General features: G+C 41.3%; 3 protein-coding genes across 10 annotated transcripts; all 3 read left to right on the top strand.

The window, feature by feature from the left end:
- The first annotated feature begins 64,426 nt into the window (after positions 1-64,426).
- Positions 64,427-253,124, top strand: LOC125902848 (receptor-type tyrosine-protein phosphatase F). 8 transcript variants are annotated; one of them, XM_049599481.1, is made up of 34 exons: positions 64,427-64,942; positions 129,712-129,886; positions 143,387-143,532; positions 146,155-146,296; positions 169,757-169,945; positions 174,214-174,324; positions 182,903-183,172; positions 184,027-184,608; positions 184,975-185,108; positions 185,734-185,878; positions 190,629-190,934; positions 192,447-192,640; positions 199,850-199,876; positions 203,379-203,496; positions 204,348-204,920; positions 205,713-205,813; positions 207,406-207,653; positions 209,359-209,437; positions 210,708-210,932; positions 218,236-218,390; positions 222,272-222,384; positions 225,187-225,219; positions 226,609-226,706; positions 230,528-230,651; positions 230,969-231,144; positions 236,662-236,781; positions 237,572-237,726; positions 239,448-239,733; positions 240,940-241,118; positions 245,344-245,470; positions 247,013-247,138; positions 248,286-248,440; positions 249,532-249,667; positions 251,194-253,124. In XM_049599481.1, the coding sequence occupies exons 2-34, from the start codon at positions 129,787-129,789 to the stop codon at positions 251,260-251,262; spliced, it is 5,742 nt and encodes a 1,913-aa protein (XP_049455438.1). In that variant the 5' UTR covers positions 64,427-64,942; positions 129,712-129,786; the 3' UTR covers positions 251,263-253,124. The 8 variants fall into 8 exon arrangements, with proteins under 8 accessions (XP_049455438.1, XP_049455437.1, XP_049455443.1 ...); XM_049599480.1 differs by lacking the exon at positions 64,427-64,942 and adding an exon at positions 110,102-110,426; XM_049599486.1 differs by lacking the exons at positions 64,427-64,942; positions 190,629-190,934 and adding an exon at positions 110,102-110,426.
- A 3,530-nt stretch (positions 253,125-256,654) lies between these two features.
- On the top strand, positions 256,655-258,050 carry larp6b (La ribonucleoprotein 6, translational regulator b). The gene is made up of 3 exons (XM_049598260.1): positions 256,655-256,671; positions 256,749-256,935; positions 257,066-258,050. The coding sequence occupies exons 1-3, from the start codon at positions 256,655-256,657 to the stop codon at positions 257,978-257,980; spliced, it is 1,119 nt and encodes a 372-aa protein (XP_049454217.1). The 3' UTR covers positions 257,981-258,050.
- A 2,211-nt stretch (positions 258,051-260,261) lies between these two features.
- LOC125901912 (neurturin) lies at positions 260,262-271,501 on the top strand. The gene is made up of 4 exons (XM_049597931.1): positions 260,262-260,693; positions 260,845-261,283; positions 267,183-267,519; positions 269,225-271,501. The coding sequence occupies exons 3-4, from the start codon at positions 267,210-267,212 to the stop codon at positions 269,659-269,661; spliced, it is 747 nt and encodes a 248-aa protein (XP_049453888.1). The 5' UTR covers positions 260,262-260,693; positions 260,845-261,283; positions 267,183-267,209; the 3' UTR covers positions 269,662-271,501.
- Positions 271,502-288,358: the final 16,857 nt, after the last annotated feature.

Below are 288,358 nucleotides of genomic sequence, written 5' to 3'. Positions count from 1 at the left end.
AAACACCCATCTTTGGGGGGCAGAAACACTGCTGGAAACATGTCAATGTCTCGCTCATAAACAACCAGTGTTGTTGTTTGTTGGTCTCAAACAGTGGTCTCCAGTAGTTTGCAGCTTGGCAGCTGTCTCGCCTCGATGTCAAAAAAGGCAAAAACCTAAGACTACTCCAGACTCAAGACCCTCTCACTGTCCTCCTGCTGTGACACTGTTTTCTCTTGGTGAATTGAAAGACAACTCTGCCCTGTCCATTTCTGCAGTAAAGATATCAGGAGATGCTTTTTAGGAATATAGGACTCACAAGAAACCAGCTGAAGGTTAAACTAGGTTTACTGGACACTTTTAAGACTGATTATATTGCAGTATAACAGACCTGCTGTAGACAGACGGGTAGAGACAAGCTAGCCCATCAACATAAAGGCTACAAAATACCCATAAATACGTCTCTCTCTCAAAGTTGCAAGGTCCCTTTGTAGTGCAATAGTTGCTCTCACTTTTTAGCCATGCAGGTGGCGTGGCTCTAAAATGTTCCGTTTGTCCATACTTTCATAACCGCACTACTAATTAAATCCTATAGTTCAGCAAATGTTAGCATGCCAAAATGCTAAACTGTATGCTAAACTGATGTAATGAACGTGGGTATTTTATCTTGTAATGACATTGTTTTGCATAAGACACATACCTTGTCTGTTAACCTGATTTTTCCGAAATATTTCCACACTGCTGATTTATTCCCCAGTGGGGCGTAAATAACCTCATTATCTTTTTCTTGGATGCTGCTTGTCATTATCTGCCTGCTGCTGTTTGACAGTGACACAGACTTGCCATGGGAATTTTAAAATAAAGGCATATTTTAAAGATGATATGGATCAGTGTTTTCACCTTTTATGTATTATGATGTATCACTGATCGTTGAATCGATACATTGATCTAGATTGACGGATTGTTACATACCTACTACTGACAATAACATCTAGCTTAAAGCAGCTGTGCTTAAAAATGCCTATCCAAGGCATACCCAAAGAAAATTGAAAGCAGGTCTTGTTCCATTTTTAGTACATGTACATACATGGTCTGATTTGAAAAGCACACCATTAGGTTTTTTCCCCAGCAGTCAGAATCACTGTATGTGCTTCTGTCACTGATTACATAAGTTTCAGCACATTGAAATGAGATGACTACAACTGGGAGGTATTAGCTGGAAAACACAATAGGACCATATCAAGAAGCCTCACAAAGTCCAAATTAACAATAGATAACAATATCACAGAAAATAGTAATTTTTCTCAGTTTCTTTCCAGGCACTTTAAAAAAAGAGAGAGAGAGAGAGAGTAAAACAATGTTCTGAATGTGTGCTTATGTGTGAAACACTATTCAACACAGACAGAAATGTCTATGTAGAAGCTTACTGTATATAAAAACACTTCTTAAAAACCTAAATTGAAAGACTTTTTTTTTTCCAGGAGCCATTTGTTTATCATTTCTGTACATTTATAACAGGCTGTGGGGACAGTAACGAGCTTCAAACTACAGGAGGCCTTAGTGATAGACATCCCTTTAGCTCAGGCCCTGGTTGGATATTGGGTCACAGCAACAGCATTATGAGCTCCTGCTGACTTTAGTGAGGTCTCTATGGAAACCCCAGATGCTTGACTCCATTTTGAGGTCTTGTTGGGCTGGTTTGTGTTCATGCACGGCAGAGAAATTTTGGATAATATGTGTAGAAATATGAATTTGAAACGAGGCAGTGGCAGTTTGTGGATATCTATGGATGTTACAAAGGGGTTTGGACTAAATATTTCACTGGATTTAGATTGTTCAGACCTTTGAGAGTGTAAAAGAAGTGAAATGGGAGCTGTGTAAAGTGTGTTGATTTGGATAATGTGGATCTGTGGATTACAATAATGCTTAATAGGTGAGTTACAAGTGCATGGTTGTGGGTTTATTGAGCCTGCTGTGGTAGTTGTAGCTTAAAATGGTCAGCATTACTGGAGCATAGCTTTTGCAAGATAGGTTATATGAGTAAACCACCTAAATACGAATGAATGCAGCAGTTGTTTTACATATCATAATCATTAAAAGTCACTCTAGGAGGGCCCGCAGGTGGGCTGTCGGATTTCAAACGGTAAGAATGACCTCACTGAGCTGTTGTCACTTTGGAACAACACATTCTAACTCTGACCTCGTCACATATTGGCGCTTGGTTTTGGAATTTCCACATCCACATTTGACATGCAAGGTAGCCTGGGTGCATCTGTTGTTGATGTTCTGGGACGCCGTGTAAACTTCTGCCTGTTGCATACATAATGTCTTTTCAAAATACACCTCCGTTTTCACAGGCAATGGACAGTTTGCATGAAGTGTCTTTCAAAATAAAGGTACTATGTTGGTACAACACCATGAATTGACGTTGTTTTCCTTCAACAACGAACGCATGCAAAGCCAACACACACACACACACACACACACACTCTCTCACACACACACACACACTCTCTCTCACACACACACACACACACACACACACACACACACACACGGTTAGGTTCAGGCAACAAAAAGTGCAGCTGAAATTTCTCTGAAGGGCTTTCTACCAGAAAAGAATCTCTTGGTGAAGGAAAAACGTTGTGTTTCTGTCAGAAAGGGCATTCTTGAAGAAAACCTACAAGGAAAACTTCTTCCATGTGCAACAAAAGTATGTTAAAAACTATGGTATGGCTTTACAGTCTCACTGGCCTCCCGGGTAAAAGTCGGTCATTGTAAGACCCATTCACTACCCATCCCACCCGACCTACTCGGACTTCTCGCCCCCTTAAGTTACGTTGTTGTCCGGCCGTTTTTCCCCTGATGTCGTTGGGCACCATTACACGCTGACAGCACCCGGCTGATGTGAAAGGACAGTTTATTTTGTCAGTGTCTTACACAGGAGTCACTACCTTAGCACCAGCATTCGACGACTTCAGAATGAGACCGAGTTGGGTTTAACTGTATTCATGACCAATAAAATATTGCTTGTATGTATATTTATATTCTCCGGGTTCGTATTGTATAGTTTATGTATAGTATACAGCTTATACATCCAAAAGCCCTTCGGTGTACATTTTGCATCCTAGCCGCTCCATTAAATTTAGTATTGATAGGACAGACCTTGGTAACAAGGCAAACAGAGAAGCCAGCTGTGCCTTTGGGGAGCTTTGCTTATTAACAGGCGGGGAGTCAGAACACACACTGAGACACAGAGACAGGGATCACTATTGAGCTGTCTGTCACCAGGGAAATTGCTCCTGTCTATATACTGCAAAAAATAACATGTCCATCTCAACGAGCGATTTATCTATTTCATCCTGTCTTAAAATCACCGCTCAACAAGTGCGACCACCTGAAGAGAGGACACGGGGGGACTTTTAATTCATTCTATCCCTGCTTTATTCTTTTGTCCAGGTGCCCATTATGCTTTACACAGTAGCTCAGGTGCAGGTGATCCAATTTCGACTCATTTTAAGGGGGAATGTTAACAAATGCCTGTTCAATTCATAATATAACATCTGCAAAACTACTATTTTTTCAATCACATGTACTCTGGCACTTTTGCACTTGCCTTGTTTATTTTTTTTGTTGAGTCTCTAAACTTAATTTTGTTTAATTCAATCTGCCATTAAAACAAGAAACACCCTCTCACATGCCTATTAACTTTTTCATTTTTTACTCCCAAGTGTCTTCAAATAAATTGGATTCATCTAGTGTTAAGATAATATCACAATTATTGTTCTGAACATGATATAGACCTTAATTAGTGTGTTTTCAGCACCCTGTTTAAACTTTCGACTTACTTGCGTTGGTTATGTGCAAATAGAGTTAATTTAGCATTGTGAGCCTTCTTCTAGCAGCCAGTCATCACACTGGACCAGCTGAGCCGCTGTAGCGAGAGAATAATGAAGCACATTGTTTGCACTGAGAGGTCTGAGAAGATCTGTCACAGCAGGTGAGGCCCTTCGTTTCCGGCTGGTGCTAATGAAGCCTGCTAGGATTCTGTGGTTTCTCGTCTCCACTGTCAGAACGAGCTTTAGAGATTAAGTCACATAGAAATCCAGTTCTTTATTTGAAGTCAAGTTACATAAGAACACCATGTGTCATCAACCCATTCCTGCTCACAGTCTGTAGGGGTTTCCGTGTGATTGCTCTTCTGAAATAGCTTAATGTGGCGTCCACTTTGTGGAATGTTAATCAGTACGTAGCACGATGAAGGTAGCAATTAACATGAGAATATTTCCTTTTAAAAAATGTCAATGTCAATATCTGAGATCTCACAGTCTTAAAATTGTTTGTTTTGTCCGACCAACACTTCAAAGATATTCAATTTGCAGTGATAAAAGGAGTAAAAGAAACAAATCCTCATGTTTGAGAAGCAGGAAATGCTCTGAATATTTTGCTTGATAAATTACCGGTCAGGCTTTATAACATCCTAATAACATCCTTAAAGGTTTCCTGGGAAGAAGTATCTAATTTGGAGCTAATTACAGGGAAACTGTTTATATGCCTGTAGACAAATTTCACATTTCCATGTGTTCAGTTGACCTGCTGTGCTCTGACTAAAAGACACAGTAGAATATGGTAGTAATTAATCAGAATGAATTAACTGGAAGTTCACTAATTGAACACTGTCTCTGTTTTCCCTACAATTTGTACCAAATTATATAAATGCTTCCAGGAGACTCTGTAATTGATTTTCACTAAATTATTTGGAAATTACAGAGCTGTCAAATTTAGTGTTGCCGAATTACGTGAAATGATTATCAAAATTGTTTTAGATTAGTGTTCTGTCAATCAGGTCATTGTTTAAGCCCTAACACAGGTTGACAAGAATATTCAGTATTTTACGTCTTAATGTCACATTACAGCGTTCCGGTTTCTTGCACAAGGTCATCTCATCCTTTTATTTGTCTTTTATCAAGAAAATCTTCCGACTCAAGGGATCTAACTCTAACCATAAAGCTGTATTGGCTAATGGAGGTCTTACTACATTAAAATGGGGTCTTCTGAATATAAAATGACTTTCATGTGATAGAGGTCCAGATTAGCGAGGTTTCAGTGCCTGTGAAACTGGGATAATGTCTGTAAAGGTTAAGTTTCTTATGTAGGTCTAGGTTTCCTCAGCCTCTGAGCGTGAACAATGCGAGGCCCAGTTTTGTCACTCTCATGGTTTTGTCTGCTCCCAGTGAGGCCCTAGGTGCAGAGTGAAATGAATCTTGGGTAAAGGCTCAATTAAAAGGCGGGATCCCTCGGCATGCCGGAGGCGCTCTGCGGCCTCCCTGGTCTGAATAGAAAGTGTCAGGAGGCGCTAAAGCATTGAGCAGTGACCGTCAACTCAGACTGACAGCATGTCATCTCTCCTCTTTCAGCTTCACCAGGCACTGCCCCCTTCTCACCCCCCCCCCCCCCCCCAAAAAAAAACACACACACACACAAATACACACTAATACACATAACATGCATACCACATCCATATCCCCCTCTGTACATACTGTACATACCAAACACTCACAAGTAAAGCCTCCCACGCTTTAGCTACGAGGCTTTTAGTAACTCTGGTGAGTAACTCATTGACTCAGACAAATATTATCATAGTCTCTCTCTTGCTCACTCTCCACTGCTTACACACACTTGTCCGTGTAGCCCAGTGCACATTAAAGCATGCACCCACACCAAGACCTGCTCAGGAATGCACATTCACACAGATGCATGTGTGCACACACTGACAAAGTAATTAGTGGGTAGGAGTTCAGAGTCCTGGTGGTTTGCGGTCTGGTCGCAATAAAAACACTCCGGTTAGCCTCATTAATCTTGGTATCCGCACAGGGGAATTTAAACCACCATCTTTTTTTTCTCATTAGTAACGTTGTGCAAAACATCATCCAAAGCACAAACCATCAGACATCATCCAGATAACTCAACCAGTATTGTTTGCATTGTATAGTGACTGCAGCGGCATGTGCCAGTATAAAATGGCCTTGGTTTGAGAGGTTTTATCAACCTCTTTCTTGGTGGAAGAAACAGAAGCGCTTTGTTAATACTCTCATTCAGCTAGGTGAATGCATTTAAACGGTTGACCCAAATGTGCCCAACTAAAGCGCCATTAGAAAGAAAGCAAAGTGAATCTTGTGGGGTAAATAGCACAGTCGTTTCTAATACATGGATGTTGGGTGCAGTGGCATGCTGCCGAGCCGGGGCCATTTCTATTCAAATGGCTGTAGTCACGTGTTTCGGGCCGTTTGCGCTTGGCTGAGCCTGGCTCCCTGGATTGGATCACCAAGTTAAGGCCCCTGATTAGAATGCTGAAGTGGATCAGCAGATGATTCACCTTCCCTTGGCTCCAGCATCAAGCTGTTTGTGTCTGCATGCCATTCAACACTGGCTAACACACTGAGCTCAGTGCAGTAGCTTACAGTTAGTGTAGTTTTCTTGAGAATTGTTGTGTGCTGATGTAAAGTGGTAATATACAAGGGCGTGGTTGTTTTTGTTATGGTGACACGTTCGGAGTCAGGCCCTCTTTGCTCTGATGTTTCTGCACTGCACTGCACTTATCAAAGCTCACTTGGCAAACTATCCGTTTGACATTGTTTTCCTGGTGTGTTTTGGTGAACTGATTTTGAGTATTGCTTATGCTTACTGCTAGGGGTGCACTGATCCAAATTTGTACCCCCAAATCAGGGCTGTAGCGACCATTAAATACATTGAAGTGATGTCTTTTGTATATTTTTCTGGGACTCTGGGTGTTTTAACATTGAATCATTAGATACGTACACATTAGGATGATTACAGCATTTGCAAACCCAGTGTTTTTATCATTATTATTATTATTATTACTATTATTATTATTATTATATTTTCAGGTTGTGCCTCTGTCCATTCTATTCTCATGAATGTGTTATCTCAGGAAAACCTTGAGGGAGTTGCTTCAAATTTGACATAAACCTCCACTTGGCCTCAAGGATGTACTGATTGTATTTTGGCGGTTGAAGGTTATGGTCATTGTGACCTCACTTCTGGCCCTTTTTTTGTGAATGTGATATCTCAGGAATGCCTGGAGGGAATTTAATTACATCTGGCACACATGTTCACTCTGACTCAAGGATGAACTGAGATTAGATTTGGGTGGTGATAGTCAAGGTCACCGTGACCTCACAAAACATGTTTTTGTCCACAACTCAAGAATTCATACGCTAATTATGACAAAATTCAACACTCTAATAGGATGAAATGATGAAGTGATGACATTTTATATACAAAAGGTCAAAGGGCAACCTTGCATAATTCAAGGTCAAGGGAACAGAAGGGGAGACATTTGTTTGGATGCTGAATGGCCGACACTAATCTTGAAACTGGTGATTGTATAGATCTTCTGTGCTCCTGGGTTGAAGACGTGTGTGAAACATTCACATTTTAGTATATGCAGTTTCTTTGCAGCAACATCTATATTTCCAGCATTATCTACTGGCTTGGCTACAACATTGTCTTCTGTCGTGTTCCTCTGGTAGTCAGGCTCATCGATTTTGCCAACATTGAGCTTCAGGTTATTGTCGTTGCACCATGTGACGAAGCTCTCTATCAGTTCTCTGTACTTCTCTGTAAAAACAGTCTCTAAGTGAGGCCAGCATACTTCTCACTGGACATTATTCACTGGAATCATACATGTCAACATAGTGATCACTTACATTTTGCCAAAAAATATACATGATACCTAGGGGTGTAAATCACCAGTCTCATCACGATACAATATTATATCGATTCTTTGAAAAACGAAACGATATATGCCGATATTACAAAGTCTGCCACGATACGATTTTGATTCGATGCGATTTAGGGGCCTGTGATCGATATCAGATGCCCATTTAACTCAATCAGTTACAGAAGAAGCTGCCACCCCTTTCTTTTTTGATTTTGGCCATAAGAAAATAAAAAACAACGGTAGCACTTTATAATACAGCCCGTGTTTTACGACGTAACTCCCCGTGTCTTACGGCGTAACTTCCCGTGTCTTACGGCGTAACTCCTCTAAGACCTGCCGGGGTCTTACAGTGGAACTGCTACTGTCTTATGCTGTCACTCCCAGTGTCTTATAATGGAACTTCATGCGTCTTACCTTGCACTTACTGGGACTTCCCGGGTGACTCTCTGACATCTATCATGACATTTTGGGGGAGCCTATATGGTTTAGTTTCACTTATGACTTACAGTGTAACTCGCTATGTCTTACAGTAAAACGTCTTACAGTCCAACTCCTTTTGTCTTACCATGTAGGCCTACTTATTAAAACTTATAACTATAAAATCAGATATGATTTACAGTTTTAAAATACACGAAAATCATACTGCAATATGTAACCTGTTTAATCACACAATGAGTGTAAGTACCAGGTACCTGCATGGTAAGGAAGGGTGAACAGTGTGCAATTTATAATACAGCCCGCTCCCTGATAAGTACAGTGTAGGTCTCTGGTAATTACAGGGAAAGTCCCTGGTAGGTACAGCAGAAGTCTCGGGTGCTTAGAGTGTAAGTATTAGGTACCTGCATGGTAAGGAAGGGTGAACAGTGTTCACTTTACAATACAGCCCGGTCCCTGGTACTTACAGGGGAAGTCTTGGGCACTTAGCATGTAAGTACCAGGTGTCTGCGTGGTAAAGAATAAAGATATTTTATAACTCTGAAGTTGTCATTGTGTGATTAAACAGGTTACATATTGCAGTATGATTTTCGTGTATTTTAAAACTGTAAATCATATCTGATTTTATAGTTATAAGTTTTAATAAGTAGGCCTACATGGTAAGACATCAGGAGTTGGACTGTAAGGACGTTTTACTGTAAGACATAGCGAGTTACACTGTAAGTCATAAGTGAAACTAAACCATATAGGCTCCCCCAAAATGTCATGGTAGATGTCAGAGAGTCACCCGGGAAGTCCCAGTAAGTGCAAGGTAAGACGCATGAAGTTCCATTATAAGACACTGGGAGTGACAGCATAAGACAGTAGCAGTTCCACTGTAAGACCCCGGCAGGTCTACTGTAAGACAAGCGAAACTACACAACAGGTTCCTCTAAAATGCCATGTAGATGTCAGAGAGTTACCATGAAAGTCCCAATAAGTATATGGTAAGACACGGGAAGTTATGCCGTAAGACACGGGGAGTTACGCCGTAAGACACGGGAAGTTATGCCGTAAGACACGGGAAGTTATGCCATAAGACACGGGGAGTTACGTCGTAAGACACGGGGAGTTACGCCGTCAGACACGGGAAGTTACGCCGTAAGACACGGGGAGTTACGTCGTAAAACACGGGCTGTATTATAAAGTGCTACCAAAACAACACATAAATAATGTAAATAACTGTAACTGCTTAAGTGCAGTGACGTTTACTTTGAACTAACTCCACTAACACATAAAACAACACATGGCATAAGTTTACCTTCAGGGCTTTCTGCCAGAAAGTCCTTTCAGAAAGAAATCTTTTCATTTCAACACAAACCATCATCTTTTTCATAAAACTTTAAGACTATCTGGCTTAAAGCCCTGAAGGCAAACTTCTCCCAGCAGCCCTAAAACACGGACTAATAACAACATCATTTAACATAAGTATTAAATTCAGCTCAGTAATAACTGTCAAGGTTCATATACACAACAATTGTTTTTTGCTAGTGACCCAAAATTAGCTTTAGCATGTTTACATTGCATAAATTAGCCTAGTGGCTAACGGACATTTTCCTCTACTTAAAACTTAACAAACTACATGCAGCGTTATTTTTTTTCTTTCTTACCGTTGGTTTAAGTCTCTGTATCTCTCTACAGAACAGTTCGGTTGAATATTAGTCTGCATGCACCTTATTTCATTTGAACATTGTTGAAACTGAGCAGCTAATGTTGCTGTTGTGAGAAGTTAGGGGGATGAGATGCCCATTCAGCAAGTCATGTTACGTTGTATTTTTATCTCCTAACGGTGTTGTTTATGTATGGCATGTGCTCTGACCGTCAGCCCCCTATTTATTCCCGAGTAAATAACGTTATCGTCATCGTCTTTCTTTCAGTTGTTTGCCCTCGCCTGCTGATGTTTGACAGTGACACAGACTTTCAAAATAAAAGCGTATCCTAAAGATATAGATGATATAGATCGATGTTTTCACTTTGCACTTTGAATCGATAAATCGCTCTGGATCGATGGATTGTACTAGGGATGGGCAAATGATCAAAATTCATTATTCAATCATCAAAAAAATTAACGATCAATTTTCGATTAATTGATAGCGAGTATTTCAAAAGAGAGAAAACACAAGAGTGCAGTGCAGATTGTCACCACAGGAGAGTGCAGCTGCTCCAGTTCTGAGCTTCAGCCCCCCCAGGCCAAAGAGGAAGAATGGCGCGCATGTGCAGTTCACCCCTGGGTGTTTACAACCGTTGCCAGCCAGGGGTTACAAGCTTCAGTTCTGAGCGAAACCTCTGTCTTTCAATGGCGTAGTGTTTTCAGAGGCCTCAAGGGAAGCCGCCGAGGCTTTGGAGAGCGATGAGAGCCTCCGTCTGTTTAGGATTTTTTGCCTGGCATAGGTCCGGCGGGGGGCCTCATCGGCACGGCGGCTCGCCGGGCCTGTAGCATTGTAGGGGAAACACTGCACCTATTAAGCAAAATAATTTGTGATCGATCAAAATCTTTAACAATCAATCATCGATAATCGAAACTTGATGCCCATCCCTAATCGTTACACCCCCTTAAAATTCCTTCAAAGTCTTCACTATGCACTTACTGGGCAGACATGGATGTAACCTGCAACTTGGTTGGTTGGCAGAGGCATAATACTGTAAGGCAGTACAGTTCAACCAGGATTTATTATTTCTTAACAGGAGTGGGCTTTGAATCAATATTTTGACCTTCATGTTGTTAAACAGAGTTCAGGTCTGTAATTTCTGAAAAATTTCAATAAGAAAATGTGATTGAGTACTTATTACAGAAAAGTTGGAAGCAACTTTCTCAAACTGTTATTTTAGTGTATTTAGTTGTGTTGACTGTGTAAGCAGTTGTGGATTTCCTGAGGAAACAACTAACTCTAAAAATTCAAAGAATTGTATAAATTTGAGAGACTTTTTGTTGGAGGCAGGCTGTGGGAGGATTTCAATTCATGACCTCAGTATTTCTAAAATTTTGGCTATGGCCCTGCTCTCAATGATAAATATGATATTATAATACCTGATCTGGGGTTACTGGAATATTTTAAGTACTGCTTCAAAACTAGTGCTCTACTTTCTGTTTCAACTTGAAAAATATAGAAATTTTATGATAATAGTGGCTAATGTTATAATTTACTGATTCAATTTATGGGATCAATGCATCACTAGTTACTGTTAGTTCAGATTTGTCCTAACAGCCTGCTGAAACTAAAAGTCATTATTTCTTGTAGTCCAAGGGATGTTCCCTAAATGGTTGAATCACTAGTGCAATTTTACAAATGTATTATATCAATCAGTATTAGAGGAAAAAAAAAGTCGAATGTGCATTTATTCATCCAAAATTTTGCAGAGCATCACTTGAATAAAGGTAGACCACCTAAACTCGATTACATAGTCCAATGAACTGGGAGAAGGTACAGAAATCTATTCTGTCAAAGCTCGAAGCTGTGAAATGTGTTTTATGAAAGGAGAGAATACATCCGCTCATGTTTTGTCAGTCATTTCCAATTCAGCCCTATAATTGTAGATGTGCATTGTGAATGCCAAAATTATTCAGCTGGTGCTGACCCAACCACTAGCAGTGCATCATAAATAATTGATGCCTTAAGACATAACTGGTATTAATATACTCACTGGCCCAGTATTATATTTTACCCAAATTTATTTAAAGCCATTAATTTTTTATCTCACATTCTGAAATAGCTAGACATGTGTTAAACAGCTCGCAGATGGATGACTGCCAAAGTTGCTTCATGTCTCAGTTGGATTGAGCCGATTGGAAACTGGTTCACTGCTGTTTTTGCTGCTGTTTATAGACCTGATAACAGCACATCATTTCTGGAAATACTTTAATCTTAGAAATGACCAGAGATAATCTTCTAAGGGTAATAAAATAATTTATCTTGAAACCAGTTTTATATAACATATTGGTCTTTGGTCCATGAATTCAACAGTTACTGATCAGTAATTACAGTGTGCGTTAGAGTTGTTTGACAGTGAGCTTAAAGCTGTGATCAGCAGTGGGGAATCAGATGCACGTTTCGGGTAAATATCACTTGAAACACATTTTAAAAAAAGTCACATTGAACACAGAGAACAGAGAGGGAGTAAAGAACATGAGGGAATAAAGTGTTACATCTGTGCTCCAGAAACGGCTAGTATCAGTCAGGTGAAATCAAATACAATGAGGATTTAGGTTGGATATCATTATCCGCACTGAGGACTGAGGAGTTCTTGTTGGTATTCAACTGATAATTTCTCTGACCCACAATCCTCTTTGGTTACCCAGCAACAGGCTGCCCGACGACTTCCCCCAGGAGGGAGATTTGGTTTAGGAAGCACAGGAAACGGGAGGAGGCTGGCCTATGGCAGGAGACTGAGAGAAAAAGGAAAGAGATGCTATCTTTTATCAAGAACGGTCGTATGAGCCAACCAGCACCAAACCCTTGTTTCGACTTTATCTAATACAGGTGCCGCAGGATGCCTCCCGGTCAGTCGCTGCACAAGCAGAAAAGAAGCATTACAGAAAAAACCTGTACAGTGTACCTAACAGGAGAAAAATATATTGCACAGGCAGCTTGGCAAGAGGCTGTCCGTGGCCTATAGCAGTGCCATAAACATTCTACAGTTCAATATTCTTTGTGTAGGAATTTCATTTTGTTATGAAAAAGTTTTTCATGCAGCACAGCTGTAATTTCTTTTTCTGCTCCCAAGGTAACATTGGCAGCATGAATGCATCACCTGCTTGAGGGTTATGTGTTGCAGCACAAAATGAAAGCAAAAACAAAAGACTGTGATCTGGATAGAGGCTGACCCTCTTTGTGCCTCTGCATGCCTGTGAACAACATGCCACTGCTCTGCATTGATCTGTTGCATGGGAATAGTACAACGTCTGATCGATCGCTTGAACTTGTCATGCTCATCATGTGCGTCTGAGCAGAACAGGGAAGCAAGAGGTGTGATGGCTCTGTGAGTCAGCAAAGGGCTGAATTTTATAACATCGTCCTTGGCTGTAAGGACACTGCATGCAATGGTAGAAGAGCATTGGTTGACATCATTTACTTCAATAAAAGTATCAGTACAACACTTAGAAAATACTCCACTACAAATCAAGTCCTGCATTCAAAATCTTACTTAAGATTAAGTACAGAAGGATTATCAGTAAAATGAAGTAATATTTTGTAACATTTTCATGAAAACAAACCTTGTTTAGGATATGTGTGGGTTTTTTTCAGCAATTACCATTCAGTGTATTCACTTTTTATAATTGCCTCTTTGTTTAATAGTTTTCACTGTCAGTAATGCAGTCCAACATTCCCACGCTGCCTTTAAATTGCCTTCCTACTGGAGGAGGGATCCACAGGAAATTATGCATGTTTACAACCCAGTACTACTGGTTTTAATTTTGTCTCATTGATAAGGACCTCTGTGTTCACTGTTAGCTCTCCTAGCACCACACCAGAGCTGTATTAGGTTACTGCTAATGTAAACCGAACATTTCCTACTGCTCTGCGTCACATTAAGACCCTTCAAATGGTGAAAGTGGTCATTATGGAGCAGAGCGACTCCTCTCAGTGTTATATATTATATTATTGGATTGTTATTACCAATGCATTAGTGCGTGAGCAGATTTTTACTGTTGTCGTTGGCAGGTGAAGCTAATTTTAGCTACTGTCAGTATTTTTGGGTAGAAGCAAATTATGTGTTTTGTATGTAAAAGCAAAGCAACTTGATGCTATAGCTGTCAAAAAAATGAAGTGGAGAAAAAATGTACAAAAATGGCCTCTGAAATGTGGTAAGAGTACACAGTGGCATCAAATAGAAATACTCAATGCAACTACAAGTGGCTACAAAGTGTACTTAAAGCTACAGCAGTTTGATTTTGGTGCCACTGGGCGACAACTCCATAATAAACTTTGAGCATATTGTAACTCAAGTGGACTGAGAGAACACTAGACTTCTGCACCTCCTCTTGGCTCTGTTTTCAGGCTTCTGAAAATCTAGGCCGTGACGGGAGGCTTTGGCCAATCACAGGTCAGTTCAGAGAGAGGGTGTTCCTGTTGGCTGTTCTACAAATGCAGAAACGCATGCATGTCCCTTCGGTGAAAGCCTGATTAAATGGCAGCGAGTCATGCAGAGAAAGTCACTTTTCCAGCATTGGCAGCAAGTACCTACACTGCCAAGTAACTCTAAAGAAGAAGGCAGACTTTTAAAAAAAATGAAGTCTGAACATAAACACAATACAACATGTGCCTTCTGCTAACTGGAGCCAAAGGCTTATGGCTTCAGGCTTCAAGTGCACGTTTATGTTGCTAATGTTAGCTAGCGCCTCAAATCACAGTGTGTCATCCACCGTACTCCCCGTTGTTATGAAACACCTTGCCAAAAGGAAAGGAGGCAGCTGCTTCGGGGACTGACCCCCAGTCAGCAGCCGCAGCAATGCAAATCCAGTCAGCACAAGCCCCAGCTCCACAGACCCAGACAGCCCCAACTCATCACCAAACTACAGACTTTCTGTTGCTGCAGTTACACAAATTAGACTCAACGCTGTAGCTTCCCACCAGCCTGCTGTGACACCTAGTGCTTGAGCGTTGGTTTCGGCTAAATTCAAGCTGCTACAGCCACCGAATGAAGGTCTGTGTCCTGAGCTCTTGCCTGCTGTCTTCCTGGAGAAGCAGTCAACAGTGGCCAGGAGCAAGGCGGAGCACTGGGGTGGCTATCTAGTAGTGATGCCCAGGTCATCCCACAATCCCACAAAGTTATAAATAATTTACAGAAACATTGGGCTATAGTCCATGCTCCAACTTCTTTTCCCGTCTTTTGACCAGGAATATCTATTGAAGTCCCACACATTTAAACCTCTCTTGTCATAATGTGTGATGCGATCTGAGCTGTGCGCTCGTGTAAGCAAACTGTGAAGGATATCAGCCGTGCACACAAGATCATATTTAAGATTTAACCACTTAAAGTATGTGTAAATACTTGCTGTCTTTGTATAGCTGTGCTTTTTAATCAGAAAACACCTGTTTTATATTGTGATATTTTCTAGAAATTACATAAAATATAGCCAACAGCAAGTGGGTTGTTATTAGTGACGGTGATTGCCGGAAACTTTTAACTTTTAGTGTGCAGGATTGTGGGCCAATTTCGGGTAATTGCTTAATGCATATGTTTGCGGCTAGGGCGGGGCAGATTGGCTTTGTTAATGGGGTGTACATCACTACTAGCTAGCTAATTCTTGTCTCATTTGTTGCCTGATAAACAGAGAGAGAAGAAAGGACTGAGCAAATGAGCTGAGTGCAATTGTACTGCTCAGTGAAATAGGATTAAATGGGAAACACTGGGTTACTGTATGAGCTGTGCGCATATGCCCGGAAGGGTTTAGGACAGAGAGGAGAGCTACAGGAGGAGGAGGGTGCATTTTCAGATTCAACCGTTTCCCTCCAGATTTCTGCCTACCAGAGCTTTAACTACACTACTTGAGTGAATGTACTTAAGTTGCATTCCACCACATGTGCACATTTCTGTCAAGAACCTTTATGGAAATTGAAAAACTGTTCTGTGTTTGTGCAATCACAACGAGGATTGATTTCAAGTCATTTTGCACATACTAAGAAAACCAAAAAGATATGTTGACACCAGGATCTACAGGAATTCAACAGCAGACATCTTTATTGATATGTGCACCTTTTCCATTGTTGGGGCTGCCACAGAACAGACATTGATTCTAAATTCACCCTGCAGACGACTTAGAATCGATCCCTTTTTGTGTCGCCTAGATCTTCTGCCAAGTACAAACCTGGCAAATGTCTCCCTTTCAGCTGAGAGAAAACGACTTTGTGCTCCGAGAAAAAAAGCACACCATCATTGAAGGCCATGTCTTTTTTTTTTCAGCACCTTAATTGAATTTTTTAATAACGCTCACCAAAAGAAGAGGGGGTAGTTTGCTCCCTCTCAACTCAGCCTCACTTCTGGATTTACAAGGCATTAGCATTCTGGAGAGAATGGGCTGCTCTCCTTTGAGAGGAAGGGGAAAAAACATTGTCAGGAAGCAGTTGTCTGTAAATGAATGGCAGGGTCACCCACCACAGTAAAATGTTAATGAGGAACAGTACACTGGTTCAGAATGCAGGAGGGCTTAAAAGAGGCAAGCTTGAATACAGCATGCTGCAGTAATTGAGGCGTACTCTCCTTGCCACAACCGCTGAAAACAAACAGTATCAAAACATAAGGCAATGTGGTCACAGTTTGAAACTGTATTAGGGTTTTTTTGTTTTATTTTGTTTTTTAAGGCGCCACTCTCATAATAAGGTCCATATGTCAATAAAATGACATTTATATTTTAGCATTTAAACATTTTTACTCATCTGGAGTAGCTCGCTGCTGTAGGCTGTAATAGAAAAAAATTAGATTAGTAACACTGCAACTAATAGAGCAGAGGGCAAAAGTCAAAGCCACAACACTCCAACAGAAGGTGTGAATAGATGTTCTCATGTACCCAGGACATTCATATGTATGACAGAAATGCCAGAGAGTAATATCCAGACAGGAAGCCTATTCTGGAAATGAGATTCAGATTGGATAATTTAATACTGCGCATTGGGTTTCCTATGAAATCGCAAGGCTATATGGTGTAAACTTTTCATGTGAAGGTTGTGTATTCTGAAGGACAAATTCGCTGAAATGTCACGTCATATCTAGCTCACGCTGCAGTAGGTAAGGAGTTGTCATTGTAAATTGTTTGATCAGCCCTTGACGGACATGTTATAGAAACAGCGTGACCTTTCTGGAGCTTCTGTGGCTATCAGCAGTTTGTGGTAGTGGTACAAAACTCAGCTGTCCTTATCACCTCAGAGCCTCGTGCTGAATTTTAGCTTTATATTAGGATAATGGTCGACTTTTCTATATTGATTAAGGTGTTACTGACTGTTGCCACCTCAGTGAGGATATCACTTGTGATTGCAGCTGCCTCAATCGAGCTGTTATAAGGACCTAATATGAACACAATAGCAGGATAACCATGGATGTAAGCAGAGAAATTAGCAAATGAGCCAAGGACAGAGATGAAAGGGACATTTGAGATGAAGTAAAATTAGAACGGAGGAGAAAGAATACAGTTCTGTATCCATATTAAAGAATATTTTCTTCCTTTTTAGATCTTATAACGCAGGATGAGCGCATAGGTGACCACCAATCAGGGTTGGCAGCCTAGTCACCAGAAAATATGTTGGCATTGTATGTTTTTTTCCCAAACCACAGGTATGATGCATTTGTACATTTCATATATTTTATATCAACTAGGGATGCACAATATTAGATTTTTTGCTGATATCCGATATGCTGATATATAACAGCTTATTTGGCCAATAACCGCTATCACTATATCCACCTTTTTCCCCACCTAATTTTAGTGATTATCAAGTCTCTTCTGTAGACAAATTAACATCATATTATGCATGCATACTCTTATCATGATGGCCCACCAGCAGACGGAGACATCAAATACAATGCTTTTCAGTGTATGTAATATTCATTCATCGTGCAAAATAAGAAAAAGCATGTTGGCCGATTCTGATAGTTCATTTTAAAGCCAATATCGGCTGATACCGATGACATGTCGGTATTATCTAACATCTCTATTATCAGTGTTTCTAAAGTTACATAGCATGTGAACTGACATCTGAAGCTAAAGTTAGGTAGTTTGTCATTGAGAGGTAGAGGTCGTGTTACCTCGGTGAGAAACCTGCCAAGGTGCAGAACAGTGTTGGACCAACAAACAACAAAGCCAGTTGTTTTCAGCAAATCATTGCTACATTTCCAGCAGCTTTTTAGCCACCTTGGGTGTTATTTAGTGACCTGTCGCTGTGTTTTCACCCTTGATAGTGCCATGAAAAGTGAATGTTTTTTACTGAGACATTGCTGCGTTTCCACTTGTGAGTGGAAAGCAGTTAGTTTAAGCCAAAACGTGATCTTTTCCTAACCATAACCTAATTGTTTTAGTTCCTAAACCTTACCACAAACTTGAACTTAACCACAACGTTATTTAAACATAAAAAAAAGCAAAGCTAAAAGGTATCCGCTACATGTGTTATTGTCATAATAACACACAAATATAATGTTTCTGTGATTTGTAGAACTGTACAATGCCATCTTTTATTCTGCTAATAGTGTTGCAGCATTAGAGAATAAACACTAGTATAGTTTATAACAAAGTACACAATATCATTTCAAAATATCATGAGATGTTAGCAATAAAGTACTTTGGACTAAATCAGATTTCACAGTAACTGCCATTGAAGAAGTAGCTTCTGTAACAAGTCGAGCTAAAATGATTTGTCAATTACACGACTAGCCGTTGAACAGAACATTAATTGGCAGGTGTTTTGATAATTTATTAACTGCTTTAGGAAATTTAAAGGAAATTTTATAGACTGTATAAAGTAATGGACATAGCTACTGTGATGTCACCCAGTGGTTTGTGGACTGCTGTTTTGAAGCCTCATGTTCGGCATTTTGGCTATTGCCATTTCGTTTTTTTTGTTTAATGTTGCTGTTGTCCCTGGTTTCATATGAGTAGAGGAAAAGTATGCTAGCCACTAGGCTAATTTATACAATGTAAAATACCACAGGCTCGTACTTATAACATTAACATATTGTATTTGTGGGCAAAATGTGTCCAGCAGTTTATGGGAATTTACATGTTTTGGAGCCAGCCTGAAATGGTCATTCATGGTTTTGGGACTTCCAGATTGCCTTAATGTTTCAGCCTTGGAGGTTGATGCTTAGGAACTTTACAGACTCTTGTTCCAGCGTCTGCAATGTGAGGGTTTGCTGCTTTTCACTGTTCAGTGTTAATCATGAACTACTTGAAAGGTATTCAATCAATAGCAAATTGTTTCTGATTATTTTTCTTTACACACTATATCTGCTGAAATGTGTGTACCTTTAGTGTTTTGAGAATACATTTGGCAAGCTAGATATAAATTTTACATTTTAGTCTGCAAGACTTTACCACTACTTGTGGATTCATATGTCCTGAAATATTTCCCCCCAGTTGTATCAGGACTTGTTCTTCCTTCAGCATTATGCTAATTTGGATGAGGCAATCGTACCCTTGTAGGTTGAACACTCACCTGACTCGTGATTGCCTGAGAGATGGCACATAGTTCACAAAGCCAGACTCATGGAATTGCAACACAAGTTGCTCCTCGAGGACAGTCTGACATTTGTGCACGGCAAAAAAAGAATCTCCTGGAAAATTAAAGACTGCTCAGGCTTTTATACTTTTAGTCATGATGATGGAGTAAAATGGAAGTCATATTGTACATGTCTTGCTGAGATTCTGCCCACTGTGTGACCATATTTTGCATAAATGGCAACTGAACTTCAAACTAAAAGCCCTCTATATGCAGCACTTATCTCACAGGTGGTTGCCTTGGTTACCCAAGGCTGGACACTGTACCTGGAAAATTGATGTATGAATGCAACACACAGCAGACATTGGCAAGGTATATGGAGGAAAATCAGCTTTAGGAGCAGGCTTACTTTAAAGGCTTACTTCATGGATTGTTGTACAATCCATGAAGTAATAAAGGTATGGAGTTAGATTTGTCTCATTAATACCTGTAAATGCACAGAGGGTGATCTACAAATATTTCTTGATCTGCACACATTTCATGATTATGTGTGTAAACAGATCGACGATCTGTGTGTAAATGTGTAATCTGTAAATATAAAACACATTCCACAAATACAAAAAATATCTGTGAATACATTAAATTAATTTGCAAATAAATAAAAAGCATTTGTGAATATCTTCCTAACATTTACAGGTTTCAAACAGGCATTTGTGAACTCAGTTTTTATTTGTGAATCGAAAAAGCATTTGTGGATCTCAGTTCTACGTGTGTGGATTTGCTTTTTACACACACGGATTTTTGAGACAAACTTTCCGCCGGTCCATACGAAAATGCACTCGTATCACACTCGGCCATCTTCGGATAGCACGTGATCACCCAGCTGATGACGTCATTTCCGCATGTGAAAGTAAGAGCATGCAGTCTTTCTATGAGCTGTTTTTTGTTGTTGTTTTTTAATAATAATCAGCGATAAGTAACGTGCATTCATTGTTTTATGTTAATGTCATACAGTGTGTGTTTATTTGTTCTATGTATCTGGCACACACTTTTGTATACATTTCTGTTCGAGTATGAAAGGCACAGTGGCTTGGCTGTTTCTTCAGTTGGCAGTTATCAGCCAACTCATCCTTTATATTTTTCATTTATTCTTTCCAGTAGGATTAAAGTCACAAAGCACTTCACATCTTATTATAAGTGTACTTGTAATGTCTGTGCTGACCGCACCGTGTTTAGTTAGGTTACATTGTTTCAGTGAGGTTACGTTAACTGTTGTAAGATATGACAAGTGGCAACACCCCGGTTAAGGTCTTTGATAGAACAGCTGTTGGTGTTGGTAGCTCTTTTTGTTAAGAAATGTAATATTGTAGTTGTATTGTTCATTGTCAATTTCACACACAGATTGTCGATCTGTCCACACACATAATTATGAAACGTGTGCAGATCAAGAAATATTTGTAGATCACCTTCTGTGCATTTACAGGTATTAATGAGACAAATCTAACTCCATATAAAGGCTGGTTCAATTTGCAGTATATGTTTGATGGAAATCTTGGTACCAAACACAAGGACATAGGACTGTGCCACCAATATGTTTTCCATAAGCATACTAAGGTTTATTGGATGCCTTTGCCAGCAGCACTACTTAGGTTTTTCATTTCATCTGTCAGAGGTAGACTTCACCTGCATACTCAACCAGTAACTGTAAAATGTCCTCCAAGGTACAGTACATGGAATGTTAATTGTAAAACCCTGAGGTGGAGGTTTCCTGAGCGAAATCAATCATTTTCCAAAAACGAGTTATTCAAATGTGCTTGGTCTTAATGAACATGATATCTATCATCTGTGGCTCATTAGGTCCCACATAAGCACAGTCTATCATAGACTCATATTTAGATAATTCATGTCCTCATAAAATAGGGAGTGCATCGTTTTCTTTGCAGAATAATTTTCCATATTTTGTAGCACAAATATGAGTCTGTGGTAGCCTTATATCAATACCTTGATAATTACATCAGTGAAAAACTGCATGAAAAACAGCATTTTCAGTAATTTTGCAATTTGTAGTTCAACAAATGTATTAATTAAGGACAGATTTTCAAACACAATCATGTCTTAGTTTGGTAATTGTTGCTATTTCATGATAAACAGCTGAATGATAAATAATTCAAATTCTATTAACTTATTTACATAATTTGTTTGAGTAGCACTAATCTAAAAACTAAATTGTTTTTCGATTTCAAACTATTCTTCACACATTTGTGCTTTGACATTTATTTTGTAAAGTGTATATTGTACAGATCTGTACAGTATATTTTCTGTTCTTATAAATACTTTCATAATAGCAATGGATCACATGACTTAACATAATGTGAAGGGAGTGCTCATAGTCATGAACTCACAGAGAATGATTACCAAACTCAGCAGTTCCCCTTGGCAGTATGAAGCAGTTTAGCCTCTTTCAGCTCATTGTTTGGGCAGCTAGCTGTGAACAAATGCTGCGTTTCAACAGCTGTACTCAACTCACTCTAGAATTATAGATAGAACCTGATACTTTTCTGTGGTACCACCTCGGTCGAGGTTCCAAGCGAGCTGAGACAATACTCAAAGTTGACGATAAAACACTGACGACACCTGACTGGTCAAAGAAAACTATCACTAGGATCATCACTAGTGTGACATGAGACAGCTTGCACAAACAAACACACCATTTTTTAAAAAGCCAAACTACTGTCAGTACCAATGGTGATTTTTTTTTATTCACTTGACCCAGATTTTGTAAAAATGGCGGCTCCGTACGCTGAGAGTTTGAGAGGAACAGAATACAAGTAACGGTATGTATTTAAATTACAAAATATGAGTAACTGTATTTCATTACAGTTACGGTTTAAATAAGTGGTAATCCGAATTAACAGATTACTTTATAGGTATAGGTAGGTATAAGTTTATGGTTTTATTTTTATTTTTTTGTTATCTATTAGCATGCTCCAACTGGCTGTGACTGACACAGTGCTGCCATTTTGAGCTGAACTTTTGTCAGACACTGTTTCTATTTATTCCTGTCGCTCACTTGGAAAGCTCTGCAATGGACAAGGAACAGCTGATTCACAAAGTTGTAATGAGAAGTTATCTACACATCACCTCCTCATTTAACCGCAAAAACCTAAATAAGGTGTCAGCTGGCTGGAGGGAGATCACCAGAGAGCTGAAAGACCATTGCTGATAACCACCTAGTTGCTGTTGGCTATATTGTATGTCATTTCCATTAAATATCACAACATAAAACATGTTTTTTTTCTGTTTAGAAGCTGATTGGCACAGCTGATTGGCAGCCTACATGGTTTGTTTACATGATGTAACAGAGTGTTGTGTTGAAGATGATCAGTTGAGAGTCCTGCATACACTGAGGGGGTACTATCCCCAGTGGAAAACGAAATAGACATAGAGGACCTTGTACCTAAAGTGAGCTTAATGGAGTCGAGCCGAGCTGAACCAGGCAGTGGAAATGAGGCAATAGTGATGCATTTAGCAGATAGACAGCCGGATATCTCCCTCTGAAGTTGGTGGAATGGACAGGATGTTGAATATTGAACTGAAATTTGTTGAGTGGACAGACATACAACTCCATGTGAATGCTAATGTTGTTCTGTGTTTGCAAGATGTATAAATAGGTAACTATTTTCCAGTGCATTATCTTTAATGTGATGCAGTATTTTCTCACTGCCCCCATGTGGCCAAAAAAAATCAATCAATGCAAGTTTGAGAAAAAAGTAAGAGCTCAAACAACCCTCGCTCCCACAAATAGTCATTTTTACATTGCTGTTTGTATATAGATTTGGAAATATGAATGACCTTTTGGTGAGCTTTAGAGGTGTTGATGAGTTGCTGGGTTTTTCCGCCCACTATAGACAGACCCAGGTTGTTTCCCCCTGCTTTCAGTTTTTATACTATGCTGAAATAAAATGTACTGCACTGGCTCCAGTACAACCTCTTTATATATACTAAAACTAAGACCACACAAAGTTAATTAACCTTAAGAGGTGAGTGAAGTTTGTTCTACGTACAAAAGGTGGGTCAAGAGCGTTGAGGTGGGTTTTCACCCCCACAACAACAACAACAACCTGCCTCCATACATGTGATACATTGTGTATTGGAGGAGACACCAGAGAGCTGGTGAGGTTGTAAGTGCTTTGGTCTGTAGTGTGTGCCGTGACCCCTGGCAGGGCCTATTAGAGGAAATGTCTCTGTGGTCTACATGCCTCCAACCTCTCTGGCAGCCACCGAGCAACATCAATTACACCCACAGCAGCTCCAGCCTATAGCTACACTAGTATATTGCCATCACCACGGGGGTAATTGGTCCACTATATACTTCCAATTCCGAGCAAGTCGCAGCCTATTTTTCCAGTCGCTCGACACTGGTCCATGTTAAAATTTGCTATTATAGCCTGCAGCTTCAGGATGAGGTCCTGAGATTGAACAAGAAGGGGGGAGGAGCAACATACTGTACCCGCAGTGATCACAGTGATCAGCTGTGAAATATTGATGCATATTGGACTGATGCAGTCTCTGTTTTGGGTCATGAATACCATTTACCAGCAGTGGATCCACACATACAGTGCAGTAAAGTCGAGTAGAGAAGAGTGTTTTTTTTCCTTTGCATATTCCTCTGAGATGGATGTACATGCATGATGCGTCTCCCTGCGGCGAGTACAACTTAAATGTCCTCCTCTGCAGTGATGCACACATAAACTGTTGTTGGAATGGGACCTGTGACCTTTTCATTTACAGGACAGTTCCTCTACCCACCAGGCCAACGCCGCCCGCTTAAAGTGACCGGACAGTTCTGTAACAGACAGGATGACAACAATAATTAACTCCATTTATTACATAGTCCAGGATAATGTAAATGTCTCATGTCATTTCTGTTTATGCACCCTTAACTTGACTGATATTAGTCATGACAGCAAGAGAGCACACACACACTGTAACACCACAGTCGTACACTTGAATGCTCAATGCCACACACACATGCGGTGGAATTATACACACTTGCGTACACACTCCTTTTAATTCCATTTAATTTAATGAAGCTTTATTGGCATGAGATTTTGCTGAAAATTATGTTGCCACAGCTCATACATACAATAAACAGACTGATGGCAAATGATAAATAAATACGAGGAGTGAATATTTATCGGCACGTGTGAGTACACACACATGTACAATAACGCTACACGCTGGCATCCATGCACAATTAAAAAACACCATGTGTCCGCTGTGGGTAAGTGTGTGTGTGTGTGTGTGTATGTGAATACTCAGTGCGGATTCTGCAGCAGATGAAAGGTCAGTGGAAGTACATCCCAGCCCAAAGCGCTGTATGTGGTGTACATTCAAAAAGACAGGGAGTGCAAGAGCCACACACACACACACACACACCTGAACACAACCATCACGGATACAAAAAGCAATCCCAGAATGCAGATGTGCACCACACACAAACAGATGCATGCAGAAAGCAAATATAAACAAAGAGCTGTATACCGTACGCCACAGAAGGACAAAGACAGATACATGCACAAACACACAACGGGGCACACATACAGAAACACCAGGCCCCCTGGCTGAGGCACTGGGGCCAATTAGGATGCCAAGACCAATGCATCATTTGAGGGAGCCAGCTGTCTGTGGGCTGCCCTGATGTGGCTGTCCTCACTGTGCTCTGTAAGCCCTCTGCTCCTGGGGGCCTGGACCAGATCTGACACACACACAGCCAATCTCTCCCTCGCTCCCGCTCAAGAAACAGGAGGCATGTCACAAGCAACAGGTTAACCGGTTGGCTCGTGCAACAATTTAAATTCCATTTTCCCCGTTTAAAACATTAATGTTGCTGCATTTTTAAACATTTAACAAGACGCGTGGTCAAGATGATTGGTATCTTATTCCTCACTGCAGTGGTGTTGTTTGCAGTCATGTTTTCCAAACTAAGACTTCATTTCTCATGAATAATATTGCTTCTTCTTCGAGTAAAATCTCTTTCTTTGTCAAGGCTGAACAGGATACGCATGTCAGAAGTTTCTTGTACTTGTTTTTCTCTCCGTTTTTCCCCTGACTTTGCTTCTCCCTTATTTCACCATCTGTTGTTGTGAAATCTTGAAATCTTTCGCTGTGTTTGTGCTGGATAAACAGCACCGACCCAGTGGCAGAAAGAATCTGCCAGTCCAACAGTTTCCTCTGCTTTTGGTAATTATACTATCGTTCTAAAGCATGTCTCAAAATATATTGAAGTCACAGCATCACACATTCTATATTTAAGAAGCGACAGAAAACAATGAACACCCTCTGTGGAATTTAGTGTGAATTATTCAGTTAAGCTCCCAGGAGTGACATTCATCAGAGAATGAATGTGATACGTTTTATAGTGACTTCATTTCCAAGAGACACGGTTTGATGTGCTGCAGAGTCTAGTTAAGTGCTCGACCTTGACCATCTGCTAGGTGGGAGAAGAGCTGAAGCCTCCCAGAGGACAGACTGAGGTGCTGCTGAGGTTGAAGGAGAAAGGGAAACCAAACGGACTGACAGGAGTGAAGGGAGATGCAATTTGATATTAGGGACAGCTGATATGAAAAATTAAAATATTTGATATTAAAATGTAAAAGTCTGTATATACCCCTTCTTCAAAGGATCCATTAATATGCATCCAGAGGCCAGTTCAACATGACCAGGATATCTTATCGTTATTTGACCTCACTTAACAAAATGTTGGCCGTCTGGATAACCTGTAGGATGAAGGTGGTTATCAAGTAGTTCAGTAAAATCTGGGTTCTCCTATCCAGCCACAAGTGCGTTGCATGTGACAGAGGTGGGGTTCTTAATTGCATGCGACAACATCAGAACCGTGATACAAGTACGTCATATGTTATGTGATGAAACAGTCAGTGCGTTTACATGCACGCAGTAGTCGAGCTAAGCTCATAGCTCTGCTAATCAGTCAAGTCGGACTTCTTGTCTTGTCTTGAGTATACATGCAGAGGAGAAAATCGAATTTCTGACCAAGTACGTCTGATTGCGCCTCGATAGGCAGCACTGTGTCCTTTTTAATATAGTGCGTATTGAACTAGTTCTGGTCAAAGAGGAAGTTAACGACGAATGAAGATGGCGGAGATGGATGTAGTGTCCTCCGCAGTCCAGAAGTGCATCTTCTGCTTCTTGGTCGCCATGGTGTTTGTTTGTTTGTTTGTTTGTTTGTTTTCCAGGGAGTTACTGCACTGCTGCTACATCATCTTCTTCTTCCTGGTGAAAGCCAGCGAAAGAAAAATGGTGCATGCGCAGAACGCAGAGTCCGACTCCAGTCTGACTAAGTGGAAACATGCAGCAATAGTTCTAATTTTCAATCAAATTATCTAGGTGTCTTAGTTGAGCTACGGATAGTCCAATTTCAGTCGGACTAAGCCAATAATTCATTTTTCTCGAGCTGCATGTAAACGTACTGATTGATACTTGGAATGTTCTGTTTTAGAGACAGCAAAAAGTCACATTCATCAGAGTGAAATGTTAACAAAAGCCTTTAATCCTTCAACACAATAAGATGTAGAAACACTAGAAATAATGTCCAAGTATTAAAAGTCAAGGCTTAAAATACATCTAAGTATTATTATATATGACTTAAGTGTGAAGTGAATAGCCTGTCTTTTTGCTATTTTATTCAATGACGAATAAACTTAAAGTTTAAGTTTAAGTATCTCGGGATCTTGTTCACGAGTGAGGGTAGGATGGAGCGGGAGACTGACAGGCGGATTGGGGCGGCGTCAGCAGTGATGCGGGCGCTTAACCGGTCCGTTGTGGTGAAGAGGGAGCTTAGCCAGAAAGCGAAGCTCTCGATTTACCGGTCGTTCCAACCCTCACCTATGGTCACGAGCTCTGGGTAGTGACCAAAAGAACAAGATCGCGAGTACAAGCGGCCGAAATGAGTTTCCGCCGCAGGATGGCTGGGCTCAGCCTTAGAGATAGGGTGAGGAGCTCGGACACCCGGGAGGGACTCGGAGTAGAGCCGCTGTTCCTCCGCATCGAGAGGAGCCAGGTGAGGTGGTTCGGGCATCTGGTAAGGATGCCTCCTGGACGCCTCCCTTGGAAGGATTACATCTGGAGGGATTACATTGCCCGGCTGGCCTGGGAACGCCTCGGGGTTCCCTCGGAAGAGCTGACAGAAGTGGCTGGGGAGAGGACTGTCCGGGCTTCTTTGCTGAGGCTGCTGCCCCTGCGAGTACGACGAATACACTTTACTGAATATGTCACTTAGAAAGATTTAAAAGTCATGCCAGTCTGTTTCTCCTACCAAAATCAAAAATGGAGAAGTTTTTCATAATGAGGTCCATGTGAATGAAATGTTGCATTTTAATCACAGGAGCCAGTTAACAGTGTGTGGATTCATTTTGTCACGAAAGACAGTCTAGTTTTTGGGTTTTCTTTTTACAGCTATCACACAGGTGTTTCATGTTACTCTGAGCTGCAGTGCTAGCATCAGGGTGTGAAATCAGCCACCCTGTCAGCTGTTACTCAACAGAAACTTTGCACAATTAAAATGCAGCGTTAATGACCATAATGTGTTTTTTGTCGTTAACAGCCTGCCCCAGAGTAGGTTATGTGTTTAGCATAAGTTGTAGTGATTTATTCTGGTAATAAGTGAACCAATGTCATAGTACTGAGAGTACCTCACCAGCCTAACATCTTCCTTCCGAGTACAAGTCTGAGCTTGATGCAAAAATTCCTATGTGAATGCAAGATTAAGCCATTCAAAGCATTTTAGAGGTCATGAAATGCATTTGGCAGTATAAAAATCAATGAAAAATGCACTGTGTGAAACATTTGGATCCAAACTGAAAAAACACATTCATGCACACACACATAATAACTGACCTTTGGAGAAATGAATTGATCACAAATATACTCAGGGAACAAACAACTAAGTATTTGCTGTCAATTTAAAGGAGCACTAAGCAGGATTTTCCTAAGATCCAGTGTAAAGACTCATAAAAGTAAACCCTCTCATCATCATTTATGACCAGCTAGAGGTGTGTGCCAGTGTATTTATCTGCAGAGAAACTGCTGTCTGCCAGTTTTCATCTCATTTATCTGTGGTCAGGATGTTTCTGGGCTGCAGTGTTTGGGCAGTGATGTGTAGCCTTCAGCCAGTAACAGCATGCAGGTGTAGTTGGACCCTTGTGAAAAAGTATTGACCAGGTAGTAGCAATACCTAAGAGGAAGCCCAGAAGAAGCAAGGCAAAACTCAGAGCAAACAAAGCTCAACCCAATTAAAGAGTGATTCTGGGGCTGACTTTCACTTTCAGTTTCACTGGTGAGCACTGTAGGAGAGGATGAAGAGCAGCGCTGAGTTGGCCTGTTTTCTCTTAGCTTAGTTAGCACACTAAAGTATCATCTTTGCCATTATAACAAATGTAACTTTTCTAGGACAGTAGGTTGTAGTGTATGTACAAGCAGCTTCAGGAGAAGGCTGATATGGGGGAGTCCGACTGGAGTCACAAATTTGAGGAATTGAGACTTGCTTGACTAACACTGATGAGATTTTACTTTGACTTTGTATTCATGACTTGAAAGGACTTGACATTTTTACTTAATATTTGTAATTTTCTAGATGATTTTCAGAGCCGCCACATAAAATTTAATTATGAAATAATAAAAAGCAAAAGCAGCAAAATAATCCTCACATTTGTGAACCTGGAACCATGAGATGTTTCTGCATTAATAAACGACTACTATTACTATCAAAACAGTGGCAAATGTATTTTCTGTCAGTCATAGTTCCAGCTGTACTTCATTCATTCATTTCCCGTAACTGCTTATCCTGTCAGGGCTCATGGGGGTGCCTATCCCAGCTGGCATTGGGTGAGAGGCCGGGTACACCCTGGACAGGTCACTAGACTATCACAGGGCTGACACATAGAGACAGACAACCATTCACACTCATATTGACACCTATGGACAATTTAGAGTCACCAATTAACCTACATGTCTTTGGACTGTGGGAGGAAGCTGGAGTACCCTGAGAAAACCCATGCTGACGCAGGAACATGCAAACTCCGCACAGATGGGCTCCCCCACCCTGGGTTCAAACTAGCAACCCTCTTGTTGTGAGGCAACAGTGCTAACCACTTTACCACCGTGCCGCCTACCAGCTCTTCTTGTACATTTCATTTTCTCATGTCTTTCAAGTGCAAAATCTTAATTTGTAAAGTAACTAGTAACTAAAGCTGTCAGATAAATGTAGTGGAGAAGAGGTAGAAAGTTACATGACAAGAAAAGACTCAGATTTGTACTTACACTACCTGAGTAAATGTGTTTAGTTACATTCTTGACTACTTGACTTGCTTGACTCGAAGCAAGGACTTGACTTGCTTGATTTGCACCACAGTGACTTGGGCGTCATGACTTGAGACTTGCTTATGACTTGTACATGTGTGACTTACTCCCACCTCTGGGAGGAGGAGTGAAGTTTGAACATCGTACAAACAGTAATGGACATTTCATGCGTAATACACCTTTAAGGGTCAAAATATTACTTGTGTGACAATGGAAAAATGTTGGGTCCCCACTTTGTGAGTATATTGTGTATGCACACTTATGAGCGTGGGGGTGACACAATACACATTCCCACTAATGGGGTCCACTTATCAGCAGGTGGTGGTAATGCACCAACAAATTGCAGGGAAGATAACTGCAAGGATGTATGGATAACGAGGATGTAAACATGCAATCCTTTTGAAACAATCGGCTTTGTAATTGTTTTAAACAAAGACATGATGCATTCTATGTGATTGTTTGGCCTTGGCAATACACACAATCTGCTGTCTGTGCCTTAACTAACAACACATTCACACTACAAGGTCTATGTGATAGCTGTTCTAGAGCTTTTGATGATCGAAATTCAATTTTTTCCTGCCTGGGCACAATAGATTCTCATCCATGCTTGATACAAAAGCTGCATACTTGACAGCCCCATACTTGAAAAAATATTCCAGCAATTGAATGCAAAACTAGCAAATCTCAGTCAAATTGTATTTGACAATCCCTCTGCCTGACTGTGAGGACACCATAAAAAGTGCCAGCATGCTGAGACAGCCAAATGATTTGAAACCAATTTGATATATTGTGTGTCTTCATCTTTGTTCTCCCTACCTGGCAAATCCCACCTGTCAGCTACTCCAAACAGGTTAAAGCAAGCACCAAGAACTATTTGCAAATACTTACTCACCTGGATCCTGAGTTAATGACTACTAGAAATGCAATCCTGCTGGAAAGGAGAGATCAATTTGTTAATTAAATCCACTCCTAAAATAATTACAGTCTTTTTTTATGGCCTTGGACAAGCGGTCCACATTGTGAGTTCCTCCTGGAAACAAAAAGATACGGTTTGTTTTGTGCCAACAAGAAAAATCCTTGGACATCTGACAATGAATATGGAGTTACAATGATGCCACCCCGGGTAGCTATGAGTGGATATGGGCACTTTTTCCTGTTAACAACTGTTAGCACTACAGCGAAATCATTTGGGTGTAAAACCTCAGACAAGCATCCTGTGAGCCAAGGAAGTGCAGACACCAATTAATTGTCAATGGAGTAGCTCCAGGTTTTGTCACAGATCACAGGATGTCTTGCCCAGTTTCTTGATTTGGTAGACATTTGTTCATTTTAGCAATTAATGATTCAACTCCCACATCATTTAACTAATGAACATGCTCATTTTTTTTATTTCCTTATATGTTTTTAACTAGAAAGGATCTGTCTGAAGGCTCATTGTTAAGTGACACCATGCCTCAGAGGGTTTGCATTGCAGGTTGTTTATCTGATCACATTATGTGTTTGAACAGAAATGGATTTTAGTCAGGGTACAGCAAGAGAGCAGCGCAGACAGAACGCACTAGCTACTGTGGGTGCGACACAAGTTACTCTTGAGGGCAAACAACGCAGAGGCCTGTTGCAGGGGATGATAATTGAATGAAATAGAGATTGGATTGGAAGCTCCTGTCACTGCCAGACATATCGGCAGGTTGATGACTCGTCGCCTCGGGCCCCCAGGGTCTGACTGGTGAGAAAGAAACAGCCTGTTTGGATGGCTCTGCGCTTTGCTTTTGCCTTTCAACTGTCCTGCTCTGAGCAAGTGGGTTATAACTACACACGGACAATCATATTTTTATTCAGCACAAACACCCGTGAGCAATGCTTTTCCTCACAATCTCAGACACAAATGGAGGCTTTCAGTTAAATACAAGTTTATGCACACACACACACACACACACACACACACACACACACACTCACACTCAAACTCACACATTGAGCAAAAACAAAGAAGGGAATGGGAACCCTTTCAGTTTTAATTAGTCGTTGCTGCTGTGTTTTGGAGGCGGTGCAGGGGTCAACAGTAATTGGGTTGTTTTTATATTGAGGCATTCAGAGCAGAACGGAGGGATATGGGTCAGAGCGAAGTGATCCCACAATCCAACTGCCTGCTTTCCACCCTCTCTTCCTGCCCTTCTCCTCTTCTGCTCCCCCCCATCCGCCCTGGCACCAGCGTTTCAACTGGAAAGACTTGTGGATCCTGGCAGGCCTTGCAACTGGAGAAGGGCCACGGCACCACCCTCTCAGCGCAGCTCCAAATCAGTTCTCACCAAGACCAAATGGAGGAATCTGGAGAGCTCGGCTGTGCCATGAAAGAACAGGCTTCTGGGAACATGTCTGGGAAAATCGAAGGACGCAAGGACTCAGAATGAGGCGGAGGAATCGCAGTCCCTGGAAGTGATGCCAGGATTTTCTTCACCAGCAGAACCAGGAGCGCCAAAGTGTGGAGTGCCAAGCCAAACTGAGTGACGCCAGCTTAGGAACAGAGAGAGGGAGATGATACAAATGGTAAGACGACGGAAATGATTCAGTGAGAGCACTGCTGTGGAGGATAGACACCATCCAGATGGTCAGCTCAGTGGCTTTCAATAAATAATTTATCGACTTCCTTCGTTTTATGACGCCCGGAGCCTAAAACTTTATCTTTACTTAGTATTCATGGATCAAACATGAAGAACGAGCACTCTTATGAACACTTATTTGTGGCAATTGCGTCACATTAATACAGAGAGGAGGCATAAATTACACACAACTACATAATGAATGTGCATAGCCTCTCCAAGCAGTGAAGTGCCTTTAAGGGGTAATACAATACAGACGGACAATGGCAGTGGAGTTTTCCAAGCTGATTGCACTAAGCAGGTTGGAGTGCTATCAAAAAGATGTCGAAAGGACCATTTTCTGACAGACACACATTAAGATGAAATGGCCTGTAAGGGCTCTGATATTGCAAGGCTTGTCATGATAAATTATAAAACCAAGAAGCTGCCAGGTTTAGCTCTCTGCAGAGGAACCTCTCATGTACAGTAGGTTATAGCTATTTGTCTTTATATATCTACTCTTCATAGGATTGCCAGTTTGGGGGTTTTGTAGGTTTTCATGAAAAAATTCCCAGAATTTTTCAAAAGGAGAGCTGTTAAAACTTCAGGATTTTATTGTGTTTCATGCATCTACAAGTCACTACCAAGTGTATTTTACAGTGAACAACATTCTGATAAGACAACTCTGGAAATGTACCAGTAATTAAAGGGGAAGATAAAACCAGGAAGAAAAACTTTATGAGCTGCTAATTAACCGTAGCAAAAATAAAGCTTTGGTTTTCTCCACATGTTGAAGTGGTATGTGTGAAGCTGTAGTGAGAAACATACTCGGTATGTAAGGGCTCATTTATGCTCCCTTTACATACAAAAATGTATACGTCTGTTTCAAACGATGTTACCGTCACTGCCCGCATACTTCCATGCGCCCTTTACGTTGGCATGGATGTTAACCAATATATCCACCAGGAGGCAGCCCAGCGTCAAAAGTTTATGAAAACAACAAACTCAAAAACAAACATGGCGACTGTGGAGAAGATATTGATAATGTACCTCTTGCATAAAAGACAAAAACAGAGGCAGCGTTGTAGGAGGCGGTGGTTGGTGAGGCCGTTAAATACATTGTGACTGGAGGACGGAGAATTCTTTTCTCTAGTACTGCCGATGAAAGAAATTGAATTTTTATTTCTTCTTCGTGTCCCACTAGAGCTACGTATTGGGTAGTGACAGCAACACTGCCCCCGCGGTTCCCGGTGATACTGCTCCGTTTGGCTCGCATCCGTAAGCTTTATGGAAACGTGCAGAAATACAGCCGAAATGAACGCGGAGCACAGACAGAAGGCTTCGTCTGTATCCGGATTCGTATTTAACGTTGAGCATAAATGAGCCTTAAGATGTTAAAATAGAATAAACAGTGTGTTTGTCAGCTCTTACATGCTAATGCAAGCATTTTAACCAACAGTAGCACACTTGCGATATGTCCATGGCAAAGAGTTAATACATTATTTTGTTACGTTATAGAAAAGGCCCCGTTCAGGACTGGCACATGGCTGCCAATCAGAGATTAGGGTAACTTAGGTTAAGATAAGATTCCAAATTTGTCTTCATCCTTAGATACTTTTCTCATGCAGAATTGAAACATGTAGTTTAGTTATGATAAAACATGAAACTAACCTTTCTGTTTTTTGTCTGAACAAAACCTATTATTGACTTATCAATGTTACCCATAGACTTAGAATCTATGTGTGGTGGTAGCTGACGATGGGGGTTGGAGGACTGGGGTCAGCAAACTTTCCCCCTTATTTGTTTCTTTTTTTTTTCTTTTTTGCAGCTTACCTTCGTTTGATCATTCTGTATTCCTTCTGTAAATTCTGAAGTTTTTGTGGGTCCCTGAACGCAGCACAGGCAGAACTCTTGAGAAGTTCTTTTTTCCTTAGCGGCAGTTTGTGTCGCAGGATGGATAATTGATCTGTCGATCCGATCAGAGCTGATTAACGGATAAGAGGAGCAGCTGCTGCAGAGGCAAGTATCCCAGCTGACATTGGGCGAGAGGCAGGGTACACCCTGGACAGGTCGCCAGACTATCACAGGGCTGACACATAGAGACAGACAACCGTTCACACTCACATTACACACCTACGGACAATTTAGAGTCATCAATTAACCTAATCCCCAATCTGCATGGAAGCCGGAGTACCCGGAGAGAACCCACGCTGACAGGGGGAGAACATGCAAACTCCGCACAGAAGGGCTCCCACACTTGGGATCGAACCGGGAACCCTCTTGCTGTGAGGCGACAGTGCTAACCACCACACCACCATGCCGCATAAGTGGTAGCATCTGTCTCAGATCTCAATGGCAGATGAGGATAGCAGAACCAACAACACTAATACTTCATACGGGGAAGTGCAAATTAAAAAAAAACTGGTTATTAAACCAAGAACTAACAACCGAGAACCGAGACCAGTAGAAGGCAATGCATTTGAGGCTTGGCGTACTTTATGAAGAAAGTTTCCAAACTCAATACAATGTAATCAAAGCAGAGGAATTCCATATGCAGAGTAAGACACAGAATTGCCAAGATAACTTGCTGACAAATGTTGGGTACTCTAGTTTGCGCCACAAGACAAAAAAGTTCTTTCGTGTTACAAAAAACATTTGGGCAAAATTGTCCCCAACCCCAAGTAATTGATGTGGAATCATGTTTTTTTGTCCTTCATTTTTGGTTATTGTAAAATTGGTCTTACATTTCATTCCGACTACACTGAAAAAAAGTCATTAAAAGACTTAAACCTAACTTGCCTTAAGCTGCAGGAACTTTAGATGATACTGTACTATATTTCTGGGGCTAACTGACTCTGCCCTGCAATACAACACGGCTCATCAGCTGGGGAGGAGACTGACTTTTTGCCTGAGACGTGAAGCTTCAGTCTCAGTTTTCATTACACAGTGTTGAGTTGCCATGATATGTAGCCATTAAATTCTTATAAAGACCTTCAGATTTCTCATTTTCATACCAGCCAGCTGGTAACAGTGGAAAGCCAGCTGGAAAGAGAGATTTCAACCAACTCAGCGAGTTCATGTTAATTAGCTGCCAGCTATCTGCAAGCTACAGTTGTCATTTAAGCCAGCAAAGTTGATGGTCACCTGCTAGAAAAGACAAGCTGCACAAGACTCGAGTCAAGGTCCCATTGTTTAAAAAACTACCCTTACTTTACAGCAGTAAAGCTGCCATTGTTATCAGTGTAGACTACATACTGTACGTGCAGTGTTTGAGTGAAAAGCTTCAGGCGTAGCAGCAGTAACTGAGGGGGCGGGGCTGCAAGAAGGGTCAATTAGCAGCTTGAGTCCTTCAGAGTGAGTAAAAGAAAGAAATGGTTAAACAACAGAGTGGCTGTGCTGCAAATGGTCTACATAAAATCTGATTTTCACCAGGATTTTGAAGCTGATGTTTTCAGTTGTAATGACTGATTTTTAACTGCTCCTCAATATACTATCTGCACCAAAAAAATAAATTAAAAAAAATCCTGGACCAGTGTTTGAAAAATAAAATAACCGTAATGACCCCTTTTCAGAGATTTACTTGTACGACACTCAGCACATGTTGCATCCAATTCTAAGACAGAAAACAGGGCTTGCCACAGCATGTCAGTCTTCCTTGCCGTCTTGCAGATGGAAAACACGCATCAGTCCATGCCAGGGACTTAACATCTTAACATCTTTCTGCTTACTGGTTCTCCTCTAATTCAAAGCCAAACTACCACCGCAATACCCTCACATCTCTCAACAGCACTGGCAGTTCCTCTCCTGTCTGCTTTATTCCACTTCCAACTTCTACATCAAATTATTTGGAATATTATGTCTGCAGAAAGCTGCCCAAAGAAAACCCTGTTGCAGCCCGCCAGATTTCAGTTTCAGGGGAAACAGAGAAAAACTAGAGGAGCAGAAGCGATTTTCGCATTCTGCCGCAGCTCACGCTTTGAATCATCATTAGTGTGATTAATTTTCCCTCCAGTCCTACAATCCTCATTGGTGATTCCCCTCCAACACTTTGGCCGCGCTCCACAGAAGTGACAAATGTGTTCCCATGGAAACAGACCTGTCATGCCATTGTCACCGCTGGCCTGTCAAATGAAACCCAGCTCTGCCAGAGAGGAACCAGCTGGTGACCTGACTGATCTCACGTCAGTACAACAGTGTGACTTTTGACAACCAAGTTGCTTTTAAACTGCGTATGAGCTCTCGCTGTCATTGTTAGACACATGCACGCCACAGTTTCTTTTGGTCCCTTTGTCTCTCAGCCTCCCTTTTCCAGCTTTGTCTCTGTCTATCTCTCGTCATACATCTCTCTTTTCCTCTTCCTCCTATGGTTTGTCTTCTACAAAGGCTCAGCACATCTCAGTTTGATGACACCGACCAGTTGAAATACAGCTGCCTTAAGGGGAGAAAAAAAGTTTTTCTATCCTATTCGGTCAGGAAATTACTTTGCTCACGTTGCTCACAAAGCTCAGAAAGTTCCCAATGATCAGAAAGGAGTGGAGCAAGGTTATGACACACAGATAAATCTTTCACTTTGCTGGAATTGTCTGACCCTGCTGGGGAAAAAAAGTAATTCTCTTACAAGTGAGTCACTGTGGCAGCTACAGGTATTAATTATAGAGTAGGTGTAATTCACAAAAGTAGGTGCTGTAATTCACACCTTTTTCTTCAGCACATTGCTTTAGTTTATTTGGTACTCATAGCTCCTATTAACTTTGCTTCCAGCAGCAGCAGGCAGCTGTTTTCAGTGAAACCTGGTGAACACAGTGGAGCATTTAGCAGCTGTAAAGCTGCATGTATTTTTTAAAGATTATTTTTTATTGGCTTTTTTGCCTTTATTGACAGGACAGAGAGAGAGAGTGGGGACTGACATGCAGCAAAGGGCCGCGAGCCAGATTCGAATCTGCGGCCGCTGCAGAGAGGCAATGCCTCTGTACATGGGGCGCCGGCACTATCCACTACGCTACCGATGCCCCACGCTGCATGTATTTTTCATACGAGTTGGTGGAGACCAATAAAGAGCTAGAAGAAGAGTTAATATTGGACGTAAGTGTTATTGTTCAGCATATCCTCCAACAACAGTTTGTATGATATCTAATGAATCAGCCCCCAAAGAAATAGCACCCCTACCACTGAGGTTAGGTTTAGGACAAGAATCATGGTTGGGCGTTGTCATCTTGTGTACTTAATGTAAAGTTACATAGGTTAGGGTTAGAAAAGCAAAGTTACATAGGTTGGGTTTAGGAGAATAAACATGCTAGGTTATATATTTAACGTAAAGTTATACACTTAACGTCATGTGATGATGTACCTTAGAATAACTCAAAGTTCACTTGGTTTTGCATTGGACATGAACGCTGTCATGGAAGAAAGTTGTGCGTTTGTTTGACCCATCCACAGCCCCAGCCTGCCTTCTTATGCAGGCTTTCACTCTTTATGCTACTTTCTTCTTTACTTCCGTCAATCTATTCGTCACGTGATCGCAGCCTTCACGATTATGTGGATTACATACTAATTACTGGCTCATGATTACAGAGGTTGTATACGAATTCTGGTGCATTATTTTCATAGGTATACATATGAGCACTGCATTAGAATAGCTTGTATTGTTGCTTAGTGTCTGCTGGATGTGTAAAGCTAAATAAAACAAATGCATGGGGAGTCAGTGTTTTGCCACTGTGGCCTTCATCCCTGAAACAGTCTGCTGTAGGATCTGAGAGACTCCCCCACTGTGTACATTTTTAAAAGAAACCTTAGAGTGTATCCTTTATCCTGGCTTTCGCTTAAGGTACCTAACAATTTCTTCACCTTGGTCTTAAGTCGCAGTCATTGTTTTTGTACAATTTTTTCCTTGTGTGTTTATTCACTCTCTTAACTTTTAATTATTTTCAACATTTAAATATTTATTGTTGTGATTTTTTTGTCTTTCAGTGTTAAATTCATAGTTTTCAATTTTTTGTTTTTTCTTTTCTCTCTGTGCTGTTTTAATTATTCATTGTAAAGCATTTTGGGCTGCATGTTGTATGAAAGGTTCTACATAAAAACGTCAAAAGAGTTTAGCTAAAGAAGCAGTTGTCTGCTAAGGTTTGCCATATCAACTTTATGAAGTAGTAATGTGTCCATGGTGTGTTTACAGCTTGTTGCGCTGCCCCCTAGTGGCCCAAAAAAAAAAAAAAAGTAGATGCAGGTTTATGTTTGATAAATTATTTGGATATGTATTTAAAAGATTTACCAAAATGACATTTGTACACTGGAGGCATAATTCCTCTAACATCAGCTGTTGCAGGCAGTTCTGTGTAGAAAGATGTGTTGGTGAGTCAGAAGTGGTGGGGCAGCGATGTGGAGGATTTCACAGAGGAATAGTTCTTCCAAACCTTAGGATGTCCAGGGCTACATTACAGTATCGCTCTTGGTGCCTCACTGCAACGTTGTCATGGCATGTAGCCAGGCTGTCTCTGTCAGAAAGCATCTGGCAGTCGGGCTCTGTTGGCTGGGGCATACGTCGACAGCAGCAATGCAACAATGGCAGCTTTTTGTATTTTCAACAGATCGCTCCGACACTGTATGGTGAGTGATCTGGCCCTCCACAGTGACATATTACATGGAAAAACCGTGGCACTTGGGGAAAAACACCATGGATGTATGATAAGACGTGGATACAGCACTGGCGGCAGGGCCCCATTCATTACTGTGAGAGTTGCTCATGCTTTGGCGCATGAAGCCAAAATGATTCAACTGCCGCATATAAATTGACCTGGATGATCCAGGGATTATCAGCACTATTTCGGCATCCTTGAGCCCATAGAGCAGGCGCACTGGAGACTTACAGCCACCAAGATTGGCTAAGCAAGACCAAGTGTGGCAGAGTGGCTAACTTCTGGTTTAGCGCTCTGCTAACTTGAATGGGGATAAAATAATGTAATCTTGCGGCTTTTTTAGACTGTCAAAATGTTATTGGACCAAATGGATTAAATCTTGATATAGTGGAGCGAGTCAATTTTCATGGGGTTGTAAGGGGCACAGGCCACACTGCCTGCATAAGCAGCGCATATGCGTCGTGGAAGATCTTGTTTTGTTTTGTTTTGTTTTGTTTTTTCAGTGTTAACAGTTTGGAGCAGCCACACTGCCCACCTGAGCAGCGCTGCGCAGGCACGTCACGGCTGCTGCTCAGCTGCTAAACATAGGAGGCTCGCCAGTTTTTCCTGTGTGATGTAGGCAGCTTTTACAAAAATACATTGTGAAAATGTTTTTTTTTTTTTCATAAGCATATTGACATTGTACCAACTTTCAATACAGTTTCAATGTCTAGATAACTTACAGTTACAGTTTAACTCATCGTTTCCTCTTACCATTTGAAAGTAAAAGCTTTCTGACAACTTTCCTTTGTACAGATTCCCTTCATTTGTTAGTAGAGGGCTTTTTATTGTGAAATATTTGCATTGTTGTGCAATGCAGTGCAAAATGCAGTTGCTCGCACTGCTTTTAGTTGTGGAAACACAGTAGTTAACAGCAGCAGGCAGCATTGCAACAGCAACACTGTATGTGAGAACACCACAAGCATTCAAGTCCCAGCAGCTCAGCAAGGGGGCCATCACGTGCTGCTCACGCAGGCAGTGTGTCCTGGGCGTTCATGTGCACAAAATGATGCAGGCAGGGCTGTTAAAACACTTGGTAAAATAATGGTGCATTGAATGAAGCAGCAGTAGTTTGGTTTCCAGAGAGTTGTATTGTGCAGGTACAGAATGTTGATTAGCTTCAGGTTGCTGTATTTCCTGGCTTCATCACAGCAGTAGGCAGCCGTTTAAACACTAAAGAATGCTTGTCGTGATACGAACACCTCTTTCCATCTGCTACTTATTGTGCATTGTCTGTAGGCTGTTTATCTGCGGCTAACTGAGTCTACCCACAGCTCAGCTCACTGAAGCGCATCCAACATGTCGACCTCACTCCCCTTTCGTCTTAATCTAACCCTCAGTGAACGTTCCCCTGATTAGACATGGCTCTCAACATACGTGTCTTTGCTCTCACATGGTGGGAGGAGGCAAATCAATAGTCTCGCAAAAACTGTCTCTGGATTTTAGAAATAAATTCTCTCGTGAGTTGTGTGTGTGTGCGTGTGTGGGGGGGTCAGGTGCCCTCTGTTGTGAAATTCCTCTTCCTGAAAAACAGTGAGAGCAGGAGAATGCATAAGCCAGCTTCCTTTTCCATGTTAGCATCTTTCAAAGAGACAAATATTGATGATAGAACTGCATAACACTTTCTCTTCCTCACCCCAGCTCTCTGTTATAGTTTACTCTTTTCCCAAAACAGTTCATTATAAAAGTACAGAAGAGGAAGATAGCAATTTCTTCAACTAAACTAGGGGGTACTGACACTGTAGAAATCCCACTTTTTATTTTAATGCCTGTGCTGTATGTACCGGCTTACATCTGCTAGACGTCTGCTCTGCTACGTGATGAATTGATTAGGAATATCTACCATGAATTATTAATGAGACGTATTTCGAGGACTGTTCATATCTGAGGTCATAAAGCTCAAGGAGTGATTTGACAGATAATCACGTGACAAATTTAAATATGACTCTTAAATTCTATTGCAGTATGCAGGGGAAATTGACTCTGGTGGCTGCAGAACTAACCAATTCAGGCTAGCGTAAATCTTTATAAGATGCATAAAATGAGAGAAAAGAATATCGCAGGCATACAAGTTCTACAACATAAATGAATACTTTTCCGGTCTATATTGCCTTATGGTGATGACTGGCTGAAGGTCGTAGTTTACACTCCATTTTACAGCCCCCACACCACTTGGAAAAGATAGATGTACAATGAGAGATCTCGACAGCGGCTATCAGGGCTCAGTCTGTGAACTGCTGTGTGGACTTGGCCACAGAGAGAGGACTCGGGACATATTGCTTTGGTTAATGACTGGTGACACTTGCAAGATTTGTGATCTTTGAAGGTCGTGCCCCTGCTGAAGTCACACAAGGAGGGGAATAAGTCGTGGGCTGATCCCTGCTGAAAGCTGCAGGAATGGACATCGTCGTGATTCATCTCTGTCTCATCGCCCCTGCTGCTGGGAGCTTCCATGGACGGCCGCTCTCTGTGACACTTTCTTCACTGGCCAGCTCTCAGCCAGTGACAGCAGCCGTGTGCTAAAATGTAGGCAAGTGTGGTAGAAATTGAAGCACTCTGTCTTTCTCTGTAGAGCTCAGACAAGTGTTTTCTAGTAAAGGGTAAGCCATAAAAGCGACTTTTACCATTTCTGTTTCTTACAACTTGGGGCTTATTTTTGTAGTTTTGGCCTTAATTCTTATTTATAATAACAACATTGTACTAAGCAGTCCTGAAATGATACAGCTCGTGAAAGCTTATATTTTTCTAATTCTCAACAAATCCCATGAAAACATCAAATACACTGAAATAATGTAAGTAGTATTGTTTATGTAGCCAAAAGCTGGGTGTATCATATGTGCCATAGACCTCCATTGCTGTCCAATCGATTGTACTATTTACTCCTGTTTGAGTTTTGTCTGCTAGTTTGCTTAAGTCAAGGGTGTGGGTGTCAGTTTAACATTTGGGGGGTCCTCTGCCAAAAAATCTTTAGCATTAAACACTTGATTTCTTCTGGTGAATGTTTATGCACCAGTTTGTGCCTTTTTTGCAGCAATTTATGGTGTAAATGTATTATTTTGGCACATTAAAAGCCCTCACTTGACAAAAGCACAAGCTCTAAATATTGAGGGGGACCTGTCCCCTACGTTCCCCTCCAAGGCACACAGGCAGTGAGCTTTGTAACAAACTCAGGTTAGCCAATCTTAACAGTAAAATGTCGATATCCTGATAAAATGTTGACCTACTTAGTGTAGTTGTGTGTGCACACAGTTTACCTATGCAGTGAGGCGTTATTACCAACATTTCAGGTGCAGTCACTTTAGGTTTTACCTCCAAATAAAGCGGTTTAGATAATCTGGCCAAACTGTTTTTGGCTTATTCTACATCCTCTCTGATTGTCCCATTGGCTTGCATTCCTTGCCCCATCTGGCTTGTTGCAATGTCACCATGTTCCCAGAGCTTAGCCATTACTTTGTTCATGAGTACAGTGCTAATATAACTTTGAAATGATCACAAAATGATGACAAAACAGAAGGCCAAAAGTATCGCAAAAGACCCAAGTTGTAACAAAGTGGATTTTGTGCTTTGATTTTACTTGAAATGCAGCATAGAGTAGAAATCATAATCAGTGTGTGACAGCCTGTTCTCCTCTGTTGTATTCCCCCACAGACCAAAATGTCTATCTTTTACAATACCCACTCATCCTAAGCACTGTGAATATATATTAAGATTCATGCTAGGATCCTGAGGAATTAACCATGGTGGATTTAAACACCCTATCTCATGTGTGCTTTGTCTTCATTAACCCAAAGATCAATATGTCATTGGCTCAATTACAGCAGACATTGATGACATTGAGCCCGTCATTCTATTTGTTCCGAGTCACTTCATCCCACCCTTAACCCCATGATAGGCTATTGGCATACTGTACCGACCCCACCCTCTGCATCTACCACCATCTCCTCCATTGCCTCTTGCAAGACAATTTTCATAATAATGTTTGTGGAGTAAACAGAGCTTGTTGTGATTGTGTGTGCAAAGCTCATGCATATGCCCCCTGGGAGAGGGGTTGGCTAATGGAGATTAAAGTATGGCTAAAGGAACACCAAAATATCCAAGAGATGAACGGCGGCTGTGCGAGCCAGCACTGCTACAGCTGGAAAGATGAGCTTTGCCTAATTTTTAAGAGTGTTTTAATTCTAAAAGTTATTTTTGTAAAAGTTACCAACTGTATCTTTGACTGTGCTGATAAATCGGTGCAGTTAATGTTTCCTCGGTCCAAAAAATGCCTCTGCTGGCGCCTTGATGTCATGCTAATTCGGAGCCTAAAAAGCCTTGCTTTGTTATGGAAGCAATTTACAATGTAGACACAGAAAAAAGGTTCAAGGTTTTTGAATTCAGGAAAGTTGGTCTTGATAGAACTCTAAGAACTCAAAGAAAAAAAAAATCCTTTAGAAAATACACCAAAAGAAATTACAATTAAAGGTCACACTCAAAGCTGTTTTGTGTATTTAATTTTTTTTTCTGCTTTTTCTTTTTTCAGTGTACAGTAGGGCCACTTCATCCCAGTTCCATAAAGCACCATTTCAAAAGGGCTTTACATTACCCCGCTGCGTTTTTCAGTTTCATCATCCACAAGCAGAGACAGAAAGGCTCTGATGTAGGATCACAAAAGTGCAGGCTAGTGCTCCTTGCTGTCTGAAATACTGGCTGTAGCTCTTCTGTGCTCGTCTGGTACGTTCCTGAAGCTGCTCTTCATCTGAGGTGACGACAGCGCGAGCAGGAATGATTCAGGCTTGTGTGACGAAGATACGGGTCAGCGGAGCCAGTCGTTTCCTGGTCAGAGCCGAGAGGAGCAGGTGTCACGAAGCCGTGTTTAATAGGATCTCCCCAAGCCTCTTAGACATATTCCATGACTCCAGAGCTGTGTCCCAATTTCTGGATGTTATTACCCTTCATATCTTTGGCCTGCTGGGTTTGTTGCTACTGTATGTGATGAACCAGCTAGTCAGTTGCAGTAAACTGTCATATCTACTACTTCTTATTTACTCTTAATGGCACTGCGATTTTCATTACCGCCGGGTAATGCTTTTAATAAGCATGTTGAGAAATATTTCACTGTAATGTTATGCATTGAAAGCAGAGAGGTCAGGTGTCTGCAGCAATAAAACAACAGCCTTTTTATACACTTATTTTGCACAGTTTAACAGGAATTTATTCAGTAACTGCTTTATGTTTTAAATATCTTTAATTAAAGGTCTAACACTTTCCGAAGCAAACACCTCCCACTCGCGCCTGCTGACCTGTTTTTCATCCTTCATTTTAAAATACAAGCGGGGAGAGAGACAGTACCTGACTGCCATACATAAAACAACAACAACAAAAGATGGACATGCCATTCCCAGGGCAGGACCTTAAGAGACACACAAACATACACAAAGACACATATGCCTGCCCAGCTCATGACCCGCTCAGACAGCCTGGCACACCGAAACGTCTGTCGATTGTATGGTCAGCTGCTCATTACAAAGCCTCTTGACAGCTTTCGTCTTTATTTAGTTCTGTCACCTAGCTGGCTGTGGGTCAGCTCTGGCTTGCAAAAGGGCTTATTTCCTTACTTAGGTTGGCGAAGCTTACATCCCTGGAGAGACAAAGGCCGTCGTAGACTCTCTGTCTTCATCACTCACCAGGCTGCCCCGCTGTGTCTGGGAGCTTTGGCTGCCTTGTTTGTGGTCGTGGTGGTGACACGAAGATCAAGGTTTGGCTGTGGTTAAATTTAGATTGAAAAAGGGACTGTGCATTTTTTAAAGCACTTCACAAGGCCAGAGTGGACACTACAAAGCAATAAAATATCTTCAGAATCCACCAGCAGGGGCTGTGATCTAGTTCAGTACTATTCTGTCTGAAACGGGTTTTTGAGAGATTTTAATGGAATAGTTTGACATATTAGGGTATGCGCTCATTGGCTTTATTGACAAACATTAAATGAGAACATTTATACCACTCTTATATCTATGGAGCTGGAGCCCAGAGATGATTAGGTTACTTTAGCATAAAAAAATGCAAGAAGGGGGAAACAGCTAGCCTGTCCAAAGGTAAAGAATAGGCCTACCTACATCTGGAAGTTCAGTAATTGACCTTTCGCTAAGCCCCGCCCCTTCGTGATGGTCCAACAAGCAGTCAGAGTAAGCATGGAGCCCACACTGTAACTAACAGTGAAGAAATATTATCATATTTTTGGGAAAATGAAACAGTGATTGCAGAGAGAAGCAGACAGAGGGGTCTACAGTCTGTGTTTGAAGGATATATCCAGGATGTCAAACTGACTCAGCAGCAACAGGTTAAAAAGACAAAGATAGTTAGAAGCTAAAGCCGAACTATAGGCTACAGATCACAGTGTAAAAGTGAACCACCACATCACTGCTGATCGCCACAGAAGACAATGAATATAAAGGGAAACTTCCCCGACTGCTGATATTCAACCAGCTGTGTGGCGTCTCAGTGTGTGCAGATCAACAGCATTTGGCTTCGCCCCTGTGCTGCTGCCAGCACCCAGACCTCTGCTGCCGGACGGGCAGGGATCTCCAGGTGAAGTCAGATAACATTCATCATGCAATGACACACAGCTGGTTGAGTATCAGCAAAGTTTCCCCGCTTCCCTTCACTGGTTCCTGTACAGCAGGGTCGGTCTTTGTTTCACTGTTATAATCATTAAAAAGCAAAAGCAGCATGTGTATACATTCAGTAGGCTACATCTTCAGTAGCTAGCTAGGTAACCCTACACTTTTCAGGGTCTGATTTTGGTTTTGGAACAGGGATCTAGTGTGTGTTCGGGGCGGGACTGATCGTAGCTTTTCTTTGATCTGTACACCAACAGAAACATAAAAATGACAAGTTGTAGTCAGAGATTTGGCATAAATACACGAAAAAGTATCTTGTTACAAATTGCAAATTCTCCTCATATATATTAAAAATGTATTCAATAAAACACAAGTGATTTATAATTTGAAAATACAAAAATACATTCAAACTGATATGATCACATTTTATGCATTTAGTAACCTCAGTATAGACGTAACCTTTCCATTGAAAAGCTGAGCTCTGCTAATTTTCCGACATCACAGATTGAATGTGGCCACTCAGAATATCTTTGAGGTGGGAGGCTGTGAATTCAGGGGTGCATGCTGGGTGGTTTCTGTCAGTCAAAGCCATCATTGACTGCCACTGTGCCACTGTGAACTGAGTGAACAACCCATCAAACAAAGATGTCAATAAGACTGCACATTCATCAGATGCCTTTTTAAGAGCATTAAATATGAGTGCAGAGGAGTGTGTAAACTTCTAAGATTTCCAGCTTTACAAAAAACCTCTTGAATGAACGCAAAAGACACACAACAGTACCAACACAGCAGAGTGTATAATACAGTGCAGAATAGTAGAAGAGAAAGAAAAGCAATAGCACAATTTGCTTCTTTTTTTAGAATTAAATGACAATTTAATTTATATTTAAATACACAAAGCTATTAAAGTGGTTTGGTTACAAATTACTTACTTTTTCTGTCCAGCAAAATACAAATGATAAAATCCTCAAAAGTAATTAAATAAAGATAAAAGATAAGATCCATTCAAGCACAGACAGGAGAGCAGTAGCGAGCCTCTAAAAAAAAAAACAGTTTTGGTGGCAGAAAGTGAAACATGTTTCTCAAATTTCCCAAACCTTCATCTGTTTTCCTGGATTTGAATTTTTTAAGAATTCCTCAAACTTCACATGGTGACAGATAGTCATCTTAGCTTAACACAACTCTGTACTACTCTCTAAGACAATAGCTTTGGCATGCAGTAATGAACCTGGGATGGACGTATGGGATACCTATAAACAGATATGTAACATAATAGTTGCACAATCCTGAGTAGCTCCATACAGCACTAAGTGTAGTGTAGAAGTGCCTGACCCCTGCATTAACCCCTGCTCTGCCGCCACTGATGCAAGCCGAGCAGATATTTTCAAGGCAAACACAATTAAACCTGTGGGTTGAAATACATCACCAGAGGCGATGTGAGGGAGATGCAAGCATCTGTATCCTGACATGTTGTGCAGCTTCCTGCCTCCTCTCACATAATGCTGCACATTTGTCACCCCCGCTCCCGCCTACACGCTCTGCCGCTGATGTGCAGGGGAGTTCACGCTCTTTGGAGTGGCAGCCTCACTTTTATAGCAACAAGGTGGTGCGGGACAGACGCGCTCACCGGTGGACGTATTCATTATTCAATAAACATTTTACATATTCCCGGTTATGAAAGCACAACTCTGTCTTGGTGTGATTATCTGTTGTGGCTGCGCGCTGCGGGCTATCAGGGGAGATAAACCGGGCATACTGATGATCAATGGCTCCCGGGAAGGGCAATAACAATGTATTAAACAGGATTTTATAGAAAGAGGTTTTACATATTCTGTCAATTCTTCAAAAGTCCAAAAGTTTTGGCAGTTTGAAAATCAATGTTAGACTGACGCGCATATAATTTATTTACGCTAATGCTGATTTAACCTCTGACCTTTTGTTTTGTGTGGTCTTTGCTGGTTTTTTTGCACCACATTAAACCAGGAAAGCTGAACATTTTCAAATGTAATAGCCTTCAACATGAACAGATCATTGCCACTATAATTGCTTGTAGAGGATTACGTACTGCTCAGTGCTGTGGCTGGAAATAGAATTAGCTCAGGGGTCATGGTAAGGGTTAAGGTAAGGTGTGTAATGTTGACGGTTCGGGGTTAAGGAGTGAAAAAAGACTGGTAGACAGGAACACCTTGCAGTACACTTTACACAGAGTGGCTGTGTGTGTGTGTGTGTGTGTGTGTGTGTGTGTACTTTGGTTTTTGTTTTTGTATGTGTGCATCTGTGTCTGTTTCTGCAACGCTGAGCTATATTGAAAAGATAATCTGTGTCTTTGTGCCATTCCTGCCAAAAACAGTAGACTGATAACCTGATTTGTCGGTAACCTTACACTTGGGGGACACTGATGACAAATAACTTCCTGGGAGGCCTTGGCAGCCGCAGCCCATATATTACTGAAGGGTCACCTTGGCCCGGTCCCCATCTCATCACAAAATAGCGTTCAGTACCTTCTCACTGTGGACAAGGCCATACTTCATGCTGCCATATATCTTACCTGCTGGAGCATCTCTGGGTGTATCAGTATAAATAGTAGGAAACTGATAAACTCCGTGCGGATCCTTGCAGTGTTCTGCAAAAACAATAATATTTTCTGCAGCGGTCCAGAGATAAAAACTGCCTGCTCTCTGTGTCACATGAAAGATTGGACTCCGGCCACGCCACACACACGTGCAGGCACACACAAATGCATGGAGCCAGGCGTACAAATAGACATCAGTACAGTCATGCAGAGTATCATCTAAGACAAGTATAATGACAGATTAAGTATTGATGTGTCACAGCACCATAGCCCGGGGTATGGAACTGGATCTGTCGTGCGTTACAGTAACTACAAAAGACAGTATTCCAAATGTGGAACAGGCCTTGTAGCAATTGTAGGATGCAGCAACTTAAGACGTGCAATAAAAGTAAAAAGTACAATAAAAAATAGTAGAGGGGGTTGATAAATGCTGGTTACCTAGCAACAAGCAGCTCAGAGAGAACTCAAACAATAGCTATAACCCGTGTTCTGCGGGCAAGTGTCATATCATTTGTCATGATTAAGCAAAGGGAGGCAAGTCAAATTCAGAGACAAACAATCATGGCGGTGTTAATGGCTCGGCTGTTTCTGCCAAACCATCAGTGGAAGCGAAAACTGTGAGCTATTGTTTTTTGGGAGCGTTTCCAGGTAGACAATAATCAAAAATTGTTACAAATGGTAACAGGTTGTGGTGTTAGGTGTGTTTGTAAAAACGTAGCCTGTGGCAGAAGATGTCAGTTCCAGAGTGCGGATCTAATGAATAGATATTTTGTCTGATTAGTTTAACACTGATGAATATCGGTGTCTAGCTCTAGTGCTGCTGTGTGTGTGAGTGTGGTGTTGAGTAGGAGGAAAAGTTTGTGGACTTGAATGCCAATAAGAGTGTGAGCGTAAACAGTTTTTATGAGTAAACTTTGGTGTGTGTGTGTGTATGTGTGTGTGGGTAGAATCTGATAGGTGCTCCCTCTCTCCTCAGTGTTTCACCTCCGATCAATGCCCTCCCACAGGAGACCTCATGACTTCACTCACAAAGAGATTCTGTTACCTTTTCCCCCCTCGTCTAGGAAACAAGACCCTCCTCACACCAAAGAGCTTTCTTTTCAGCCATTTTCCTTTTGGAGAGCCTCCATGTCATTATCTAGTCTTTTGTGTTGATTATCTGGCTCGAAGCTCCTACTAATATGCACACACATACACACAGGAGACGAAAAAATAAATAAAAAAACACAGGAAATAATGAATGATGAAAGGTGCATTTGTCTCTGTCTAATTGATTCCCAGCCAAACTGTCTGCTGTTAGATTGTGGGCAAACCTTAAATTAATTCTGAATTATGTGATGTTTTGTTTTAATCGTATGCCGACTGGAGATGCTCGCCGTGTGCTATTGAGAAATGTTGATCGGCTTTGTCGAGTTGCAGTTGAATTGCCGTCCAATTTCATCACTTCAGTAAATGACATATTTGCATTAACATTACCCTTCACTGCATACCAACAGCAACAAAGTGAAATAGCTTCACAGATGTGACGCTCCATCAAATGCTGCTGTCGTCGAGGGCAGCAGTGTGAATTTTGTGACCGCTGAAAATAGCTCAACAGCAGCTCAGACATGATTATTAATAGTATTTTCTGATATGGTGTAAAACCTCTGTCCATCTCTGGACTCCCAAAGCATGTACATAAACAATACAGTTAAAGCTGTCTCTAACACAGCTGTTAAACATGTCAATCACTGTTGTGAACTGCGGTCAAACTGTCAAACCGGGCAGCACTGAATATAAATCAAATATGAATCACGACTCTGTTGCTGAATTGTCTGTTTCTCCCTTTAGATGTTTACAGAAACATATTTTATATTCAAGCTGTAAGATGAGAAAGCTGGTCCGACTTGGTACTTCGGTTGACTATTGCCAACATGGCGGCCGGGTAGGTGTTTCTGCTTGGTTGTTGTCAGTGCACCACAGTAGATTCTAGCAAATGACATTAGAAGCAGTCGGAAGAGGAGGCGGGCCATGATGTTTGTCAGAGACTCTCATGTACTTATTATTCATATATATAATCTTGTACATGAATAAAACACTAATAGGTTTTACCGACTAATATTTCTTTTGCCAGCTAGCGAGGGGGTGGACGTTTACTTGTATAGATGGCTAATCATGTGCATCCCCAGTTTTAGCGAATACAACGCAAAGTTATTTGTTATTTTATTGATGAATTGACAAAGAAATATGTTGGCGTATTTTTTAAGCTGATGCTTTTCCTTCCACTTATAATAATTGTAGTAATGATAACTTTATTTGTGTAGCACAGTTCATACAGCAAGTGCAACTCAAAGTGCTTTACCTAATGAAATGAGAACACACACATAAAAGACAGGATAAGATAGAGTAAATAAGATTCAATTACACACTTACACACGCATAAGAAATACGAATTAGGTTTGATAACAATTAATTAAATAAAAGCTACAAAAATGCAAGTTTAATAAGAAAGGTTTTAAGATTTCGTTTGAAGCTGTCTACTGAATCAGAACGCAGCATCACCGTACCTTTTAGTTCTACTCTGGGGGACATTTAGTAGAGCAGAGGTGGAGGATCTTAGGGATCTGGAGGGAATGTATGTGACCAACATAGATAGTCGGGAGCAAGTCAAATAGGAGATTTAAAAACTAAAAGCAAAATTTTAAAATGAATGGGAAGCCAGTGAAGAGCCTTTAAATGTGTTCTCGATGTCTTGTCTTGGTGAGGCACTTTTAACCTTCTACAAGTCTTTATTTGAGCCTCATATGAATTACTGTAATGTCATATGGTGCAATACCTGTCCAAGTTATCTGATGACATTACAGATTCTACAGAAAAAAGTTAGATGTGCTATATCCTGGTCCGAGGTAAATGCTCCTAGTGATTCTTTTTATCATATTCTCACATCTTTCACATTGCTTGTATACTATATAATGTAGCAGACTCTGTGACCTTATTCCAAATGAGTCTTCCTTTCACACATATAAGACTAGAAAAATCATCTTATAAAGGGCAAAAAAGGTGAACTTAAATGTGTGAGCTTCAGTGTGGTTTGCAGAGGTCAGCAGATATGGAATGAGATTTATATTTAGCAGTTAGCGTCAGGTTAGTTTAGTCTCTCGGTTTTTGGTTAGTCTTAGGAGTTCTGTAGGTTATAGATGTTACTGTATATTGTATGCACTTTCTTTTCTTTAATCCAGACAATGTTCATGAACGCATTTTAAAATACAATTTGCTTCATGTCTGGGTCCCTATTCTCAAGCATCCGGTAGCTTACCAGGGTGTTACATTTCACAACTCCATTATTTCTTATGAATTGTACATGCACTTTTCTTTATCTGTTTTTTGTGAATAAAATTTGTCAATTGAATTGAATTATTTGCATAAAACCTGCCAACTGTAGCTTTAATATAACACAATGCAAAACATTTGAAAATACAATCTGTATAACTTTCTTTTAATTGCATATCAGCCTGTTATTATGTTAGCTATGGGAATATTTGGCATTTTCCATCATCAGCACACCGTGAAATAGGAAAAGAAATATGTCTTCACAGTTCCAGGCAGCATTAAGAGATAATTACAGTATATTGAGACATTGACTTTGTTTGTGTAGTTTTTGCCATCATTTCTATCAGTTATGGGATGTTGTACTCACCAAGTAATTGACCAAGAAACACAAAGACGATTAGACAAGTTGTTAACAAACCGACAGATAAACTAGATTATTATGAAACTAAACCACTTTATTTGGAGGTTAAAATGATAGTCAGTGCCATCAAAATGTCGATGATAATCCCTCGTTGGACTGGAGAATAAGACGGAATCATCCTTTAAAAGTGGAATCACGTGTTAAGTATCTGTGTGAGTCTATACTCCAGCCTTGAAATTATCTTTAAAGCTTAATAGCCAATTTGGATAGTGGGAGTCGACCTGCTACTGTGAATTTAACCGTGTTAACACCGTGTTGTATTCAGCACCCTGTGGAATGGGAGCAGCTTCCTTATACACAATATAACCACTGACAATAAAGGTGAACTTATAGCCATTTTGGGAAAGTACAGTAGAGTATACAGTACAGTATATGTAACACTAGTGCCGATCAGTATGCAAAAGCAAATAAAAAATGAAAACAACAGAGTGGAAGAACAGGATAGTTAAAGATACTGTTTTTGAGACAGAATGGAGTTGCAGGTTGCAGGCCTTTGTTTCACCCCTTCGGGGAAAAGTATTCAAGCTGACTCCAAAAACTACGGTTCAACAAGTTTGTGCTTACGGTGGCATTTTTAGGGACGCCTCAAAGTGGCTGCCGACTCATGCAGAAGGAGCAGGTTGACAGAATGATGATTCTCAGCCTCTCAGTGCTTAGCAAATACAGATGGTACAGTGTGTAAATGGAGGCTTAAGGATGGAGACACAGAGGAAAAGAGAGGGGAGAGATGCAATGAGACGTGTTCATCCAAATTGAGACAGTGAGCAGAGCCGAATGAAAACAGAGTGTGTCGGAATTAAAGGGGAAGATAATGGGACCGAAAGAGGGAAAGAGATGAAGAGCAGCAATCGAGGTGGAGTGAGAGAACACGGGGAAGATACAGTGAATGGGCTGAGAGTGGGCTGAGCTGAGAGAAAGAGCTGTTTACCAGAGAGAGGAAGGCAGCGAACGAGAAAGAGACTGCAATAGAAGAGAGATAATCGACGTGGGTGAGAGGGAATGAGAGAGGGGGCGGTCGAGAGTGAAACAGACAGTGACAGAGTGCACAACGGGTAGAGAATAAGATAAAGGTAAGCAGGGGCGGAGGTTGTGAGGGAGAGATTTCCAACAAATGGGTGACAGTTGTTAGAAAAAAAAAAAAAAAAGAAGAGGAGAGTTCCCGACGATCCTCCTGGACGCAGTCCTTGAGCCAACCACAGGGCAGCCAGGACGGATGCGACCCTGGTTGGAGCTGTGGAGGGCATCGGGCAGGACGAGCACTTGCAATGGGGACATTAACAAAGCGTGAAATTAAAGCTGCCATGCTGCAGGGACCCTGGGCGCTGCCTTAACCCACCATCATCATCACCCCTCTGAGGCCTGCTAGGAGGCTGGAGGGAGGCGGTGGCGGTGGGGTATTGACAGGGTGCTGAGGGGTAATAGAGCCTGCTGTATTACCGTAATGATGTGTGGAGAAAGGACAGAGGAGGGAGATTATAAAAGGAGGCTCTAATCACTCCTGCGTGACAGCATGGCTCTATCAGGTTACCACAGGCGGTAACGCCGCCTCACACAGGTGGAATGCTCATGAAGTGACAGGGCTCCCTAGGTGTGTGTGTGTGTGTGTGTGTGTGTGTGTGTGAGAGAGAGAGAGAATTAAGAAATGCTGACAAGGCATGAGCGCATATGCATGTGTGTTTTGCCAATTTGAACAACTGTGCACCTTGTCACTCACTGCATTACACCTGCATGTCTGTTTTCCCAAGTGGAGCTCAGCTGACGGGATGAGGTGACATCCTCGTAAACACACTAGTCAGCATTTCGATTTATAGCTGACACCCTGACGTGAAATGGCAGTGGACATAACCACAGGTTTCCACTGCAGTTGTCACTTAAGTTTCTATTTTTTTTGTGTGTGTTAGTTTCCTGGATGAGTCTGAACAGAATGAGAGTCACCCATCTGCAGTCTCACTGCAGATCACAGCCTTTCCTCTATACTGCATTCACTATCTTACCTGTTGTTGGACAAGACATCCCAGCAACATCAGATGAGGATAAAATATTAACGCTGGATTATTGGAGTGATTTCTTAAAGGACTGTACTGATGTTTTTTCATGTTTTAGCCCATTTCTGACTCATCACATTCACTTCATATTGCAGCTTTTTGCAAATCATATTAGTGTGATTTAAAAATTGCAATGTATTTTTCCTACCGCTGTTGACTGTCAGTGACTTCCATTCATTTAGGGAGAGCATGGAAATGAATTAGCATTGGCAGCATGATGGTGCAGTGGTTAGCATTGTTGCCTCACAGCAAGAGGGCTCCTGGTTCGAACCCCCCACCCTGGGTCCAAATCCAATGTGATGTGCGGAGTTTGCATTATCTCCCCATGTAAGTGTGGGTTATCGCCGGGTACTCCGGCTTCCTCCCACAGTCCAGACATGCAGGTTAGACTAACTGGTGACTCTAAATTGGCTGAGTGTGAATGGTAGTCTGTCTCTATGTATCAACCCTACGATAGTCTGGCAACCTGTCCAGGGTGTATGCCGCCCCTCACCCAATGTCAGCTGGGTTAGGTTCCAGCCCCCCTGCGACCCCCAACAGGATAAGTGAATGAATTAGCACTAGCATCAAACTGTTTGAACATCAGGTCTGTAATAATGTCAGACTTGGGCTCATCTATAGTCCCTTTACGTATGAAAATAGGCGCATTAATTTCAAATGCTGTGACCATCACTGCCCACATACCTCTATGCATTGATTATGGTGGCATAGATACATCCAATAGATGACACTACAGGGCAGAGTCAAACGTTTCTGATAACAACAAACATGGCAACAGTGGAGGAGGTCATGATAATAAACCTTTTAACAAAGCTAGAGTTGTAGACGGCGGTGGTGTTTTAGGTCATTGAATATGTTGCGACATGTCAACAGAGAATTTCTTTTCACTATACCACCAGTTTCTTCCATATCGCAATTTTTAAAATGTCTGCTTGTCCTATGATTGTATCTCGTTGGAACTAGGCTACATTGTCCCCATGATTGTGGTGCTGCTCCGTTTCGTATGTACAGTCTGCTAATGGATTTATAGACGCTGTGAAAAAGAACGGAGCAGATAGTGTACATAATTTGCAGAGGAACTCACACTCACACATATGCTGTTATTTATCAAGCAAAATGCAGAACATTTAGTGGTTCCAGCTCCTCAGATTCAGATGCTGCTTCCTCTGTTTTGTAACACTCTTGAATAGCTTTGGGTTTTAAACAAAACAAGCATTTTTCACAGTTTTCTTACAATGTATAGACCAAACAATCAATCAACGGATGAAACAAAGATGATTTTTTAGGTTGCTTTATGTTGATGTAAATTTTCACTCTCTTTCCAACAACACAGAAAGAGCATAACAATCTTTCCTCAGGTGATATGTGCACCTAATTAGATGTTTTCAAGCTTTTTGGATCACTAAATAAAATGATGTAGCAAATTTGAGGTCCTTTTAAAACACAGCAGATAAAAACAAAAGCTGCGTTTTATACTATGCAAACCAAATGCTATTCAGTGCGAATGTGCTGTCGAATTAAGCCTCTTGTCTTTGTGTCTGCACTCACTGCAAGACAATGAATGAATGAATCTTCCACAGATCTCAGTTAATTTCCTTCTTTAAACCTCCCTTGAATCTAAAACACCATCATCCCCATCCTCAGTCCTCTGCTTTCACCCACACTCTGTTAGGAGAAGGAAAGGACTGGAAGACAGCGTTATATTTTGTCCATGTACGTGTCACTGTCAGGGGAGCGCTGGAGCTCTGCAGCAGTGGCGGCCAGTTAATAACCCTGGTGTGAGGTCTAGTGACGGGGCATCATCAGCCGGCTCTGTGCTGCTGTCAGGAGCCATTTACCCCAAGCAGCTCCTCGCCTAATGGAACATCTGAGTCAATAAAAACAATCATCACTGCCAATCCTACTGAAAGCAAGGAAATTATTTTAGGTGGTCACGGAAAACATGGCTGAGGTGTTTGAATCTATCTGTCCAGTGAGTGGCTTGATGTGCACTTAGCCAGTCAACTGATTACAGTCTTCTGTCTTTGTCTTGTGTGAATACATTGATGATCGCAGCAGGGTTTTCTTCAGCGGTGCAAAGGCGATCGCAGCCTGGAAATGAACTGGCCATTGTTTGAACATACAGATACTGCATTTTGATCTCTCTTGGTGGGTTTGGGCGATTGTTTGGTGGGAAACAGAAATCTATGTCTGGCTGTGTTGGATTGGATACCGACTTTATCAACAACCATGTTTTTACTCCCACCATGGCTTAATGAACCGCTCTCAGCATCCACTCAATATCTCTTCAGTGAGGACCTCCATTGTGCCTTCGAAAGGTCAATAGCTGGACAGTGTGTCTTTGAGAGGCTTTCTGCCTTACTCTAAGACTCTTAATGGTGTTCAATGGAGAGACCCACACAACATTCCCAGGGGGCCGTTCCCAGATATCCGCCCGTGATACCTAATCCGGGCCCATTAGCTCTCCTTCCAGCCATGAAAGAGCGCGGCTCCCTTGCATCTCAGGAATTAAAAATTAACCAGCTAATATCCATTTGTCTGATGGGATGCTGTGCGCGGTTGAAACAGCAGATTCCCCCAGCGATGGTCTGTGAGGGATGACTTGTGGAACCCAATCTGCTGGAGGGAAAACGCTGACAGAGATGGCAGGAAGAAACAGAGGGATAATGCCTGTCCATCACATCCATCACGACTGACTCGCGTCTGTAACAGCTGGCTACCGCGAGATGACCCCCTCCATAAAACTAGAGTCTATTCCTTAGCTGTCATGTAGCGCACATTACTCTGTGCTGTATCCTGTGCAACACCACGTCGTGACCTTGCTGTTATTGTCCTTACATGTGCAGTTTTATCAGTAAGGTGGAGTGGGAGCCATGCATGACACACACCATGCAACGCCTTGCATGTTCAGTCATGTCCCACGGTGCATTAACATTTCATGAATAATTAGTGCGTCATCACACAGGATGGCATGTTTGTTGTGCTCGGAAGTGCCGCACTGCAAAAGGGGAATACTGTATATAGTGTCACTGTTTTCCTTTCCTGCAAAAGCAGCATTCGACACTCAGCAAAACCCTCCACATTGCAGAATATAAAACAATTTGTGCTGTGTCGCCTCCTATTCCTTCTTAGATCCTTGTGCTCAAGGGCTTCGCCAACCTGCTGGCTACCATGCATCTCTCCTCTATTGCTGAGTGGCTAACTACTCTAACCACACTGTGAAAAAAAGAAAAAAACAAAGAAGAGGAGGACAGGCTTGTTTCTCTGCCCCCATCCCTCTGCAGGAATTTTCTGCCTTTGATTTCTTCTTTTTTCAATAACCAAGGGCTCTTTTCACTGTTGCCAACTCAATGAGAGCTTATGTGTCCTTCATCCAATTCCAACCCACCACTCTCTTCCTCTCTCTCCCTCTTGCCGCTGCTGTCTCTTCCCCTGCGTTTCTCTGCATTCCCCCTTTCAAATATAGCTTCTGTGAAAATGCTGCTGTGTGTTTCTTGTTGCTCCAGTCTTTGAAGGAGCCGAGTATTTCAGATAATTCATGTCTCTCTCTCGTGGCTTAAGAGGTGTGCTTGTGATGTGGTGAAATGCTGTTTTGTTGATCACGTCCTATTATCTACAATTAGACCCTTAAAGGGGAATTTCCTTAAATCTTTGTATGATAAATCACTGGTATAAATATCAGACATGAATAGCTTGTTCAGATAGAGGGAAGACAAACTCTAATCTGCCTTGTCTCTAAAAGACAAAACCTAATCTCCACTGATAATGAAGACCAGATTTTTTACTTAGCGACTGTTATAGCTTTCACATTCAAAAGTCTTATTGTTGATACTAATATCTATATTATTGGCAACTGCTTAGAAGAATATAAATGTACATAACTCCAACATGTCACTGTCTCTCTGGTTTATGGGCAGTGGGGTTTTCAACAGTTTGTATCTAGCTAACACTGAAAGAGACATGACTATTCATAGCTTGAGGTAATCAAGGATAAATCAAATTAGTGACAACACTGAGTTATCCATTAAGCAGCATTATAATTAAACAGCAGAATATCCCTGGTAGATTTCTGTGTTATATGTTTTAGTCTCTCCTCTTTCTGCTCATGTATGTGTCATCGCCGCTGCATCTCACACATGCATTTTATGCCTGAAATCGAGTCAGGAAAAACATTATAATGACCACTTATCACACCGCTCAGTGCTGAGTGTGACTTTATTCTCATAAACATTTCCCTCTCAAGAAATGCAGCAAGGTGCAGCAGCAGTACCTCCACAAGGACCTACTGAAAAATCGTGTCTTGATTCTGTCCAGCCGCTGAGATAGAAACCGCAATCATCAACGTGTTTGACTGCATGTTGGTTAATGATACAAAGAGCTCTGTGTGTTCTCATCATTAACTTCCATTAACTGTTTTCCTGCCTCATTGAATCCTGCGTTAATTGTGCAACAGTTATAAGATGAAAGCATCCTGCGCTGGAGTCGGTGTAAGGTCCCCTGATCATTATGTATCAGCTCCTTTTTTTCATCTGTGGTTTTATCACACCTTTCTGTAAGATGTAATTTATAATAATGAAATTATGTTTGGCAACACTGTAAAGAATACTTAAATTTCAACGTGAGTCATATTACACATTTTATTTTTGGAAGAAAGCTTGATAATGGTGTTACAGTAAGTGACAGATTCATGTTGTTAAACCATTTTCTTCGTGAATTTAATCAATTAGTACATTTTATCATGAAAAAATCATTTTTATTCTTACTGCAAGCGGGCTGACAAAAATAGGTTAAGACTTTTGCAACATAAGTGTATGCATGCTGTGACTGAGAATTAATTGATTAGAATAAAATGGGAACAGCTTTTCTGATGATATGATGGGATGTAACACAATAACAGCCCCCAATCAGTCTCAAGAGCAAACAGTTTTCTGGTTAAAAATAAATCCAAAAAAACAAATCTAGACATTACTAGAATTTAACTTGATTTAATAACACTGATGAAATGTGGAGATGCACCACTAGCAAAAACAAGACCAAACACAGATGATACGATGTTAAAAGAGTTGAGAGAAAGTCTTATCTATGGGCTGGAATTAGCTAAAATCCACTTATCTCAAAATTATATGAGGCAAAGGGGAATTGTAAACTATTCTGGAAAAAATATCAAACATCTCACTACAGATCTGGGCAAATGGAAGAATAACTGAGGGCAGCTTTTGTTTCTTTCTGGAATCCATGCAGGAAAAAATTACAAGCCATCTAAAAATAACATCAAATTCTAATATCAGTCATTTTTCTTCTAACTGATGAAGGACACGCGACAAAATTAATTCCCTGAAAGGCTCAAAACCAATGATGCATGTCAGGTTGACGGAAAATACACTGCAGTCCCTCCCTTTGTAGATCAGGACGCATTTCCTGTTACATGGAAACAAGTGGTTGTCATTCCTGTTATTAAATGTAGAGACCACACTGGAGTCAGTATTTACAGAGCCATAAGCCAGTAATGATGTATTGTGCTAATAGAATTGTCACTGATAACTGACAGAACATCTTAATACTAGTCGTTTAGCTCTAAATTATATGCAATTGACTTCAGAGCAAACCACTGCGACTGCCGCTTGTTATTAATTTAACTGAATTCAAAGTGCTGTTGTTTGAGATGTAGGTCTGAGATATGTGTAAACCATTAGACCATAATCTTGAGCAGCTTGATGTTTACAATGTGCCACAGGCATAAGTACTGAGGGATTTTATTTTATCTCCCGCAGCACTGTCACAAAGTGGAATAATAAATGTATGCTGATGACATCATGCATATATGCTAAATCTGTTAATTAGCAAACACAGTGGGACCTTGTTCCTCTAAAAACACATCACACTTAAGCTGCATCTGACATCGCATGCTGTGCACTACATCCCCAATATGTGTACTATCAGTCAATAATTTTTTGTGTACATAAATAGTAGTATCATTTCAGACGAGAGCCTCCTTGCCAGGTAGTGATGCGTAACCATGATAACACATGCCAGCCTTAGTTCTACCTGTAACTTGAAAAACTGTGATACTATATTACGCCTATTCATTCGTTTCTCATTTTATCTAACTGCTTACCCTGTTAGGGGTTTGCATGGGCTGACACATAGAGACTGACAACCATTCACACTCACATTCACACCCACGGGCAATTTAGAGTTACCAGTTAACCTGCATGTCTTTGGACTGTGGGAGGAAGCCGGGGTACCCGGAGAAAACCACAGGGACATAGGGAGAACATGCAAACTCCACACAGAAGGGCTCCCTCCACCCTTGGGTATATAGTACGCCTAGCAAAGTGAAATCTTACACTTCTTACATACTTCCACTCCACTTAAATTGAAGCGTTATTAACGTTACAGAGTTATCTTGGTCGCGCTCCGTTATGGCATTGCATTTTGGGACATTCATGACGGTGTAGTGTCCAGTGTTTGTATACTGCAACATTCCAGCAGAAACAGTATGCATCTCACATACAGTACTATTGGTTTCATTGCACAGTTGCGGACATACTAAAAAGCCTCACATACTGTTTTAGACTACTGAATAGGATGTTAGTATGGAATTTACACATAGCCTTAAACTTATTTTGAGGCCGAAAGGTTGACAGTCTGATCACTAACATCACTGTGGACTCCTCTTCAGCTTTAAACACAAAAATGACAAAAATATCTGGGTTAATGTGGGTTAGTGTGTAAGAGCTGAGTCTTAGAATATGTAACTAAGATATTCATGTGCTCCAACTTGGGATTGACCCGTTGAAACTTTTGTCCAACTACTAAATTATGAGGTGGTACGGTGGCGCCTCACAGCAAGAGGGTTCCTGGTTCAAACTCAGGGTGGGGGGTAAGAACCCCAGGGTGGGATAGCCCCTTTGTGCAGAGTCTGCATGTTCTCCCTGTGTCAGCGTGGGTTTTATCCTGGTACTCCGGCTTCCTCCCACAGTCCAAACACATGCAGGTTAATTGGTGACTCTAATTTGCCTGTAGGTGTGAATGTGAGTGTGAATGGTTGTCTGTCTTTATATGTTAGACTGCAATAGTCTGGCGACCTGTCCAGGGTGTACCCCGCCTCTCACCCAATGTCAGCTGGGATAGACTCCGCCCCATGACCCCAAACAGGATAAGTGGCTACGGAAAATGAGTGAATGAATGATGACTAAATTATCATTTAATTACTTGAATACAAAATCAACAAGGCGACACATGATCCACATGTACACAAAAGGTTTTTACTCAAAACTACAATTTGAACATGAACAGAAGACAGAGATGAATCCATATTACCGCCATTTTACAGTGCTGTTGATAATTTGTTTAGATCAGCCATGTTTATTGAAACAGGGAACTAACACCTGCAGATTAATTGATACCTTTGAAAAACACTCATCCAGTGGAGTGGACTCGAGTCACATTACTCAAACTTGAGTCACAAATTTGATGACTTAGGCTCGTCCTGACAAAATCAAGGAAGACTTGCAAGTCAACTTGAACTTAAGCAGCAGTGACTCATGACTTCACTTGGACTTGGGGTGTTTGACTTGAAAATACACAATACCTTCTCTGAAGCCAATTTGGGAAGAGAAAGTTAAAGACTTTTTTTCAAACATGAAATGAGTTAAACACAACAACATTATGACTCGATAATCAAAATTTAGGACTTGGGACTTGAGTGCAAAGACTTGAGCTTTACTTGTGACTTGCAAAACACCTAGTTGGTCTCACCTCTACACTCATCCAACATACAGTACCTGTGTACATGTAATACATCTTTTGGATAGTTAGGGCCATACAGCATCATCAGTGCTCTAAACACCAGAGGTAATACTTCTCGAGGACGGATATTCAAGCATGCAATTTGCCCTGACTGCTGCTGTTTGTGTATACGTATCAGTGTTGTGGGAATTTGTATTTTTGCTCAGAGGGTATTATAGTGTATATACCATTTGTTATGACCCACCAGGGGGAAGTGAAATCTGGTCCCACACAGCAAATGGCCACATTTATTTTTAAAACATCATCAAAATATCCTTCGTCACCATGAAAATCGATGTGTTGGTCTCATTCCTTTGCAACACAAGTTTCTTTTTAAATATACAGTGCAGTTCCTCTTTTAAAATGTGCTCACGGTCTATATGCTGTTTTTAATGATTCTTTGTAATATGGATCACGGAGAGAAAAGTAACTGCAGCAGTATTAAATCAGCTTTCAAACCATCAAGTGCTAACTGAGGGGCTTCCTGATAGAAATGAATCTCTTTACAAGTAATATTTCCCAACTAATTTCCCCATAGAGTTCAATAAAAAAAATTAATAAGGAGGAACAGCTGATAAAGGGATCCATGTATGAAGCTTCATTTCAGGAGTGTTATGGTTGGGGGCTGATTTGGTACCTCAGATCCTTTTTGATTTGCAGTAATTTAGCCAACCATTTATTTCAAATTGCGGCAATAATTAATAGCAGGAAGTAGTTTAGAGCGGGAGTTTTGTTCCACTGCTCTGATGGATATAAGTTGTTTAATTGACTGAAAAAATGGGTTTAAGATCCTAAATGTCATTCCTTTAATTTAATTAAATAATTAATACAACAATCGTGCAAAAGTTGCAGATTTTCTACGTTAAGTTCAGTAAAATTATAGCTTTGTGAGGCCTGATTGGATGGAAATAGGTTTATTATGTATGATTCACAGTATTAAAAAATGTGTTGCTCAGCAAATGTTTGGTGCTGAGGGTAGGAAAAGTTTTATTTGATGGATGCTTTTATTCAATATCTGGCAAGGGCAAAGCTTGGTGGCCCCTCGACAGACTCTTTAGCACCATAGCTGCAAAAAAAAAAAAAAACAGCACAAGACATCTTTGACCTTCACAGGCAAAGGTTGTTTATAGGTCTGCTCCACTGTCCACATGAGATGTGTGAGGCTGAAAAACAGGCCTGGTGTTGGCCACCAGAGAGATACGTAACAGCATTATTGAGCGCATGCACCAATTTCTCTGTCTGGCACCTACATATTGATGGTTGTTGTATCAAAACAATGGCCTTCCTCTGAGTGTAATAGTGCTGGCTGGGTCCCTTATTTGTCTGACAGGATCCTATTCCTGGAACATTGTGCACTGTCCAAGGTTATCATTTGTAACCTAAAAGGAACAGAATTCCCTTTCAGTCACTTTGAGGTCGCATAGCAACTCACTTTGTTACATGGAGTCGATGTGTATGCGCTCATGCGCCTGTAGGAGTGTGTGCAGTTGCCTTTGTATGTGCCAGACGGAGCGCCCACCTGACTGCCCAATTGCAAGAGACATTTACAGCAAGGTAAAACTTGTGTAAACGTCATTTGCGCCAGTCATTAGGAAGGTGTGGCGGACAGCCGGGCTGCAGTTCAGCGGGAGTTTTGCCAAGCTAACGATTGATCATGGTAAGGTTAGAAGGCGGAGTAGATGGGATGTCAAAATCCTAAAGATATTCAGGTCCTCATTACTGGGGGTCACAGCATCCATGCCCTGCACGTTCAACCGAGTCGCTTGAGTGCTCATGCACTAACAGCCAAGCTGCACTGTAAGCAGAGCCCACTCTCTGTGCCCATTACATTGCTTCACTTATGAATTCTGTAGTTACCCAAATCTGTCCTTGATTGCCAGGTGGTTGCATTGAAATGGAAAATGGCAGATCTGGAGTTTAAGTATTTTTGATGTCATCTTCGAATACAGAAATTACACTGTAACTGGAGGGACTGCAGAGCTTAACATCTTTCTTAATATTCAAATGTGAACAAGTTGCAAAATCATTACAGCATTTATATTCCTGTCCAAGACAGCTTGTTAACATGCTTGCATATCACTGAACTGTGGGGAATATTTGCTGCAACCCTCTCCCAAGGCTGTGTTTAGGAAAAAAAAACAACAATTTCAAGTACTGGTGAAAAGGCCAGAAAGTTGGCCTGTGCGTATAAATTATGAATTACAGTCTTGTCCTGAGCCTTCACAAGGTGAGTGCAAGGATGGGGATGGGGAGTGGGGCCGTGGGTGCATTTTATTTGCTTTAGAAAATGGGGATAATAGGGCAGTATTTATACATTTTCTATTCTCAGTGATGATTCATGACTTTGCTTATTGCACAGGCTCCCAGAGTGGGGCCTGGGGACCACCTGGATTAGCTGGAGGGGCTCCCCAGGAAAATGAGGAATAGTTTAATTCCGCTGTTATAATGAGTATGTGTGTTAAGAAGTCTGTATTTACTCCGTCTCTCCAACCTCCTGTCATATCTCCTAAATCAGACTTGCAAAATCACCTCAGGCAGAGTTTCCTGGTTGCTTCATTGTCTCTTTTTAGCAGGTGCTCAGTGTAAACAGAGAAATAAAAATGACAGGCTGGAGATCCCCTCGTGTCTGGTGCATGTTCTCAGAGGCTGCAGGACTTGAGGGGCAGGAATGAATGGACACAGCAGCGAGTGTAGCCGAGTGAATCCGAAAATCCTGCTGACCGACCTGTATGTGTTTTCACCACAGAGGCAGAAAGAAGCGTGACTGTGAAGGGAGAGACGTAACAACTCCCTACCTTCCACAGCTCCTTCTGTGGTGGGGGGAACTGTGTCCAGACTTGTGCTTTGCGAATTAACTTGCAGAAAGAAGACATTTTAGTCGCAGGAGAAGAAATAACATTTGTCCTCGGCTTCACGCGCGCGAGGCAGCGACACTCAACACTTGAGCGGAGCTGACGTTAACCCGTTAGCAGCGAGACACGGGAGCTGCCACGAATAGATCCAGTATCTACGACCCCGGTCGGCCGACCGGGATAGGACCTCGTGTTCCTCTGGCAGTGGACTCGTATCTTTCCCCCCCTCTTCTTCTGCTCTCCGGGTTGGCTCTAACTCTTGTGTTTTGTGGCTGTTAATTACATGAAGTGGATTTTTGTGCTTGCTGCGAAGTGAAGACGGGACTAAACGTAGTGGTTCAGAGAAGGAGAGAAATGCCAACGGCGGTGACAAAGAGGAGATTCAGTAAGTGCACCGTTATCTTTTTTTTCTCAATGTCCCCCATTGAACTTGAGACGCAGCTTTAAGCTTCACCGTCAGCGAACTTGGTGACATTACGGTAACTGAATTCATTTGTCTGTTTGTTTGGCGTCTTTTATAAACTGGAATTACTTTGAAAATGCTTTTTTAAAAGGTGTACCGGCCACGGTGAAATATTGTAAGTCGGCTCCGTCTGGCAAAAGCAGGTCTCCGGCTAATGCCAGACAGCCACGCACACAGTTTGTTGCTGTTTTTATTTATGCTAACCCTCAATGTATCAACAACTTTTATTTCAACACCTATTGAAAGCGAGTAATTACTGGTCTGTTCACAGAAATACTCGGTCTTCACATGATACCCACAGACATGGAGGTGCATGGGGGAAGAAGAGGCACACTTTTCGTCTTAATTACTTATTTCTCAAGTGATTTTCGACACACAGCCCCGCGAGGAGTTGGCCATAAACTGAGCGCGAGCACTTTTCAGTGAGCAAATTGACGTAGCTGTGGTCTTTGCAGGGATGAAAGCTTCAATCAAGCAGAAAATCTGTCGAGAATCACTAATGAAATAATAAATAGGGAGCTGTGGTGTTCTGTGGGCGCGAGCCTGTCGTCACCCTGTTTTTGTGTAATTGCACTGTGCGGATTTGCACCCATTTGTTTTTTTTTTTTTTTTTACCTTATATTAAAAAATGCTTTGCCATAAGGTGCCATCTCTCCAAACCTGCCTGCTCCCTTCATGTGTGCGCGTGCACGAGTGCGTGATCATGTCAGCGAGCGCCTCGGGCAGATGCAATCTTTTGCTCTTCCTTTATTTAATGTTACCAGAGACAGGTATTTGAGTTCTTGTGTGCCAATCAGTGTCAGAAGCTCCTGTGATGTGTGTGTCATTCATCTGCCCTTAGAAATCAGTGCTGCTGCAGCACTGGTTGTGGAGACAGGTTTGATGTCATAGATTTTCTCCCCTCAGCTGAGGCTTGAGCATACATTTCAGTAATCATCCATTAGGTAATTTAATTGTAAAACCATTTCTTGTGACAGCTTTTGCAGGTACGCCACTTCATCCGATAGCCCAAAGCCCTCCTCAGGTCTTGAACAGATCTGAAGTGGGGGGGTGTTTTTCACTGGGTGGATATACGGAGAGATTCTCAGCATTGCATCAAGCCCGCAGCCCTTTTTGGTTTATTTAAAGAAAGGATTGAAGCAAGAGTGACATGCTGAAGTAGCCTCATGGCCATCCTTTATCAATACATGAATCCGATTATGGCTGTCACAGACACAATGAAGAGACCTAACCATGAGCCAAACTGTAACAGGATGATACAGGGTGGGTTAGTTTCTTGGAATTGCATCAGAGGCTTTCTGCAACTGAATCCTAGGCCCCGCTGCATGTTTGGGTTTCTAACCTTCAGCTCATGCCCACTGAAAAGAAACTGACATGGTGTATTTCTACTCTATTCAAGGTAATTTAATAGTAAACTGTCCTGTAGGCTAGCCTACACAGCAGGGTCCTCAGTGGGACAGCCTACTGTAAAATATTATGGCTTCTGCATGTGGGCTGCTCCATCAACACATGCCGATTAGGCAGTCGAGTCTCACTGTAATTTCTTTCATAATGCAAGTGACTCTCTCTGGTACTGTTTGGCTCAAGGATTCACAGTTACCTGTTGTTATCTGGATAGATATTTCATCATTTAAAGCTATGTTGACAGTGTTGTTAGGTGCCATGCTGCTGAAGCATTAGGGTTTTCTTCAATCATGTTGCAGGGAAGCTGCAGGGTTTCTTTACTGTGTTTTTCCAGATTTATTTTCCTGTGTATTTTCCTGCTTTGTGGGCCATGAAAGCTGTTACACAGCCAGTGAACATTTTGGCATTTTCTGTAAAATACGTTAATATGTTTTACCATGATTCGAGCACTGGTGTTTATTTGCCGAATACTGACACATTCCCACAAGCTATTAGGTCTACTTTATACTCCAGCCACTTCAAACCAAAAATTATTCAAGAGAAGACATGACTTATTTGACCTAATCCTCATGACTCCGGAGGGATTACAGGGTGGCCCACAATGGATCACCACATCGCTTTCTTCTTTTGTTTCTTGCCAGAAGAGTCAACAGTTCATTTGGTGTCTGTTTGGGGTTTTTGGAAGAGTGCCTCTGAAAGGAAATAGTCTTGGCCTTAAGTCGATGACGTCATCTGCTAGGCATAAAGCTAGGCTTCTTAGAAACAATTAGCAAACATCAGCTAGCTGGCATTACAGCCACTTCAGCTGTAATGTTTGTATTGCAGTTTGACTCATTTCAGTGACATTTCAGACCTTTACTCTTCCTTATTTATTCACCATATAAATTATAGCAAAAAACCTTAACATCTTTGTTTCGGTTGTCAGGAATTATTCCCGATCTGTCATTTAATTTGGGGATGACACCAGTAACCAGCATTTTCAACATGGGTGGCAGGGCTACCCTCTTTTTAATCTTTCCAGTGACAAATTCTGCTTTTACATGGATTTACTTGAATTTACAGTGTAGTATCGGTTGTGTTTGTTGTCCTGGGTGAATCCCTGGCCTGTGTGAGCATTTGTATGTAGCTGTGTCGGGTATTTTCTAGCAGGCCTGGTCTGGGGCTAGCAGCCAGAGCATCTGCCTCAGCTTCCTTGTATGCCGGTGCTCCCTGGCAGAGGCCGGGCTGAATGGCACTGTTAAAGAAAATCCAGCTCCTCTGTGGCCACACACTGAAAAACCACTCGGCACAACCCTCTCCCTACTGACGCTTTCTCATGCTTTCCATATGGGTAAAATCTTGGTAATTTCAGGGCCCTGGAGTTATAATGAGAGGTTTTGCCCTCAGTGTGTTGGTCTGTGGTGGGCGGGATCAGCGTTTCAGCGGGTTTATGGGGGATTATAACTGCTCTGAGATGCCTCACTGGCCCACTGTCAGGGCGTTGGCACAGAAAAACCAAGAACTCTTTTTAACTAGGCAAACTGGTTCAAACTGGTTGTGATAGGGCTCTTTGGCATGGGGGGGGGTTACAGGAGCCAGACTATAACCTGCAGTTTAAGGCTGCAAATTAAGCTAGTTACTGCAGAGATTTAACTACAGATATGAGTGTGCTGATTTTCTGCTTAGACATCAAGATGTTTTACTCCTGCCTCTATAGGCACACCGCAGGCAACCACCATTGTCCAGTTTAGCATCCCATCCCCACATAAAGACCGGCTGCTCTTAGTAGTACGCATGGTGGATTTTTAACAATGCTTGTTCTTTAACGTCAGCCGCATAAAGGCAAAGAGTGATTTACTACTCTGTCTGCAAGGGTAATGTAGGAGCAATTTGACTGCTGATTGAAACCAGGTCTCCCATTTCAGAGTCCACTGGTGGCATTATAAACCATTTACACCAATGTTTTACAGGGCACCCCTGCAATGGGGAAAGTGGAAACAGACGCACGGCCTAAAAATGGCCTGCACTACCACGAGAGGCCTATTTTTATCCATTCCTTGTGTGATTTGTTGTCTTTACTTCAAAGTATGTTAGCGCAGCGGAGTGAAGTAGTGAATATGGATGACATTGAAAGGTCAAATGTTAATCAGTGCTGTTTTTCATTTAAGCAGAGGGACCTCCGATATATAGGGGGTCCGCCTGCTTTGGATTATGCAGCATGTTCTGTAAGCGGTAGAGCTTTTTCCTCCAGCCATTATGTGTGAATCAGAACAGCAGTCCAAATTCTGTGAAGACTGGCTCAGGCAATTTGCTGTGTCGAGACCTTATGACTTCTTTGCACTTGTTCTGTATCAACATATGTTAGAAGGTAGCCATTACTTAAATGGACCAAGCAGACTTAATTACATTTTTACCACCTAAGTCTTAAAAAACACACAACTCATTACAGAGTCAAAGTGCTGCTGAGGAGCAAGAGGAGAGAAAGTGCAAAGACTAACGAGTGAAGGACATTGAAACTTGATTGCTGAACCTTTAGGATGCTGGTATTCTGTTAATGCCACTGTTAATGACTAAAGCTCAACATTAGCTGCAGCCCATTCACAGTAAAAGCTTTCCAGCTAAGATAATTGACTATGGCTTTATTGTGAGGCAACTACAGTGTGTGTTCAGTTACAGTCATTAATGGTGCAACACTTGAATTTTATTAGTTTTCGCACAAAGGTCAAAAGTGGTCCAAAGCTGCATTTGGATGTTTTAACTTTTTGTTTTTGTTAACTGATTACTATGATACAAGTGATCAAGTTAAGATACCACAATCAGCATTAGAGTTGCATGATCATTTCGTATTTGCTTAATTAACTTTAATTTTTCATGCAAATTCACAATTTAGAAATCGAAGATAAAAAGTAGGTCAAGGTTTGAAGTCCTCAGTTTACTACTTGCTGACAGCTCAAAAATATCACTGCTCTTTTTTTGCCATTGAGAGATTTTCTGATGTGAGAAATAGAACTTTTAACTGTGAAGTATCATAATCACAATGTGCAGTTAGCCACCCATTGGTATGCATAACAAAGTCTGTAGTGAGATGTAGAAACTGTTGCTATTCATCTGCTGTCCCTGTGATCTCAGATGGTTCCAGATGGCTTTGCATTCCCACCACACAGGTCATCTAATTAAAATTTTTAACCACCAAACACATAAAAGTGGATTGTATACAGGTGTTGTAATTGTTTTAGTATTTATCCTTGCTTCCCGTAGAAGGAGACGTGTGTATCTAGATGCTTGTTTTACCTCTCTCCGCTGACATTTAAGAGTAATTATGTGAAGCATTTCTTTTTGTGTAGACTGCTCACTGCAGCTGTAAATGGTTGAGATGTTGATAAGATACTGAACGTGTGTTTACGAAACTTGTCTGAACGTCAATGGCATTACTACTAGTCCAACCACGTGAGATAAATTACTGTTTTTGTCTAAGCATAGTATTTACAGGTTTGTGTGTGCTTAATGACTTTAGTGCTTACCCATGACATATTTGCTGGTAGTGTGGGAAAAACGTTTTTCATCAATGCAACACAGTGCAGCGTGTGTATCTGCAGTGCAAGGCCTTGCTGTTTTTATGATTAAAAGAAACCTGAAATAATTAGCCTTTTCATAAATTGATTAATCATTAAACAGAAATAACAATATTTGCTGGTTCTAGCATCTTAGATGTGAGGATTTGCAGCTTTGTGAGTTATTTTTCATGTTGAATCTTTCTGTGTTTCGGACTGTTCAGACAAAACAAGCAATTTGAAGATTTTCTCAGAGCTTGTTAAACAAAGGGCAATATCAGCCTGATATGCATGACAGCCGGATTCTCACAACATCATGAGATTACACGAGAATCATGGGATAGTACGGACCAATCAGCATCACGTACACCTGAAGGGTTTGTGTGGTGACACGGAGAGGCGACTGTTAATCAAGGCTATTAAATGAAGAGTGGGACATGGTTTTTGACCTCATGGGAATTATTGGGTAGACACATAGGCAGTGTAACTGGAGCTGTGATGTTGGAGGGTTACAGCAGACGCCGGTAGAAAATAAGGGGATGGTGTCCACTCAGGTGCTTTTTGGAAGCGTTCTTTTTTGCCTCCTTGGATGTTCTCGGCCTGACAGAACTTTTCAGTTATACTTAAATGGATGGTGGCTGATAAACAACTGACTATTTTCATATAGAAAGCATTTGTTTATTAGAGATCTTTCAGTAACTGCAATTTTTCGTGTTAAATATATTCTGACTCAAGGCTGACTGCAGACGTTTCAATGAAACATATCCATCATCCCCATGTTCTATGATAGCGCACCAGCTATTGAGCCTTTCGGCAAGTGCAGACCAGGTTTCACTGTGCATGTGTTGTATCCCAATTATATGACGTGATATGGCGCCACAACTTCTCTTTTCAACAGTGGCAGCTCCTACGGAGGTTAGCGTAGGTGCTGCAATAGCATCAGTTACATCAGAACTTAAGAGTATTTCCTCGCTGGAAAAAGAGCAAAGAACAGCGCTGAAGGCTTTTCTCTGTGGAAAAATGTTTTTGCTCTGCTCCCGACGAGCCAGTGATAGACTGTGATAGACAGATGGTTCATCCAATTACCTGCCAAGTATTTTTTTTTTTAAAAGTGCCTGCCCTTTTCCAAACAGTTTCCAATTACATCTTCTCAGATGGTTCTGTCTAACAAACCATCTGGCACGTCAGGTTAAGTGTTGGCCTCATACATTAATAAATTGGTGTGGTCCTACAGTAATTTACATGGGGACATTAATAAATGGTACTGATGCTCTGTGTAGACTGATAATAACATGCGTCCCTGGGGGATAACAGCACATTGCACCATTTAGTATCACTCAATGCACTGAGCTTGATCTGATACAGGGGATGAATCAAACAATTGACTCAATTTACTCAATATCTGTCAAACAATGCAGTGGTGTGGTTGTTCAGCTGAAGTGATCCTGTTTTGACACCACATGTGGTTGTTTTTGTTGCATTGTAAAGCGCTGCTTTTGTTTTGTGTCATCCTGCTGAGAAACCACTCGAAAAGGGACAAAACTCTGTTGTTTCATTTTGCACTCTCGAATATTATACTTTTATACTTTCATAAAGTTGAGTGTCATCGTAAATTGAAAATTGAAATATGAGACTCATTCTCAGGCAGTCCTTATTGTTGCAGTGTTGAAAACATATAAAATGGTGATGCCATTGTAATGCATAAAATCCAACTGCAAATTTTATGAATCATTAGAGCCCAAATAGCTTCATGTCCTACGGTTGCCACTTGTGGCTTATTACAGCTTTCATTTGAGATCCTAATATAGATTATGTATGGATGCTCATCCTGGCTTACGGCACAGTAGACAGTTTTATCACTATGTATTGGTTAAAGTACCAGGGAGTTGACAGGAACATGTGGCACGCATGTAAGACCTCAGTGCCTTGGCTTTGCCCAGTCAGCAGAAGTGCACAGATGACGCACTCTTTCATTTCAGACAAATGCTCGATGTGGACAAATGGAGCAACGGCTCACCGGCTGGTGTCATTCATTTTGCTTGTCATTGTCAACCTATTCTTTTCAGGTTCTCATCTAATTAAAAGACACACAGATACACACACACACACACACACACACACACACACACACACACACACACACAGGCTGTAGCAGAATTGATGCGAACATTACATGAAGGTCAAATTGTCAGCTGTCTTATCAGGCTGGACTTAAATGGCAAATAATTCCATCCTTCAAAAATGGAACTAATGTGACAAATTCACGTAGTTTATTTAGATTAAATGTTGAATGAAATGAACAATGAGCCAGTTTTCACGCTGAGCTTGGCTTGGATTCTCAGTGTTCATCAGCAGTACTTAATATTAGCAGTGCAGTCAAGCAGACCTTTCCTTTGAGAGATGGAAAACACGTCCTTCTGCTCTTGCTATTACTGTATTATTCACCATTGACACTTAACATATCGTAGCACTGTTGATATTGCATAAGTGATGATTGGATAGAAATATTTGACATTTGACAGTCATGAAGCTATTCTTTATTTATGTTGTTAGAGGACCAGTTGTGACTTGGCGTGTTTAGCTTGCACTCTTTCTTTCACTGGGAGGATGTCAGCACATCATAGCTTTTCCCTGTGTTTTTCTTTAAAAGCTTCTTCCCTCAAGGGAATCTCTGTCCAAGTCATTGCCAGTTTTGGCGTGAATATGGTTATACAAGCGTATGGACAGTCAGAGATTTAGTGTGCACTTTCAGGTGCAAAAATCATGCTGACTGACTCAGCATCAAGACACTTTGTCAGGCCACTCCACCAGGTTGCTTTTAGCTCATGGAAGGGGCAAAGATAGTACTTTGTGACTGACAGTTGGAACCGTAACACTTTTAGAAAGCTAACTTTATGGCAATTGTAGCAAGACAAGCCAGGAGGATTTTTTTGCTTACATAAGCAAAAATTCAGTAGCTGACCATGTGTTGATTGTAGCATTAAAGACTCTGACACAGGAACCCTCATTGCCAGTAGCTGGGCGTGCTAAAGCACAACAGTGAATGGCGGAAAAGTGCATGCCTTGCACTCCGTCTGCCCCGCTGATATGGCAGATGGATAGGATTTTAGGGAGTGGGGGCGGGGCACTTTGGCAGTGAGGGACAGAGATGACAGCTCTTCGTCCATGGAGAGCTACCAAGGGCCTTGGCTCTGAGCACCTAGTGTGTCCTCCTGACAGAGCCTTGATGCCATCATAGACCATTAGCGTTGACAGCATGTCATCATGTCACACTGAAGCTCATGGTCGAGCAATGAATAAGTAAGAGCAGGAAATAAAGATGGCACACTTAAATAAACATGGCTTTGCTAATGCCACTCTGAAGCTTTCTTCCCTCTTCTCTACATTGCTTTAACATGAAGTCTCTCCTGAGTTCATATATATAACAGATTATTCTTCATTTACAATATTTCCCCCACTGTCCAAACATTGTCTTAGCCTGTGGCCTCTGCTTTAAGCGTCGACTGTCTAGAGAGCCTTCACAGCTAGTGTTGGAGTTGTTTTTCCAGATGACGTGATTTGATTTAATTTGAATGTATGACACAAGTGAAGAGTGGTGACTCTAATAAAGCCATGTAATGCAATAATTCAGTGACTGAATTAAAGGCGGAGCAAGGCTTAAAAAGAGCGCTGTTCCCACAACTAGAAAAAAAAAGTAAAGTCTTGCTGCTTACTGTAAATAATATACTCTCTGGGCTCTAGCTTGTACTTGTCAATGGTGAAATATGGGAGTAACTTTTCATATGGTCACACTGTAAGTAGCCATCATATATCTTTAAGGTCTGAGCTGCTAACAAGTGATACAGTTTCAAATTTGCTATGCATGTGAGTGTTTATTCTCTTCTTCTTGATCGAATAGTATATGAATAAATTCATAAACTTAAGCCCCATTTGCACGGGACTAGTGATACCCGGGGACCTCAGGTGATTTTAAATCACCACCCGTTTTTGTGCGAGCATTTGCGCAGGAGAGAACTCTGTATTTTACTCCAATTTACTAACATTATTCCCCGGATATGATGCACACAGTCATTTGTAACTCCACTGCACAGCATCACTTGGTGGTGATGTACACTGTTAGACTCCTTTTTTACTTTTGAATGTAGGTTAAACAAAAAGAACTGACTGCCACACACTGTCACACTATCCATCTCATCTTTAGAGACTTCGTTCCTTTTATTGATTTGAGCTCGCTTTTTCTGTGAATGGGTATCCATGCTGTGTTGTGAAATGAGCCTCCTGCACCCAAAATGCTGTCAAAACTTTCATTAATAATTGCGAAGGCTGCCTCTGTAATACTTTACCAGGAAAGAGGCAGAAAAGAGGCACAGAGCAAACAAAACCTAAATACGACCCAAAATTACCATAATGCCAATTTGCACGGGATTAATATTATCACACGACCTGTGTTTGGTGAAATATTGTAGGTAATTTGCAGTGGAATTTTTACTTGACAAATTACAGACATGGCAAAATCACATAGACGAACTTCACAACTAGGCAAGGTCCCCAGGTAATACTAGTCCTGTGCAAATAGGGCTAGGGTTGGGTATTATTATGATTGTTACGCATTACACCCAGAGGAATGCACACGTAGACATTTTGTCGTTTTGAGATTTTAAACACTTTACAGTAAATACTGATACTGAAATAATGTTGCGATCAATAAATACTTGCATACTTGATTTTTTTTTCCCAATATAAGACACATTTCTGTACTCCAGTACTTGTTATGTAAGTCAACCCAGTGTGATAGTACTTAAATGGATCGCATGCTATTTGAAGTTGAGAAAATTGCCCAGAGATAAGGCTGAAACTCATAATACTTTACATCACAGACATGGTTTTACTGTTCCACTCTCATATCTCTGCACAACTAAATGAAGCAACAGGGAATGAAGAATCACTGCTGGGACTTTTGAACTTGCTTTTAATGGAATGTCCGCGAAGTGACCGAAATGATAAGTTGTTTCCTGTGTCCTGTTTATATATAAATATGGGCTATGATAATATAAATGACCCAATACGTAGTTGCACATTACCAACATTCATCAGACTCACATAAGTACGTTTCAAGGTTACACACTGTAGTGCAGAGCTGTCAGATTTTCCCTAACTGTAGTCAGAAAGTAATGGAATATCACAGCATGAGGTTACAGAATGGTTTAGGTGGTGGAGGAGGGGGGTGGGATCTCATTTGGCTCTATCGGTAATAAATTGAATTTATTGTATATTTAATGTTTATGAACACTAGATAAAAGGCTGCTTTTCATTTCAACAAGGTCTACGGGTTATTTTCCACTGCAGCACATCCATGGGCGTGGCAGATCCTTTATATATAAATACATATATTTATAGGGACAGATATACAAGCAAAGACCATTCACTAAAACCTCAAATACTACATATCATAGCATTTACAGCCTGAGCTAATTTACACTGTTTATTGCTAGATGGAGTTTTATTAAAGAAAAACAGTGCCATACAAAATACATATGCCATTACACAGACACAAACATAAATATTAAATACACATTAAAATAAAAGTGCCATAAAGAGAATATAAAATCCTGAGGGATGACACCTGATCATTCATAACTACAGGCCTGATCAGATTCAGAAACTTGGATTTAAAGTTTATCCTAGTTCGGATCCTTTGCAGGTTATATTTACGGATAAGGAGAAAGTAGAAAGCGGTCCGTCCAGGAGGTTTTGTGAAAGAACATTTTACAGTTCCCCGTAGATCAACCCAGAATATGTGAGCCAGAAATGTATAACTGTGTGGCTGAATACCTTAGGAAACCCTGGTCATGTAAGCTTGCATTTATACATTTCATGATGTTATTGAAACCTAACTTGAATAGTTTCTTTAGACCATTGGAATAGTGTGATATTACCAACTCCCAACCCAAAATACAATGGTACATACATAGCTTTTTTGTGGATAAAACAGCTCTATAGCCTAAACAGAACTTGAATTTTAAGCCATACTAGGGATGCAGTGATTCGTCTTCCTCAGTCCTGATAGCCTTTGATTATTGGCCAATACCGAGTACCTATCTGGTACCAGTGTTTAATTAATGAGCTGTTTACCTTAGTGTGTGAAAGTAATTGGGATGATTCTTTTATGTGTAAGGCAACATTTGGCTTGACTTAAAGATTGCTTTCCTAACTAAATACGTAGATGTAAGTTTGAAATACCTCCAAACAGTATTTCAAGCAGTGTTTGTTGTTAGCTCCTTCAGCTATGTGGTCACACTGCTGGAGCATGATAATGTAGTACGTGCATGTGTAATCAGCCATAAGCATAGAATTCTGCTTATTATTATATGTTTGTTTATGATTCTGTGTTTGCCCGTTTGTTTACTTTTGTTGATTACGTAACTTTTGTATTTGCTCATAATGCATATTGGGATGAGATTCCTTCCTTGAGGGTTTTTCTTATCTCATCTGCATACCTTGCTTCTTTTGTTGTTGTATTTCTGGTTTTCTGTTTTACTGCGCTAACAAATACAACAGTGAATAGTGAATAGATCGGCCCTATTGTCACGACACCTGGTCCAGCTGTCTGGGTTTGTATCGGCCCAAAAATGTATATTAGATGACTGCATCCCTACCTAAAACCAACATTTGAGAGTTCAAAAAATCTAATAAAGATGTACCATCTTATTGTATTATTACTATTATTTATATAAAATACTAAATAAACTATTTTTATATGGATCTTTTAAATTTGTAAATTATGACAAGAATATATAGAAAGCACTATATTTTTTTCTCTTGGAAGCAAAATACAAAACTTTGGCATTGCTGCTCTGCAATTACTTAGTTACTGATCAGAACATACAACGAAACCCATATATCTTCATTAAGCTAAGTTTGGCTGATATATACAGCAAAATTGTATTCTTCTTTTAGTTTTATAACTTCCAATTTTTGTCCTGTCTGTGTGAGTCGATTCATCAACGAGCCATTTTTTCTGTCTGCAAAAACAGTGTTTGATTTGGTAGTGTCATTCATTCATCAATTCAACTCTCATTGTACTCACTCAGTTAAACTGCTTGATTTCCAGGCACTACTACACAGACATAAGTAACTACATTTGTTATTTAGTGAACTAATTTAAAATCCCTACTTAATATGGAGCTTGCTGCTGTGAGCTTTGAAATGAAGTACTTATCTTTTAGGTTTTTGGCAATGTTGTATTCCTACCTAGCAGACTAACAGTAGACTACACAGTAGACTTAACCCAGTTATTGTCAGCACTGAGTCATTATGCCTCATAACTTGTTTTTTGGAACTCCTTGGTCACAGTTCAAACATTTTACTTCACTGCCACCCTTTGTTTCTGCCTACCAGGAAGAGTCAAGAGAACCCTATGGACATAGCAAGGTGAGATCCACGCTGCAGCTCCTCTAAAAGGGCAATGATTCATGAGGCTGGCTCTCCTGTCCCTGGGGCTGGGAGGAATAGCTGGCATTATCTTCTGCAAATGGGTTTGAAAATGCTCTTGGCCAGGTTGACCAGGGCACTGATTTATAGCTCAAGATGCGCTGAGCGGTTAGGCTCTCTTTTCCAGCATAGGTATGAGCACTCACCACCACTGCATGCATGGACACGCACATAAACTCACATGTATGCTCACACCCCCTCCCTTCAGTGTTCACAATCGGCACATCTTCAGTTCCAGTTTTCTCTGGTCATGTATTTATAAGAGAAAAAGAAAGAGGGAACTAAATTTATGACGCCAGAGTTGTGGAGTGAAAGAAGTAGCCTATTGTTCTTAATACGTCAAGCACAAGGATAAGCAGTTTTTCCACCTATATCTTTCTTTGTCAGGGCCTATATATAGATATGAACCTTATCCCTGACATGAAGTAGGAACCACTGTCAAAGAAATAGAAATTGCCTCCTGAAAATTGTTGCTTTTAATCTTGAATCTGAAGATAAAACTCTTCTCTCTGAAATAGTGTGAAATAGTGTGGTTAAGCCCTTCTGGATAGTTGAGTCTTAAGAAAGGCTGCTGATTGCTTTGTGTGTCTTCCACCCTAATAAGCTTTATATCCATGTCTAAGCTTTGGAGCCTCCCAGCAGTTCGGAATTTCTACTTTCAGCCAGGTAATGTTGCCTACAATGTTGGAGATAATTAATTGACAGAGTAAACTGAAAATGTTTGAAAAAGCTCGAGTCGCTCGAAATGCTGCAGATTTATTAAAGCCTTCAATTGTCACAAAGCAATTAGCGTGGCAAACAACTTCACTGAGCCCCTCAGAAGGGCTATGAATTTTCTAGTCCTTTTATAAGTCAGACAAACTCCTGTCTGATTCCCACGCCAGTTCCTTGGCATTACACAGAGATGGCTTCACACGCAAGCAGGCATCAGTCTCATTATTAAGTCAACAAGGATTACGATCTGACTGAGTGCAAGTGATAGTCATGACGGAACAACCAGTATGTTTTCACATCAAGCATGTTCTTTCCTGTGATTGTGTTTAGCCTTTTCTCATCAGAATGGCAGGGCCTCGCAGGACCAGGGGGCGGGAAAGTCAGACCGCAAACAAGGGTTGCACAAACCGGATTTGACTGACTTTGTGAAGCGTTTAAAATGCAAACTGACAGGGAATGTTTTAGCCAACATCACCTGCTTCTAGTGTTGCAGTCCGCCCCATTAGAAAATTCCCAGTCCCGTCTCACCATTGTTACGTAAGATCTACATAGAGGCAGAAAGGGAGCTCACGTCTCATCTCACCAAGGAGTCACTGAAACTCTCTAGAGGATCAGCAGCAGTTGCTTTGGGTTTTAATGAGTGGCAGCTAAACTCTGTATGTCTCAGAAGTCTCCACATGGTGTCTGTCCATGCTATCATCCATCTTCTAAACCTCCTGCGCCCCAACCCCCCCGTCAGGAAATCACCTTTTCCAAGCTAGATGCTAATGTTTCTAAATGGTGTACTTACAAGTGGATTATTTAAAAGGCTATGTGTCAGACAGATCTTTATCTGGCGGCCTGGCAGCTTGACTCGGACTCACTCAGCTTCCTGTCTCTGCATGTTGATTAGCTTGTTTTGCTCCCCTTTCCTTGCTTTGCTGTGTAGTCTTCTGTGCAAACTCACCTCATGTGATGTGGTCCAATTTAGAGAACTCCAAGAGCACAGTTAATCCTTTTCTTGCCCTCTTCTTGTCTTTTATGGAAGTGACTGGAAAGTAGTAAAGACTAGCCGTGTTTTGCACACATAATAGAGGTTGTGATGATCATTTTCATTTCAGATACTGCTGCGTTTTCTCAGGTGCTCATCTTCTATTTCAGTCAAGGATTTTGATCACCGTTAACCTTTTGATCAGCTTACTGTTGCTTGGCAAAACATTGTTGGCAACTTCATCCTTGATTATGGTGCTTTGGAGATAAGGCAAAGCAAGGTAATATTTGAAAGCACATTTATTCGGCAATATTCAGCTATTAAAATTTAACAGGCACCCTCGTGCTACATTGCGCTGTGCTTTCATTTTCAAAGTAAATGGAAAAGTGCATTGATAGTAGTATCCATGATTGCTTTTCATATATGAAACTGAAGTGACAGAGGGAGAAGTCAAGACATGCCCAACCAAACAAAGCCTATGAGATGTTGATTTAAGAGAAGACCAATATAATATTTCAGCCGCTCATGCATCTTTTCTGGCATTTTATTCCTGTTTTTTCACAATGTGTAGTGACTGTCATGACACCGCGTCTTGTTTTATTTTCAGTTCTTTGTACTAAAAACTGATGAAAAAAAATTCCAATGCAAGTACAATGGCTTGATAATGAGACTCGCCAATAATATGCAGCAGCATGGCCAAATAAGGTATTTCTCACTTTTGCTTGCAACCAGTCTTATCTATGCTTTTGTACCTGCACAAAGCAGCCCCGGCACTTTGATCTGATCTGAGAGTAATGTGCAGGCATACTTTATCTGCCAAAGGAAGCACCGCAACCAAACAAACAACCATCAAAGTGAAGTCCAGCAAGTTGGGAAATAAGTGAGATTATTTTAATTGAAAAATTAATTGGAGTTCTAATTGGCTCTTTCTGAGGCAAACCTTTGGATGGTATCTCTTAGAAAGTATGGAACACTACAAGACACTAAACAGTCATGCGAACTGTCTAAAGGGTACATGTTGTGTTAATTAGGGGCTGATTTTGAATAGGACATACAACAACAACCTGCAGAACTACTGGTGGTCACAGTTTGTCTACAGAAAAGCAGTTGATGTGTGAGGTTGAAAGAGTTGATGGCAGGTGACAGGAGGCTATGCTACCTTTAATTTTTATTAGTACAATAGGCCTTTGATGTTGGGTTGAATCCAGTCTGATATAAAGAAATTCCTAGATGATGCAGCCCCAGAGCGTACACATAACCTAAAGTGGGTCCAATTTAAGATCAGTAAAGCATTTTAAATATCTTTGACAGCTGCAGAGCTCTGCAGTAACACACAATCGCCACCATTACTGCTTTCCTTCCGAGTTCAGTGTTATATTTTGAATAGTATATGGTTTTATATAAAGTTCATGAAGTAAAAAGGGTCAATCAGTCAACCTTTCTTCCTCTTCATCACCAGCATGAACAAAATATTGAAGTTAAAATAGCAAAGTGAAACAACTTGCCTACCAATGAGGGCTAAAAATCACCAGTACTTGATTGCAACTTCAGGCTTCTCACTTTAGTCCTTGTGCGTGCATTACGTAATGATTGCAGTGTTTAAAAGGACACAGTTCTCAACATGGAGGTGGCTGAGACAGTTGCTAGCAGCCAACAGTACTAACTCCATTAACGGCACAAAAACAACCCCGACATTGCTGATAGAGCTCGATGTGTTAATCAGGGAGGAAGTGGAGGGTGGGTGCTGCACTTCTATGGTGATGCTGTCCAGATATCAGTGGTAACCGCTGTATGAGTGCTGTGCAAAGTGGCGGCAATGAGCTAGCCAGTGTCATGCACACATGCATGAGTGGCTGGACTAGCTTACCACAACAAACCACAGAAAAGATTAGATTACAACACATACAGACATAGCGTGACTTCATTCTCTGCTCTGGACACCATTAGGCCACTATAACATAACAAGTAGTTGTTTGTTGCGATATCTGATTATTGCATATAGAATCTTTAATGGAGATCATTCGAGCGTTCTTGACAGCTAGTGTACCAGCATCAAGCTATGGATTGGAAATGGATAATTACTATAGTTACTATCAATTCATCAATGGCTGGACTGGCCTGGATCCTGGTTCACAACATTCATTGAAACACACAAGGAACTCTGACCACATCAGAATTTAGCAGGGGTGGTCTGAACCTAATGATGTTGTAACTACGTTTGTAGCTGTTCACTTGCAAAATAGGGAACAAGGTTACAGACGCAGGGACTTTCCATGCCTCTGGGTTAACTGAATTAAGGTCCCTAGTTTTGGTTGATAATCAACAATCCCGAGTCCTCCAAAATGCCAACAAACAAAAAATGATTTATAAGATGAGCAAAAATAATTTGTGGTCGTCTGCATATTCATTGCTGACTTGTCCCATTATTCAGAGGCTCATTTACATTTTAAGCAGCATATCATGGTCAAGGACTGTGTGTACTTCCTCCCATGAGCCTCTGGAGCATTCCAATGAGTTTACTCTTTGAGGGAAGAGATGAGGCTATTGATTGGAGACAGCCTGACCTGTGGTGGTGGCAAACGAGCAGTCACTCAGTTCTGAAGCTTCAAAGGGGCAGGCGGCACTGATTGACCTTGTTCAAACTAAATTAAGACAACAAAAACGTTGGCGTTTATTTTGTAGTCATCATTTAATATGCATTAATAACTTAATTGGGTTTGTCAGATCAATGGATTTATTCTACTGTGAAGTTTTTTTAAGGAAAGGCAGGCCTTTCAACTTCCGATTTGCCATGATGTCTTGCCAATTATCTCGCTCCCTCAGGCTTTCATCTGCAGGATTTTTTTTGTCACAGATGTAAAGTTCAAGTAAATATTTGTCAATAATATGTCGTTCCGTCTGGGATGTAATATGACATGTGTTGCTTTGGATGTGTGACAATCTAAATAGCAGCAACAAGTGTGACTGTCATAAATTGTGACAGGTCTTAATGATGGGCTGTGAGAGGAAATCATACCATCCTTGATTTTGAGCCAAGGACAAATTGTTTAGATTGCAAAAATCCTAGTACCTCCAGAGAGTCGTATTCTCAGGGCTACAGACAAACTGCCCTGTTAGAGATGTGTTGAACATCCATATGTTTTGACAGTGGGGGCACAAGACTGATAAATTATCCACTGCTAAATTGGAAAATGTAATTATCAGCTTATTATTTTTCCAATAATGGAATTTCAGCAGGTAATTACAACCAATATTAGATATCGGACTGTTCAGTAGAATGTTGTGGGCTCTTTTTTTTTCAACATATGTTGAGCTATTTCCATGACTGGAGAAACTCTTTATTGTATTTCTCATTGGAATGTGCAGAAGCGAATATGGTATTTCTGTGAGAGCATCCCTCTTTGGAGCTGCTGAGCACCCTAGGCTACAGAATGATGAATTCATTGTTGCTTCTTCTTCAATGGTGCATCTTTTATAACGATGTTCAAAGACCACACTGGTGTTTTTGCATGTTTTAGCCCATTCTAAAATGTGCTCAAGCTGTGCCATGTAGCAGCTCTATAGCAGCTGGACCTAGTTTTATTCTGCAGTTTGGGAGATGACACTAATGGTATGGTATGTGGTATGCACTAATGGTATGGTATGTGGTATGCGTTCATGTACTATTAGGAAACTCCAACACCTGACACTTTGTAAACTTTTGTTGCTGTCAAGAGCAACCAAAATCACATTATCAAGCAAAGCATTTAATATTAGGTTATCTAACCGCTCTTGGCATTGGCTTTCTATTAAATACATTTCAAAGAAGAATGATTAACATGAAGTGGACAGTCAGGAAAATAACTGTTTTTGTCTTATGGGCAGCTGATAATTACAGTAATTTTCATGTCAGTCTATATACAGAATATGTTTCATCTGTGAAATTATCCATCTTCACAATCTTTGAGGGCCACATTGCACATTTAAAGCGGATTGTTCTTATAACTAGTGTTAAAATGCATAGCTATTGATTTGTATCAGCTATAGTATATTGGTCCATTGCTAGTTTTGAATTTAAAAAACCTCACCACACAAAGCTTTGCTCTCAGTTGTAGTGCATTATTCCACACAATAGCAAAATAGTAAAATTACCTATAGACTATAATTTTTCAGCAGTATACCATAATCAATGTATATTAATTCAATCATAGACTACAGTTACAATAAGCTATGTACAAAACAGAACGTCCTGTACAATGGTGGTATCAGTGTGAGGTGTAATTCAGAAGTTAGTGCAGTCTGAAATTCATCTTAATATATCCAAATATGAACTGAATACAAATCTTGTAAAGCCTGATGAGTGCCAGACAAATTGCCCATATCCAAATTAGAGACGAAAAGCTGTGAAATTAAACAGTTCCTCTTCTGTGTGATACATTCCAAGGTTATCGCCATCATTAAGCGACGGGAGAGACTGACACTTCGGGGTTTATGCAGGATCTTAAAGAGCGCTGTGGCAGCCACAGGACCAGAGCTCAGTAGGTGTCTGTCCTGAGGCTCTTCTCCCCTTTGGTGCACCGCTCTAATGTGAGCATGTGCTTCTTCACATTAGCAGGAGCAACAGTGCAGCTGCCATTTGACTGAGCTGTTTAACAGGCCGACGCAATGTTTGTGTGTGATGCTGACACAAAAGGAGCAGTGAGAGCCTGTGCCGGGGACTGGATCCTCTAGCACATGTCAATAAACAGCCAGAAAGATGTGGATTATATTGTTCTTGTCAATCTAGACAGTCAGGAGAAGTAAATGGCAGTTTTGCCTGAGGACAACTCCAAATAATGCAGTTTCTTGGCTGCTGTATATGCCATTAATCTTCATAATAAGGATTAGACCCACTAGCAGGGTTTGACAATAACAATTGTCCTGTCGCTCGGGGCCAGTTGCTCTAAAAAGTTTTTGGTCTAATATTTGCCCAGAGATAAGTCTGTTATCTTTGCCTCTCTGCTCTACCCACTCACTTGTCTTGTCTCTTTACCAGTGAGATTGCACACTGGAGCCATCTATAGTATACTGTCTGGAAATCTAATTTTACTGTGAACTGACTGAAATGAATTTCTCAAAGATGCATGAGCGCATCAAGTGCTCATGAAAAGCAAAATCCCATTAACATCTAGTTTATATTTACAGACAAAAATGCAGGAAAAATACTACATTTTATACACAAAATTTTATTTGTGATTTGTACTTTTAAATGAAAATATAAGCTTATTTTGTAGCTTAATTTAGTTTATTGCCAAAGTCAATGTTTTTGCGTATCTGAGTCAAAAGAGGCACTTAGCTAGATTCCTGCTGCAAATCTTCTCACCTGCCTCATGTCCATTTTTTCCTAGCTAGAAAACTAAGCAAGTGCAAACAGACAGATAGCTAGGGGAGAGTAGCAGCAGCACTGATGAGCTACTAACAGATGGAGTCGCTCAATGGTTGTAACTTTTTGTCAAGTTTCATAAGGCACTAAGAAGGCTGCTGCCCGGCATAAAATATACATGGAAACAAATGTCTACAGTTAATTACTAAACACTATGGCTTAAGGGAAGGAAAACGTAGACATGCAAAAGATGGCAACTGGAAAAACTAGGGACTTACTATTACTTTGTATTTATCTATCTAAAATGATTTTGTTAAAAAACACATTTGAAAAAGAGCTTTTATTTGCCATGAAAGCAGATGTCAGTTCTAACCCCCTAGCTTTCTCACAAATTTGAAAATGAGGTGATGCTAGTATTATCCCATCTGTCCATGGTCACTCTGAATTAATGTTGTGTTCCTTTTGGTTATTAATTGTGCATATTAATTATTGACTACATTTTAATTATAGTTCTGCAATCAAAGCATTTCTGTACCGACCTACTTTTACACGTATAAAGAAAATCAACTGCAAATTATTCCCTTAGTTAAATAAATAATTACTCATATGAATGGTTATGAATTCCATGTACTGTTTGAGTTCTGAGTTGTTGCATAATCACAAAGGTTTGTAGGCTTGCTGACGTAATTCATCAATGGAATGATGATAAAACAAGGCACAAAGTTGGTGTTTTGATGGAATGAAATTGAAGATGTTTTTCATTTTGTAGATGAACCCATGAGAGCTGCTTTGGACTTTGCGCCCCTTAACTAGTGATGCATTACAGCAAGACTTTGAGAATGAATGTTTAACTTGTTTTAATAGAGTTGATCCGGTACACTCTGCCTTTCAGTGTTCATTTTCTTGAAAGATTTGAGTTGGTATTTTGCTACATTTTGCCTTCTACACAGGGGAATCAAAATATCTTATTAGTTGTAGGAACAGGCTGCAAGATTGCAAGAGAGAGAATTAGAGCTGGGTGTGCATAAAAAAACAAACAAACAAGTGTTCTAATGTATTTTGTCAGCTGGTTCAATTTGGTTTGTTTTTTCATATTAGACTCAAATTTGAATATTAAAATTTGTTCTGACAGCTTTACTGGATGCCATCTCAGAGTTAGTCAGAGCGGCACTTAGAGCAAATATGACATCATGTCATTTAGCAACTTTGACAAAGAAAGAAATACTGCATGTTGTTTGCTTCATTGTGTAACCGCGAGCAAGGTTGAAAATGATGAACATCATACCGTGCGTAGGCGATTACTGTGTATGGCAGATGTATCTGGCTGACTTTTTAGGAAAATTACTGCAAACACAGACTAAATGGCCGTACTGTAACCGGAGCCAGCAGCACCTAGTCTGTATGTTGGCATTGCATCGTTCTCACACTCCCACATCAGGTCCCATTAATGTAGTGGCAAAACGGATGTGGAGACTAACTCGCCTCATGAATAGCCATTCTCTGTGATTTTTCATGTTAGTGCTGATTACATTTACAGAATGGCTTCTATCTGTTAGGTAAGAGGGCTTACTCATGAATGCAAAATGTGCAGCAAGGGCCAATTAATATTATGGAGCTGTTAAAAATAATATATTTTAAAATATTCTGAGTCGGTTAAAGGAACACTAAGGGATTTTCCCAAGGATTTTCCCTAAAGGCTCTGACTTGCCCTGTAAAACAGTGAGTGTAACACAGCGTAATAATTCATGAAGAGATTAATCTGGTTTGTAAAAGAAAACATGCTTAATTCAGTTTGTTGTCTGTCCAACTAAAAACAATAAACTTCAGCTTCTGTTTAAAGTTTTTTGTCCATCTCAGAGCTGTCCGTCTTGACAATAACACAAATGTTTTCCTAGTTTGACATTTTTTCCTAGTCCAAAGGTTTTTCCTTTCATTTCTTGTCTTCCTTTTAGGCCTGTCTTTCTCAGATTTACATTTTCTGATAACCGGTAAGGTATAGCAATCAGTCCCTCCAGGATTTCACCCGCTGTTTTGAGGATTGTTGTGGCCTGAAATGCCTGATTTCACAGCAGCTTTTCTGAGAAATTGCATTCCATGTTGCAATGTTTTTGCAATGAACTTTCAGGGGCAATTGAAAACTGCAGATATTGTTGTGATGCTGTCCTGGATTTGGAGCCTATTATTATGAGCCTTTAGTGTTTACCACAGAATTCAAGACAGACACAGAATTCTCCACAAGTGCTCTCTCTGCCCAGTTAGCATGAGCTAACACAGCAGCAGCAGCAGCAGCAGCTTACATGTGACACCCAGCCCTTAAAGGGCCCTAACAACCTCAGGCCAACACTGACACAACTTAACTCTGTTGTTGAAGATGTTAATAACCATTAGGTAATGTTAGCCGTGTGATGCTAACAGTTAGCCTTGTCACTGTGTGAGTGTGTCTCAAGCACAGAGCTCACACTCCTGCAGCAGTAGTCTTATAATAAAGGGTCAAGGATGGTATTTATAGTTTAATTGAAATGAGGCCTTAAAATTGTCGGCCAGTTTTTTTTTGTTTTGTTTTTTTCCCCCTCCATGCTTGAGCTGCGCTTTATGAAAATTTTCACGGCCTGCGGAGCAATCAGCAGAAATTCAATCATGTGTTTTTGTGTAGAAGAGCCAAGTTATTACAATCAGAGCTGCTTAAACCCTCATCGCTTTCTTTTTGTTCCACTCAAGTTGTTTGATAGTTTTATACTTCAGTTTTTCCATCCTAACCTGAGTTGGCTATTTTGGCCTCGAAGCTGCTGCATATAAAACGGAACATGCTGAGGACATAGTGTTATAATAAAGGGTCAAGGAGGGGCTGAGCAAATCAATACGCTTCGTGCAACTCTACAGTGAAATACAAGTAATTTAGATAGTAAAATCTGCAGTAAAGTTGCAGTGATTGATCGTAAGGCCGTGCAGAATTCATTGGGATTGTCTGAACTGATTAATTGTTGGTGATCATCACAACATCATAACATCCTGGAGGGACTGAGCAATGATGTTAATAACTGATATCTAGCTAACACATAGAAGACACATTGTTTAATCCCCCAGTTGATAATCAAAAAAGTTTTCCTTTTTTTTTGGAACTTTGAGCCATTATAAAGCTTCTTGTCTTGTCTGTTTCTCTCTTTTCCACTCATACAAGAGAATGAGAATGTTTTGCAGCATTAAACACAAGAAAATGAGTGTTTTCCGCTGGGGACAAATAAAACCGAAACTCATGACACATCCTAATGGGCTTCTTATGGTTGAATGGCAGAAATACCTTCTTAGCAAAACGTGATTTTGACAAAACAAAAATGCAGAGCAGCGAATGCACACTGTATACACAGAGTTAGGTTAAAGGCCTGTTTTCCAGTGCTGTATGACATCAGAGATTTTTTATGGTGTGTTCGCCTCGATATGGGATGCCTCATGAACCGCCCTAAGATTTGTCTCATCAATCTACTATGAGAGAGTGGGCTTCTTCACAGGCTGTCTGCCATTCTTTCATGCTGGCCCTGTTGGGAATGGTGATTGGATCCCAGTCAACCAGCAATAGATGGATTGGCCCTCGACCAGGATGATTGAGTGGTGCTGCTGTCTATGCACGTGTATATAGCTTTGTGTGTAGTGGTGTGTGGTTGTGCGTGCTTGCCCTGTATGCCTGCTGCTCTTTTCGAACAACAGCGCATCTGTGTCACTCCATCTCCTCTCTCTCATTTGAATTTTGAGTTCTCTTAATCATCTTCAGCACTGCTGTGCTCCGTCCCTGGCTTGTGGGCTGCAGAGTGGGACGGTATTCCTTTGAACGAGTATTCTTGACTTAGCCATCAAGTTATTATCAAGACACAGCTGAATGTAATCCAAGTGGAAATGAGCATTCAAGATGACACTTTAAGAGCGTCTGTAGTGTAAAATGAGGAAGTGTACAAGATGTAAAATAGCAGGCAAACTTTGTTTCACATTCACGGAACAAAGAGCGATTTCACTGCAAATGTTTGTCTGTAGAAATAATCAGAATTCATCTAAACTAAATCAATGCTAGATTGCTCAAAAATGTAATCCCCATAGTTCCACAGCTTGTACACGTAAATAATATTTTCATATCGGAAACATCCACACAGGCTGATCTCGAAGCATGTCACTCATACTTGTGTGCACCATGTTGTATTAGTCTATTCCTTTTTCTAATGACTTGGTAATTGCTTTGTCCCTGGTTATTGAGATGACTGCCATGCACTATTACACCAGTTTAATGGTGTGTAACTATTCCTCTTAACAAAGCCATCAATCACAGGTGTTACTATGGTTACAGCATTAGCCATTATGCAGATTTTGTAATCAGATGTATGTCACATCTAGTGAGGTAGCACAAGCAGCGCATTCAACTCCCAAGTACCTGAGGAAGTCAAGCTTTATGAGTTTTATGAAGAAAAAAAGAGCGGCTATACAAATTCCGTGAATGCCCTCCTTTGTATGGATGCTATTTATAGTTTAATTGAAATGAGGCCTTAAAATTGTCGGCCAATATTTTTTTTTTTTCCCCCTCCATGCTTGAGCTGCGCTTTATGAAAATTTTCACGGCCTGCGGAGCAATCAGCAGAAATTCAATCATGTGTTTTTGTGTAGAAGAGCCAAGTTATTACAATCAGAGCTGCTTAAACCCTCATCGCCTTCTTTTTGTTCCACTCAAGTTGTTTGATAGTTTTATACTTCAGTCTTTCCATCCTAATCTGAGTTGGCTATTTTGGCCTCGAAGCTGCTGCATATAAAACGGAACATGCTGAGGACATAGTGTATCTGTCCTTAGGGCTGGCTAATGGGTGTTGCAGATGAGTTGGATATTTATGCCTGTCCATGGTTTAAGTACTGTGAAGTATTGACCCTGGGGTGGTAACAGAGATGACAAAGGATTGTTTTACTGCTTCTGCTACAAAAGAGGTTGTTCAAGATGTTGTCATTCAGAGATGTAGCCTCGAGCTTGAGGAGGTACGAGTGCCAGTCCAACATGCTTCTACCCTGTTTCTCCACCTTGGTAGCAGAAAGCCTTTGTGAAATGTTATTATAATGCAACCATCTCAGCTTTAGAATATGGTTGTGACGGTTTTATGTGTTCGGAGGGCCTTCAGGTCTAAAACAGTGTGCTGGCATTGTTCAAAATGGTTGAACTGAATGGTAAAAGCTTAAAGGTAACACATTTTCCCAGTGTTAAGCCTGTGTCCTTGTGCTAACTGATCAATAATCTCTTGTTACATGCCAAATATATGTCAACAAAATAGTATCAGAGTATTTTTGCATTGAAATCATTGTCTTTTCTCTTGGTGGTTTCAAATGCTTGATGACTCATCCTGTCATCCTTCACCGTTTGTGGGTTGTAGCTAGCTAACAGAGCAGTGTGGAGAGAGATAGGAAGAAATATGTGTTTGGATATCAGAGGGCACAACCTGGGTTTTCAGTTCCCAAACAGTATGGCAGAGGTCTAATTCATTCATCTCTCCCTCGTCCTCTTCCTGATCTATCAGAGAGGGGTGTGTGGAGCCAACAGTCCGCCCAGCAGCAGACTCGCTGTAGCTCCGTTATCACTCTAAACAAGAAGCACACCCACTTTTTAGCTGTCCAATCAAATGTGAAGGATTTGATATAAATCCCTGTTTTGACCGTACACTGCATAAATTCTGTTTCACTGGGAAATGCGTAACAAAACAAAAGCTAAAGACGCTCTGACTTATGTTCAGCTGGGACTTAGAGTAAAATTGTACTGCTTGGTCTAATTTACATTAATGATAAATATAATACACTTATCATAACAGCCACATTTTTGGTCAATGTTATGACCAATGAGCCTCCATTTAATGTATACCCATAGGGACATGCACGTGTATTCCACTTATTTATTACCATGCCATACTGTGGGTAATGTGGCTCCTATAGAATGAGTTCTTCGGGTATGACATTGTGACAGTCATGGCTATGCCCCACTTACCTCCCAGCCCCCACCCCTTGACCTCTTCATTAGATAAATAGGGCAGTCTATTCTCTGGCCTTCACTTGTGATGGACAGCATCTGGCTGTTTCCGATACCCACCGTGAGAAATGTGGAAACAAAAGCCTCTCTCTCCTTCCCTTTCTCACAGTTTCCTTCCCTTTTCCTTCTCCCTTGTTTACGTCTCTTAAAAACTGAGCATTGTATAATATCATGTGTCTTTGAATGGTCCGCAGATATAACAGAGGGTGGGACATAGCAGATGCTGATTCTCCCCACTCGCCGTGTTGTTTTTCACAAGGAAGTTAAATTGATTGGTCACACTTTGCACAAGGACTGTGGTAATAAGTCCTCCTATGGCAACAATGCAGTACTGGATGCCATTTTTCTCAGACACATCTTCATGCATTCCTTAGTGGATTTAGGCACATTAAGGGAATTATTTGGCATGTTAAGTCAACGCATCAATGCCAGCTCCTCAGCTGATGTTCTCACATCATCCTGTAAACTTATTTGCTGTATTCCTTCTCTTCAATGCTGTTTCAAGTATTACTGATAGTGCAACTGCTAAATGAGAGGATGATTAATTCGTAGGCTGGGAAGAACTTAAAAGGATCTAGCTGTATGTTGCATCATCCACCATGTTGGGAAGCTGGAAGTTGTTTATGCCTTTTCCTAATGGCTGCACTTAAAGGGAAACTTCAGTATTTTTCAACCTGGCTTCTGTTTTCCCGTTTTGTGTCTAAGTGACTAATGGAGACAACAATTTTTGAAAGTGGTCCAGTATAAAGTGAGAGCACAGCAACTATGAAACCTGCTGTAATGTAACTACTCGGGGCAAGAGTGCATCGTCATGCACATCCATTAAGAGTGCTCGTTTTTGCCACAGGCAGGATCATATTGTTATTTAAAGTGTCTGCCAACATTATGTTAAGGACCTTGAGAGAAATTAAACCTTTTTATCTTTTGCTTGATCCAGTCTGTGTGTGACCAAGTCTCTGCTCGGCTCTGATCTCGTATTGATGACTTTTTGCAGAAAAAATAACGGTGCAAATGATAGTGGGAGGTGGAGAGAGGAGTGCTTGATGTTATCTGAAAGATTTTCAGTGTCATGGCTGACTATTTAGCTGATTTTAACAATGTGGAAAAGCCAGCGAGATTTCAGAACACTCCTTGAGTGTGACTTGGGTTTACACAATAACAAACTGAATTGGGTCAAGCAAAAGGGAAAGAAAATGTTTTATTTTTTTGTGAGACACTTACAGTAACAATCATAGCTGTCAGTGTCCCCAGTGGTTACATTGCAGCCTGTTTCATGGCTGCCATCTCTCTCTGTACTGGACCACTTTCAGAAATGGTTGCCTCCATTAGATTCTTAGAGACAAAAACATGGGAAAATAGGGTCCAGGTTGAAAAATACCAAAGTTTCCCTGAAAGGTAGAGCGAGAATAAAGAGAGGGTTATAAACTGGGTGTAGCTGGCAGCATATTTCCTTATTCCCATTGGTGATGGGTTGCATAAGAATCCATAGTAGGGCTGCAACCAATAAGTAATTGCATTGTTAATTCATCTATAAATAATTATTGTAGTAAATGTCTTGTTAATTAATTGATGTTTCATTATATAGAATGTCAAGAAATGCTGGATTCTGCCAGTGAGTGCGTTTATTGCAATTGGACACAAGTAAATTGTCAAAATAAGCAAATGCTCACATCTATAAAGCTGAAACTAATAAAAGTGTGGCAGTTTTCCTTTACAAATAATTTGTCATTGATCATCAAAGTCATTCTTTTTTGATATTGTGTTGGTCTGTTAATCAGTTAATCAACCAGCTGTTTCAGCACTAACCCAATATGGTATTTACTCTTGGAGAAACTGTGAGGTTCTATCAGTAGAAAAGGGTTTTCCACAGCTTTCAGACTGTCAGACCAAAGCTTTGTTTTGAGTATATTCTGAACTTTAACAGACAAGAAGAAGAAATAAACACAGCCGGGCCTAATTCATTTAGAAAGTTTGAATCTGCAGTAGGAAAAAAATACAAAATTGATTCTGTTGAGTTGCTGAAATGTCATGGAAACCGACAACCTAGGCCTGTCTGTTATGATGTGCCTGAAAGCTAAGCAAAAAACATTTAATCAGCACTTCTGTCTCCTTACTGTTTGTGCACTAGTACAGGCAGACAGGCAATCCATCAGCAAGCAAATATAGTATGTGTCACTGAGAAAAGTACTCCAGCAGCAGAGTCAGTGCCACACACATCCATATTTTTAATGTCCATATGTGATGTCTGGACTGCCTGGCTTGAAATTCAAAACCCTGGGTCTCCTCCCAAGCATAACATGTCATTTGGTGAAAGCTTTGTACGCTACAAAGCATTTCACTGTTACTGCATGCATTTTTAATTTTTTTTTTAATTTTATTTTTTTTTTTTTAGAAATGTTTTATGGGAATAAAACCTAAGCATACCTATTATTATACATAAGACCATAATTGCTAATTGCTTCTAGGATTCTGTTTGTCTCTGGAAAGTGTCACATTTTTCACAGTAGGATGAAAATTTACAGGGGTGGCATCTAAAAAAAAACCCCACTGAATTGATTTTTTTTTCCATATTCATCCAGCTTCACGAAGATAGCACATTACCAAATGAGGCTTATATGCATTGTTAGATTAGAAGTGCTCTCTGAAAGAATGTTTGTGCCCTCCTTCTTTGCAGCTCATTTGGTGTAGGGCAGGCTGACAGTTTTGAAAGAACAGGCCTAAGGGAATGCAGTGCACACGTCTGATGTCGTCGTATCTCCTTGGTCCAGCACTTGTTCTTTTGGAGCTCTGCTGAACCAATCCTGCTCCTCGTACTTACCAGGCCCTCAGGCCCCACTTTGATCTCCCTTAACAACCAGGACAGCAGTTCAAGCATCTTGTTATATTTGACTGTTTAATCCATCAAATGTGTTTGTCTCAGCAATAGACTAATGAACATCTCTATCTAGGCCCTGCCGCTGCTGAATAACTCCTGTGATAAAAAAGTTTATGTAGGATAGACTTGCGTGAAATTTTAAAAGGGTAATTGCTTGTTTCTGCAAATTGCTAGTGTCCTTGTATTGTTAAGTTTGACGCCTATTTTTCACACCTCCGCTAAAATACCATGACTTTGCATGAAGGGTGGCAAATTCCACCCATCACATTTAGCACGGAAGTTTAATACTGTGTTCTCTGCTCTTGGTTGTTTGGCAGTGTTTTACACAATTTTAGTAGAGCACAGGATTTAGACTCCTGAATCAGCCTTTTAGGTTGTGTCCTTCTGCTAGCATGTCCAATACAATCTACTGTATCAGCCCCCCTGTGGCTAAAATGCCAAGCCACTAAGCAAAATGTCTCAGCTAATTAGGAGCTTTGGAGAAAAGCTGTAGAAATGCATCATATGACTAACTTCTTCTTTCTTCTTTTCCTTTCTTTTTTTCAAACCTGCTGGTTTTGGTCTTTTTTGCTTTACATTGGTGGCTTTATCTCATAAGGCCCATGGCAATTAAAACTCAGACTGACTGACAGCTGATCGAAGTTAAGCCTTCAATTCTTGAATTCTTGCACCCTAATTTTAACTACAATCCTAAAGCTTTCCGTAGGATTTTTATGTTATATGAGAAACTTCTTAAATTGGATGATCCATGTTGATCCATACTGTACTCGGATTAACCATAATTTGAAAGGAGTGTGGATGTTTGAATGATTGGCAGCAATTTAGAACAAGGCTTTCATCTGATACGCTGCTGGGTCTTACAAGGGAATATGTTGGAATATCAGCAGGAGAAGACATCTTCAAATCTTGAATTAATGTATTTGAACTCAGGGGGGGCCAATATGCCAGGTCTGCCTAGAAATTGCAATTTGCTCAGATTTCTGCAATTATATAATTTTGTATACTTAAAATTGTCAGCTCTTTTGATTGCACAAATGTATGTTTTCCAGACATTTGACCCTGGCTCATCCCCTTAAAAATCTATTACTAATCCCACAGATTTAATCATCTTAATTTTAATGTTAAGTTTTAAATTAACATCACGTCGATGGCTTGCTGAGGTTACTTAATTAGCTGTTGAATGTAATGATGTCAACAGTGTCTTCCTCTTGCGGTGATTTGGTTATGCGTCTAAATTTTTCAGGATGTTTTGCAACACTCTTAAACATTGTTGTGAAAAATCTCATGCACATTTGATTATTGAAACAGTTTGATGCATTTGTAGCACATCCTTGTTCTTTCCCACGCTTCTGTTGTAAAATCCCACTGGGAGCCATATATTGTTGCAACTAACACAATTTCTACACTCTTCCAGGTCTGTTTCAACTCCTGACAGACATTTTACTGGTTCACGTTCTCGGCGCTGCAGTTCCCAGATGCTCAGTACATCTGATTTGTATTTCATAGTCGTTTACGCAGCACACTCACTGTCACTTGATGTTCTTCTCTTCAAAATTTGCAAAGAACCTTCAATTAACTCCAAACTATTTATATCTTTTGGGTGGTGCTCCTTTTGTCTCGTTAATGTCTTTCATAGCGGGAAAACAAAGCAACCTGGATACTGTCGAAACCTCAAAGGGGTGGACAAAGTAGATAAGGCTATATCCTCTTCATGAGGATGTATGGACTATCACAAGGATTGTCAGTTCTTATTTGTTTATTTCACGGCAAGCACTCTGGTGACGCAAACTGACTGGCTCTCCTTGAGAGTATCTTGTGCATGTCAGTCTGTATTATTGATGCAGAGAACCATGTAGAAGGGATAGGCCTCAAGGAAGTCTGTGTCTGTAAGTAGGAATACCTCTTTTGCTCCTATTTTTCTAACCTCTCTGCACCATCAAAGATTTACCAGACTTGTACACAGCAATGTCCCATATGAATCAAGTGTTACAAACATTTACATCTAGAAATGAGGATCTTAACACCAGTTCTGACACCTAAAATCAGGCTCCAAGTTTTAATCTGATACTAGTACTCTACTAGTACTTCTTTCTTTTTCAGTTTCATTATCACTTGTTTTGGAACTGCTTGGGAACCACTCTTTGAACATGAGGCTTCAAATACTCGTGAAGACGATGGCACACCTGAAATCTCTATAGGTTTGTGCATATTGTAAGGCTGCAACTGGGGATGTTGCAATATACTGGTATTGATGATAACTACGATATTTTAAAATGAAATATCGATATGTTAGTAATACACATATGAAAATATATTTTGTAAATGATCCAGTGCCTCTTAAATCATTTCCGTTTCTCGCTGTTCTCCATTTGTCTCCCTCCCCCACTGCCATCTGGTTGCCTTTTCATTATCCATTAAGTGTAGTTACTCTTGTACCATTTTATTATGGTCACATATTCCCTACCCACCAAGTCAAAAATGAATTAGACTAATAACAATAACCTTTTTTTCTAACTTTCTATAGATATGGCGGTCACGATAATCATGCAGTGACGATCTGATTTCATGCCAGCCCTAGCTGCAACTATTTTCACAGTTTAGTAATCAATTAGTCTTTTTTTAATCCAAAACCTAAAGATATTCAATTTGCAATTGCACATAAGACTGATGGATCCTGGTGTTTGCATTTGAGCAGCTTGAACCAGCAAATTTTCTGCATTTCTTCTTAATAAAAATGAATCAAATTATAACTGGCTTATCAGGATTATTGTGACTGCTGCTGGATACCTATAGTTAGGTAGGTGTTGATACCAATTCAGAAGCATTAGGACCTAAAATTGTAGTTTGCCACTGCTGACCAATGATCACTTCAAATAAATCTATAGAGATTACAGGCCTTTCTCCTTGTCGCAGACCTTTCCAGCTGGCATTCAAACTAGGTTTGGCTAATGCTGCCCTCTTATATACAGCATATATTACCTCTGTTAGCAGCTTTCACTGCGTGTCAAGTGCCTATTAAATTTAGGGCTGACACTAAGCTTGCTGAGACTGGTTTGCATGCATATAATGCTGCTACTTATAATTTGAATGTGGAGGCTTGTATCTTAGGCTTCACACTGTCCCAAAATTATGTTAATATTTCAAGTGAAAATAGGAAACAAGATCAGAGCCAGGTGAGCCCGCATACTTTGATACACTGGATTTCCCGCACCTTAAGCGAAGACATCTCTATCCTCTGTAGGCTCCTCGCATGACTGTGATCATTCTCCACCTTTGCAGTTTGCATAGAGGTTTGATAAACCTGACACCGGGAGATGGATTTCCCAGCCAACCTAGTTCTGAAGTAATGGGAATCTGGAGCGTAACAAATGGTGGTGCCAGTACAGAGCTGGCTCCGCTGGGTGTGCAGGTGGTCCCCCATTCCCCTTGTCAAACCCCCCACTGCTCCCCCATAGTGGCCATGGAGACTTGGGCAAGATTATTTTGGAGTTCAGGTTACAGACCAGCTCTTTCACTACCCATTAGTCACACTCCAATTTCTGCGATGGGAATTTTTTTTACTGTCCCCTCACATTTTGTAAATGTATACACAGCCTTTCCCCCTCAGACTTGAAAGGTCACAGCATGTTTCTGTAGTTTCTTGTCTGCTCTGATTATTTTCATCTTAACTGCGGTGCTGTGCCTGTGGAAAGCTGATGTCATTTAGGCTTTATATTCACAAATTATACTGTGGTCTCCCTTTGACATAAATGATGAAGAAAAGGTTTGCAGTCGAGTTAGCAGGAAATGTTCGTTCAGATTTCAAGTGAAGGAGTTCAAAGGATTTCCCCATAGACTGGATCTCTGTTTTCTTACAAATCCTGGCCCTCACTGAGCCAATAATGTGTATTGATTGGATTTTACTGGCCTGTTTGCACTTGCAAATGGAAGCCTGTGTGTTATTTTATCCCTAAAAAGCTACAGGATTTTGTGCCTGTCAGCATATTAAGAAAGGAGACCGTGGATTTTGTAAAGTCTCTAAGCTGTGTAAGAATAATAAAAAATGTGCACATAGGAAAATCCACAAATCTAGGCTATAAGCACCCTTAACTCAACCTTGTGAACAATGGATAATACTATGTGCTACCAAATGCCAGACTCGAAGGGTAAAAGAAATAAGTTTACTCTTTAAATAAGTGTATTAAGCTAACGTGACACCCCAGACACTTTTAATTGTTAAGATTTGATGTGCCTCACCAACTTGCTACTTAAAATTTTAGTCATATTTAGCCCCAGAGACTATTCTCATTCCCCCACTTGTATTATTTAGTTACTGTTTAGCTGCTTGATTTAAATTGCCAATTTAGTTTAGGGCATTTGACATGTAGACTAATTTGCATAGTCACTTAAGGGACACCGCGTTACTTTAATTCAGCAGTGAACATATTTTGCTGCCACGGTGGCTTGTCCGCCCACAAGTATTGGCCATCTGGTGACACAATTTCTAAACCTCTCCCCAGGAAAATTAGGCATAGGGTTTCCAGAAGAGTTATCTTCCCCAGGAATACATTGTTATCACCATATTAATGTACCAGGGGTAGACACAATAACATAAACACCTGTACAGTGTAATGGAATCTAATACAATAGCTCTGCAATAAATACTGTCTGTGTGAAGGTTATAATGGTCCATTTTAGTTTGGGTTTTCAAGGCTCTATATATCTGAGGTGTTTTTTACACTACTGAAGGTTATTCATGTTGTTTTATCCTTCTGGTATATTTATGGGGGAAGGACAAAGCAGTAGCATTGTAGCATTTATTGCAAGAATGTTGTATTTTATTGCATTATACCAGTGGTTCTCAACCCCAGGTCTGGGGACCCCCAGGGGTCCTTGAGGGAGTTTCAGGGAGTGCCCATAAAAATGGGGATTTTTTTTTTTCTTCTAACTATTTATTCACCATAGAAGTGAGCCCAATGTAAGCATTATAAGAGTGACTATTCTGATCATAGGTTTTACTTTGCCCATGGTTATCTCCTCAACTGTAGTGGACAGCTATAGAATTCTGGTCTGCATACTACCTAACAACCATAATCTTTTTAGGTGGAGATCCCTGAAGTGAAATCTTATCAAAAGGGGGTCCATGACCTCATGTGTAACACTTAGAGTGTTCTTAACACAAAAAGGGTGATAACCACTGTATTGTTCTGTTATATACTTGGGAAGGACCTTTAATTTTTTTTTTTTTTTTTTTTTTTTTACTGTTCTGCCCCTCCTGAGTATAGCATTGTTTTAACCGCTAAGCCCTTAAGCATAAACCTAACCTAGATGTCCATATAATTTAATTATTTAATATCATAAATCAGGCTGTTTGGGGCTGTCCTGTAGTTGTAACCTTGTTAGCCAATTTACTTTTTGTTCCTAAGTCTTCAAAAGTGGGTCGTAAATTGGGTTTTATTTGGATCTTCAAGTATGAATGTTATAAGAAGTAGTCTGACTCACCAGATGTAGACTGTGGCTATACAGCAAAAGCGTGTTATTGTTTTAAAAATCCCCTTTGCTACAGGAAACAACAACCTCCAAGCTAACAACCTACACACTTGAAATGGCAGGTTTTAGCAGAGATTTGGATTGTGCAATAAGGCACATGTGCTTTGTTCTATAGTTTGAATTGTTGTAAAATTCTACAACGAACACACCTCCGATAAGCCCATACTCCGTCTCACAGGACTCTTATGTCCAGTGTTGATCTGTTTTCCGACACAGGCAGTCGAAGTTGATTTGCCACATCTTTTCATCCTGGCAGTGGCACACGCCAATGACTTTGGCTTCACCAATGTACCAATCAGTTCCATCTCACACAAGCTTCTGTAATATCGTCATGATAATGGTCTGCAAGAGCCACATGCTGCTAACAAATCATATGTGGTTTTAACAGGTTGCTTGAGCTTCTTCGGAGCTTAAGTATAGTCAGGGTTCACCTCTAGAGCACGGATTACTAGATTATGTTTTGGTTATGTTATGTTTTTATTAGTAAACGTGAAATCACACAGTTCACATACATCTGTTACTGGTTTTTGTGGCATTTTCTATTAGACATTTCAATACCAGTGCTCACTTCTCCTTGTGCAATTGTTCCACCAAAACAAGTTACCCCTTGACACTTTTTTGCGTGGGCATTGTCGCTGCATCCTGGGCTCAGTACCGCCCAATTAATCCTAACCCTAATCACCAATTATGATTAGTTTAAAGAAATACAAACAACCAACATCATTTTTTTCCCATTTAGCAGAATGATAATGTGCACTTTCAGACCTTTCTCTAGTGCCAACACAGCTCTGTGGAGATAAGATACTGTGTTATAAGAAACAGCACCTTTGCGTTGTGGTTACACCTGTACTTTCAATGCAAACAGTCAAACAAAGTTGCATAAATGTTAGTTTGATACAGTTGAAATCTTCAATCTAGGCTAAAAGCAACATTCTGCAGTGGCCCGGCTTGCATTCCCATCAGATCTCATTGATGGGTTGACATAATTTTGGCTACGGTCCAGTTGTTGCAGGTATTTGTTATAAGAATATCATGTAAAAAGACAGATCTGATCATTGATCCATACACAGAGTTCACACTGAAGTGTCACATGTGGAAGCATCAGTGTGGTCAGACATGTTTTCACCTTTGCCACATTCAAACACAAAGGTCACATTGAAGAGACAAGTGTAACCCCAGCCATTGACACACAGTGACAGAGAGGTGGCATTTGTCCAGTGCAGTGCTTTCCTTAATATTGTCAGAGATATAACCGGAGTGGCAAAACTCATTACAGAGATCAGAAGTGATCTGAACATTTTCCTAGCGGGAAGCCTCTTCATAGGCGAACACCAGGCGAAATGCATTAGGAGATGCTGGAGGAAATTACATCACGGTTCACCTACCATTTCAGTTTGGGGCTGTCCGATGGGATCAGCTGCACAGCTCTGAGCGGAGAGATCGACTTGTGGAACGAGTAGGGGCCATACCTTTTTTCACAGTCTAACTTTAAACCACGCAGCACCTCTTAAATTCTGATCTGCGATCATGATGGCATGCTGTGTTTACTGGGTAGCAATGCCCACAGTGTGACCTTCAGTATGGCTTTGACCTCAGCCTGAAATATTTGACTACTGCAGGAAGTGGGGATTGTTCCAGGGTGCTTCAGTGTCACCCACATGGTGGCCCTGTTAACGCCATGCTGGTGGGTCAGACAGTAGGGAGCCTAAATGGAATTTAGTAGCTCAAGGAATGCTTATCCCTTTGCCACTCCCAGTGCAAACACTCGGTTATACAAAACCAATGACAAGAACAAATCTAATTTAACTTCAGAGTTAGTATTTCAGCTTGTGCTGAAGATCATCAAGAACAACCCATGAAATTTTTCTGGTGAATTTGAATGACATTTTAGTTAAAGCATTAAATGAGCTCTTGAGTCTGATTGGATTCACTTCAAATTGAATTGCATCTACTTTTTTCTATTATCAACACACAGGGGCAAATTTACAAAGAATTGATTCATCTGCTTATAGCACCATGAATTGTGCTTCACTTGCAACCGCTATCGGCCCCATCTCAAGGTCCAATCCACAAAAATATTGCGTTAATTATATTACAGTGCAAACATGCCTATAAAATTTTGCAGCTGATTACAATTTGCTGTTTTTGCAATTATCCATGTGGCAAAGTATAAATGGTGCCTCTGCGCCAAGAATGCAGTAGGCAGAACAATGGCAGAGAGAAAAGGAAAGCTGAAATTTTCAGACAGTCGGCAACAGCTACAGGTCCTGACCGATGAGGTGCAGAGACATTCCTCAGAACTTCAGGCAAGGAATTTAAACCTGACAGAGAGAAACTATGTTGGAAGTTATAATATCCCAGTCTGCCAGAGCACTTTGGTTGCCACCACCTTGGCAATGCAGCTGGGGGTACATTTCACCCTTTTTGCGGGTGCATTAAGAATTACACGGTCTCTTTTTGTCTTATTTGTACAGGTCTAGCGGCCGCAAAAGCCTCGCAATCCTTTTGTAAATTCACCTGTCAGAGTCAGAAGGTGCCTGTGTAACGGCTATGCTGCTGTCTCTGGAAACAAGAAGTCACTACTTGGTTTTTCACTCACACAATCCGCTGGTGTCTGAGAGTGACCTGACAGTTGGCCTGACTTGACTGTCAAAGTCCTGGAGGTCTTAAGCTGAGACACTGTGCTCCAGGCAAGAGAAGGAAAAAATATAAGGAAGCCATTCAGTGGAAATATTTTTCTGGCTTTTTGTTACAAATTTACCAACAAATGAAATATTAGTGCATGGAAATATGGGTGGTTAGAGTTTTTAGTGGTGTCTGAAGTAGGGTTGAGATGTGTGGGTGTTTTTCCCCAGCCTAGGTTTCCACAGGCATATCTGTCCCTGAGGTGAAGTGTGTGTGTGTGTGTGTGTGTGTGTGTGTGTGTGCGCGCGCGCGCATGTGTGTGTGTTTTGTTCCCGCCTCAAAGAGCACTGCACTTTAACACTTCTACATTCAGCAAAAACTCCCCCATCAAGAGGTAAAAACAGCACAGAGCTCTGAACTGTTTGAAAAATTGTACTTTCCCCCTGGAGCACTTAAAGTCAGATCTTTGTCATTATTAGCTTGCTCCCTTAGCCTCAGATTCCTCTTTTATAACGATAAAGACCAATACCCTGGACCCAGTTTCGCTGATCTGCCATGCGCCAGAAATCCCAGCGATAAGTAATAGAAGGTGTAACTCTTAAAAGGCTAAATGAAGTTGAATGGGAGGAAAGGGAAATGACTGTCTTTCTTCCCCATTAGCACTTAAATTAATCCACTCATTTCTTCGCTATAAATTTATGAGGCACTGATGCTATAATAAGAAGTTTTATGTTGAATATTTCATATCCTTAATTATTTTAGGCTAGCTTTCTAGTCAGTCGCTTGGAGTCCATTTGTTACTCCCCACTATGAATGGTTAATGAAGAGAAAAGCACTGAGATTTCCTTTAAAAGTGTGGTAGGCTCACATTACTGTTTAGCTTTGGTCAGTTATTTAGTTATTTATTAAGTATATTCAAGTCAGGATGTGTTCCATTCGTAGTACAATCATCAGCTAACGCTAACTCTTAAGTAAAGAGGATCAAGTCTCACCGTAAGTCTGAGTCTAAGTTTAGACTTAGGATTTAAGCATATAAGATCGCAATAAAAGAGCACTCTGAGAATCATAAGTTGATGTTTCAATCAGTCATTTTCTAGTCCTTATAACCTTGGATACGTAGTACGCTTTTCCACAAAACTTCATACCATTAAAGTTTCTTTCTACTTTAATGTGTTCACTGTTTTGGTCAACAGAGGGCCCTTATCTTTGCCTGTCAGTCAAGCCATTGTTGAAGAGAGAGACCCTGCGAATGCAAAATGGCACAAGTGATGGATTACTCTTTTATTTGGCAGGCTTTTCATCTCTTGAAATGTGTGTGTGTGTGTGTGTGTGTGTGTGTGTGTGTGTGAGAGAGAGAGAGAGAGAGAGAGAGTGTGTGCGCACCCATGCATGTTCACTTCTGTGTTTGGGACATATGTGGGAATGTTTAAGTGCAGCGTGTTTTTGGGTTAGTTCTACACATGTGGAAGAACATAACTGGAGCTGACTCTGCAAAAATTGTCCTCATTTAGTTAGTTAGTTACTAGCAATATCTTTTGAACATGTAGGTAGCAAATAAACAAAATAATCACACAGTAGTAGACTGACATAAAAAACAGGTCACTAAAGGAAGCATGAAAACTGAAAACAACGATTTGATTTGCATGTCCAAAAAGGAGTAGGAGGAACTTATTTATTCCCACCCCTTCTCCATAAATTAATAATAGTCAATTGTGTAGCTCCCCATCAGTATAAAGCTGTACAATAATTAATTCTTCTAGACCTATTCTCATACATTAAATTAATTACTAATAATATTGGTCTTCCAGCAAGATATGAAATAATTACAAATATACTTAGAAAATAAAATATCATATTTCTATACCTTATTCAAGAAATTATCTGATCTTTATATCCTTATCCAAACATGACAGATGTGTTTTGTTTTGTCAAACTATGTATATATATATGTGTACACTATGTACATATACCCAAACTATGCACACATACATAAGCTATGCATATAGACACAAACTATGCATATATACATACTTATACATACACAAAACCGATGGTGATAAATCAACGAATAAATAAGGGATAGTCAAACACCTTCGTTTTTGTACCTTGTGAAAATCATCTCTTTATACCTCTTTTTAAACTGGTTTATGATTGGACATTTCCTCAAGCTCCACATTCAAACGGTCCCATAGTCTCACTCCACAAATAGAAATACAAAATCTTTTTCTTGTCGTACACACAGACAGAGTCATTTATGAGGCATTAAAAAACAATTTGACAGCAGTTCAACTTCTAAAATATCAGTGTCTATTGGTTATGTATAAACTTTAAAACTTAAGTCAGTAAATGGGGGAAGCAAAAGATGCACAGTGCCCACACATTAAAGTTATGTTGTTATGATCATCAGTCTCACTGCATCATAATTTTCATATAGATATATATTTCTGACTTCCAACATGTTGGTATAATCATGCAACTATTTAGATGCATTTTCAAGCTATTAAACTATTTCTTTACATAGCCTCAGCCATTGGTACTTAGACCATTATCAGTTACTTCTGCAAGAAGCTGGCTCATAATTTGTGGTTTATTTCCTTTTAGTAGTGAAGGCAGCCTCCTGCAGCAGAGGGAATCATTTCATATCCCCCTCCTTTTGATTCCAGCAAAGTGATGCACTCTGGTGCAAAGCTTGGGGAGATTTTCTAATGAGAGCTATTAACAATGCTGAAGTTGATTTGTGTTTTTGAATGTATCCCTTTGTGTCCGAGTTGTTTTTCCTGCATACCAATGGGAAATTATTAGAATAATAAAATGCTTTATTAGGACGCCCCTGGTTTGTTCTGTGGCGGGCGATTCCAGAAAAACATTAGAAGCACTACACAGAATGGTGTGGTTCTTGTGTGGTTGAGCATATTGACAGTGAACATCCATGAAGCTCTGAGTGTATTTGAAAAGCAGTTGACACTTTTCACTGTAGCCAGTCAGGCTACTTATCATCTTGAGTGCTAGCACCTTATCCTCTGTGTGAGGCAGAAATTTATTGTGGGAAAGCATCTGGAAGGCTGTCTTGTCAGAGACAAAGTGTAGCCTCCTCAGGTTGGGAGAGACTGCTCTGTGGGGCTTTTATTAGGAACCTCTCGGTGAAAGTTTTTCAGATTTATCAAAGTCTCCTTACTACACAGCAGGCTTACTCCATTCGAGGTACTGCAGATGGTAGTGGCCCCTGTTTGGTTGCTTCCTTGCCCTATTCTTTTGTACAATGCATATTTGTGTGCAAGTTTTATACGCGTTTTCATGCTAGTCTGTAAGCTTCATTTCCCTTGATTTTCTGAAAGGAAATACCTGTTTCAGAGGAAGAATGCACCCGTAAACACTTAAATAAAAGACAGAATTTCAGCATTGTGCTGTTAATCTCTGTGCACATATTCGTGTTTGGTAATGGTTTTCTTTATTTTCTTAAGATGACTGGCCAAATGTACATGATAGACTTCATTTAACAAACTGCCATGCAAAAATGAGAGTAATTTGTAGCAGACAATTTTAAACATGAGAGAGAGGCGAGGTTTTGAAAACATTCAGGGAGAAATGCACCATGAACGGAGCGGAGATATCAGTTTCTCCACCAACAATAACATCACAAAATGGAGGCTTTTGGAAGATGCATTGTAGAAACAGCTTGCATCTTTGCGGATCTGTTGACGGTAGCCTGTGAAATGTAACACTGCTGAACAGCTGGTCACAGCACACCACGGCATTGCTCTTTCTCCACGCTGACTTTTCCCTTGATTGGAGATCTAACTAAGCTGCTTTTGCTGTCCCTCTCTCCACCTACGCAAAAGGAGAGACATCTTACGATATTCTCGTCTCATAACCTTTTAGTAAACTTGAAGGGAACTGCAGTGCTGAGGTGGCTATCTGTTCAAAAAATGCGCCCTGACAGTTATCTCAGTGGAATTATCATTGATCAAAAAGACAAATAGAGGTCTGAAAATTAGACCAGGGGGAGACATATTCAGGTGAGAAAAGAAGTGAATTGAACCACGCAGGCTTTAGAGTAGGGAGTGGATGACATTGAAGGTCACCCGCTAAGACACGTTTGGACAAATGGAGCCAACATCCATATCATTGATTGCCAACTTACCCTTTGAAGTTGCACAGAGTTGCATTGAGTCCCTTGTCTTGCACACTGTTCTTGACCCTGCTATACAGTATGCCTTGCCACCCATTGGAGATCCCCTCGGTGCTAGAGCCGCGACTGTGCAAAAATTAGGCATGCAACATGAAACAATAAAAACAACGCTACGTCAGTTGGGCTTGTTTTCGCCTCTCACAAACATTACCACCTCCCGTAGTGCAGATTTCACCTCAAAGCGACTTTTCTGAGCCACCCGCTTCTTTGCTGTCATTGCCACCCCCGTACCCCTCACTGAGTGCAGTATGCAAGAAGTCAGTCTCTGGAGAGGTTCAGGGAGCGTAGGGGGCCAGAGGGTGGAGAGGGGGCACAGTGCTGTAAAGTGCCTCAATGTCGCTTCATTTCCCCATTTTAATTGGGCTATCTAAATGCACCCCCGGTTTGTCAATACCCGCCAGGGTCCCAGATAAAAATGATTTGTCTCATGCATTCGGCGGCATGCTCCGCTGTTCCCCTTAGAGAGCGTGCCCCGCCAGTTGTCAGCAGCAGAGTGTAATGGAAAAGGCTCGTTGTTTTTGATTTTCAACGAGTAGCAGGAAAGTATGTGCCTTCCTCTCTCAGTTCTTCTCCTTTTGTCTTCGTCTTATTTCTTTTTTCCCATACTCCCATTCTGCCTGCAACTAACAAGTCATACAGGCATGCAGCCACATGCACCAACCTCTATGGACACATATGCAGACGCAGAGGCACACGGACACATGCACAAATTCACATGCTCCACGCACATCTGATCGGGCACGTACACACACACAAGCACTCAATGAAGGTCAGCACAGCGAAGCCAATCTTATCTGTGTTTTTATGTGCTCTGTTTCCCACTGTCCTTGTCTTTTTAACACCTCCTGTCGCCATGTGCCATCACCCTCCCTCTCAGCACTGGAGCCAGTGTTATCTGCAGACAGTCCTGAGAAAATTTCAGGGCCAAAAGTGTGCCCTTGGTGTTTGGACTGTTGAGCAGAAGTATGAAGCTCACGCAATGTTTGAATTTTTCATTTATTGTTGTGTGGCTCAGAGATACATTACTTGTATGGTAACGATAACCACGATGTTCCTAACTGAATGATAAACATAAAACAGTGGCTTGCATAAAGAAAATGACACAGTTTGATTAGACGTATAGCCTAGAAATACTTTCTGTGTAGCTCTAGCTCTCCCTTTAACTCGTTTTGTCGTGGATCACAGGCTGAGACATGGATAATTTGCAGGTAGCCTTTACCCATGTTTGTACGTTATAATATGATCATGTATGGTATATAGATACCAGCCGATTGCAATCTGGAGGCAAATTACCTAACAAACAGACGATGACAGTAGCCAAGCCTCGGTAAATTGTGAATTGGGCTGGGAATTCGAAGCTAACAGGTGTTGCCCAGCTGTGCTTTTGGATGTGATGACATAGTGCTAGTCTTAAGAGCCCATCAGCAGCAGCACACTGACTTTCACAGCTCAGTGTTTATGACACAGGTCAGCATTTTTTTGCTGGCAGGCAGCCAGAATTGTGTTCATCAGTGACCCCGCTGAATGGGGAGATTAAGCACATTTATTTGGATGCCATTCAAAGGGTGTTTTTTTTTTTTTTGAAAAGTTGTTACTTCAGATAACAGATAATAATATGTGGAGATGTGGTTTTGCAGTGTTTCAAAATACAGTACGATCTTTTCATAATACATATCATTTATTCAGTCAATGCGCTCTCCTCTGACCCAAGACCAAGAAACTTATTTTCTCACCTTGAAGCTGAACCTTGTTAAAAATGTTTTGGCAGACTTGTTAGATGGAGCAGACGGTTATATTGATAAAGCCCAGGGCCAATGTGATTCATCTCATCCTACAGTACAGCAGCCAGCACAGTTTCCCATCAGATGATGACTGTATAGCTACCGCAGAGGAGCTGAGGTGTCTGGCTTGATCCAGGTGTTCTTCACCTGCAGATAACCCTGGAGCAGCACAACAGATTTTGCACATACAATAACTCACTAAGTAAAGCCTGAAATCCTGAAAAAAAAAAACATTGATCCAACAAAAGCAATTTCTCACTAGAATCTATTAAGTGTTAGTAGACTGGCTTAAGTCAGGGAGAGGCCGGCTCCTTTAGATTGAAGAGGTTGTCAACCTTTTTTTTTTTTTTTTTTTTTTTTTTTCCCCCCAGGCTAATGAAATGAGTGGGGGATGGGTGGTTGTCACAATGTTATAAATTCTCAGACTTGGTAGGGGGTGTTTCCAACTCCATTCAAGCTCTTGGGGGGTGGGGCAAAAGATAAGTCTTAAAACTGCCGGAGCTACAAAAACTCACTCGAGGCAGCAGTGCTAATCTTGCATAGAGGGTTACAGCTCAAGTCCATCTGCGTTTTGAGTTTTACATTGTGCTAAAATGCAATTACACCAGGGATGAAATGGCTCGTGTTGTGCAACTGACACACTACACTACATTACTGTTGCTCACAATTAATTTTCTCTCCCACTCTGACCACTAGCCAATAATCTTTACATCTACCTTTTACCACTGTGATTTGTTCAGTGATTTGATGTCAGGTGAATGTGACACTTGAGTTGGCACAGACTCTTTCCACCCACAAAAATACTTTTTCTCCTCTCCTCAGGGGTGTGTGGGTGTAATAATTATTCTCCAGAAGGTTCTCTCAAACTCTCAGGAGTTTGCAGGGAATGTGAGGTTTCCAAAATATCCAGATTTGTTTGTTCTCCTTTTTCGCTCACAGTTGTGATTTAACTTTTCAGGCGGCTTTTCTAAGTGGTGCATGCTGGTGCTACATCCCATTTGTTATTAGTGCAATTAATACACATACAGCTAGACTATATTAATGCTGTATGTTGGGCCGTACAAATTGAATTACTTTGGACTCAGATGACCCACATCCCATTTGTTCTCAACTAGAAAGAAAGTTAAAGATAAAACAATTCTTTCTCTTGCTGAAAAGTCAGTTGTATGCACAGATCTGCAGCCTCCAGTGAAATAAGACTGTCTCCCATTGTTAACAACAAAGAGAAATGTAGAACACATTGCAATTCGCCATTTCCTTCGGCAGAGTTTAGGCCTAGAAGACATTCACCATCGCTGCTCTTTGTGCAAACCCTCATAAGTGCTTTTTAGAATCTCACTCTAAATATCTTTTGTTATGTTAGTTTCTTTAAGGTGCTGTACTATATCAACAACAGCATTGCCCTGTCTGTGTTATTTGGAATTACCCTGGCTAACAGTGTGGCAATTCTTCATGTTTATTTCCCCTTTCAGAAAGTATTAACATATTATGATATAGTTATAATGCACAGTTTAAATATTAATGCGACATGATATTATATATGGCTTCATCTGAAAGCATTTGTCTCGGGCTAGGTCACGGCTTGCAGCGTCAGCAATGCCCGTGATATATAGAAAAACCCATCATTACGTCGAGGGCGAAACATTGTTGAAGCATTGCTGGATGAGTCAAGTTACAGTCCACACAGTATTATTGGGATAAATGAGCAAACCTCTCCCCAAGGTCCCGAGGCTCTGTGATCTATTAAGGCGCTGTCGTCTCGGATGGTGAATCTCGGAGAGCGAGGGAATTTTGGGGGAAGAGAATGGTTGTGCTGACATCCTCTCTCAGTGCAATCCCTTGTCCTTGTAGGACGGAAGAGAAAAACAGCACCAGAGGCTGACTTGGCTGTTCCTCTGAGCTCTGTCATAAATCCAACTGAACATTTCTGAACATCTGTTGTGGATGATTAGCTCCACGGCTAGCAGAGTTTGACCGGAGGGAGTGAGAACCAGTGTGTTTGGGACTTGTGTGTCTGTGTGTGTATACTCAACGCCTTGCTGATTTAAGAATGGGCATTTTACATATTTATTTCCTCCCTCCTTTTTTTTAGCAAGAGAGAGAGAGGGACAAATTATGTTTCAAACAAGTTCATTATCCACAAATCATGTTACTGGACATGATATATTGGCTCAGTCCTGTGGGAATAGTTTTTTTGTGTCACACATTGTTAACCCCTTAGTTTCAGCGATGATGACGTTGCAAATTGATTTTGAAATATATGCAGGGGTTCCATTCAGAAGTAGAGCAGAAGATGTTGGACATGCCAGATAGCCTGCCTTTAAGGATAAGCCTGTATATTAGGTCACATTCTCCCCGTGGAAGCTGGTCAATAGATAAGACATAATGGAGTCTCTCAGCTGCAGGAATACATAACATCACGTGTACTCATACCTCGGACCTTTTTTTTCTACATGCAGGTGCCCTACAAAATTGTTTCTCATTGGTCAAGGTTAAAAAGGTAAGGCCCTGCAGCCTCCTCCCTCTTCCCACTGAAATTTGACACCAGTGACATCACATTGTGGGCTTGGCTTCTCCCAGGCAGTCCCTGAACACCCGCTCAGTGTGTGAACAAGCTCTGCCTCAGAAGGATCTCTCTTCCCCAAAACCACATTGCTCTATAGCCACAGCTGGAAACGTATTGCCGGAGATCCAAAAGACAGTTCCTCTGGTTTAATGCAAACGGGGTATATGGAATAACTGAGCAGGAACTGGGAGACTACTTCGCTGGCAGAGTTTTTCATAAGACATCGTTCAGGGATAATCTTTTGTGGATACTGCTGGATTTTCTTCTCTAGGATTTGGATACACATTCACTCTCTGGAATAAGGAATAAAAAAAGAAATTATTCATAAGTGGATCCAATTGAGATGCATTGGTAAGTGTGAGTTTTGTGCTACAGAGTTGTTATAAGTTGTCAGTGAAGGAAGCAGGAGTTAGAAAAACAGATGAAGCACAGGTGCACTTTTTTCTAACTGGCTGGGCTGTCCGAGACTCTCAACTTTATTTGTCTTCGTACCCCTGTTCAAGTATGTGTTACGCTTCATCTCGGGATATACCCTTTTAAATCTTGCATCTTCATAATAAAAGTAACAAAATAAGTTGATGTGTTACACTTCAATGGTCAGGTATTTTCTTACTATTCTTTTGTCCCGTCTTCTTTTGTCCTTGCTCACTCTTGCTTGTTAAGCCAAAACAATAGTTTAACCTCGTCTTGGCTTAGCTCTATTGGCTGGCTCTTTGGCAAATTGCCCTGTCTGGTGCAAGCCCTCCCCTACGTATTCAGAGGACTTTGAATAGAAGGGCCATAGAATGTCCCCTAGCTACCGCTGCTAAGGTGAGGCACCCTGCCGTTCTACTGCATTAGGCCTACACTGAGGCCAAACAACCTGTTTTTCCAGTTGTCTTTATCTCTCTGGGCAATCTGGAGGGTAAAGTTTCAGCGACAAGAATTCCAGTTAGAAGGAGACAGTGAAAGGCTTTGAAATCCAAGATAATTGTAGAGGAGAACTTTTGGAAGTCACAAACTATGATTTTTCATAAGTGTTTTTGGCCTGGCTTTTAACAAAGTATAACCTGTAATACATGTGTCTTAAAGTGAAATTTGAAGGTTTAAAGTCGCTTTTCTCTCACTGTGATTGTCAGATATACCTTTTGTTGGGCAAAATTTCTGGGAAACACTCAACTAAAGACACTTGAAAACTTTTGGTACTTTTATGTCATCACAGAATACCCCACTTTAAATGGCCCCCTCAGCTGTAATTATGTCTTAAATCTTTTGTTTCTTTTTTTATTACAACATAAAACTTTTATATGCTTGTATGAGAAACTTTTGGACTGAGTTCATCTTGTTCTTGGTCACAATAAATGTGACAGTTGTTGCACAATAAATGTGTTGCTCAATATAAGGAGCCTGGTGTCAGTGGGAAAGATATCCTTTTTGCAACTTGCTCTTTTCCATCAAAGCTGTCTTAAGCTTTCAAAGAACACAGGGTAGACAACATGTCTGTCTCGTTTTGTTTGGCCTTTGAAACGGCTAGACTTCCCCTCAGGTCTGTCTCACTGCATTGGGAACTGAAGGTGTTTTCTTTCTTAGTTGCTCCAAAGCTGAGCTTGCTTCTTAGTTATTTATTGCTTATCTTTTTCATTTTTAGTTAATGATTCAGGACTGCAACCCCTGTTATGCTTGTCTTTGAGTGGTAACTTAGACTTGATTAAAAAATGACCTTGAGGCGAAACTCAAGACAGACAGTTTGTTAAAATGCCTGTTCAGCTGCTCAGTAGCATAAACAAACAAGACACAAAACTGTCATGGACGTGCTCATTTGTTCAAACAAAGCCAACTCCTGTCGACACAGAATGACCTGTAGGTCGTCCTCCTTCACCTCCACCGTGCAGGTCACTGACCTTTCATTCCTCTTTTACGACTTAACCTCAGTCACTTTGTCACCGGCAACGTTCCACAGAAACATTAAGTGACCTTAGGAAATAACCACAGCCATTTGTATACCACTGCTCCTTATTAGATTCCCTGACTAAACACACAAATATATCCTTCACTTAAATGACTACCATGGCTGAAGTCGTTCTTTTTCAATAAATGACTTGGAGCAGAACAGTCAATCATTCAATCTCTCTCCCCATCGGATTCCTCAAAAGTAATTATGGGCTGAGCATATGGATTTTTCCATAGAACTTGATTTCTAATCATCGTTGAATTGGGTGATGTGTAATGGCCTGTTAACGCATGATGGATCTGCTTAATCACTCTACTCCCAGTTGGGACATGAAAGGTTGCTTACAATCACAGATCAATGTCTGTGAAGGCGATTGTGTCAGCAGAGCCAGACATTTGTCTATGACGCATACTGTAAGTTGACAGAAAACCTGCTGGCATTTGTTGGGTTGTTAAAGTTCAGGGCTCCCATACTGTACCCAAAGTGAAGACTTATTTATGGTTATATACTATATATATTATAGTATATATTACTATATACATACATACTATCATGCATACTATCATATACTGTCTTTTTTATTCATATTTCTTTTATTATAATAGTTATTATTGTTGCTTTTGCTGTGCATCTTTCTCTGTGTGTCTCTCTCTTAACCCAAACACTTAAAGCAGATGCCTTCCCACTTAGAGCCTGATTCTGTTTGAGATTTTTGCCCTTTAAAAGTAGTGTTGTCACCATACTGGAATTTCTAACTTTCATACAGATGCTTAAAAAGTATCGAGATTCAGTACCATTTTCAATTCCACTGGGAAAAATGGACTTTGAGGGTCTAAAATTTAGGGTTATTTTTAAATCAAAAGATAAATATATGAAGGTTATAAAATGACAACAGCTTTTCTCAGTTAGTTGCAGAGAACAGCAGAATGACTGTAGTAAACACTACCAATAAGAGCAAGAAAGTACAGCAGGAAAGGGTGTATCGATATTGTAGAAAACGACTATTGAAACCATTTCAGATATTCTGAATTGATATGTGTCCATCATATTTTTATTTTCAACACTAGTTAAAAGTCTAGTGTGTAGGATTTAGTGGCATCTAGTAGTGAGGTTGCAAAAACATGAATGGCCCTGTTTAGAGCCAGTGTTTGGTTTGTCCATTCTGGGCTACTGGAGAAACAACATGGCGAACTCCATGGTAAAGGACCCACTCTGTATGTAGATATAAATGGCATTCTAAGGTCATGAAAACGAAGGTACTTATTTTTAGTTTCAGGGGATTATACACTAATTAAACTATAGTTATTAATATACTCTAGTTCTGCCACTACATCCCACAAAATCCATACACACTGGACCTTTAAAAGGAAGTCTTTCTTTGCCGTCATCGCCAAGTGCTTGCTGACGGGGAAATTGAAGTGAATGGTCTACACCTGCTCTATATAAAAAGTGTCAGAAGATAACTTTAGTTTTGATTTGGCGCTATATAAATAAAACTGACATGACTTGACTTAGGTGTCAGACTTTAAAATGCACACAGAGGGAAGTTTCTTATTTGTTTTTTGTGTCAGGATTTGTTGCCTGATGGTGACAAGGTCGTGAGCTGTTGTTTTATGATGACAAGGCCTAATTGTCAATCCTCTGTTCTGTACTAAATAACATGTTTATGCAGCTAGGAGGGGAGTGTGCCAGATATGTCCTGCATAATGTGCAATGTCAATCAGAGGCCACCGCCTGTGTGATGTCTTAGCTGTGCTGATAGTCACTTTTTTGTCTCAGTTGTGACACTTCTTTCTTGTAGACAGTCGCTCATTCATTGTGACAGGTGCTGAGGAGAAAGTTGAGAAAAAAGGGCTTCTTTACCACTAAAATCAGCAGTGTTTTGACAAGACCGCTTTTTCTCAGTTGCCCCAAGCAGAGAACTTATTTGATTGAACTGGGTCTCTGTCTAAGCTTTGACATCCACACAGGCTTGCTAAGTACATGTTAAGGGTTTGACGCAAGATCATATTCAAATAAACAGACAGTTTTATTTTAGAGAAGGTGATGTTATTTTTGTTGCCAATTAGTGGTAAATAGAAATTGTCCTGTGAAAACCCACAGCGTCTGTGCATTGTAGCTCAGTGTAGCTTTAGCTCTCTTTAAAGTGAATTAAAGTGGATCATAGTGCCCAGACTTAGATGATATTCAGCACTTTTCTTACCTTCTGTCCTCTTATGTACTCTTTTGTACATTATATATTCTACTCTGCATTTTAAATGCATCTATCTACATTTTATGCCCAGTTATAGCTAGCCATCATTTAAACCTTAGCTCTATGCATTACAGCCATGGGTTTCTCAATGGGAACACAAATCCGCTTTGTCGGAGAGGACATTTCCCCCCTTGCACAAAACTCATTTCAATTCCACATCATCCCATTACGCCTCCACATTGATTGAAACAGCCTCCATTTTCAGGGGCAGCTGCATTTTTTTGTACTCTGTATGTATGACAAGGCCAAAGCTTATGCTTTTGTATGTGAAATGTGCAGCGATGCAGGTTGGAGACACACAGTGACCATGGCAAATATAAATTCTGCCATGCTATTTATGAAAAATAGGCCCCTGGGGATCACTGATGTTGCTGTGTTGCATGATACCTTGATGCTATATCACTGAATTACTGTATGATACCCAGCTAAAAAAAAATTCTATAGTTTTTTTTCTGCGGAGAGACAAGGTCAGAGCGGTTGCCTGTGGACTGTCATTAAAGGGAATTAAAGGTCGCGGTTTTACCTTGCTCCTGAGTGCGAGGGGATAACTGATGCTAAACTGCAGTAAAGCAAATAAAATTGAATGTAGGTTTGATTTATTTGGTGCTTGGTTCTGGGAGTACAGTCATGTGGCTGATTTATCCCTCTGCCTCCACCACCGCCCTTGTTTACTCAGCCTCCCAATTTCTACAAATGCCTGGCTTAGACTCGACATTCTACTTGATTACTTTATCAGCCTTCCTGTCACTTCCTCCAAAGTTATGACTTGTTTTTCAACAGTCCACTGCTGCTGATCTCACATAGCCGCAAGTAGTACTGGCCTCTCACTATCAATAAGATGTCATATAACTGAATTATTAGTCTTCGCAGCCTTGGCTACCCATACACAGACTCGGACATTCTCATGCTACCAGCATCTGAGAGTATAGCCTGCGTGTTTCACGTTTTGGTGCCTTTAGCATCAGTTTGACTTTTGTTCATCTTGTGGTTCATCCTCAAATGCAGGCAATGACTCTTCTTCCTGCAGAACTCTTTGGTCCCTGGCTTGTTTTGGGAAGATGGATGGAGATTCATTTGGTTTCATTATAATGCCTGACTTATTTATAGCCTGCCTGTGTAGCGCCTGTTGGCCCACTGTGGCCCTGTAAGGATGCTGGGGGCTGAGGCGTTGATGAAACATTCCTGTGTCCAGGGGGTATTCTCTGAGGAGAGCGCTGCTTGTTTAAGGGAGGGCAGCGGGGTGACAATGCAAGAACCACGGGCAAGGCCACTGAAATCTAATTCCACAAGCTCTGCCTAGCTACAGCATTCCTGTTTGAGAGCTTTCACCGATCAAAAGTCTTGCACTGTGGGGGTGTCGGGCTATGTAATAATACCACATAGCCTAACAACATGGGGAATACTATATAATTTGGTATGGTCCTATAATAGTAGGTACCACAAAAAAAGAAAGGGGGAGCTTGCTTGGAAAAAATAGCTCCCTGAAACACACTTTCATATTTTACTTATGCACAGTTTGGAGTTTGTAGTTCCACAGCACCAATCCCAAACCTTTATCTGGATCTCCCCCTTCAGCCTCAGAGATTACCGCTTCACAACCCTGGAGCAGGGATGCTGTCTGCCTGGTAATTTGATGGCTAATCCCCTGCCTCTTCCCTACAAATCTCTTCCCTGATAAAGGGGTTGCTTCTACATTAGTAAACATGGGAGACTTGGCTGCCTAGGCTGACAGTCAGACAAGAGGACTGGTTGAGGAGAGGGGAAGTCAAGGGATAACCAGTTTCCTCTTTATAGCTCATAGGAAAGCCCCTTTCATCTCATGCTTGGAAACTCTGTTTAAGATAGACAGTTAAACCATGGAAATGCCTTTAAGCTTGTAAGGCAGATTTTATGTATGAGGTAAATAATGCATTGTGCATTTTTCCACATGTTGGTCAATGCATGAAAAAAATAACCCTTGGTCAGTATTTTATGAGGTTAATGGTTTTAATGGGTTGATGGCGAGCTGTGAATGTGTTGTACTTTCCGTGTTTTTGAGTGTTACCGTACAGTCCATTGTTAATGCACATTCATTACCTTTTTGACCCGAATATGTTATCCTAATGATCACTGCAGTACTGCCACGGCTAGACATGATGGCTCACTTAAAAGGAATTCACTTCCTCTGATCTTTCTTCACAGGCTTACACTGGGCTGTATGGACTGACTACGTGACAGAGCATTGCTAGATTGCAGGCTGTAATCCTCATAAGAGTTTTATTGGGGCGTGTTAGCCTATGCCCCCTACATGAGTTCTGTTTCCTGGAGGGTTGTCCAGCTCCTGTGATGGTGCATAAACAAACCACTAAGCCAGGGAATCAAAAACTGACGCCCTGAGCCCAAACACACTCAACAAAGTTTAACAGGAGCTGGCAAGATAGCATTTAACCAGTCTATGGAATAACTTCAGCTTGATGACTGCAACATTGGCTGTGATGGCTTTTCATTTGCTGACCTGACAGAGGCACTTTAGGTGTCAGGGTGGATCAGGTGGTGTGAGTGACAGGTCCTGTCCCTGCATGTCTCTGTATATGTGTAACGGCCTGGTGTTCAGTCTAATCGTTGTCAGAGACTGAGATGACACGTCAGGAAGAATTTGGTGAGATTTCTGTTTTCTGTGCTCCTAGTTTTGCGTGTTTGTGCTCTTTTTTTTGTTGGACTTTGTCATCATTTGAAAATGCAAGCACAACACTTTTTCCCACACATCTGTGAACAACATATGTAGTATATATTATTCAGTCTTAGCACTAGCTCTGCTGTTACTTAGGGCTCTTAAAGGGATACTTCACATGTTTGCTGGCTCCAGGACTGTTGCTTGAACAATGGATTGCAGTTTTGCATACAAAACAAATACAAACAGAGAAATCTGTTGCTGTATTGCCTATTCTCGCCTACAATGTCTTCAGAAACATATTCTAGTGCAAGAATTTGTCAACAGGAAGTGGGTGCCACTCTGTTTCCTGTATTATAAAAACGTAGGTTGGAAATACTGAGATTAAATGGTAAAACTAAGCAGTACCAATCAAATAAGAGCCAAGATTGTAATAATGCATTGCCTATTTCTCGCCTAAAGGTTTTTCAGAAATATTTCAGCTCACTTTTAACTGTAAATCGAGATCATTTGTCACCACCCGGCTGCCATATTGTTTCCTGTGAAACTGTTGTCCTGTTTCCTGTGACAAAACGGGCAAGCTTGCATTACATCACCCACCAGCGGGAGTGTTTTGTGGTCCGGTGTAGTGCAATGCATTCTGGTAGTTTTAGGTTTTCTACCTCCTGAGCAAAAGCCACAGCCCTTTCCCTCTGTTTTCTCTGGTTGCAAAGCGCCAATTTAAAAAGTATTTGTGTCTTTTTCATGAAAAGACCATCTTTACAGCAGTAAAATACTTCTTTAATTTGTTTTTCAACATTTCATTAATTTTTTTTTAATTGTTACAGATTTTTCCATTAATTGTTCCAGTTTATTTTCTAAAGATAGCATCTCTGGCATCTTCTGTTTTTGCTCTTCTTTCACAGAACACTTGATCTAAATTCCAGTTGGCTTGATTGGATGTATCCGGGCCCTTGTCAAGATTTTATTATTATTTATTTGTTTTTCGTGAAGTGGATTCTCACCAAACTATATGAGTAGTCAGTAAAATCCATTGACTCCCAGTCAATTTAGAATTTCTCTAACTGGATGTGTCCAAGAGATCTGTGTGTATGTGCTGTGTGTGTATGTCTTGTTAGCCGAGCTGCAGAACAGTGACTCTACACTGGTGGTAATTGATAGTCTGGAGGCTGTCTCAGCTGCAGGTAAATCCTATCTGCAGCTGTACTGTGAGGGAGAGGGGTGGGGTAGAGGAGAGAGTATAAATAAGTCTTCCAAGGACTAAGGATTTCAGAATAACTAGAGGGGATGTTGGAGGGAAAGAGGACGAGAAGAGCAGATAGCAGGGCTGAAAGACAGGGTGATAGTGGGAGAAATGTTTAATATGGCAAAGGTTTCCCCTCGCAGATAGCTGAAATTTCTCCAAGATTGCACTGGCTTAAATGTACATTTAGGCTGTATTTCTCTCAAGAACATTGCTCTGAAGAACAGTGTATTACCCCATGTCATCTTTGTTCTGTATCCATTGCTTGCCCAGTACATGAAGCCAAGTGCCGAGGCTTAAGAGTGGCTTTCGCCTCTTTTAAAACGCTTCCATCAGATTGACAGAGTGAAATTCAGTCCTATGCTTTGCCCAGGGAGATGTACTGTAGAGAGAGAGCAAGAACGGGTAGAGCGCGAGAGAGATTGGTCCCAGTGAGAGATTCATAGGTAGTAATGAGGGCGTTGGTGGAGTGCAAGTCGTCGTGTTGTGGCTCTGGCCTGTCAGTATAATGGACCTCGCTAGTCAGCTGGCAATCGATTGTACTGCTCACAACCTCGTGTGCCTGTTGTTCTTCACTCTTCCTGTCTGTCAACCTGCCACCCAGAGATGGAGGACGAAGCAGAATCCTCTCCCAGACGACAGATACAGTGTCCAGATACTTTCTCATTACCTGAAAGGTGGCATGAGGTGAGGAGTAGAGGGAGGCAGGTCTGACTCCACATTTCCGGCTAATGCAACGTAAAGAAAATGCCTCAGGAGTAACATCCAAATGAATGCCTGTTTGTTTTTGGCTGGTATCTGTCAGTCCTCAGTTGGTTTATTAGCTGGCACCAGATGTCAGGATGATGTCAGAAAGACGTTGAACAGATGTCAAATTTTGGTTAGACTGAACAGTATTTGAAATGCTTTACAATGTTAGAATTTACAGTTGTGGGGATGTTAACATCAGGATGTTTCCCTTTAGTTTTGTTCTTTATAACTTACGACTAAATGTCGTCATTCTACATCAAGATGAGGTTAGCATGAGATGTTTGGAGATCGCTGGATAGTAGTTATCAACACAACTTCAAACCAACAATAAATCAGCATCTAATGATGTTGGTAACCAACTGGGTTGACTTGTGTTATTTTATTGTTGCTAATTATATATGTTTGTTATTGATGAATTGATCAAGATTTTTGTGTTTGGTTAAAATGTAAGAATGTAGGGGAAAGAGCCTATCAAAAGTCTTTCAGAGCCAAGGGGTTGCTTTAAAATTTTTTGTTATGTTTAAAAAAGTTCACACATTTGAGAAGCTTGAAACCTATGGTATATTTTCTCAATGATTTACTAAAACGATAAGTCAATGATCAAAAATTATTTCAGATTGATTTTCTATGGGGTTTTATTTTTAAATCAGCAAAGCAGATGTTTTTGTTTTTTGCTTGATAAAGGTCGTACTAGATTCAATATGATGTTGATTTATTTTCTATCAACAGAACAAGAACATTTGGGGGCATCTGCCTTTTACTGCAGAAATACATTTGCTTGCTCTGCTCATATCATGTAGGGCAAAATATTGGATTAAGCGCTCAGTAAGAACAGTCATGCCAGGTTCGTGGAGAGTTCAGAGGCTACATCTTTGTAGTTCATTACTCTATAGCACAAACATAGTTTTTAGAAGTACTGTACTTGTTTGATGAACATGGTCTAAGCTGAAAGTCCCTGCTTCTCTTGCCCTTTATCGACTCGGCCCTGCATATTCCCCACTCATCTCTTTTACATTTTAAATCCCCAGGCCTCCGGAGAGCAATGGGGATATATGGTTCCATCTGCTCCAACAGACTGGCTCGTGGCTCAGACAGAGAGAAAGAGACAGAGAAGGAGACATGGCCAGGGACAGAGAGAGAGAGAGAGAGAGAGGAGGTGAGGAAACAGGGGGATGGAGAGAAACACAGACTGACAGAAAGACAGAATGGCTTATTAGAATCTGCCTCTTTTCACTAGTTAGACAGGGGCTGAGAGGATAGCCGTCTGGAATAAAAGGCACGAGAGAAGTTGGATTAGGACTTGGGGATCCTCTTTTTTCCACATTTGCAGTGGCAACTAACCCATGTTAAATCTGTTCGGTCTTAACTGCTTCAGGTAGACCAGGAGTCTTGAATTCCCTTTGTGTAACACGTAGGTTTTTTGTTTCATGAAAGCATATGTTGTGTGTGCTTTTTAGATTTCTCCAAACACGTTTTTAATCGAGGGGTCCTCCTTTCTAAATAGGACCTTATGCTTCGGCCCAGACGCCAGCGGGTCCAGTGTTTCTGTTTCCCACCACAAATGCTTGGTTATATAGGAAGTGCTTTTCTCAGCCTTTGCCGAGTTAGTCTAACCCTTCCCTGTGTCAACACTGGGTTTTATTCCTCTGTTCCTTGGACCACAGAGGGTTGTTTTCCCTGCGTCTTTTACATGCTCTGTTGTAGGGTGAAATAATAAAACCACTGTGTCAATATACAGTTTCATCCGCGCATTCAGCTCTGACAGAAGCCAAACAGGCGCAAAACCATCCAGTGCAATATGAATATTTTGGAATTTTTTTGTGTCATAAAGTGAACGTAGGCTACAGCTGCATGTCCTCACCTCTGTGTTTAGTGGCGGTGGGCGATAAGGGAATATTGTTGCTGATACAACAGTTCTTCAGAGTTAGATTTGCATAAAAGGATGTAGTGAGATAAGGGGCTGCTTTCATACTTGCAGTTTGACAGGCACAAATCATCCACCCAGTATCCATCAGCCACTGAATGACCACTATTTTGACCAGTAGCCAAGGCAGTGCATAGCAGTCTGGCTAATCCTTCTGCTGCCAATTTGAATGTTCCTAGTATGAGTAGGCAAATCCTAATTACTGTAAAATTGTACATGTGCGTGCAATGTCTGGGTGTGCAATATGGATGAACTTGTTGATAAAACAGCCAGTAGGTACCAGGATTCTGTTTTTGCTAATTTGGTGAATTAAATACTTGACAAATCAAGGCATTTGATTACATTGATGAAAGAAATCATTAAAATCCAATATTGCCTTAAAGCAGTTCTGCTCATTGATTTGCATCATTGTCTCCAATTACCAGGCATATTAAATGGATGTAAAGTATATAGTGAATTCTCTGCCAGTCTAACAGTATACTTCCATATATATCCCAACCTTAGTATAAAGTGCTGTGACAAAAAATCACCAGAGTTGCTGCTCTGTCATTGAGTACTGGGGCCACAGCTTGGGTCCCATGTAGACCCTCATGGAGGGTCCCTGTTGGCCAAAGAGCGTCACTCTCAGCCCGTTACAGTCACTAATCTGGCCTGACACCAAGCTGATTTACAATACCCCCTACCCTAAGCACTGACTCACTAGAGGTAATTGATTTAGAACAGTGTAGACACCTGCTGAATAGTATGAAGCCCTCAAAACCCCCCTCCTGCCCTCTTTTACAAAGCAAGGCCCAATATCCTCACCTCAGCTCCACCTGTAGAGAATAAATACACTCAAACCCAGAGACAAAGGGAAGGTTTCTTTCCTTGTTGAGCAATACTAATGAGAAACCCTGTGTATACAGCCTGTTTTCAGTTTGTATTGCATTCCATATTCTTCCATGCTCTATTGTAGCTCTACAGTGTTTAATTTTTCAAATATTTCAGCCTTTTCCGGTTGCTAAAGATCCAGCTATGGTGTATTTGTGGATTGAGTTGAGCTCAAACAACTGGCCCTGTTCGGCCATCTATTGATCTACGGAGCTCTGTATTTGCCAGACTTTCTGCTCACATGCCTTCACTCTGTTTGTCTTTTACTGGCGGAGACAAGGCTTTCTGCCCAGGGGGTGGTGGGGGTGGGGGAGCTGAAGTCGTGGTGTTAGGGGAGGGGGGGAGGAGGGAGTCCATGCCTTCTGTGCTGCCTGCCTAGTCATTTTATGGCACCATCTGTCCACAAGCAAACCGTCAAGTGGTGACGTCTTTCCCATCTTTCTTGCTTGACAGTGTGAATTTCCTTTTGATATATATGCACATCTGCTGTTGAGAATGTGTCTCAGTTTATATTGCTAATTTAATGTTTGGCCATAGCACAGAATCATTCTTAATTATGCAGTAATTCATTTGTAGAACTCTCTCAAATGTAAACAAGCACAAATAAAACTTTTTTCATTCTTACAAGGGTAACTAGGGCAAGGCTGTTGGCTGAATAAATTTTTAGAGACCCTGAATTGAATACGAAGGTTTGTTATTTTATCATTCTCCATTAGTTTTTATTTAGGCTCTACCTTTGAGGTTGTCCAGAACAACAACAGTAAGATGTTTTATTTATATACCATTTAAAACAGTGATGTCACACAATCAACTGAGATAAAAGCAAAGAACATTTTAGTAGGAGAAAGAGAAACAGCAGTAATTTATAATCAAAATTATGTTAGTCATAAATTTAAAGGAGCATTGTGTTGCATTTAGTGGCATTTAGCAGTAACAATTGCAGATTGCCACCAGCTGAAATTCCTCCCATATGCCAAGCATAAACTCCCAGTCTGGATTCCTTTAGTGTTCATTGTTCAGGAGGTTTTTACCAGGAGCCAGAATCTCCACAGAGGTCTCCTCCTCACCAATACAAACTGACCAGATGATTAAAATGTTACGAATCAGTGTTTCACTGGTGCTTTAAGGCTCATCGCAGAAAGGCCACTAGCTCAGCTCCTGCTAATGTGTGCGCACCTTTTTTCTTGGATAACTTAAGATCTAGTTGTTCAGAGTTTTTTTTTTTTTTTTTACCAGGAGCCGAAATATCCGCAGAGGTCTATCCCTCACCAAAACAAACAGACTTGTACATGTAAACCAGTAAAAACACTGATTACAGCAGTTCCACGTAAAAAATAGATGTTTTTCCAATGTTTCGCGGCTTGTCATGGAGGGGTTGCTAGCCATGGTGACTAACGCAAAAACACGAGTGGCCCTATCTAGAACCAGTGTTTGGCTTGTTTGTTCTGGGCTAGTGAAAAAACATGGCAGTGCAACACGGGTCATTCTAAAGTTAATGAAAATATGTCGATTCTTATTTTCAGGGGATTACACACTCAAGAAAAAATTACATTTTATTCAATTTCTGCCAATAAATCCCCCTAAATCCAACACACTGGACCTTTAATACCCATGATAATTAATATCACTGTCAAAATCAAGATCAAAGTGCTAGGATGTTAACAAAGGAGATGAAATGAATGAACAAAAGAAGTCATGAACATAAAAGTATGGTTTAAGAAATGAAAGATGTGTCCTGCTTTGTATTGCTGAGACTATATGATTTTATGAATATTCCATTTAAATTTTCTACCTTAACTGGTTTGTATTCTGTAAATATGGCTTCGACGGTTGGTGCTACTTCAGAGAAAGCTGTTTCATCCACTCAATTGTTTCAGGTATGCACAGCATTGCTTTTATTTGATGAATGTCTGTTTTACATTGAGGCTGCTTTTTGATTTATTGCAGGCCCTTTGCCCAGCACTTTGTAGTGTAAGCCATTTTCTCCTTGCTCTGCAGCTCGACAACGCCAATAATCACTCTCCAATAAATTCAAATGGAAGTGGCACTCTGGTATGTCTCTTCTACTCTGCGTAATACATATCAGTGTAATACATATCACCTTTCATTCCAAGATTGATTTGCAGCCGAAAAGATTGGTAGCCCCCCAGAGGTGATTGTAAATCCCCACTTCAGTGGCAATTTATGGAGGTGCTTGAGTTTTGTTAAATGTTCACTCACCCAGACTAAATGCCAATCGACATTGTATCATATGGGCGAAGCAAATATGCGATGGTCTTTGCATTCTGTTGAGAGGCAAGTTAGTCCCTCGGGACATCATCAGGGGTCTGGTGCATGAAGTCCAGCCCTCGTGTGTCACCGATTACATCGCAATGCGTCATGGAGACTGTGTCATATGTTGTAAATGTCTGCATATATTTCACCGGATGTAGTATTTTAATACGTCATTATTGAAGTGTCTAAAATGAACTGCCTGATGGATTTCTTTGAGTCATCCTCACAAGCAGATACTTGACTCATATTTTATTACACGAGTGCCTTCATTGTAGGTCAGCATTATCAGTGCTCCTTACTTTCTATTGCGCAACTTAAGAAAGTGCATTTATCCGTGATAGGTGTCTTTCAGTCTCAGCAGAAAGGCGTTAACAATTAACTCTGTGGAATCAGCTTGTAAACAAAAGTGCTGTAAAACCTGATAGGTCACAGGACATTACCCTTTGTTAGGTGAATTTCAATGCAGGGCCTTGTCGCAGCCCTGTAAAATAGACATGCACCATCAAGTCTGTGTATACAGAAAAGCTTTCAGTGTTGGAGGGAAAACCTAATTTTGTTACTTTACACTTTCATTTTACAATACAGGGTTCGTCGGCTTGCAGTAATTCTCCTGGGGTCGTGTGGTGCGTGTTCACCGCAGAGGTATAAAAGGAGCACAGATCTTGTGAGGGTTAGCCTTCTAGGGCATGGAAAACTAATCAGGGGCCAAAACACTGCTGTCGAAATTCAGCTTGTAACTGTGTTTATGGAGCCGTTGCAGGCTGCGCCAACACAAACCTCTCTGGTCTGGGTTTATCACCTCCAGAGACGGCCATGATTAGCTCCCCACACTGCTAGCCATATATCTCAGCTGTCCCACCCAACCCCCCCTCACTCTCAGGATGACCCATTAAACAGAGATGGAGAAAAAGAGAGAACATGAGTAGGAGGGATGGAAACGATGGAGAGCAGAGATGCTACCTGTAGTTAGTGTAATAGTAGTGTTTACTCAGCCTCTGCACTCTCTCTGCACAGCTGTGCCTCGTTTCATCTCGTCATTGTCTGTTTGCAGACTACCAATTCTGTATGGGTGGCCACTCCCTTACCACACACACGCACAAACACACACTGGGGGTAATGACTTGAATGACAGGCACCTGATGTGGGTGGCAAACAGGCAAACAGGATAGGTGTGTATTATTTGTTGTGTTCCTCTCCCCACTGTACTCGCTCAAAACCTCTTTTGTTCTCCGCAGTTTACCGTTTGAGATGTTCCCAACCCACTGTTCACTTAATTACTCCACTAAACCTCTTTGTTGTCTGCCTATAATACAGTGCATATATATACTATACACGCTCTGCATTACTGAGAACTCCCCAGACTCTCAAAACTCCAAAGCCTTCTCTTAAAGGACTTAAAAGAGTGGATACCGTGACGAGTGGCTTGTTGGTTAGGGTTATTGCAACTTCATTATCAATTTAATTACCCTCTGTTCTCTCTTCATAGTATCTGTGTCTTAAGATAAAATGTTGCCATCATAGAGCATACTCCCCATATATAGGAGACATGATCTTGACATCTTGACAAATTGGACACAAGACCCAATGCTGCACCATAATGAATAGCTCTTCCTAAACATTAGCTGATCAGCCAAGGGAGCTTGGAGCTTTAATTTATTAAACACAGCCTTTGCTTTGTGTCTTCAGGTTATAAGTGATAATGAGGTGGAGGGAACTTTGACTTTGTCTTGTCTGTTGTTTTCCTGTATCAGGACTAGGGATATCAACAGTTAACCGTCGATCAGTTAACCACCGAAAATATTTTTGAGCTGTTGTGCATGTCAGTCTGTGGGTTAACTTTGCTGCTCTTCAGGTTACGGTTGTCAACCATTTTAGCGTTGATAGCAGTGTTAGCACAGCTAGTGATGCTAACATAGTTGACAATCAAAGGAAAGCAGTGTACTCATCTGGACCTGGGGGGAGACAGGAGGCTAGCCACCATGTTTTTGTAGCAATGGCAGCAAATGGCAGTAATCGTGAATGAGCTGCGCCACTAGCTAGCTCCAACTTGACCCAGGTGGTGCGCAGTGCAGCCAAGGCTAACCAGTGGAGACCGGAGGGCAGGCAGTGGGCAGTATGTTTAGGCATGTTAAGGTGGCTAGCCAGCTGTCAGCAAAGCCAACTGAGGTAAAATAAAAGACATTAACATCACAAAATATTAAAATTTCACCAGCTTTATATGGATAGTGCTTAAAATTCAAGTGCTAAAATTCATCGAGTCAGTGGAGCAGTGGTCTAAAAAGGAAGGCCTCTTGTATTTGACGTCATTTCTTGTTTTGTTTTGTTTTGTTTTCTTGAAACTTTACCAGTTAATCACAGATTTATGTGTGTCATGCTATCAAAAGCAAAATATGAAACTGACACCCCTAATCAGGACATTAAATTCTGTTCTTCATAAACTAGTTTAGTTATTCTGACTGATTGTTTAGGACAAAATGAAATCCTAGAAAATTGCTAATAAGAAGGCAACAGAGATAGTTCTTTATACTACAAATGTTGATAGAGTTTTGTCCTCTTCAGACTTTTTTCCTTCTTCATGCAACTTGGAAATAAGTGGAGTTGTACCCGAAATCTCTATTCTCAGAATTGTCTGGTAATTAAATTCAGTTAACATTTTGTTGCTAGAAAGCCATAATTTAATACACTTACCATTCGCTTTAGAACTTTGGTATATGTTGTGACATACTGCTTTATGAAACATGAGTTTGTGAGTTTCAAACTGTAATAATTTAGAAAATTTTCTCAGTTGTAAAACAATTCCTCCTGAATTCATCCTGACTAATTATTGTGATTATTAATTAGGATCTCAATTTCTTGTGAAATAATCTTGATCATCATTTTAGCTGCGATTATGCAGTGCTAACTCCTTCTCTCTCTCTCACACACACTTTCCCGTCTCACTCTTGCACTACTAACCAGGCTTCAGAATTAAATCATTACCAAGACAGATGGATTCACATGCAATCTCACAAGGGCAGACATCCACCCCTACATGTTCTTATTGTTTTTCTCTCGCTCTCCCACATAGTAGCAAACAATGTCTTCCTGTGTGCTGAGCCACTTGCTCAGATTTTGGATCATACTGCACCATTTCCATGTTGATGCCCTGTCCTTCTGTAAGGAGCACTACCGCCACGGCACAAATGTACATAGTGGCAAATGTTGTCCCATAGTATTTGTGTGCAGCTGGGAGGCACCAAGCTGCACTGGGATAAATAAGCAGCTATATAAATAAAGAATAAACCTCGCTCTAGGAATTTGTCTCATTGAAGATGAAAAGCATCTGCCTCTCCCTGGCATCTGCTGTAAAAGATATCCCTCCACCGCCAAGGGTTTGGAGCACGGCGACTAGCCAACTCTATCAGCCTCTCTCACTCTCTCTACCCACCGACATGAACCAACGCAACGCTGGCGTACATAAAAATGAGTGTCAAAACAAATTTGTCAGCCAACAAACTTGATGTGAGTTAGACTCATTTTGCAAAGCTAACTTGGGGTATTAAGTTGGGGCCTAAATGTCTTTAATTCTAGCTGCTGAGTGGGGGTGTGATCCAGTTCTTTGGCACCCCGAGCAGTTTATTTGTGTATCTTTTCTTCTCCAGACTGCTACAGCTTAACACACCAACAATGAGCTGCTTTCTCATTAGCAGTGAAGGTGAAGACATAAGGGGAATCTCCCTTACCAGAGGTGTAAATCTATTTTAGCTGCACCATTTCTCAAAAATCCACACGCAGGAAGGAGTATGATACAGCCTGATATGATCACAGCTTGAACTTTCACTGACGATAGATGGTCTTGGCTGCACATAGTGTTTGGAAATACCTTAGATGCAAGGTGTGTTGCATTGGAAATTAGTTTAGTAGACATGAAAGCCTAGAGGCACATTCCTATAAGTGACAAACGGTGAGGAAGAGCTTGGCCGTCAATGATACCTGTCTGCAACCGTGCCCAGGTGAGGCACCAGTGTCATGACCCATACATAGCATTCCTTCACATCATTTTACTCAGCCATGCTTGTCTTTTCCTTCGCCAAGTGACTTGTCGGAAGAGGTTAAAGCAGAGCTCGGTTGAAGAAAAGGAAACTCTTGAAATTTTGCTTTCCTAAGATCTCTGCCTAGTGGAGTATTTTCCTTGGTCTTGTTTCACAAAGAGGGTGGTCAAAGAGGTGCCCGGTGTGTGCGTTTTTTTTTTCAGTGTTTCCACACGCATTGAAATAGCCACATGAGTAATGGGCTGCTCAACACCTCCACAGGCTTAAGAATGGAAAGGTTTTTTTTTTCCCACAAGATACTGGAGGCATTGTGTTCCTGACACTCTAACTTATTTAGCTGAACTGAATAGACTAAAGCTGACCGGCCACCCAGCAAGCCTCAAGATATTCCACATTGTGAGCAGCTCTCTTTCTCTTTTCACAAATATCAGCAATCAGTATTGTTTAGCTGCCACTATAAACTCAGCATTGAGACTGAACAGACGAGCTGAGAAAGTTTTCAATTCAATTCCAATAGCCCTCTTGTAAAAGCTTTATACAGAATCATTGTCAGGGAGCCCTTGAAGACAAAAGTAGGCTTACTTTAAAACTTTTAAAACTTTTCTCATTTTGGTTCATCTTTTCTGAAGTCCTCTGGAGATACTGCTTTAATTCCATCAAAAGAGAGATATCTATCCTTACCATATTGTGGTCTGCTTTACAGCGTTATGATTACTCATCACAGATGGCCATGGGCAAGAGTGTAGGGATAAGAAATTTAGTTAGCTCAATTTATGGGGATACACAGTTACTTTGTTTATAATAGCATTAGACAGCAAAACTGCAGGCTATAACAAACTTAAGGTCATATATCAGAATCTTATCAGCCGGCTTAGTCATTTCCTACACTAAATCTAATTCCTGAAAAGAGAAAGAATCAATGCTTGGGTGGTTTAATTTTTCCGTGACAGCCTCTGTTTCTGTGTCTCCACCCACTACTTAAGACGATGAAGCAACGCTTTCTGTTTTATTGTTCGGTTAATTAAGGTTAATTTGTGATACACCTGCTGCTGCTTTGTTGACCAACCATGTCCCCCTTGGGGGTGTGTGTCGTATGCTAAATGTTTATATATGTATGCATGTTCTCACAATATGAGATCATGGCACTTTGTGTGATTTGAGCCCATCTGGAAGACACAGTTTCAATTTCTTAATGGGGAACATTAAGTGGGCGGCGCTCCTTTGGGAGTACTGTTTAGGAGGTCCTCTGGGTTTTTAACTGATCCCCATTGTGAGAGGAGAGCTGAGAAGCTTAATCCTGCATCCTGACCTCCCCTTTGTTCTCGTTCTTTCTTCCCATGATTTCTCTGTGTTGCACTGTACTGCATTCGCTTCCTGACTCTTCTGCTGATGTAGTTTGCGTGCTACAGACGCTCACTTCACTTGTGTTTTCCCCTGCCCCGAGCAGGATTTTGTTGTGGGTATTGGGCGCCTTGTTGATCGAGACCAAAGATCTGCAATGTTGCGTGCTGTTGTTTTCTTACAAGTGTTAGGGTTAGGGTTTCTTACAAGTATACACAATTTATGTCTCCTTTGGTTCTGCTGTGCTACTTGCTTTTGATATTTCTGCTTTACACTGTTATTATGCTCATTCAAATATATGCAAATATATAGTGGGTTTGAATACTAATGTTTCTGTACTCCTGTTCTGCATGTGTTTTTCTCTCCCAGGTGTTAGTCTTTGATCCTGTCAGAGTGGGACGTGTCTAGCAGGGGACTGAGGAGGGAGCAGTGCCAACTTGGAACATGGTGCCTAATATTCACCTGGCAGTGCCCCTCCTGCCCAGAGGGGCGTTGCTGTTCCTGCTTCTACTCAGCTGCATAGTGTGCTCCTCTCAGGCAGATAGTAAGTAACCTCTTTCACCTGTGAAGTCCTGCCTTGGTTCCTGTACAATCTGATAATACCTTAAGCTTCATAAGTATTTTGACAGTAAGAGCATTTAAGCCCCTCATTTGCTCCACATATAGTGAAATATACACACAATGGGAGGTTAAAAGCAAGTTTTCTTAGAGTGATTTCTGGTCTACTACTGTACCTAACCTAGCGATCAGTTGAACAAATACACCCCGTTTGTGAACGTTCTCCTCATTTAAAGGGACTGACTATAAAATGTAAAGTTGAATTTAACCCACCACATTGACGCACATTGCTCAAATGTATTCGCAGTTAACGCGCTTTCATGCTGTGCAGTGCAGAGCTTCATTTAAAATAGAATATAGATTCAATTTACATTTGCTGTCTTTAGTGGATTCCAACAAACAGAAATAGCAGCTCATCAAATGCATGTCCCAAAGTATAGGGAGCTTTAGCATTTGCACTAAAAATAAGCACACACTGCACAAAGTGATGCTCCATCGGCCTCTGTGCCCGGCTGTCAATCTGAATGACGGTTTTGGCTGGGAGAAGGCGCTCAGAGAGATGTGTCACCATCGCTGCGCCTTTGGGTCTCGGGGGCAGCCAAGAAGCACTGCCCTGCCGAAGACGGGGTCAGGGACAGAATTAATTCAGCACATGACCTCACCTACAGTACTGTCATGGGGTCACTGTAATTCAATTATACCCTAACCCCTCCCATTCCCCCACCCGACCACGCCAACTGCTCTGTGCTTTCATACAAGGGTCCAGCAGGATTTGTTTTTCTGTACCCTTTGCCTTGTATCACTCAGTCCTGTGTTATCATCTTTGTCTCTTGCGGTGTGTCTCGAGTTTTGCTCAGTATCAGTGTCAACTTGACCTTGCAGAAAAGTTTTGCACTCCTGTCTTTTTTCTTGTGGTCTGGCACGACTGTCTTTGCTCTGCCTGTAATGTGATCGGACCAAATCAAACCTAGACTGGAGCAGTAGTGCTTAAGTAAGGCTTAAAAGATGTGGCCCACTGCACTGGATCCATCCCCAGACTTAAACAGAGAGTGATGTATTTGACTCAAGTCCATTCCTGCTAGTTTTCCTATGCAACTAAAACTACTGCAATATGTTACAATATGTCTAGTCCCTCTGTTGCATCCTGATATGAAATAAACACTTGGAATAATAATAATTACTTAAGAATTCAAATAAAGCATGAATGGCTGGAGGAAATAAATTAAAAAAACTATAAGACAAATTTTGGTCCCTTGACAAAGCAAGATCTGCAATGTCAGTAATTTTTTTTATTGGATGTACACCATGTTTATTGTCATGTCATGTCATGTACCTGTGCTGTTCTATGCCTGCCTTTTAATTGCCACCAAGGGGATGCATGGAAGCGACTCAACTCCATATGCTTTTTTATTAGAGATCATCAAGAAAAAAAAGGTAATGTCTAGGGCATTAGAGGTGCCAAGATATTATTCAAATGTGCTGAGTCTGTCAGATGCCCAGTGCAGCACAGAACTTGGATGCCACCCCGATTATTAAGCTGTGCCGCTATTGTGCTGTTTTTAATCTGTATTGTGCAGATAGCTACATACTAAGGTGAATATTAAGAACATATTCTGTTATGGTTTGTTATGGTTGTCTCTGCAGTATTGTATGCATTTAGGACATGTTGGCCATCTTCAGTTGCCATTTTTCCAAACAATACAGAGATATTTAAAGGTTTGCCTGTAAGATATATTGGGGGATATAGGGGGCATTTATTGGCAGAAATGGAATATTATATAATAACTCAGTTTACTTAAGCTTATGATCACCTGAAAATGAAAAAATAATACGTTTTTATACCACAGAATGAGCATTTATATCTACAAATGGAGCAGATCCTCTTCCATTGTGTCTGCTGTGTTGTTCTACAGTAGCCCAGAATGCACCAACCAAACACTGGTATTGGATAGGGCCATTTACGTTTTAGCGTTGCCCACCGTAGTTTACGTACACTTAGCAGACGGGAGAAGTTTCACTGGGTTGCAATCTGCAACCTCTGCCGCTAGATGCCACTAAATCCTACACACCGGACCTTTAAGAAAACACACATCTTACTAGCTTGTGTCTTACTGTGTTCAGTTCTGTTAACAAAGGGTTAATTTGGACAATGTTCTACAGTGTCTTTACTTTAGTTAATCTGGTCTCTTTGCTCCCTGCCTCTCTGTCTCAATGAGAGCAAGATTTCCCTGGTCTCTAATTTCGGTAATCATATCATTTACGGATAAAAACCCAGAGCCAAGCATTTTAATTAACAGACAAAGATACTCTACTGTGACAAGCTGGCACAAGCGTTTTTATTGAAGATACACTCAAGCACTGTTACATCAATGATGAACTTGAGAGACGATGGAATTTTCAGCTTAAAGGAAGATTAAACAAACTTACAGAGACTCTCAGAAAAGCCTGGCTCTGGTCCGAGGTTAAGCTATGGTTGTAGTTTAATGTAAGCACACATGGGAAAAGGCTCAGACCTGCTATTACGCAGACTGTAAAGCAAACAGACATAGAATTAAAATAAGACAGTTGGGGGGCAAAAATAACACCTACCACTAATGGCAGGGTTGCATGCATGTGATGCCTGTAATTTGTATGCAACTTAGTTATGTGAACTTGATAGTTCTGGTTTGGACTTCCTGTATTACAGGGCAGACACCAGACAGATATTATGGGCGGGGTGCCTGGCAAGTTTCTGATTACATGGGTTCAGTCTGGTGTCCTTGTCTCCCCCTTAAAAAAGTTGAGCAGGCAAGGCAACCACAGGTAGCAAACGTGTGAGCAGTGTCAGGCCTTCTCCTTCGATACAAACTACAGTATTTTCTATTCTCAGTGCAGCGTATGTGGCTACATTTTAAAGGTTGTTGTCATATTGTTTGTTTGTTTGTAAACTTAAGATGACGCAATTAATCATGATTTAGAAGCACAAATAAGAACAAGAAATCTGCCACCACCTCTATCAGCATTATAGCCCTGTGACATCATTCATCTTATATCGTCATTGACTAGGCACACAATACAGTGTGATTACTCTGAGTGCTGATCGCAGACGTCTCATCGATCCCCGGGGAGCTTGGCCTAATCAACCAGCTCTCTATACAGCCTCCTGGTACACAATAGGCCCCTGGCCCACAAGGTCAGCCTCAAAGTCATACATACCCAGCACTTAGATGTAATGGTTATCTTTTTGTAGTGCTGTCAATGTGAGTTATTTCATTGGCTTTAATAAGCTTTTGATGTATGTGTCTCTTGTCGTGCCTCTCATGTTATAGTCTTGGGTGGCTTTTCATGTGAGGTGTAGCAGGACCAGCGAGGCCTTTGTATCCGCGCCTGCTCTTTTCCTCTCCCGGTGGCAGGAGGATTACAATGGGAACATAATTAACTTAATAAGTTTAAAGTGACTTTTTGCATCAAACCACTGTAATGCCGCAACCTTTTAGTGCTGTGTTTGTGTCAGATCCATTGTAGTTGTAGTTCTATAGATGATTTTGTAGCTGTTGTGTTTCTTTATTGTCCAATGGCTAGACTACTAAGAGGTTTCCCATGGGTCCACTATGCCACATAATACTCTCGTTTTAGACAGAAATATCCCAAAATAGCCAGTTATATAGAATATCTCTAAAAAATAACCTAAAAGACAGTCTTCATAGATTGATGTGGCAATTTCTAAAGCTCCTACAGTGGGCTGATGTGATGGAAGTGCCAAAGTGGTTTTGAGAGGGGTGGCCGGGGGGGGGGGGCTGGGTGACTGGAAATTGAATTGTATTTTTAAGTGTCCATATGGTCGCCCAGTTCAAAAACTGACAGGGATAGAAATTGATTCTTTTTTAATTAAAAGTAACCATATCCACCTTGGAGAGCCACTTGGAGAGTAATGCAGTTAGCACACAGCTGTGGTCCACACACATCATACGGACAGGCACACTGAGAGAAAGGCCGAGGTGGAGGGAGAGCTAGACAACAGAAAATACATTTGGAGAGGGCGGTGGGGAAACAGCAGTATACGTGAGGAAAAACATCTGCAAGATAAAGTGCTGGAGGAATGCAATTTAGAGGGTGGGGAGATCCAATGGGAAGTTGTTTTCATAAGCCAGTGCAGCAATGTCAGGATGGAGGGAGGAAAGGGTCATCGGAGGTTAATTATGTGAGATTAATAGTTTAATTAGGGAGCTCAATAGCAGGTCCAGAGGCAGTCACCCAAACCCTCTGCTGTGTCCCGGATTCGGCAATGCCACAGGACAACAAGAACCGCCAATGTCCTTCCAGAAAAGGGCAAATGGAGAAAGACATTTAAATTCTGTGTTCACGGTGATTGCTTTATTGACATTAGACACTTCAATACGTCACTGTTACTTAAAACTCTTTACATTCTCACTTTATCTTTGGTTACTCTGAATTGAAATAATCCAGTGTTACCAGAGATTTTAAAGGGTTTATGTGAATTTAATTTGCGCTCGTAGAGCTGTTTTGTCAAGGGATACTCGCAATTAGTCAACAAGATGTGTAAATGTTGCTACTCTCACTAGACGGTACCAGAATTACTAGTCAGTTAAACTTATTTTTGAGATACCCAGAGGAAAGTGGGAGGAGTTCAAGCATTAACATGTGGGACTAACCAGCGCTTCTGATCATCAATGGCTCTCCCTCCTTCTCCCTTTCATTCACTCACACAAACGAAGACACAAACACACACACATGTCTCTCAGACTCAATGGATGGAACCATGCGCATGCTATCAGTACAAGTCTGCAGCTGTCTTAGGGAAGTGTGTCCAAGCCCCACACACACTTGCCCATGTCTTCTTGTTAGGCTAGAGGTGCTTTTGGGTGCTTAGGAGATTCAGTCAAGCCTGGACGTGTGTTTGTGTGTGTGTATTTGCATGGACACCCATGCATAAGAACATTACTGTGTTGTGTGTGTTTCTAAATGGAGATGATTTGGGGGCATTAATTATGTAACAAATGAATGTTATTTGTTAACTTTTATTTAGTGAGTTGTTTTGTAGTATAATTTACAATCTTCATAATGCACAGTGTAAAGTGCCACATATTTTTGCTGCATTTAAAATACGATTTGGTCATTGAAAAATGCGATTCGTGATTTCAAGAGGCTATTATAATATGTCTTTTTCGTCAATGTTACTGATTGAATTGTGCTCAATTTTGATTGTTTTCTGAGTGTTTTCTTACTTTAAGACCAGTCGACTAGTCTTAGTTTAAACTTCTGTTTAAATGTCAGGGAAGTTGGTCATCAGGAACATCCTTAATTTTGTCACACTCTGATCAGAAATTCAAGATAGCTGGCATTAAATAGTTCTTAATCAGGTAATGGAGAGCACATTGCCACACCCATGTATTGTTTACTGTTGGAGCATCCTCCCAGGCACACTTAATGACAACTAACTCAGCTCCAAACAGCCCCTGGATATGGCAAGGCATAAAACATGGTTGGTTCTCAAGTGGGAACTATTTCATGGGTAAATGGTCATCTTAGATTTTCAAAGATGCTTAATCATAAGGGAAGCAACAAAGAGCCTGTTGGCATAAAGCCAGAATGTCTTTGTTGTCCCCTGTCCCTACAGTGGCATGATTTAATTTCAACCTCAATTTTGACTAGTGGGGAGTTGAATTACTTAAGACCTCCGGGCTGTGTGGGTGAGAAGATGAGAACAATGGTAGGGGCTCTTTGTGGTCTCCGAGGGAGGGCTAATCTAGGGGAGGCAAATTAATGAGGTTAGTGGGGTCGCAGGGGGGTGCGTGGTGATGGATGATGAGCTAACCCCAAATTGGGATCTCTGAAGAAGCTAGAAGCAATCTCAGTGATGAACCCCCCAACCCACCCCCCTCCCGGGATCACTTAACACACTTAACATTTTCCCCACACCGGTCTATTAATGTCAGGGTCCGAACCAAGGTGACCACTGGACTTTACACAGCAACATTAACAAAGTTAGCCCCCCCCCCAATCAGTTACCCAGTCGCCTTTCATACTCCCTCAGCAACTTTACAGAGCAGTTTGGATTTCCATTACAAAGAAGTCACGCTATATTCTTTATTACATATTCAAGCTGCATTCAAAATGCGCTTTGCCTTCTTTGTATTTTGTTTTGCATGCGAGTGTCCCCAGGTTGACACTCTGTTACCCACCCACACACGCCTCCAAATGCAGCAGTCAGTCGTCCTTCACAGTTTCAGAATGGAAAAAAAAAAACGCGTTTAGTTTCATGACAGGGCAAATGAGATCATTTCATCAAGTGAACTAAATGAACATCAGAGGTGATGCAGCCCCAGGGTTATGCAGATGAACTGTGTAGTGCAGCTGACACATTAGCAGGCTTGTCTTGTAGGTGAGGGCCACATGCTGCATAAGGAGACAGGGACTGATTTTGCATTTTACATTTGCATTGTCCACATTGTGTGGCAGACTATACATCAGTTGTTTCCAGCTAATGATATGGCGAGTTTCCAACCAGCAAGAAATTATAGCATTGAGAAAGGGACTGGCAAACATATAGTTTAGTTTGTATAGCCATAATTTTTATTGAAACAGCATATTTTTCTTGTATAACAGCACAATAAAAGTAGTGTTATCTCAAGAAAGCATAACAAAGAAATCATAGTGTCTGCCTTTGTTTAATGTCTGTTAAAAACTTTCCCTTAAGGAATCAGGTGGGTTGAAAAAAGCGACAGGTAGTGAATCATCTTTGACTAGATTTAGGTTGGGCGCCAGTTTAAATACCACAGGTAATATAAAACTTCAGATTCCCTATCGTGTGATACCAGAAACACCCACATCCTTGCAATCAAAAAGTACACAATGAAGCATTTATCCTTGCATGTTTTTTAAACAGTTGTTTTTTAAATGCCCACTTCAGGCATTGGTCACCAAAGCACAATGTGTGTGTGTGTGTGTTCTTTTTTTTTTCAAATGTCATAAATTGACTGACAGACAAGAAGAGAGAGAGAGAGCAGACTTGAGAGATGCTTCCCTCGTTCATAATCGGCTTGAGAAGATGAAAGCCATTACATTAATGTTGCTCACACTGGGAAGAGAGGAGTGAAGGGTAATTGCACTTAGAGTTCTTGTTCTTCTTCGCTGTCTTGAATAATTCACTGAAGGCTGGAAGGCCTGATAGAAAGCCCGTCTTCATGGTCCACAAGGGTTTTGAAAGTTTGATGTTTTTCTTTCTCCTTTTCTCTTCTATAGGTTTAGACATTTTGTCTTAAGTACAGTATCTCAGAGATGATGAACGACGTCGCTCTTGCGATTTCACCGCCGTTCTGATAAAGCTTAAAAAGCTCCATCAATCTTTGGCCACTACACTATCATTCACCAAAGAGATTCTTCGCTTTCTGTGTTATCACTAGTAAATGCTGTGTGAACTGACTGTCAATGAGTGAAACACATCCAGACCGTTCAGCAAAAAACTGTTTAAGCAGGTGGAGAAATGAGCGAACTCCATCCATATTCTATAGGTCCTAGTTGGGTTTGAAACCAGGATCCTCTCAGTGTGAAGTGAAACTAGACACTGAACCTTTGTGTCATAAAAGGTTGGGGCTTAAGATATTTAGGTCAAACTACCTGAGCTAAAAGCATTCATACTGTGTCTCACTCCTCTTACTCTTAACATTTAGTTAGTGTCATGAATGTTAAAATTAACTATAGAGACCAAAAGTGTTTTTCTTACCAGGCTGTAAACATGTTTATTTCTGCTGTAAAGTTGGGCATTTTAACATGGGTGCCTATGGGGATTGTCTCGCTTTTGGAGCCAGCCTCAAGTGGCCGTTAAAAGAACTGCAGTTTTTGGCACTTCAGCTTTGGTTTCATTTTTTGGCCCCAGAGGTTGCTGCTTGACTAAAATGTGAGCTGCATAGAGCAGAAAAGCAACGCAAAAGCAGCAAGCAAAACACTTCACTCTCATCAAAAACAATTACAAAAGCGGCCCCAGGCTGCTAAAAGGCGCTCTGTCCGCTTTTTATTATTTTGTCCTAGGGTCCCTCCTCATAACTGTGCTATGTACATGTGTCGTTTGGAGGAAGGAATAACACAATGCCGATGAGCTGTAAAACCGAAGTGCGACAGCAAACATGATGTTTATTGGTTTAAACAAACAGCCTGAAGTGCAGTTGACTTTATCGGGGTAAATAACTTGCAGGGGAGGCGGCTTTATACGGAATTAATTGCAAACAAGTTGCCTGCTAATGGCCCGAAAAGGCCTTAATGGAAGTGTTCCATTAAAACAACCATTGCTGATGCCATCAGACAAATTTCCACTAAGTGTTGCCTCATGAAAATGATAACTTGCTAATCCATTATTAATAAGAATTAATGGTTTTTCTCTCTGCCGCGTGTGTATCGATCCCTGATATTCTACACCACAGAGTAGCTCTCATTGGGCACTCTGGCAGGCTTGGGAATACACTAATTGTTAGCCACACAAGTGTCATTTACGCGACTCTCCCTGCTGTCTGCATTTATTACAAGCCTTGCTCTGAGGCCCCCGACAAGGATAAAAGAGAAAACTGTAAAGCTGCTTAGGAAACATATCATACAGTAACACTGCTCAGAGTGGGTCAGAACAGCAAAAACTACTTGTGAATAAATATTTTTACTAAACCACTTTCCATTTTATCCAGTCTTTTGAAGGCTCACTTCTGTATGACCCACATTCATTCATTTATTCATCAGACCCATTTTCTTGTGCTGTCCTTGACAAAGTCGTTTACTGTTTGTTGTACATTGACAGGTGTTCCTGATTACACGTCCCAACAGCTTCAGATCTATCCAGTGAAAAATAAAACACCTGTAGCCACACTGGAGTTTGGAAACTCCCATACCTTTCATCTCTCTAACGACCTCAGACCCCACAAATACTGCTGCAGGCATTAGGTTTACTGAGAGAAGCTGTTTAATCCCACACACACAGAGCAATCAGCAGCCTCTAGACTCCCTCTGTGCTGTCTGAACCAGGGATCTATGCAGATTTATCAATAGCCTGCCCTCAAATTTAAATTTAAAACCAACGAGGCACAAATATGCATGGTTGTGGTTTTAGGTGAGAATACACCTGGTTTGTGCGCACACTACAGTGTAATTGCTAAATATTATGACTTACCACTAATAACTCCTGCTTGGTTAAGATAGCACTTTGTATGACGTTTTTGAGCATTAGGCGGCAAAAGGTTTGCATTCATTTCTCTAATGACCCTGTGATTTATTTAATCAGGCTAATGTTTGTCAGGAAGTGTGGTAGCGTACAAGAAACACCTTATTAGTCCCACAAAATAAGAAAAACAAAAATGTGCTTATTGTTTTTTGCTTTGATTAACTTATTCCAGTCATTAGTTGTAACATGAAAGCCTTTTTGCTCTGCTAACAACAAAAGTGTTTTTTTCCTACCACCACCAACCATGCTGCTGCTGTTTGTGAACAGCAGCACTGCTTTGCATGTGGATCACTTTTTCATCTTTCTGATGCATTAATTTGGTAATTAAAACCAAAAGATTGAGTGATTGACTTGTAATCCAGATATGTTTATCTGCTTTGATTCTTATAACCCAGTTTGGGTGTTTACACGATAGTGTCAGTAATTAGAGCAGTGCCTTAATCTTGTTAGTGCGAGTAAACGAAATGTGGTAAATTTGAAATTCTCGTGAGTCGATAACCTCAACCTTGAAATTCTGGCACCTCGCAACCAGCACTGGGCCTGACAGTTGTGGCAGCACTTCCTACACATTCCCAGCGAGAAAAGAGCAGGCGTTACAGTCTTGCGTGTCAAGATAGGAGTTTTGAATGTGATATATCAAAGCTTAGAAAAAGTGCACTCAAAGCTTGCAGTCACTGGCTGAGAGAAGGATTTGCATAGGTAGGCTTATGTGTTTTCCACCTCGTCCCTGCCATTGTTTTCATGTGACAACTGCCTGACAGCCAGGAAAATGGGACACAGGCAGAGAAAAGAGGGTCGAGTCTGGATTTTGTCTCTCTAAGAAAAGAACTGACAAACCCAACAGTTTGATATCCTCACCCGCCAGTGGTGGCACAGTGACGGAGGGACTCAGCAGAGTCTCAGTCCAAATATAAATGCTTCTGCCTTTTCGTTGGAGTGTATTAGGACCACTATTAACCCCGTCCGTAAGTCAGGGGTTGAAGGTCGCCACAGACCTTTTTGAGATTTTGTGATTGAATGCTTGGGGAGATCTGGATTAACGATGGACAGCTCAGAATCCGCCATAGTTTTGCCGCTGAGTCAAAGGTTAACTGTCGGAATTCAGGGGAAGCTTTTTTTTAAGAGGATTAATACGGGAAAGGCTCAGCGAGGGCCAGTTTACCCTTTTCTTCCACTTATCCTGAAAAATCCTTATGATTTCTAAGATCCAGCGCTTCCTCACTTAAATGTTTGTGGCAATACATGGGCTTACATCATTTAATTTGAGGTATGTGCCGAGAACTGTTTAATGCTGCCCGATCCTCCATCTTAGCAACAACGTGAAAAGCCATCACAGCGTGTTAAATGGAACTGCTGTGGACAGATGTTAGCAGGAACTCTTGGAAGTCAGAATGGTGATAATCAGGTCTCGGGGATTCCAACTCAGCACCCAAGCAAGCAGAGACGCATGCTCAGGCATACACTCTTAAGGGCTTATCAGGTTTGAATCATTAGCACAGCCCTCCGCTGCTGCCTGCCTGCATGCGTGTGTGTGTGTGAGTGTTAGTGTGTGTGATTGTGTGTGTCACAGTCACTCTGACGCTATAGAAAACGATTTAGTGCTGTGCTGTTGCAGTCTAAATCTTGTCCCTGGGAGGACGAAAATATCATTCAAATGTCAGGTGGGTTTAGGTACTGTGCAGGGGTCACAGGTCACAGATGGATGGATGGATGTGTTGGATTACAGTGTATCACCAAGCACGTGTAACTGCCTACTCACACACTACTCACACTGCACTACAGCACACTTCAGCCTATCAGTGTTATGTAAAATGCTGCGGATTTCATTGTGTTTGTCCTTGTTAGCTTATCATGATTGTTTTTTAAACAAAGGACTGTGTTAGCTTTAATCTCTTTTGCTAAAGTGACAGTGATTTGACAGTGACTTCCTCCAAAAAAAAGGTCATGAAATGAGTTGTTTCTAGAGTAAATAATATCAGATAAATTCCTGCAATTTAGTTTTTAAAGCTGTGAAGAGATGATATCTCTCAGTGCGTTTTTGATGTTAAGTGTATGGTGCCGTTTTAAGGGTATTAACCTCTGTTTGACTGATATTTAAATGTTTATCAGTGCAAGCGCACTGGTAATCTTACATCACTTGAGACATCCAACTTTGTCAGACAGTTGAGTTTGTAAAAAACTTGATTTCAATGTCAGTATTCGTTACACGTATAGAGTTATCAAACTCTTTTTGCTTTATAAAAGAAGAAAAAATATATAGAATTACATGTAGATATAGATATATGGACAGGACTCGATGATGTAACTGCTATCTGTGAATATATGCACAGATCCACATGGACACAGTTGTAGATCTGACCAGCTGCAGATTATGTTCAGTATCTTCAGTCAGACATCACTCAATCGCACTTTACAGGTAGAATTATGACCAGGCATAAGAGTTAAGTGAGTGTATGTTAGGATTTCAACAATAAACAAAGTTAATGTGCCGTGCAAGGCAAGCTATCTTCTAACTTCGTTAAACGTTTCCTAGCTGAACTCTACAGTCTGTGCACGGCAGAAATGTGGGCTAACCCTAACCCCTATCTGCATTTTCACTTGGGTGTTAATTTCAGACCCTATTTTCACATTTAGTGTTATTGTGGATACTCAAGTAGTCAATAATTATTTAATGCAAGTACTTGAATATGGAAATAACTTACAATGCCCACTCCTTATATATGTATGTTTCACTCTGTCATTGACTGTCCTTAAGTGTTTCTTCAGAAGCCACATTAAACATCTCATATTTCTGCTAGTACCTCTGTCCCTGCACCTAGTTGCATATGAATGTGTATAATCACCTCACATCAAAGCGTTATATATGCACGCACACCTCTCTGCCTGCATGCTCTCAGTATCTCTTTTATTGTATACCGCTGTATTGCTCGAAGAAAGCTCCTCTGCAGAGATGTCCCCGAGCAAGGACAGACAGCACCACCTCTCTCCCTCTAGCTAGCCAAGTGAGGGCAGAGGTTGACGATATAGCAGGTAGACCCAGAGAATATGCTCACTGAAGGCCCTCTCTGTATCAGGAAGAAGTACAGTGATATTGACCCCCCCCCAACATACCCTTTTTTCCCACCAACGTTATATTAGAACACATAAGAGTAAAGAATGGTGGCAGCCACTGTGGGATTTTCCCCAGTGTGTGCTCAGAAAGGGAAGGCTGGCGTCTCCTCTGTGTATACAGCATAATGATTCACCCCTTTGTGCATGTCTCCGTGGGGCGGTCTGCTCGTCACCACCACGGTTTAGGTGTTCCCCACCTCCCTCTTTAATGACTCTGGAGATGAAACACGAGCTGACGGAGCTGGTAACAAGGACATTGTGTCATGTTGTTGAAGCCAGACTCGTATTATGCACGTCTGAGGCTGCAAATAAAGCATAAAGCATGGGAGCTATAGCATGGAGCTAAGGTGCGCTCATAGTAGCACCATGTCAAGTTAGACGGGCTGTCACTGAAACACACACTCCATTGTCCTGAGCACAATGATGTAGGGTGTGGTGCTCGGTAAAAACACCCGGAAGGCAAACAGGGGATCCACGTCAAGAGGTGTTCTCCAAGGTAGTCCGCTGTGTTGTTGTAAACACACATTACCTAGGAAGTCACACAGAGGTTACAGATCACTACATAATAGTAGCCTTGTTTGAATTTTGGGATGTGCCAACCAGCTTTAATGCCCTATAAAAACAAAAATGGTTTGAATGCTAAGTAACCTGATTAACTCCCAATGTGTCTAATTTACCAGCATGCTGCTTTTCTTTCTTTGTGATTTTTGCAGGCATTTTTTGTGGAAGAGTAGGAGTTTGTCTGCTTATCTCTTTTTATCTATTGGGTTTAATGCAATCCCTCATGTTCAAGAGATAGAACTGCAACTTCATTGTCTGTGGGCGACAGACTTTGCCATTTCAAATGGTGTGTCAAAGCAAAGGGTGAGAAATTCAACATGATACAGTGACAGGCAGGCACACAAAGACTGGATGTTTCTCCCATGACTGAGCTGCAGGTGTGCACAGCAACAATGCCAGTGTGGGTTTTGCCACTGTTGCCTTTGTGTGGAGAAAGTGATACCCATAGATAACCAAGTTTCACATGCCGACGTGACTGGCAGTAGGCAATAACATCACCTTCATCTCTCCCCCCTCCCTTCTGCTCTCCTTCGCCTCTCTCCCTGACTTCTTTCCCTCCCTCTTTTTACCACTCTCCATCTCCCTTTGCCCCCTTCGCTCCGGCTCTATCAGGCTTGCCAAGTTTCGTCAAATCCCCAGAGGACCAGACGGGCATCTCGGGCGGAGTTGCGTCGTTTGTGTGCCAGGCCACTGGGGTGCCCAGACCAAGAATCACCTGGATGAAGAAAGGCAAGAAAGTCAGCTCCCAGCGCTTTGAGGTGAGCACTCATGCGTGACTCTCAGATCTCTGAACACTTACATACACGCACGCACACACACACACACACATAGAGGCACAAACACAAGCAGGAACAAACACAAAACACGTGACAAAACATTACAGGCATGAGACTGCCTTTATAACCCTCTCTCATTAACACAGACACACCCACTCATGCGTGCATGCACACAGCGTTTACACAAAACACACACTCACCCAGTGCACATAATCAATCGCCCTGTTATTGAGCATCACACCAACTCTTCTCTTCTCCAAGCGAGACCAGACAGGCCTCCCTTCTCTTTAATCTCCTTCCATCTTGATTTATATAGTCCTCTTCATCTCTTTCAGTCTTTTCACACCCTCATCCTTCCCCTTCTGTTCCTCAGCTCCACCATCGCAAGCCATACATCGCCTTGATGTATTACTTGATGTATTTCCCCTCCATCTTTTGAACCCATGTGAACAGAAGGAAGTGCCCTAGGTGGGAACTCGTGCTGTTTCTGACCGGCCTTACCTCTGTAACATAATACGGTCGTGATTGCTGGGGTACTATTTGGTTGTACTCCCGGGGCAGATGCATAGAACCGTGTATGGATTCACAACTAAAAAATGTGTACATGCACAAAGATGGAAATGTGCATGCACGTTCTTTTTGTCAGATTTATAAAGCTGCATGTTTCTGTTTTATAAATCTCAATTGTGGAGCTGGGTGCACGAGCGTCATTTCCCACTTACAAATGTAGAAATGTCTATTAGTTTGCATAGCGATACTGGTGCCCACTCATTTTCACACGATTTTGTCACATTGACGAGGTTCTCTAACGGTGCCAGCTGCCTTTACGTACAGCTGTGCATATTTGTAGCATCCATCCCACGATGTCATGACATTTCTGCAAACCGTAAACGCTGTAAAATCTCAGTCATTATGTTTATTTAACACCAGCAGGATGAACTGTGATTCATCCACAATGCTCATGTTGAAACTGACTTTACAATTAAGTGCGCCACAATTCAAAAACCCAATTAAACGATCATCAGCAGGGAGATATTGGTTAAATGAAGTTTATAAATGTGCCTTTGATTGATATTTAAAGCAACCCTTACCTTTCTTGCATTTCACACAGCACTTACAAAAAATTTGAACATCCACAACTCCCGCCTCCCTCCAAAGTCCCATCCTCCTCCTCCTGCAACTCCACCTCCCTCCAAAGGCCTACTCAGCGCTCCTCCATTACGTCCTCATTACGTCTATGATGGACGTAGGCGTTAGCATGGTAATGTTGGATACATGGAAGAGGAGGGCGAGTGCAACCTTACAAATGCAACCCCGGAGTTTTAAAACTCAACAAGAGTCAGTGATGACTGAGGAGTTTTAGAATAGAAGGTTACAGTGCTAACGTTAGATAGTAGCGTTAACGTTACTAATAAGTGGAAAAGCACAAGGAAGATAACATTAATGTTTTCGTGTCCAGCAAGCGGACGTTCGCCAGTGGGAACAACTGGTTTGATGGGGTTAGCTGTTAGCATAGAGCTAACCCCTCCGTGCTTCCCCCGCTTCCGCGTCCTGTCACAGCGCTGCCGGGCGTCTTCCCTTCGGGGCAGCTCCAGGTGAAACCGTGGTCATCTCAGGTTACTAGTTTATATCCACAAGCGTCCCTGTTACGAGCATATTTGTTGTCTCACAGACTCACAGGGTGGAGGGTGTGCGGGGATGTTACGCGAGCGGTTACAACTGTCAGAGACCTCCATGTGGGGAAGACAGACAGGACAGGAGAAAACTCCGACCAATCATTGCATTCGGTCTGAATGCAGTGATTGGGCGGTGTTTTCTTAGAACCATATGAGAATGGTATAATTATGAGTTTTCATCTCTGGTGGAATTCACTTACATTTCAGTGTGCCATCAGCTTATTAATAGCATTTTAACCTAAACAAAGAAAAGTGTAAAATTTCCAGAAAGGTAAGTGTCGCTTTAACAGAACACAGTGCCGCCCAAAGAAATAATGAGACAATCAGTGAAACTGGCAAACAATCTGATAACAATGTTTTACTATAAGGTTATATCTCTCACTTTACATTTAATATTTACTTTAATACCACCCACAGCTATCTCAGTTCAGCCTGTGTGTACACCTGGTCTGAAGCATGCATGAGATGAGCGCATTATCACTACACATTCTTCCTTTATAAACACCAGTTAATGTGTGGAAAGAGGTTTACACATGGTTTTTGTGCCTATGTAACATTTATACATCTGGCCCCTTGTTGGTATTCCTTTATATGATACCTGTTGTGGTTCTGCTGTGCATCACAGTGTTTTTGGATATCATTTCACACTATCATTCACAAGAGGAAATTTTGGCAAATGCAGTGAGAAACAATAGACTTACATTCTACTCCTGAAAAGTCTCAATTTCGCATCAGGGCATAAAAATAGCCTTTGAGGAACTGGAAAAGCTGCACAACTGGCAAATGTTCAATTGTTTCCTCTCTCAGATCAGAAAAACCAAACAAGAAAACCATCTAAACCAATGTCGTTTATATGTTGCAATGAAGTGATATCCTTGGCCCCTAAAAATAACATTCCTGCCCTTTTGCTCTGCTCCGGCTCTCCTAGGTGATTGAGTTTGATGATGGTGCGGGCTCCGTACTGCGGATCCAGCCACTGCGCACACACAGAGACGAAGCCATTTACGAGTGCACGGCCGCCAACAGTGCAGGCGAGATCAACACTAGTGCCAAGCTTACAGTGCTTGAAGGTAAGATAAGTCTTTTTTTTTTTTTTTTTTTTTTTGCTTGGTTTCTTTCTCCATCTCGCTTTCACCCTCACTCTGTTCTCTTCCCCTCCTCCTTTTCCTGCTGCTTCTGCTAGTTTTTTGAAGCTTTTATTCCAATATATCCAAAAGCAAATATGAGTGTTTACCTTAATAATTCATCCATAAACATTTGCAAACTCTGAGGATTCCTTGTATTGGCAGTGTCACGCAGGAGCAGATATATCTTAATGTAAACTCCACAAGGTGGGAAAAAAAAGTGCAGGGAATGCGTTTTTAAATAAGATAGCATACAGTTCAGCAATTCAGCAAATGTCTGACCTGGAACCCAGATATATTGTAGGAATTATTCGCCTTTTATTGGCTATGATACTATATTTAATTTGTCTTGTATCTCAATAAGTCAGTCAGGATTGCCCAAAACAGCAAATTAATCCCATAATCAATTAAAAATAATAATAAATTACCTCATCAAAAGCCTTAAATCATGTCAGTGTTTATCCAGAGAACTGTAATAAAAATGCTTCAGATGAATGTAGACTACTAGATGGGCTACCCTTGCGTGCCTACAGGCCAGCTTGACCTCCATGGCCCTCCTTCTCCTTCCTGCTTCTAGAGTTAATGTATGTGATTTATGTGGACAGACGTTCAGCACCTCTCCCTGCTCAGCCTTCCTTATCACTGGGCTGTGAGCGTGAATTTCTCCCTTAATTGATTGTAATTTTGTCATGTGGTTGCTAGTCACAGCAGGAGTTGATTTCATTAGAAACTTTAAAGAAAAAAAAAAACCTCCAGAGCTCGCCAGCAGGAGGATTAAGGCCGTCCATAGCCATTACACTGGCATTAAAGCAGATCCCCTCTCATTCAAATACAGCCTTTTCTATCCCCCGTTTGAATCCCATCTTTCTTACACCCACCCGTCCTTTTTTCTCCGTCCACGCTGATTTGATGATATCATCGGCTGGGCTTGCGTAATCTTTCCCGAAGGGACTTTTCTCCTGCGCAAAGAAGGCTTTTCTTCTACCCCTCCTTTGCACTGTATCGTGCACAAACAAACAGCACTAACATGACATGAAGCGCACATAAATGAGATGAGATTAATCGCAGTGTTAGTCTTTTTTTTGGGGGTGGGGGCAATATAGGACACTCAGTTCGGATCCCGTTCGGTAAGTGGAATAGAGAGACGGACAACAGTCTTACTCAACAGTGAGCAACTGTTCTCACCAGCAGACGTGCTTTGCATCCAGCCGACTTCTCTCTGTGATCCTGTGCTCAGTGCTGTAGCTGCTAACCTCGGAGTCAAGTGGCATGCAGACACATGCTATATGATGGATGCTTTTATCTATAGGGCTTTAGTAGTACACAGACACTGCATACATCTCCAGCACGAGAGCCAGACCTTTAACCACAACAGTGTTACCAGCACTGTCTGTGTTTTGGCTTGAAGTACATCTGAAAGCACAATTACTATAAAATCTTTAAATGTGAGATAAAAGTTGAAGTTTTTGGAGTGCTTACTGTGTCTTTTCCATAATATGCACCTATTTAAAGCTGCATTAAGAAATACTCTTTATAATAATGTTAAAAAAAAATCCGAAAGAGTAGCTAGTGTTGACGATCCCACATATGATCAACACCTGAATCTGCACGTCTGCGCCTCTGAACCTCTTTAAGCTCATTGTTTTGGTCTGACAAACCAAAACAACATAGGTTCATATTTTAAAAAAAACTGTGGACAGGTGCTCTTAGCCTACAAGTTCAAGCAAGCTGGTTGTACGCTACCTGTTCAGAATGAACTGGCAGACAGCCAAAGTAAACGAAATACCTGGTGAGGTTGAATTCTAAGATGAACATTTAGCACGGCAAGGAGAGGCAGATATTTATTTCCAAACTAGGACTTTAGTAGGATGTTGCCAAGAGATTTTATATCTGCTGGAAGTAAGAAAGCTCTGCCAAAACTAAGAACAGTAACCTCATGAGCTGATAGGCTATGAAGGCTTGTTGCTGTGATAATGTTTTTAGGTTTTCCACCTATTATTGCTAAAAAGAAATCTTCATACAGACTTCATACTATAAATGTAAATATCTGGAAGTGACTGACTAAACAGACAGTTACAAACTGAGGAAAATCTTTGGACGTGACAAAGAAATATATTTCTTAAATAAGTAGTTCAGCTTTTGTAAAATGTATTCAAGTAGTCTGTTGTCTTTTTGTGTTATCAGAGGGAGACTCACAAGTGTTGAGGCAGTCACAGAGGCTGGTAGAGAACAGAACCCCATGTCGTTTTTAATCAGAGTAACTCCTCTGTGGTCTACAACCCTGAGGAAGTGCTGGACAACTTAGTTCATACATGCGCACAAACCCACACACATTCATGCATATTCACTTGCCTAAACACACTCAGCGCAAACTCACACACGCTCGTGGAGCAGTGTTGTCAGCTCGGCTCTATTTTTAGACTATTGTTTGTAGCCTAGCGATACATCAAGTTCATATCAGCGGCACTACACGAGAAAACACTGGGGCAGCACCAAACAGACGGAGACTAACGATCCTCTTCCTTAATGGGGCGGTGGTAGCCTGAAGGGTGTGAGAAGTCGGTGTCACGTCAGAATGTTGCCGCTTCAAATCAAATGAAAGAAATCCAGAGAAAGTGACTAAAAAGCCTGCTGAGCTTTTGCAAACTTAAGTCAGTGCAGTACCCTTCAGCAAGGCACAGAACTAGTAAACTTCTCAGTGACCAATATAAGAAGTGTAGCTGTCACATTTGACTCAACCTTCCCTGAATAAAGGTGGAAAAATGACTTAGTGAGCATAAACTTCCAGTTTTTGCATTCCAAAAGAAAAGCCCCACGCTCTCCGCATGACTTAAAGTACATGTGACTTTGCATCCACATGAAGTTGTCATAATACATTGAGCACTAGCATCCAGAGAGGCAGTGAGAATGGTGAAGTCATTAAAGCACTAAGTCGATCTGGATTATAGGTTTTAGCAGAGCAAAGGAAGGTCGAGCGTTAATTATGATTATTCCATATACTGGCTCTTTATTTTGTTATGCCAATCCTGCAAAATATGGATTACGACAGTCATATTGGTGCAGCTCTACACGTGCTTTCACTGTGCCTGAAGGTAGAGCTGGAGTGTATAAAGGAAAATGCCAAGGTTCAGAAGTGCATTATAGTGTCTGGATCACTTGCTTGCAATTTTCAGCCTAATTCAATGAGTCCAAGTTAATTTTTTTTCCAGTCCTGTTGGCCAGTCTTCCAGTCTTCTTACTGTACGTAATACCAGCAGACCTCTTGAGTTGACTTTAAGGATTTCTTTTGCATAGAAACACAAGTGTGTTAAAATTTGTTGACTTCACTGGCAGTTCGCTTTCTGAGTCAGTGGCTGGGTCAAAGGCTGTCAGAGAATGACTAAGATGAATGGTAAGCAACGTTGTATTAAGATTTCAGGCTGTATAGAAATTGAAGAAGTCTTGACTAGAAAAAGTTGTGTCGAGGATTTTATGTCTGGAGCTGACCGATGGTCCCTGTCTCTTTCTTAACGTGGGCAGATGATCAGAGTTGGATTTGTAATTGTAGAGTTTAGCGTGCCGCTCACCTGTGGGGTAGTTGCAAAGGCGTGTGTTCACACTAGAGTCAAGTCGGGCTTTTGCACTTTTGCAGTCATGAGTCTCAAGTCATTCTGTAATTCTGTCACGCTGTAACAGCCCTGCTCTTTGTTCGTGGCGGTTCTCACGCCCCCGCCCGAGAGGTCACACCGCTGAGACTTACATGCGGGCCCAAAGTCAGCTCAGCCATCTCTCATTGTGTGTTCGTCTGTATGTGTGTGTGTGTGTGTGTGTGTGTGTGTGTGTGTGAGAGAGAGAGAGAGAGAGAGGAAAGAGAGAGAGAGCCACACACATATACAGCAGTAGAATGGTAGGAGCAGAGTCGTGTTTCTTTATTGTTGTCACACTGTCATCAGTCACATCTGAGGATCCGTGGCTATAATCATCCTTTTTCACTGTGAGGTTTTGAATAATGGTCTACATGCAAAATTACTTTTCAAATGTACAATCCTTCTTCAACTGTGTCTATGTTAGGGAGAGAGAGCCAGTCAGCTGTGTGCAGGTCTGACCTGTATGGATAAATAATGATGCAGACGATGCAGAGACCAGAGGGGGAGGCGTGATTTAGAAATATTGTTGCTGTCAGTCTTTCATTTCCCTTTCTCTTCCTCCCTTTCATTTCGGTTTCTGCCTTCTCGTCTCTATAACTTTTTGTATCTGCCCCTTTCTCTGTTTTATCTCTGTATCTCTCTCCGTGTTAAATATAGTGGACAGTGTGGCTTTGACGTTTTAGGATAGTATAAAGAGATGACCAGAGGGAACAATGACTCATTACTTGGGTAACGATGCCGATGTTGTGACCTTGAGCGCCCCTCTTGAATTGAACTGCCTCAGTAAATGTTCAGGTAAATGGTGCTTGTCTCGGTGATGTATGAAATAAACTACTGCCGGCCAGAAAAGACATCTCGGCTCACAACATCAGTCTTAAATGCAGTGTGCTGCCACTTCTCCATGTCAAGGCGATATTTCACATTTTCGCCGCCGTTAACATTTGATGAGCATGTAAAATGTAAAACGCAATGACTCAGATCAAGAAATGACTAAGGTGGTGTCAGAAGCATGTCCTGTGATGACACTAATGGTGATGATAAAACTGATGAGGCTCTGTGGTGCAGTGAGTGCAGTGAATACAGTGACTGCTCTTACAATTGAAACCAAAACCAGAGCCAGATTTCTGTTGAAACTGCCTTGAGCGAAATCATTAAAGGTTCATGGTTTAAATTGGCTTCTATCAACAACTGGGGAATTGCAACATTGACAAGTGCTGGGAAAGGCCTACAGCAACCAAGTCATATAACTTATAAATGATAATGCATATTTTCCAAGTGAGAACAAATCAGCAAGATACTTGGTAAGGCGATTCAACAAAAACACATATTGCAGTGATAAAACGCTGTGAAAACATTAATGATGCTTATGCTTCCTTTTATGGCGTGAGAATGAAAAGGCTTGCAGTGCTGTTGTATTAAACCCCAGGAAAGTGAAAATCATAACCTCAGTCTGCTTACCCGCTGTAACTTTGAATAGTTTTAGCTAAATTCTCCTCAAATAAGAAGTTTAAGGAAACATAAAATTGTGAAAGTGATATCTGCAGAGCTCCCTGTAACTTGAGATTAGTCCTTAAGTAAGAGCAGAAACTCAGGTATATTCTGTGACTTTTCTGCTGTGCTAGAGAACATTCCCTCGTCCTTTGGGAGACAGCGGACCTGTCTCTAGAAAAAAGGAATGTTATCTAATGGTACCAGATCAAAAGCCCCATCATTACCGGAATCCTCCGCTGTCAGAGCGTGAATTAGAAAGGTTCTCCTTCAGACCAGCTGCACACCTTTTTTGAAGTTCCCCGGCAACTCGTTTCTGAACATGTAATGTCGAGAAAAAAATGTAATTTTTTTGGAAAGGTCAATTGAGAAATATGCAAGGATTCAAAGCTTCTGCAGTGGAGGAAAAAAATAGCCCCTTGCTTGGTGAAAACATGTCAAACATCAAACTCTGGAGTGATACAGCTCCTTGTAATATTAATAGAGTTCTGCCCTACGAGCCCATGTTATGCCTCTCTAATTTTAAGATTGGAAAAGAGGCCATAATTATACACAAGCGTTAGAAACTCATCAACTTTTGCACACAGTTCAGAAATTTTCAAAATGGAATTCAGTAAAGTGTCCCAGCTTTACCGTGTTGACTGTATTTAGTGGCCCTGTGTTTGGTGGCAGTAAACAAATTATGGCCTCACCGGTTAGAAAAGGCCTTTATTTGCTTGGCATGCATTATATTCCCTGGTGCAGAGGCAAAAAATGACTGCGACACAATGCCAGTAATAAATATCTCAGGAGCCAGGCAAGTGTGGACAACAAACCTGACTGGATAAACAGCATAGAAATCGCATTGCGCCTCTTCCTAGGCAAGATAAATACATACAGAAGCTATATCGCAATGATTTAATACCGAGCCCTGCTCCTCCGACAACTTAATCCTCTCCTTTCCTTCGCGCTATTCAAATCATCCACAATGACCAAAATAAGGTCTGTTGTGTAACTGCTATTCCCCACACATTACTTTTGCACTCTCTCTGATTCTCTTCTTGAATGCTAGTGGGTTTCTGTAATGTTCTTGCAGCAGTTTTAATAGCTGCTCCCTCATGTTGTTGAAGGAAGTAAGTGGTCAGTTTATGTTTAACGTTACATACTGTGGGCTGTTTATGAAATTGATGCAGGGTGTGAAAGTTTGCTTTAAGTAGAGCAGGTTTGGCTTCCGTCTTCAGGGCAGGGCTGTTATTTGTCACAACACGCAGTTGGAATACAGAAGCACAATCTTGCACGCAAACAAAACATTCAGGGACATGCATCCTGACAGACACACACATACACACACACAAACCCAAACACCCAAATACAGGTGTACCCCCCCTACAGTGTTTCTGAGCTCCATTGTGTCGGTCTGTGTCACAGATTTAATTTCTCCCACCACCTGCTGGCTGGAGGCCCAGCGTCGTAGATCATATCCAGCCTGACAGATACAAACTGCATCTGTCTATGCATGCTTCTCCCAAGGACTCACACAATATGGCAGGCTGGAATCACCCTCCTGGCCACCCAATCTGCATCCTCACATCCTTACTTCCAAGGACTTAGGCATTGTGAGGGGAGGAGGTAGCTTTTTAGGTTCAGTCAGGGTTGTAGCGCCTATATTGTACTCCTCATTTACCAACCCAAAACACACAGGGATTTAAAAAGAGCACAAACAAAAACTTGTTTTCAGCCTTGGAAAATCTGTCAAAAAATATTAGAGTGAAAATAAAAATTGTAATTCTGGTTATGCTGGTTGGCTTTTTGTATTGTTTCTGAGCTGGCCCGACAGTGATGCTGGCTGATCCAGCATTTGCTGTTCGCAGAGGAATACAGATGAGCATTTTGTTGCGATTTTAGGCACAGTAATGAGTGGCTTTAATTAGCAGCCGCCACCTTGCTGGAGTGTCCTTGAGCACGACACTAAGGATCCCTGCCAGCTTGTTGCATATCTGACCCTCTGCTCTAATCCATCTTCGGTTGATCCATCATCATAAAAAATTTAAAATAAACCACAAAGCAGTTGTCCATTTTTTATAGTTTTATAATCATTTATTATTAGTATTAGCTATTATCTTCTGTTTTATGCTAAATAATGTAGGATGGATGTGGTTTGATCAATAGACAGGGGGACTTTCAGTTACTAGTTAGACCAGCCCTGATTAATTGATCGTCCCATGAGATTCATTTGACACCAGACTTAATTTTTTATGTTATATGCAGACATCTGGATGGAGTCAATCTTGCTTTGAGGCAACATTTTATCATCTGTACTTGTCCATCAATTGCTCCACGCTTTTGGCAAGCTATATCTGTAAAGACTGTGATGTCTGGTTTGTCTGCGCCATCAATGCAGATCGTGTCTATGGCCTGAGGAAACATAGAGAGAGAAAAAAGGGAGAGAGAGGTCAATGAATAAAAATAACATTTAAAAAGTGGTTGATGGAATATAGGAGAACAAAGAGAGCCAGACCTTTAATTGTACAGGGATTACTGCAACATTTAAGAGTATTTTCAGGATGTATTTATTCAGTTTAAAGTGAGCCAGTGGTTCTCAGAGAGTGTTTTAACACATCAGAGCTTTTCACTTTCTCCCAAAGAACACATACGCTCAAACTCTGAGTGCAGGGTGCAGGAAAAAGAAAATTTTAAAATGAACGTAGATGACATTCATCCCTTTAGTGTCGTCTGATGCATTGATGTTAATGTTAACTCTAGTCTTTTGTGGGAAGGCTTAAAAACCATTCCTCTTGCTACACATAAACTGATTATGCATAGTTAAAGTTATCTTTGTGTCTGTTGTGTGCAGTCACACACACAGGGTGGACACTATAATAGTAACACCAGTATAGTAATTGTCCTGCAGTAAATACTGCTTTTTATGTGAAGATTACAGTGGGGAAAAACAGGAACACCTCACCAGGTATTACATGGCTGTTCCTGTTGATGTGTCCACAGTAAAACATTGTAGCTTCTGGCTGCTGTCATGCATTTATTGAGAGCAGGGCTGTAGCCTGTCACTTTTTTTTTAACTTGATTGTCAAGACATATTGAACTCCTTATCTGGATGTTGTCTCTGGGCTTCAGAAGATATTGGAGATGTGACAAGACATGCACATCCGCTGATATCTGTGCATTGTCCGGAACAGACAAGGATATCCGCGAATTGACATCTGCTATTAAATATCTGCCACAAACAGCTGCAACAGGCTTTCATTATTCAATTACAGATTTTACTGAAGACTTGTCTGTGAGAGCATGACCGATGTGATTATCAATAGTGTTTCACCATGCGCATATTCACAGTGCACTGCTTCCTCCATTAGAGTGTTAAGCGAGGTAACGGGTCATCGTTTTTTGCCTGGGATTAATTCATTTTTTTGTTAGTCCCTATGTTTGTAAGCACTTGCTCATGATTATCTGAGCCCAGACATTTCATTGGAGTGTTTCTCTCTAAAGCAGACAAGAGGCCAGCAGGGAGAGATAGTCAGGCATCTAAATGTGAAGATCCAATATTATTTTTCCCAGAAATATAAGCAGCTGCACTGAATATGAACGCGGAGGGGTGATGGAAACTGTCACTCACAAACGTGCTCCTGAATCAAATTGATATTTGAAGGGTCAAATGCAAGTCAAACGCTTACTTACACCTGAGCAGTTTGAGCCCCGCAGACAGTTACAGTGTAATTTTGTATGAAATCAATTTGTTCATTGCTTCATGCTGTTTTTCTTACTTTGGGTAGAAGTGTTTTATGCTCAGCCATAGTTCAGCCTGTCCTCTGCCCTTGTTAGAATTCTGCATTTTACTAATTCAACAGTTGTTAATGGAGAGGTCCATTACGTTTAATTCGCTCTCCATGACACAGCAAAACCACAACAATATAAATCAGAAGTGGGCTGAAATGACGAACAGAATTAGCTGAACAGTTGGTAAAACAGAAGTTGTATTCTCAAATTCACAGAACTTAAATACAAGAAATTACTTTTGTGGTTGGTTGGCATTGTGTTGACCGAACAGTTAAATAGCTTTTAATTTCATAGATTTAACAATCTAACAATTGCTTCATATTATTAGCCCTAGTTTATAATATATTGCACATTGAATTATTTTGTTAATATAAATGTCTGCCTCTGTCTGTCTGAGTCATGCAGAACCAATGATTAGACAACACTCAAACACAGACATCTAACTAGAGAAATAGAGATCCCTGTACAATGGAAGTCAATTAACAATCATATGTGAAAGCCCTGCAAATTGATTTACCTTTATGATCATTTTTAGGCCACAGTTGTTGTGGTGTTGTGGTGGTGTTGTTGTGTTGAAGCATATTCATTATTGTTATCTCCGCCAGGCGTGAGCCGAGAAGGGATCATGTGTTTGGTCATGTGTGTGCATGTGTGTATCTGTCAGTCAGACTTCTCTTTGACTTTGTGGTGACAGGGATGATGGTGGCGCACATGTACACAGCGGCTCGGTACCATGTTTTTGTATTGTAATTTTTTTTATTATTATTATTTTTTTTCAGTTTTTAATATGTGCCTTGCCGCTGAGAGTGTACCAACTAAATTTTGTTGTGGTAGCACAATGACAATAAAACTTCCTTCTTCCTTCTTACTTCTTCCTCTTCGTCTTCCTTCAGCAGCTAATCTGGCAAATTACTAGGTCAATCAGCCTAATATTTTGTCTGCACATTTATGGCTGTATGCTGAAGGACCTCTAATGGTTGCGGTGACTCACAATTGTCGAAAAACCTGTTTTATTGACTGTTATATCCATTATTGACAGCTGATCCCTCACTCCTTTTAACCAGCCGTCAAGGGCCAAAAGTGATCAACAAAATTACGTAGCAATAGCCCAGAGTGGAAGGCATTTTCTGAAATCTTCTTGGTTAAAAACAAAAAGCCTCAGCGTCTGTTGTAGGCCACATTTTGGACTTTGTGACCAAAAAAAAAACCTGGCACCTACAAAAAAGTTTGGTCTCATTTTAAGCCCAGAGCATCTGCAAAATCATTCTATACCTGATATGCGATGAAGCGTTAAAGCTAGGCACGATACAAAATGGAAGTAAAATGGAGTAAAAACAACGCTCAGTGCAACAAAAGAAAAACTCCACCTGACATTCTTTTATTCGTTAATAATGACACCCTGGGCTTGTACCCCTGCAGGTAAAGAGCAAGGTCCACCTTAAAGCTCTGCAGGCCAGTGAGTCAACGGCTCCCCAGGCCCTGACTGGCTATGGATGGATGGGCCTGCTGCATGTCAGGGGGGTTCTAATACCTACACTCAATGAGCTGGCTAATGGGAGTCCTTTCACCCTGACCCCTTTTCCTCACACATTTACACACCAAGCCCTCTTGGCTTACCCACTGGGCCATAGAAGGCAGGGGAGAACGGCTTGACTCACTATCAGCCTTATAACTTGGCCTTAAGCTTGACATTTTTCTCATGTTTAAGAGGCATAGTCCCATTTTCTCTAAGCTGCTAAGCTGTGTTTTTCAAGGTTGTAGTTGATCGGTCTGCTTACAGCTGTCAAAGGCACTGTTGATTTTGCATGCATTACATCAGCATCAATATTTTTCAACCTGTTTTGCAAGGGTAGGTTGACTGAGCAAGCATGTTCAGATTCAGGTCCGCCCCCGCTTAACACTCCCAGTGTCAGGGCATGTTCACCAAGTAGTTTGGAGCACTTAACTTGGTCTTTTTTTATTTGTAAGGTGAGAACAATACCTCACCCAATTATTGACTGTGACTGTTGGGGTAAGCAGGTGTTTGTCCTTTCCTGATGAAATTGCGGTGAGGTTAGAATCAAGATTCAGATTGTACCAACTACAGGAAACAGTAATAAAATGGGCAGTAGAATCAGATTTAATTCTAACATGATGGTCATAATAAACAGATCTGATCACTCCTAAAAACATTCATCGCTGTAGGCTAGTTCACGAACCTCAGAACAGTTCCAGCCACCGAGCAATTTCTTGTCGAATGTCATGTTTCGACCTTTCCATCACAGTCATGTACTCTCCTGCCTCTTTGCTACCGTTGACCAGCACTGATGAAATTATTGCATTTTGAGGTGAGCAGTTAATAGGTCATGCCACGGTTTGATATTTTTTGAACGGCCATCACTTCTGCAAACCACTACAAAGTTGAGGCTGTCGACATTGACTCACAGACTCTGTGTATTATTCATTATCTCTGACTGAGAGAATAAGTAAAGGCTGTCACAGGAGCCCAGTCAGTGAGGATTTAATTAACAGAACCTGCCACATTCCACTACATCCACTGCCTTTCTCAGAACTCATAAAAGCCATCCCTATCTGCTGTAATTACACTAAACATGTCACAATAAAGCTCTGCCGATGATTAATTTGAGTTGTGGAGAGGATCAATTAATTCATTTATTTGCAAACCGCCGCTCTGCTTCCTTTTGTAGACCGATTTCATTAACCGTCACGCTTCCTGATTTTTGGTCCTGTCCTTGTTCTTTTTTCCGAGACACCTGGAGGAATAGCCTGTCTTATTAGCCACATCGTATTACCACAGAAATTTACCCTGAGCCCTCAGGTTTTTCCATCTTAGAGGCAGTTACATTAAAATGAGTAGTAAACCACAAACCGTGTACTCCGTAATACTATAATCTCAAGGGTCTTCAATCAAACTCCTGTTGGTAGGACCACAAGGCAAGAAGTAGAGCTGTAATCTCGAAATGAAAGCCTACAGCTGTGCTACTCATATAGCGTAGTTAATGGAGGATGTGATTCTGTGCAGCAGTGCTTGTCCCACAAGGTGACTCGGTCAGCATAACCATGTGAATTCAGAAGACCACCCTTGGGTTGCAGTAATGGTCGGAGGCCACGGTTATGTACTAACTGGTGCGCCGCAGCATAAATAACAGGCGCGAGGCATCTGGCAGGGCCGTAGATCATACTGACGACAGTGGAAGTATGATATCAGATAGGAGAAAAAGGGAGAAGTAGAGATGAATAGGAAAGTGGAGAGAGGGAGATGATAAAAAAAAGAGGGAGGGAAGGAAGGAAAGGAAGGAGTTGGGGGGGAATTAGATGACTGTTATTGATTATCTGCCTGTAGGCGAGGAAGTAAGGCCAAATGTTCTGCTCTGCCAGACAAAAAAGTGTATTATTTCAAAGGTCATGGCATGCATTACAGTCTTTTTACTCCGAGTACACTCGGATAAACAGCAGAATAACAGCACTGAGAGACGACCACTAGCATGTAGCGCTGAGTGTACTAACAACAGCATTAAAAGTGTTTTTGTTATGACTGTGTTTTTTTGTCACGGTCCGTTGCGTGCAGGTGTGTCTGAGCGTGCAGTTCATCTACCCTGAGCACTGTTTGTTTGATGCACTCTGCTGTCTCCATAGCAACTGCCACAACACCTGGCCTAAGAGATAGCGTGCCAGAGACAACAGGCTTGACAAGATGTTAAGACGTATTTCAATGCACATTTCAATGCACATTGTACATTTGCCTCCATTTCCATGGAGATTTTCACCATTTTCATGCCATTACAACAGTATTACATCAATGGCCTCCTTGCCATGTCTTTGATGTCGGGGTGTGCCGTGTCATCCCTGCTGAGGAGACCTCTGCAGTGGGAGCTCTGCCAGCTAGTATTTCTCTGAAGAGCAAGAGGGTCCTGCTCACATGCCCTTCATGGCAGAACATGTGAGAAAACTTCTTGCCCTGCAATGTTTTGCAAGTCAAAGCACCAGGGCAGTTACATGAATACCAGTCGAGTCTCCTCCTGTCTGTGGGGCTTATTAGTCACTGCCTGAATGTCACACGGTTTCAGAAAGAAGCTACTACAACTGCTTCTACAGTATATCTAAGAAACTCGCACAAGGTCAAAGTTGACTGAACTATGGGAAACTAAGGGGAAAGAGATCTATGGGATGGATGACTAAATCTGTAAATTAAGTTTAAAGTAGAGTAGCTCATTCTGTGAGGAAATATTAATCAGTATGTGCTACTACCTCTAGAAGTGTGGCTAAAATTATGGGCGTGTCCTCCAGAATATATTTTTTTGCCTCTTAAATGTACTGCAAATGCACACATTGTGTTGGTAGGTCATTCTGAGTAGTAGCTCTATTTGTCAAAACACTGTAAAGGCTGAATAATACATCAACATTATATCGATACCGTAATATGAGTCTAGATATTGTTTTAGATTTTAGATGTCGTAATATTGTAAGTGTTGTCTTTTTCTGGTTTTAAAGGCTGCAATACAGTAAAGTGATGTAATTTTCTGAACTTGCCAGACTGCCTCCACATTACTATGATTATTTTTTAAATATTTTAAAAGCACCAGTAGTCAACCCTACAACACTGTCACAATATTAATTTGAGGTATTTGTTCAGAAATATCGTCCAGCCCTAACCTTAACGATGTAATGTTACCGTAACTGTACATGTTATCTCCAGATTTCTATCCAATACCAATGTACAACAGAGTGTAATACCACCATTACCTTTGTGTTCCTCATAAATCCATCCATCCATTAGCTGTACTTGCTTATCCTTGAGGGTCGCAGGGGGCTGGAGCCAATCCAAGCTGTCACTGGGGCTAAGAGGCGGAATGCACACTGGACAGGTCACCAGTTAATCACAGGGCTAACACATTGAGACAGAAACACCTACGGGTAATTTACAGCCTGTAGGTGTGTTCATCTAACCTGCATGTCTTTGTGGGGAAAACCAGGGGAAACCCACACAGGCACGGAGACGACATGTTATCTACGCAGAGAAAGTCAGCCAGCACGTTCGAACCCAGAACCTTGCTGTGAGGCGACAGTGCACCACTGTGCCGCTCCTCATAAATCCTTTGCTTGTTGTATGTTTTACACGCCATCAGCGATCCAGCTATTCATAGAGCTCTTTCACCTGAACTCAAGTTAGCTTTGGCTTTCTGTTTGCACCTCGTGCTGCCGCTGACACGTCTCACATACTTCCATGTCTCAGACAGATGCAAATGCCTGTCTCGACGATGTTCTTGGCTAGAAACAGCCGCAGGCCATGCGCTTTGTTTCTGCAGACGACTCGTCTGCTTTTCACTGCCTGATTGACTCAAGACCAGTTCAGAAGTACAGAGACAACACTTACTGCACTATATTTAGTTTCCCTCACAGGTTGGGCCAGCAGAAAGGTGAATAATTAAAAGGCTTTGTCGGGTAAACACAGGAAACAATGAGACTGCAATCTTTGTATTTTTCCAACATATTTAACAACATAGATTCCTCTTACAAACATTTAGACATTAGTTTAGGGTTAAATGCTGCACATCCCCACACACAGGACAGTGAAAAACCCAAACGGCCTACATATTCTCCAGGAGAACATAACCCTTCTTTTTTTTACCTATAAAGACAGTGCACTGATGTATGTTTAAAAGGGTAGATTTTAGAGCAGTAATATTTCATGAGGCAAGTGGCTGTGTTGCTGTCACTGTGGTCCTTTGGTTCGCACTATCAAAGGAGACATCACCTTTAATTGTTGTCATCCATCACTTGGCAACAGGCTCACGTGGAGATCATAAGGCCTTTTATTTCTTGCTCGAAATGAGATCGGCTCAGATGTATAAGCTAGGAAACTTGAGAAAGGCTCACTGTAGCGCCTTCATTTTTGATGGCACACATTGACGCTGAATTAGATTAACTATTGATACAGAGTGAAGCAAGAAGGTGTGGGCAGCCTGCAAGCATGCACACAACTCCTGTTCATGCTGTGGCAGTGTTTACATCAATATTCCCACACATATGTTTCACGACTGCATGTTCTCTCTGAAGGGACTATTCTCTGGGGTAACTCACTTAAAACATTCATACCAGCACATGCCAGTCTCCACTTTTTGAACATGAGACTATAAGAAGGAAGTAGGTACTAGGACGCACTGAAATGGAAATGAGGCAGGCATGTTTTTTTTTTATGCAGAGCGACTGTATCTTGTGCCACGGTGTCAGGGGCACCCCTGTTATGAGGGAACTGGGGTGTCTGGAGTGTTTTCCCCCATTGAGATGAGTGTGTTTGGGTTGAGGCAAAAACGCTGGCTGACGTGAGTGTGGGATTGAGCTCCAGCAGCCTCCCAGTGGGACAGGAGGACAGGGACGGGTCTCTTTCAGCAGGGCTCTGATTAGACCCATCGCCCTAGCTGCCACGCTCCACTCACACTGGTAATTGGAGCTGGCAGGAGGTTGGCATGCACCCCTCCCCTGCCCCCTCCTCTTCTCCTCCCTTCCCCTCTCCTTTTTACTCTTTTCCCTCTCTCTTCTCTCATGTAAATCTTACTTCACCTGCCTCTGGCTGTTACAGTAGAGGCACACCTCCTTGACATAGTAGTTTGTGATTACTGTATCATGTTTTCTTAATTTCACTAATTACCCTATTTGTAATTTTTTCTTTACAAACGACGTTGCCAATGTTTCCCCATGCCTTTTGTGTATAGTCAAGGCCCCCACTGCTATCCTAATTGAGTAGTACAACCACAAGACCACATAAAGCCTTCCTCTCCTGCCCTCTCTTTTCTACCTTACTGCTATAACCACTGTAAACAAGTTCATCTGCTAAGCTGCTCGTATTTCAGTATGTGTGCGTGCTAAACGGCTGTTGAGAGAACAATGGTCCTTATTTTTCACATCATGGAGGAACCAGTTCATGCGTACCTAGCTTTGCATCTGACACCTTTCTGCCTTCTGGCTTTACTCATTTGCAAAACCAGGGCGTTTCTGCTGCTTTTTGTTGTTACAAGTCTATCACAGAAGTACTTGGACTCCACAGAATGAAACATCTACAACATAATATTGTATCAGTACAACAGTTTGCATGCAGCGTGCATAATTTCAGACACTCAAGTCTGCATATATGCAGCATAAATTAACAGTGTGACAGTAACAGGTATCACACATGACATTGGAATATTTGTTTTGTTTTTTGTTGCAGCATTGTTCATCTTAGTAATGGATCGCCCGTGTGACATTATCGCAAGATTTTCACCTTACTCGTATTTTCCTGCCCGGACTAGACAGAGAAGTGGAGCTTTTTTTTTTTTTTTTGATGAATTACACTCCAACACAAGAGGGCCTTTTTATTAAAAATGCCCTCTATCTTGACAAACATCAACCTGCATTGCCTGCACTATTTCATTGGATCCTCTCCAAATTTCCCCACTCCTTTTCTCTTCCCTTTACATTAAAGAGGACTGAACAAAGGCATGTCTTTGTCTTCTTGGGATGACATGTTGGCAGACGAGGCCAGCCGCAGGAGTTGCGGTAGAAGGAATAGGCAGACAGGGCTCAAATCTTACCTATCAGCTCATCAAGACATGATAAGTGTGTGTAGAAAGAACCTTCAATTACTACTTTTTGTTGTTGTTGTATCTACCAAATGCAAAAGACACAGGCAACTTTAGAAAGCCCTATTAGATCTGGGCTGCATGGTTTCGCCACTATTAGAGAAATATTACCTTTTCATACCGAACATTATGTCAAGATTGAAGCCAAATAAAAATAATCAAGTGCACAATATGTAATTTTCTGCTGTCAGTGTTTCTTGTTCACAATGAAAAAAACCACCACTGAATAAAGCAGTTTCATGTTAAAAATCAGTGTTTCTCACATATTTTCTCTGGTAACTTAAGATCCAGATGTTCAGGAGGTTTTTACCAGGAGCCGAATTATCCGCAGAGGTCTACTCCTCTCCAAAACAAACAGACCTGGTAATTTAAACTGGCAAAAATACTTAATAAAGCAATGTCACATTACAAATGACTGTTTTTCCAATGCTGTTCGACACAGCCGGAGCTGGAGTTGAGCTGCTGATGATGTTTGCTCAGCTTGTTTCTCTGACAACTTAAGATCCAGACGTCCGATAAACAAAATCCTTCATCCTTAAAACATACAGTTGAAAATGACCAAAAACTAGAAGTTACAGATTTCCCACATTGTTGGAACGATAGCTCATAGATAATCTAAGTACACAACTTAAATAATATATAACGTTGTTATAACATCGTTGTTACATCTACATGTTAAAATGGAAAAGTTACATATTATTTCTTAAACTGTCAAACCTCTTACAAAAGATTTTCAAATGTTACAGGTCCTTTATGGGAATTTTAAATTTAATCAGCTTAACTGAGTCTTTCATGGCATAAAAAAATACAATTTGACTTTGTATGATAACATAAAAGAATGTGATTTCTAAGAGTTGAGTCACAGTGATTGTGCAAGCCTGGACTCTCGCCTAGAGACAGGGTGTTAAAAATGAGAAAGGCCTGCATGTTAAAGACTCAATCATCTTCAGTCAGTGACCTGGCCTTCCAGAGCACAATGGCATATTGGTATACATAGCAGGGAACGCAGCAGAATAAGTGAAGCTTTACCCCCTTCTTCCCAGGGGCAAAACCCAAAATATGAAAACATTTTAGGTCCAGCTCAAATCTTAACACTGCAGACATTTATTATGTCTTCTTTCAACATGGTTTTAACAGGCTGTGGGAGGTTTTGTTTTCCTTTGTGCTTCTACGAGAACTGTTTAAATTTGTCGAGGATTGTGGTTTATCAATTCTATACCAACGAAATCCATTTTGTTTGCTTTAGAAATCGAACTGTTTTTCTGTGTTCTGTCTGGTTATGCTACCCCAAGAGTCACTAACTATTGGACATTTCATGCTCCCTTAACAGTAAATCCAACTATGGAAAGAACATTGAAGCTGAGCAGTGTTTTGCCTCCTACATACAATATGTATAACATTTACTGTACATGCAGCCCAGCCAGTCTCATTCAGCAATTTCCCATGTTGAAATTGACACCAAGTGTAGCCATGGTACACTGTGCACTTATCAGACATACTGTATAGCCCTGTAAAAACAATGTCTGCCAGTTGTAATAAAAGTTAACCTTCAATGCAAATATTAAACATTAAAAAGTAGGGGATAGATTCATATATTAGTTTTGCAGCAGCAGTTTGCCTTTTAAAGTATTCCCTGTTTGTGCTTCCTGATATGACAGAGCCGCTGACTCGTGTAATAACTCCTTTGGGGTCTTTCACCCTGTTTTACCAATGGTTTGCATTTTTCACAGCTCAGGAACCTTCGCCAATAATCTTAATCATAAATATTCTATAGGCAGCTATACAAGAGGGTCTGGGTGAAAATATCCTGTGCTGATATTCCAGTTTCTTCAGTCAAAGGCATAACTCCACCACGCGCTATAGCATAAGTAGCTCCCCCCTCCCAAAATATGGTATGACAGACTTCTCAATCCTCCTTAGTACAGTCCCTGGGGCAACCGGCTAGGTGTGATTGACAGGATCAGTGTCATGCCTCATTGAATCGATTGGTTTCCACCTTTATACTAGACCTAGAGGGAAGCTACACCATTTTCTGGCTGAGAGATGGAGTGATCTGGGGGGGCCCAACCGTGTGTTACATGTACAAAATGAACATTGGAAATCAGCAGATGACTGGTAGATAATGTACAGACCCTTTTTTTTATATCTATCCTTGATTGGAGATCATCCTCCTGCTCTGGGCTACAACACTGAAATCTATAGAGATTTTTTTATGTTTAGAAACAACCAAGACGTAGCCTCCAAGGCTGAAAAATAAAGCATATGCGGAAGTGCTCAAAACTGCAGTTCATTGAACGGCCACTTGAGGCTGGCTCCAAAACAATCAATCCCTGTATTGTTTTTATCAAGGCATAAGGTTAGTCATGATTGAGGGTGGGGCCACTTAAAGAGACAGGCTGTCTGTGCATAGTGTCCATAGGTTCTCAGTCAGATCCACCCCTCACTCCTCCACAGCTCTATCCTCTCATCTAATTTGGTAACTTCTGGCTCCAAAAAAAAACAAGTTTGCAACGGCCAAAATGGCAAACTTGAGGCTTCAAAACAGGAGTCCACAAATCAGTGGATGACGTCATGATAGCTACGTTCATTATTTTATACAGTCTATGGAAAGAACTTCTTTTTCTTCAACAACTTCTCTTAATCAGTGGATTTACACATGCAGACACCTTTGTATGTACAATTTTTTGTCATTTTCATCATTGGACCTACAGACTGGACAGGTTATGCAATTACAAGATAGAGCTGAGTGATTTTGAGAAAAAAAAATTTAATTGCAATTATTTTGACTGATATTACAGTTGCAATAGGATTCGCAATATCAGAGGAAATTTTATTAGTATGTCATCATTCTCAATTTCCTTTTAAAAAACATACTAAAATTGATATGGTAGGATTTCTGCGAGTATCTGTACCAAACACATATATATAAACAAGTATGATATGTAGGCCGGCACGTCTCTGCAGTACAATATTTAATTAACAAATGTTGGGCCTCTTGTGATTTGAAAAGTGCAGTAGGCCATTATGCAGTTCAGATAAAATTTTGATTAATTGTTTAGCCCTGATATAAGGGTGTTGAACATTTTAGTTTTGTGTAAATATTTTACTAAAATTCTTTGATTATTTATATGTATACAAAAAAAGCCGTTAAAGGCATTTTTGGCTGCCAAACGCCATCTGAACTCCTACTGTACTGTCCAACTGTGCCTCCCATCCCAGTGAATGCATACATGAGAAAATGGGATCCATGTCAGCAGCCACAAAGGGGCCTCCTCTCAGGTGGTGTGTGGCCATTACGAATATGTTGTAAGTGAACTGTAAGTAGCTGAGACTGGAGTTCAGCTCTCTCTAGGTTTGGTACAATTAGAGGTTTCCCCAGATTGCAGCTTTGAAGGAGAAAAACAGAGGAACCTATTATTTTGCTCATATTTGGCCACCAAACTGACATTTTTTTCAAAATGATTCTTCTAAATAAATGTTCACTCAGAAAATTACTGTAGCTCTAACATTACATTGGGTGTGTATCTACGAGTCTCCATCTCTCTCTACCTTCTCCCTTCTCTTTTCTTTGAAGGTTAGAGAGAGCAAACCACAGAGGAGCACAGGGCGCTACTGTTACCATTCTTCATACAATGACAAATTGTACGGTTTTATTTCATTGTGCTGTAGTTGTCTGTTTTGTAGAGGTATCCTGATTTCAGTTGGGATGTCTGAAAACGAACCCTATATCGTTAGACAGGAAGTAAGCCTCGCCACAAAGATAAGAGGCCATGCAAAGATCTGTCAACTACATCTGAATATGAGACGATCCGGGCTACAGGCCAAACACAGGGGTGAAAGCAGGAACAACTGCTCTGCTGGGGATCAGAACAAAGTACAACACCCATGCACCTATTCATGCTCCGGCCATATACGTTTACATATGGATTTTTGACTCAGACAAGCCAAGTGGAGAGGAAAAAAAGTCCTATTCAGTGCATCCCTCAGGCTTCGTCTGAAATGAGACAGCCTTCTTGCTGATGTTATCTTGGAGACAATCAAATCCATACACTGGCCCATATTATAAATGCCTGCTTGATCAAGTAGAAAAAATGAAAAAGTGCACCAATAACACTTTGAGTGGAGCAAATGTAGTCAGCAACAAATAACTCAGAAGTAGATGTTTAACAGTCGGCAGAAAAAATGTATATATTGTATGTTTTCCTAAACGGTAGATATATTATATTTCTTTTCATACGTATGACATAGTTCAGATTACATGTGTATAAGCTAAATTTCTCATCAGGTTGAGGAACAGATAGTGGATGACGTGATACCTTGGCGAGACGACTGCCAAGCAGCTGGTGTTCTAACGACAGTTTGAGATATGTCAGTACAGTGTCATCACACATTAACCTGATCATTTTGAAACTGGATTGAAAAAAATGAAAGTGAAAAAACTGTACAAATTCATATGTGTGGTTTGCTGGATTGACAATGCCAACATTTATTTTGGTGATTGAGTTGATTTTTAAAGGTGGATTTATTGTGTCTTAGTGAATCACTGTCTGTGATTTATTATTTTGCCAATTAATACTCAAGGTACTGTCACACAAGTCAAGGTAACACTGGTAAATATTCTCCTCCTGTTCACTTCCATCTATTACGAGCAGAAGGGCAAATAAAACATTTGCTTCCATTTGGCAAAGCAAATTTGCAAATTTTGCATCTCCGTATCAAGTGGAGTTCAACTTTGGTGATCTTTGACCTGCAACGTCGCAGCCTCAACCAGAAGTATGTGAGAATTACCAGACAATCATGAATAATATTAGCCATGAAAAACACAAGCCGCCCTACATGAGAGATGCTGCCTGGCTGGCAGTGAGCTGAGAGACAGGCATGACACATAAGATACTGGAAAATATGCCAATGATATCGTATTTGGCTGTATTTATTAGCAAGCCAGCTAATATTAGCTAGCAAGCAAGTCTCTGCATCCGTCATAACCAACACTGCCTACAGTCGACAAGAATATCGCCTCGGCCAGTGATAGTCACTTGTCTGCATTCGCCCTTATAGTTTAGGTAGACTAATGTACATGGTTCTTTGCATGGCTGATGACTGATGGGAGACAGTCTTGTATTACTTGTAACACAGCTCACCATCGACAGTCTGTCACAGGAGATATTTGTTTTGTGTCTGATCAGTCCAGAGCGAACAACAACTTTCATGTCTTAATTAATTAGGGAAGTTTGCAGAGAATGCCGGCTCTCTCCCTCTCAGTCGAGCATTCCCACTGTTGCAATCACAGTCTTACATGCTTGACCAGTCCAGGGGGGGTAGCTGTAGATGAGACACCTTGTCTTTGATGTCCTCGCCTACCCTGACACAAATTCTCTTGCGTACACTGTAATCATTAGTTCATTTTTTGTTGACCATTTTGTTTTACTTCTGTGACACTGTAATTAAACTGTTTCTTCAACTTTCATCATTAGCCAAATCTCTGTCTTGTATTAATTTTGTTCATCCCTGTAGAGCCACTATCATTTGCTTATTGTTAACCTGCAGTTAGGTATCTTCTCATGGTGAACTAAAGGCGGGAGTTACAATCATTATCCCTGTTCTAAGGATTTCATTTTAGCACTTTGGCCCCAGGGACACATCTACATATGAGGAAAAAGATAAAAGAGATTACAAGTTTAAGACCAAGCTGATAATAAGACCTCTCAAGGGCCATCCTGTTTCCTCTTTATTAACACTGTCCAGAGGTTAAATTAGGGTTTATTACGAGCGCAGGTGGAAGGAGGGTCTGGGTTAGGATTTGCAGCACAGTCAGACAATGTCAGTGACAGTTTCCTGTGACAACTTTTAGAGATAAGAATTCTGTTGCTGTTTTTCCAACAAATGTTTATAAAACTCAACATAGTGGGATAATACATTGTTTAATCTGAATATCAGAGAGAACTCAGAGGTAAACAATTGCCTAAGTGTTCCTAGTTTGAAAACATCTGAGTGATGGTACACAGTGACACAACTTGTCTTTACAGAGTGAGACAGCAAAGGAAGTGGGTGTTGAGTGGTGACAGTCATTTTCAACCTAGAAAAAAAACACAGCTAAGTAGCTGTTTACTGTCATGCCTAGACTGTTGGTTTTTCCACAATAAAAACACATACTGTAAGTGTTAAATGTCAGCGGTCGATACTGTATACTGGGATGTTTCTCTTCCTGCTGAATCTGGTATGCTGGTGGGAGGCTGAGCCTGAAATAGCCCAGGACTATATATTGTTCATATTTTGCTAATCTTATGATATGATGTCAGTACATATTTTAAAAACAACTTTTCACCTTAGAATACCAAATTTTTGCTTTAAGGATTATACTTTGTGTGTTGTCATGGATATGCTGTTACATTCATTATGATGAGTTGGATTATTCAAATAGGTTTGTTTAGCTTGCTAAGCCTAAGGCGGCTCATTTATGCATGGGTGCCCAGGAGCAGATTGCAATCCTTCCTCTGTCTAAACCTGAGACTCCCCGTGCCGGGTAATAAGCCTGCTATGATAATCAATCAGACATTTTTTTTCCCAACCAAATTTGAAATCCAAATCATACCAGATCTCCTATTCCCCTGTAGTATACCCTGCTCTTGGACTCTTTTTTTTTTTTTTTTTTTTTTTTGCTTGTGTGTTTTCTGATTACTGTTCGGCCTGTAGCACCTGAAATGTATTTGCTCTCTTTCATCCTCTTCTCTGTCCTTGCCAGCTCAAAAGCTTTGATGCACTCAATGCCTCTCACAGCAATTGAGAGCCTATTCTGTCAGAATCTTTTTGTAAACACGTTTTTCCTCTTCCCCCCCCCCCTTAATTTCTTGCTCTGTGTAGGTCTGCATATACTTAAAAAAATGCCTTTGCAAATTTTTCAGAGAACCAGATCCCCCATGGCTTCCCCACCATTGATATGGGTCCCCAGCTGAAGGTGGTTGAAAGAACCAGAACTGCCACCATGCTGTGTGCCGCCAGCGGAAACCCGGACCCAGAGATATCCTGGTTCAAGGACATGCTTCCTGTGGACATCAGCAGCAGCAATGGGCGCATTAAACAGCTTCGTTCAGGTACAATTTGATTTGATCTAATTTTCTTCAAGGTGCATACCTGACATTCTGATAATGTAAATATTACAAAGGCAAGTTGCAGAGTACAAGCTGCCACCAAATACCAACAGACGTGAGACATGCTAGACTTGAGGATGATGTGAAAACACAAAAGGCCTTTGTTGTCATGTATGACTTCATGTATTCTCTTTCATCACAAAAGGACATGAAAGTTTTACTCAAAGTTTGTCACCTCTGAATTCTTACAGAATTTAATTTCTCACAGCCACAGCCACTTATAAAGTTACACAGAAGTTGGAATAAAGTTGTTTCTGCATCCCTGCAGTCTTTGACAGTGATGCCTGAGCTTGTAGCCACCCCAAGTACAGAAGGAAAAATTTTTCGCCATATTAAATAATCCTTAATCCCCTCTTAAACATACAGCGGGGTGACAATGAGGCCAGCCGATGATGCGTTGGCTAGGATTCAACCTTGCAAAAAATAAAAAATGAGGTGCTCTTTGTCCACAGTAGCAGTCTGCCTGATATATAAACAGTGCAGGCATGACCTGGATCAGATTGAAAAGGTGCAAGGTGGAAAGATTAGTGGCTTTTGACCAGATTCAGTCTTGTGTCTCCTTACTAAATCCACCTCACTTAGAGTGTCAGGCCAAGCTGCAGGTCTGAGGCCCCAAAGATTAAAGATGAGAGCTCCTCCAGAATAAGCCTGGCGCTGGAGCTGCCCAGCAGTAGCTGAATACAGGTCACTGGAGCATGTTCACTTGAACTGTCCATGTTTTGCAATGTTAAAATTCGGCCCTCCCACAAGCAAAAACCAAATAAAAAAACAAATTTATCACAAATTAGATAATAAGACAACAACTTCATTGTTTGATAATGTTTTATAACAAGGATAAAACTGTGCCTTAAACTGTTTTTTTTACCTCTAGGAACAAACTTTTAATTGGTTTTCTTTCTCACAAATAGTGAGAATGCCTGAAAATATGCTCTGACGAACAATTCTTTTCATCCACCACCCTTTTCTTGACATCTACCACTGTATCAGGATTTACATTACTGCATATGACCTGAAATGAGGCCAATTTTGCAGTGGCAGTGAAAGAAAGCATTCATTTACTGCCATAGTTTAAAAAGAAAAGGCAAATCCAGTTCCTCCCTATTGCATCACGCTCGCTCGATTCTTTTTAGTGAGCACGCAGACACATTTGGTCTATCTTTTCACACCATCCCAATCATACTAACTTCTTTTCTATTTAATACCTCTGACCTCTGAGTACTTTGTGCTGTGCATCATTCTATTTACTGTGTATGACTTTCATTCATTTCTCTTGCCCATTTTACTAACTGCTTTCTGCACAAATGCAGTCTGTACAAAGAGTAAGGTCATCTTAAATTAGAAAGCTTAATAAAAAAAATCTGCTTATATTGCATACTATTTTAATGCCACTATGAAGCAAGCAGAAAAGAGGGTGTAGCTGCTGTCTGCAAATATAAAAATAGCAGCATTATATTTGTAAATGTTTGCCTGACAGAGGGGATTATTCTTAAAAGTTGTTTTTTTGTCATTTATAGACATGTACAGTCCAAAATGTATACTTGCTTCATAGCATTAATTAAGTGCACTGAACTTTGTCACATTGCATTTAAGTGGCTTCTACTCTGTATCAGTTTTTTTCCCGTTTTATCTGTGGCCTGTCAGAAGCCATGTTTTTCTCTCCCACTGATATAAGTGGATTACTAACTAATCTCTCAACCCTGTTTGCATCGAAATTACTCCCACCTAGGTGGTACACCAATTAGAGGTAAGGATGATAAAGTGTGTTGGAAAATATCACGTCCACACCATTCCCTCACATCCACATCACACCCCTGCACCCCCTGCCCAAACGCCACGTCACTGGGTTCATCCACGCTGTGAGCGCCAACCCACCCTCTTCCACTTCCCCTCTTCGTCTTTCCCCCGACATGTCCTGTCCGCTGTCTGCTCCCTAACAAACAAATGATCACCAACCCTCATGTCAAGAGAATGAAAATGCAAAAAGCAAGTCCAAGGTGTTGTTTTGTAAATATGCTTTTTCAAGGTTCCTCCTATGAACTATGATTATGAACACACAACATACACACACATTCACATGGAAAAAAAATCATTCCCCTGTAGCCTCTCCTCTGGCTTTTTCAGTGAAGAGGGGCGAGGAGCTGCATTTTAAACTAAAGGCCATGGTGGCCACAGGAGAATCTACCTGCCTCCTCTTTGCAGCCTCACTGTAAACTGAAATGGCTGCATTTGCATACAGCCTATGCAGCACCGTCAACCCCCCCACCCCCCACCCCCAGCATGGGAACAAGATGCCTGGTTGAGATGTTAAGGTGGAATCTTCAACCTCTTTTTGTGGTAATCATGTGCTTCTCCCCTGAGTGCAAGCATGATTTCCGCTCAACAACAGTGAGGTAAATAGTAGATGTCTGGGGTAAGCTGAATATATTTGGAGCTACCAGCTGTCTGTCTCACATCCTTGGCTCTTAATACAGCCCGTAATGAATTAAATGTTTAACTCTTAGACTTGTTACGGCACCCTCTGTGCCCCTTCTGCACCTTTAAGTAGTGAAACGAGGTTGTAGAAGATCCAGCAGTGTTCGAGACATTGGAAGTAATTGAAGAGGCTTAGTGTTGCAGGTCTGACAAGTGCCATAGCAGTAACCTTCTACACGCCTGTAGTACTCGCACTGTTTTCTCCCATGGGACAATGGGCAGATTGACAGATTGGTGACACCAGCATTAGTATGCAGATGCATGTCAGTGCTGAATCAGACAGCAGTGAGCTCAGCGTGCAGTGCAAACACCTTGGAGAGATATGTTGTCACGAGATCTGAGGTGGTATCATGACGTTACTGCCCCGCCCTGTTTCGCTTATGGTTTGTTTGTTTTTTTTTGGGTTTTTTTTGTCTCGTCTTGATTCGAGTCCCTTTTGGTTGGTGGTGAACCTGTTTGTTGCATTCATCTCATACTGCATGATGTGAAAAAATAAGTATCCTGACATCATCTAACGCTGAGTATTAATGCCATTTTCAAACTGCATGGTGGCTGGCTGCCTTTCATGCTAGTACCATGCTGTTTTGGACACGTAATAAGTGTTAACCACTCGCTTTTGACATACATATGTACTACTGAGAGACGTAGTTTTGTTTTTAAACATGTATTTTTTTTAGATTGTGGGATCCAGGTAAGTTTTGCTGTTTTAGGTTGCTTATTTTTAATTTATGAAATTACAACTCCTCTTATCTGTCAGCCATTTGCAATTCAGTAGCAATGATTATATGACGGTTATGGATATGGAGTGTCAAAAATGACCACACAAAGACAGGTCTCCAGGGCTTTCATGCTTTGTTAGAAACAACATGTTAGCCTTCTGTCTGATGACTACAGTTTCTTGGGATTGTGAATACTAATCTAAGCCATCTGGCACAGCAGCATTTCCCTTGAGGGCTTCGGTGAGACATGGTGAAACACTTGGTAATGAAGGAACGCAATTATGACCTCACTGCTAAATGCGGACTCAACAAAGATTAAAGAAAAGACACCTGCATTGGCAGTTGCTTTGCAGCAAAATCTTAGGCTATCAAGCAAAAAAAAACTTAGATGAACAGTGCAGTCATCAGTTACATTTATCTTTTTACTCATTTTGGTTAGATATGCTTGCATTTTAATTTTATTTAAACAATAAGGATATCTGAAAACATCACAATACCTAATCAGAGTAGTGTTCCTCATGAAGCCCATATCTGTAAATAATGTCCTTTGATAAAACTGTAAAACACTGATTGCACAGTTGTTCTTTCCTCTGCCTTTGTTGTGGTTATTCTGCAGCCTCGTCCTAGTGTCATGCTGAGATAGATAACCCTCTATGATATGAACACTTTGGTTTGTCAGATGGTCTAATCAAACCATGATAGTTGTGACATGTTATTCAGATGATTAATTGACCCTCAGTCATGGTCTTTTTTTTCTTCTTAATACGGTCAGACAAATATTCTGTTAGCAGTTTCACTAAACTTGCCAAATCAGCTAAATGCTTATGTTGCTGTAAGCATTTTCTTGACAAAACTGCATCCATGTTCTGAGACACTTAATTACGCATGAACTGTGTTAGACTAGTTGACTACAGGCTCTCTAGCAAGTCACAATACAGATATCTGCTGTGGTTTCATGCCAAATTACATCTCATATTCCGCAACTGTCAAGGCGGCTAAATTTGTTAATCCTCTACACAGGAGCTCTGCAAATTGAGAACAGCGAGGAGTCCGACCAAGGGAAATATGAATGCGTTGCCATGAACAGTGCTGGGACCCGTTACTCCGCTCCTGCCAATCTCTACGTACGAGGTAAAGTCAAATGTCTTTCTCAATTTTTGAATCAATCGTTTCTGTTGTCTCAAGCATTTGCAACCCTTGAACATGTCTTGTCTCTTTCATTCTGAATGCTGTTCATTCACCAGTGACTATGCATCTAAATACCTCTTTCTGCCTTTAGACATTCTGTGGTCCCACACAGGTGACTTCAGTTATTCTGGAGCATTTTGCTGCATTCATGTGCTCCTCGGATGGTTCGCATTTTCAGAGTTTAGAAGTTGTTCCTCTAAATTTGGTGTTTTACTGAGCTTTAAGTTGTAATGTGGAAACTACATGGACGCTACAAAGAAGATGTGTTATCTTGTATTGCTCAGAGCATTTAAACAGCGTGTTGATAACAGTTTGAAGCTTTATATCACAAGTGATTTTGTGCCAGATTGTATTACTAGAATATTGCTTTACCTGACTAATGCTAATAAATAGCTTTTCTAACTATTCCAGGTCACCCTACATGGACAGCAGCTAACAGTTACAACCTAATTCCATATTGCAAATTACATGTGGACAAAAATTGGCATGCAATATGTGAATAAATGAAAAGTTTATTATCCGCTTTCTTTCTGCATATGTAATTTCAGCTCAGCAACTTATGTACCAACATCTTTGATGACTTTCCGAGTTCTTGTTGCGACTTGAGGGGTCGTCCACGCAAATTTTCCCAGTAGGGAACTCTTTTCTCCAGTTGTTGCCACACCACCTGAATGCAGGGTTGGAACGCTTCTCAGGAGGAGTGTGTAGGAGAGTGCAGGCTGTGCGTGACTGACATCTTTCTCACTCTCCCGTGAGCTTTGTTGCACCTGTCAAGGTGGGACAAATTACACCTTTGTAATCCTTATTGGTGCATATTGCAATTCTCTGCATAGCTCTGCCCACCTTCAACCTGAGCAAAGTTCTAATTAGCTGGAATAAGTGAAAACACCTGTGGGAAACCACCAGAGCCCTTGACTGTTGTGTAATTTCTACATTTGACCATGTTTATATCACTATTTCACTCCTTTTCTCTCCTTCCACCAGTCTTCTAACTATTATCCTTGCCTTGCCATTCCTCCCATACCAATGAGCTGAACTAACCTCAACCTCCTGTTTGGCTGCGAATTCGACCAGGTGCGGCCTCTGTGAAAACAGCTGCATTGAAACGGTTTCCTCCGCTGGCATTGAAAGCCGTGCCAGGCCTCATTTCTTTTTTATTTTGACTGTATCGAAAGACTCCATTATTCCCCCCGCACAAGCCAGAGCACCTGAAGGGATGGAGGGGTCTGGAGTTTCAGGGTTTGTTTTTGTTGTGGTGTCTCCGTGAGCAGACTAATGCAGGGCAAGGGCAGCATTGTACCCATCCTGGAAAAAGCTGGTATGGGAGAGAGAGTAGTCTAGGTCAGCCCCTGCAGATAACACCACCATGTCTGATGTACATGAAACAGAATAGCTGCTCCAGTTGTTAGTGTGGGTGGAGAAGGGAGTGAAAGTGTCAGGGTAAGAAAGAGACACACTCAGCTATCACTTCATAATTTTGTTAAAAGCATATAGTGTATCACAGAGGCTATTTTATGGATGAGTGATGCCATTGTCTCTTTCAATCCATCAAAATAAAATGAGTAAAATGTTTCTCTTGTAGCAGAACCCAGACAAAAAACACAGCTTAGGAAATGTTAAACTGAATTAAGAGTACTATTTTTTTCAACAAACATTTCTTTCTCTGAGATGAGATGTTTTTCTCATAGGAACATATCCAAGAAAAATGTTTTTCCAACAGACAGTACCTCCTCCTGGATCAGAGGAATCAGAGGTAAAATCATCCTCAAGGACCACAGCGGCATCAAATTTACAGATTAAACACTGTGGGCTCCAGAAGGTTTAGATCTTAAATCTTGACAGGGGGAGGTAGTCAGCCAAACAGCAAAGGCGAGGAAGGGATATAAGTCTCGTCTATTAATCAGGGCATGTCTGTCACAGGTGCAAACGCAGCTTTTTTTCCCCCCTCAGAGGTAATTACAGTAGTTGTGTGGCGTGGCGCCAGCAGGGGCCCAAGATCCAGCTCGTCTGTAACACCACCCAGGTAGCTGTCAACCCGCTGGCCCCGACACCAACTTTTCCGCCAGCCTCACCACACCAGTGGAGAGATAGAAATCAAACCAACCGTAACCTTTTAAAAGTGTGCTTGTCTGGAATGAAGAACAAAGGCTCTAGCCATGTTTTCACTCCGTCTTTGTTACTGCTGCAAGAATGAGGAGACAAGACCCGGGGCTGTGCTATCACAGGGCTGCCTGATTGGGTTTAAAACATAAGGGACTCAAGACAAGTGGCCTTTGACATGCCTCTCTCCTTTTCCTGTTATATGTTTTTTTTTTGTTTGTTTGTTTTTTTTATTCTGTGACACCAGAGGAGAGATTTAGGGGTTTACAACATCTGCTTTCAAACTTGTAAACAGAACAAGCATTGGAAGCAAACATGTCATTTGGCAACTGTTAAATTTTTACAGTGCTGATGTGTAGCAGCAGGCTGTAAAAACTTGATTCCAAACTTCCAGCACAAAATTAAAAAGATGCTTTGGCTGAACAAATAAATACAGTAACGTTGCAATTCTTAATGCATTGTGATGTAAAAAATATTGCAATTCACTGCTGAGATTAACTGTATCCAGTTTTTTTTTACTTTTGAGTTAATTGTAAGAATCTATCACTTGATTAAATCCAGTGCCTTTTCAGAATTCCATCCTCCCTGGGTAGAACAGTAATTTGTCGCCTTGTAGTGTCAATAAAGTTAGCACTACTTGAAGGTGACATATGGAAATATTACCATGGGAGAATGAATTGTGGTAATATTCTCTATCAACTGCCTACTAACACCCGCCCACATACACACACACACACATACACCCTTGTCAGGCTTCCATTAAATGGCTTGTTATGGGTTGGCGTTTTGTCTGCGAATGTGTTTCTGTTTTCTTCCACTCACCATAGCTACCTGATCTAATTCCTGTCTGCAGGTACACAAACATACTGTCAGCGCCGCCATCACCACCCTTGTCTTGACATTTGAGAGCCACCAGAGAATGATGTCCTCATATTTCTGTGTGGGAGGGGGAAGGGTCTGCTCATGGATTGTTTTTGCCTTCCTGTCTGCGCATCTATTTATGTCCCTCCACTTCACATCCATTAAGAGTGTGCGCGTGTTTGTAGGTGTGCAGGTGTGTGCGCACCTTGTTTTTTTGCTGTGGGCCACTTTTGGTGACCCTCCTCTAAAGGAGGACTCCATAAACGTGGGCAGAATCACAAGCGTCCTGTGATTTTGCATGAGCGCTCATTTGTCAAGTGCTTATCCCGCAACGGAGGAGGGATGTCAGCTCCTGTCTGCTGGCACTCCTTCATATATCCATGTGACATGTCAATATGTCACAGAGGATAAAGTGCTGCAGTCGGGCTTTTCTCTTACCAAAATATCTTCATGCTGTTATGTGTGTGTGTGTGTGTGTGTGTGTGTGTGTGTGTGTGTGTGCCTGAGTGTCAGGGAGGGAAACTTACAAAATGACCAATTCATTTCAGTTTAATGAAGAAAAAGATGAATTACAGGAGTACATGTAGAACCTTTACATCAATAAGTGCTCCTGATATGAGAAATGCCCTTTCAGTCAATCCATAATGATAAAAAATCAAATAGATTTAACTGCACAAGTATGTTACAGCAAGTGTGATGTCAAACAAAAGTCACAAATTCTCAATTTGTTCTTAAAAAGTGTCATTTGTGTTTTATTTGATATTATAGATACTGACAATGTAATGTGTTAACTGCAGTGCCAAAATGATAAAGATGGCAATTAAATATATCGAAGAACAACACTAAATTATTTATTTAAGTGAGTTTTCCCCTCCCTGGTACTGTATGTATGCATTACTCTGCCTATCTGTGCCATGTCACTAACCTCCACTGTCTACAGAAACACTGTTCTGTTTCACTGTGTTGTCTTCCTCTCCACTTTGTGTCTTTTCATCCCATTGCTCACCTCCATCAAATCCCTTCATCCGCAAACAGATCAGCGTGAAGGTTGGTCATTTTCACTTTTAATCCCCTTCCTTCAATTTGATGCAGATTTTAGGTGAGGTCAACCATCCTCTCCAGATCCTCTGATGAAGACACTGATCTCCCCTCCCTGAAAAACAAAAACATTACCAGTAGCTGTCCCTAATCCCTGATAGTGTAGATGTGTTGTTTTGTCTACTCGCATGAATCCCTGAATAGTTCGTGCATGCCTTCCAACGCCACTCCCCCAAACTGTGTTTCGATGAGCCTTGCCAAGACACACAAGGAGTCCCCGTGAAGTTTGCTTAAGTGATTACTAGGTTTCTGTCGTGCTATGTAGCTGTGCATTCTTCTCAACCACACCCATATTGCCAATGTCAACCACATCCAACAAAAACTATAGCTCCTTTCACCCTCAGACTTTCCATCTGCCTGTGAAGGCCCATCAGAGGTGTGTGATGGATTACTCCGGTATTCAGGTGGCAACCGGATTTGTCAGGTATTTAGGCAGCAACACCCCTGCTCTCCCACTGAGGGACATGGGTATCAGAACTGACAAAGCTGTTCTCAGGGGATTATGTCTGTTTTACCGCCATGGGCATTCTCTACGCAGAGACTGAAGGATGTGATAGGCACATGTTACCCTAACAAGAAGACAGACATCCACCCCGTCGTCATGTGATGTTGCAGCAGGTGGCCCCACAGGAAATACATATTTTTAAATTATTTATTTATTTATTTATGGTTTATTTGATAGGGGCAGTTACAATGTACATAGACAAACTGAGAACAGGTTTCTGATGCAAGTATCACACTGTTTTCAGCAGATGTTTGTTTGCAACACCCGTCCCTAGAGGGGTTTTTATGAAACTAAGATTAGAACAGTGAGGTAAAAAGAAGGTAAACCTAATACAGCGCGGCAGACTAAAACACACATTTAATATTACATTTAAAAACTACACGAGTACAGGTTTGCTGAGGATGAATTACCCAGGATTTGGTAGCTCTCTTTAAAGTGGTGAAATTTGCAGCAAATTTCAAGTGATCAGGTAGCGAGTCCCAGCAATTTGTCCCTTTCACAGGGAAAGCTGTCTGAGCACAATATGCTCTGCACAATGGAACCTCACATAATTTGTTGTGTTTCAAGAGTTTTGAAAAAAATGCTTCTACTTTCACTTAATTTACAGTGTAACATCTAATCATTAAAAACTGGGGCTGGGGGTCGAGGGTTACATATAATGGGTACATAAATGGGACTTTTTTTAAACATGAGTTTTCAGTTGATTTACCTGAAATAATTTAACAAATAGCCACTTTGTTAGCATGCAGGCGCAGTAATCTTGGCCATAATACATTAAAAAAACAACATACTTTGCTGTTTTGAAGTGATTTGCCAAGCTTGTTGTAAATTTGTGATATATGCCAGTTTCCTTTATCATATCTGGCACACTTTGAAACTGCTCCACCTGACTTTTATTACATTTTGCTAGCGTATCATATGTGGTTAAACTGCCCCGTGTCAGTGGTGCATGACTGCTGATGACTGAAATTGGATGAAAGCGAGTTGGAGTCACAAAACGATCGCTAATTTTTAAATACCATCGTGTTGACGAACCATTCGAATACTGATTTGGACGTTGATTACCACGACCATGATTGAAGCTTCAAAGCACCTGAGTCAGCACTATTAAAAACTTAAAGGACGTACTTTATATCGGGAGATTTGATCTGTGATCGACACATTTACAGACCGAATCTCTACCTCAGAATTAATGGATGATGACACTGACATTGTCTAAGAGACAGCTAATGTTTTGTAAATTATCTCTTCACTTGTACCATCTGCAATACACTGCTGCTCAAAGAGCTGACCTATAGAATATTTAAGAATGAGCTGGCAGCGTGCTGACAGGGGGGATGATCAGCCATCATGGCAGCAGCCATAGCCCAGCGCTGCTGCCAGGAAGCCTGGGAGCCCGCTGACTCTGTGCCAGTTTGCTCAGATATTGATTGACTGGACAGGTTCTGCTATCCTTGGGCACTTTGTCAAGGCAGTTAAATTTATAGGTATCCAGCAAGCAGGCTTGCAGAGTGGAGACAGGGCTTATTTTGTGGTTTTGATAGAGTCCCGGAGCCCGTCTCTCAACGCCGCTCTCAACAGGAGAGAGGCTTCGGGGGAATCGATAACAATTACCTGCCCTCTAGTCATTTTGTTCCACAGCACCTCTCCAAACTTAACCGCACTGCATGAATTATTCACAACATTAAGTGTTCAATATACACAGGGCCCATTGACTGACTGCTCTTAGCACTGTTTAGTCTATGGAATCATGAAAGAATAACAGACACTTTGAGCTTAATGGTCTTACATTAGGGCCGCTCCTCTCAGGTTTCGCTTTTTCATAAGCATATGTTGTGAAAAATAGCAGCTCTTGGAGAATGTTACAGTTGTGTGAGAAGACACAGGTGGCCACCAACATAAGTGGAATACTAACGCTTTTCTTTTTTTTTCTGGAAATACTCAGAGGAAAGTCTGTTGTGCATTAGTCATACTGGAAATCAGATGTTCAGTCATTTATATGAGAAAATCGGACCAAGTTCCTCCTTTATCTTGGTCTCCCAGCGTACTCAGGCTTGTGATCCCATCCCATATCTTTCCTCAGCTCCCGTGCATGCTTTGCTTGAGAATGTCGTCCCTGTCCTGTTCCCAGGCACTACTCTGCCTGTCAAGTGTTTTAATTTAAAAATCAGCCGTATGCCTGTGAACCTCAGAAAGCAGATGTCATGACTGATGTTAATCTTTCTAGACTGTTAATATGTGTCACCATTTCCCTGCATGAAACCTTCCTGTATAATCCAGTGACTCACTAGATTTGTCCCCACTTGTTCATTGAGTCATTTTGCAACTTTTACATCATTAAACCGTCATCATTACTTCGTCCTAAACCTTTGCTGACCTCTTAACTATTCCCGTCATTAAATTGATTTTTTTGTTTGCCACACACCCTCTGAAAAGGTTAGTTCTTATAAAGCAAACTGCAAAGTTTTGATTCTTTGTGGCTCAGACTTGCGATATTAATACTTTTATGAGACATTGAGCCAAGTAGTTTAAGTCCACGTGATGGTATTGATTAAAAAAAAAAAAAAACATACACACACAGCAGCAGGTCTATATGCAGAACCTCAATTATTTTGGGAAAATTCAGATGAGTGTGAACCAGGTCCCCCTTATTATGGTGCGGTCCAGAGAAGCAGCCTTCTCCTGACTGGAATCTCAAAAGGTGCTTTTGTGTTTTTTCCATTTCGCCACATAATGAGGGGAATAACAAGCATGGCTATAACAACGTTCTGGTTCAAATTAGATCGGGGAGGGAGGGGTGAAGGGTGGGGGGGAAAGGGAAGGTGGAGGGAGACTCACATTTGAAAATCCATTTTCATGGAGACCGGTGCAAAAGAGCAATTACAGTCAAGGGCTTTTTTTTCCAGTGAGACACAGAGATGTTGTAGTGCATTAGGGAAAACAAGCAGTATAAATTCTGCAGGGATAGTTTCATGCCGTTGTGTTTTGAATACATACGACCAGCAGTAGTGGGATACTGTAGCAATAATGGGTCCTCGCAGGGGAGCTAAATGTTTGGCTTGGCTTCACTCTCTCCATAACCAAGGTTAAAAAAGTCAGAGCTCCTCCTTCCTACATTGAGCGCTGACTATGGAAAGGTTCAGCATATCATAAATTTATCAGGTCTGACACTGATGGATGCTCACATAGCACTGTCAAGTTGGATTTTCTTTGCCATGTCAAGTGGATAAGTTTGTTACGGTTGCCAAAAGTTACCAGGAAAAGATCTAAAGTGTGTAAATATGGCAGGCATTTCTTGTGTATCTTTATTTAGACAGAAAACAAGTCATATGTAAATGCTGGCTGCCTGTTTATTCTGGGCCAGCTTTTCAGTATTGCATGGAGCCTCTGCATCGGTGTTTGCCTTGTCCCTGGCGACGTCAACGGGCCCTTCTTGTCTCCATGGGAACCCTTTTTAATGTCAGCCTATCTGCATATCAGTACTGCACAAAGAGAGGGAGAGAGAGAGAGGGAGAAAGACAGGCTGAGCAGAAGGAGCCAGAGAGAGGGAGCGGGAGGAGAAATCAAACAATGCCATCTCCACAGGGTCCCTCAATGATGCAACTCTCGCTACCATTTGACACACTGACAAAAGAGGGCCAGACAGAGTCTCCAGCAAAACTGGGCTATTTTTTGATTATATCCCCTTTTGTAGGCAAGAGGATAAAACACCCCCTCAAAGTTTTCTTGTGAATTTCCAGAGCCATTTTGTGACAGTCCTATTGTTCCCATTGTGCTTGCCTGCACATTAGGACAAAAGCGATCAGCCCTCCATTTGGTTAGCTTTTCTGAGTTAGCTTTTAGCCTTATGATGTCATGTGGGGTATGACCATTCATGAAATCCCGTAAAAGTTATCATATCCACCTGACACATCCTACCTATTCACTACCTTCTTCTGCCTCTTTTCACCCCCTTAGTGCGAAGAGTCCCACCCAGATTCTCCATTCCACCCACCAACCAAGAGGTGATGCCAGGTGGCAGCGTCAACCTGACATGCGTGGCAGTGGGCTCGCCAATGCCCTATGTCAAGTGGACAATGGGCACGGTGGAGCTGACCAAGGAGGAAGAGATGCCAATGGGACGCAACGTGCTAGAGGTCACCAACATTCGTGAGTCAGCCAACTACACCTGCGTGGCCATCTCCTCTCTGGGCATGATTGAAGCCACCGCTCAGGTCACTGTCAAAGGTGAGGACTGTTGTTCAGACTTGCTCCATCTATCTGTGTGGGAGGTTGTTGTGATGATGCGAACTTCGCTGTGTCACCCACAGATCTGATAATGAAATGTTATGATACAAAAGGCCTCTGAAACTTCTTGCACATAATCATCACTGCTGTTGTGCGGCGGCCTGTGGTTTTTGTTGATACTGAGAGGTTAAAATTAAAGGCTGTTTGCACACTCTTTGTCAATGAGTGCCGTGGTCAGGGCCGGTATGTGATCCTTTCTTCATGTTTGTTGAGTCCTTTTTTCTGGTATCATAGTGTTTGTGTGAATGCGGCTCCACCCACCTGTGTTTGTTGTCTACCCATCGCAGCCTCTTTTATCAGTTGTTGTCTGTATTGATCCCACTCTCTACTCAGCTGATCGATACACAGTCATTTAGACGGACCACAGCAGTACAGACCCCCTTCTACGAGGATGCTGTAATGAAGACCCTCTGTTTTGTTTTGTATTTGTTGCACACTCAAAAGAGGAACAACTCCTGCAATTTTCTTGTATTGTCCGTAATGACCAGCCCGCTTATAAAACACAAAATTTGGATTTCAGTCTTGCTTTTCTATTCATTTGGGAATAATGGCTGCTGACAGCACTATAAGGATTAGCTTATGAAACAATCATTTCAGTGCTATTAGTTACAGAATGGAGAATTACATGACCAGTCATGCCTTTTCTCCACAAGAGCTGGTTTTTGCTGTATGGTGCCTACATTTTGAGAATCATGGTTTCAAATGTGTCAGACATCCAATTTCTCACAAATTACCCACAAGTCCTAAAAGTCCATTCTTGACATCAAATCTAATACCTCCTTCTCTCTCCTCAGCCTTGCCAAAGCCCCCCACCTCTCTCATTGTGACCGAGACCACAGCCACCAGTGTAACTCTTACCTGGGACTCTGGAAACCCTGAACCCGTCTCCTACTACATGATCCAGTACAGAGCCAAGTCCTCAGACAACGGCTTCCAGGAAGTGGAAGGTGTGGCAACAACCCGATACAGCATTGGTGGACTCAGCCCCTACTCTGAGTATGAGTTTCGTGTCATGGCTGTCAACAACATTGGCCGTGGGCCACCCAGCGACCCCGTGGAAACACGCACTGGTGAACAGGCCCCCTCCTCGCCACCCCTGCACGTGCAAGCGCGCATGCTGAGTGCCAGCACGATGCTTGTACAGTGGGAACCACCAGAGGAACCCAATGGGCAAATCAGGGGCTACCGGGTCTACTACAGCTCCGACCTGACGGCTCCGCTCAGCGCCTGGCAGAAACACAACACAGATGACAGCAGTCTGACTACCATCTCAGGCCTGACTCCTGATATCACCTACAGCCTCAGGGTGCTGGGCTTCACCTCTGTAGGTGACGGGCCACCTTCTGACATCCTGCAAGTCAAAACCCAGCAGGGAGGTGAGCAGCAAGCTACTGTGTGTGGCTCTGTGTGTTAAATGATGTGTGCATGTACACTTTCAAGTGCCTCTAATTATTCTTACCCACAGCATAGTGTCAGACAAGGTAACAGCTTAGCATAGGCATAGCTGAAGTATTTTATTTTGCCAATATTGTGTATTATATGCACCTACAGCGTGTGTGAAAGAGCCCTCAAGGCTATTTTTGTATCGTTTTGTCTCTGCCATGCAAATGCCTTCTCATACAGTCAGTTTTGCGGAGGTGGTTATTGCTGCTGACACAGTGGAGAACATTTAGCTTCAGCAATGTGCTCTTTTTGTTCTTTTTAATTCTTCAACCTCTGTCCCCTCGCCCCTCTGTGCCCAGTCCCTGCCCAGCCGTCCAGCTTTGAGGCTGAAGCCGAGCTAGACAGCCGCATCATGCTAACATGGCTGTGGCCCGTACAGGACCCCATCACTAAGTATGAGCTGCAGTACTGGGAGGACGGTTCAGAGAACAAGGTTAGAATAACAACGTGAAGTTATAACTAATGTATGACCTAGTTTCCTCTGCTACATACCATCTCCATCTATCTATCTATCTATCTATCTATCTATCTATCTATCTATCTATCTATCTGTCTATCTGTCTATCTATCACATTTACACTTTTCTCATTTACACTTTACTCTTATTCTGCTGTGAGATTGCAGAAGAATGAATCTTGCTCTTTATGATGCAATTTCTCTGAATGGGAAGCCTCGGCTTCAGCAGTGTTATTGTAGTGATGCAGTCAGCTCCCCAGCTGATGAGAAAGATTTACTGTAGTAACAGACAGCAAAGTTGTTATGTTCTGTCTCTCAGAGCTGTGACCCTTCGTTCAACTGTGCTGGACCATTGCACTAGTTGTAAACTAGAGGGCGATTTGTTTTTGGAACAAGCTGCTCTCACATTTGGCTGCATTCTCTACTTTGTATTCATGTAGGAAGGAGAGACAGCAGTCCAGGCTTTAGGATTTCACTGGGGGATTAATTTCTCCATGTCAAAACAATACAACAAGTACTACCCCTATAGCTCAGCTCATGAAAGAGGTGTGTGGCTGTCTTAATCCAGTGGCATCTTTCTGTCTTATATGAAACCCTTTCAGATACATGTGTCCTTCAACCCAGCTGGCTCCTACGCTGTGGACGGTCTCAAACCTGACACGTTGTACCGTTTCTCGCTGGCAGCCCGCTCTGAGATGGGTTTGGGTGTCTACACTCAGCCCATCGAGGCTCGCACCGCCCAGTCCAGTAAGTCCACAATTTTCCTCTCTTGTCTCTTCTCCTTGTTGTCCACTAACCAGTGATTTTGTAGAGCAACAGTCACCCACAGCCGGCTGAAGCAGGTTTAAGTTTAGGCAGGGCATTTTCCCAGAGCTTATATCAGACAGCGTTGGCAACTTGAATGTCAAGTCAATTTGAGCACAACATAAAATGCTGACAGTGCAGCCAACCCGGCCAGCCTCACGCTTCCACCACCTCCCCTCTGTCACCAACACTAACCCTCCTGTCCGTCTGTGTGAGGGCAGGCCCTGTGTTCAGTGTCAAAGGTACGTTTAATGTGTCTTGTTCCCACATTTGCGAGTTGTGCTGTGTTTTTTCGTCTTATATCACTATGTGCTTTTACAGTGCAAGCACTCAAAATGTCACTCTCTGCCAGCTGACTGCTGTTGTTTTTGCTGCGGTGGCACCATAATTGTGCCACCTCACCCAGGAGGTTTGTGTGCTTTGCACAAATTCAGTACAGAGCTTCATCTTATTAAAAACAAAAGTTTCACATGAATATTGTAACTTCTTTTAATATTTACCTTCGTTATACTGTGTCTGTGTTATGAGTAAAAGTTTAACTGGAAAAATGCGACTCCTGAAACTGACGTGACATGATCCACTCAAGAGAAAACTGTTGGAACTACTCATTCACTCGCAGTTGTTCAGAGGTGTTACAGAGTGACGCTTCTTCCCTCACAGACCATCTTTAAGTACAAACACCAGCTTGCAGAGAGCATATAAACCTGAAAACAGACATGTTTAATTTTGGCCTGCCATCAAGTTGCTCATGGAATTAACGTTAATTAGTAACAGCTGATTTGTGCGCACTTGCACCGGTGCGCACATTCACACACTCTAATTTTCACCGGCATATGTTGCAAAATGCTGCACTGCAGGGCCCTGCAACACTAACAGGCTGTGATTGACAAAACACAGAAGAACAGAAACAGGAAGGATCTGATTTTAGCTGCTTTATTTTTGCAAATGCCTGTCCTTTTAGTACATTACTTAACAATCGCAACTTCAAACCCTAATCTTGTAGTCTGTAGAAGGTTTTTGAATACTGAAATTATATTGGTACATTTAAAGTAGATGACTTTTAAATGCTTCAAGGAAATTCCAAATAACATCAGATAAACAGTAATGCTCCACATTGAAATTTCCGTCCAGTCAGTAGTACATGCACAAAATATTCCTAATTTTGACCTTAGTCTTTACATGGCTAATAAAAATGAATATTCCACAACTATTCCTGTTTACATGCAGCTGTGCATATGCTGGTTAACGTGTCCAAACATGTAGTTTATAACATTGAACTATAGAAAATTGGAACGCCGTCAGTCACTTGTGCCGTTTTGCTTCTTTCTGAATCAAAAAAGGATTTTTTCAAAGCTTTGGTGGCGGACATGTTGGCTTGTGTAAACACAGCCTCCATCTTTCATTTGTTCAACCACCTTCTTGGAAATCTTGCCTTTGCAATCTTTGAGCAAAAAAACCTGTTTAAAGCCAAGTCTTTCTAATCATTTAAAAGTAGGTGTGTTTCTCCTTCAGCCCAGAAATGTGGGGGGGGGGGGGGGGTTTAGGGTGGAGTATCTCTTCTCCAGCCTTGCAAAATGTTGGTTGTTTACAACGCATCCATGGTAATAGGAAAGAGGCTGTGAGTCGCCAACTGCGATAACCCCAGTCGAGATGCTTAGTCAGAATGTGTGTACACATTGCGAAAGAATGCTCCCAAAATCTGAATAATACCAGCATATCCCTAATGTCTTAATCTGAAAATGTTACATTCAGCTAAAGGGCTAATTCAGAATATCCAAACGGAATATACTGACATGACCCGTATTAAATTCAGAATATTTGTGTATATGTAAACGTAATCACTGTGGCTGCTACCTTAGAATAGAAAAGAATACAATAGACCAGGCAAAAGGTACTGATATCTCTTTTTGAAATCTTTACCCATTAGGCCAGACAAAATCACTGAAAAGGTAACACCTCTGACAACCATCGAGTTATGTAACTGTCACTTGAGATCGCGAGTGGGGATGACTCTCTGTCCTTGGGCTGCCTAACAGCAGGAGTCACAAGGACACAGAATTTGGAGAGCAGAATTTGGATTTCATGCGGATGGTGTGCATGAAATAAGCAGCAGCCTTGGGATGGTTCTGAGGCAAACAGGCAGTGGGGAAGTGTGACATTTTCTAGTGCTGCATTTAAATGGTTAGTATCATTTTTTTAAGATTCAGAGCAATGAACATAACTGAGCTGTATTCACCTTTTTGCTGTTTGTATATGATGAAACACTACAACTCTGCTACTCAGCCAAGTAGTTGACAGTCTGTAAAAGTTGTTGCCTTAAAGGGAACAGAAAATTATTTAAGTAAAAGCGGTTAAGATAAGTGAAACTCATTAGGTCAAGGTGCAATTCATAATCAGATTTTAAACAAAGCCAGACTAAAGACAGCAGTAGAACAGGTTATTATTTGTATTATATTCTGGGAGAGGTTGATAGAAGTATTTTATCTTCTTATTCAATAATTTTATCTCTATTTTAGGCCATCTCTTTGTCTTTTGTCTCAGTTTTGCCTCTGAGGTCTGTGTATTTCCCGTGGTGCTGTCCTCCCCTGATCCAGACTTGACTTTGATCTATCAGATTTTTCATCAGGACCTCAATATCACAATCTATTCTGCAAATCATAAAACATTATTTTTGATTCTGTCTGTCACCTTTTTGTAACACACATGGTGTCGTCAGGTCTTTGTAGTTTCCTGTCCACTCTCGTGGATAAGGGACCACCTGCATAGACTCAGTTCTTTTCTGTTAAGCTCCAGTGTTTTTTTGGAAAGGTGGAATTTCATGTTCTGGCATTAGTTTATTTGATTCATATTTGAGCTAACTGTTCATTGCTCTGATTATTAAAAAAGGAATTTCATAGGCATGCTTTGTGAGAACACCTTTGTTTGAATTTTCTTTTACTTGGTTCATTTCATTCTCTTTTGAAGAGGTCTTTTTCTGGTAGAGTTCAATAAGTTTGTGATTGAGTTAGATGCATGAAATATATGAATGCTATTGTGTTTGTTTTCTGTATTTTTTTCCCCCTGTTTTAAAATAGTTTATTGGTTTTCTGTTTTTTACCTCTGGACTTGGGAGTTTAAATGTATTTTATACTGTGGCTGCTGTAAACAGTCTTATTCATTGCAGTAATCTTATTATTCCAGACCAACTCTATATAGACACGTTATGCTACTACTGCTACTGCTGCGTTTTGTGTTTCTGCACACACTGGGACATGCCAGAGTTTGTAATTATCAAACATTGCAGGGTGAGGTGGACAGACTATAATTGAATCTGGCATTTCGATAGACATTAATTAAGAAAATCACGCTGATGCCCTGTCGTAGTTTTAGGACCAAAACCATACAACATTGCTGGTTCAATTACAGTCATACTAATCCGAAGTGTTAATGACAGAGCAGCATGTTGTTGTAGTAAATCTTAAACATTTAGGAATTTTGTCCCATCTGATAATCATAACAGTATTGTTTTCCACTGCGGTGTCTACAAACCAGATGTTGACAATAGCTGGAACCTTCATGACTGTTATTGATTATAAAATGGTTGCTTCATGTATGACTTCAGAGACAGCCCAGTGTACCTCAACTGCAGCACTGAGCAGGGTCTGACAAACACCGTTGTGAAGCCCAGAGCTTCTGCATCAATGTGTGAACACCAGTCAACACTGTCAAGCACTTGTTCACACGCTGGCACATCCACGGCCAGTTTATTGCTCCCTCTGCATACTGCGAGAGACAGCGGCAGAGGGCAGTTAGGGACAAATTACGTCTTTATAAAAACATAGCCTTGTAAAATTTTGGCACATTTTACATTCGGTTCAGCCTACCCTGTAGTTTCATGGCCTCTCGCATAAGTGCGGTGCCAAACACAGCTTCAGCAGTAGCCTGGTAATGTGTTTTCGCAGCCAATCTCTCAGTCTGGAGGCAGCATCCTGTTTAGTATGGAAGCTTTTTGTATTCAGTATAGAAAGTGAAAATGTGATATTCTAAAGTGGAGTGTAATAAATGTATCACCTACAGTATGAGTGCAAATGAATAGTGAATCTTACCAGCACAGAAAGTGACTCAAAACAGACTTTCATTGCAAGGAAGGACATATACAAAACATGGACCTTGATATTATGCACTTAAGATAGAATCAATATCTGAAAAAAATAATTACTTAGACACAGCTTTGTCCACTTTTTGCATGTACCATATTACATTAAAACCCAGCTTTGTCTCCGTATATGGGCAATACATAGACATAAACATTAGGATCATACATAAACATTACTTTTCACTGAAAAGACTAATGCCACTTTCCAGTTTTCATTTTCCAAGCTTAATGTGTCATACCCGGCTCTATTTAGGCTTTTATTTAAAAATGCATATCCAGTGCAATAGAAAAAACAAAAATCTGCTCAACAGAGAAAAGTGTCAGATGAGCAGGAGAATTATACAGTTTCATATGTAGCTTAATTTTATATACATACTGTGGGTGGGGAGACTCATAAATAAAACATTGACATTTTGAATATTACATTTAAATTTTCACATTAACGGCCATACAGAAAGCTTCCAGCGTTTTGCCTTATGTTTGCTTGTGTTTTAGTTTTTTTTTTGTTTGCTTGATCCGTGCCCCCGTCCATGTGGTTGTGCTCCCCTCCCCTTGCAGCCCCATCCGCCCCCCCTCAGGATGTACATCTGGTCAGCCTGAGCTCCACCAGCCTCAAGGTGAGTTGGGTGGCACCGCCCGCCGCTAGCCGCCACGGTGCCATTGTGCTCTACACAGTCAGCTACCAGGCCCTGGCTGGAGAGGACACGGAGCGGCATGAGGTGACGGGCATCGGCGCAGACGCCACCAGCTATGTGCTGGAAGGCCTGGAGAAATGGACTGAGTATCAGGTGTGGGTGAGGGCACACACTGATGTGGGCCCGGGCCCTGAGAGTGCCCCAGTGAGGATGAGAACCAAAGAGGATGGTAGGTTGACATTTCCCCTTAAAGCAGAGTGCTCTTTTGCTTGGGGCTGCCTGTCACTGTTCCCTCCACTCTCTTCAACTTCTACTGCACATTTCTCTAAGTCCTGTTGATCAATTTTGAGTTAATGAGGCGATAGTGGTAGCAGAGGGGAGTCACCTTCTCTCTTTTCCCCTCTCTGGAGCTTCCTTCCTATAGCTTTAACACTTTACATCTTTGGCAGGTTAAGGCTCATCACCCCCGGGCTTCAGCTCTGCACCACTTTCCTCTGCTTCACTGTTTAAATGCCTTCTTGTTTTCTTTCTTCTGTTCTGTGGAATAGAATTGGAGCAGAACTCCCCCTCTTCGTTCTATCGCACTTGCCTCTTTTTCTCACTCATTCCTCATTTTGTTTGCAGTGTGATAGAGAGCGGCTGCTCCTAAGAGAGAGTTGTCTATAATTAATGTGTTTGAAGTTTGCCGCAACACAGCTAATTTCATCCTGAAATTAAGGGCATTACAGACATTGCTAGACCACAGGGTGTCCCGCATAGGGTGTTTTGGGGACACGCTAGACATAGAAGGTCTAAAGTAGAGATGATTTTGATTCATGGCCGAATCTAATATCGCTTCCTTCTACAGAGCACCCAAGACTATTAAAAAAAACCTCAGGAGTCATTATTTTGATAGTTTTTGGCTCCTCGTTGCAAAAGACAGCGAAGCGAGGAAAATCACCGACTCAGCCTATTTTGTCTCTTTCCTCCCTCCTATGGGTGTGTCCAAATAGGTGGCACAGGGTGGCACCCCACCCTGAAATATGATTCTTCCCCCTAACACCACTGGGCTAGATTACAGCCAGTCTGGAAATGCCCAATACCACTGGATCAGAGTGCTTTCAATTTCTGCCTAATCTGCTGCCAGAGAACACACGCACACACACACACACACACACACACACACACACACACACACACACACACAATCTTACATGTACACACACACATATACCTATACCTATATGTACATGTACACGTACACATACACGTACACATATATGTACACGTACACACATATATGACTACACATACACATACACATTAACCTACACAAACACACATGCGTGCGCACACATATATACTCATGCACTGCTCTGCTATGTCTGTACTGCAAATAAAGCAAGTTAAAAGAGTAATTGATGCTCATGTGATGTTTTTTATTTAGTAGAACAAAATGATTTTCAGGCTCTTGTACAGCATCACTTTTCATGTGATACCACCTGTATCAGAGCACCGGGCCTGAAAATCACACCCAATGTTTTATAAGCCAATTTTCAATGAATTTTCTGATTTCCCATGGGCCCCACCCCCCGATGGGTTCGTCGCCCCCCCCACCCCCACCCCCCTCCCTGTGCCACCTCCTTTAAAAACCCTGGGATGGCCCCTGTTCTCTCCCTCTCTATCTCACTGTCGCCTTCTTTCTATCTTACACTCTGCCTTCCTTCCCTCTCTCCTTCCCCCTTTTTTTTCTGCTCACCAGTGCCAGGAGCACCCCCCAGGAAGCTGGAGGTTGAGGCCATAAACTCGACAGCAATCCGGGTAACCTGGAAGCCGCCCCTGCAGGGGAAGCAGCACGGCCAAATCCGAGGCTACCAAGTCATCTTTTCTCGGCTTGAGAACGGCGAACCTCGAGGCCAGCCTAACATCATGGACGTTGCTTTGCCAGAGGCACAGGTACTGGATGATCTCTTACTCTTGTCCAGTCTTCCTCTGTCTTTTCTTTCACTGTCTGTAACAGCTTTATGTTAATTTTCCAATCTTTTCATTCTCCACTGCTCCCATATACCCTTCCATTCTCTGAGTTCACACTTCTTCCCCACAACATGTGACACACATGGGATTTTCATTCTATCGGCTGCAGCCCTCCCTTTTTTCTCATCTTTCTTCACATGTGACATTTGACTCTAAATTGGTACCCTGCTCCCACAGCTTTGGATTAGCAGCCGTAACAAGATCCATTCTAATTCTACAGTAATAGCTATTAAATATTTTATATGTGTTACATCAGGATGGGGCTTAGTGGAATCAATGCACCTCTCTTTGCGGGTTTTAGCAGCAATACATATGCACTGCCTTGTTACCATGTTTATAAATTAGAGTTATTTTCCTGACGCCGCCCTTTACACATTAATGCAGGCTGCTCCGAATCGCCCAAAGCTATGTGACACCATGAGATGGATGAGAGATTGTAATCCTTAAGAGGGATTCAGAGATTCATGAATATCTTAAAACCAAAAACCCCACTCTCACTTTTTCCCTCTCTTTGGGAGAGGGGAGACCAGCTTAAGAGCCTCCTTCTGATTGTTTGCCGGGAGTAACATTTGCGCGAACACGCATTCACTCGCACCCCCGATGGCCTCACACAAAAACATCTAATTTGAACAAGTAAGCGCTCCCTGGCCGCAGGGACACCGCAAAAAAAAAAAAAAAAAAATCTGAACAGCCTTGCATGTGTCTCTGAGCAGTGTTTGCCGATAAATGCTTTGCAGAGGCATTTAGGGAGACCAACAGGTTGCTGGTTCAGTTCCCAGAGAGTGCACACTGCTGTGCCCTTGAGTAGAGCTATTAACCCTCATTTGCTTTGGCAAACACCCCGCTGTCTTAAGTCTTATCATCACGGAGACGAAGCACTGTCAATGTCACCTTCGAATGACGTGTCAGATGTGCTACATCCCAAGTGACGCTAAGTAGAAGCTTGTGGATCCCAGTTGTGTAACCGGGCATTCAGTGATAAATACATAATGAGTATTTTTTTTGTGTGGTTGTGAAGCTACTCAAGTGGCCCATCTCACATGGGACTATGTAGCATGAAATTAACATTAAGGGAATTTTGGCCGGATAGAGCTGAGAATTACTGTGTGAGTGAGGCTCTTGCTTACATCACCCGCGTCTCTACACCTGGCAAAATGGTCTAGCCTCAACTCCCAAACACAGTCTAACACCTTTGTTTTACTGCAGTATTTTCTGGCAGCTGCTGCTCACAGTTCATTGTTATCTGACTGTGTACTAAAGGTGCCTGACAGCCAGGACAGCATCATTTGGTCTGAAAGAAACAAAAACATGGTGGCTGCTTGTCTTCCTGGAAGTGTTTTGGACAGGTTTAGCGTGACTTTGTTCTGCTTTATGAAAACTGAACTGAACATGACCCTACTTGTTGTGAAAACAATACTCCCCGCCATGTCTCATTTGTGCCAGGTTCACACAATAAATACTAAGACTCACTGCAATTTGGCGCTCAGGATAGCTCTCATGTTCCAGTTCGCTGTCCAGGACACCTCTGAAACTCACCGTCCCCATCCTGGCAGAAACCTGAATTTCTCCTCCCTCCTCCTACAGTATGTTTTTTTTCTTCTCCTTCCCTCCAACTCCCTTCCCTTTCCCTCGTGTCCTCCTTTTGCACCCTTCCTGCCTGAGAAGCCCATTGAGTAATTACCACAGGCTTGCGTGCAGGTTGGTTACCCTTGATTGAGTCATCTCAACAGATTGTTTTCTATGAGATGGCGCCGAGTAGCCAACCTGCAAGGACCTGCCCAGACGTCATTAAAGACCACACAGTCAGCCGACGCTCCCTTGTCCGTGTTCGCCCAACTGGTTTTAGAACAATCCCTCCTTTTCTTACACATCTTCCATTCACGCACCCCAACAACAAGTGGAAAAAAACAACAGAGATAACATGAGCAGACATGCTCACTGTGAGATCAACCTTGCAGTAGGCGTTCCAGCTGGCTGAGAAGAGTTCATGACTCATCCTAGACTCATGCAAATCCCACAAACGCACACCTGTAATTGATGATGAATAACAGGAAAAAACAATTTTGTTCTATCTTGGCACATCCTATAGTGTTTCTCTCAAGAATTTGCCTAATGTGTTGTGAAATCGGTTCCATAACCACCCTTTCACCTGCATTGAATGCACAGTGAGCCTGCCAGGAGCAGAAAAAAAACCCTCACACCATAGCACCTCACCTTAGGCTTCAATCACAAATCTTAGCAGACTGATTGGATTGCAGATTCTGTCAGAATTGCTATAACCTCTCCCCTTGTCTTTGTCTCTCTGTTTCTGGTTCCTTCGCTCCTCTTCACCCTCTCTCAGGGTTAGCTGAAACGCTGGGAGGAGAGCTAGGAGAGCTTGCCTGTGCGGGGGTGGTTTAAGCGCCTCTTTTCTTTTCAAGCAGGAGCCCACACAGCGCCCTCATTTCCCTGCTAAATTTAAACCAGAGGCCATGTTAACAGTGTGATGTTATCGACCCCTTTCCAACCATGCATCTGTTGGTAAAGTGGCCTGAACCTGAGTGGGCAACTCCACACCACGTAGCCTGCTCCATCTCTGTGCACTCACAGCAACCTCTAGGCTCGTATGTTTCGTAAAGCCATCTATAAAAGTTGTCAAAAAAATAGCTTGATAGACTTTGAAGCCATTAGCCACTGTCTGTGCTTCTATACATTTTCTGCACAAGTCTTCCTTTCTGCACAAGTTTGCCTTTATTCAGCACTACTTTTCCAGGTTCATTTTGTTTGACCACTCATGCGTTTTTGTGGTGTGTGTGTGTGTGTGTGTGTTTGTGTGTGAGATTGTGTGTGGGAGCAAGCGAGTGGCAATGCTTCACTGCGTCTGCGGCCTTCACTGCCTCAGATTGGAGTTGAATGTGAATCGGAAAAAAAAGAGAAAAGAAGCACCTCAGCTTGTTTCACTCCATCAATCATGACAGCTCCTTCTCTTCCACATCAGTCGTTCCCCCCTCGTTCCCATTTTTATAGCCACACATCTCAGCCCATGTCATCACATTTGCATTCACCCGCCTGCAAATTATACCGCTCCGTTTCCACAAACGACGCTTATCAGCAATGATGTGTTTTCAGCTTGCGTTGGCATTCGAAATATAAATGGGGGATAATTTATAATTCTCCCATGGATTTAAGCAGAAAGCAAAAGCAGTTGCGATAGAAAGGGATTAAGCCCAAGATGAGATAGGAACTCTTGCGAACCTTAATGTGTTCGCTGCTCTATTGACATACTGAGTGTAGTCAACGGTAAACAAATTAAGCAATTAGGCACGTCGCAAACTGTTATTCATGGAGTTAAGTAGCAGCTGTTCTTAAATGGCACTCTTTAGTGCCCCGCTATGTCAGGGGAGCATGAGGCAGCAGTTTTTGATGGAAACGTCTCGACCAGTTGCAACTGGGACCATAAAGAGGCCTTGCTTATGCTTCAGTTAGCGGGTTGTTGATGAACACCCATCCACAGGGAGGAGGGCGGAGAACTTGGTCTTTTGTCTTTTCATATGCCAACAGCCAATGGGGGATGATGAACACGTCTCTCCATTGCACAATATATCAGTAGTGTGTGAGGCTCACTCCCTTTGTTAAAGTCTGGAGTGGCATGAACAGAAGATGGGCAAGCAGTCAGGCGACACTGCAGGATTTTGTCTAAGAAGGCATGTGTCTGGTGTATAAAATTCATGGTCTTCTTCTTAAAGGGCTAGTACACCTAAATTAGAAAATACATCTCAATTACCTCTGATGTTATCTAGATGGTAGTTAAAAACAATAAATTGGGTTTTATTTGCTCAGATTTTGAGATATTACTCTGCCTTCAGGGCTGATCACTTTGATGAAAAAAAATCAAATTTCTGCTTACGGATATTGCAATCCCAGGCCTGAAATGGTGGTCTGCATTAATCAAAGCACAGGCATAATCACTCACAAGCTTATTTGTACATGAAAAATTCTGATATATTGATGCAGTTGCCTGTGAAGCTGCAACGATTAGTTATTCAATTAAGCAATAAACAGAAAATTAATTTGCAATTATTTTGATCATCAAATAATCATTTTAGTCTCTCTTTTTTTTTTTTAAAGTAACATATCCTGACTTCATGCTTCATGCAGTTTTTGGCAAACCATTTGAATACGTCACCTCAGGCTCTGGTATCTTACACAGAGAATTTTTACTTACGTGCAAATAATAGGAAGATTAATCAAAAATTAAAATACATTTTAGTTGCAGCCCTAGTTGCCTGCTGTAGCTTGTTGTTTAGGGCCTCCGAGGGTCCTCTTCTTTTTAAACCTTTCAGCTGCAGAAAAGTCAACTTACAAATTAAGGTAACCAATATTCCATGGAAAAATTAAGCTAATTTAGCATTTTAAGGGATTCTACTTTGTTGACATTAACAACATTACTCAATTATTTTAAAAACTATATATATATCATGACATTTAAAGGCAGCTTTGTAATTTTTACCACAGCTGCAAAATTGTACAAGCATGGTAATAATGACAAAGGTCTGACACTCTGATCTGACAATGTTTTGATATTGCAGTGAGGACTCTTAATGTTGTCTCGCATTAACCCTCTGAGACCCACATAGATGTAGTTTTGTCTTTTTTTTGGGAGGGGGGACAGTGGATCTTTAGAGAGAGACAGCAGGTCAGCAGAATGTGTCACAAAAAAGTGGTCTACATCATCTGAAAGATTAATTTGATTTAACTTTTTTAAAGGTTTAGAGTGTATAGGGGCGTAGAACATTATGGTGAAAGTATATGATGGCCATTCTCTTGCTCAATTACGTCTCAGAAGTTCTTGCAACAATTTTTGTGTTAGTACCATTCGTTACACAGATGTGGTGCTAAATTTAAGAATTATTTTACCTCTTGAGAATCAATAAAAAATGGTCAAAAATCCCTCTCAAATACCAAATTAAAACACCAAGACCTTGTGAATTGACACAGAAAATTCCATGCTGTGATTTGGTATCTAAAACGTCTGACATTTGGAGATTTCTGTGAGAATTGCATGTTTCCACGATTGGATGGAGAGCACCTCTTCCCTGGAAACTGCTCAGAAACCTCCATATTGTTAATTTACCTATGAAAGTTATCAATCGTCCGGAGTCTCTAGTTTGTGGTTGGGCGCTGTATGTAAGAATGTGGCCAAAACAGTTATTGCACTCAAATTCAAAATACTGCCGAGAGTCGTGTCCGCCCCCCTCCCCTACAGATTCAAGGTTGCTGGACAGCGGCACGCTGGAGACTGATTTGTTTGCCCACAGGTGGCTGCCATGGCAGGGCTGCGTCACCACGTCCTTGATCTTCGGTTTTCCAGCGGATGGTTTGAGCAAGTCCGGCTTCTCTGCTGCTAACGATGCTGCCGGGATACAGTGGGGGAGGAGCCGGCTGTTAATGCTATGTACCGGGACACTGCAAATGCTGCTTGCCGTGCTGCTGTAGCTCAACTGTAACTGATGCTGAGACTCTACTGACTGTGTGACTGGTAGATGGCGGTGGGTGGCGCAACAGGCCAAAACACAAATTCAAAACATAAACATGATTTGCAGACCATAAAATTTTTTTTAAATGCGAATATTCTGGCTGTACTATTGTTGTCGGTGAGATCAGTATGTTATATGAACATTATTCCTTAGTCTCTCTGACATATTAGGATGATTTTACGACTGTTTGCTTTAGATTTCTTACATAGAGCTCCTTTAAGTCTCATGAGGCTTTGGTTATCCTATATATCACTGGAGGTCATTTTATACAGTGATATCTGTTTCAAAGAAATGGTGTCACTACAATACAATGGCTACTTTGGGGGTTAACATCATCACATATGAATAAAACTAGGCTCATTGAATCCACAAGAGTCTCAGCTTTGCAGTCATAACCAATTTATGCAATTCTAAGACTGTTTAGAGATCCCATTATGCAGAAATATTCAAATACAGTAGGCAAAAACAAAACATTTATACTGCATGCAAACAATGCATGGGACTGATGAAAATCTCAAATATGGATTCCTCAAATCTGGACAAATAAAATCCAAACTGTCTGCACAGATTAATAGTAGTAGAGGTAAAGGAGAAAATATAATATCTTTTATAATGTAGGTAAACCGAACTGTTAACTAGAATTCTCGATGGTTCCTTCGCCTCCATCCCTAATGCTCTTGTGTCCTAGCATCATTGGTTGCCAGTCTCTTCCATCTCTCCTAGTGTTCCCCAATCCACCAGCAGCAATTGCTGTAGTTACGCACCCTAATGTTCAAACGTAATCGCTCACCACCCTCAATCACCCTGTAACCTCAGCCTCCCCTTCCTGCTATGTTCTCCATTTTGTCCCACATCATTGTCACTAGTGTCATCTCTCCTGCCCCTTGTCAGCCAGGCCACCCATCAGTGAACTCCTCTGCAGTTGCTGAACTGTGGAGCGAGTTGCTGGTAAACACCAGCAGTTGCGTTCTGCATCGATGGGGTTTGATGTCACAGGGCTAGCATAGCAGCACCGGTAATAGGATTTCACGCTCGGCACCGACGGAGCCCCGCGGCACGAAATGGGCTTTCACTTCCCCCGGGAATCACTTGGCCAAGCACAGCGAGTAAGGAGAACATTTTGAAAACATATTGAAAATATAATGAATAAAAGGCCCTCCCTCCATTTCTGAAAAGAAGAAAGAGGAAATGCTTCAGAGAGTCTGCATATTTTATGCTTTATGTCCACAGTGAGATAGTTATCATACTGAATAGAGGTGTTCTGTGATTAAGGAAGAGAGAGGTTTTTATTGGATTCGTAGGCAAATGAGAAACAAGGCAGTGCATCATAAACAACAATACATTTCACAACCGTTGCTCAACTTGGCTGCACATTTGTCTTGTGCCACTCAAGGTGTCTTCATTTCTTTCTTTCTTTCTTTCTTTTTTTTTACTCCCTTCACTTCCATCACACTCTCTCCCTCTGTGTGTTTTTTTTTTCCTGCCACATGACTCTGTTGACACCTACATTCATCTGTCTCCGAGTGAAAAAAAGACAAGCTCTTTTTTTCCCTGTTGTGTTGTCTCTGACTCATTTCTCTCCCCATCCTGTGTCCTGTGTCTTCTCTCCCATCAGTGGAATATTGAGGAGTCCACCGAGCATGTGAGTAACCCTCATGTGTGCTGCTGGGTTGTCTTGCAGGGCAGGCTCTTCTCCCCTCTGCAATTTGGGGGTGCTGTGTGCTCATGTGTTTGGATTATGAGTCGAGCGTGTCTGTGTGTATGCGTGTGTTTATTTGTGTGTAAGTCGTGCTTGTAATCCACTCGGTGTGAATTCTCATGAAAGATCATAACCCCATCATAACCACAGCAAGACATGTGTCCTGATGATTCCTGGTTTTTATATTTATGTGTGCGTGTGATGTTCTCTAAGAACTGCGACAAAGCATGAGGATTATTTCCACTGATGATTGCGTACAAGTCTAATATTTCAACATTTTACCATGAGACAAACTCGTATTAACAGCTGGGCATTCACTTGGATCTGAAGCACTTACTGCAGCGAGCATGCAGCGCTTCCCCCCGCCATTGAGCGTACAGTGCAGTCAAAGGCTGTGTGTCACTATCCCAGTGTGATGCTGACATTAATCAGGCTCGCCTAACCTGCTGTCTCCCCTACTGTTCCAGATGACATATCTATCTGAGGGGAGGAGCTGTGTGTTTTATCAGCTCCACACATCTCCAAGATTGCCACTAGCCTTTCATGTTCTTTTCATTTGCGTGGATGGCAGCTCACTGTTCCATAGCTGTCACACAGCCCTTTGTTATGGCTTATTACCTCCTAGACGTCATATTGCACTAGCATAAATGCAGAGCCACTTACTGTTCCGAGTCAGAAATTCAATAGAAACCTGCCAGAATAACAAATACTGTTGTCAGCATTCAAACGAGGGCAAAGAAGTTGTTTAAAAAAAGGTTTATCGCGTTTAAGAAATTAATTTGAGCAATTCCAGGTGCTAGTTTCCTCTCTCGCAGAAAACAAGAGAAAAGTGGTTAATCAATCCGGTGACCAGCTGCAAAGGTTGATGGATGCTGAGGGTTTTTTTTTTTGTTCATCTGTTTATACATCAACAATGGATGTTTTCTTTCTTTAGAAAAGAGCCAGCGGGATGTGAGCAGATCATTTTATTTATTTTATACCAGCCAGTTAAACAGAAATCTGTTTGCACGGCACACATGGACGGATTCCTTTAGCTACACCCACATGGCATGAGTCAGGCTTGCCTCCTCTCCCTCTCCTATTAATGTGTTGATTAACACCTGACAGACACAGAGCTAGACGCTGTCAGAGGAAGACATCTGTTCACACATCTTTATTATTTCTTATAGCAGCCATGTTTTGGCGATAGCGGTCTGTGTGCCAGGTAACTAATGTAGTGTGACTAGCCACAGACAGATGTCAACAGCAAAAACATTAGCATTTCTTGTTGACCCATGGCGTGTTCACAGGGAGTAGGAATTTGAACCAAGTTTATTTTTTCCAGATAACTGTGGCTTTTTTTAGAGGTATACTATACAGGATTGTCGGTTAGTGTTTGTCGACATGCTTGCCAGTGAAAGTGAGAGTAAAAACAAACCTTAGATTCTCTCTCATTTGGTGTTTCATCCTATTATAGTTGCGTAATTTTGGTGCTATGTATCTTGGTCGCCTGCTGCTTACAGTCTGGCATTTGGTCACTACCTTTTTATAAAGCCCGACCTCACCTGAGCGCCATGGGGGTACACACCCATAAACGTCCGCAACACAGAAAATAAGAAAATCCAGGCAGAGGGCAGAGTTTCTGCAGAAAAACATAGCACCACACACTGAGAGTGGTTCATAAGTGATGATTCCTGAAGCGTATACCTTTAATGCAAGTTAACACAAATAGAGCACAACGCTTATGTTTTACTTGAGCAATAAAATGTTTGAAGCATATATATTTGTTTTAACAATGCTGCCCCTTTTCCTGTGACATTCTCTACCCGAGTGAGGATAGTGGTGAAGAGAGGCTTGCAGAGAAGAATCCATTTCTATAACTAGTCGACTTGATAATCTCTGTAATGCCCTTTGGTGCTGCTCTAAGCATTTGCTCTGAAGGAAACTTTGAAGCCTCGCTTTTTCTATTTCTACAGAGTTTCAAAAGTGTTACTAGACCCGATTTGACCTTGCCAGAATAGGGGAAAAGAGATCTCTGCAGCTGCCACTGCTGAGACTGTTAAAGCCATTTTGTATGATTAAAGTAATGAGACTTCCTCCATAAAGTTAAAATGGTTTTATGATACAGTAATTTAGCATTTTCTCCCCCGTCTCTCTTAAAGGCTAGTACGGGAGCACCAAATGTCCCTTAAAGAGAGGAGCAGTAAAAAGCATTGTCAAACAGAGCTGGCTTATATAGACTATTAAATGTTCTTCTATGGTTGGGAAATTAAAACTTCATTAGTTAGAGAAACAGCATTAGGGCAAAGCCGTATAATATTCCAAGAGTATGAGAAGTTTGCAAGGAGTTCCGGCAGGAAGGCTTGTAGGCATTGGCGTATTCATCCTCTCAGTGGCCCCAGTCAGAACAGACAACTCCAGCATGTGTGCTCAAGCCGCAGGCATTAATTTGTTCTTGGTATGGAGTGTGTGCTCATGTCTGCGTGTATCATTGTGTGAACATTAATGGTTTGATTGTACGTGCATGCATACGTTAGACTATATACAGTACATCGGTGAGTATGCGCATTCACCTGTGTGTGTGTGTGTGTGTGTGTGTCTGTTTACATATGGGCTTTGTTCAAGCTCAGAGAATGTTTAATTCCAGCGTGTGTGGGTGTGTGTTTTTTGTTCAGACTGATGCAGTCTGGTGAAGTGAGTGCCAGCACTGCAGCAGGTTACCAATAACAGTGTGTTACCTCAGTCGTTTGTTGTTTTACTGCTGTCTGTTTGTTCTTTACTGTTGAGTTACTGAATTGTTCAACCACCTCAGTGTGTCTGTGTTTTTGAGACTGTTCAAGCCAACTTACATGGGAACCCAGAGCAGAATGAATACCAAAAATCTATCTTAACTGTAAAAAACTATACATGAACTATGTAACATTAGTCTGAACGTATAATATTAGTTTGCTATTTTCTATCTTTAAGATTTATAAGCTTTTTTACAATCGTCCCACAGTCATAAGTGTGCTATTTGTGGGCTTTAATAGACCGCAGTGTAGTGATGATCCTAAGATCCTCTGGGTATAATCTCATGCTCACCCATGCAGCAGGCATGAACACTGATACACTGGTGATGTTTTTGGTCGTTTGGATGGTTTGTTGGTTCATGGGTTCAGAGTGTGCCTTACGATAAGGCCCAGGAGTTTTTCTTGATTAAGAAAAGTTCCTGGTTCTGTTTGTGTGCCTTTAAAATGCTTCAAATGTCTTTTTTCCTGTTATAGGCAAATTGATCAAGAAACTACAAGTGGATGGAGGAGGGGGTTTAATCTCATTATTTTTTTCTTTTGGTGCTGTGTGTTGTGTGAGGGGATTGGCGCTTGTGTGACAGGGGGTTTATTTTTTTATTTTTTGCCATTGAGGCGGTCCTGCACAGATTCACTGATTCCTTTTTAACTCCGACCTTGTGATTTTTGTCATTTTGCAGGAGGCCATCATTGGTGGACTGCACTCTGAAACCACCTACTCTGTCACCGTAGCAGCGTACACCACCAAGGGAGACGGAGCTCGCAGCAAAGCTAAAGTCATCACCACGACTGGAGCAGGTCAGAGCAGGTTTTATCAGGATTTTCATGTAAAACACAACATGTGCTATCTGTTTATGGTGAATACTGTGGTACTATCTTCAAGGCTTAAAACTGATAACCTCTGTGATCTTGTAGTATGATTAGAAGACTGTGTGCGTAACTGGAATGTCATGTTAGTGTTTATGGCACGCTACATGTGTGTTAGCTTCGACACCTACACTAGTTAAGATCACTAACTGCTGTTGAAGTGCCATTAGCAAGGCATGTAACCTTCATATCTTCATATCCATTTAATTAGTGTGCTTTAGAGGTGCTGGTTGGTGGACTTTGTTACCTTTTGATTTCCAGTATTAGCACTAAGCTAAGCTAGCTGGCTGCTGGCTCTAGTCTCATATTTAACAGACAGATATGAGAATAGTTTCTCATCTAACTCTTTGCCAGGGAGCAAATAAGCATATTTTCCAAAATGTTTAACTATTCAAATTTGATTTAAGGGTTTCATCTTCAATATTGTACCCCCTTTGAAATATTTTTTCAGCTAAGTACCCCTTGACCAGCACAAATTATTTTTGGTAGGAAAAAAACAAATTAAAAAAACAACAAGCAAACACAATACAGTCATTAACTGAAAAACTCTGTAATGCTATGTTCCAGATGTTTAGTTCATGGCAAACAATTTAGTGAAATAATTACTTTTGGAATAATGCATGACTGATATTTTTGAAATTAACATTTAAAAAAATCTCATGTAACCCCTGCAGTACTCTAAAGTACCCCTAGGGGTACACGTACCCCCACACGAGAAACACTAATCTAGAAGAACTGCAACACAACTTATTCTTTTCTTTTTACTGTAATGTTTATTTCAGTGCCTGGCAAGCCCACTATGATGATCAGCACCACCATGGGCAACACAGCACTGATCCAGTGGCAGCCGCCCAAGGAAATGGTGGGTGAGCTGATGGGCTACCAGCTGCAATACAAGCGCACTGATGATGAAACCTTCACGTCACGCGAGCTGAGAAAGACTGACGACCATTACACTGTCACTGGGCTACACAAAGGCGCCACCTACGTCTTCCGCCTCAGCGCACGCAACCGTGCAGGCATCGGCGAGGCTTACGTAAAGGAGATCAGCACACCTGAAGACGTGCCGTCAGGCTTCCCATTCAACCTTCAAGTCACAGGACTGACCCAGTCCAGCACCCAGCTGACCTGGGAGCCCCCGCTGGTGGCTGAAAGGAACGGCAAGATTGTGCACTACGTGGTTGTGTACAGGGACATCAACAGTCAGCAGAACAGCACCAACCGCACAGCCGACACGCACATGACTATCCAGGGCCTTAATCCTGACACTACCTATGACATCCGGGTGCAGGCGTTCACAAGTAAGGGCGGAGGACCCCTCAGCCCCAGCATTCAAAGCAGGACCATGTCCAATGGTAAGAAATGCCTGACATTTATATATAAACATGCCAGAGGTGTTTGATTTGAAAACAGAGAATGAGGGTTTAATACATGCTCACATAATCATTCTGCTATTATGTACATTTGCTCATGCAGCTTAGCCCACGACATGTGTGAGCATATACGTCAACACCTGTTTATACATACGTCAACACCTGTTTATGTCTTCAACACTATAGTTGGCTCTTTTTGTTTCTTTATCAGTGCCATGTCTTTCTCATCTACCACTCAGTACAGTACAGCACTGTGTTTATTGATTTATAGAGTACTAATCTCATTACACGCTACAGTCACATTACCATGCCTCCTCATCCTCCCTCCCATTAGACACAAATCTGAAGCATACCCAGCATGTACCTCCTCATGCATTTTATAATCTTATAAATGTAAGATTTCTTATTTATAACCAGTTGTGTGTGATGCCTATTTTAAGACACATGTTGCCACTCCCACTGCCGTATACATTTCTTGGTAATCACAGAGATCTCTGCCTGTTGCGTATGTCTCAGGGAGTAATAAATGGAACAGGCTTAGGGAGATGAAGGCTATTTTTATGTGATCTATAACCAAGCGTGAATGAGATTGTTGATGTTCTTTGTACCCCCCTGTGGCTTGTCAAGTTTGGTCATAAGGTATTGCCGTGCAGTGTGTTCACGTTGTTTACTCGCTGTATGGTGGTGTGAAATTTAATTACACACAGAGATTACATTTTGTGGTGTACAAGATGCCTTACTTGAGATATTAATCGAAGGATTTTCCCACCCCAGATTTTCCCACCCTGAACTTTGGTGTCAAAGCTGTCATGAAAACATCTGTCCTCCTCACCTGGGATTTGCCACCAAACTACAAATCTCAAGTGCCTTTCAAGGTGAGTGCCAAGACTTCAGCAATCCTGAAATAAAAACATCCCCATCCATTTACGCAAGGATACAAAAAAAAATGCCACGAACACAATTTGTATACACACAGCCCTTACCTTGCAGCCCCACTCTGCTCAGAAATGTGTTTTTGTCAGGTTTATGTCCCCAAGATGAATGACCTTGACTAAACTGACTTGTATCTGACAGCGGTGTTTTCACATTTGTCTACTTAAGGGGGCAATGTTTGCATTTCCCTAAAATCTGAGATTCAAATGTAGGCGGGGTGAGCTAGATCACACATCAGCCAATTGGTGTGAAATACAGGAAACACAGATCAGTGGGGGAACTGACTTAGACACAACACCTGCACAGAAACCTGAGACCTCAATCTCATAGCGGACTGGTCAGTGACCAAGAGTTTGCTTTAGCAAAGTAAAAGTTTTCATAGGAAACATGGTAGAATGTGCATTTTTTGGATGGAAAAACTGGACACTGGAGCTTTCTTCCACTTTCAAAAACCCCACCACAGCAGATATTGCATGTTTCACAACCACCAATGCTGTGTCAGCCACAAGGTTCCTTGGTCAGCCACTGCTAGTTAGCCAACAAGCTAACAAGCAAACAAACAACATTAATAATAGATGTTAACTTTACTCATCCTTTTGATAGATCTACTAGTCGCTGATTTTAGTGCACAACAGACCCCTCATCTCAGTCTGGGTCTGACGTGACTCAACATGTAGGGTGTTCTGAAGTTTCCTCTTACGCTAACGTTAGCCATATTGATACGTGCTGTTCTTTCACTGGCCAACCAAGATTGGGCAGTGCTGGAGGAAGTGGAAAGCGAAGTGAAACTTAACACAAGCAAATTTCTCAATAAAGGAGAAAGAGTAAATCTGCCTCCAGCCCCTTTTTAGATTTTTTTCTTAACTATTATGTGAGAAGACCATGTTGAACATAATATTATTTAAAATGTGTCTGGGACTCTAATGGTCACTTTTCAGTGGTTTCATATACTATAATACTTGGTGTTATATTGTAAAATCTAAAATTTCCAATCACAGAAATACAAGAATGGAAACAGTTTTCTTTTTTCCATTGGGAAAGCCATTACTGTCAGTGTTACTACAACACAATGTATAATGTGTAGTGTACATATATTTATAATACAATAGCATTGCAGCTCCACACTATCAGCCGTTAACACATTCGCCAGGGTGTGATGCATTGACTTTGCCCGTTTGCAGTAAAAAAAAAATCTGAAAAGCCAGATACATGCTCATTTATGAGGTGTAATAATCTGACAAAATGATATTATATCAATTCCCACCCCATGGTAATGGAGCAAAGACAATTTGAAGTGTAAAAAAAACTATTGGATATGCACCAGTGGGCAGGTGTGACACCGAAACACATGAGATGAAGTGTCAGATGAGATGGGCTTCTCCCTTAGGACCATACCACTTTTGTCCATGTGTGCGACAGTGTGTGTAGGAGGGAGTGAGAGGAGACAGTGTTGCATTTGTCCACATGATATACATTTTTTGTATGTATGTTAACTTAAACCATAACTCCGGGGTATTCCCTTGTGTGCTCGCAGATCTTGTACAACCAGCAAAGCGTGGAAGTGCAGGGAAACCTGAAGAGGAAGCTGATATCGCAGCTGCAGCCAGACACAGACTACTCTTTTGTGCTGACAAGCAGAGGCAACATTGCCGGGGGTCTGCAGCAGCAGGTGTCCATCCGCACTGCCCCTGACCTGATCAAGACCAAACCAAGCACACTTCAGGCTCAGGGTGGCAAGATGACCATCACCCTGCCTAAGGTCCAGACCACCACACGTGTCAGGTGAGTAATGAGACACATGAGAGTGACCACAGGCCAGCTTTGACTTAGGGCAATAATGATGGTTGTTGTTAGCCAGTAGACTCAATTTTTTTGAACTGACATAGAGGATAATGTTGCTTCATTTGTCTTTTATTATTTAGCATATATAGCATCGCATAGCATAGTATATTATGGTATAGTATATTCCTGACAGTTTGTTTTGAAAGTATTATCTCTCAAAAACATCTCTGTGGCACTAACAACATGGTGACATTTTCATCGGGCATTGTTTTTACATACATTTGTGTAATCAGTCATCCAGCAGTTAAAAAAAATCACTGAATCATTTATTGACTGTTGATAAAAGAAGCATTTACAATTTAATTTTATGTTCAAGTGTATAAACACCATAAAACTCCATCAAATTATAAGACAAGAAATGAACAAAGGAAATTTGTATTTGAAATGTGTCCCTTTCGGGGCTTGTTTGTGGCCCTGGTCCCCTAAATGGCCACTTAGTTGTCCAAAAACATTCAGGGGCTAATTCAGCTGCAACTCGGAGCAACCTCTCTTACAGCAACAACAACACAAGTGGCACATTAATATGATCAATACTAAACCTGTTTTGAAACTTAAAACTTCAACTTTTAATCCCGGCCAACTTTATGACACAGCAGCTGATGATAATCGAGACTTTTAACATCAGGTCGAGCCGCATTATCTTTCGACTGAAATTGTTAAGAGCAGAATTGTGCCTGACCCCGACGAGTAAAGCTTTTCCTTCAGACACACACTTACAGACACATCGAAGTAGTGGAGTGCACAGGGTGGATTGGTAAAAAGATTACAGGGCTGTCAGGGCTGGCCAAGCTCCAGCTCAGATTGACAGGCAAACCGCGCACGTGATTGGGGATGGGGAGAGTGGAGGTGTGTGTGCGTGTGTGTGTGTGTGTGTGTGTGTGTGTGTATGTGGAGGTGAGAGAGAGGGGGTAGAGGAGTCTTGTTAGACATGTCTTCTCCCACTCCCAGACTTGACTGACTGTTGAATCACAGAGTCGAGGGCTGGAGAGAAGGGGAGAGAAGCAGCTGCTTTCACTGTCAGTAGCAGCTGATTTTACAAGTGGTTGAATGCCGCAGTGGGGGAAAAACTTTGAGCTGAGAGAAGACAGACTGGGGGAGAGCCCAGGAGAGGCAGCAAGAGAGAGTGAGAGCACATAAATGATCGCAGACACAGATGTTTGTACATTGTGTACCCACAAGCGCATTCTGTCATTCATTACCTTACTCCTTAGTTTGACCCTAAGCTCTTAAATGTCTTTCTGATGCCTTTCTTCTCCTTCTATTTTTGGTCTTTATAATGATAGCAGTAAAAGAACACAAACGAGCAGTCACATAGCTGGTCCTATTAACCTAAGGATTCCTATGGGGATCTCTATTAGCTGAAGGCTCCTCTCACTGGGATAGTGTTTGTTCCAGTCTACATGGCAGATGTTCTTAGTGATTAGCCATTAATTGGAGAATGCAGTGCCAATCTGCTGGTGTTCGACCTTGGTCGGACCCTCTTGTATACCACTCAAGTTTTGAATTCAGCACAGCAAGCCTCACAGTGAAAGTATGTCTTACTAAATGTTTTGACTGTGTTATTAATGCGCTTGGCCCACTTTGATCTCAGCGTGTATGTGCTTCAGTCAGTCTGTCTTAACACGGGCTTTATTTTTCTTGGCAGGTGGTACTACATCGTGGTGGTGCCGGTGTCCCAGGCAACGCGGCGGTGGAAGAATCCAGACGAGATGGACCTGGATGAGGTGAGTGCCAGCCGGTGGCTGATTGGCTAATGTGCCAGGTCAGGGGTCCCCAACTGCATCTCCTGTTCCAACTGGGTAGGAAGTCACTGGTTGTAGCTAATTAGCTCTACCCTCCTGGGCTCAGGGAGGGGGGGGTGGCAGGGCAGAGATTTTAAACAATGACTCACTCGGGCAGGTGGGGAATGTCCTGATCGGACGCCAGATCTGCAGACAGTACCCATCTGCTGAATCAAGAAAACAGTTTGCACACAATATAATCTTAATGTTATATAATTATTGATGTGAATTTTGTGGAAGTAGCTCTTTTCTAAACGGTAATTACAAATCACTGCTCTTCCCCCATATTTTCCTTTATAGTCTCTATAGTCAGGCTTTGACAACCCCAAACAAAGTTTTACATAAGGTATTCAAATGAGGATAAAGATTTATGACTGCTTTATTATTCTATTGAATAAAGGTCCTCCTTGTCCACAAGAGAATTGAAGCTAAATGACATGCCTGAATATTAATAGCATCATTTTTAAGTAAACTGCGAGGCTCGTTGGTTTGGATCGCTATTGTTCCAGTTCCCTGAAGAAATAGCAGAAGAGACAGAGAGAGGGAGAGAGATGGGACTCCCTGAGTCATTAAGCATTGAGCAGGCCATTGTCTCCTCCCTCCGACATAATGATTTAATAAAGCTACATCTGGAGCAGCACACGAGACATCACTGACAGAAAACAAAATGCTGCCGAAAACACAATGCCGCAGTGCTGTATGCTACTGCTCATTTATTAAGCAGGCTGGCAGTCATGCTGAGATTGTGTGCTGGAGCAAGCGCTAATTGCTCACTTCGTAACTTGGCTGCATTGTTTGCAAAGTTATATCACTGAGCAAAGGGCATGTTAGCGGTGTGCAATCATTATCTCTTCTTTGGAGGCATAGTGAGAACCAGACCTGGACATGAAGTGGGAATGCAAAAGGTTTGTTTTGAGATTTGGAGATTTGAGAAGAGTTGATGGAAGCTGATTAATGCACATAAATTAGTTAGGGTTTTTTTCCACAGAAAACCCACAAAGATTTTGTTGCCCAAAGTCCCATTGATTGTTTTCAAGATTGAGCCTTTGATCTCCATGTTACAATATGATGCAGTAAATTCAGTCTCTTTACCAATGAGAAATTTGTTTTTTCTTTCTCATCCAATGAAATTAGATCAGAGGTCAGGGTCCTACCAACTTTGAATCTTGGTTGCCAGACTTGACCTAACCTTTGCTCTCTATGTTTTCCACAGCTGCTCAGGTCAAGTGAAGGCCCTGTCCTGAGGCGCCGACGTCACCTTGATTCCTCCAAGCCTTACATTGCTGCCAAGCTGGCCTCACTGCCGACTTCCTTCACCGTGGGTGATGAGAAGAGGTACAACGGTTTCTACAACAAGCCCCTGACCAGTCCACAAGAGTACCTCTGCTTTGTCCTGGCTGTGCTCCGATACGAAGGGACAGACAGCACTGCTAATTATGTAAGAGACACACACACTCACCCGTTAATTAAAATTTCCAAACACTGATTAAGCACAGACAATCATTATTGACAGCATAAGTATTTTTTTCTGTGTCTGAGTAAAGGCCCCTCCCGGATTTGTTTACCTGAGCGGAGTTCTAAATATTTGTACATGTCACTTTTTCTTTTTTTGGACAAACTATTTAAGTTTATCACCCAGCCTCAGACTCAAACCACGCTGCCCCTCAAGCGTTTCCAAAATGGCAGCGGCAGGCCAAATTGTTGTTGTTTTTATTGCCACTTACCCTTTAATACGGCTGCCTCTAAAAGTCATTGCAGCTTGTCCAGATAACTCCCTTATCAGTCGACAATGACATCAGAGATCCAGCTTTGCCATTTCGGCAGCCAGCAGGGCCCAGCGCAGATCTCTTTACAATGCTCAACAAGACTCTTGGCTTTTTAAGTGAAGGCCCCATGCACTCGTCAAACAGCACTAACACGGAGGCCCAGCTCTCCATGGGATGGTCTGGAGTAAACTTCACTGCAGGAAGTATGAGAGTCTGCGATTGCTCTGGGCCCCTCCACTACCCGGGACATGCATATTCAGTAGCTGGGCCCTGGGCAACCACAGAAGGAGAGGGAGCGAGCACTCCATGTCCGAAACCAAATCCCAGACTTTTCACCTATTTCTTTTTCTTCTCTCTCCCCTCTCAGCTCTTTTTCCTCCGCGCGCTCTCTGCTTCTCTGTGTCTCTCTCCCTCTCCACATCTTTCTCAACCGTGAAGAGAGCAGAGGAGATTGATTAGTGTGGCTGGAGTTAAGAGGGAGACGAGGGCCTGGTCACAGGGCCTAGGGAGTCTGTAAAGCAGGCCTGATTCCCTTGAAATGCTGCTTTAAATGTCCCTAAAGCCCCCCCACTCCCCAGTAATCCCCCACTCCTTCGCGCTGAGAAGGGGAGGGATGTGCGAAGGAGGCTATAGTGGGCAGCCATGATACACTTGACTTCAAAGGAGATGCTTAAACCCCATCGCTGCACAACACTCTCACTGCACCTGCCAGACGCACCAGGTTGGATCAGTGGCGCTCAAGATTTGTCTTTTTCTGTGTACTCCTCCTCCTTAAACTGTGTAGCACCCTCCCACCTTTAAACTAAATCGCTCGGATTAATCAGGCTTCACTCATAGGGTGAGTCAATCAGTGTGCTTACCTTCACTTCAGTAACCTGGTTATTGACGCCTCTCTGTGGTAATCTTATTTCATAAACTTCATGCAAATAAGACGCCTGATTTACTTAACTGGGGTAAAGGTTTACATCACCAGGCCTACATTGCTGCAGGAACTTTTTATTGGCCATGTATGAGCTCCATCTGTTTTATAACAGAGTTTTTACATGTGCACATGTGCGTCACAAAGAGTTTAGACAGAGATGGTGTCACTCTGACAGGGATTATAGAAAAGATCATTACTTGTTTCAGTGCATCCTTGTACCCAAAATAATTATATCTAAAGTTAGACCAATGCTAAGACTGAAAAAGAAGTCTGAGTAAGTTGACATCCATAGCTGAACAAGACTTCTCAGACTTGCGCACATAGAAAGAAAAAACTGGCAGTTTCATCTTTTTTTTAAATTCTCTTCAGGATGCAGCATCACATTGTGTCACAAATTTACTCAAAATACGCCATTCTTGGTTCAAATATACAGTAAGGGTTAGGGAAGTAATCCAATTACTGACCTGCTGCATATAGTAAACACAGGATTTACAGTAACAAGATTACTGCGGTGCATGTGAACACCTTGATTTCCTCATTTCTCCCAGTAACCTGGTTTCTTGTGTGCATGAAAACATACTGCAGTCTGAGGTGGTGAGTACAGGCAGTGCTGTCATTGATCGCCACACAAATCCCCTAACCGCACTCTTTGGGAAACTCAGATACCACAGCAGTGTTTGTTTTTGTCACCCCCAACGCGGCACTTGCAAACGTTTATTACCAAACACAAACGAGTACAGAAGGTAAAGCGTGCAGCGAGATGGAGCAGTTGGCAGAAGCTGCCTAGAGCAGGATCTTCACCAGACCCAGGAGAATAAGACAACAAGTACTGGAGTAAATGACTTGTGTCTTTACTACACTTCCTCGCCACCACCCAAACTCCCTCAGCGTAGATCAAACAGGACCGCCAGGGCTTAATAAGCCCTCGTATATCAATGGCCACGAGCAGCCAGCAGTGGTTGGAGGGAAGACGAGAAGGAAGGAAGGCAAAGGGGGATGAGAGAGAGAAAGAAGAAGAGAGTGTGCCTTCATGTCTCCCCAGCACCCAAGGCAGATAAACAAGCCGGGGGAAGTGTGAAATGGGATGATAGATGCTGGGTGTGTATAAACAGTATCATTTAATGCGAGAAGAGAGTGAGGGAGGGAGGTAGCATGAAATATTGTGTGATGTGAGACAGAGAGGAGGGGTGGTGTTGGAGAGAGGAAAAGAGGAGAGCAACATTTTTGTCTTGTGTCCCGTCCAGCTTGTGAAGCACGAATGAGAGAAAACTGAACTGGTGGAAGAGGACGAGATTTTGCTAATGTGTGCTTTTCTTTTGATAAGGGAGAGGTGAGCTTATGGCGTAGAGAGAAACGGAGTGCTCAAATGTGTTTACCACGTTTTTGTTTTTTTTTCTCTGTTTGCAATGTTATCCAGGCATTTATATTCCACTCACTCTCAACAAGAATTGGCTTTGTAGCACTAATTCTGTTGGTGCTCTGGGCTCCAAACACCCTTAGCATGGAAGACTGGCTGCTTTCAAAATTTAAAAGGCTTTGACAAACAATATCAAGAAAGAATTATGAAAACAAGATGTTTTTTTCAAGCAGAGAGTGTAAGCATATTCACACCCAACTTTACACCAAGGGTGGCAGGAATATAGGCAACACTGATGTCACTTCCACTCCTAGAGGCATCTCCTTTTAGCGGTCCCTCTAGATATCTGGATGCTTGGTATTCAGACAGCTAGAGAGGGAAAAGTGCAGTTTCTGGTGCTGAATGGGAACGAAAAATTCGAGTGAAGGGAAAAAGAAGTATGAAGAGAGAGCTACAGTACGATGGAGAAGGGTCATCGTACAGGGTAGGCTAGACCCTGCAGCCACATATCTGTTCCTCATAGATAAAGGCATACTCACTCAAGCTATCATCTTTCCCTCTCACTTCTTGTACCTCCACTTTTTTTGTTCCTTTCTCTTGCCTTCCTTCTTCCACCCTCTCGCTGTCTTTCCCTCTGTCACGCAACAATGAGGAGTGTGGGCTCCTCAGGCTCCCCAGGGAGGCGGAGAGAACGGCAGATACATAATGGCCGTCTTTGCATGTTTGTTTGTTTGTCTGGTGCGCACCCCTGCGGCTTATTTAAGCCACTTTTGGAGAGACATTGAGCTAGCGGGGTCAACGGCGAGTTGAAACAAATGTGCCTGTGCCGTGCGTAGCAGATTCTGCGCTCAGGGGATGGCGGAGCAGCGGTCGGCTGGGGAAGCTGTGTAGCCCACGGGCCAGATAGCAGACTCGATATACTGCTACTACCATAACACCTCTGCCTCAGTCTATTTCTCTCTGTCTCCTCGCTTTCTGCCATCTCTCATCACCCACTCTCTCTTTGTCTCTTGTTCTCTTACTGCGGCTCAGACAAACACTTACAATCATACACACACACACTCACACACACACACTCAGCGGTTGCTACCTAGACAAACACACACATTTGTGGAGGCTCAGAGGAGCTTGAGAAAAGGCTCAGAAAAACTCATGTATGCTCTCACACACACGCTTTTACAGACATTTATTTACAGTCGTTGCGCACAATCAAACACTTTTTTTTATATTTCTGTCACTGACAGATGCACACAGGTACTGACATAAGCAAATACATTCATTCACTCGTAATAGTTACAGTTGTATATACAGTATCTATAGTACAGTAATAATACTTATCTGCAGTGTTAACACACACACAATCATTGCTCTCCTTTGTCTTTTCTCAGTAGGGATGGGGTTTAATAACATTTTGTCTTATCTAATATTTAATTCACTTTCTAAATTTGACTCCCTCATGAAATCTATTCAGGTTTGGCTCTCAACTTTGATATTGATATAATGAAAAGCAGTTGTCAGCATATAGTTACTTTGATTTACGCATTTGAAAAAGAGTGGGAGGAAGTAACTTTTTAAATCAACTTAAGTTAAATACAATTATAAAGTTTAACTGAGGTCTGTAATCACTTTTTTTGACGGAGAAGTACTTCAGTTTTGAGTGGCAGCTTGATTACCTCTCACAAATTGTCAGCACAACCTGAAAATGAGATCTGAGCTATGAAATCGCTGTAATCAAGGTTAATTAGCTACAGTTGAGGCATTTCAATCGACCAAAGTGTCAGGTCAGCAGAGGTTAAATATGCAGAGCCTGCAACCTGAATGTTATATGCATTGATCATAAAGTATATCCGTAATGAAAACAAGTAAGTCAAAGATTTGAGATTGATTAGCCTTTGAGGTTAGCAAATCCAGGGATTTATCATCTACCTCTCACATGTAGACACACCCATGTCCATACTGTACACATACTTTCACACTGTTTCAGCATGGTCAGAGTTACACATGTACTTACTTTTATGTCTCTCACTGTGTATGACTCACTCACTCTCAGCCTCACACATTCCTTCACTGCACCATCACTCTATTGTGATACCACTCTGCGAGGCATTAGGAGCTGCGTGACTGAGCTTTTATCAGATATTAGGGCCGTTCAAATGGATGATCCCAGTACTTTGCCGTGACCAACAGACAAAAAGCCCTCTCTTTTTGTTCGTCCCTCTCCTCTCCTCTCCCTCTTCCTCCCTTATCCTTCTCTGAAAGCACAGCTGCAGTCATTTGTTACACCGCAAAAAGAAAAAAAAAAGTTTTTTCCCAGGATTCCCTGCAGGGCCACATCCTACAGCCTTTTTTGGGCCCTCCCGAAGGAACAGGAAGCCTTGTGGTGTCGTCACATCAGCAGTGTCCCACTGCTGTGCCGGTTCTCTTTGTTCTTAGATAATAGGTTCCTCCCAAAGGCACACAGAACGGGAGAGTACTGGTCTCATGTGCCTAGTGTGTGTTTCTATGTGTGTGAAGACAAAGACAAATGAGAAACACTGCTGCTGTAAACTACTGCTGTAATATGAAAATGTGAATCTTTTTACTTTCCAACTTGAGCTATCTCACGCCTGTGCCTTAATATCAGAGCACGCTGGTTCGCACGTACACGAGTGAGACATGCTGTAGCACTCACACACCCATACTGTACATTTTTCCGGCAGTTGCCCAAGAGTACGAGAGATAACAGAACTATATGACAGAACGCAGGACTCTTTGAGCTCATCTCAGCTTATCTTTCCAATTAATATCTGCCTGTGTGCCGAAGAGCAGGCTGCTGTGCAGCTAATGATCCGGATTACTGCTGCCTGCCTCCCCGCCACTCCTGCTGCATGCTGGGAGCCCAATTCCCTTCGAGGGCTGCGATCTGTCACCCATGCCTCCCCACACACCCCTCCCCTTCAGGACCTGCATCTCCCATCGTCGTTCAATAGGAAGCACGCTGAGCTCTAATGACAGATGCCTCGCACCTCCCTCTTTTTCCTTCTCATCTGTCAACTTGCTCTCCTGCAGTTGGTCTCCCTCCTCTTTCAGACACTTTTTTAAACGCCATACTGCGTCGCCTCATGCACCCACCCCTCAGACATACACTCACACACCTCCATCCTTCCCTTCCCTCCTCCCCTCCGTCATTTGAAGACGGAGGAGCATGGAGATGTCTCATTTACAACCAAGGTAGAAACACACCCTCACCGCCACCTCCTCCTCCTCCTTCTCCTCCTCCTCCTCCTCTCCCGTCACGGTGTGAACACTAATGAAGAAGAGATGAGTCCTCTCCTGTGCCCCCATTTATCTCAGCGGCCAAGGGACACACACACTCATCCCTGCCTCTCTGTCTCTGCCTCTCTCACTCCCCTTTCTCACACTTGCTCTGCCATCATTTCCAACTTGATGCAGTGCTTTAATAGAAACATAATAATAACTTCATTAGCAGAGATGGTTATTGTTTTTGGGAAAGTGTCTTTTGAGTTAGGTCGATAGCTTTATGGCTTGTTCTGCTGCATCCTTGAACCGTAAACCTATTATTAGCATGAAATAACTTAGTTCTCAGGGTGCCAGAAACAAAAAAATCTACAGTCACATATTTTGATTCCCTTTCCTTTTCAAGGTAGACGCAGCTAATACTATATTTATTTTTATATATTTCATTATTTCCAACATTGTTACATGAGCCACAGAAAATAATGTATAATACCTGTCTGTTATTCCCTTTCTTAAATTGTTTTTTCTTTAGTTTTTCTCTTAATTCAAAGTCTAGACAGACAACTTTTAATCAACGCAGCACTTGCAAACGTTTAGTACTGGACACAAATTGGTACTGAAGGTAAAGCGCGCAGCCGATTGAGCAGTTGGCAGAAGCTGCCTCGAGCAGGGTCTTCACCAGACCCAGGAGAATAAGACAAGTACTAGAGTAAATGACTTGTGTCTTTACTACACTGTCTTGCAACCACCCAAACTCTTTTGTTTTTGGGAAAAGTGCTACTCACTTCAAAAAGCTCACTTCATTTGTGCCATAAATCGAGCCTTCATTTTTCTAGGAGATCATACCTGGTAGCTAACAGAGCTGCATAGTGAAAGCAAGAATTGTAGGGAACCAATATAACCACTGTTGATGCCATTATTCTGTAGCCATGACATGTGCAATCAACACTTACTTCATAATGATAAGTTACAGCAAAGAACTGGTCGATTTCCACTTTGAGAATAGAGGATGCTGCCTGTTGTTGTTAGCTTGTCAGCCATTGTCTCCCATTGTCTGCCACTTCTCAAATGTATGAAAACAAATCTATGACCCATATCCTTTTGTAATCCTAGCATCATCATAAAAAGGCTGTTCTTGCCTTGAGTCTGTGTGTTGGAGGTTGCTGATGTGGTAATATGCACCCACAGTTTTTCACCTTGCTAGCATGCTTTGAGAAAACCAACCAAAAAGTTATTAACAAAAAAGGTTTACTTTACTTTAACAGCAGGCTAACGTGCTAGTTCTCTTAACTTTCAGCTCTTTTTCTCTGGGATGTGTGGACTATTTTTAACTTGGCTTTTAAAAAACCCCTTAGGAAGGCCACTGTATGTTTAGATAAGAAGGGAAAACCTTGCATACATCTTGTAGATCTGACGTGACTCTGCTCTCATGCACCTGCACTTTTCTTTTCTCTTCCAGATGACATTTTCTGCCAGTCCCTACTCAGACCCAATCCAGGTCACAACAAGTATGGCTCAAGGGATGGAACAACCTGAAATGTTGTGGGTTATGGGCCCAGTGCTGGCTGTGGTCCTCATCATCATCATCGTCATCGCCATCCTGCTCTTTAAGAAGTAAGAGGCTGTTCTCAGTCATTTTCCTCCATGTCTGTATGAGGTTGAACTGCATCGACACTTGTGATTGTAGGTTTCTTTTGGTTGCATCAGGAATGTTAATGAGACATGTTCCCCTCTGCCACTTGCACCAGGCTGCTCACACACCAAACTGTAACATTCAATTTCCTTACCATAATATACAGTGTGACGGGAAAGGAACCAACGGTGGATTGATTTGTCTTTTAGAAAATCCTCATTTCGCCCCAGAAGATTTTGGCCTGGTTGGTCGTTTTTAACAGTACTATGTGACGTGTCAGTTGAAACGGCAGCTGACATCGCCTCCCTAATGAAAAGTACAGCTTGGCTGTCAAAAACCGTTAGTTAGGAGTGAGAAATGTGTTTTGGCCAACACCATTGGTCATTTCAAATAAGAAACAGAAGGCTGCAACAGAGGGCTTAACTAAAAGCTCAGTCAATATCTCTTAAAAGCACTTTAGCTGCCACTGTGCAGCATACCGTGGATACAAGCAGGCCAACAAGGTGCTGGGGAGGCACGTACAAATAGATAATGATAGCTAGTGCTGCAGCAACAAGTCCATTAGTTTTATATATTAAGTAAAAACAAACAGCCAAACATTTCCTGGCTGCTACTACAACTAAACTGTGACTAAACGTTCCTTTTCTTTTTAGATATATCTTAGTAAATTGAATATCTTTGGGTTTAGAAACAGTGATGCTATTTTTCACTATTAATCAGTCAATCAAATAATTAACAGATTAGTTGATGACAAAAATAATAAGGCTGCAACCTATGGTTATTTTTGTTTTATATTAATCTGACAAATCCTTTCCCAGATGATGTTTTGTTTCATAGCAACATTCGAAAACTGTTAAAAAAAAATGCCCATTACAATATCCTAGAGCCCAGGGTGATTTCATTATATGTCTCATTTTGACAAAAAACACTAATTTTACTATAATAAATGACAAGCAGCAAACTCTCACATTTGAGAGCCTGGAACTATACATTTTTTCTCGCATTGATGAATAAAAGTGAAGAAATTGATTGATTTATTCATTAATTCATTCAGTTACTTAGCTTAATGGTGCAGTTCTTTATATTTAATAACCATCAGTTGCAACTCATGGCCTTTTGTGAGGCATGTTTGCATTAAACAATTATTTTATGTTCACAAAGAAGACAATAATAATAATTTGGTTTGAACTCCATAAAGGTACCATTTAGATGGGAATCGATTGATTGACTGATAAAGTTCTGCCTCCCTATCCTCTCCTGATGGCTCCATTACAAATTTTACAATTCCCATCATACTCACTCTCCAACCACCCACAGCCTACCAGACTGCTGTAATGCTACCGTCTCCAGCAGACCTAGAATGAGACTGGTTAATAATAGGCCTTGAGACAGCTCACTGCTGAGCAGCATATAGACAGGAGGGACAGTGGGGAGGTGGCTGTGTGCCCTTTACACCTTGGACTGGCAGTAGATGTGCAAGGGAATAATAACACTCCAGCTATGGTTGTTATTTCTACCCGCATATTCATCAAGCCCAATACGAGCAGTGAACAATGATGAGGTTATCCTCAAAAGTCTCCAGTAATTCATACTTTTTATGCTATGCCATTAAGATGTGGCTTACATTTTTGGAAGAAATGGCTCTAGCTTTCTGAAAATTTTAGAGTTAGAACAAACTTTAAACAAAGACGTTATAGATCCACATGGATGACAATTACCTATTAACACCCCTCCCCCTCTTTTTGCCCCTTGTGAAAGCAGCAAACAGGAAAGGTGGGTACTGTCACTGTTACATCAGTCACAACTTCATCTTCCACCACCCAAGTCCCTATCATCTGTGTTGTGAAATGTGGTGGTATTCATCAGCTCTTCAGGGTTGCAGGGTCAACTTCCTCTCGGCTCCAATTGGCATTATACAAAAACAGTCCACTCAGACAGAAATGAAAGGAAACCTCTTTAATCTGATTTGTTCCATTTTACAAGACATGAGAAGCAGCTGACTCTGCAGCCTTTGATAACTGGGGTCAAAGGAACCCCCAGGTCATGTCCGTGTACCAGTGCATGTTCCACATCTAGTGCCAGTGCTCCTCCTCAGATCGTCCTGTCTGCCATGGTTTGTCTCCGTGCTGTGTTTCATTATCCAGCCAGTGTCAGCGCGCCCCTCCAGGATTGGCCCCATCTGAATATGCCAAGGCATCACCTGCTGCTGAATGGGCCATTGTGAAGTAAATGCCAGACGGGGAAACTGCTGAAAAAGAAATGTTCCCATCTTTTAAGCTGACATTTTCCACCGAGACCCATTCCTCCACTTTTAGCCTTTTTTTCCCCTTCTCCCTGCTTCCTCGTGGCAGGAGTCTCAACAAAGGGCCCTGTTCTACCCTCATTAAGTGCGCCCCGTACTGCACACACACTCGTACACTCACACTGCGCGTGTGTGTAAGTGCGTGTACTTACATTCTCACACGTCTTAACCCTCACTTTTAGCCTGAGATGAATAACCCCATTGAGATTGCTGCCATGTTTACTTTAGCCCGGCACTAAAGTGTGATGTAGATTGGCATCTGATTGGGTCAGAGGGAGAGATGAGGGGTGTGGAGAACAGATCGCAGATGCCCGAGTCTTCTACCCCCTCCCCCAGCCCAGCCCAGCACCAGCAGTGATCTCTGGGAAAACCGGATACGGTCTGGCTCAGCTCTCTCTGCTGGAGAGGAAAAGATGCTTGTCATAGATTAGCCGTCACGCTGCTAGCATTAGCTTAAGCCCCTGCAGCATAAGATAACAGGTGGCAGTGAGGCCCAAGCCCCAACGGCCGAGGTGGACCGGGTTAAGGCTGTGTGTGCACCACCAGCTTTATGTATTCTCACCACGCCTGGCTTCAACAGAAGGCCCTGCTCCTGCCTAAAACCCACGCTCGCCACTTGCAAATGGAGTGCAATGAGATGTGAAATTTCCACAGGGCGCCCTGATGCTTCCTTCCGCCCATTTCCATTTGCAGTCAGAAGGCTTGTGAGTCTGCAGCTGTATCTGTGTGAGTGTGTGTAGTTGTGAAAGTGAGGTGGGAAAGCGTACATCTGTGTGCCTGTTTGTGTGCGTATGTCAACAGATGCTGGCTGTCTGAACGTTAGAATACAGGCAGGCTGCGTTTTCTGTTCCCTCTCTCCGCCTGATGGACAAAGCTACGGTCGACTGAGCCGAACCAGGCCGAGCTGTGCTGTGCTGTTTAGTGCTATGCTAGATTCAGCTAGCCCGGGCCTGGCAGCGCAGGTGCTGCAGAACTGGTCTAATTACCCAGTGTTGTGCCACCCAGCTGATGAGCTAATTACAGCATCCGCCTGTTTTCCTCTCAATCTGGAAAGCCAGTAAACACAATGTGTTGTTAGCACACACACACAGCAGCAAAAATCACACATTTAAATCTTTGCTACACTCAAACACACACGCTCTTGTACACATACCCACACAGCAGCTGTCACCTATCCAGCAGCAAACAAACCCAACCTAGCCCACTCCAGGAAAATGATGGCGTTTCTTCAAACACATTAAACTCCAGTTGGCAAACTAATGGGGGTAATGCCCTGGTACCTAGTGTCTCTTGAATTGCTGGTCCTCAGAACTAGTTTCAAGAACCCTTAACTATGCCATTAACCTCATCAAGAGTGCGCCACAGTGAAAATGTATGTTTCCTTCAGTGCTTTTTCCCAGACTTATAGAGGAAACATTGATGTCACTCTCAATCATCCTGTCATTCCCACTTGCAGTTAGCTTAAGGAATTGATGGCTGAGTTGGTGCTCTTGTATTGAGCACGTAGGTGGTCTTGGTACGATGTGGTTAATGCCTTACTGTCTGTTTCTGCCACCTCAGGAAGCGGGCGTCACCCCTACCAAAGGATGAGCACTCAGGTGGGGTGAAAGACTCCCTGCTGGCCAACTCCTCCGACCCTGTGGAGATGAGAAGACTCAACTACCAGACCCCAGGTAATAAACGATTACCATTCATGTAGCAACATATGGTAACATTTGCTCTGCTTTCCCTCAGCAACTGCCCTTAAATGAACTAATGCGTCTCTGTCATATGGAACAGGTGGTAGAGATGGAGAGGTTGCCATGTTGACAACTTGATGATTGCATTACAGCAGAGCTGGTTTTGTGAGGATTAAAATACTGAACAATATAACTTCACAATATGTCATAATAGCAATTTGGATGTTGACATGAACACCGTTTACAAGTTGGAAACTTAGATTCATGATAACTCTGATGAGGGCAGGGCAATATATGGATATCATATCAATATTGCAATATGAGACTAGATATCGTCTTAGATTTTAGATATCATAATATCGCACGTCTCTTTTGTTGGTTTCATTACAGTTTAATGATGTCATTTTCTGAACTTTATGAACCAGACTCTCCTAGCTGTTCTATTATTTGCTTTTACAGACTATATATCCACTTTACATCCACATTACTGATAATTATTTATAAAAAATATCCTTGTGTAAATATTTTGTGAAAGCATCAATAGTCAAGCCCACATTATCGCCACAGTATTGATTTTGAGGTATTATCCATATCACCCAGCCCTAATTCTGATTGACATCAACAAGTGATCATCTCCACTTGCCCTCACAGTCCTGCTTAGTGGTAAACTAAAGAAAGTTTTCTGTGTCATAAGTGTGTTATATATTGTATGAGTATCTATACTATATTCTAATTGTGCGCATTTTAATCAGGTGTGCAGATTCAGTGAATATTGCTTCCATAAACAATGAATAAAAAGTGTATTCTGCCTCTGTGACTGAGGATTTGAGAGGGCTTCATTCCAAAATGAAAATCCCCCCCTGAAATTTATCAGATGATCCTATCTTCTACGCTGAAAGAAAATATCTAAAGGTGGCTCATACCTTTAATAGTGTTTCGTAACATCTTGTATTTTCAAGCTTTTATTTTTTCCTCAAATAGTAGATATTGCATTTTGGAATGATTTTTCTTTCTTTCTTGTTTTTTCTTGTTTTTTCTTCAACTAAACTCTAAACAGCCTTTCCAAAAGCAATCTACTTCGCCTGCCTTCCTGTTCTTTTGATGGATCTCTTGTTTATTAGTGCTTTGTAGCAGGTGTTGCTGTATGAAATTCATGTGTCCTGCTTATTTTGTTATTTATCCTCAGGCTGTAAATCTGACCAGTTCTCAAAAAAAGACAAATTGGTCAATAAGAGAAAATAAACAAATCATGCTCGCCATAATGCCCAGCTCTGGACGGTATCAATGGAGTCAGGCCGAGTGAATTCAGATTCCATCCACGCACGGTGGTGAAGTGGGGATGGGGGTGGGGGGTGTTGTGTCAGGGTGCCCGCCTCAGCATCAGCCTTCTTCCTTTTTCCCTCCTGATCTCCTACCTCCTCCCCCATTCCTCGCTCCTCCTCCCTCCATGAGCTCCTTTCATTCCCCCTAGCTGGTAATGAGTCCTGCTGCCTCTGATGTCAAGGTGAGCCAGGCGGATGGGAACAATGGAGCTGAGAGAAAATGTCAACCCTGGTGCACGCGCGCTTGTGTGCGTTTCTGTGTGTTTTCTGTGCGTGTGTGTATGTGTGCATCCCTTCTCACGGGTTATTAAAGATCCCGTTTGCCGTACACACAGAGGCACACACGCAGAAACACACACAGCCCCTTTGAACCCCTGCAGAGGAATTAAGCAGTGCTGCCGCTCTAAAAGAGCCCTGTCCTCCCGTCCTCCCACTCCACCTCTTTCCTCTTTTGTCTTCCATTTCCCCCTGTAGGGTAATCTCTCTCTCTCTTTCGCTCACACTCTGCCCCCCCTCTCTCTTTCTACGTCAACATTTCTCTCCTTCTTTCTCTCCCTTTCCACCTCGCTGTTTTCCTTCAAGACTTGTGATTATCAAAAATCACCAAGGCTGCATCAAGCTCGCAAAAACGTGTGAGATTCCAAGGTTGAGTGGTGCGAATATTGAACAGTTCGTTCCTCTGTCCCCCAGCTCTCTTTCTCTTTGATTCACCCACAGCAGGTGATCATTCCTGCCCTGATTCTGATTGCTGTTAAGTGGTTCAGCCGATTACAGCTCATGTCTCCAGCATGTTGGTTTGTTAAACAGACATCAGCTGCACCTTGTGGCACTTCAGGAGCAGGCGTGTGGTTCTATGAGTAACTGACCGGGTTTATCCTTGGCAGACCTGGTTCAGATAGTATTTGCAAATACTTAAGTGAGATCACTTGTGTTTGACACTTCAGATGAAGTATGTAGTGCCATTTACGGAGTAGCGCAATTTACAGTTAAGTAGTCACAGAGGAGTATTTTAATGTGCAATGAGGAGATATTACCAACATTCAGATGAGCTCAGTTTTATTTTATCTGCCTAAAGTGGTTTAGATCATCTGGTAAAAGTGACTTGTTTACAACCTGTCAGATCATCGGACCACTCACATGTCATGTTCCCAGATCACAGTTAACACTTTAATGATTATAATGTCATCATAACCAAAGTGAAGTGAAGATTTAACACTGAACATGTACTCAGTAGTGCAGTTCACACTGAGCAGTCACAGGGGAGTGTTTTAAAGTCAGGCTTTGTATGCACTTCTGTTTATCAGCCCAAACTACACTACTTGAATTGTCCTGAGAGGGCAAACACCACCCACTGCGCACTCCAACTAGCTTGAAAGGTTATTTGCAGATACTGTTTGGCCCCGGTCTGATCCTGAGCCATCCCCATTGATTGAGTGTTCTTCTTCCTCCCTCCTTCACTCTCCTCTCTCCACAGGTCCCAGCTCTCATCGCTGCCCCAACACTCCAAGTTAGTCTGCTCTCTCACCTACTGTGTATTTCCCACACATGAAGTCTCTCCTCCTCTCTCACTCGCTCGTGATCCCATTCCCCCTTCGCAATCCCGACAGACATCACAAGCCCACAAGCTTGTAGCCTCTGGCGCTCCAAGGATGCAGGAACGTCCTCTCTTGGCTGTGAACCTCCCTCAACACCTTTTTGGTGCGGAAGCAGGGGACTAGGTGGTTTCATGGATAGTTGAGCAGTGCGGACAGTTACTCTTGCCGTGCATTAGCCTTGTTATCTATGGCTTCACTCTCCATTTACCCAACAACATGGTTGTAAAAGACCTCGGTGAACATGCACAAACACATACACACTGATGTTAATGTGCTCATAGGTCCCTCAGTGTGATACTATTAAATTAGTGTAATTGGTTAGGTCTCATCTTGTGCAGTGGCCATAGTTACCAGCCATTAGCCATTAGCATTACGGCAATAATGAGCTTGCAGCAGTCGCTCATCTGAAAGCGTGACCCATGACCTTACAGATGCGCTCAGCCAAAGGCACTAATGTTAATATACATACCTTTTTAAAGTGTCTTTCTGATCTCTGTGTGACTCAAAGGCTGTAAGGTTAATGATGCTTCATGTATAACTTTAGAGCCTCTTCATGCGTCGCATACAGTTAACTTTTAACACATAAGGCAAGTTCCCAGCAATCCGTTTAAGCGCAGAGCCTTGCCAAGTTCAGAGGCACAGGGGGAATTTGTGTCGGTAGATTAGCAATAAATCATCCAATAACTCGGCGATGAGAAATCTAGAGAGCGGCAGGGGGGTTGTTTGAAATTAATCCAGCCCAAGCGCTCCAGGCTGGGCCGAAAGATAGTCTATTGTAGGGAAAGAGATTTTCAAAGAAATGAGTTTTGGCTGGTGACCAGTCAGTTTTTTTCTTCTCTGGGAAGTGACAGTGTGACTGATTTGTAGAGACTTGTGGGTTCTTGCTCTGATCCCACCTCTGCCACCAATTGAGCGTTGTGGAGTCAGAGCGATGTCTGCCTCCTGCTTCCCTCCAGGAGCATGCTCACCCAGTCACTCATGTGCATCGCCGTGCCAGCCCCACCTCTGTCCTCCTCACTTAGCATGACGATGTCACCAAATGTCACCAAATGTCACCAGCCTGTTTCAACTTGTGCGCTCTCTCTCCTTTCTCTCTTCTCTCCCGCTCTTCATGCATTGTTGAACAAAGTGCACTCTCCTCACCGTTACACAGCCACCTCATGGTCCCACTGGCAGCCTCACTCACCCTGTGGTCCAACCAGTGTTTGTGTAAGTCGATGTGTAAGTCTTGATGTATGAACAGCTAGATCTCACTCTATTCTTTGTTTCTTTCTCCCCTCCTCCTCCTCTTCCTCTCTCAGGAATGAGGGAGCACCCACCCATTCCTGTCGTTGACCTGGCTGACCACATCGAGCGACTAAAGGCCAACGACGGCCTCCGCTTTTCCCAGGAGTATGAGGTAAGAGCCATGCGCTTATGCTATATCAGTGTTCCCCTCTCACTTTAAAGCGTGTAAATGCATTTATTTGTTATCGTGTCTGGGAGGAAGTTTTGTGTTTATGCCTCTTTGATCCCATATGCATGTATTCTAATGGATTATGGAAGACTTCTTTCACAGACATTCCTCAGTCATTTTTACAACTCTATTACCAATCCCACCAGGAAACCAACACTTACATTTAATGCTGCGAGATGCTTTTTCACAAAACTAGCAGGTGGCAAGTTGCTTAAGCAATCTGTGTGCGTCTTGATGTTTCCCTGAAGAATGTTATTTTGCAGGCGGTCTCCCCAATGCAACTCGGTGAGGGATTATCTCTTGTCAGTGTTCTTCCTCAAAAAAAAAGAAGAGGGGGGGGGCGAATTTGCATTTAAAGTGGCACATAGTTGGTTTGGGGACGAAGCGAGGCCAGATCAAGAGGAGAGGCATCCTTGAATACAGAAAAACAAGAGCTGTCTTTTATTTATTTGTTCTGAATGTTCGATCTGTTTTGTCTAATCAGCTCTATTCCTCACATTGATGGATTCAACAAGGCTGTTGGAGTGATTGTAGATCTTTTTTGGGGGGACTTATTTCTACCTTCACTGAAAAAGTTGTGATTGCCTCTGTCTGTTTGTCTGTGACCAGCATGTGTTGCTACAGCTTGAAATTTGTTGTGCAATTTCACACTCCCGAGAGAAACAGCTCATTTATTTTGATGACCTTATGACCTTTCCCCAAGCATCACCGCAAGCCCAAACTTTTATAACTGTTCTGTTATCTGCCCTGTCCAGTGTTTACTGTGAAAATAACATCTATTTGATAAACTTACATAACTGCTCGGCACTACCATCTACCCATCGTCATCGCCCACATGAAAAAAGTAATTTAGAACCATATATGGTGCTTACATTAACATCCAGTGTTTGTGTATTTTGTCATGCATGAGTAAGTTGAATCCTTGAATTAATTCAGATTTCATACATGACTTTTTATGAGTTTTAGTACTCCGAGCTCAAAGTAATGCATTCTAATACAGCGGCTATGCAATAAATCCTACCTACAGCAAGGTTATAGTGCCAAGTTTTCGTCTAAACTGTTTTATAGTGGTGTTAATTCAACTTCATGGTCATATGGAGGCTCTAGTTTGTGTTGTAGCTGAACTGTATACGTGTAATGCCTGCACACTTACTTCCTGCCACGAAAGTTTAATCAGATTTTGACTTGACGAAGGTCCAAGGACAATCAGACTTATCTCGATTAAACTTTTGTAGCATAGAATAAGTGTGTAGGTGTTTTTTTGATAGCGTTGGACCTATGTGATGTGTGTATAATTATTTTACCCAAGCTAAGCTGTCTTGTTTTACACGTAGAGGTGCTTCTAATGTTTTGTCCACCTCCCTCATATCAGCGAGGGAGGACTAAAGTTTAGTCTGTAAGAAGGAGCCATTTTAATGTATGACAGAATATACATTTATGAATGTACGCCAAGTTGCACATTTTATAACATAATATGTAATTCTAATGGATTTTTTATGTGATTCACCACAAAATTAACAGCTAACTGGGGAGATAATTAGGCATTGGTAAAATCTGCACTCAATTAAGTGCTTTCTTGTGTTGCTCAGTGGCCCTCCAGCACATCACCCTTTCGGCCTGTTGAGTTAGTGTAAACGAATCAAGCCAGGGAAGTGGTTTGTATGACTGCAGGCAACCAGCCCAGCCCCATTCCCTTTCCACACCAGTCATTCCAAGCCAGGGAAGACCCCCTCCATGGCCCGGCAGATGGCAGACCATCTCTGTGCCAGCCAAGCCGCTGTGGCAGAGCTCACGGCGCTTTGTCACAGTCACGTTCGCCGGCTGCTCCCGTTGCGCCTTACCCCAAGGCACAGAATTTTAGAGGCTTCACCACTTCCTCTCCCTGATGTTTTAGGCGGCCTGACACTTCCTCTACCACCAACGCCAGTCCACATCACACTGAGCAATGAGCACTCTGGGTAATGAGCAGAATTTGACATGCCACAGCTCCCCCTGACAGTCTTTTTATCGCAGGAAGCAATATCACGCTGCAGTCGTCATATAGCATCATTATGTTCATTTGAAAGCATTTCCAGTGTGTCAGCGAGAATACCTTGGGCGTTTGCTTCTCACCTCTTTCTACCATCTCTACCTAGGCCGTACTTGTTTGCTAGTTGTCATCAGTCTGGTGTGCCTGCTGTGTTCACTGAGCTCTCAAATGGATATGACATGTTTTGACTGCAAATGAAATCTTTCTCTTCGTACTGGCGGGCACGGACAGAGAAATTGGCAGTGCTGAGCTCATCAGCACCAATAGGCCTATACCCACATGACTCTTAGTGCTGAGCAATTTGGAGCTGTAGTGGAAGATTTCTTGCATATGAGCACTCCACATTTTTCATATCTTGCTCAGAAACAAATAGCATGTACATGGATTTCTCTGGAATATAGTATGAGTCTGAAATAGCTTATATATACATTTTATGTGTGTTCTTTTGTGTGTAGGTGCCACTTTATAGGACAAAATTGTGAGAGCAAGAAAATTACTCTTGTCATAGGAGAGCACTTTAACACCAAGGCAAACCACCCCTGCCTCATGTGTAGCTCAGGATACCAGACCTCAGGAAAACACTTTTAAAAATGCTGTTTTGCCCATCGCTTTGTTTTTAATCCTTACTCTCTCCAAGCTTAACCCTGTGCCCTATATTTTATCCATTATCCAATAATTATTATAATGTTTGAGCTGTCAAGATTCGACAAGAGATAATCTCTAATTATTAAATTACATAGTCCTACAGCCGCGTTAAGTAAGTGAAGGAATTTTGAAGGTGTCGTTTTGACACTGCTGCTGGATTTGCGAGGCGAAAGGTCTGGGGAATTAGTGGACATGGTTCCGGTGTGAGCTGAGGGGGGATCGATTCAGAATAACAAGAGACTCTGTGACATTATCGAGCCGAGGGATGGGAGGCCGTCACATATCTCCCCGGATCAATATGTATGCAGTCTACTGTCGTCTTAGCCCGAGAGACAAATGACGTAAGAAGGAGAGGGTTCGAAACATGGAGAGGATGAAAGGGAGAGGGTGAAACAAAAATACAAGATTGGAAAGGGCAACAGAAATAGAAGATGAGAAAAGAAAGACAGAAGGAGGATGAGAATAATCATGGTCACCGCAAGAAGTCATGCATGTGACTTCTCAGAATAAGGTAATTTAATAGGTTTATCCTAAAGGGAGAGGATGAGTGTTTGTCATTGGCTACAAGCTTCAGCAAAACCTTTACTCATTTTCCATCCGGCTAAAAAGAACATTTGGTTATGTTGGCGCTGTTGGCTCAATCCAAGGACGATGTTTGGTTTATGTTGATTTAAATCACCAAAACAGTTCCCTTTTTTCTGCTTCATTAGCATTCAAGGCACCAAATGTCATGCAAAAATCAACCTGTCAGTGCAGCAGCAGTGGTTGCAGAAGAGTCAACAACACAGCACTTCAGACTCAAGTTATCTGCTAACAATCTCCCACATTGTATAAAACAAACCACTTACCTGCAGCGTTCAGCTGTGGCTTTTCAAGAGACATTATGTTGGTATACATTCCATTTAAAGGCTTTGTTGTCCATAGTGCGCTGCGGATGAATGGGTAACAGTTTGTCCATGTAACGCTTAAGAGCCTCTTTTTGTGCTTCTATTTTCTTTTCTTTTTGTCTGTGTCTCTCTGTCTGCTCACTCTCTCTCTCTCTCTCTCTCGCCATCTTTCTGTGTCATTTCTCTCCTGCCCTCTCTCACAGTCCATTGATCCAGGCCAGCAGTTTACCTGGGAGAACTCCAACATGGAAGTCAACAAGCCAAAGAATCGCTATGCAAACGTCATTGCCTATGACCACTCCAGAGTGGTGCTCACCTCTGTTGACGGTAAGAGCTCATGTAACCACTCAACCCCTCAGATAGCCGTTGAGAGAGGCTGCCATCGATTGAGACCTCGTTCACAACTGCCACGGACATTTTGTACACCTGCTCCTACTTTAGAAATCCCCAGTTTAACCACAGAGCACATGTACCCTTTTTGCTCCAATATAGTATCAAGCATCTCAAGTGATTCATCATGCATTTTCATTAAAATGACTCAAATCTTAATCTGATCTTTTTCTGAGAAATCTCATTAGATCAAATAACCCATTGTTTGTAATCTTTCAGCTGTATCCTTACAGTACGACTTGTCTTTGTTACAGCCGTTCCAGGCAGTGACTACATCAATGCCAACTACATCGACGGCTACAGGAAGCAGAATGCCTACATTGCCACACAGGGGCCACTGCCAGAGACGCTGAGCGACTTCTGGAGGATGGTGTGGGAGCAAAGATCCAACACCATCGTGATGATGACCAGACTGGAGGAGAAGTCACGGGTATGGACAGATGGTGTCATTTACTAGAAAACGCTGACAATCACTGACTGCATTCTACAACAGATAATTCTTTATTATGTATTAATTTATTGACATGAGCTTACTTAAATTCTTATTAATTATAAACAAGATATAAGCTCAATTACTATGAATAATTTAATTGGGAATAATAAGCCGTAAATTATGACTACAGTGTGATATATTAGTGATAAACTGGTAAATAAAGAAGCCAGAAATACATTTTCAAAATGCAATTGCATACAGCAAGTTATGGAAGAATAAAAGGTATGAATGATGTCATAACAGGTGGCCTCTATGAATTAGGAGTTGCTCTACGAGGAAACCAAATGACTGTCTTGTAAAACTTAAGGCCATTGAAGTCAATAGTAATATGACGTACCAGACATTCTGGTATGTGGCCATAAATGGAGTTTCCTGACATAAGTGTATGTATATATTTATTTAGTTCAGCACCGGGGAAGTACACCCAACAAAGCTTGAAGGCATATAGACACCCGGTCTTACTTTAAAGCAGGATTTGTCTGCCTGATCAAAGTCACAAGCACTTCAAAGGATATTTTGGTTGTCTGTGGACAGCATCGCTTCATGTTGCTTCTCTTCTCCTGAGTCCTCAGCAATCTCTAAAAACTTCTCCATGAATTCTTTTTAAATCTGTTTATGAAGTAAAATTGTATAACAGCGTTTTTTACCATTTCCTATTTCCCCTCCTGCTGTTTGCTTGCCATTTATGGTGGACATGGCAACTTTGCGCATGATGACAACGCTTGCATACCCTCTGCTGAAAATAAGCACAAAAAAAGTCAGTAAAATTCTGAACGTACAGTGTAGACAAATTTAGATTTTCATAATCATGCAAATTCTATTTCATTTGTTACTTAGAAACTTCTCAGAGTTTAATACTTGATTACTACATATTTATTTTTGCAACACCATGCCAGGATTTCATCTAGTGTCTCATTTCTGTTTGCACTCTCTGAATTTGGCTCTCCAAAGCCTCTGCACTATAATGAAAACTCTGAAGTTGGAGTTAAGAGGATTGTCACCCAACAACACCCGTGTGCTCCTTAAAATACATTCAGGCTAATAAAAGCGAAAAAAAAGGAGCACATGGGCAACTTGAGATTCAAAATTCAGGATGGGGTTATTTAATTACCATCACAAAATCATGCTCATGAATTCCCTGGAGGAAATAAATCAGTGTGGAGCCCTGCCAGTATGTGGTGCTTTATTAGTGTGTGCACTGGGTGCCCTAATGAAAGAGAGTCCCCAGACTGAGAACTGGAAGTAACAGGGATTGTAAATGAAAGAGTTCATTTCCAAAAATCCTAGACATTGATTTTTTTGGGGAGGTTGGTGGAGTGGGAGGGAATCATTACATGGCGCTCAGTTCATTATTCAGTATCTATATTGAGTCTGTAAAAAAGCAATCGTTTTGTCAAGTAAAGACTTAAATTACTTTCCATCCTTCAAAATGTACTATCATCAGTTTTAATTTTAAGCCATCGATGCAATCAATCATTTACGCAAATTGTGGGCACACTATGTCTTTTTGGAACTGAGCTCCTTTATTTGTACCTTGGAGAATATCTGTAGCGCGGACATGCTCGATAAGATGATTTTTATTACACGTTCAGTCGATCTCAGCGAGGATATGCACATCCTCGTAAATACCCTTCCATATATATTTAGTGTGTCTGAGTGGCAATTTTCAGAGCTCTGTGACAGATGAACATGCTCCCCTGCTTTGATCTCAGACTCACAGCCACACATACGTACTCAGGGACAAAATCACCACACCACAACATAAGGAACTTAAAGAGAAATCAAACAGCCTCTCAGTCTGTCCCCACCTCCTACACACAGTTGAAAATCAGTTGGCTTGCCAGCACTATGGAGAGAGACGTGGAGAACTAAACTTGCCTTCCACCAATGGGGCTGGAAACGTTTTTGGCCAACACGTCAGGGTACATTGAAAATTTCAGTGTAGCTTCATCAAATAGTTTTGGAGCTGGAACTTCCAAACCAGCAGAGGGTGTTTAATTATACTGTTATCTACAAAAAGAACATGGAGAGTTTTTATCTGCATTGCTGACATTTACACTAATAAAAGAATTTTCCATACACAGTAAATATTAATGTTTCACCATCTCAAAAAACTTTTTTTTGTGTTTAATTACTCTTTGAACACTGGTGTTTATAATTCACAATTACAACCTCTGCTATACAGAAAAGTACATTTCTAGTTAAATGGCAATTAGCAGTATTTCAGCAATATTAATGTCTATCCCGGTTTTTAAATGACTTTTCCCCCAATTCAATATGAAGCATCTGACTGTGAATTGAATTGATTAAACTGTTTCTGCATCAGTCCCGAAAATTAAAATTATCCAATATGTGGAACTGTCCTGAAAAATCCTATCAGACTGCAGACTGCATCACACAAACAATGTTTCCAAGTTGATAATGAATACACGTTTAATAAGGCAAAACATTAAAAAGCTGGCTGTACTCCTTGTCCTTATTAGACACATTGTATGCTGCATTTTGAGGGATTTCTGTTATTTTTTTATAAATTTTATTTGGATTTTTATATTCAGAGGGATAGGTACAAAGCTACAAGGTGACATCTCGCTATGGATGCAGCAATATACTGGTTTCAAGGTATACTGTGATATGAAAGTTGACAATTATCATCCCTTTAAGGGTCATTCTGACTGATAATAAGACGGTTATCATACTGTGAAATTCTCACACAGCTGCAGCCCTACATCTCGCATTCTGAAACCCTGTCCCCCATTACCAAGCTTTTCCCCTATAAGTTCAACACACATGGATACAAATAAATTTAGCAAGCACGAGGCAAAAACAATGATACTCACTTTGAAGTGAGAGTAAACTAGACATGCATAGTGAAGATTTTATATATATATATATATATATATATATATATATATACATATATGTGTGTGTGTGTGTGTGTGTGTGTGTGTGTATATATTTAAACCTGTGTGCACGATGTGTGCATAAAGATTGAGTCAGACTATAAAAGTCCTCTTCTTTAGTGTCTTAGTGCGAAGTTATCGTAGAAAAAAGGCACTGCGTCAATGTGCTAGTGTATGAAAAGGCTTATTTTGAGCAAAAGACAAAGTTTCTATGTCTTCGATAAAAGGGGACTAAGTTGTATAAAACTTTTTCCAAGGCTCACGTACTGAATCCCTGACTAATTTCAGAGAGGTCATCATTCATTTATACAATAGGTCATCTCTCTGACCTATTGTATAAATGAAGGGGGCTTTGTTGATTTCCAAATGAGAGGAATGAGATGGCAGGCCAAGAGAGATGCAGATGCAGAAGTGTTTTCCTGATGAGCAGATAAATGCTCCTCTGACTTTGATTTTTGTTCTTTTTTAAATTTCTCTTATACCCTTTGCATACCTACACATCCGCTATGTCTTTCTCACATACATACACATACAGACACACACACATATGGTGAGTGAGTTAACCTCCCACTACCCACCCGGACTGATGTCTCATGCCAAACAGAACAGTAGCTCGACAAATATGATGAGCTCCAGCAGCAGGAAAATTTCAGCTTCCTCTAGCACTATCATTACCAGTTAGTGGAACCCTAAAAGGTCAGGACTTGAAGTGAGACCAGAGGTATTACTCAGTAGTGTGCATGTGGTTGTGTGTGTATGTGTCGAGATAAGAGGTCTGTGTCCTCTGCAAAAGGCCAGGCGACGACATGTGAGAAGCAAGGTTCAAAGCAGAAGCAGATGATAGTGAAACCTGTGGTCTGTGTGTGTGTGTGTGTGTGTGTGTGTGTGTGTGTGTGTGTGTGTGTGTGTGTGTGTGTATATGTGTGGGTGTGCATCTGTTTACCTGTGTGTGTTTGTGAGGGAGAATATGCCACCCAACCTCAGCCAGCACAAAGATATTCATTACTGTGGTGACTGCTAATCCATATGTTTGTACTGCAAGCGGTTCCCCATCACTCAATTGAGTTTCTCCTGCAAGGTCTACCTCTGCATCTGAATGGGAGCTGTCACCAGGGGAGGTGAAATGTGAGGGGGTGAATTTTAGCGCATTTCGTTTTTGTCGATTTGTACCAGCTCGCTAAGACAGCCGAGGTGCTTCCAAATGTCATCTCGGTACTGCAGTATCAATATGATTAGCTTACTCGCGCCACATCTCTTCCTCTGCATGTTATCCAAATCAATAGCAGCGAGTCCTTGTCCCTGCAGTCCTGACAGTTTGCATTTGCTCCGTTCCTGTATGTAAAAAGGGAGTTGTGCAGACTTGTAGAGATTCTGTGAAATGAAAAACTTTACCCCCACACTTGTAGTTTTTTTTAGTTTTATAGCTCATGCTATTATTCAGAGTGCCTGTGACTGATTGAAAATGGGTTCAGCGTCTCATTTAAGACACATAGTAGGTGGAGGAAATTGTTAAGAACTGTTTTTCCAAACAAGATTTTAGTCTTGAAAACATCCACAGAGAATCGGCTGAGCTGAGAAGCTAGAAGTAAGACCAATCAGCAGACTATGCCGGAGTGTTTAGATAATGATGTTACTCAACGCCTCTAGATACTTGAAGACCCCGTGAACAACTATTAAATTAGGTGTTAGAAAAATCAAGTGAAGCATGATTGTGCAACTGCATGGCCTATTTTTTGACTCCAAATTATTCTGAAGCAGTTTAGGACATATTTGCCCAATGTTTTCTGAACAGACACGTTATTATTGCTGTTTTAAAACCAGAGCCAAACTCCAGTGACAGCCAGACTTTCATTAGTCTGATGAGAAAGGGTTCATGTAAATGTTTGAGTGAAGAACTAAATCCTATTTAAAGTCCTTTTTTGTTCCAGTCTAATGCCAAATGATCCTTACCAAAGGAGTAAAGTAAAAAAAAATATGGCAAAGGCCAGTCTGTCATTTTCAAAGATACACAGAGTGTTGCAAAGCCACTCAGTGCCAGTATTTGGAGGAATTCTAGCCTCATTTACAGTGAAGTTAGTTGTGTGCACATATGGAGCCAGGTGGCCGAACCTGCTGTCCCCTTCTGACAAGCGAGAACAGGCTTTTAGACACATCTCCCTCCACAATGCAGTGTCCAATCATCACAAATGTGCCAAAAGCGTACATGACAAAGGGTCGCGAACTACCCGACAATTAGCTAATTGAAAGTGATCACAGGTCGGTAAAAGACAAAGTGGGTTTTTTAATGCCCTTTTGAAGCCCGCTTCAAATGTAGACACACATGGGTGCACATGCACATGTTTGATTCACTCGCGCTCATTTTTTAGCAGATACAGGAGCTGACTCTGAGTCTTCCGTTTTTAATTAGACAGTGGACAAAGCCTTTGATCTGACCTCTCTGATGTTCTCTCCTTGTTAATCAGTGTGATCCTACAAGCCTCTCACCAGCCTCGTGGTGGATGCTAGCAGCAGTTCACTCCTGACAGTGTGTGTGCCCTCTCTCTTGCTCTGCCAGGTGAAGTGTGACCAGTACTGGCCGTCGCGAGGAACAGAGACCTATGGAATGATCCAGGTCACCATGCTGGACACCGTGGAGCTAGCCACTTACAGCGTCCGTACTTTCGCCCTCTACAAGGTACAGTACTGCCGTTGTCATTTGCACTTAACAATATAGCGAGGCATGCTCATGAGGGACATGCTCCCAGCAGGTAATTGCCGTACACCATTACCAGGGGTCACATTTTAAAATGTAATTTCTTATTTTTTTGAAGACAGATAAAGGCTATTACCACTGGAATCGTTTTTTCGCCGCTGTAATTGGTTTTTAACATCCAAGATTGGTCTCTTGTTCTCTGAAAGGCAATAAAATATTTCAGTTTTACACTTTGATTCATACTTCAGTGCAATGACGATGTGACTGATGTGTCCTTTATTTCACCACTTCTCATTCTTTTTCCATTTCTTACTTATAATTTCTAACATTATTACAATTCCTAATTAAATGCAAGTCTCCAGCTGGAGCGGCTTCCATCAGGAATGGTGACAATGCCAAGAAATCGTTTCTGAGAAACTGCTGAGTTCAATTCCAAAATTATACACTTTATCTACACCTACACTTGCTGAATGATCACAGCCATGAAGTAGAACATATTATGTGCTGCTATCAAAGTTATGAGTCAATTTCAGACCTTTGCTTAAAATAGCTACATTTCTGATTAAATCACTCGTGCTTTTCAGATTTCAACTTTAGAAATTCAGCACCCTTTCATCAAAACAGCGTGACCCTTACCTGTTCAAAATGTTGATTTCCCGGCTGACAAGTTTATCTTTAAAAAGCAGCCAATTACAGTCTGCCAAGCCAGGGTATCCCGCAAAGCACAAACATACACCTTTCTACTTTGCTGACTCCTCTGACTCTCCTGCAGAATGGCTCCAGTGAGAAGAGAGAGGTGAGACAGTTCCAGTTCATGGCCTGGCCAGACCACGGCGTGCCAGAGTACCCTACCCCCATCCTGGCCTTCCTACGGCGGGTAAAGGCCTGCAATCCTCCAGATGCAGGGCCCATGGTGGTCCACTGTAGGTGGGTCTATACTGGAACAAGCTCAGTATATCTGATACTGTCACATGTATTTATTTTGCACTGCTTGTTCTCTTCATTGATGAAAAGTATTGTTTAAGACAGGGTTGTGCTCCCTAATCAAAGATTAGTGCAAATACACTGTAAAGGAAACCACATACAGCAGAGATGTTCACATCCTGTTTTCGGGGTCAATACCTTTTTTTATCACTGTGAATTTGGCTCAATATTTCTGTATGTTCCAGCCAGTTGAACAGCCTCTCAGGATGCCCCTACAATTGTAAATGGTGTGCACGATCTGAAGCATCAATTTCATTATGGTCCAGCTCTTGTGCTGGAAGGAGTAAATCAACTTATCTGGGAAGCAAAATGTCCAGTTTTCAGCTGGGAAGCAGAGAGAACATACAGGACTGGAAAACATATCCTATATATTAAATATTCTCAATAGATCTTGACAGATCTTGAAAATTTGTACACACATGAAGTTGAATGTAGATGAACATATAGTGCCTATATTTTACAATAAGGGTTTACACAGCGAAAGAAACTGAAGATTAGAGAGATTAAATTCTCACGTGAAAACTGACACTTTTATAACACAGAACTCATTTGTATCTTGGATGATCAATACTTTTGGATGATGTATTAAAGGGTAACTTCTGTTATTTTCACTCTGGGCCCCATTTTCTCACATGTTTGTGTCTAAGTGACTCATGGAAACAACAATTTTGAAATTGGCCAAGCACTGAGTGAAAAAGGCTGCAATGTAACGTTAATGGCCAATCATTCACCGTCAATTTACATCCACTAAAAGTGCTTGTTTTGCCACTGACAGGCTTATTTTAAGTCTTTGACAACATTATGAAAAGGAAAGATAGACGTTTTTATTAAAGAGTACGATACTTTTTGTGCAAGCAGAAACAGCTCTGAAATCGCTATTGTCAAACCTGCCAGACTCCAGTTAAATAAACAATGTTTTTCTCATTGTAAAACACAGTAAATTCAAAGTGTAGAGAAACAAAATAAAATGCACAAATGATGTCTTGGTTTGCCTTTTTACTGTTCCAACAATCACCATTTCTGGTTATGTGAAAGAAACCCTCAGTTCACCCAGTTATATCTCAAAATATGCTGGCTCTGTACACGCTAAAATTACTGTTGAGTCTGGTAGGTTTTGCAAATTCAAGACTGTTTCTGGTTAAACAAAAAAGGATCTTACTCTTTAACAAAAAGGGTTATCTCTGCAGTGATCCTTTCCCTAATGTTCTCAGACGCTTACAATAATAATCTGAGCTGTCAGCTGCAAAAACAAGCACTTTAAGCGGGCGTAAATTGATGGTGCCCAAATTCCTAGAGTGGTTACATTGCCGCCTGTTTCGTGGCGGCTGGCTGCAGCAGTCTTGCTCAATACCGGACCAATTTCAAAAATTGTTTTTCCCATTAGTCACTTAGACACAAAAACATGGGGAAAATAGGGAGCAGGTTGAAAAATACCAAAGTTAGCCTTAAACTCTTCTTGCTCTGCGTGCTTTGGATTTTCATCTGAACACTGATAACCTTGTGCTTTAGTTCTCGTTTTTGTGTCTTTAGGTGTTTACCAATGTGTTTGTACTATGAGTGGATCTTGTTATACAGTGTAAACACACTTGAGACAATTATGTGTTATACAGTGAAGCATAAAGTTATTTACCCCTCCTCTCTCTCTCTCCGTCTCTCTTCATCAGTGCGGGCGTGGGCAGGACTGGCTGCTTTATCGTGATCGATGCCATGCTGGAGCGCATGAAGCATGAGAAATCTGTAGACATCTACGGCCATGTGACGTGCATGCGCGCCCAGAGGAACTACATGGTCCAGACTGAGGACCAGTACATCTTCATACACGAAGCCCTGCTGGAGGCCGCCACCTGCGGCAACACTGAGGTGCCGGCACGCAATCTGTATGCCCACATCCAGAAACTCACCCAGCCTCCACCCGGCGAGACGGTCACTGCCATGGAGTTGGAGTTCAAGGTAACTGATAAGCACACACCTCATACAAGTATTACTTAAGGCTCTATTTAATTTTTTGTGTAAAAAATGTACTTTTAATTTTTACCAGTGCTGTAATTGGCTCCTACAAGGTGTCATGATACATTTAACTTAAGAAAGATATTTCAGAATAGCTTTTTCTGATTTATAGTGCTCTGGATAGTTTGCAGGGGTGGTTTGTAACCCCGTACAGGAAGTGAGATTTTCATAATAATAATAATCATCAGAAATTAGAAAGATTTTCAATCCACTCTGATCTGGAAGCACCAGGCTGCGCTCACTCTTCTACTGTCTGACTTTATGAAAAGGGCATCAGACTGTAGTTGCAAATTCTGATCTTCTATCCAGGGTGTCGCAATTGTGCCAGTATGATCACATAGAGGTTTAAGCAAGTTTGAAATATTAATTCAGCAAATAAGCCAGTGCACAGGCATGTCTGTGATACTGGTGCTGAGACATCCCAGCAGCTACAGTAGCACGATGGCATCAGTACACACGAACACACGTTTCAGAGACAAATGGACCAGCGCAAACACACATAAAGACACAAACACATCAACACACCTACATGTGGAGAATTACAAAATGACTGACACCCGCACATAGACACAGCTGGTGTTCAAGGTGACTCACAATCACACGCACACACACACACCTTCTGTCAATAGCCATCGACTGTGATGTTATTACACACTTTCCTCCCAGCGCGGCTCTGCCATTAGCCCTCTTATGACCATGATCCATTCTGTTTGAAGTGATAATAGCATCTACACTCCTGCCAACAACGGAGAATGAAAGAGTGAGAGAATGATTGCGGCGTATGTGGGGGCCACAGCCTCCATGCCCACACAGTCTGGCCACAACACACACGCACACATTCTCCCGGAGTACCATGACTGTCCATACACACTCCTGTGCTGTCCATCTGTGCTCTGTCCACTGCCAGAACTGAGCTTGTCACGCCCACAGTCCTCCAAGCTCTTGGACTCTATGGAAGACAAGTCCACTGCACCTACCAGCAGCACTTTTTATTTCTCTCGACAGGAAACCTTAAGTCTGAGTCTAAATAGAGACTTGACAGGCGAGCGTTTAAGACTTGCGTGTTTGTTTACTGCAGGTCACAGGTCACTAATTTTTTTCTCTCCATCTCTCTCCTTGTCTGATTTCTCCCAACCTTTTATTAAACAGAGACTGGCCAACTCCAAAGCCCACACGTCACGCTTCATCAGCGCCAACTTGCCCTGTAACAAGTTCAAGAACCGCCTGGTCAACATCATGCCTTTTGAGTCCACCCGCGTCTGCCTGCAGCCCATCCGTGGCGTCGAGGGCTCCGACTACATCAACGCTAGCTGCATTGATGGCTACAGGTTAGCAAAAGGACCTCAACTTCAATAGCTGAATACGATGACGATGACTGAGATTAAAGTGCTGACTTTGAGCTTTAAAGGACAGGCTGCATTATTCTGTAGCCGTTTTATTGCTATTCTGTTGCCAGGGAACAGCTTTGGTACCTGTTTACTTCCTGTGAGCAACCAAGAAAAATATAAAAGAAGGAACGGGCATGACTACAGTGACAGCGTTCGAGGAGCTTGACCTTGATGTAAGCTCTATTGGAGTCAATGGAAAGCTTTAACCCATTATTTCTTTGTTGTTCCAGCCTTGACTGAAAATTTCTTTTACCAGATTAAAAAAAACACACATTGTGTGACGTTGACTGGTGTTTTTTTATCTTAATGTGTGTGTTTGTTTTCCTTGTTAGTGGTCTCTAAACAAATCATGTCTCTGTCCAGCAGCTGTCCAGCCTCTGTTGGACAGAGCTATAATCAGTTTGGAGACCAATAACAAGGAAGACGAATGCTCTCAATGTAGTCATGACCGTTCCTTGTTTTTGTTTATGCTGTCAGTTTTGAAAGGGTCTATATTTATCTTATTGTCAACAGATTCCATGAAAAGAACTGAAACCAACCATGCATTAGCTTTACTACCCACACTACGCTATCTTGGCTCTCATCCCGAGCTCATTTGTTCTCACTGAAGATGGAAATCTTAGATAGGTCACAAATGTTTAGGGGTTTTTTTTAAGCTTGGTTATTTTCTGAAAGAGCTGGGCACTGTCGATTTTAGCAAATGTTACTCAAACAGGATTAAGGAGAGCATTTGTTGGGGACTATTTTCAGTAACGGATTAATACACATTTGGTGCTCTAGTGAGTAAATAATGCCGCAGGACCCAGTGTAACAGTGTGGCTCATTGATGTGCTTTTAATACTTTTTGGATAACAATAGAGGTCCATGGCACAGAGGAATAAGCTGCATCAGGCTTTGAAAGCACAGGCAGTCCTTAAATTTATGCATCAATTTATGGTATTCATTCACAATAAGAAAATATGGAACACCAGCCTTATCCTTTCAGGGTGTTTGAGGGCACACATCCTTTTAATCAAAACCGTGAATAGCCCTTTTTTTGTACATTGTCCCAAATTTTAAGACAAGGACACAGGACAGTGATCTAAACGTGCATACAAGGCAACCAGCAATCTTTTTTAAAGCCCCGCAGTGAAATAGTAAGTCACCTGTCAACCCAACTGAGGGTCAATCCAATCCATCCTGGGGAAAATACCAAGTGCCTGGTGATGTTAATGAGTAACAGACCTCAAGGCAGATATTTTTTTGAGCAGGATTCGCAACCAAATACAAAGGTTTATGTCAACTTTTTCAATTACTTTCTGCTTCCTAAAATAGGGCTATAATCCATTATGGTTTCTCCGATGTAGATGTAAACATCCTTATATTCAATCTGAGAGTCTGAACTTTAACCTCACAGTCATTGTTTTCTTCAATTTTCAATGTCCTGGAGTACAGAGCCAGCACAACTGAAATTGCATCGTTGTCCTAATACCTTCCGGACTGCACTGAATGTGTCTGCAGTTGTTTTCTGGCATCAGAGATTGTTACAGGTGTGAAAAACACTGTAGGTATCCACAGTGGACTAGATGAAAATGTATGGGAGGGGACTGAAGATGAGTCCGCAGTGGGCAGTATCCAGTTGCAAGAATTACTCCCGGCTCTGTCAATGTGGCTCTCGTCTGCTGAGCCACTACCACTTTCATATCGAAGCTACTGCATGTCCTTGTGTGCTCTGTGAGTCCAAATTGCTTCCTAGAGGGAGGAAGATGAAAAGGCAGCTCTCTGTTTTATATCTATATAAGTACCACAGAAGTGACAGACAGAGCTGGCTCGTCTATGGTTGAAGTGTACAGCAAGGGGATGGATTTAGCGAGTGTGAAATGCCATTCAGTCCATATGGGGTTCTGCTTCATACCGGGCCGTGACAGAGACAACACCTCCCCACCCCCACCCCCTCAACTCCCTCCTCTTCCTCTAGCCCTGTTGTTAATGAGAAGGTGCTCCGCAGAGGCAGACCCTCTATTGTTGCTGTGTAAATAGTATAATTGCAGCAAGAGAGTAGTGTAATGAAGTGTGTTTTCCAAACTCCTCCCTCCATTTTTTCTGTCCTCCATGTTCTCTGCTTTTCTCTTTTTCCTTCATTTTCCTTTCTTCATTTTTACCCCTTTCTATCTCTGTCTCTCTCTCTCTCTTCTCCTTAATCTCCTTTGCACCTCTTTCCCCTCTCTCTTTCTCTCTGTCTCCTCCCACCCTCCTCTCCCACTCGCCATCTTAATTTTCCATCCAAACATCATGGCAGACACAGACATATCCGGGTGGGGACCTGTTGTGTGCACCGGCGGCACTGTGTGATTAAGCCACTTTTAAAGCCTGGGCATAAATAAAAACTAAACAGGGGCCTCCAGTGCCCTTCACCCCAGCGTCTTCAAGAAAAGCCAATAATATGCTAAGCTAATGAGAGGCGAACCATTGATTCCAGCTATGCTATCAGGGGCGGGAGCCCTGGATATGCTCCGATGCAGGCTGGAGTTTTAGCATTGTAATGAGGTTGAAATGAAACACTATGTCCTCAAGCACTGCAGTCATGTGGGATGATGCAGAGAGTGCTTTGTGCTGTTTGGCAGCGCGCTCATCAGGACACTGTGTGCAGAGAAGTCAGTATTGTGTGATACGGTTAGAATTGTTTTTGTTTTGGCTAGGGGCTGTATTATGGGGAGGTTAGAGGGGTCCACCCTATCAATTTGAAATTTAGCATTCATCCCCTGCTTAGCGTTGCTTTGCCTCCGTTTCTTCCTCCTCTGCTCTCACAGTCCCTTTTCCTACAACCACATTTTCTCCTGTCCTCTCCTCTTTTCTCCTTTCCTCTCCTCTCTTCTTCTTCTCTCTCCTCTGCTCTCCTCCTCAGCAGCCAGTTTTACTTTGCACTCTGATGACCAGCTGGAGAGAGCAGTGCTCACTCTTTTCATCTCACATTTTCTCCTCTACATCTTCTCCTTCCACTTTGTGCATCTCCTCTCTTTACTTTGCATTTCTCTTTTCCTCATTTTCATCTTTTTAATTTGACTCCCCACTCTGTTGCCTTCCCCTCCTCGTATGCCATCTCCTCTCCTCTCAACCAATCTGTTGTTTCTTTATTTGTGCGAGCGAGGCCCTGAGCATATTCTAATCTCCCGGTTCCACATTAGTGCTTTGCCTGCAGCACCTTCATTAGTTGCTCAGCCATGGCTCAGTGTGTGACTGTGTGCGTGTGTGTAGTAGTGTATCTGAATATACATGTGAAACTACTGCACGCATGTATGCGTACACCTGAATGCAAACTTAAATGTGCTGCAAACATGTGAGCGTGCGTGTGCACGATCACGCGTGTGTTTTGTGCTGGATTACTCAGCTGGCTCTCTCACTGTTGATCAGTGCGCTGCTGCCACCTGCTGTTTGACAGAAAAACTGCTCAGCTGAGCCAAAGTCACGTAGGACACCAGCACAGCTCTGGCTCAGTGGATGAGCTCATCTCTGGTTTTGTGAGCATATCAAGTGCTCTCTCTCTCTCTCATTCTGTGGTGCCTTACAGAGTGTTAGGAGGAAGATGTAGAGGATCTATACAGGCTTAAACAGCTCAGTGATGATGATAGTTGCCAAGGATTATTTGCTATGTTCATTAAATGTGTAGGAATTTGTCTTGTTGGCACTAGGGTAGAGAAATTTTTGACAAACAGCACAAGGACAACAGGACTTTACTTACTCTACTGTATGCAGCTGAATGCTTTTAAGCAGCATGGCCGCATGGGTTTTGATTCCCTTTCCTACAAATCATACCACTACAGGTGCTTTGTATATAAACGTCCACTAAATGGTTTGTGATGCTTTCATAGAACAAAAATGGATCAACACGAAAAGCCCTTCCCGAGCCTTTGCATTTTATTTGAATAAATTTGTGCCTGAGTGTATCTGAGCACTTTATAAGACACCAGTTTTGCTGCATGTCTTATATCTTGTCTGTTATTAAATTTTGGGGTGTGAGTTGGATTAACAGCCTCTACAACAACAGCGCTCCTTTATCGTTAAATCCATTTCTGGTTATTGCTTTGTCATGTGCTTTATAATACCGGCTGTAAAAGCACCATAAAGTTCATAATTATCATGTGTAATGTTTAATATCTGCCTCCTCTATGTGGTGTTACGTTTTTAGACAGCAGAAGGCCTACCTGGCTACACAGGGACCACTGGCAGAGACCACTGAGGACTTCTGGAGGATGCTGTGGGAGCACAACTCCACCATCGTCGTCATGCTCACCAAGCTACGAGAGATGGGACGGGTAATACACGAACACATACTGTACATCATTGCACGCAGCACCCATGTGAGGGACTGATAACAATATCTATATGCTGGGTCAGTTCAGCTAAGCTACTGCATCACACTGCTCAAATATTAATTCATTACAGTAACTCTGGTTGAAAGTTCACTTCTTTATCGCCATGGCTGGAATAAAGACACTGGGTTGAAACTAGCATGCTACTGTGTCAGACTTGTCAATAATAAGTTGCATTCCAAGCATACTGATAATTCTCAGACTGCATGACTGCATCACGCTTTGTGTAAAATGGGATCTATTTTGGTAACAAGGGAACTGAATCGTGGTTCTTGTATAGATATACACTCCTAATTTTGTAATAACACCCCTACCTGACCCTGAAGAGAATTCAGGGATTCTGGGGAGACGTTATAAGGCAGCACAACAAAATCAAGTTAGTCTTAAATATAGTGTTTTGACATTTTGAGATATATGCTTTCTTGCCCAGAGTTAGATAAGAAAATCAATACTGCTTTCACATCTGACTGATAAATATATGGCCAAAGCAAGTAGATGGATAGCTTAACCTAGCACAAAGACTGGAAAGAGATTTTTTGGATTCTTGTGCGCCTTCCAGCTTAAAACCATTGTTGCATGTCATTTAATAAAGACAAAAATGTCAAAGAGTTGTTAATAGGCAGGTTTTTTAACCTTTGGACAGAGCCAGGGTAGCTATTTTCTCCTGTTTCCAGCCTTTATGCTAAGCTAAGCTAACCAATCCAACACTTGAAAGGATTTAGTGGCATCTAGCAGCTAAGGTTGCAGATTGCAACCAACAGAAACCTCCTCTATTTGCCAAGTGTGCTGGAGAACTATGGTGGCAATGGCCCTATCTAGAACCGGTGTTACTTCTGGGCTACTGTAGGAACAACATAGTGGATTCTAAAGACGAGGACCCGCTTCGTATGTAGATATGAACGGCTCATTTTAAGGTGGCAAAATCACAATGATCCTTTGTTCCAGGTGATTTACACACAAAAAAAACCATACTTATTGTATTATATTCAATTTCTGCCAATATATCTTACTAAATTTTACACACTGGACTTTTAAGGAAAAAAATAGTGTTTTTGTCTTGGTACCAGTTTGATTAAATCCATAATATCTTTGACTGAGTTATTTTTGGTGATGATGCGAGTGATTCCAACAGCACTGAACTGTGTTTCATAGCTTTTATCACCCTCTTATCCATAATCACAGTTTATGAACAAAAGCCCTCATGCACATTATCACCGTGGTTAACAACACAAACAAATGATGTAAATATTTTGCCTCCTGAAATGAATCAGACAATATTTCAAAACAGATCCGTCTCCCCTTGATTTTCCTTTGTGAGCAGAGCCCTCCTCACGACTCAAAATGACTAATAACTTACAGAAACCCGTGCTAATAATATCTTGCACTTGTGCACCAGGCAGTCATTATGTAAAAGTCCTTTTTTTTTCCCTGAAAGATTCTTTAAATATAGGTACTTAAAAATTTTGCCTCCCTTTTCTTTTGCAGGAGAAGTGCCATCAGTACTGGCCAGCAGAGCGTTCAGCCAGGTACCAGTACTTTGTGGTGGATCCAATGGCTGAGTACAACATGCCCCAGTACATCCTCAGAGAGTTCAAAGTCACAGATGCCAGGGTATGTTGGATTCACTCTGTGTGTGAATATTTGTGGGTTTACCCGCGCGCGCACGCACGCGCGCGTGTGTGTGTGTGTGTGTGTGTGTGTGTGTATGTATGTGTGTGAGTGTGTGTGTGTGTGTGTGTGTGTGTGTGTGTTTTGGTATGTGTCTATGTGTGCATGTCTTAGTGGTGGTGGAGGGAATGAGGATTGATTGGCATTTTACACAAATACAACCAGCCAACCCAAATCCATCTTAATTTTAGGTTTTCATACAAATGCCGACAGTCGCGCTAAGTGTTAAGAATTATAACGACTGTGATTTCAAGGTAGAGATGATCAGAACGCATCCCGTGTTATTTCTCCTGACAGGCTGACATCAAGTGAATGCACCATCAAACATGTTTACCCGGATTTAGTAACAGTATGCTTGCTCTATGGATTGTGTGTGTGTTTGTGTGTGTGTGTGCGCATGTGTGTGTTGCACTGTGTGAAAATACATGAAAAGCATAGCCTCCAATCCCTGAGGGCCAGTACTGCAACTCCCTGTGATGCAGTAGTTTCAATGGGCTATAAATATACTTTACTGTCATCAGAAGGCCCACAGCACAGCACTCTAATCCTACATCCACGCCTTCCTCCAGTGTGTGCATTGAAAGAGCAATAGATTCAGAAATATAGTCCTAATATGCAAGAAAAACATTTAATTCACACATGCTAGCATCACAGTGCTGTCAAGTGTGGGACTCCATGTTGCAGTTAAGTCTGTCGGTCCTGGTCTGCAAGTGCCACAGCCCTGCTGGTTTCCTCTCCCGCCAGGTCGTCAGCTTTATTCATATTGCATCCCAGGTGTAAATTGGATGATTAGATGGCAGCAGTGAAAACCAGCAGGGTTATGGTCGTAGCGGACATCGACTGAGAAGCTGTGCTGTGGTGGGGGTTTTTTCTGTTGAGTGCATATTAGAGTGAAGGCTGCAGAGAGAGAGATGTGTGGAGCACAAAGTGAAAAGTACAGCACAGTGTTATTTGCTCATAAAGATAGATAAAAGCAACACATAAAGGTCAGCTGGATTATGCACGCAGTATACCTACAGTACATGCCAGGTTTTCTACCAGGCACTGTGCCTCTTAAATACACTTAAACTCCTTATTTGCTGCCCCTCAGGATGGCCAGTCCAGAACAATCCGCCAATTCCAGTTCACTGACTGGCCCGAGCAAGGAGTGCCAAAAACTGGAGAAGGCTTCATTGATTTCATTGGACAAGTGCACAAAACCAAGGAACAGTTTGGACAGGACGGACCAATCACTGTACACTGCAGGTAAGACAAATTAATCATGAAATTAAAGGTATACTCTACAGGAATCTTTGGTTAATGTGTGTAAACAGAGTAAGTAAAGAAAAATCCCAGATTCAATCTCAGTTGGCATTTTGCCTTTTACATTTGGGGTATTTCCAGTGCTGTTTACATGAGGACTACCTTTTTATAAAGCCCCGACCTCACCTTAGCACTGTGGGGGTACACGCCCATAAATATCCTAAGCACAGAAAATAACAGAAAAATACACCACCACAAACTTAAAGTGGCTCATAAGTGATGATTGAGAGGGATTACCTCTGTATGAGCCTGTACATTGTTGTTTTGGAAAATACTGCATAGTATTAAGACAAATCTGTAGTAATAAAGGCTGGCTGCTGCTTCTGAGCTTCGTACATGCTTGAATGATTATGTAGCACCAGGGTTGATATAATTGTCTCTGCAGTTTTAAATAGCATCTAACCTGTGTTCAACATGCACAAAGTACACGTTAGATAATGACAGAGGTTTATACCAAAGTTCAGATTACCTATGATTGCCTGCACTTTGATCATCTTGGGTGGAAAATCACATTTAAATGTTTCAAACTTTAAAAACAGGGTCTGTGACAAGACTTAATTTTCTCGAAACTCTTTTAAATAGGAGTTTATTGAGCTCTGTAGTCATTTAGGAGGCTGTGGTTTGTAGTGCTGTTAACTGTCTTACATTTTCCTTGATGGTTTTCAGAATGTAGTCATGGTTGACAAAATATTTATATGCATGTTGACCCAGGAATGCTATAAATTAAGACGCTCTGTACACATCCAGTGCATAATGAGGTCTAACATAACAAAAATGTGTATTATAATTCATGTCACATGTTTGCAGCTCCGATTCTCTTCCCCGTTCATTTTTAATGAAACCAAATGTTAGTCTGTATTCACATTCCGAGAAACCAAAAATGAGTTGCCAAAGTACAAATGAGCTTTAGTTCTTAAATGTTTAACATGAAATACATAAAGAGTTTAGGAGCCTGTAATAAAGACTCTTGTGTGTGTGTGTGTGTGTGTGTGTGTGTGTGTGTGTGTGTGTGTGTGTGTGTGTGTGTTTCTCAGTGCCGGGGTGGGCAGGACCGGAGTCTTCATCACCCTCAGCATCGTGCTGGAGAGGATGAGGTACGAGGGAGTGGTCGACCTCTTCCAGACAGTCAAGACACTTCGCACCCAGCGGCCTGCCATGGTGCAGACAGAGGTAAGAACAGAGATTGTCTAGACTCCCACGCTGACAGGACGGTATTCCAAAGTCACTACTGAATATTTTTACGGTGCAGAGTTGATGTTATCTCGTTAAGTGTCCTTTGTTGACTTGATACAGGTTTTAGAGGTGCTTCAGACGTCCCGTAGCAAACTCATCTGGTGCTATCAGAGAGGGACAGTGTCGAATTTCGCCTTAAATCAAGAATTGATAAATACATTTCATAAGGATATCGATGAAGGCAGTCATGGTGTGAATTTAAATGAGTTCATAAACATTTTAAGGTAAAAATAAGTTAGATTTTCTCAAGTTTAGAAGACAGAAAATTGTCATTTCATTTGTGCCCCTAGTGCAAACACTCCAAATAATACAGCTATAGTTACAGAGAAGAGTCACTTCATTACTTCTAAACTTAATATAACATTATGATGGTTAAGCTCACCACACATTATTACATTCCGTATTTTTAAATTACCAAAATGCAAAATTTAATATGTATCTATGGCCAAAAAAAAGATCAGTAAGTAAGTAACAGCAGTGAGATTAAATTCATCTCTTCACTGCTGAGATTGCAGTCACAAAAGAACAAGACCAGCTGTTTGCTGAAAAACTTTCAGCACAGTATAAAAATGTATGTACAGTACTGGCGAGCTATCCAACATGTAGCCACAATCACAAGAAGTCACATCAAGTAGATTTTATTTATACAGGTCTAACTTTTTTAATCTAACTTGCCATAACCTGTAGGAACCCTGTTAGGGGCTGTACATATGCCTTGTCTTTAACTGCCTGGAAAATGCAAGGTTGGACACTGGGCGCTACTTTTGAGCCTTTTTTGAACCAGCTTTCATAAGCGCAGCAGCAGGTTGCACCTGAGGTTGCTAAGCAACCTTAACAGTCACCATATCATAGCCTATTTACCTCAAATCCTTAGTGTAGAGCTGATCTTCTTCGAGACACTGTGTATGTGTGTGGGCATATCGTCTGTGGGACAGTTGAATAGCTTTTATAGCTCTGCACCAAAATGAAAAACTTTTCCATATTTATGGAAGAAGGGAATGATATCTGTCGGCTGTGATTGGTTGTTCCTCTTCACATGACATGCAGTGCACGCTGCTGCGATCCGAAAAGTTGAACTTGGTTTATCTCGGGGCACAGCCGTTGGGCCCTGAAAAATAGCTGCTCAGGAATGCATGCGCGCCGAGACGGCATTGCTGTGGCATTTAAGAGTACCTGCCACGTGGCCACATTGAAGACAATGAATTTGAGGGTGCAAAAAATGCGGCCCCCTAAGACAGATGAGGAAAAATGCCCCCCAAAAAAACTATTCAACACGGAAAAACTGGAAGAAACCTTAGGAAAAGCACAAGGACAAGAATATCTCTCCCAGGACAAACAGATGCAATATAAGTAGTGTTAACAGAGCAGACCAGAAAAATAAAACTGTGGGTTTGATATGTGATATTCCAGACATGCATGCAGACTGTCTTACTGAGGCTTCTTCTTCTTCTCCTTCTCTCCAGGACCAGTACCAGTTGTGCTACAGGGCAGCATTGGAGTACCTGGGGAGCTTTGACCACTATGCAACATAACCACTCCCACCGAGCAGCCTCCCTGGTCAAACCTCTCAGGAGTGTGCCAAGTGTCCCATCTCAGCCACCATCCACTCACTTGACCCCCTAAAACCCAACCCCTCGCAGCTACCGGAGGGGAGGGGAAGAAAGGGACACGCTTGCAGACCCGGCGACGGGTTTAACCAATCACAGAGATCCACGCCGACTTAACCAACCACATGAGATTTTGCTTTAAAAATAATAAGAGAAACATTACAGTGACTATGACAAAAATGACAACTCTTGTACAGATGCGACAGCGCAGACTGGCAGCTTGCCTCTCTGCTCTGTCGAAGCCAAACCTCCCTGATTGTCAAAGGCTACTGGTAGCACTAAGAGAGCACTCTCTCTGTTTTTTTGTTTTTATTTTTTTTTAATTATATTGTCAATATTATGATTCATTATGTCAAATGTTATTGTTTAGTATATTTGTTGTTTTTAATAATCATTTTAACATCAGACATTTCTTCTGTCTTAAACTGCCCAGCCTGGGGCGTGCATTATTGTCATAATCGGTACTTTTTTTTATTTTTACTTTTTATTTTAGGGTACTTTAGCACAAGGGACATGTATTTTTAACACGTTCCTAGATACTAATACAGGAGGACCACTGTTCTCTGAGCTGCTGTCAGATTTCTTTTCGTCACATGATATAATTGTTTTATTCATTATATGTGTCATAAACATTTTGTTTGGTCTTATTCAGTTCAATAGCTCAAAAAATTGCCTTTTGACTCGCTGTTTTGGTTAAAGAAAAAAAAATTGATTTCAGAGCACACACTTGCTAAAGTCTGGCCTGTGAAAGTGGTAGCTACTTATAAAACAAGAAGTGAATTAGCTTACAAGAGACTAAATCAGAGGTGTACAGAAATGGAAAGCACATGATTTCTACGTGTTATTTTGTTTGTTTTGTTTTTCATCAGAAGCCTATGGCATTGAGGCCTTCATACTCCACAGCGGAGAACTTACCTGAGGAAAACAGACTTTTGTACCCAAAGGGTAGTTGTCAGAAAATAAACTCCCTGATCTCTGAATAAAGTTGCTCTTCAAGTCCCTCCCATCTCCTTGCTGCCCATTAGCCTGGTCAGTTTGCTGGAGCTGAGCCACACAGACCGAAAGGAGCAGAAGTGGTTCACATGGGCTGAGGAGTAGAGCCATCAACGCTGGCACCTGTACAGAATCAACCATTCCTACCAGAGGGAAAGAGACTCGGCCCTTTGGACTGAAACCTGATATTATTTTATACAGAAATAGAACTATAAATATATATATAATTATGATTGATTATATATATGTACAATTACACATAGATATATACACAGCTTCAAAGGTATATTGTTAAAAAGGATTAATTCTGCTGATCTACCAACCCTAGAGACACTGCAGAGAGCCTGCTGTCCTAGAGTGTGTATTAATGGAAACACCGTTGTATCTACTGTACTACCATAGTAACTTCGACAGCTGGTTGTCCGTCTGAATGAGGAAAAACAGCACAACCCCCCACCCCACTCATCAATAATGGACGACTCCTCACTCAATCGCACCACTCAAGCACACATCTTCTCCCACACAAGCCGCAGGAGGGGAGCGTCTGATGGCGACACGTTGTGGTGGCGGTGGTGGTGGAGGCGGCGGTGGGAGGGAGGGGGGACTTGAATACGCTGGCGAAAAACTAAAAATGTTCATTTTTACCTTGTGAATGCTTAGTGCTGTAGGGGTTCGATCTGTTGTACACACAGTCTGTTTTCTATTTGTTGATAAAGAACTGGAATTTAAAAAGAAACTGTTGATGAAAAAAACATTGATGTTAATAAAGTTAAATAATTGGGTTTTTGTACAAATCTTGGCTTGTGACACTTTGTTCCTTTATTCTGTTGTTTGGAAAATGTGAACGGTCAAATTCTTAACCGATAAATCCTTCATGGTGTATGCTTTTGCTTCTATCCTTCACCCCTCGGCGTCCCCAAGGGCCATGAGTTTATCTCCTGTTTCCAGGAATGTTGCCTATTGAACTGCCCAAAAAATATTTCCTGATGTATGACCACCATGTCCTTTGTTACAAGCTTTCTTGTTCCAACGATGCAACTTAATGTTCACATAGTTTAACGTGTGTATGTGTGTGTGCTTGTGTGTGTTTGCAGGGGTGTAGTTAGGAATTCTGAAGACTTTCTTCTACATCTCACACACTTCAAAGACGAAAGGAGTTGGCCTGGTTGTCATGGAGATGGCTTAGCTGTCATCATTAATTATCAAGGTAATTTCAGCTAGGATTTTGTTTTGTGTTTGTGCGCTTCTCACTGGTTTAATGTGGGTGAGGCCCTGTAGGAGAAAGATGATGTCACTTATTTCCTTGGACCAATCATAATCTAACAGTAAAATAATCAGGATGTTGAAATAATCATAATTATGTTGCTAATGTTACCATGAAGACACCTATACAGGCCTGATGTAGCAGATTAGCTCAGCCTATGTCAAAAACCATTCTTATTTACTATGTAGAGCACTGTATTTAATGGACGCCAGTTTATGCAAATGTCCCAATTCTTGGTGTAAAATGTATCTGCTATACAGTGCGGTCAAAACCAGTATCATCTATCGCATGTACATTATGTTCAACTAACAATCCCACAGCGCAGAGACAGTTGTTTCTACGGAGATGCCATTGTCAGTCACATCAGATCAAAGCACACCCACACAAACCTGATGAAGCAGACGTGTCTGGTTTTTGAGTCTTAAAGGGACAGTTCACCCCCCCAAATCAAAAATACAAATATCTCTTCTTAACTGTGGTGCTATTTGTCAGTCTAGATTTTTTTCCTGTGAGTTGCCATGTGTTGGAGATATCGGCTGTAGAGATGTCTGCCCTTTCTCTAATATAATGGAACTAGATGGAACTTGGCTTGTGGTGCTCAAAGCGCCAAAAAATACATCTGAAAAAACTCGACAGCAATGTGTCTTTCCAGAAACCACAACCTGGTTACGCAAGATAATCCACAGACCTTGTTGTGAGCAGTTTCATGTAGGAACTCTTTTCTTTCTAATGAGCTATGCCTAACCATATCACTGTGTGCTTCTACTGCTAGGTTACCTAGCACCTCTGAGCTAGCTAATGTTTCAGGTCAGCCATGGAGGGCGCCTTTAATGTTTACATCTCACGCTGTCATGAACTTAAAGGGACAGTGCACCCAAAAATGAAAATTCAGCCATTATCTACTCACCCATATGCCAAGGGAGGCTCAGGTGAAGTTTTAGAGTCCTCACATCACGTGCGGAGATCCCAGGGGAGAGGGGGTAGCAAGCAAGCAAGTGTTGTGAGGGCTCTAAAACTTCATCTGAGCCTCCATCGGCATATGGGTGAGTAGATAATGGCTGAATTTTCATTTTTGGGTGCACTATCCCTTTAAATAGCGCTACAGGTAAGAGGAAAAATCTGTATTTTGATTGAGGTGAACTGTCCCTTTAAGCTTTTATCACATAATATCTAAAGATGATTTTAGCTAGATTTTAGTGCTTTATTTGATTTTTTTATTTCTTGTTATTTTGGAGGGCCTTTTAAACTGCAACAACATCTGTGCTCTTTCTATCTGTGTGTATTTATGCAGATGTGTGTGTGTGCACATAGCAAGACTTTATCATCTCCAGTCCCTTGCTCAGTCTGCTTCTCAACAGCGGCCCACACAACCAGTGAAATCACTGCTGTGTCACATAACAGTCACGCAAAAGGAAAGGTTGGATTACTGTATCTGGGAAAACCAGCAAAGGTCTGATAACATATGGAGGATATATTAATTAAAACACAGAAATAAATGGGCAGCAGATGGATTTGTTGTCAGTAATATGCTGAAGAGGAATTATTTCAAGACAAAAGCACACAAACAGGATGTAAAACTGGATTTAAGAAATACTATACAGTCGCTGGTTTATACTGAAGTGCTGCTGTGTGTTGTGCATCTGGGAATTCAGAAATGCACAATTTCATAAGTGTCTTTTGATTTGATTGTGCACTTAGCTCTGAGCCACGTTGCAGAAATCCATGCCTTTGATGATGTTGCTCTTTTGTGTTTTAATATTAATGCTGATGCATTGCTCTTGTTTCTGTTGTGCAGTGGGCCTTAATTTTAGCAGTTATAATATCCTTATGCTTATGACAGCTAATAGTTTGTTGACAGTTTCCCTTTTTTAACATTTATCAAACATTTACTCACGTATATATATAAAATTACTACCCATAACACAAATTACATCTCATATGTTTGAAGAAGAGCAGGAGGAAGTATACACTTATTATTTCCCACCCCTTCTCTGCTACCCATCAAATAATTCATTAACTTTATCTCACACATATAAGTCTGAGTCATTATTAGCAGTAGAGGTTAGGCCAGGAGCCAGGTCAGCCCTCATGATGTTTTCTGCTTCCTTTTTTTCATGATTATTTCCTGTTAGTCTGTATGTACCCTGGGCCATCATAACTTGATAACTAGCACCCCCAACTTGAGGCCGTTTGGTCTCAGGGGGCACCAGACCCCTTTTTGGGGACATGCTATGGTGAAATTATGTAAATGCAATTATTAGGGCACTATGATAGCATAAATAGTCATACAAGTATGAAATTTGGCAAGGAGTATCCTGACTCAAATTGGAAAGTAGCAAAATAATATTTGTGGGCTTGCTGCCATTCTATTTCAAAATATCGCACACAGTATCCCTAATAAACAAAAAAAATGACTCACCGAAAATGATTTATTCTTTCATCACTTTGTGTTTAATATCACTGCTTCACTTGTAAATAGAAAACTTCCCAAGTTGATAAGCTTCAATTTGAGCCCAAGTCGATTTCTATCTTGAAAATTACACTTGTTTTGGCCTAAATTTGTCACTATAAAATCAGAGAAAATGGAATTTTCAGTCATTAAGCATTCAGGGAATCTACTTGCCAGCAATGTGAACCTGCAAGTGTTGAGTTCCCCAAAGTTTTATGTAAGAAATGTACAGAATGGGTCCCCAGCATTTAGAAACTGGTGGATACTAAGAAATAAGCATATGTCAAGAAATATACATAATTAGCATAATTAGCATGATTAGCATAATCACCTATGTGATTAGATGGTATCTTAGAAACAGAATGACACACAAATTCTATTTCTGTTGGTGTTATAATTTAGTTTGGAATTTTGCTTGTAGCATTTTCCAAATTTTTGTTTTGTATCCCACTGAATCAGTTGACATTGTGGCTGTATGAACTGTGTCCAGGTGCATTTTTCCTCATTCTGGAGTATTAACTGTATCTAGCCTGCTACTTTTCCTTAATACCCGTCTTTACTTTTCTAAGAAACAGCTCAGTGACCTGTTATCACTACCGTTTGGAGATACCATGAGTAATCCGATTGGGTAAGGAAATTAGAAAACATATGGTTGACTAATGTACATTGCAGTATATCATGATGCTGAGTTGTGTGTCCTTGTAGAGATGATGCACAATCTGCTCAAGATGAAAAGGACCGTGAAGGTGAGTTGCTCTGCTTGAAGATTAAAGCCCAGTTGGAGGATTTGCTCTCTGACAGCCACCTGGCAGAGGACGGCTTCCTGCTGAAGCATGTGCTGAAGAACAAGCAGGGCTACGTCAGTCTCAAGCTCCTCACTTGCTTGAGAAAGGTAAGGAAATATCACTCTCTAACAATAGCAAGATTTGATGTACTTTCTGTGGTGTTTACATTCCACCAGTTTGAATAAAATGAATACAGTAAAATGCAAATAAAGCTGAGGTTGCCTTTGTTTGTTGCAGATAAAGGTCCTGACCACAGACTGGCACGTAACTCTAGCAGCAGCATTGTGCTCAGAAACTCTGGAGGTGAATGATGAATGCACCAAAGTGAGGCGGAGAGAGCCGCTTCCCAAGTGGCTGCTGTGTTCCCCCACCAGCAAGCTTCTCCTCGCCTGGAACTTTATTGTGGAGGAAGCTGGAGAAGACGCAGCTGCCCGAGGCCTGGAGCACCCTTCTCTCGCAGAGAGGGCTCTCCAAAAGTTCAGTGCTCATGGCAGCATTACTTCACTCTGGATCCTGCGTCCTGGCAAAGAGCTCCCCATGGAGCTGCAGTGCTACACCAAGCGTCACAAAGAGCTCAGCCAACACTTGTGTGCAGTGGTGAAGTTTGAGCATTTGGAGGAAGTTCGTAAAGCCTACAATGCCCTAAAAGCAGAAGAGGAGGAGTCTAACAGTGAGGGCATGCGTGTGGTATGTTTGGGATTCCAGTCAATGCACCGTGTCACCAAAGATGAACCAGCAGAGGAAAACAATGAGGACCAATCTGGGGACACACCTTCCCAGAAAAATCCACTGGAAATCTCAGAGGATTCATTCCAGGAGGAACCCTCTTCGCCAGTTAAACTTTCTGACGAGACTACAGACACATCTCAGCCCCAAAAGCCCTCGGATAATTTAATGCGAAGAACCTCTGAGCAGATCTCCACCAGCTGTAATAACCAGCCCTTCTCGAGTTTGAATCAGAGGTACAGTAAGAAGAGCTGGTGCTCTGGAGACTGTGATAAAGAGAATTCTCAGAGCCCATGGGTGCTGAGGCGCAGAAATGCAGCCGGCGCTGGGCACATCCACGCGCCTGTCTTGATGCAGAGAGTACTGCGTCAGCCCTTCGGCCCTGATGGCACCAGGGGCTTTCAGGCCAGACTGAAGCTGCTGTAGCAGGAAGAGCTCAAACTCTCTCTCTTGGAAGTAGAAACACCACCTGCGCAGAATAACTGAATAACGCAGATTTATGGAGCAACTACACAAATTAAAAAGCTGTTTAGGAAATAAAATATTTTTTGCATTAAACAAAAAAAAAAAAAACGCTATCCAGGTCTTAGTATCTCTGTTGGTGGGAGATGTGTTTATTCTGGGGTACATGTAGTTGTAAATCACTGACAGATGGGGGCAGCATTTAGCTGTGTTCATTACTGTGTGATTTTAAACACTCACTTTGTCCTTGTCAAGCTGTAATTGCGTAGGAGGTAAATACTCTGCAAAGCATGTAAATAGACTACAATACATATTAGCCAGAGGTACAAATTGTTACACAAACTGAGGTGTTAGAGTACTAAAGTAAAAGTGTCTCTGAATCCACAGGCCCTGTTATGAAACACCACTGGCCTCTGCGCCCCACCTCAGCTCATTTGGTCACAACTGCAAATTGCAATGTATATTTGTTCTTGGGCCAGGATTGATTTACCTTGTTACCGCGTTCTCCATGAAAGAGGTGTCGTCTTTCAACATGAAACGCTCAGAAAAAGAGCCCTCATTGTCCCACTGCATCTTTTCACGAATGCCTGTTTAGATTTTGGTTCTCTAAAAAGTAGTTTTCCATTCTCCGAGATGACATTTGGCTGAAGGCTACTTGTCCAATCATCAAACCACATCTTGTGCAAGACAAGCGTAGTAGTAAGGTTTGTGCCTTATTTCCAGCCTTTCTAATGACACCTCGACTGGAATGGTGTGTTTATAGTGTTACTGATTGAGGGCTTCCTTAAAATCTTGCCCAAACCTAAACAAAATGTGTTTCTTCACTCATCCACGCCCAGTGGAAAAGATTCAATCCGATGTGTATGGGATTCTATCATATTCAAATTGGAAACATACCCTGCTGTTTTTTTTTTTTTTGTCTCTTGTATATGCCGAACGTCAGACTGTCTTTATGGCTAATGTAATCTTAGCTGTTGAGTGAGACTTTACATTGTATACGGATCAAGTGTGTCACTCTTATTGTTTCTGACTTGCTGTAGCAATTAACAGCTGTTGGAGTTTTATTGCAGCAGAGGCTGGTCTGCAAAAACTTTACACATCTGCGGACAATATGTATAGAGTAGAAATCGTTCCTCCCTGATGTCAGGAAATGTTTCTGTGCTGATAGTTCCTTTTCAAGGCTAGAAAAGCACGATATACCCTGCTAACTGGAAGTCATTATGTTTTTACATAGGCATAATTGAGGGGTATGTCAAACAAGTTAGTTGTAATAATTCTCATGTTTTCTCAGTTTTTTGGGGAAGGGATCTGGATAATTTTGCACCTGCTGACCGAAGTATTTGCAGCGTGAAAACTGAGCACAAATGTCCTGATTTGTGGCAAAGAGTTACATTTCAGGTCAGGGCTGAAGTGTTCCATCAGTGAAAAGGAGAGTTTGTGTTGGCTGCGCTTCAAACTTAACATGAAATCTACACTCTGGGTCACTGAGATAACACCCTTAGAATATCCATCAATACACATTTCTGGTGTGAGACAAAGCTTAGGTAAAGATTCCTTTGGTTTTTCCCCCTTTCTCACAGTCAACACTGAAGGAATTTTAAGTCCTAGAAAGTTAACGCGAGGCCACATCTCCGCCTCACTAGTGGAACTTTGCAAAGCGTGATTTGTGTATAATTTGGCCTGAGGATATCAGAATGACTCATGGCGGTAGAATGAGATGTTTGTTCGCAAATAATTTGTTTCCTGTTGTGGTGCTGACTTCATAGCAGAGATCGCTGCTTTATTTCAACATCGTTGGCTGTGGACACATTTCTAAAACCATCGCTTCTGCTTAGATCAACATTGTACCTGTAGATTTATTTGAGTGGTTTACGCTCCCCAAACAGCACATGCAAGACTTTGTGTATCTCCCTCGTCTCTCCCTCCCTCACGCACCGCTTCACTTGTCTCCAAACTGGTTGGCCTTTGTTTATACATGACTGACCCCGCACACCTGACGCATTTCCCCCGTGGATGGGGTATTTATTTAGATTGCAGTCTGGAGTGCCTGATACCTTCCAAAAGCACAACCATCTGCTCCTCATTTGCCGCTCGAGGCTCAAGGGCTATAATACTGGTTTGTATTGGAGGGGACCTGAACGTGAGATTCTCAACAACAACATCCCTGGTTTTATCTCAGGCCAACTGTAGATTGAATCATCATGAAATACCTCCGCTGTGATAATTCCATTTAACTGGGGTTAGTGTTGTCTTAGCACCATTTAAACCAATTGTGAACTTTCCTAATTCTCCCTAAAAGATTGGAAAACACTTGCTTCAGCAGACCCCTTCTGATCTGCCCAATTGAGGCTATTACCAATCGCCCACTTAAGATGGCAGACTCTCTAGCGGCAGAAGGTAAATGTAAGCCCTTGCTCAGGCCAAAGCATCCTTTAGTGCTCCTGGAGCTAGAGCCAGGGAGATTATCATGTCAGGAGTAATCCGACTCGGCCCACAAGCACAACTATGGAGGAGGAGGAGCAACAGTTGAGGGGGGGAGGCAGGAGGCAGAGGCATCTGAGAAGCTCTCTGCTCCACTTACGGTAACCACGCTCTCCCTCCTCACCCTAACCCATCTTCTCAACCCGCAGAGTTCCCCTCCCTGGACCTGAAGAGAAGACCTGCTGCTGGAAAGGAGGTAAGGAGATGTGCAATATCTTTCCAACTGTGCTGCTGTGTGCAGATAGAATGATCCAAAGTGGAGTTTGACAACAGATGGAATACAAGTTGAGGCATCTGTAAGATCTGTTTGCTACATGGCAATGTTTTGCTCTGTTCCTCTGTTTCAGGTTTGGATTTGTGCAAAAAGGAGGACCAGAAGTTTTGCATGGAGATCCGTGATGACAGAAGTTTTCTGAAGTGAACCAGATGCCAACTCAGTGGCTTCTCTAAACACCCAGCTCTCCTCTTTTTGAATGGATCAACCTGAGTGCCATGAAGCGCACGCTTACATTCAGAGGAATGCTAATCTTGATCTTTGCAACCTAAAATCTTTCAATGGAAATGCAAATATGATAAAAGAATAATAACAGTCTGGACCAGAATCAAGTCAGGACACCTCCCCTACTTGTAGGCACAGGGAGTTGTGATGATTTTCTGAGGAATAAGCAGGTGTGCTGCCTTCGCTCCTCGCCTGTGATGATGATGGACTTACCCAGCCAGCACTTGCCTGTGGAGGTCAGCTGAAGACGACGCCACGCAGCTAAGTCTGGATTAGCCGGCCGAACGGTAAGGACACCACATCTTCTTTTGTTAGTTTAAGCCAGCAGCTTATGTGGAAGGTGTTAGGTGCCACTGACAGGGAAGCCTCACCAAGTGCTTGAGTGGCAGAAAACACACGTTGGATTATCTGTATCAACAAGCGGCCCTTGCTGGAACCGCATGTCAATAGCGCAGAGTGGCCTGTCACGAAATGTTTGCAGAGCGGTTACCATTTGATTACAAGGGGCATGCCACTATGTTGGACAAGCAACAAGAACAATAAATTATTATTATAATTTTCTTGCAGAATTTGAACAACCTCTCACCGCAGAGACAAGTTTGTTTTGTCAGGGAGGAATATTTTCTTTTCCTGTCACTTATCCAGCATGGTGGTTTACCTCATTATCATGCGTAATTGCTCCTCAAATGCTCTCTGGCTTTCCTTTCCCAAAAGTTGGAGCACTTATTTGAACACTTACGAAATAGTGATTTCAGATAATTATTATTCTCTGCGGTCATCCCTTTAGAGATCGACTTTTTTTTTTTTTTGCAGAGCTGCACCTTTAATAGTTTAAATAATTAAAGGGAGCTGGATCAAATTGCTGAACTTGTCATCTGAAAATATAATGAAGGTACTCTGAGAGAAGCAAACTTGATGATACTCACTGTGGGCATTTTTCTGAAGTGATGATCCCCTTCTCACTAAGCCCATATCATACTTAGAGATTATACTGTATCCAGCGGAGCCCCAAGAGGCTGGATAGAGGTTAAGCCTGAAGTCAAATGAGCCGTTCAACTGTCATAACCTGTCAAAGCTGGTCATAACTGGAGGAAACTGAAGGGGAAGGCTGAACTCCTGCACCGCTTGTCAACGTATCATCAGCACTTTTTGTCAGATCCTTGGCAAAATATACATTGTGAATGCAAATAATTAGTATGTTAGTAGTTTGAGGTGAGCACGGGCTTATAAACACGTAAAATGTCATCATATTTCAGATGTTTGTACTTGCATGTGCATGCTCACATTGGGTCATATTTGAAAGTGGTATTCAGCGTGTGCCAGATGGCAGTCAACCTTTTGTAACAGCAACATCAGCGTGTTTAACATGGGTTTAGAGGTGATGCTGTTGTGTTAATAGAGGATCTGGCATAGACAGATTAGCAGCCAGAATAGCAGCTTATGGACTCTTCTTTAGAAAGTAGCCAAGACAACAATCATCAATCTTACAGCCAGCTCGCGCAGAAATGATGAGGCAAGGCGACGTTTTCCTGCAAAGCCTCATGTAAGCTCTTTGTCTGTTAGAAAGGCTATTTAAATGCATGTCAGAGCTACACCTTGACTCCACGCTTCCCAGAATAGCAAAGGGCAGACATATTGGGACAGGTGTCAAATGTGCATCTATAAGTGTATCTTCCCCCTCACACCTCATTAACGCCACTCTTAACAGCAACAGGTTTGAGTTGTGAGATTTCGTGCTAGGCTGTTGGGTCACTGGATTAATCTGTATAAATCCGTGAGATGTGATAGTGAAGCTTCCACAGTAAAATCAAATCTTTTTAACCACTCATCTCCATCTAGTATGTCACAAAGAATGCAGGAATCTTGTTTAGTATTTACAGAATGTGTGTAAAAATGATCACTGTATTTTGGCATGACCCACAGATGTTTTCAACCTTTTCTTCGGTCTCAATAATGAACAGCAGCTTTCCTTTTTAACAAGGAACAGGCTTGTTTTAATTATGCTTTGGTTACTGAGTGACAGAACGCGAGCCAGCCGAAGCAGTTGCCCAGCAAAATTACAGCGCAGTCTAACCTAAGCCTTTTTCAGTTGCATTAGAACCAAGGCTGGATTTAGAACAGCCAATCCTCGGTTAGAACATCCACTTTATTTTACAGCCTTTTCGCCCACCCTTGTGCCAACACAACAGATCTAACTAACTGAACTCGTCACTTTTCCTCTCTATTATTCTGACTGAAAGCAGGACAGGTTTTGGAAGGAGAAGAAGAAGCGTCTGCTGGTGCTCTCTCTCGTTAGGCCCTGCATGCTGGTCTAACTCGAGTTAGAGGTGTCTGATGGATTAACACAGACGCACACACACATACAGTAAGGCTCGAGCTCCGCCACCAGTACTGCAGCCAGGTGTTAACCCACGTGACTGCAGATAAAGCCGGCAGGCATTAGTGCTAATCCCGCCCTGATCTTTGGAATATGTCCCTATTACCTCTCCAAGCACTCTCTAGCTGTCCCCAGGCCTCCTGATGCTCACTTAAGAGGGAAAAGACAAGACAAGGCCTCTCTAGGACTCACTAAAGCACGTTGTTTCCTTGGAACAACACAGTAGGTGCCTTTCCCGCTGTTTGTTATGCTCCTCTGTTATCTTTTCAGTGCAGGTATTTATGGGGTGTGTTCACAGTAGCGCAGAGACAGGCGGTCACATGGGTGGAGCTGAGCAGGAACACAGCATGGTAATAATGTTCTGTAGGTAGAGGCCTCGGGTTGTGCAGTGGCAAATACACAATGCTTAGACCTGTGGACATTTCTAGATATCAAGAAGCAGCAGTGTTATGTAAGATGGATTATCTAGTGTTGTGTGATGGTGCTGCTGGGAGTGTGTGTGCACCCAGGAGGTGAAGTAGGTGTCTGGACAACAATGGAAGGTTAGACTTTGTCTTGATTTCTACACAAGCCCGTGCCATATGATTTGGGAAAAGTGAAACCACGCAAGTGCTGCTTGTGTGTGTGTGTGTTTATGGTATGTGTGAGTCAGAGGGAGGGTGAGTGAGACAGAACAGGCTGTATTTAGGGAATATATAGGAGCGGATTCTACACAGTGGTGAGGCATAAAAGTTGGTATCTGCTTTTTTTCCAGTACAAAGACGCTCTTCATTCATTTCCTTTCTCTGTGATCTTCTCCCGCTGTAATCATGTCACACTGGTCAAGATCCAAGCAAGCTGACAAGAAGGCACCCCCTGTCTGACAGCTTCATTCAGAAGTGTTAACCACAGACGCCCCTTATCCCCATTTTGACAGATCTCTAGTTCATCTTCCATAGGCTGTGGCATTCTGTTGAGTGTCTCCTTCTGGCACGGGAGGGAGGGGAGGACCCGAGCGCCATGCTGCTGTAATTACATTACCGCCGGCTTAGCAGCGCCATCGCCACTGACCCAATTATTCCTTGAAAACATCAATTTTATTGTGTCATTTGAAATAATGGCGATCTTTGAGGCACAACAAGAGCTCGGTTGAGGGTTGAGGATGGGGCTTCAACTGCGCGATGCATGCGTTGGAGGATACATAATGTCTCAGGAATGGCTTTGACAGATGGAGGAATTCACAGCCAAGCAGTTCACTTTCATGGTTTGCCTCAAACATCTTAATGATCCTCTAGGACTGTTTTCACTCAGCTGGTAGCTCTTCAGGTGACATATGACTGGCAGCAAACATGAGGTGTGCTCTTCTTACATACCTCATACTCACTCCCACTCTCACTAACAATACAAAACCCTAATGAGAACTTTCATGCGTGTAAACTTTGTCTTGTCTCCTTGTGAATGGATGATTTTCCAGTGTTTGTTTTGGGCCTCACACGTTGGACCGGCCTTATCTGCACAAACAGGAGCGTGCATGGGCACATCTGTGTGTCACTGATGCATTGTGAGGGCCAAACGTGTGGGAGCTGTTTTAGTTGTCTTTGCAACTCATCTGCACTTTTATGTCTCAGTTTGAGGATGGCTTTTCCTTCTGCTGGAGAGTCCTCAGGGGTTCCACTATATCCTCTGTGTTGCTGCTCCTCTCTGTTTGCTGGAAAACAGCAGCATTTGTCCTTTCAGGAAGTGGACTGCTCATTCATAGCTTTCCATTGCTCTCCTAAGAAAACACCGGTGCCCCTTCCTCCTATCAGTATCTGTATATTTATGTCCATGACAGTGGGAGGCCAGTGGTACATATTAAATGTCTGCGTGGATTAATCATCCACGACCACCTGAACAAGCTACACAATGCTCCTTGGCACTTTTATTGGCGCCAATCGACTGCAGATGGGACTAATGTCTTTCTGAGTGGAGTAATTATGACAATCAAAGTGTCTTCAGGGACATGAGATCGGTGTTTGATGACCAGGCTTCGTCCAGTGTCAGCGACTGAGGCATTGGAGGGCTCATCTGTTCTTTACGAGCTAATTGTTTTATCAAGATGAGCCACGGAGCCAACAGGCCACAGACACTGATGTATCACGGCCGTGTGAAACAGCCAACTCTGAGACTGAATAATTCTCCTGAACTGATCTATTAAAAGCATAACAAAACAATGATCTCATCCTTTGCCGTATATCATAACAAACCTGCTCATTTTAAATTAGAGATTTATCATATTTAGAGCAGGGGCAGGAAGATTTCTGGTGTTAGGAGTTGGTGTTGAACCAACAGAAACAAAATGAGACTTTCCACAGAGGCTTCTATTTATCATGTCTGCTAATTAAATACAACAGTGAGAGACGAACATCAGACATATAGCCGGGCACCGAGTAGCATTTTGCAGCAGCCGCAGCTCCACATTTGATTTACATAGACTGTGTCAAATGAGGTTGTTAGCTGAAATGTTTGACTTTCAAATGAATACCATTCTACCCCTCCATTGTGCAAAGGCTGCTTACCACGTCAAACCCATATGGAATTATGAGTGATGAGTCAAGCTTTGACTGATAGGACTGGTTATACCTGTTTATACGCTGTTTATACCACTGCAGCTCATGCGCACAGCTTCTTTGTATTTTCTCCATTGCGGTGTCCCAAAACAGTCAGACACTGTCGAGTGCTAACTTCAATTTGCATATAGTACTTCTCTTTTGTTTTACTTCCCTGCAAAAAGTTAATTCCACCAGAAAATGTAAACTTTTTGTGGCTAATGTGATCTGCAGGACACATGGTGAAAAATTCAAACTCCCAGTAGTTATTCACTTTGGATTTTTGTTTCGATACCAAGCTAGACAAAGATATGTGTCATTTTGTCCCATTGTAAACACTCCAGCAGGCTGTATATGTACACTACAGAATCCAGTCTGGCAAAACACTTTGTGAGGCCGGTCTGGATTTGCTGTTAGTCACTGCCAGTATACCATTTCCGGCTCTGGGGAAATGTTTTGCTCACTGGTGACATGATATGAAAAATACAAAGAAGTAAGGTTGTAAAACTTCTCAAATACCTGAGCCATGACAATAAGGAGGGAGAAAACACAACATATAACTCCTGCAAATGGAGTTTTTGTGGCTGCTGTCGTGCAGTGTCTCTTGAAAGGGAGGGGCGGTATAAGATAAAGGGATGTACAAACACACATGTTCACTGTGGCTTCATCATACATAGCATTGTAAATAGGTGTGGTTCCTGGAAGGAAGGAATGGATTTCCCCCCCTCTGAAAGGATGGTTCGGGAACATTTACTTCTGCAAAGAAAGGTGTTTTTTCTCCAGAAATGAAGCGCTCACATTGTCATTCACATCAGGTATTTTTGATATGATACACAAACTTTTAAGAGGTTTCAAGGGGCAAGGGGTTGCAAAAGTAATCCCGCCTGTATCAGTTCAAATAAGAAATTGCAGTTTTGGTTTTTTTTTTCAGGCAGCCGCGATTAAACACACACTGCATTCTCATGTGTCAGCAAGAGATTTCAAACTCGCAGATCATGAACCCACTTAGAGTGAAAATGAGCTGACAGCCGAATCAGAAAAAGTAAACTGACGGTAAAATAAAAGCCCCGGTGAGAGAAGTGGATTTATGGCAAGGTCAACTAAATGTGATGGCACAGGAGATAACAATTTTTGCATTGTTCTCTGTGCTTTAATGTGACAAGTTGAGGAGACTGTTTACACCACTGAAGGTGTAACTGCTTGAACATGTCTGACGTTTGTCCGTTTCGCTTCTCTCAACAGAGTTTCAATGCTCCTCCACGTTCTAAGATGAAGTTATGGAAAGGTGCTACTTTTGCCTTCATGCTCTGTGGCGCAGCCCTGTCCATCCTCCTCGTTAGAAACATGGCCACTATCGGACAGTTCAAACCTAAGACAAAATACCTGTACAAATATTCATCCTCATCAAGACAGTCTTCATCATCAGAATCAACAACCAAGACCTCACCGCCATCACCCTCATCATCATCATCAGCAGCAGCAGCAGCAGCAGCAGAATCAGCAGTGTTGTCCCGGCAGACGGGTGGTCCTCATCGGAGACCTCGCTCAACAGACGACATGAACTCTCTCCTCTCAGAGTGTAAGATAAACTGTTATTGTCTTCCCTCCTTGTCTGGTCTGGGATGAGGTGTCGTGTGAAAGGGCGGCTGTAGTTCAGACAAGACACTTTAGTACCTGACTCTGTTGTTTATGGAGCAGGTTTTAATAAGCTGCAGTCAATTAGCACCTCATAGTTCACTGGCTCTCCATAGAACTATTCTAACCTTCAGGAGAGGACGACGCTTTCCTTTGGTTTCACACAGCCTCACTGAATGGCATTCGTCAACTTAAAGGAATTCTTCACCCGCAAAATGACCATTTGTATATCAGTCATGCTATATTAGCCAGACTCCAATCCAAAAGGTATTTTAGAGAAAATGCATGTGATTTGGAAGCACTGAGCATACAACTGGATAAATGAGACTTGGATTACACTGCACGAGTTGTGTGAGGATGTTTTGATATAGTTTTACTGTCATTAGAAATGGAGGAATCTAGCAGCAACCTCCAAGTGTGACAAATGAAGCCAACGCTGAAGTGCCAAAAACTGCAGACCATCAAATAGCCATTTGAGGCTGGCTCCAAAACAGGGCAAATTCCCAAAGACCACCATGTCAAAATGCCCAACTTTAAATAGAAATAAACATGTTTACAGCCTGGTACAAAGAAATGTTTTGATCTCTATAGCTAATTTCAACATTCATAACAACTGTACACGGGCTATTTTTTTATATAACTCACCTATTTCTATTTTATTTAGGCTTAAAGTTACACATATTCAAAGACAGGGCTGCTTAAATGATAAGTCTGTGACACATTGCTACAGTCTGTGAGACAGATCCATCATAGCCCCCAGTGCTCCGGGCTTGAATCCAATTTTTGTGGAATTACAACTTCTGAGCTCGTCACATGATGCCCTGCAGCCCAATAAGACTTTTTCCCATAGATTTACATTATAAAAGAGACACCTGTAAATCAGTGGATAAAGTCTTTTGAGCATCACAACCCCAGTGAAATGACTTGCTACACTGTCAGGATTCAATCCTTTCAGTCCGATAACATTTGGAGAGTCCAGAAGAGACGCATTTTATCTCCATTCAAGTTAACGAAGCGCCAAACCAAAAGTAGTAATTTTATACGTGGCAGCTGAACCATTTTGGCTTTGTGCGCGACTGAGCAACTCTCAAAGGAATGAACGGGGCCTTGTCTGCAATGCTAAATCCAGGTCTCTTTATACATTCATGGATCCACGCATCACTCCCCCACATCTCTAGCCTCTTGTACAAATATGGCTCCAAAAAAATGAGACAGCAGCGGCTAAAATGCCAAACTTGAGGCTTTAGAATGGGAGTCCACAAACCAATGGCTGATGTCACGGTAGCTACCTTCATTATTTTTACAGTCTATGGGAGGACTGCAAGAAAAATAAAGTATTCTTCACAATCTCAGGTAACATGGTATCACTAACATACCAAAGGCAATTTTGTGGGTGAAGTATTCCTTTAAATAGGCCTAAGGGATGTCTGACTCTTTCTGTGATGCTGATAATGATAAGACTTATTTTTAGCTGTCATCCTGTCACTTAAAACAAACTTCTGTTCTTCTTTTTCCACACAACATTTCATGATCCTTTCAAGTACAGTATGCTATCTCTGCGAATCAGATCTTTTGACTAAAGTACACAGAAATCAGATAATCCTTCTACAACCTGTTTACAGACGTGTGATTTATCTCCTCTCTGCCAGTTTCCATGATGTTCCAGAGCTTCACAGAGGGCGAGCTTCAGCATGTGGTCGGGACCTTGCTCGACAGGAAACGAAGGAAGAGCAGACGCCTGGGTGAGAACCAGGCCCGAAGGACTAAAAGAGCCCGGAGGCCTAAACCTTGCTCTGTGAGGGAGCTGGAGCTCACCGTGAGTGAACTGGGTCTCGGCTATGAGAGCGATGAGACGGTGCTGCTGCGCTACTGCAGCGGCAAATGCACGACCCACCGGCACAACTATGACATCACTATGGAGCACATGATGCGGACGGGCTTCAGGAAGAAGGGCCGCAAGGACAAGGTCAGCAATGGGCCCTGCTGCCGGCCCATTGCTTTTGAGAAGGACTTTTCCTTTCTGGACAACAAGAGCCGCTATCACACAATACAGAACGTGTCAGCGAAGAACTGTGGGTGTGTATGACCCAGAGACATGGACCTCTTCATGCTGCTCTCGTCCTCCAGTCGAAGAGTTGCACGTGAATGCTGTTAAAAGACAAAACATGGAACATAATCTCAAGCAAAAGACAAAAGGGCGGGAATGTGTTTATGGCTGCTCGAGGGCAGCCTTTTTATGACAGGCAGGCTTGACTCTTTTTTGGGCGTCTGTCAACACAAATTGGAACCGAGTCACATTTACAGCAAGTGCTGTGTTTGTGTGGATTCCATGTAAAGAGACAGAAAATGACTGCTCACACCAAATATGTTTTTAATATCTTTTCTATCTGTGTAGTAACACTGTAAACTGTGGTGTAACAACAATGTAGCAACGTTATGTCTGTGATATTACATTTGAGTCGTAGTACATGCGATAGATGAGCTATGAGTCACAAGGGACTATATTATTGCTGTTACTACACTTCATATCCATGGGCACTCCCTTCAGTAAATCCACATCTTGTAGTTTACACGATAAATGGTGACAGAAAATCACCTTCAGACAGGAAAGTGCTCAAAAATCAATTCCAAAGCCATATATAAAATAAAATAATATATAATACACCAATGTTTACTTTAAACTCTGCACAGACAATTGGACAATTGACCTAAAATGTAATCTAGTGATCAGCTGTTTCCAGGAAGTGTACTGACCTAAAGGTGTGTTGAGTTATTGTTATCAGGGATCATGACTGCGACCTGTTTCCCTGCTTGTATGCATTGCTGTTATTCATCGCAGTGTTATTACACAGGTGAAAGAAACAAATTTTGTTGATACAAATTTGACAATGAAAGAAAATTCCTTTCCTATAGCTCCAGGTTTGAAACCCACCTTTAATTATTGTGTATATTGATGTGTAGATTAACAACGAGGACTGGTTTCAAAACACATAAATACTCTCTCACTGGAACAACGTGAAAATTGATCCCATCTGCTCTCCGTAGAATAACTCATCACACACACTCATCACAAGAAATTGTCATTTCGAGTCTGTCTTTTTATACTTTCCCCAAATAACCCATTATTGTAATTACCCATAATCCTCTGGAATTATGTTCCACAAAGAATTGCCAAAACACACCAAGTCAATTCAACACGCATGACGAATTCACAAACGTAGATTCGCAAATATCTCACGTCTCAAGTTCCAGGTGATATAACCTCTTTAATATCGTCTCTGGATGTAATTTGTGAATGTTTACACTTTTAGCTAATCTGAGGCTCAGGTGTGAAAGAGAAGAAGAATGGTTTTATTGATCAGTAGTGGCATGACTTTTTTTTTCCTTGCTGACGGAAAACTATGACGTAGAGTGAGGATCTGGAAATGTGTTTGCTCCCATCCATAAGACCCTGTAACTTGCTATGATCCAAAGCCCACAGTGCAGCCTTCTACTGGCCCGTCGAATGCCTCCTTGTTGTCTTGCCTGTTAGACTCTTAGAGACAAAATAAGCTGTTGAAATGAATTATGAAGCATCTTTTTTCACCTTTTAAAAACTTTATTTGGTTTGAACCCATTGCAACTGTTTGCCTGAAGTACAGTAAATTATGTTTTTGTTTTGTTTTTTTTTCCTGAGGAGGTGCAGTTGTGGGGTGCGGATGCGGTGCATCTTTATTGTAGTTTATATTGTATTTATTTGGGAAGTAAATTATGGTTTTGCATATTTATTTAGATTACCACACAGAAACGGGACAGCTTATTATCATTAAGCAACTGTGCCAAAAAATGTTTTATCTAACATTCTATATTGACTGCTGAATAAACATAATTTCAGAGGTATGGATGTTCAATATTTTGCCCAAACTGTCACTCTGTGGGTGTCAAATATTCTGTACTCAGATTGTATTTAAAATAAATACATAAATAAATAAAATAATAAAACTCTTATCAGTGGAGATGCTGTTGATAATGAAATACAGTAGGAAGGGAATCCCTGTGGGGAAAGTTAACGATCAGATGACACTGAATAAACCATATGGCAGATAAAAACACAACACCTTTGTCATGCTAATATCTAAACGTTTCTCGATAACGCTGGTTCACTCAGCGAGGTTCCCATCTATTATACAGCAGCTCCGCAGCCCATGTGCTGAGCAGCAGTGATGACATAAGCTTATACAACAGGGCTTGTGATCAGACAGTTTGATCCCTCCAGCAGGCAGGAAAAATCAGCAGGGATGTAACTGTGACACCTACTTATTTCAAATATGTATTAATCCTCAGATGAAAATAGTACCCAACAGATACGCTGTTTATTCTTATTTGAGAAACTTTCACTGAAAACAAGAGTGCCCAGCTGTTTTGGGAAATTACTGAAGCCGGGCTAGGGTAGGGGTGAGTAGCACAGACAGGGTAGTCAGGAGGTAAATGAGGGAGAGTAATTTGGTTTGGGATTTGCTGAGAATAAGAAAAGAATTAAATAACACCAACCTTATCCTTTCAGTGAAATTACATAATTCAGCAGTGTGCACATTGTGTGGTTTGTAGATATGAAGAAGATGACCTTCAGGGAATGTGTTTTGTACAATGAATCCCCTTTTGGAGCAGAATGTTGTGTCTCAAATAAATAATCTCCATCTTAAGGGGTAGTTTCATCCATATTCAGACTGATGACAATAATAACCTCAGTGTATCGAGCTATGCAGAAGGTTTTGGGTTAGATTAGCACAGGTTTTTAGATTCAGCTTTCAGCCGTGAACTGTTTTCATCAAGACCTTGGTAGAAAGAGGTTCTGATGAAAACTGTTCATGGTGAGGTCTGTTAACAATGTCAGACTGAGCAGCTGTTTCATTCTCACTTTATTATTCAGTCTGATATCTGTCCATGTTAGCTGTTTTCGGTTTGTTTTGTCATAACAATTCAGTGACAATTTACTTATTTGTCCTGCCAAAGTAATTTTCACTCCACACAGAAGCTGTGCTGCGGTTGATATTTTCATGACCATGACAGAAATATGCAGATTTAATAGTTGTTTTTTTCTGAACGTACTTAAACTACATACAGCTGTGTTGATCTCATCCACATGTGTCTCAATTTTTGCATCAATTTTTGTCACCATTTTCAGGGCTGCGGCACAAGAAGGGGACAGACTCATTCTAAGTCCTAAAAAGCCATGATTGGCTTGGTGCATTTTCAAACCTAGGAAACTGTCGGCAGTGTGCACAACAACACAGTGATGTGAATCACTGAAAAAACTCCAGGACCTCACTTGGATTAGAGGTAAAAATTATGGACAAACACCGAGAAAGAAAGTTCTGTCAGGATGCATAGTTTAGTGTTGATGTTCAAACATTATACAGATGACAGATGAATTAAGTTGAGTCAGACTGTGTGCAGGAGCTTGTTTCCAACTCAAGGGAAAACTTCTGACATGTCATTGCAGGCAAAGCACAGGTGTAATTGATATCATTAATTGTAGCTGCATTCCTCTCACATGTGTCTGATCCAGAGCCGTGGTATTGTTCATGCTGACTCACTGACATGACTTAGTGTGATACCGACGTTGAGCACAGCCATAATGATTTAAGTAGTTAATGGAACCCTTCACCCGCAGGATGAGCATTCGTTTATCAGTTAGTCACCCTGTGTCACCATGAATTTCTGGGGAAATGTTTTCCTGCATGCATCAATGAAGAATCAGAATACAGAGACCATTCTTGATGAATTTAAGAAGCGGGGGGGGGGGGGGGGGGGGTGTGTTTAACAACAGCAAAACTATATCAAAACGTCTGTTTACACACAATTTGTGCAGTATAATCAAAGTCTCATTTAGTGGTGCTTCCCAAAACACATGCCATCTTCACTAAAACCTGACTATTTGAAACACTTACACATAAACAAGTCTCACACACAGAGTAGAGTGTCTTTGCAAGTGTGTTTGAACCCTGCTCGCTGGAAAGCAGGAGCGCAGTTCAAACACATGTACTCTCCCATGTGCGGTACTCTTACTCTGTAGTGTTTTAAATATTACAGTCTTAGTGAACATGCATGTGTTTGGAAAGTGCCGAGCATACGACTGGATAAATGAGACTTATGCTGCACAAGTTGTGTGAGTTTGTAAGCGGATGTTTTGATATAGTTTTTCTGTTGTTAAATGTAGGCCCCTATGACTTCAGTTCATCAAGAATTTCCTCTATTTTGGCTTTTTTGTTCACCATGGAGGCATGTGAGAAAAAGGTTTCGTCACAAATTCAACGCAGCACAGGGTGAGGAATTGATATACAAATGCTAATTTTGTGGGAGAAGCATTCCTTCGATTTTCCTGCTGGGAAAAGTCCAAATGTCTTTGCTGTTACTGTTACGGTTACGGTTAAAATGCACTCTCGGATTTCACTAACTGGGAGGAAGCGGGTTTAGAGAATGTGGTTTAACCAGAAAAGCTAAAAACAGCACCTCATGACAACCGTTTTAGTAGATTGAAAATCACATTTTATAATATACAACAGTGTTTAAGTATCTGAGCAGGAGCTTTGCTTCAAATCCAAGTCAGCACAACAAAGTGGGGCCAGAGGGTTCTCACGTGACGGCAGTGATATATACAGTACATACTGTGTTGTTTTGGAAATAACCTTTTCATGTGGAGGTAATTCAAGAACAATATTTGTTTGAAGTAGATGCCGGTCCTGCAGATGCCAGCTCTGACTCTGTCTTTATGAAGTAGAGTATATACAGCAGGTCCAGTGAACAGTAATAATGATACAGTGCTGTTTGTTGGAGGCAGGGTCTGTTTTCCAAGCTCACCCGTGCTACAAACCTGGACACTGGATATAAGTCATCCCAACTTAAATTATGTTATCGCCATATTTGGCCTCCTGAGTGTTGGTCATACTCAGCAAGAGAAGGTCCTCCTGAATTATGTTTGCATGAAGACTTGTTTTCCCCAGAAGAAAAAAACCCAGAAAAGTCCAAAACTTACACAACTTCCTGCACAGTTTCAGTGATGCAACACCACCTCTTGGAGTTTATACCATGTCTGCAGGCACTGAGAGGTAACAGAAGTCAGCTTGAGTTATCAGAGTTTATAGTCGATCAGAGGCAGGTCACACGGAGTGATGGGGCTGATGGATGATCTGGGGTGGCTGTTGTATTTTTGTGAGTGAAAAAATAATCTTTCCCCCTTGGGTTTTATTTGGCCAAGCGGACCACATGTTTCAGTTTGACTGTGACTTACTGTATTTACTACAGCTGTGGGGGAGAAATGACTTCAACAGTTTGTATTTTGAGCAATTTCATATTTTAAAGCCAACTACGGGAATAGCAGAGATGTACGTGACTTGAACATCAAACGGTTCAGCCCTCAAACACTGAAATCCAATATAGAGAAGAATTTCCCCAAATAGTGTCAACTTTGGCTCAAGTTACAGGAGCAAAGAGGAAGATTCGGAAAGCATGTTGTTTAGTTTATTAACGTCATTTCTTGGTATTTTTTTAGCACCCAAAATATGCTTAAAATGTTTACAGCAGCAATATAAGTGGAACCACTTTACCTCCTTTATAAACACATATTTCCGCTACTTGCCACTGCAATAAATGGCCTTCAACCAAAACGTCTGCACACCCACGTTAAAGAACTGCAGGACCTGAAGGAAAGAAAAGACAGTTAATGAAAGCAACACTCAGAGAAAATCAAACTGCATAATAACACATGGCATCCATTTTGATCATAAAGTATGATTAATCGAGAGGAATTCATACCACACTTGGACTGTGGTTTGACATTTTCAAAGACTTAATCGTTACAGCTATTTGTTTTTCCTGACATATTTTTCATGGGGTGATAATGGCGGGTTAGACCTTGGGCCAGTGGGAGTTAATGAACTCCAAATTGAAAGAAGTGAAAATCTTTGCCAACAGGGGATTTATACTGAACAGAGGAGGTACTTAGCAGGACTAAAGGAACTCACTTCTACTGTAAAACTCTCCTTTATGTGTTTTTTCTGAAGGTTTCTTGTATGATCTGCCACCACGCTGTCTTCATGTGGGTGTTGGTGAAAAGCTCAAATTAACAGTTATGTTTGCAGATTTAAAGGAAAAGCCCTTCAATATTCGTGTCAACATTGTAGTGTGTTGCAGGATAATAGTATTGGTGTATACAAGACATCTGTTGTTGGTAACAGCGCTGACAAGATCTACAATAAACATGCCAAAGTTTTACAACCCCCTCCCATCTCCAGCTGCAGCGTGTTGGTGAGTTCAGACATCTTTAGAGGAAGATAGCAGGACGGAAAATGCAACGGTGACTCTGGAGGACCCGGACGGCCTGAACAACTGCTGCAAGCAGGTGTTTCTCCTCTTCCTGAGCAACTATGAAACTCTCCAAAGATGTATTAACACAATCCATTTTGGCTGTTTTTTTTTTTGTCCTTAAATAATGAAGTGATTACATAAAGACATTGGGCGTTACATTTTTAATTGCATTTTAAGATTTACACAAGGTCGGTTCGAGGGGGGGGATGTGAGGTCATGGATGCATCATTTCATAATAGAGACAGATGTGCTTGTTGACTCCTTTTATTCATTCATAATTCATGTGCATTTCGCTATTCAAATCCATAAATATTTAAAAGCTTTAAACCTAAATAACCATTAATAATTCACTGAATTTATATAACTGCTGATTGAAAAGGATGACACCGCATGACTACAATTTGTGCTTCAAAAGAACTATTCAATGGCTGATTCCACTCATGATAAATGACTATGACATGTGAGCAGTGTAAACACATAGTCTGGAGTAGGTGGTCCAGAGGGGCTGGTGGTGGTGCAATTTCCACAGTGCTGTAGCTGCCTGATTGGCTGGTTTGAATCTGAAGGGGTGGTATTGAAGGAGCAAAGACTGCTTAATTTTGGCAGAGTGTCTCTAAATAGATCTTGGATGGCACCATCTCTGCTGTTGAAAAGAATGACGGCCATTCTGCGAGCAGGCTGGCGTGAGTTTGGCTGAACAGAGATTCTTCTGTTCGCTGGGTTTTTGACGTCCTGCAGTCTGCCTCTTTGCAAACAGTCTCCCTTGGCTCTTGTTGAGGTGAATGTGGTGGTGGAGATGCCTCTGATAGCTGTCTCTGTGGAGAGCTGTTTGGACATTTTGCAGATGGGTACACTGTTCTACAATCAACATTAATGTTATTGATGGTACGCAGAGATATGTCAGGCCTTTGTAATAAAGTTGACACAGTTATCTTTGCCTTAGGATACTCCTTTCTTTCTGCGTGCTACTCGCTCTGCTGCTGTTGTTTGCCATTGTTTCTTGCCACTGTCTATTTGTCATAAGTTCCAGTGTAAAACCTTTTAATTTATTCCCTTGTCATTGGCTTTCTTGTGTCATTATATTAGGGCTCCACAGTCCGAAAACACTGCACAGGCACAAGGGTGCGATTTAAGTTTCGGGTGAAATGCTTTTGATTTGAGTCAGATATTTTTAAAAAAAAGTCTGTGCGTGCCAGGATGTTTATTTTTCCTTTTGGGTGGGTGTGTGAGTGTTTGTAGTATGCATGAGTGTTTTATAGGGGCTTTGGGGTGGGGTGATGATTGGGAGTGGCAGGATTTGATGGAATAGGAGGATTAGTGCGAGCAGAGGGAGAAGTGGGGCAAGGTGTAGAGCTGGGAGGAAGTGATGATCCTGCAGATCAATTCACTGGCTGCAGTCTGCAGCCTCTGGCCCCTTCTCCACCGCATGCACTTTATTGTTGAACACTTGCACAGGAGCCTTCCTGTCTCCATATTTAATGCTGTTGACCTGGATCCAGGATTCGCATACACCCTGTTTATTTTGCTTGCATCCAGTGTTTAAACTCCATCAGTTGTAACACATGCTGTGCAACAAGAATACTTTCTCACAAGCAAAACATTTTACATCAGGATTTCAACACAAAATACTCAAAAATATGCCTTAATTATAGCTTTGGAATCACAGAGAGAGATATGAAGAACAGAAGAGATGACTGATGATATAATTGTCCCCTCCTGTCTGACAGAAGGTTTGTGCAGGGACCTGTTGGGACACTGTTATCAGCTGTTATCATATTTTAGCTAGAATACTGATTCTACAGTCCTCACATAGTAACACATTTCCAGAACAGGGGATATCACCTGCAGTTTTATACTCTCATTATAATTAACAGAATCAACTTGGACCCTCTGCAGCCAGACTTCCCTTTATCTGCCTGTTATCTGCAGGGCTCCACAGTCCTGTTCATAACGCACCGACAGGGTTGGACCTGCTGTTGAACTGTGATTTACACCCTTAATTATTCTGATATTCATAAATTAACTCTGCAGTATTAGGAAATATCAGTTATTCACATAGCCTTTGCATTTTGTTCACATGACAGCGCCCCCTTGTGGAATAACAGAAGAATGACGATTAAGGAAAGAACATTACAGCATATCTGGAGTTACTGCAGGCCATATTTAAATGTGATGGATGAATGAATCTCTTTGAAATACTATACATTTAACTGAATGACATAACACTGAATAAATAGATAAATAAAACAACAACTAACAAACAACAAACAAATAACTGTAGTGGAATAATGCAATCAAAAGCATCCTTCATATCTTTATCACAGACTGACTGGGAGCTGTGAAATGATTATATCCAGATCCTGAACTTGTATTACAGTGGTTGTAAAACAATGTGAAAAGAACTCCAAAACAAGTAAAATGCCTACATCTGAAATGTTGCTTAAGTAAAAATACAGATATATTGTACTATAGCTAATTGTACTTGTGCTGGCAGAGTGGCTGTGTCCACGTTATAATGTATTAGGATATTAGTTTATTCTCCCTGATGCATTAATGTGCTCAACCAGGTGCTACTTCATATTGTTGGGTTGTTGTGTGTTTCATAATTTATGAGTGTACAGTATAGTTTTAATGTAAATTATTAAATTAACTTAAACTATAGCTTTCAGGCAAAGAAAAATAAACAATATTTGCCTTTTAAATGAGGTGAAATAGATGCATAAGTAAGGTCCTGATGGTTTTAGATGATACTCTGCTGTACTGGAGCATATTTCCAGTAAATTTGCAGTTAATCAAATAAAAAAACTGCTTATGGACAATGAATATGGGCCATTTTGCATCCCCTGAAAGCATGGGGCCCTGGGCAGTTGCCAGGGAATATTTATAATGCCACAGAGTGAAAGTACTGTAGCTGTAGTTTATTCTGAGATCAATGAGAATGGTAAGAAATACTTAAATGTCTTCAGACTTTTCTCACAATTTTGTTTGTCTTAGCATTTTATTTTGGTGTTGTCATCAGCAGTGTTGCAATGTTGGGTTGGTTTTGTACAACAAAAAAGGAGTGTTTAATAAAAATATTAAATTGATTTCAGCTTTGTAGTGTTTGTGTTTGAAAACAAAGGGAAATTCCCACACATAAAATCAACCTCTGTAATGCCTTGTGATTATTTCATGTAGACATTTTTTAATGGTACACTTATACATACAGCATATATGGCGACAAAACAGGCGAATGAAGATGAATCATTCGTTCTCTGTGGGTGTTTTTATGGGATTGTGGATCAATTTAAGGAGTCTGGTGGTTTACAAGTTGCACATTTTATTGTGTCACGCAGAGTGGGACTCACCCTAGTCTGGTCTTAGTCTTGACACGGTCTCAACCCCTCACAGTCTTGGTCTGGATTATGACTTGGTCTCGGTTTAGGAGGTCTTGGCCATCAGACAAATCTTCCCAGGCCATCAGTGTGGAAAAAAGACAAAACGTTTGTTTCTAGTCAGCGTCCCCTGACTCCAATGACAGTGTGAAACCTTATCCGATTATTGAGTAATGTATTTATTATACACAGGGTGAGGTTTGGACTTTTCACAAAAATCCACGTCATGCTTACTCATTCATTCCTGTTAGTAATCTTTACTTTATTTATATAACATCCCCATCCTGGATGAGGATGCTTCGTATAAAAGAAGAAATAGTCACGTTGCAGTGATTCTCATTTCCCCTGCCCTCTTTTAAAAGTTTTGACTCCTTGTAAGGAGATAAATGACACAAATAAAGAATTGTATTTATGGGAGATCATAGAAATGTTACTCTAGTTTTGATGATTCTTTTTTATGTGACACGTGATGTTTATCCTAGCTGGTCAGAAGGAAGAATATAGTGTGACTTTGATAGATATATCTCTGTTCAGTGATATAAAAACACAACTCCCCCATCTCCATCAGAGCATTCCACAAGTTCTTTTATCAACTTCCCCCTCTGAACTTAATCCACTCTGACATGATTGTCCTTAAAGCGCTGCCAAAACTTCCCACATCGACTAGGGCTGCATGACTCATTTACAGACCTGCCGTTTGTAAACATGCTTCAGCTCACAGGTGATAACAGGTCTTAAATATGTGGCATCTGAAGCAGTAATTCGAATTTTGCACTCCCTTTTAATGCTCACTGAGTTATGACACCAGAGCAGGCTGTGTGAAAAAGTGACATGGATTTAGTGCTAGCAGGTGTAATTTGTTCTGCGAAAGGAATTCTTAAAAGGAGCTGCGTGAGTAATGACATAAGAGGTTAATTCCTGGGCTTTTACTTTTTTAACAATGCATATTAGGTGCTTCTCATTCTGACATCATGACATGTATAGGCTTGAAAGTTGTTCAAGTCTACAGAAGTTCAGGAGCTGCTGTAACTGAGGGATCACTTTACAACAACTTCCACCTGGTCTGAGGTAATGCATGTCTACTGTGTGTCATTGCATTTACTGGAAGAAACACAATTTGTATGTAAATTAATTCTGTGCAGATACAGAACAATTTTACCAGTCCATGATCAAAACATTAAAGGTACCGTATTATTTTCTTTTTCTTTTCATAGCATACTTTAATATGGTGTTGGTATGGAACCAATGCATTTGTCAGATGGTCCCCATTTTGTTTGAATCGTGCACACAAATAAGGACCTTGGTATGTTGCAAGACCATTAGTTGCAGTAATGCACCAACAAAGGTAGAGAAGAAGAGTACTGCTAGCAGGCAAACCCAGATGTCAACAATGTGCAACTTAAAATGTTTTTCAAAATCATAGATTGTCAAAGTGTGTCCCATGGGCCCATAGAGGCCCTCAGAAACATTTTACGCATCTCCTGAATGTCACATAAAATGCATGCATTATATTTGATTCATCTGCAGTCCATCTACTATACTTTCAATAGCCTACATTTAATACACTACTCTGCAACAAGCCTCAGTCAGGAAGGACTAATAACTTGAAGAAAGCTACTGTTTGCACCACAATAGTGGCATCTCACAAGTATCGTGATCACAAGTTATTGATTTCAGTAGACAACTCTGTGGTTTAATGTGGAGGTGATATGGAAAAGATATTTTGTTTTATGTGCAATTCCACTGAGTGGCCCTTATGCTATAATTTTAAAAAGTGTTGCAGTATGTAATGCCATACAAATGTTAAATGTCATACATTAAAATAAAAAAGTCAGAAAAATGTCATTAAAATTCACTGTACAGTAGGCTAGAAAAAATGTCCCAAAAATTGTCATGATATAGTAAATATTAAAGTATAGAATGGCATACTACATAATGATATTTAGATGACTTATTTGGGGTATATTGTACTAAAGAATTTTTTGTGACATTTTTAGGGCATACTATACTTTGATGCTTTGATGACGTTTCTTAGGGCATATCATAGTATGATATTTTTATGACATATATCATAGTGTAGTAGGCCATTCAAATATAATAGTATTGATGTCATAAAAATGTCATACTATAGTATGCCCAGAAAATGTCATAAAAATATCATAGTATAGTATGCTATGATTTGTTATGACATACTATACTATGATATTTGTCATGACTTTTCTCATGACTTTCTATACTATGACTTTTTTTCATGATTTAGGATGACATAATATACTATGATGTACTTTCTGTATTTTTGTCGACGTACTATACTTTGACTTATTTTCATGATTTCGGATGACGTACAATACTATGACATCTTCTCTTCATCCTCTTGAGGGTCGCGGGGGGGCTGGAGCCTATCCCAGCTGACATCGGGGGAGAGGCAGGGTACACCCTGGACAGGTCGCCAGACTATCGCAGGGCTGACACATAGAGACAGACAACCATTCATGCTCACATTCACACCTACGGACAATTTAGAGTTATCAATTAGACAGTTATCAAACTGACACGGGGAGAACATGCAAACTCCACACAGAAGGGCTCCCACGCCCGGGATCGAACTGGCAACCCTCTTGCTGTGAGGCGAGAGTGCTAACCACCACACCACCGTGCCGCCCCATACTATGACATATTTTCTGTATTTTTCAAGACATACCATATCATGAACTTGTTCTGGAATTTGGACAACATACTATACTATGACTTTTTTCATGTTTTTGAACGACATACTATACTGTGCCTTTTTTTCATGATTTTGGACGACATACAATACTATGACTTTTATTTTGTATTTTGGACGACATACTATACTATGGCTTTTTTCATGTTTTTGGACAACATTCTATACTACTACTTTTATTTTGTAATTTTGACGACATACTATACTATGACTTTTTTGTCATGATTTTGGACAACATACTATACTATGACTTTTTTTCATGAATTTTGATGACACACTATACTATGACTTTTTTTTCATGAATTTTGATGACATACTATACTATGACTTATTTTCATGAATTTTGATGACATGCTATACTATGACTTTTTTCATGATTTAGGATGACATAATATGCTATGACTTTTTTTCCTGAATTTTGATAACATACGATACTATGACTTTTTTTCATGATTTTGGACGACATACTATACTATGACTTTTTTTTCATGATTTTGGATGATGTACGATACTATGACTTATTTTCTGTATTTTTCAAGATATACTATATCCTGACTTTTTTCTGGAATTTGGACAACATACTATACTATGACTTTTTTTTCATGATTTTGGACGACATACAATACTATGACTTTTATTTTGTATTTTGGACGACATACTATACTATGACTTTTATTTTGTAATTTTGACGACATACTATACTATGACTTTTTGCATGTTTTTGGACGACATTCTATACTATTACTTTTATTTTGTAATTTTGACGACATACTATACTCTGACTTTTTTGTCATGATTTTGGACGACATACTATACTATGACTTTTTTTCATGAATTTTGAGGACACACGGGGCGGCACGGTGATGTGGTGGTTAGCACTCTCGCCTCACAGCAAGAGGGTTGCCGGTTCGATCCCGGGCGTGTGAGCCCTTCTGTGTGGAGTTTGCATGTTCTCCCCGTGTCAGCGTGGGTTCTCTCCGGGCACTCCGGCTTCCTCCCACAGTCCAAAGACATGCAGATTGGGGACTAGGTTAATTGATAACTCTAAATTGTCTGTAGGTGTGAATGTGAGCGTGAATGGTTGTCTGTCTCTATGTGTCAGCCCTGCGATAGTCTGGCAACCTGTCCAGGGTGTACCCTGCCTCTCGCCCAATGTAGCTGGGATAGGCTCCAGCCCCCCCACGACCCTCAAGAGGATGAAGCGGTTAGAAGATGAAGATGATGACACACTATACTATGACTTTTATTTCATGATTTAGGATGACATAATTTGCTATGACTTTTTTTCATGAATTTTGATAACATAATATACTATGACTTATTTTCTGTATTTTTGTCGACATACTATATCATGACTGTTTTTCATGAATTTTGATGACTTACTATACTATGACTTTTTTTCATGATTTAGGGTGACATAATATGCTATGACTTTTTTCATGATTTTTGACGACATACTATACTGTGACGTACTTTCTGTATTTTTGTCAACGTACTATACTTTGACTTATTTTCATGATTTCGGACGGCATACTATACTATGACTTATTTTCTGTATTTTTCAAGACATACTAGGCCTATGTCATGACTGTTTTCTGGAATTTGGATGACATACTATACTATGACTTTTTTTCATGATTTTGGACAACATACAATAATATGACTTTTATTTTTTAATTTTGACAACATACTCTCCTATGACTTTTTTTCATGAATTTTGATAACATACTATACTATGACTTTTTTCATGATTTTGGACGACATACAATACTATGACTTTTATTTTGTATTTTGAACGACATACTATACTGTGACTTTTTTTTATGAATTTTGATAACATACTATACTGTGACTTTTTTCATGATTTTGGAAGACATACTATACTATGACTTATTTTCTGTATTTTTCAAGACATACTATGTCATGACTTTTTTCTGGAATTTGGACGACATACTATACTATGACTTTTTTTCATGATTTTGGACAACATACAATAATATGACTTTTATTTTTTAATTTTGACGACATACTCTCCTATGACTTTTTTTCATGATTTAGGATGACATAATACTATGACTTTTTCATGAATTTTGATGACATACATTATGACTTTTATTTTCATTATTTAGTATGACATAATTTTCTATGACTTTTTTTCATGAATTTTGACGACATACTATACTATGACTTTTTTTCATGATTTAGGATGACATAATTTGCTATGACTTTTTTTCATGAATTTTTTTGACATACTATACTATGACTTTTTCATGAATTTTGATTACACACTACACTATTTCTTTTATTTTCATGATTTATGATGACATAATTTTCTATGACTTTTTTTGATGATTCTTGATGACATACTATACTACGACTTTTTTTGATGATTCTTGACGACATACTATACTATGACTTTTTTTCATGATTCTTGATGACATACTATACTACGACTTTTTTTCATGATTTTTGATGACATATTATACTATGACTTTTTTTCATGATTCTTGACGACATATTATACTGACTTTTTTCATGATTTTTGATTAGATACTGCACTATGACTTTTTTTCATGATTTTTGACGACATACTATACGATGACTTTTTTTTCATGATTTAGGATGACATAATTTGCTATGACTTTTTCATGAATTTTGATAACATAATATACTATGACTTATTTTCTGTATTTTTAGGATACTATAATATCATGACTGTTTTTCATGAATTTTGATGACTTACTATACTATGACTTTTTTTTCATGATTTAGGATAACATAATATGCTATGACTTTTTTCATGATTTTTGACGACATACTATACTGTGACGTACTTTCTGTATTTTTGTCAACGTACTATACTTTGACTTATTTTCATGATTTCGGACGACATACTATACTATGACTTATTTTCTGTATTTTTCAAGACATACTATGTCATGACTTTTTACTGGAATTTGGACGACATACTATACTATGACTTTTTTTCATGAATTTTGATGACATACTATACTATGACTTTTTCCTGATTTTGGACGACATGCTATTCTTTGACTTTTATTTTGTATTTTTGATGACATACTATACTATGATGTTTTTCAGCAATTTTGATTACATAACATTATATGACTTATTTTTAATGATTTTGTACAACAGACTATATGACTTTTTTCATGATTTTGGATGATGTAATATACTATGACTTATTTTCTGTATTTTTCAAGATATACTATATCCTGACTTTTTCTGGAATTTGGACAACATAATATACTATTACTTTTTTTCATGATTTTTGACTACATACAATTCTATGACTTTTTTTTTTTATTTTGGACGACATACTATACTATGACTTTTATTTTGTAATTTTGACGACATACTATACTATGACTTTTTGCATGTTTTTGGACGACATTCTATACTATTACTTTTATTTTGTAATTTTGACAACATACTATACTCTGACTTTTTTCATGAATTTTGATGACACACTACACTATGACTTTTATTTTCATGATTTAGTTTGACATAATTTGCTATGACTTTTTTTCATGAATTTTGACTACATACTATACTATGACTTTTTTTCATGAATTTTGATGACAAACTAAACTATGACTTATTTTCATGATTTATGAAGACATAATATACAATGACTGTTTTTCATGAATTTTGAGAACATACTATACTATGACTTTTTTTCATGATTTTTGACGACATATTATACTATGACTTTTATTTTGTAATTTTGACATACATACTATACTCTGACTTTTTTCATGAATTTTGATGACACACTACACTATGACTTTTATTTTCATGATTTAGGATGACATAATTTGCTATGACTTTTTTTCATGAATTTTGATAACATAATATACTATGACTTATTTTCTGTATTTTTGTCGACATACTATATCATGACTGTTTTTCATGAATTTTGATGACTTACTATACTATGACTTTTTTTTCATGATTTAGGATAACATAATATGCTATGACTTTTTTCATGAGTTTGACGACATACTATACTGTGACGTACTTTCTGTATTTTGTCAACGTACTATACTTTGACTTATTTTCATGATTTGGACGACATACTATACTATGACTTATTTTCTGTATTTTTCAAGACATACTATGTCATGACTTTTTCTGGAATTTGATGACATACTATACTATGACTTTTTCATGAATTTTGATGACATACTATACTATGATGTTTTTCCTGATTTTGATGACATACCCATGCTATGACTTTATTTTGTATGATTTTGATGACATACTATACTATGATGTTTTTCACAAATTTTGATGACATACCCATGCTATGACTTATTTTTCATGATTTTGGACAACATACTATACGATGACTTTTTTTTCATAATTTTGGATGACATACTCTACTATGACTTTTTTTCATGAATTTTGATAACATACTATACTATGACTTTTTTCATGATTTTGGACGACATACAATACTATGACGTTTTCATGATTTTGACGACATACTATACTGTGACTTTTTTTTATGAATTTTGATAACATACTATACTGTGACTTTTTTCATGATTTTGGAAGACATACTATACTATGACTTATTTTCTGTATTTTTCAAGACATACTATGTCATGACTTTTTTCTGGAATTTGGACGACATACTATACTATGACTTTTTTTCATGATTTTGGACAACATACAATAATATGACTTTTATTTTTTAATTTTGACGACATACTCTCCTATGACTTTTTTTCATGATTTAGGATGACATAATTTGCTATGACTTTTTTTCATGAATTTTGATGACACACTACACTATGACTTTTATTTTCATGATTTAGGATGACATAATTTGCTATGACTTTTTTTCATGAATTTTGACGACATACTATACTATGACTTTTTTTCATGATTTAGGATGACATAATTTGCTATGACTTTTTTTCATGAATTTTGACGACATACTATACTATGACTTTTTTTTCATGAATTTTGATGACACACTACACTATGACTTTTATTTTCATGATTTAGGATGACATAATTTGCTATGACTTTTTTTCATGAATTTTGACGACATACTCTCCTATGACTTTTTTTTCATGATTTAGGATGACATAATTTGCTATGACTTTTTTTCATGAATTTTGACGACATACTATACTATGACTTTTTTTCATGATTTTTGACGACATATTATACTATGACTTTTATTTTGTAATTTTGACGACATACTATACTCTGACTTTTTTGTCATGATTTTGGACGACATACTATACTATGACTTTTTTTCATGAATTTTGATGACACACTATACTATGACTTTTATTTCATGATTTAGGATGACATAATTTGCTATGACTTTTTTTTCATGAATTTTGATAACATAATATACTATGACTTATTTTCTGTATTTTTGTCGACATACTATATCATGACTGTTTTTCATGAATTTTGATGACTTACTATACTATGACTTTTTTTTCATGATTTAGGATAACATAATATGCTATGACTTTTTCATGATTTTTGGACATACTATACTATGGCGTACTTTCTGTATTTTTGTTGACGTACTATACTTTGACTTATTTTCATGATTTGATGACATACTATACTATGACTTATTTTCTGTATTTTTCAAGACATACTATGTCATGACTTTTACTGAATTTGACAACATACTCTCCTATGACTTTTTTTCATGAATTTTGATGACATACTATACTATGACTTTTTCCTGATTTTGGACGACATGCTATTCTTTGACTTTTATTTTGTATTTTTGATGACATACTATACTATGATGTTTTTCACAAATTTTGATGACATACCATTCTATGACTTATTTTTCATGATTTTGGACAACAGACTATATGACGACTTTTTTTTCATGATTTTGGATGATGTACGATACTATGACTTATTTTCTGTATTTTTCAAGATATACTATATCCTGACTTTTTTCTGGAATTTGGACAACATACTATACTATGACTTTTTTTCATGATTTTGGACGACATACAATACTATGACTTTTATTTTGTATTTTGGACGACATACTATACTATGACTTTTATTTTGTAATTTTGACGACATACTATACTATGACTTTTTGCATGTTTTTGGACGACATTCTATACTATTACTTTTATTTTGTAATTTTGACAACATACTATACTCTGACTTTTTTCATGAATTTTGATGACACACTACACTATGACTTTTATTTTCATGATTTAGGATGACATAATTTGCTATGACTTTTTTTCATGAATTTTGACGACATACTATACTATGACTTTTTTTCATGAATTTTGATGACACACTACACT

This window comes from Epinephelus fuscoguttatus, linkage group LG15, assembly GCF_011397635.1.
Source record: "Epinephelus fuscoguttatus linkage group LG15, E.fuscoguttatus.final_Chr_v1".
Classification (NCBI taxonomy): Eukaryota; Metazoa; Chordata; class Actinopteri; order Perciformes; family Serranidae; genus Epinephelus; species Epinephelus fuscoguttatus.
Note: the sequence above shows the minus strand (reverse complement) of the source record. Positions and strands in the feature narration are given on the sequence as shown.

Excerpts from the sequence above, each read along its gene's own strand:
- LOC125902848 (XM_049599481.1), top strand. The coding sequence starts at position 129,787 with ATGGTGCCTAATATTCACCTGGCAGTGCCCCTCCTGCCCAGAGGGGCG. Across the intron at positions 226,707-230,527 it reads GCTTTTCCCAGGAGTATGAG|TCCATTGATCCAGGCCAGCA; the intron begins GTAAGAGCCATG and ends CCTCTCTCACAG. Across the intron at positions 249,668-251,193 it reads CTGCCATGGTGCAGACAGAG|GACCAGTACCAGTTGTGCTA; the intron begins GTAAGAACAGAG and ends CCTTCTCTCCAG.
- larp6b (XM_049598260.1), top strand. Across the intron at positions 256,936-257,065 it reads TCCTCACTTGCTTGAGAAAG|ATAAAGGTCCTGACCACAGA; the intron begins GTAAGGAAATAT and ends TGTTTGTTGCAG.
- LOC125901912 (XM_049597931.1), top strand. The coding sequence starts at position 267,210 with ATGAAGTTATGGAAAGGTGCTACTTTTGCCTTCATGCTCTGTGGCGCA. Across the intron at positions 267,520-269,224 it reads GAACTCTCTCCTCTCAGAGT|TTTCCATGATGTTCCAGAGC; the intron begins GTAAGATAAACT and ends CCTCTCTGCCAG.